The 256,248-nt window shown below is 42.4% G+C and overlaps 6 protein-coding genes across 12 annotated transcripts in view; 4 read left to right on the top strand and 2 right to left on the bottom strand.

Moving 5' to 3' along the window:
- Positions 1–49,548: 49,548 nt before the first annotated feature.
- On the top strand, positions 49,549–63,048 carry TSEN2 (tRNA splicing endonuclease subunit 2). The gene is given in 11 exon segments (XM_056857403.1): positions 49,549–49,777; positions 50,680–50,761; positions 52,384–52,420; positions 54,467–54,952; positions 56,174–56,270; positions 57,103–57,153; positions 57,998–58,136; positions 59,488–59,524; positions 60,212–60,323; positions 61,155–61,244; positions 62,938–63,048. Coding segments are annotated over 11 exon segments (1,380 nt in total). The 5' UTR covers positions 49,549–49,588; the 3' UTR covers positions 62,998–63,048.
- An 803-nt stretch (positions 63,049–63,851) lies between these two features.
- Positions 63,852–69,319, bottom strand: MKRN2OS (MKRN2 opposite strand). Its single transcript, XM_056859200.1, has 4 exons — positions 69,079–69,319; positions 68,409–68,458; positions 67,096–67,258; positions 63,852–64,116 (listed from the first exon to the last, which is right to left on the bottom strand). Exons 1-4 carry the CDS (start codon positions 69,294–69,296, stop codon positions 63,876–63,878), a joined length of 672 nt encoding a protein of 223 aa, XP_056715178.1. The 5' UTR covers positions 69,297–69,319; the 3' UTR covers positions 63,852–63,875.
- A 4,836-nt stretch (positions 69,320–74,155) lies between these two features.
- MKRN2 (makorin ring finger protein 2) lies at positions 74,156–95,186 on the top strand. The gene is made up of 8 exons (XM_056864728.1): positions 74,156–74,251; positions 78,158–78,286; positions 79,802–79,980; positions 81,979–82,289; positions 84,693–84,907; positions 87,327–87,437; positions 91,503–91,647; positions 94,857–95,186. Exons 1-8 carry the CDS (start codon positions 74,223–74,225, stop codon positions 94,995–94,997), a joined length of 1,260 nt encoding a protein of 419 aa, XP_056720706.1. The 5' UTR covers positions 74,156–74,222; the 3' UTR covers positions 94,998–95,186.
- A 6,191-nt stretch (positions 95,187–101,377) lies between these two features.
- Positions 101,378–200,124, bottom strand: RAF1 (Raf-1 proto-oncogene, serine/threonine kinase). 6 transcript variants are annotated; one of them, XM_056855149.1, is made up of 18 exons: positions 200,102–200,124; positions 136,457–136,683; positions 130,938–131,050; positions 129,872–129,974; positions 127,468–127,625; positions 125,506–125,604; positions 122,932–123,085; positions 120,190–120,249; positions 118,081–118,108; positions 116,886–117,010; positions 115,161–115,278; positions 110,503–110,587; positions 108,189–108,365; positions 107,654–107,700; positions 106,841–106,959; positions 105,864–105,995; positions 102,452–102,586; positions 101,378–101,571 (listed from the first exon to the last, which is right to left on the bottom strand). In XM_056855149.1, the coding sequence occupies exons 2-18, from the start codon at positions 136,661–136,663 to the stop codon at positions 101,431–101,433; spliced, it is 2,001 nt and encodes a 666-aa protein (XP_056711127.1). In that variant the 5' UTR covers positions 136,664–136,683; positions 200,102–200,124; the 3' UTR covers positions 101,378–101,430. The 6 variants fall into 6 exon arrangements, with proteins under 6 accessions (XP_056711127.1, XP_056711136.1, XP_056711143.1 ...); XM_056855158.1 differs by lacking the exon at positions 200,102–200,124 and adding an exon at positions 198,896–198,966; XM_056855165.1 differs by lacking the exon at positions 200,102–200,124 and adding an exon at positions 160,505–160,518.
- Positions 200,125–240,012: 39,888 nt separating this feature from the next.
- Positions 240,013–242,485, top strand: CNBP (CCHC-type zinc finger nucleic acid binding protein). 2 transcript variants are annotated; one of them, XM_056866060.1, is made up of 4 exons: positions 240,013–240,141; positions 240,330–240,422; positions 240,567–240,765; positions 241,326–242,485. In XM_056866060.1, the coding sequence occupies exons 1-4, from the start codon at positions 240,039–240,041 to the stop codon at positions 241,441–241,443; spliced, it is 513 nt and encodes a 170-aa protein (XP_056722038.1). In that variant the 5' UTR covers positions 240,013–240,038; the 3' UTR covers positions 241,444–242,485. The 2 variants fall into 2 exon arrangements, with proteins under 2 accessions (XP_056722038.1, XP_056722030.1); XM_056866052.1 differs by having other exon boundaries at positions 240,564–240,765.
- Positions 242,486–250,731: 8,246 nt separating this feature from the next.
- The window catches only part of ISY1 (ISY1 splicing factor homolog), a 13,180-nt gene continuing 7,663 nt past the window's right edge, over positions 250,732–256,248 (top strand). The window contains exons 1-4 of the mRNA XM_056866019.1: positions 250,732–250,749; positions 251,635–251,686; positions 255,582–255,647; positions 256,185–256,227. Of these exons, the coding sequence (XP_056721997.1) occupies positions 250,748–250,749; positions 251,635–251,686; positions 255,582–255,647; positions 256,185–256,227 (163 nt within the window). The 5' untranslated portion in view covers positions 250,732–250,747. The remainder of the gene's footprint in view (positions 250,750–251,634; positions 251,687–255,581; positions 255,648–256,184; positions 256,228–256,248) is intronic.

The raw sequence follows: 256,248 nt of genomic DNA, 5'->3' as shown, positions 1-256,248 counted from the left end.
TTGTGATAGTGCTGTTAGCAAAATTCAGACTGCAGTCTAGGGGTCATTATAGCAATGATAGTCAGCCTAGAAGTCCCAGCATCGGGGTCTCAGTTTTGGCTTGGAAGCCAAAGGTGGTAACTGCATAACTATATGTTAGTCTAACCTATGATTTACTTTAATGGAAAAGTTGCATTTAAACTTGTTATCCACCAAAGGAAGGAAAGGTCAGTGCATAAGTTTCTATAAATTTAAAAAAAACATGGAACATTTTCAGTTTGTATTTTGTTGACGGGACTATTTGGTAAGGGTGTAAAGCTTAGAACGTGGTCTATGTGTGTAGTGGATCCACATTTTGTAAAATGTACTTTTGGGTTCTTTTCTTACTTTAATGGAAGTAGGCAGCTTTTCATACCCATGCCTGGCCACAATGAATATCTATAGCTTGTTTCATGAAACACAGTTACCCAAGAGTTCCCCAGCTCAGTGGAAACTTCAAGGAAAAAAATGGCATTCTCCAGAGGCAGGGGAGGGAAAGGGAAGCAGCAGCCCCATTGGTTCTCCACAATGGGAAGAGCTGGCAGTGCTCTGGAGTATCTTGTCCTGCTTGCAACAAGGATTATTAAAGCCATTCTGTTGTGTCAGCATATCCTCAGTTTGTTAGTACTAAATCTCAACTGGCCATCGCCTGCCAGAAGAGCCCAGGAAGCCTGCCAAACAAACTCAACAAAAATGCAGCCTTAAATATAACAAACGAGGTTGCATTTTGCTGTGGAAATGTTTCCCGAAAAAAAGAACACTATTCACACACACATAAACACACACACCATGAAAAACAATCTGTGGATGAGAACTACACTGCAACTTCATTCTGCGAAGGGCTTGTTAGTGTACTTTGAAACCCCTGGATTGTCCCCGGAGGAAAATTGGAAGAAGGTCTCAGGCCTGTGTCTTTCCTGTTCCATAGCATGCTTCTCACTGGTCTCTCTCCTTCAAAATGCATTTTTATCTTGCAGAACCAGGGAGCTACTGTGTTTAAACAAATATGAAATCTTATCATTTGTCTTCATTATTAGGGAGGTGAGACAAGAGGAAGTGTACAAGGAAGTGTACAAGCCTGAAATCTATTCCTGATTGCTCCTCAAGTATAATTTTCGGGTCATAATAACCTTAGGAGCCTCGTGGCGCAGAATGTTAAACTGCAGTACTGCAGTCAAAAGCTCTGCTCACGACCTGAGTTCGATCCCGACGGAAGTCGGTTTCAGGTAGCCGGCTCAAGGTTGACTCAGCCTTCCATCCTTCCGAGGTCAGTCAAATGAGGACCCAGCTTGCTGGGGGTAAAGGGAAGATGACTGGGGAAGGCACTGGCAAACCATCCTGTAAACAAAGTCTGCCTTGGAAACGTCGGGATGTGACGTCACCCCATGGGTCAGGAATGACCCGGTGCTTGCACAGGGGACCTTTACCTTTTTAATAACCTTGGGTGTCCAATGAAGATAGTTTCATAGGGTAAATGTACTGGTCTGCAGTAGAAGAGCTACATATGAGTCCACTAGCACCCTAGTAGGGTTGCCAGCTCAAGGTTGGGAAATACCTGGAGATTTTGGGGGTGGAGGCTAAGGAGGGCAGGGTTTGTGGAGGGGGGACTTCAAAGGAGTATAATGCCATAGATTCCACTTTTCAAAGTGGCCATTTTATTCGGGTTAACTGATCTCTCTTGCCTGGAGATTAGTTGTAATAGCGGGAGATCTCCAGCCACTACCTGGAGTTTACTAAGAAAAACAGTACCCAAAAACAAATTGCTGACAAGTGGTGCTATATTACAACAAGTGATATGACAAAATTAAGACAAACATACACAAAAATATGTACATACACCTACATGGTATAAAGACCAAAGTATCAAAACCTGGTGAAATCTCAACACAACAAGTCACCAAAAAATATAAGTACAATTCATAAGGCAAAAGCTGTTCCAAGAGAGCAGTGAAGGCTTGATAACTAGATCTTCAGGACGTGTTATCCAGATTAATTTGACACATTTCGCTTTTGGCTTCATCAGCCCAGTGCACAATGCAAATAATTACAGAACCATAGTAGGAGAAAAAATTCAAGGACCAAATAGGTTCCAAGCAGATCTCTAAGATCTTCTCGTTATCAATCAGTAAATCGAGAGTATTTTTACATACTTCAATGATGGTTAAGAAATACTTTGGATAACTATTTAACCAATGTTTTGGCTGACGGAGACGGTTTTTTGTCATATATTTATTTTATTTCACAATAAGTAGTAGTCAGGAATACTTCAATCAATCACAAGATCAAAGTTATTTTATGTAATGGCTATTGGCTGGCAGAGGACTGTTTTCTGCTATTCTATAAGTGAAAAATCAGAGATGCTGAGCCAAGAGAGAGACTGGGCAAGGCACTTCATTCTAATCCCTTGTGTGTAGCGCCCTTGGGGCTCATTAGGACAGCTTGTGCTATAATGTTAGATGGACTAGAAGTAGGTAGGGGGTTACATTCTATCCTAAAACAGAAAACTGTCATGCATTTTTCCTCCAGAATCTCAACCCATTTCATCAAAATCAACACAAAACCTGAATTGGACAAGACGCTCCTTGCTGTTTTGGATGAGATTCAGATTTGGGAAATGATGTTCCAAATATAATTCCTTTTCCTCAAACACATATGTATCAAAGAGGCCAAAAGCTTAGGCTTGGTTTCTGGATCATTGCTATGGGGAAGTCCCTTTCTGAAAGTCCCTTTACCAGTTTCCTCTCTGTTCTGTTTTAAACAGCTATGTTAGCAAAATGTCATCTGAAGTTGATTCTAAGTATAGTATGACCTCCTTACTGCTGCAGAAATATTATTGAGATTCAACCTGGACAGAAAGTAGATTTTCACCCTAGCATAGAAAGCAGCAGCAGAAATAGATCCTTGTACAGAAACACTGCATAGTATCAAAACAAATGTTTTCCTGAAAATTACCTTCTTTTTTACTGTGTGATTGGGTGGCCAACAGGAAGAAGAAAGAGTTGGCATCAGCAGTCTCAGAGAAAGGACATTTCCTCAGGAGACAGGCTTGGGCCAGCTGGTGAGAAGGCAAAATCCAGCAGACCTCCAAGCAGGCCTCATGGGGTAGCCATTCAGAGACCAGCAGGAAACCAAAGGGAAGGCCTATCATGGAGAAGGAGGCCACTCTTCCCGTCTCTGATAGGTCAGACCATTGGTGTTAAGTCTGCATGGGGAGGACACACGAGGTCGAGACGGAGTTCCAACAACAACACTTTATTGTAGTGAAGAACTGAACTGGTCATACAGTGGAAATGGCCCTGCTTATATGCTACCCTGGCTGCCAACGGCCACTCCCCCCGATCCATGATAGGGGGTAACAACCCCGGGGTGCAAATGGCATGTGCCGGCTTAGGACCAATGGCGCTTGCTGGCAGGGGGCCAATCGCGTGTGCAGGGTTTAGGATCCTTTGTCCAAGACTCAAGCTCCTCTGTTCCCCTGCCTGTCTGCCAACTATGTACATACACAACACCCCTCCCCCCTAAGTCTTGACACTCATGAGTGCACATAGTCCTTAAGGTGGCTGGGCTGCGATCTAACGCGCTGGGAGCGGCGAGGTGTAGGAACGGGGGTTTCTGACTGCTCAGCGGCTGCGGGGCTGCCCTGTTGCTCGGGGGCGGGGAGGTCGTCCTCCACTCTGTCTCCGGGTGGCGCTGCCTCGTACAGCAGTAGCGGCCAGTCGGGTGCTGTGGGGTCCGTTGCTTCTGTGAGCGCGGGGTCTGCGGTGCCGGTTTCCAAAGCAGGTTCCGGGGTGGCTGCATGGTCGGGCAAGTCAGCTGGGCGGGGGCGCAGCTGGTCGATGTCCTGCCGCAGGATTCGCCCATCTGGAGTGGTGACCCGGTAGGAGACCGGCCCGGTTGCTTCCTGGACCATGGCTGGGATCCAGGCTGGGCCCATGCCGTAGTTCCTGGCGTAGACCGGGTCTTCCTGCTCTACTGTCCTCGGGACTGCAGGGCCGGGTCGGCAGGGCTTCTCTGGCCCGAAGTCGGGGTGCAGGCGGTCGAGGAGTACTTTCGGCCGGCGGCCCATCAGAAGTTCTGCGAGACTTCGGCCCGTCACAGAGTGGGGGGTGATGTGCTGGTTTAGCAAGAAGTTGGCTAGCCGCACATCCCAGTCCCCGTGAATGACGTGACACAACGCGTCCTTCGTTGTGCAGACCATGCACTCCGCTTGGCCGTTGGTGGAGGGGTGGAAGGGTGCCGAAGTCACATGGCAGATCAGGTTCCTCGCCATGAATTTCTGGAACTCGGCGGACGTGAACTGTGCCCAGTTGTCGGAGACGATGGTGTCCAGCAGGCCGTGGGTGGCGAAGAGTCGGCGCAGCTCCCGGATGATGGTCCACTAGGTCAGGGATGTCACGGCTACAACTTCCAGTCATTTCGAGTAGGCATCTACAATGACTAGGAAAGTCTAGCCTTGGAATGGTCCCGCAAAATCAATGTGTAAACGGGACCAGGGGGCGTGTGCGGATTCCCACCGTTGGACCGGGGCGCATGGCATCTCGGGCCGGGACTCGTTTTTGAATATTGTGGTGAACATTTCAACCTTCCAGGACATTCTGTTGCAGATTTAAGAGTAGCAGTTCTCTTACAAAGGAATTTTAAAGGGAGATTGGAAAGAGAAACTGCTGAATTACAGTTGATATTCAAACTAAAGTCAATGCATTTACCTGGGCTGAATAAAGACCTTGCATTCATGGCCCATTACCAATGCTGATTTCTTCACACCCATCTCTCCCCTGGACATCACAGACTCTTCTGCATACCACACCTAATCCCATCAAGCCTGCTATTCACATTTACATACTGTTCCTCTACTTAAAGACCGATGGATTCACATTCTAGCTGTATCTGAAGAAGTGAGCTGTGGCTCACGAAAGCTCATACCCTACCAAAAAATATTTTTGTTAGTCTTTAAGGTGCTACTGGACTCTTGCCCTTTTTGACTACTGCAAACAGACTAACACGGCTACCCACTGTGAATTACCATAGAAGGGTTAGCATTCAATCTAGCCAAGCAAAAAGCTCTACAGAGACGAGGAGTTGTCAGATAATATGTACAGGCAGGCAGACCACGTGGAGGGGGTATTCCGAAGAACTGGGATGAACAGACGCGACCAGCACGAAAAATAGTGCTGTTATAATCAAGCTCTTTAATGTGCTTTTTAATTTTGGTAAAAGCTTCAGTTTTCCCAAGATCTAATAACATATCCTGCGAGAAGCCCAACAATGACAGTTTCTCATCTAAGATTTTTTGCCATGAGGATTTAAAAGGGTCGTGCTTCAGAGAAGCTAGGAACCCCTCAGTGCTAAAGCACAGTTTAAGGTGTAGTTTAAAGGTGGCCAACCACGCCCTAGCTTCAAGTGACATTTGGCCAAACTTGGAACAAAAAGTAACGCCAGCAACACATCGAGGGGCATTTAGGAGTTTTCGTAAGAACTGAAGCAGTGGACGATCTATAGATTCATTGATGACTGTTATCCAGATGGCAGTTTTCAGGTTAAAGACCTGAATAGCCCCTGGAATATATTTGCCACCTTTGGTGTGAAAAAAGTTGACAATAGCACCAACCCCAGGTTTAATTTTGTTGGACACTGCTTTTTGATGGGCATTCCAATTTAGGTTATGGGAAAACAGAATGCCAAGGTAAACAAACTCCTTGACTTGGTCAACCTCAAAGCCATCTAATACCCAGCGAAAAAGAGGCATTTTTCTCCTCTTAGTGAAGATCATAATCTTAGATTTATGATGGTTTATTTTAAGACCTTCCCTAGAGCAGTACTCAGAAAAAGTTTGCAAAGACCTTTTCAAACCAATTCTTGTGCGGGTCAGGAGAACTGCATCGTCAGCATAGAGTAGAATTGGGGTGGGAGGACTTGCAAGCTTTGGGGGTGGCAAAACTCTGAGAAATTGGTTGCCATATCATTCAGGTATAGATTAAACAAGAGAGGAGCAAGGAGGCAACCTTGTCTAACTCCCTTGACCAGTTCAAAGGGCTCGGTTAGTTCTTCTTGGTTGCCACAGCGAACCTGAGCTGTGAGGTCAGTATGAAATTGCTGAATAAGCCATAGTAACCTCCTATCCATAGTAGGATGTGATAGTTTCAACCATAGCCTCTCCCTCGGGATGGTATCAAAAGCTCCCTTAAGATCCATAAAACCCGCATAAAGGGTGCCATTTCGGGAGGAGGAATATTTCTTGGCTAGATGGGAGAGCACTAAACAGTGGTCCATGACAGACCAACCCCTTCTAAAGCCAATCTGTTCCCAGCCAAGGATGTCATTACTCTCAACCCAGTCCAACAGCCTCTTTAATAAGTAGGAATACAATTTGCCTAAGCAAGACAAAAGGCTGATTGGACGATAACAGCTTGGGTCAGAGCGCTGACCGCCAACTTACCAGTCCTGTCACCCTATAGCAGTGTGGTTATGTGCATGCTCTCAGCATGCAGTCTAGATTGACTTTTGGTACACCAAAAGCTGATCTGGGCCAAATATTAGACATGCTGCTGGCATCCATACAGCCACTTTACTACAGGCAGATGTTTCTCAAGTCCGTAGAGGCTAACTCAAAAAATATGCTCTAATTGAGAACAGAACTAATTAGTCCAGAATGAGCTAGAATCTCAATAATTCTATTCCACAGTCCAGTCACTGCTCTTGACTAACCCTGACGATCTGACAAAGAGATAATGTGGTCCTGCCAGCATTTTATTTTTTTTAAGAGACCTAACCATTTACAGGAGTCTGGGAACAAAACTGCAAAATTCCAAAGTATCCTGCAGTTTTTCTGGAAAATTATCTTGCATGCATTAGTTTCCCTTTTCAATAAAACGACATCAGCAAGAAAAAGTATGAGTCCCAAGTTACAAATCAGTCAAAATGTCAGTGCTTATTGCTACACAGATGCAATCCCTACTGCCAAGGGTAAGTTAATGGATTCTTGGCAGTTAGGACATATAGCTATCATGTCTTAAATCATGGTAACTACATATCCTAATCAAAATACAAGAGAAGGAAAAGAAAACTTCGCAGTGATCGTTGCTTTCCCGGAAAGGTTCTCATCACACTTTTTTTCTGTGCCTGTTCAGGTAAAATTATCTAAGCTAAGCAAGGTTGGATGGGAAACCACCAAGGAATACTAGGGTCTCTACACAGAGGCAAGCTTGCTTCTTCTTTTTCTTTTCTTTTCTGTAATCAACCTTGCCCAAGGAAATGTTATTGTATGATTGGTGCCTCCTCTTTTTCCCACACTTAACCAGCTGGATTATTATAATTTGAAACAGAAAACATTACAGCATGGATATTGTAAGGGATATGTTAACCTGCTTTCTGGAATGGTGTCTGAGATTTTAAAATAACACATTTTTAATTGTATCAGGATTGGCTTCCTGAACCAGGATTTGGCCATGCTGTTACCATGTGGGTTATTCTCCCCACTCCCCCACAAATACTCCATGCTACTAAAGCTAGTTAGTTTATACTGATGGCAGTCAAATTATGTGAATTAAGAATTACTACTGACATGAGCCCTGACCTGGCTAGCACTGGCTAGCCTGATCTTGTCAGATCGTGGAAACTAAGCAGGGTTGGCTCTGGTCAGTATTTGGATGGAAGACCATCAAGAAATAAGCAACAGCAAACCACCTTTGAATGTTTCATGCCTTGAAAACCGTATGAGGTTGCCATGTACCAGCTGCAACTTGATGGCCAAAAAACCAAACCCTGATATGTATCACTCACACCATTTGTTAAATTAACCATGCTAATGGCCAAGCAGTTTTCAAGTGTCAAAAACTGACACTAGGATTTTAGAAGAAAGTAATCTTATGCTGTCCAATTCTTATTAAAATCCCTATTGTCCACTGAAACCTTTTATATTTAGAAAGCAAGAGTGTATCCTCAAGATTTATTAACAATTAAGGCATCTCAAATAAATGTTCTTATTAGCTAAGAAGTCCCTTTCTGGATCCCATCAGTCCATCTAAATCTTTGGTTGTCACCCATCTAACCTCAGATGGTGGGGGCATCTGAAGCAGGGTACCTGAAGATGACTGAGGTGGTTGGGTAGGTTCATATGGGAGAAGGCAGTCCTTATAGTATACCGATGCAAGCTGTATATATATATATATATTATTATTATTTTCTCATTTATTACAAACTAAATCAGTTTTCATCATATAATTCTTATAAATTTAAACAAAGTAGAAAAAAAAGACAATGATCTATTACAAAAAAAGGGGACTTCCCCTTCACTCTAGTCTGTCTAGCATTTAATTTGTATATACTTTTGCCAACATGTAATCCTCATTTGTAGATTTACATTATATTTATCTTATTTATCTTATATTATCAAATCCAGTTCATATAATATTCTAAAATATTCTAAAATATCTATAATAAGAAGTTCAAATTAGGGATTATATTAAGGAATAACCTTTAAATTGACCTATTGAGAAATAACTTTCACAGTATATTCTCCACGCCTCCCACTCCCCCAAAAATTGTTCATTATCACTTTCATTAATAAAAGCTGTAAGTTTAGCCATCTCCATCATTTCCATCGATGCAAGCTGTATATTCATTTGTTTTATTTAAGACTTTAAGGGTCAACACCAGCACCTTTCACTGGGCCTGGAAGCAAATTGGGAGACAGTGTAACTAGAACAAGACTAGAGTGACATGGTCTGTATGACCCACTCCAGCCAGAATTCTGGCTGCAGCATACTGCACTAGTTGTAGCTTCTGGATACAGCTGGATATAGAGTGCACTGCAGGTGTCTAATCTAGATGTTAAAAAGACATACACAACCATGACTTCTTGTTACCACTGGCCCTGCTTATCCTATAAAAGGCCCATGTCCAGTAGCACCCCCAAGCTACAAACCTGCTTGGTTAAGAAGAGTGTAACCCTGTCCAGAACAAGAAACACATCAATTCCTGGGTCAATCCTTCCACCCAGCAGTCACGCTTCCATTTTGTCAGGATTAATTCCAGTTTATTAGAATCATAGAGTTGGAAGGGACCACCAGGGTCATCTATTTCAACCCCCTGCACAATGCAGGAAATTTCAAACTACCTCCTCCCGACAAATCCTCATTAATCCTCATCATCCCATAATTGCCTCCAGGAACCAGTTCACAGTTTCTACAGCCTGCTGGGATCCTAGAGCAGCAGTCTCCTAGCACCACCCTCTGAAACCTACCGTCCAGGTACTACCAAAACCACTGCAGAACAGTGCCTCCCAATCCTAACCCTGAAAAATGATCCAGGGTTTGGGGAGGGGCTGTGGCTCAGTGGAAGAGCCTCTGCTTTGCACGCCAAAGGCCCCAGGTCCAATCTCCAGCATCTCCAGTAAAAGGGACTAGGCAAGTAGGTGATGTGACCCTGGAGAGCTGCCTCAGACCCTGGAGAGCTACTGCCGCTCTGAGTAGACGATACTGACTTTGATGGACCAAGGGTCTGATTCAGTATAAGGCAGCTTCATGTGTTCATGTATTCAGTTGTTATTGGGGAGGAGGGAACAACAACTCCCATCAGGTTGTGTGAAAACATGCGTTCATCGAATATTGATAACCTAGACTTAGATGAAACAATACGGTAAGGTGTTTTAAAGTACACACTGTTTATTAATAAATGACTGACCAGTTTGCGCACTCATTATCTAAGCAATTGGATACAGAGTGGCATGCAGCCATAGCAGGTCTGTGGGAGAGAATCTCAGACTCCATCAGTCTGTGTGAGAACGTGCATGCATGAAATGCTGTTGACTGCACTGTAATGTACATGGAACTATGCAGAAAGTAACCTATCAAACAGGCTTGAGCAGCTCACAAACAGCCAAACTGCACAACAAAAATCACCTCTCTGCTTGCAACTGACAAGTAGGACATGCTTGAGCAGCCCTGCACTAAAGAAGGCATTAGATTATCCACTAGAAGTTGACTCTTGCTCACTGGTGGATCACAGTCTATCTTCTGCTCATACAGGAACTGGAATGGATTGATTTGGGGTTGATTTTTTGCAACTTTATTTTGTATTAAATTACAAAAAGGAATGATCATAATCCCCTATAACCATGTTTTGTTGAAGCACATTTTGTTGAAGTACTATGAAGCACATGAGAGGAAAGGCAGTATGGTATAGCCCAATCTTGTCAGTTCTTAGAAGCTAAGCAGAGTCAGCCATGGTTAGTATTTGGATGGGAGACCACCAAGGAATTCCAGGGTCGCTATCCAGAGAAAGGCATTGGCAAACCACCTCTGTTAGTCTCTTGCCTTGAAAATCCCATAAGGGGTCACCATAAATTGGTTGCGACTTGACAGCACTTTACACACACACACAAAGCACATAGGATAAAGAAAGCCAACATATGTACAGCTGAGAAACTCTCCCTGATTTGGTAGTTCTGCTGATCTTTGGATACTAATTCTGTCGCTAGCACTTCATCCTCAATGGAATATCTTTAAGTTAAGCATGTCCCGTAATAGCTCAGATTCTATGCTCTTGCCTAAATTCCCTTCACTTTTCTTTTGTTACTGCACTTCTGTGATAAGGACATCTAAAATACTAGAGTAGGTCAGCAGTGAATGGAGTACCCTCAGAAATACCTGCAAGATTCAAAAGCATTTTGAAACCAGGCGATTGTATAATCTTCTGTCTCTTTCTAGACCCAAGAATTACTGGGGACATAATGTCCTCTGGTTGTTGTAAAAGTAGAAAGAAATTGCAAAAAGTCTTATGATGACATTGGAGGTCAGCTCAAGCACAGCCTTTTGTTGATACATGTGCTATTCTGCCTTTCCTAAAGACGGAGCCATGGCAACTGTAACTGTATCACCCAGGTCCCTAAACAACTCACTTGGCTCAGGAAACCCATCGAAAGCCCATGGCATCTACCTGGCAAGGGTTCCGATCACAGGGGGTGGAGAAGAGTTTCTACAAGGCCAGGAGAAAGCATACACACTAGCACAGCATGGGGCTCAGTGGTAGAGCATCTGCCAGCATTTTTTAAAAGAAATCTAACCATTAGTTTCAATCCCTGGCATCTGCAGTAAAAAGGATCAGGTAGTAGGTGATGTGAAAAACCTCTGTCTACTACCTCGGAGAGCCACTGCCAGTCTGAATAGACAATGCGGAAGTTGATAGACTAGTGATCTGATTCATAAGGCAGTTTCATATGCATTTAAAGAAGACATACAACAGAACATTCAGAGAAGGCATTCATGTTATCTCATCAATAGCTCATGGCAGTGAAGCTCTCTTGAGGGAAACAGGAGGGAAGGGTTTGAAACCCATCAAGACAAACTAGGGTTAGATTTATACTAATGTTTCCACAGGTGCAAGGATTTCCACTCACAGCGTTCAATTTTCCTGCCACTTCTTTACTGTGGTAACTCAAAATGCCCCACAAAATCTTGTTTATGGGGGTCCCCTCTCATGGGGAGCATTTCAGGCTGCCATGGGAGGGGGAAGGTGGTAAACATGCTCCATGAGCGAAAATCCTTGTGCCTGTGTGAACATCTAGTTTGGATCCAAGCCTGAGAAATCAAGCCAGGCTCCCCCTTTGGCCTGGCCAGCAGCAAAACAGAAGTAGAAGTCAAACCCACATGCAGACCGTTCCTGTCACCATACACCCAACTGGATATGCAGGATTATGGGGCATATGAAATCACCCATTGGCCATAAATTTATATACCAGGGCAGGAAAGATGGCATAGAAAGGTTTGTGCTGTGAGTTGGCACAAGTTTGGCAAACATAAAATCCCCAGTTCAAGTCTTGCATGGACCTAACTACCAGAAAGCCATGAAAGGGACACATGAAAGGCACAGCTGCAATTTGTGCTATCAGATGTGCTGTTCATGCATGGTATAGTGGTTAAGAGCAGTGGTTTGGAACAGTAGACTCTGAGCTGGAGAACCGGGTTCGATTCCCCACTCCTCCACATCAGCAGCGGAGGCTAATCTGTTGAACTGGATTTGTTTCCTCACTCCTACACACGAAGCCAGCTGGATGACCTTGGACTTGTCATGCTCTCTCAGCCCCACCTATCTCACTGGGTGTATGTTGTGGGGAGGGGAGGGGAAGGTGATTGTAAGTTGGTTTGATTCTCCCTTAAGTGGTAGAGAAAGACAGCATATAAAAACCAACTCTTCTTCTTCTATTGAGGACCTGAAGGAGCCTGTTCTTCCCCCTTTCTAGAGTACAGCTGTGCATATAATGGAGAACCTTGTCAACCTCCTCCCAATGTGAGCCCCATGCTGAAGAAAGTGGAGGTCAGTAATGAGGAGTAGAAGGATATAGAGCCCTATCTACCAAACCCTATTAAAAAAAGAAACAATCCAGATGTTTACTAAACAGCATCATGAATGCAATTCTGAAGGCAAGTCAGGTGAACAAGGTTGCCAGCTCTCCTATGCTGCACCTTTGAATTAATAGCAGAAGCACAGGTGGAGATGTCCCTATCACTGCAGGCCCATGAGTGTGCTGATCAAGGAACTGCTTGCAATGGTGTAGGAGACACCAAACAACTTGGTAACTGCACAACAGAGCAGCTAGGGACACATTAGTCACTGCAGTAGTTGGATGAATTTTAACCTCAGCAGATGGTTGATACTGCACATTGAATAGGCTCCACCCTGGCCTCTACCCTTGTTGGAGCACAGCCTGGAAAGAGTCAAAAGAGACATAAGAACGCCAATTAATAATGTTCAGCAGTAGCAACAAACAAGTGGGCTCCATCACTTGCCACGTGGATTTGAGACATCTTGATGCTCTTCCAGTTCCTATACCTTCCCCCTCTCCTTTGGGGTTTCCTGTACATTGATCTTCACCCTGTTGTTGGAGATATTGTAGCAACTGAGTCAATAATGACCCATCCCTTGTAAAAAGTTTTTTGCTGGGGCTGCTCGAATCCTGCAAGGCAAAATGGATCATGAGTGTTTGGCCAGCAGTAGCAGAGGTTTAGAATGCAGTGGCTGGTGTTGATCCAGAAGTGTGGTTGTGCTCCCTGTTTCCCCCACTTGCATGAAGAGTTACACTGGCCTGACGTTGCATCAACATACAAGTGCTATTCTGCAGCATATCTCCAAAGGATGTGCCCTTTTTATACACTGTGAATACCTTCCCTGTGTTCTCTGTATGGGAAATATTGCAAGTAACTGTTCAGGAATGGTATAGCTGGATAAGGGATATGGAATGGTATAGTATAGCCTAATCTTATCAAATCTCAGAAGCTGAGCAGGGTCAGTACTTGGACGGGAGATCACCAAGGAAGACTCTGCAGGGGAAGGCAATGGCAAACCACCTCTGCTTAATTACTTGCCTTGAAAGCCCTTTGCTGGGGTCACCTTGAGTCGGCTGTGACTTGACGGCACACATGATGAGCTTGGTAAACAAATCTCTCTACTGTTCTGTGGGAGCTCATTTCCAGGACTGTGGCAAAACTAAAGAGCAATGAGTAAGTTAGCGATATTCTTTGGCTTCCTTGTACACAATTGGTCACCTAAACAAAATACCAGGCTGACAAAATCATTTGCAATAGTCCCTCCCAGACTGATAACACTGTTTCACCATAAAACAATAACGTAAAGACAAAAATATGAGCAAAAGAACTTTGTGCCTGTAGCCGTGCCTGGTTATTACTTCAGTTGGAGGAAGGGGAGAACACAGAATTCAGTAAATATATAAACTCTCCAGTCCACGTTTAGTAGGTCACTTGGCACTGGATTGAAGATTTCAGTAATTCATCAATGAAATGGTCTGTTCAGACAAGGAGCAGGGTACACTGAATGCATGGAAGGGAAAGAGGGAGATGGTGGTGGTTGGTCTGACCTCAGTGTAAAGTATGAATAGATCCTATAAGCATGCAGGTATGCCTTAGCAGGCTCTGTCCACACAATTAGGAACGCTACCTAATTGCATGAATGAGCCTACATATATACAGTTGTATGTGAAGACAGTTGAGAAGACAAGTGGTTTACAAGCTGTGCTGGTCCAAAAGAAAAAGCCAAAAAGCCAAGAACACATTCCATGTAATATCTTTTATTAGGACCGACCCAATGACACATAACAGCATGCAAGCTTGCAAAATGAAAAAAGAGGAGAAAAGCAGATTTCTCGGGGCATGATGATCTTAAGATGCTCTCATCTTGCCTGAGTCCAGTGGAATTTCTGGCAGGCTCATCTAAACCAAGTTTCAGGTTGTTAAGGACTAGGGGTAGAGTTGCCAACCTCCAGGTGCTAGGTGGAGATCTCCTGCTATTACAACTGATCTCCAGCAGACAGGGATCAGTTCACCTGGAGAAAATGGCTGCTTTGGCAATTGGACTCTATAGCATTGAACCCCCTCCCCTCCCCAAACCCCGCCCTCCTCAGGCTCTGCCCCAAAACCACCCGCCGATGGTGAACAGGGACCTGGCAACCCTAACCAGGAGCCATAAAAGCAAGAGGCAATCAAACCATGAAACTCCATAAGAACAATTCCCCTCAAAGTCTACATGCTGCCTCTCATCCAGCAAGACGTCAGTCTGTTTTCAAAATGGAAAGTAGTATGATTCACTTGAAAGCCACTGAATTCAGGAGACGAATTTACAGTTTTAAGGGTACAGTTGAGTCCTTGCTCTGCTCATGGGAAGAGCAGGCTTGGAGACATTCACCCCCTACTCTGCCAAGTATTCAATATATTCTGTTCCTTAGCTGACCAGGATACCATTGCAATAGAAAACAGAGAGCAGTGGCTTCCTCCTTCTCCTCAACACATGGGAGTTTTCTTATCCAAAGACAAAAGAGGTGGATCTTCACTTGTGAAATGTGACATATGTGTTTACTAGGATGTTATGAGCAGGGCCAGTTCCAGGTTTTGGTGAACCCTGGACTTCTCCTCTCCTTGCTACTGTGCCCCCTCGTACATCCCTGCTCACCTGCCTGTGTTCTCATACCCCACTTCCTAGCTACCCATCCTTCCCCCACCGTTTTGCTCATTTTCCAGTCCTCCCTGTGCTCACACACCCTTCCTTGACTGCTGGGTATAGCATGCAGCTGGGAATGGAAGGGTTGGTAGGGTCACAACAAGCAGATGGGCAGCAGGGGAGGTGAGTAGGGGGCAGTGGGCCCCACCAGAAGACCTGGGCCTAGGGTTGCCATCTCTTTGCCACTGGTGGGAGATTTGGGGGGAGGAGCCTGAGGAGGGCAGGGTTTGGGGAGGGACTTCAATCCCACAGAGTCCAAGTGCCAAAGTGGCCATTTTCCAGCTAGTACCTGGAGGTAGGCAACCCTACCTGGGCCTTGCCAGCTGCCCCATCTCAGGGTATGCTGATGCCAGCCCTGGTTGTGAGTCACCTTGAGATCCTTGAGGCTCACCTGGTGCCTACACTACTTTCTTTTAGGCACCAGGCCAAGACATTTCAGTTTATCCAGGCTTTTAATTAAGGAGCTGAGGTTTTTAAAAAAATATAATTTCATAGTCTGTTTTTAAGCTACGAAATATTTAAGGGGCATTTCAAGCTGTTTCGAGTTTTACATTGTTTTATGCTTTGCTGTATTCAAATGGTGAGTTTTAATAATTTATGATATTTTATGTTTTTGTTATGTTTTCTTTTGTAAGCTGTCTCAGGTAGGTTCCCCGGAGAGGCAGCATTGAAATTTTTCAGATAGATAAATACCGTGGCGCAGAGTGGTAAGCTCCAGTACTGCAGTCCAAGCTCTGCTCACACTATGAATTTGATCCTGACGGAAGTTGGTTTCAGGTAGCCGGCTCAAGGTCGACTCAGCCTTCCGTCCTGCCGAGGTCGGTAAAATGAGTACCCGACTTGCTGGGGGTAAAGGGAAGATGACTGGGGAAGGCACTGGCAAACCACCCCATAAACAAAGTCTGCCTAGTAAACGTTGGGTTGTGACGTCACCCCATGGGTCAGGAATGACCCTGTGCTTGCACAGGGGACCTTTACCTTTAAATATATAAAAATGTGGCCTATAAATTCTATAAATAAATAAAATTTAAAAATATGGATCAGGAAGCTGCATGTGTTTAAACGGCACGATGGGGTGTTGTCAATAGGGTGTTAGTCTTGGTGCTTAAGATCAGGCTGCAACATGTTTCAGTGAGAACTAAACCCTTTTCAGACAACATTGAAACTGGCAGAAGAGATAAATCTGTATTACACTGGAACCAGTAAGATCTGTGCCTGTTAATGCTGTTGCCAAATTAACTCCCTTGTGGTTGTACAAAGGAGTCGTAAATAGAAGAAATAGTTAGCAATCAAATTATGTTTATTGGTGGCAGCATTGTATTGGGTGGGTAATTTCTTGGCATCTTTTGAAAAAAAAACCTTTCACAATAGCAGAAAGTGAATCATTTACTGTTTGAGCAAACAATGCCCGTTTGAATGCAACAGGCTTAAGAACAACATTGGAGGCCAAATAAAGTAATGTAATTCCAATTCTAGCTATGTGGCAATATGTGTGGATGTCAGAAGATTAATTAATGTCAGGCAAATGACACAAGAAAATGCCATGCTTACTGTCATCTATATTTTACCCTGAGGTTAAAGAAGATAGAAAATAATAGGGCAATCTATCAGACACACAGAGTACTCAAAAGACATTCACTTCTTCCACCTCACCCATCTGATGTAGCTAGAGCAAGCTGTTTTGGATAAGATCTGATTCCAAAACTCTCGGGTATTGCAGTGGCATTTATTGTAAGTGTTTTCCACTTTCCCATTAAAATGCTCACAGTAAATAATAAAATACAGATATAAGTTTAAGTTTGTTCAACAACTCACTCTAAATCCCTGGAGTAATGGGCTTCAATATGCATAGGAGACCATACTGAAGCAGTTTACAGCAGGAAGAACTAGGCTACCACATCTAGAATGCCAGTTTTCTGCCTTTCTTGGGCAGAAAAGATTTTGCCACTGTGGTGCATGCCCTGGTAACAGCTATATTAGATTACTGCAATGTGCTGTAGGCGGGGCTGCCCTTGAAGACTGTCTGGAAGCTGCAGTTGGTACACGATGCTGTGGCTAGAGCATTGACTGGAATGGGTCTGAAAGACCATAGCACTCCAGTGTTGTTCCATCTACACTAGCTTCTTCCTTGAGGCTTGTCTTGTCAGCACCAGATCAAAACATTTATTTTTACCTAGGCTTTTAACTAGAAGGTTGTTCTTTTTCATTGTTTTTATAATCAGCTTCTAGCCTGAGGATCATTTAGGCTGTCAAATGTTTTATGCCTTCTTTTTTATGTGTTTTTATGCTTCTGGGTTTTATTTGCTGATTATTGTGATGGTTGTTAATGTTAATTATTTGTGTTTTTTATTTTATTTTATCTTGTTTTTATTTTGTGACCTGCCTTGAACAGGTCTCTGAAGAGATAGCATATCAATGTTTTAAATAAATAAAAATAAATACGGTTCTGCCAACTGTTGTATCACCAACTGTTGTACTACATCATTGGTAAATTGGACTTAGGTAATTTTGGGTGCATTTGGCTTCTGGTTGACTCTGCTTAAAGCTGGCTCAGGGATACCTGTGGATATTAACAGACTTTGTAGATGGCTCCCCCATATTGTCAATGTCAGACTCATGTACAACCTATCAAGAGGTTTTCCTTTGAAAACTCAATTTGATGCTCTTGTGCAATTTCCATTCATTCTATTCATTCCATTCATGAATTTGTGCAGGAAAATTTTCTATTTCAATGTCCTCTTTATAACTGGATCCAAATGCATATGCTTAAGAAGATATATAAAGGTCAATCAAACAGTCCGTAAGTTCAGTTCTGGAAAATCCCACTGCTAGTCAAAACTGGGAATTGCCCTTCATGACCATATTATATGGTTTAGATTATCCTGGGGGTTCTTATTTGTTGTGAAAACATATTTTCCTCTGAAATAATCAGAACAATTATTTTAGAATATTAGATTTGGAAAAAAAGATGAAAAAGAAACAGGAGGCAAGTGGAAAAAACAGATTTTGCATGTGACAATGACAGGAACCTAATTAACATTTTGTCACTGAGAAAGCATTTTCAGGATTCTACCCCCTTGATGATCAAATGTGAAAAAGTGTAGATGGTGTCTTTACCTCATCAGATTACATTAAAAGTTATTTTGGATGCTGGGATAAAAGTAACATGTACTCCATCTGTCTTTCATCTGGTGTTGGGGCCTCTGCTCTAATCCAAAAATTGCTTTATGTTCCCAAGAAGGTTAAAGGTCACAAAGGCTAGAATATAATCTAGACTGGAGGTTGCAATTGGAATCACCCAATGAATGGTAACAGTCCCCTTTCTGACAGAAGAAGCCGAAGTAATTCTCATTGCCAAGACTTGAAGGTAAATAAGGATACAAGGCTAGTTGAAAGACTAGGAAAAGGTATAACCAAACAGGAGGCAAGGGTTCAATACCAGGGTTGCCAACCTCCAGGTTCTGCAACACTGGTTAAGGGATTATTCAGTACACAGCCACCAATATACTAGCTGGAGATCTCCCACTATTACAACTGATCTCCAGCCGATAGAAATCAGTTCACCTGGAGAAAATGGCCACTTTGGCAATTGGACTCTATGGCATTGAAGTACTTTACCTCCCCAACCCCCACCCTCCTCAGGCTCCACCCCAAAAACCTCCCGCCGGTGGCGAAGGGGGACCTGGCAACCCTAGCTCAATACACAGAGAGCAAACAAATCCAAGGTAAAGATATGCAAGCAGGTAGGTAAGCGGATGTCAGGAGTCAGCAAAGATGGAGTCAGAGAATTTATACAGCAAAAGAGATGTCACTTGCTCAGACAGAGACATAAATTAGCGAAAGGGTTATATGCACACAAAAGACAAATTGGAGCTTTTGCTCCATGTGGATGATTAAATCCAGTATAACAGTTTCCATGTGCATATACAAAAAGCAGAGCTAATGTTTTCATCAATGTATGTATGTTTATATTCAGTTGAACAGTCCACTCTTTAGTTGGCTAAATTCAGGCGTCCTGAAGACAAAGGACATGTTACACAAAAGATGTCCCACCTCATGAAGAGTTTGGGAGAATTTGAAAGCTTGTACACTATGTTTTGGCCCGGGGGTGGCCTGTGGTTCAGCCATTGAGCATCTCCAGCTCCTTCAGGTAAAAGGAACGGGTAGTAGATGATGTGAAAGACCACTACATGAGACCATGGGGAGCCATTGCAGTCACAGTATAAAGTAGTGGCCTTGATAGACCAATGGTCTGACCAGGGTTAAGGCAACTTCACGTGTGTTATTTTCGTTGGCTTTAATAAAAGGCATTATACAGTTTTTGTTTTGGGTTTTGCTATGGACCAGTGTTAAGGATAGGGCACTTTGGAGGACATTGATTCATAGGGTCGCCATGAGTCGGAAACGACGGCACTTCACACTCACACACACACACACATGGACCAATGTGGCATTCTATATCTTTATTTACTTTGGAGATATCTGGATTTAAATGACAATGAAAAGGATTCTTTTGCTAGAAGAAAAAAGAATCTGGGAAGACACATTGCCCTAATTTGGCTTACACTGGCTGTTTACTGAATGTATCTACTAAATTAACGACCATGTTTTTCTTATGTTCTTGCCCTTTTGAGAGACCTGTGCATTTCAGTTGATGACAGAGTGTCATTTGATCAATCTCTGGTCTTTGTGTTTTTTAATTAGACTGCACCCATTTTTTATTTCTTCCCAGAAATTCATGAGTACAGCCTGATACCAGCCACATCCTGTGGCCACTGGAGTCAGTAAAGCATTCTTTCCAAGAAGGAAAGAGGCATTATGATCATGACAAAAATATTTTTTCTCCACCTTCCCCCCTCTGGAGTCGGTAGAGCATTCTGTCCAAGAAAGAAAGAGGCATTATGATTATGACAAAAAGATTCCCCCCTTCTGCTTTTTGTTGTTTTAACATCCAGTCTTATGAAGAGTTTTGGAGAACTCAAAAGCTTACTGTGTTGTCTTAATAACAGATACCAAAACTGAAAGGGGAAGAAAAACCTCAACCCAGAAAAACCAGGTACTCAAAGAAGGTTGATAACAGTATGGATACCAATAGGTTACATAAAGTAACTAGCAAAACTTTAATACAATACAAATAGTTTAAAAAAATCATTAAATCCATAATGAACTGACCAAATTGAAAAAGAAGTTCTTCTGAACCTTCCCAAATTGTAAAGATATTATCCAAAAATTTCTTGTAAAAATAATACAGTTCTGATAAATACCATCATTTTTTTGAAAAGTAAATTTATTCTAAAGTCTATCCATAAGTGAATTGGCCAATTCAGGAGCAAATTTGCAACTCATTGTAGTGCCAGATATCTGCCAAAAAAATTATTTTGAAATTGGAAAAAAAATCTTCTTCAGGTGCCGTTTTTCAACTTGACATTAAAAAGAGGTTGGAGGGCTTACAAAAAGATTGGGTCATATCTTAAGAACACTATGGGTTTTAAAAATCAGATTAATGCAGTAAAATGGACAACTAAAAACAATTTTTGTTACTTTAGGTGTAAATTCTTTATATACTAATATCCCACATTTTACATGACATTTTAGATAGGAAAGAACATTTTGCAAGCCCTCCAACATTTTTTTCATGTCAAATCGCAAAACTGTGCCTAAAGAAGATTTTTTTCCAATTTCAAAATAATTTTTTTTGGCAGATGTCTGGCATTGCAATGGGTTGCAAATTTGCTCCTGAATTGGCCAGTTTATTTATGGATAGACTAGAGAATAGGTTTATTTCTCAAAACAATGACAGTATTTATAAGAACTGTATTATTTTTTACAAGACTTTTTTGGATGATAGCTGTATGATTTGGGAAGGTTCAGAAGAACTCCTTGTTCAATTTGGTCAGTTCATTATGGTTTTAATGCTTTAAAATATTTGTATTGTATTAAAGTTCTGCTCGTTTATCTGATGTAACCCATTGATATTGATACTGTTATTAGGCCGTTTGTCAACCATAATGACAGATACTACAAGGCTTTTGTTTTTGAATTCTGAATTGGGCCAATGCAGCTGTCAGTGGCATTTGGAAGATGTAAACATGCTGTAAGTAGTGGCTTGTTCTTTTGCTCTGCATTCAAGGCAACTATTATCAGCATCAAAGAATGCTCTATTCCTTGCATTAATTCAAGGAAAATGTTTTTGAAAAAGTGGGTAGAAATGAGTAGAAGTGTTTTGTGTGTTGCCACAGTTCAGCACAGATATTGTCTAGAATGCAAGAAGAACCAAAATAAGGCCTGCTGATATAAAAGGATGGAATTTACCAATAGTTTACCAATAGGTGCAAGATATAAATGATTACCAACAGGTAGACTTCATACTTCTTTTGTATTATTCCAGTGTTTGGTGTCTGGTAATATCAACATTATCTGCTAATTTAAGAACACTGTATGCTTTTGATGTGTGTGTGTGTGTGTGTGTGTGTGTGTTGTGCTGTCGTATCTCAGCTGAGTTATGGTGAACCTATAGGCTTTCAAGTAGGGTTGCCAGGTCCCTCTTTGCTACCAGCAGGAGGTTTTGGGAGCAGAGTCTGAGGAGGGCGGGGTTTGGGGAGGGGGGACTTCAAGATTTTACGAGATTGGGTCAATATGTCTGCGTACTATAAAGTAATAAGAAGCAGAGAACATACTGGACAGGTTTTTAACAAAATAAAGGATGACTTCCACAAACAATCTGGTCCCTGCAGTATCTCTTGGGAAGATCTCTCATGATTAGCACATTTAGGGAAATCTCCAAAATGTCTTTAGTGGTCTTCTTTCTAAAGGGACATCATTTGAATTTGTGCTTAAAACCTGAAGCCTGTCAGTTCAGTATTGACAGTCATCTTCATCGTTTCCATAAAATGAATGGAGTAATTAAATGCCACATGTTTGAATTACAACAAAATGCACATATCGAGTAAACATTCAGTAATGTTTCATACATCTGTGAAAGAAAAAAAAACATCCAAAAGAGAAAAGTGTGTTTTGGCATGAAAATGTCCAATCTAGCAATTCTTGTGTGCTCTTTCTTCATACACTGCAGACATTATTACCCCTGAAGAAAGTACCCCAGGGTATTTTAGTATACTTATGAGTGACATGATCAACTCCGGCTTCTCATCTGGACAAGGCCCAGAATTTAATTGCACATATACATTTCAGAAAGCTTCTGAGTTATCCTAACATCTTTACCCTCCTACAGCCAACAATTCCCCAGTGATAGTGAAACCATGCAGATTATGGATAGGTTCCCTGGGAGAGATGTTGCAGTCTCTTTTGTTGCTAACTATGCTCTTACTTTCTCCAGCACATTCTGAGCGGTCAACAACAACAGTGTTTGCTCCAATTGCCAAGGCAATGTTCCTATGTTTTGAAACTTAACGTTGAAGCAACATTTCAGAATTTGTGACAGGGCCAGGTCTTTTTAAGTTGTAGACTGGGGAAAAAATGCATCACCACTGTGGTGCCAGTTCAGCCTTAAATAAATGAAATAATTAGTAAACAGTTGAGAGTATCTGCTTCTGGTAGGAATGCTACATACTCTGCTTAGTGAGTTGCCACTGGAAAAGTCTCAGGGGGCCTGCCACAAAGCACTGCTCCTGTTTAGCTTTCTGTAATGTAAAAGAGTTGAAACATAAGAGCTACTACTTGGATATATTAAGCTAAAATGAGGGTATTTGTTCATCCTGCTTTTATGAAGGATGCTTTCAAAAACACCTAGTACATATTAAGCTAGGATAAGATGAAACAGGTCTTTTAATGTTTCCTTCCTATCACTCTACAAATAATGAATTACTGTCAGGATGAGAAGGTGTTGGGGATTTGGAAGACTACATAAGACCAGTACTGTGATCTATCACTATATCTAATATTAAACTGGGGCCGCTGTCCTCACTGTGCAAGACAAAAGCTACACAGCAGAGCGACCCTCAGACAAGGTGGGGATATCTACCTACTTGAGAAATTCTCCAGAGATGCAGAAAAACATACATTCTCAAAGTAACTAGAAGAAGAAACCTTTAAAAACAAGCTTCATAAAGAATGAATATGCTCCAGAAGGGATGAAATGTTGAGAGCATCTTAACATCAATTAAAGGAAAGGGGCAGGGAGAATCAGCCTAGTCCAGCCCCCAAACGTTTATACAATCCTGGGGAAGGCTCCCCCTTCCCATACAGTTCTAAGTAATGGTTTATATGATGCATGTTTATGTAAGTTATGGATATCATACAGATTGGGAACATTAGCTATAAGCAAGCTCCTGATTCAAATTGCATATCTGTAGGAATGTCAACATTGTCCATTCCATGTCCTGGATTCTCAATAAGTTAAGGGGTGTGGGGGCTGTCCCTGGACACTACATTAAAGCTACTGAATAAACTTAGGCAAACCTCTCTCTCTCAGCCTTAGTTTCAAATCTGTAATTCAAAAATAATGAGATGGGCTGCCAAATTGATTATTGTGATAATTGATAGGAAGAACACACTTAAAACTGACTTGTATAAAGTCTGACTGGCAGCAGCTATCCAAAGTTTAGGCAGAGGTCTTCCACATCACAAGAGCCCCGTGGCGCAGAGTGGTAAGTTGCAGTACTGCAGTCCAAGCTCTGCCCACATTCTGAGTTCAATCCCGACGGAAGTTGGTTTCACGTAGCTGGCTCAAGGTTGACTCAGCCTTCCATCCTTCCAAGGTTGGTGAAATGAGTACCCAGCTTGCTGGGGGTAAAGGGAAAATGACTGGGAAAGGCACTGGCAAACCACCCCGTAAACAAAGTCTGCCTAGGAAACGTCGGGATGTGACGTCAACCCATGGGTCAGGAATGACCAAGTGCTCGCACAGGGGACCTTTACCTTTATCTTCCACATCACCTGTTACCTGATCCTTTTAACTGGCGATGCCAGGGAATGAACCTGGGTTTTCTGTATGCAAAGTAGACACGTGAATACTGAGGAGGTACTGAGTAGTACTAAGGGAAAGCATTGCATAAATCTTAGTTATATTACCACTCTCAAAGATGGTTTCTAATTATTTTTAAAACAGCTTGGTTTGCTGAGCCCAGTTTCAAAACAACCATCACTACCCACTTTAAAAATTACAACACTTGCTGTGCTGAGATATAAGAGAATAGGCTGTTGCAGGCCTTAGGAACACAATGGGACTGCATTGGATGTGTCTAAAAAAAATCTAGGAGCAAGTACACAGTAAGCACCCAGAAAGTCTGAAAAGCATTGTTTCACCCATGGTACCCTCTAGCATCTGTAGCAATATTGCTGCGGATAGCTCAGTTGGTTCCCTTCTCACAAAATTTCCATTCAAACCACTGTCGACATCACCTTGACTTTGTTAGGAAGTGTATGGATGACAGTACAATTGGCAACAAAAACATAATGAAACAGTTAAAATAATTACAATACTAAGAAAAATGACATCATAGGATAGTGCTTTTGTTGTTGTCCAACAATGACTCTGGCTTATGGATCAGTCGGCTCCCTCAGCAGAAAAGTGTCACATCCTTAGTATTCTGTGGGAATTTGGCTAAAAATTGGTAGGTTAAAGGGCCCTTTTACACATTATAGAAAGGTAAACCCACTGAATGTAGTATACTCAATAGGGAGCAACAGCCAATCATGGCTCCCTGATCTGTGTCAGATTATAATTTAGGTGCACACTTAAAGTACCTTAAGTGAGTACTGTAAATGTAATTTGTTTTGGTCTTAAATGAGACCCTTTGTGAGCAATACTCATACATTTATGTTTGCTGCTGCCACAGCTCCTCCTCCTCACCAACTTACATCTTGAATCAGCTCTCTCAGGGATCGTTTCCTCATTATTTCCACCCTGAGATAAATTGTGGTAGGCCTATGCTATGGCTGACCGACTGGTGGAAGTGCACTTGTGCAATGTGGACCTGCATACTACTGCTCGACGGATTAACAGTGCGTAGCCTCTTACAGCTTGTCAGTGGAGGCAGCTGCTGTTTTGGAACAAAACTGCTCCGGGCCCTATGGCTCATTAAAAGAAAGAAGGCCTTGGAGATCCACTCCAGCTGTCACCATTCTCTCCTACTCTTCTGTTATGGTTTTAGGCACATCATGCTCCATGGCAATGGGCTGAGGGAGCAGTAATTGGATGTTAAAGGGAAACCATTTCAATCAGTGCTGTGTGGAAAGACACTGAATATATACAACTGCTTCATACTGAATCATATTATAGGTTTTTCCGAGTCGGATTGTTGGTTCAGGCTGTTTTCTGCCCTGACTGGCAGTGGCTTTTCAAGCGGAAGGCACAGAAGTCTTTCTCAGCGAGGGTTGCCAGCTCCAGGTTGGGAAATACCTGGAGATTTTTGGGGAGGAGCCTGAGGAGGGAGGGGTTATGGGAGGGGAGGGGCTTCAATGCTATAGAGTCCAATTGCCAAAGCGGTCATTTTATCCAGATGAACTGATCCCTATCGACTGGAGATCAGTTGTAATAGCAGGAGCTCTCCAGCTAGTACCTGGAAGCTGGCAACCCTATTCTCAGCCCTGTTACCTGTGATAGTAATAGAAAAGCTAAAATGGAACCTGGGACTTAGAAACTGACATGGTGCATGCATGACACAAAAGCCCATGTTTTGCCTTTTTTAAACTCTTCCAGTCTGAGTCCATTTATTTTAATGGAGGTAGGAATAACTGCAGAGAATTTCACTGTTTGTCCTCCTGCTTCTTTTGCCTTCAGGGTTCCATTTGGAACCTTTTAACAGGGATGTGTTTTGGGAAAACTTCAGCAACAAAGCAGTAGCTGGGTTGCCAACTGCCTGGAGAAAATACAGGCTTAATGGGATGTTGTTTACCAGGTGATACAGAAGGCCCTGCTCTAAAAGTTTTGCTTAACCGGGCCTTCTGCAAGTGCCACCCAAGATCAGCAACTGCCCATCCACATGCATTATGTGCTGTGGCCCTCACATTATGGAATGGCCTTCCTGATGAGGTCAGGAAGGCTCCCAATTCCCCACTAAAATGGCAGGGTTTTCTTTGCTGGAGAATCAGGAGGACTGTTTTCTTTAGTCAGTATGTGATTCCATTCATGCATTCCCACTTTTTATTACCTCTTCTCTTTCTCACTTCTTTCTCTCCTCTGACCTGTTTCTCTTCATTTCTTTTAATTCCCATTGTGCAATTCTTTTGCAAAGTGAGGTGGGCTCTGCTTCCTGCAGCTGCCATTTTACATTTGGCTGTGCCATCCATTTTAGCCATTTTAGAGTAGCACTCACAACCCTTTTTCAAAATTCCAAAGGCGCCCACAGCCTCAAAAAGAATGGGTACCTCTGGTTTAACATGTCATGTTAATACCTATACTTTGTTTCAGCTCTGTTTCATATTTCTGCTTGGTTTGATATTTCGGCAGGCTTAATCCTAGTCCATTGTTTATTGGATGTCCCATGCTTTTGATTGTATTGACTCATACAGTATCTCAATGTGTAGGGTGGACTATAAATAATGTAAATAAATAAATTTACCTCCATGCCATGGAACGTTTCAGCAGCCCATGTCCACACATTAAGTCTTTGAAAAAGGGGTAGGACATATTTTTTTTCTCCAGACCTGTTGGTGACCATTATCTCTTGCTTCCTCTGCTGATTCTGGAGTTGCCAAAAGGCCTAGAGAAAAATGTATCCCATACCTTTAACAGAGGCTTAATGTGTGGAAATGGACAGATGACGCTTTTAGTCGCACATAAGGAAATAATATTGCCTGGTAAACAACATCCCATTAAAAGGACAAGACATTTTTTCCCTTGACACCATTGGTAACCCTAGATGATTCTTCAAAACAGTTCAACCCATTCTGAAGCTGTTATTCCTTAGAAGTATGGAATGTCAGAGTTTTGTTACACTTATTTCTGTGGTATGTAATTGAGACCTGGGACACAGTGGTGTGGTTACTTTGGCTAAGGTCACAAACTGAATAAGTGGTAGAAAAGGGGAAATAGAACTCACTGGGAACTTCCGCATAAGCATAAGTCCAATAGACAAGAAGAATGGTACAGAAGCAACAGTGCAGAGATAGGTAGGTGAAATATCTTGTGGCTTCTGCCCCATGTGTTCCTCTGTCTGCAGATCTGCCTATAAATAGCAAATCAGGATAGTGTCAGACATGTGGCGTCCTTATGAAAATGTCTCTGATTTAGGGAAAGTTTAGGGACATTGCATAATATCTAAATGGTATTTGACTCGCTCTGGATATTCAGAGAGCTCCAACCACAACTCAGTGCCATCATTGATTCACGATATAGTTTTGACTCGAGGGAATCATGTGCCAATTGCAAATGCTGTTGCAATCTCACTGGGAAACTTGCAATGGGAGGTTTTATTAGCTGGCTATCCCCTATTCTGCTCATAAATAAGCATTGTTGACAGAAAGATATCATGTGACACCCATGCTATCCCTACATGTTGCCACTGCCAGCAGTGCCATTTCACAAACATTACAGTCCGGTGGTTAGGTAACAGGGTATTTAAGGTTATCCTACCTAACCAAATATTAACAGAAGGGAACTTTGCCTCCATCTGGATAATCGGTTCCATTTCAACTTAGTCAATATCATATTATTCCTACTGAGGTGCTGATGGCTAAGAGGAGTGGAAAATAACATCAGCAATCCATCAAGTTTTACAGAAAAATCAAAATCCTGCAGGTTTTTCACTGCCTGTTAATACTGTTATGCATACACCGTCTCTCTGAAGTATGGGAAGTGATCATTCAACTAATAACTCTGCTTAGTGACTCCTACTGCTCTTGAAATTTGTTATTGTTCCCATTTCTGCTGTAATTGAAGTATTTTACCATGGAAATTCCTAATTCCATTTTAAAGTGCATTACAGAAGCTTTTATTAAATCGCAATTAGAGTGATGTTCCAATAACACACAATACCATCCTAAGCAGAGTCACACCCTTTTTGCTTATGATGGCATTGGCAGTCTTTCCAGCCAACAGGGAATCGTAGGCTATTTTTGCATGGTAATTAGCAGCTCATTCCAGGCTTAATTGTCCCACATATTTTTTTAAATTTTTCACTCTGAACCGTCATTCAGGAAGTGACTGTGAAGCCAGCACATACCTGCTTCACATTACTTAAGAGCTCCTATAATGTAACCTTTTGTGTTTGCTCTGCCGCAGCTGAGAAGAATCCCCTGAAGGAACCATGCAAAACAATAGTGGCGCATTAGCTATGCACACTCTAATGGTTATGCAAACAGGAACGAAGGAGCAGGCAAGTTGGGGGGTGGAATTTCTCCTTTTGTGTCGGGACCGTGAATAGGCATTTTTAAAGTCCCATTTTAAAAAGAGCTGTGAGTGAGCATAAAAATTGACCATGCATAAATGACCATAATTATCTTTTTCCAGCAATATCTCCTCTGAGCTATATCTTCTTAATGGCATATTAAGCCTAATGTTGCCCATGGAACTATAGTGAATGAGAATGGGCTTGCAGAGGAGAAGAGGAAGAAGAAGAAGAGTTGGTTTTTATATGCCGATTTTTTCTACCTTTCAAGGAGAATCAAACTGGCTTACAATCTCCTTCCCTTCCTCTCCCCACCACAGACACCTTGTGAGTAGGGTTGCCAACTGCCAGGTAGTTAAATCTAATCAATTGATACTATATGCTGTATAACAATAGTTTAGAGGAAAGTCAGCATAGGCTCAAAGTCAATATAAGATAAATTTCAACACATTTACCCCTTTATTAAATGACTGACATGTGAAGAAAACCAAAATGAACCAGTTACTTCACTGGAAAACCAATACAAAACCAAGAAAATTCACAAGTCCAAATGGGGGAAAAATAATAATAATGCCACATGTTCTTTAGCTCAAAGAACAGTCCTCATGGGTAGCAAGCATTCAGTTCAATTGGTCCAAAATTCATAAATCCAGCGCTTGGAATTCAGCGCGAAGAAATCAATGACGGCGACCACTCCGAAGTATAAGGGGTCCAACGAAAAATTCAACAGCGGAAAATAAACAAAACGACACTTCCGGATACGTGTTCATTTCGCCCACCGGCTTCATCAGTTGTAGTAGCATAAATTAGCTCCAATTATTTTTAAGGGTCAGAGACCTCTGAAAAAAAACATATATGTAAAACACCCAACGATTATATGTGCTCATCTGAAACAAGAACACACATGTACATAGTCCAATACTGCCAAACAATATGTATACAACATTACATATTCTATGCACAACACTCACCCTTATGGACCAGCAGACCTAGTACGTGCCTCACCTCTTCAGATCTGAGGGCTGGTAAGAAACCATCCCACAGGAGAAGTTTAAATAACAGACAACAGGTTTACAGCTGGGACAAATTAATTAGTGGGTCCCTTAAAGGATTAAATAACAGTGGTATTGAAGTCCCTCCCCTCCCCAAACCCCGCTCTCTTCAGGCTCCACCCCCCCAAATCTCCCACCGGTTGAGAAGAGGGACCTGGCAACCCTACTTGTGAGGTAGGTGAGGCTGAGAGAGTTCGGAGAGAACTGTGGCTAGTCCAAGGTCATGCAGCAGGCTTCATGTGCAGGAGTGGGGAAACTAACTCGGTTCAAAACATTAGAGTCCGTCACTCATGTGGAGGAGTGGGGGATCAAACCTGGTTCTCCAGATTAGAGTCCACCACTCCTAACCAGTTCACCATGCTGACTTTCAGGGAAGCATTCTAACCACTAGCAATCAACTACCATCAGGATCCATCCCTGCCTTGGTCACTAAATGAAACGTCAAAAGGTGCCATGGGGAGGCCCACATTGTTTGTGTTGCACTAATAAAATCATGTGTAGTCAAACCCTTGTCTCCGTTGCAAATACATTTAATGTTGCTTTCCTGACATTATCTTCCTGTGAGAAAGAGCTGATTTTACCCCATTTAAAAGTGCACCTCCCAGGCAGTATAGGGTTACCAGGTCCCTCTTCGCCACCGGTGAGAGGTTTTGGGGGCAGAGCCTGAGGAGGGTGGTGTTTGGGGACAGGAGGGACTTCAATGCCATAGAGTCCAATTGCCAAAGCGGCCATTTTGCCCAGGTGAACTTATCTCTATCGGCAGGAGATCATTTGTAATGGCAGGAGATCTCTAGCTACTACCTGGAGGCTGGCAACCCTAAGGCAGTATGAGGTTGCCCTTTCCATCTAATGTGAAGGTAATCTTTATTTATGGCTTTGTTGCAGACTCCAGGTGAATTTTGCCAAGAAAAACAAGTTACAGTGCCATCCTAAGCAGAGTTATACCCTTCTAAGTTGAATGAAGTCCATAGGCTTAGAACAGTTTAATTCTGCTGAGGATGGCACTGCTTGTTGTGTGATGTATGACTTTTCAAAGCATGGTTCAAATATTTAAGTTTCCTCCCTTAAAGGGAAGCTTACCTTTTGCTGACCTCGGGCCGGAGGAACAGAACCGGCAGAGGGAAAGTTGGAACTGGCAGCAGAGGTGAGAGGAAGGGCGGCAGGTCAGCTGGCAGGCGGGGAAGGGGTGCTGCCACGTGTTTTGCCACGTGCAGGGGTGCTGGCCCCTCCCGGCCAATCAGACCCTCTTATGGGCCTGCACAGGCCAATAGGGAGTCGGCCCGGGCTGGAAGTAGGTGAGACATGCCCAGGTTCTACGGAAGGGAGGCTTCCACTCCGGTCCATCTTGGAAGAATAAAAGGAGCACTGCACGCTCATTCAGGCAGTCCGTCCCTGGGTTTTGTCGGGGACGGATAGGAGAGAAGGCCGGAGGAGCGAGCAAGTCGACAAGGCAAAGAAGGCAGCAGGAAGTCCGGCCTTCCTCCTAGTTGCTCCTGGTGGTCCGGGAAGTGGAGCTGACAAGCCCATAGCTCCCCAGCATAGCTGCTATCATATAGTCACGAGCGGACCAGGAATAGTGTGTGTGGAGGGCATGGCACCAAAACGGTGCATCCTGCCTCCAAAACCTAATGGACCACCATGCACTCGTAGGTGAACAGGGGCACCCAGACGATCCTGGGCAGGATTGGTGGCTGGAAGGCTCCAGAGCGAGGCAAGCTTGAGCGGGGGAAATGCCCCAGGGGTGGGGCAAAGGAGCGGAGCCTCTGGATCAAGCTCAACCAGGGCCCAAATAGAAAAGAGGCAGAGTAGCCGAGGAACTGCTGGCAGCACCGCAGCACAAGCAACAGAATGCATACAAGGGATAAGCTCAAGTGGAACTGAGGCCCCTACAGCTGGGCAGAATGACAGGGCAACAGGCGAGGCAGAAGCTCGGGTGGTAGAAGCACAGAACGGGGTCGAAAGACCAAGCGGAGCTTCATCCCAACTGGTTCCACAGGACAAGGTGCCACCACTCTGAGAAGCCTGGCAGAGGTGGTTGAACGACTGTCCGATAGAGTAATCCAGCTCAGCTCACACCGCCCAGCAGTAGATGATGAAAGGCCTGGGACAAGCGGATTGGCCCAGCCTCGAAACAGCAGCACCATGGCTAAGAGGAGGAGGAGACGTGGCTCTTCCCCTCCCCCCAGGTTCATCTGACTCAGAAAGCTGGGCAAGAAAGTCCAGATGAGGAAAATGTTCGGCCAAGAAACGAGGACATCAGAGATCATCGAGTCACAGGCTGCTGGCGACATCAGGAAGTTCCAGCTCGGATGGTGAGAAATCTTCTGGGGGGTCTGCTTTGGGGTTGAGCGATGATTACTGGGCAGCAGCAGCTAGCATGCCAGGTCTACCGGCTTGGGTTATATACAGGAGAGCTTGGCAGGTACCGGCAGCAAGTACTAAAGGTCCAGCAGATGTATGAGAACTGAAGGAGGGGGAAGGTGAAAAATCTCTGCCCTCCATTTTTGGGGATGGTGAAGACCCCCCCTGGTATTCATTTATCACGTAGAATTAGGGAAGACATCCTTGACGGATACTATATAGATATATTTGCCCTGTGCATGCTGGAATCCGAGGAAAGATGTAGCTCCAGGTCCTCATACAAAGAAAGGAAAAAGGAAAAGGTTGGGTGTGGGGGACAGAACATTTGATAAATGGCTTATCAGCTACACTATCTTTCTGGTGGTGGTGTCTTCTGCCTACCCAGATCGGGGATGGCACTTGAAAAACCATCTGGGCAACGTACTGAGGGCCCGCACACTAGCAGGTGATAGTGCGGCAATAGAATATGATGAGGCCTTCCAAAAGAGGGCTTCTCAGAATGAGAGAACGCGCTGGGACCTCATTAATGACAAGCTCTGGCTAGTTAATGTAGGGCAGCACATAAAGGAGAAAAATGAGAATTGGAGAAGTGGGCGATGAACACGGCGTAGGGAGGCATCCCTTTGTATATGTTGGGAATATGGGCAAGGAAAATGCCAACGCAAGGTATGCAGATTCGAACACTGTTGTGAAATTTGTTATGGGGCTCATCCTAGGTCTAGTTGCCAGTGGGGAGAGTCAGGTCAGCCGCCCTTTCACGGGAACAGACCGTCCTCAGCAGGTGGCAAAAGAGATGGCGGGGCCCCCAACAGCACCATGTCCAGCTCCTATGGGAGCTGGCACCTACCCAATAAAGTGAGATGCCTTGTGCCCAATGTTGTCCAGATACCCTGACAAAAAGACAGCGCAATTTCTGTGGGACGGTTTTAAGAAAAGAATTTTGTATTCCATATTTTGCGCCACAGATACCCATGAGGGTGGATAATTTAAAATCAGCAAAAGAAATGCCTGATGTGGTGGCCTTGAAAATTGAAAAGGAACGGGCGGCAGGTCGAATAGCTGGGCCATTTGGTACCCCCACCCCCATTCCTAATTTGAGAGTTTCACCTTTGGGTGTTGTTCCCAAAAAAGCCCCAGGTGAATTCAGGCTCATTCACCACCTGTCATACCCCAAAGGGGCGTCGGTCAATGATGCCATACCGGCTGAACTTTGCACGGTTAGGTAAGCATCCTTTGATCAGGCCATCAGAAGTGTTCAAGTTTGTGGGTCCGGTGTCCTGTTGGCAAAATGTGACATACAAGCTGCATTTCGATTACTTCCTGTCCACCCAGATGATTTTTGCCTTCTAGGATTTCAATTTAGGGGAAATTGGTACATCGACAAGGCCATGCCAATGGGGTGTTCAGTATCCTGCGCAGCATTTGAATCCTTTAATTGCTTTTTAGATTGGGCAATCAGGGAAAGAACAGGGGAGGTGTACCGTTACACATTACCTTGATGACTTCCTTTTGGTCGGGCCCTCAGGGACCAATGGGTGTGCAGAGTTGCTTTCCGCCTTTATTGACCTGGCAGAAGAACTAGGGGTGCCACTGGCAGCTGATAAGACGGAAGGCCCAGCCACTAGTCTAGTCTTTTTAGGCATTGAAATCAACACAGTAACCGGCACGTCCCGGTTGCCAGATGATAAAATATTGGCTCTCAAGGCATTACTCACCATGTTGTTGAACAGGACAAAATGCATGCTCAAGGAGATGCAGTCTGTTATTGGCCATCTCAATTTTGCCTGTAGAGTCGTGTCCCCAGGAAGGGCTTTCTATGCTCACTTGTCCAGATCCACTACAGGAGCCCGTTCCCCGCACCATCGTATCCGACTCACCAGAAGCATAAAAGATGATCTTGATATATGGTTGGCATTTTAACAGGGGTTCAATGGGGTATCCATACGGCAAGACCGTATGATGGTGGGGCAGGACTTACAAGTGCACACCAATGCCGCTGGAAGCACTGGTTTTGGGATATACTTTCAGGACATGTGGTGTGCCCAGTGGTGGCCTGACCACTGGTTGGGGGAGGACATCAGCAGAGATTTAACCTTTCTAGAGTTATTCCCAATAGTAGTAGCAGTCGTGATTTGGGAACAGAATTTCCGGAATAAAAAAGTTCGCTATAATGCGATAATCAAGCAGTTGTGCGGGTAATTAACAAGCAGACGTCAAAATCGGAAAGAGTCATGCGCTTGGTATGGTATTTTGTGCTAACATGTTTGACGTCAAACATTATGTTTATGGCGTAGCACGTACCAGGTATTGAGAATAGTTTAGCTGATGCATTGTCCCACTTACAGCTGGAGAAGTTCCGCAGTTTTGCACCAGAAGCAGAGATCCTCCCGATGCAGTGCCCCAAGGAGATGTGGGCTGTTGGCGAAGGGCCATAATGCAGGGCATATTTGATTCCATTTCCCCGGCCACCTTTCAGGCATACACTACAGCAGTGGCAAAATACACGAGCTTTTCTGAAACTTCTGGAGGTCAGAGACCATGCCCTGTGTCTGAATCTATGGTCTTGCAATATTTGTCTTATTTAAGGGGCTGCGGGTTTGCGCCCAGAACTATTGGGGTCCACATGTCTGCAATTTCCTTTTTCTCAAAGCCCCATGGATATGCGGATCCTTGTGCATCATTCAGGGCCAGGAGGGCTGTAATTGGTTGGCAAAAATCCATGCTGCCAGTCCCAGATAGCTGCAGGCCAGTGAGTCTGAGGGTCCTAACCAGACTGATTGCTGGGCTCACGGAGGTGTGTTGGTTTCCATTAGAAGGGAAATTACCGTATTTGCAGCAGCTTATACAATTGCCTTTTTGGGGGCCCTCAGGATGAGCAAGCTTGTGGCAAGTTCAGCCAGGGACCAGTCTGGACGGGCATTGGCCTTCAGGGATGTTAAAATCTCTGAGACACAATTGACATTGCACATTAGGCGGTCAAAAACAGACCAGGGTGGAAAAGGTTCCCAGTTACTATTACACGCCATGGGTGGCGGAGGGATCTGTCCAGTTCACACCTTGGGTTGATACTTGCGGCAACACCCCCAACAGGAAGGTCTGTTGTTCATACACGAAAATGGGACTCCACTAACCCTTTATCAGTTTATCAGTGTGTTTCATTGGGGATTGCAAAAATTAGGGCTGCCTTTAAAGGAATTCAGAGGACCTTCCTTTAGGATCAGGGCTGCAACGATGGCCGCCAAGGCCGGCCTCCCAGATGGGCGGATTCAGGTTATGGGCAGATGGAAATCTTCGGCTTTCAAAAGTTACATTAGACCTAATCTCTCCATATAGTAACATGTTGTTATAAGTTTCAGGACGCCTGTGGAAAGTTTGGATTCTTGGGCACAGTATCGTGCATTGGGCCGGCCAATATGCCGCGAACTCCGGGTGGGGCAGGCATTTGGGCCTGGAACACGCTGTACGCATATACTGGATGGGATGGCGCAGCATGTTATGGTATCTGTTCTGGCCAATGTTAACAAAGATGGTGGAGAAGCATGGTTCCCCGCAGGCATTTATTGTGCAGTTGGGCAAAAATGACTTGGGCGGCAGAAAAAGTAAAAATCTATCAGAAAAGCCTGCCAAGATTTACGGCGCGTAGCAGCCGTGCCCAACAACGTTGATCATATGGTCTGATATGCTGGAGAGACGTTGTTGGAGAGGCGCCCGTGACGGAAGGCGGATAGATGTGGCACGAAGGAAGGTCACCAACAGCATTGGGAAAGCAGTGGTTGCCCTGGGTGGTATTATTGTGTGGCATGGGGACATTTCTTTCAGGCAGGAAGCTCTTTTTCATCCCGATGGGGTTCACCTGTCTGAATGGGGCATGGACATATGGCTTCAGGACATCAGGGGCGGCCTGTGTCATTGACTGCAGCTTTAGGCTTTGGCAGAAGCTGCCCTGGATCCAGGGCTGCTTTTTTGGCGGTGTAGCATGGGGATTGAGGCAGTTTATTGGGGGAAAGCAGCTTGCATGCCCCTTTCTTCCATCACAGGGGACCCCGATAAGGGGTTTTGGGAACGGCTGTAGAAGGAGAGTCCCTGAGGGAAGGGCAGGCAGCCTCTTCCCAAGTGGCGGGGGTATACCCAGTGGCTCATGTCCGGGTTACCACTCTATAACCGCCATCCCAGGTTGCCCACAGCAGGACCACTGTGGGCTGTCGGGTACATATCGCCGCATTGGGGTCGGCCCACGTACCTGTCTCAGTTCCCATGCAGCGCCAAAGGCTATTACAGCTGATGCCAATTGAGTTGTGGCTGCAAAAATTCCAACTAAAATTCTGATTCCATATCAAACTACTATAAGTATGTTAATGTTGAATTAACATTGTTAAATAAAATTTTGAAATTGTTAAAACCGATGTCGTCTGAAGTTCCTCCAAACTGGGCCCTGGGTTGGCAAATTTTCCATTAATTCCAAATAACCTTTCGGTTACAGGTCTCCACAACTTTTCAGTGGAGCTTTCACTTCTTTTCATTTGATTTTTTAAAGGTACCTGCTTTACAGGAATCATTTCCTGACAGCTCCGGCAGAAATAGATTTAAAATGTCATACATTGTTGTTTACTGGCGTGTATCATGCCCCTGAGAAACCATTTTGGTGTGCAGCCACCCATTTTCCTTAAGCAAGATAAACTTCACGAGGCATAGAAATTCGGAAATTGAGTATCTGAAGTCAAAGCAGGCCTGTGAATCAAACTTTCTTTTTCAAGCATAAGGTTGCTGTCTGAGCTCAAAGCAAAGGTTCTAAGTTTATTCTTCAGCAAGTGTATGCTTGCTATGAACAAGTTATTAGATTTCCCTTTGCCTTGATCTTCTTGCCACAAAATAGCAGGGAATGAGACCAAGCTGAAGCACTGTTATGAATCTGTAGTCTGGCTTTTGAAAACCTTGAGAAAATGTTTTTTGCTGTCACATAGCATACTCTAGTTTATAAAGTCTGGCATTCCTTACAGATCCAAAGAATGAATTGGGGCAGGGCAGGAGTTCATACCGTTAGCCATAAAGAATCTCCCTAGGCCAGCAAAATAGTTGTTTGAGCATCAGTGCAAAAGTACTTTTCCTCACTTACTTTACTTAACAGGAATATTTTTTTTATCCTGCATTTCAGCCAAACGTTGGTTCCAAGTAACCAAAATCTAATTAAAAATGACAATTTTCAGTTTAAAAATATTCCTCAGGAAGGAATATTTCTTTTGCCAGTGCAGCTGCTGAGCTTTCAAGGAGTTTAACTCTTTCCTGCCCTGCCATTTTCTTGCTACGGAGCCACCATGAGCAGCATTCACTCCCACTGGAGAAAACATATGGGTGCTCTAATACATTGGTACCAGATCTTCATGGGATCTGCCTGGAAGGAAGTCATGATTTCTCACAACTGTCTAAACAGCCGGGCATGTTGGAATTCGGTACAGGTGTGTATAAATTATGTCACTTTCTGTTGTTGAGTTCATTGATTCTTAGAAGTTCTGTAGTTGAGTTCATTGATTCTTAGAAGAAGGAAGATGCTTGAGGAAGAAATTGGAACCGTACACACGCCTGCAATCTTGCTGAGGCATGACCAGCATTCTACAGCCAGTCCCAATTGTAAAACTTTATTTACTGTAATAGAGATATGAACACTGGTGCAAATCACCGGCAGTGGCACAGCATCTTATCAGATTCTGCTTCAGTGATACGACTATGAATCAAATAGTTACTCACTTCCACAGCATCAATGGCTTTGTAGGAAACAAAGTGGCAGCATTCCATCTCAGCCACCTACACCCTTTGGCTGGGTGCCTGCATTTCGAATCTGTGCAGGGAAGGCCTCCGAACAAAATTGTGCTTGCTATCCGTTTGAACAGGTGTGAAAACAAACTCAGTACTTCTATTACATGAAGACCCAGGTTGTCGTTGACATATCTACAGGTAATGGAAAGGTCTTGTCTTTGTATTTCTCTCAGACCTCTTTATGTCTTCCCTAAATCCTCATTTAAAAAACAACAACCACCTGAGAGTTCCCACTAAGCTCACTTCATGCCAACATTCCCAGGGAACAGTCATTCTCCAAAATGAGAGTTTCCTTTCCAAGAATGCTGGCATGAAGTTCCTGTGTTTCCTTCCCTAGCATGCTGGCATGTATATTCCTGTGCTTCTGTTATTCCCATTTTTTGCCGAAATCTCATCAAGGGGATCGCCTCCTCATTGGTTAAAACGTCATAAGAAGATTGGTCTCCATACATTATGATTGGCCAGTCCACAGGACAAAGACTTAATTGCTAGCCTACAGAGATTGCTCAACACCTCAACATGCCTTCCTACTGATGCAAGAGCACTTATTTTCCATAAAAATAAATGAGAGCCAGTGTGGTGAGAGCCAGCGTGGTATAGTGATTAAGAGCAGTGGTTTGGAGCGGTGGACTCTGATCTGGAGAACTGGGTTTGATTCCCCACTTCTCCACATGAGCGGCAGAGGCTAATCTGGTGAACTGGATTAGTTTCCCCACTCCTATACAAGAAGCCAGCTGGGTGACCTTGGGCAAGTCACATTCTCTCAGCCTCACCTACCTCGCAGGGTGTCTGTTGTGGGGAGGGGAAGGGAAGGTGATTGTAAGCCGGTTTGATTCTCCCTTAAGTGGTAGAGAAAGTCAGCATATAAAAACCAACTCTTTTTCTTCTTCTTCATTGGCACAAGGCTCTGTGCGCCAGAGAAAAACAGCACCACTAATGGGATGGATGCTTTGATGCAACACAACCTACTCCAGATTTTTTTTAATGCCTACAAGTGGGTGATGCACAGTAAAATGATGAAAGTTGGCAACAAGGAATCAAACCAATGTATTCTCTCATTTGGCTTCACCTGTGATGAAAAAAGATTCAGTCCCTGGGACTTTAACTTACAGGGAGCTTTCCCAGTGCACTTGGCCAGTGGCAAGAAGAGCCAAGCCCCATTAGCTCTGCCAGCACTGTAGCAGCCACTGGGCTTAGTATCAGCTTACCAGCTGGAGATGGTGTGGAAGGAAATCATGGGTAAACCAAGGCCCATCATTAGCACCACTGGCTGGGTCTCTCCTGAGTAGCCCCTGAAATGCTAGCACACAGAACCACAGCGTGGCTTGCTCCCGAGTCTTTTTAACTTTCCAGCCTGCCCCTGTTTTGAATTATTTTAACAATTTTTAAAAAACTTCTGTTTACTTCATTAGTAATTCCTAGCACCTGAGTAGATTTTGGCCTGCGACTGCTCAACAAGATGAATTCAACCTCAAGTATGGAGTTGGATCCCACAGAGAATTTCTGCAGATGGGAGAGATTATTTCTTCCAATCCCTCCTCTTCGTGGCATACTTCTGACTCCTCCTGCTCTTTCCCAACAAACAGGATTTCAGGGGACATTTTGGGTTATTGCAGGAGTGACGAAGCAAGGAAGTTACATTTTGCAGATGGGAATCCCTTCTGTCAGTGGAAATTACTGGTAGGTCCAAGCCATTGTTTCACACCCCAAGATGCCATTCTGGTGAAATCCATCTGTATCTTGGTCTCAGGAATGGCTTAGATCCATATTTAATTTGAGTCATGCCTAGGATTGTCATCCTCCAGATGAGGCCTGGAGTTCTTCCAGAACTACAACTGATTTCCATACTACAGAGATCAGCTTGCCTGGAGAAAAGGGCAGTTTTGGAGGGCAGACTCTATGGCATCACAACCCCCCCCCGCCCCCGAGCTTCCCAAACTTCACCTTTCCCAAGCACTGCCCTCAAATCTCCAGGAATTTCCTAGGTCAGAGTTGGCAACCCTTATTCAAGCTACTTTGTAAAGCATTGCCTCACTATCCAAACGAGTGTTGGGGCTTCAGAAGGGGGCACATGGATTTCTTCTCCATAGTGGCTGTAAGTAAAGAACAAGGGTAAGAAATTGTAGTTTCAGAAATGAAGGGGAGGGACAAAGGGAGGGGAGGGTGATGTAAAGAGTAGGCCAAATATTGTCAGTTGGGTCAGAAAATGTATGAAGCCAGAGTGGATTGGAGTAGAATGCTAAGTAACTATCCACCACCATAAAGAAGGTCCCCTGGTTTATGAGCAGCAGTTGTTTACATTTGCTTGCTCATAAAATGGATTTTAAATAAACAGATCACTTCCTTGTATAGGCCTTGGCATGCAGCATTTTATGGTTAAAATAATAAAAAAAGGAATATTAAGCTGCTGGTATGTAAAATTCAATAAAGGATTTGCAAACCTTTTCCTGTTATGAAAAAAACTGAAAGAAAAAAATTAAAAGTGGGACATTTCTCAAGAGGATGTTTTTAAGTTTATTTTTTGTTTTAAGAAAAGTCAACATCTTTTTGGCAGAAAAGTAGGGTGGTTCCCCCCCCCCCCACTTTAGTACTATATAAGAATGTGATGAATTAGGCTTTATCCCACCTTTTGGACACGGGAGGCTCATGATCTCAGAGAACTGTTTGGAAAGGGGTCTTAATTTTTAGTACATTTCAGACAATAAACGGGCACCAGGTCAGCAAGCATGTGCCAGATTCATCACACTGTGGACAATGGAGCTATTAATAGAAAGGACCATTAGGGCATGTATTTGATTGCAGTACCTTGCTGAATCAGGTCCACGTATTGTTTTTAAAATTCCTCCAGAAAAAAAAAGAGAGAAGACCAGGGTCTAATTATATTCTGAAGAGGGTCTCTGCCAGATCTGAGCTGGTGCCAACATTTTAGTCTTCAGTCCTCTGATCCATTCTTCACTAATCATATTTCTATCCTTACCACTAATAAAAGAGTGCATCCGGTAAATGTAAAAGGGTGTTAAATGAATGTTTCTATTCTTGAACATTTATTGTGTTTGGGTCACTGTTAAGGTACCAGGAATATTGTCCCAGTGGGGTAGCTGTGTTATTCTCTATTAGCAAAAACACAGGAGTCCTGTGGCACCCAAAAGAACATAAGAAAGGCCATGCTGGATCAGACCAAGGTCCATCAAGTCCAGCAGTCTGTTCACACAGTGGCCAACCAGGTTCCTCTAGGAAGCTCACAAACAAGACGACTGCAGCAGCATTATCCTATGACTACAAAATTTATTGTAACATAATGGCTCCTGCAGGTGTCTCCCTTTTAACACAAGGGATATGGAATTTACCTAGCTGGTCCCTATCCTGACTTGTGTATGTGTAAAGTGCTGTCAAGTCACAGCAGACTTATGGTGACCCCACAGGGTTTTTAAAGCAAATGATTAAGCAGAGGTGATTTACCACTACCGTCCTCCACAAAGTCTTCCTTGGTGGTCTCCCTTCCATGTACTAACCTGCTTAGCTTCCAAGATCTGATAAGATCAGGCTATACTATACCATTCCACATCCCTTATCCTGACTCACCAGGTCTAAATAAGGAGCTTTCCAGCATTGTTTAGCACCTTTCCTTCAAACAGAAATAAGAACACTTCACCCTTTGGTGTAGTGGTAAGGGTGTCGGACTAGGATCTGGGAGACCCATGCTCAAATCCCCATTCTGCCATGAAAGCTTGGTGGGTGGCCATGAGCTAGTCCTCTCAGCCTAACATTCCTCACAGGGTTGTTGTGAAAATAAAATGGAGGAGGGAAAGTGATGGAAGCCACTATGAGTCCCTACTTAGGAGAAAGACAGGGTATAAGCGAAGTACATAAGTAATCTATAGAGCTGTGCCTGTTTAGCCTGTCTGGAACTTAAACAATCTCTCTTTTGTTATTAAAGAGTGAAGGTGCATAAAACACTAGGTTTTTCCTGATCACTTACTCCTAGTTACCATCAATGTAGGGTAAGCCTTGGGAATCTCCCCACAATCTCTTTTTCCATTGGCATGTGTGTACACACTGACCATAACGGTGTACCTACTCCCTAACCGGATTCATAGCTCAAAGTGGAAGAACATGCAGTGTTTGCATGCAGCTAAATATGTTGACCTTACTTACAACCAAGGATTGTAGTCTTTGAATCTTCTTATGTTTCCTCTTCCTTTGTTAAGTATTGCCGTCTGAAATTTTCAGAATTGCCATAATGGTAAAATCTAAACCAACAATCAAAATTTGCAGAATTGTCTATTGTAAATTCATCCTGTTCAAGTTCCTATGTCTCATTCCCATCAAACAGACAACTAGGCCTTGAGGTTCTCTCCAAAATAGAATTCTGAAGACCAGACCAAGAGAACGTTCAGTGATGTATGTGGTAAGCAGAAAACAGCATGGGGTAAAACCTGAAAAATGGCTCAAAGTCAGGTCTGAGCAAGGGACCAGGCAAGCAGGGCTTCTCAGAGGGGGAGAGAGGCCCAGGTCACTTCCATTTTTGGAGGCTCCAAGCTTTGCAGCCACTGATGGAGGAAGATATTAATTCATAGTGCGCACTACAGGTGATGTGTGGCCCAGTAATGGGATACAAGTTTAAAGTCGTTTGATGAATGTCTTCTTCTTTCCATCCTGTCAGTGAATCTTGAATGTATGTATAACATTTTGAGATAATGCCAAAAGTCTAAATTTGAGGCCCTCTGTGAATGTGAGGTCTGGGCCAAATGGCCTTCCTTCCCTCCCACTGCCATCACAGGCCCCATAGTCAGGCAAATATTATCTGAGTGAGAAGACTGAAGCAATAAGAAACTCTGGTTAGGCCAAGGAGCCATTCTAGTGATAGTGTGCTGTAGGCTCTTCATGAAGTGAGGGCTCAGTAAGGGGATGGGGGAAGGAAGCAGGAAGGAGGACTACAATTCTGATCAGAGAAGATGGAGTCTGAAGATGGGAGATCAGCAACATAGAGATCTGCTCTGTTGTCCCCCCCCCCACAAAAAAGACAAATTGCTGAGTACATGGCATATTATAACTGATAGTGACCTGAAGTAAAAGCCTAGTGTGGACCTGTCCCAAGAGTCAAACATTGAAGCTATTCTTGGACTTTTGTGTGATATGTAATGCTATTCATTAATAAATAACTTGGCGTGTCTCACCTTGTGTTAACATTTTCAATAAGCTATAAAACATTCCCTTAGAACTGTGTTGCTGGGAGATTGAAAAGCTGCTGGTAAAACTTACTGAAATGCAGACATCTAGTGGTTCCATCTATTATTGCACTGGTCTTTAAGAGGGCAACATGTACTATTTGAAAAGAAGCATTTGATATGTCCCCCCCTAACCAGGATTTGATTGCTTATTTTTACAGCAGTGTTGCCAGCTTCCAGATGGGGCACGGCGTTCTCCTGGAATTACTCCAGACTTCAGAGGATAACCCCACTGGGGAAAATGGCAGCTCCAGAGAGCAAACTCTTTGGTATACCATAGATTTCAGGTGAAATCCTTCCCCAAATTGCCCCCCTCCACTGTCACCACCTCCAGATCTCCAGGAACTTCCTAGGCTGGAGCTGGCAACCTAACAGTGTTTCCCCACCAACTTAATGGATACCAGACTGTGGTGACCACAGCATACTTGCAAGACCAGAAAGTTTTGTGCATTAAAATGGCAGCTTTATCTGAGAGATTGGTGCTGTAGAATTATTAAAACAAACAACCCTCCCATGCGCATACACTTTAAGAGATTACATGAGAGACACTTGAGGGAGAAATCCTGAGTATATCTACTCAGAAGCAAGCCCTATGTTATTCTGTGGGGTTTACTCTGAGGAAAGTGTCCTTACGATTGCAACCTTACTGCGTGTTTGACAAAATGTCTAGTAGATAAGGAGTTTTGACTCACAGTTTACTGCAGCCAGTGAGGGGATTTAACATGCTCGTTTTTTGGACCTGTACTGGTGTAATACCCCTTAATTGCTACTGCAATTGCCAAGTGCAATGTGGTTGTGCCAGAATCAAAATCGGCACCTGGTAGATACTGCCTGTAAGATGAATGGTGGCGAGTAATAAAACTGTTTTTCCCCTCCTGACAAATGTCTGCAATGCTTTCCCACATTGCACCATGCCAGTATAGAATAATTCAATACTTATTTTGAGGACTGTGCACGTTTTTTTTTTAGCTGTTGGAGCACACACAGTGGATTGATTGGTTTTCTAAAAGATGGGAAGGGCCGCAGAATACTAAAATGAGGTTGGCTTGGCCTTGAGTGGCCTTGGTTAAATCACCCTCTCTTATCTAATTTACCTCATACAACTGTTAAGATAAAATAAAACAAAAACAGACTTATCTGACTTGACCTATTTAACGTTCTGTATCACAGGAACAGCACCTGCATTCTTGTTGTGTGTATCATTTCTATAAATCTTTGAATTTGGAATGTGTCTGACTTTTGCTCACTACATTTAGAAAGACGTGTAAGAGAGTTTTATTCCAGAGGGCATTTGGTAGAGGGCGTTTCAGCTCATTTAGCTGTGTTTCTTTTCATTTTGTGCTTTTTGTGTATTTTGAATTGTTAGGGTGTTTTTTAATTCCATGTCACTTCATTAATGTGCATTTTTAAATTCTGTTAAGCTTTTAATCTGAGGTTTTTCAGGTATTTTCCACACACAGGAAAGCTTGTGTAGCCAGTGTAGAGAGCCAGCGTGTAGTAGTTAAGAACTGTGGTTTGGAGCGGTGGACTCTGATCTGGAGAACTGGGTTTGATTCCCCACTCCTAAACATGAGAGGCGGATGCTAATCTGGTGAACTGGATTAGTTTCCCCACTCCTACACACGAAGCCAGCTGGGTGACCTTGGGCTAGTCACAAGCTCTCAGCCTCACCTACCTCACAGGGTGACTGTTGTGGGAAGGGGAAGGGAAGGTGATTGTAAGCCGGTTTGATTCTTCCTTAAGTGGGAGAGAAAGTCGGCATATAAAACCCAACTCTTCTTCTTCTTCCTCCTCCTCCCTGTTGGAGGTACAGCTGCTAATACAACACGGTGGCAATGGGGCTTCCACACCACAGGTTTCCTCAGTAGTGTTTTTTTTAATTTGTGATTGAATAGCATTATATTGACATACCATTATGTATATGTATCAGGTTCTCCGAATTACCAGCCTTTGTTGTGGAGATATAAGGGAAAAAGGTATATCTTCACAAGGAAAGTGGCTAGAGACTTGCTTTTTAAAATGAAAGCTGAGAATTCAGAGACCCTGATACACACATAAATATAAAAGAAAGAAAAGCCCTAGTGACAGGGAGAGGAGATGGATGGAAATGGATGACAGAGAGAAGAAATGGGGAGGGGATGTGGCTCAGTGGTAGAGCATTTACTTGGCATGCAGAAGGTCCCAGGTTCAATCCCTTACATTTCTAGTTAAAATAAATAAATAAAGATTGGGTAGTAGATTATGTGAAAGACCTCTACCTGAGATGCTGGAGAGCTGCTGCCACTCTGAGAAGGCAATACTGGCTTTGATGGACCAGTGGTTTGGCCCATGACTGAGTCTCTGTGGCTAGAAATGGGAAATCACATAAAATGTTTTCTAAATAAACCTATACCAGTTTGGGTTTATTGCTTTCTATAAGGACAATCTATTTACTTTTAGTCCAATTCAAATATATGTTTTTATTGCAAAAGCCTAACTTTCTGCAGAGTTATAAAGTTCTATTATACCTCAAGTAACATTAGCGCAAGCAATGCCAGACAACTCCATCAGCTCTGACCTGGAGAAGGTTCATATTTTATACGTTCAGTCATTGACCTTGCTGCTGCAGAACTGTCAAAGAATTAACTTTGATGTTAGCTTTTATCACTAAAGAAGGAAGCTAACTTATTATCATAGAAACAAATGAATTGCGTCAAACTGAACTGGATTTGTTGACACATGTCTATTTCAAGCAACAAATGGATTTGTCATGCTTTTAAGGATTATGAATGACGATCTGCAATACTTACAAAATGTTTTAAATTGCTAAGCTTACTGAAGTAACTGAAATTAATTCAGGATGTTAGTTTCTGGGAATTTTCCACTTGTATGTTGTGTGAGGCATTGGGAAAACCCTATATCCAATGTGTAGGACAATATTTGTGCTAACGCTCACAGTCCCAAAAAGACAATACCCCTTTCTCATATAGCAGTTGATGGATAATTCTTTTATTTCTGATAAGGAAGGGGAATAGCTCAGTTGCCATTTTGTTACCCTTTGTTACGTTTTTGGATGAACACGGTTTTCTTTGGGATGTCCTAAAATGAATGATGCCCTGACCTGGATTGCCCAGGCTAGCCTGATCTCGTCAGATCTCAGAAGCTAAGCAGGGTCGGCCCTGGTTAGTATTTGGATGGGAGACCACCAAGGAAGACCAGGGTTGCTGTGCAGAGGAAGGCACTGGCAAACCACCTCTGTTAGTCTCTTGCCATGAAAACCCCCAAAGGGGTCGCCATAAGTCGGCTGCGACTTGAAGGCACTTTAAACACACACAAAATGAATGACAGACTAGCCCATTAGAAACAATGGGAGAGGCTGCACAGCCTATTGAAGATAATGGGAGCTGGATTGCCAATTGACTTGCATGAGCTCCATTGAAATACATTACAGCACAAAAAGAGTTGCGAAGAAAATGTGGAATGGATTTTCCAGTAAGGTCTCTAAGTTCAGTTACACTACTCTGGGACTGGAATGACAGCCCCCAAAGCGGAATGACAGCCCGTGGGACTAGCACAAGTGCTATGGGGCTGGAATGACAGCCCCCCGAGTGGAATAATAGCCATTCTGGAGGCTGTCATTCCGCTCTGGGGGCTGTCATTCCAGTCCTAGAACACTTGTGCTAGTCCCAGGGGCTGTCATTCAAACTTGGGAGGCTGCCATTCTAGTCCCAGAGTAGTCTATCAGTGCTTAGAGACCTTACTGGACCTTACTGGAAAATCCACTCCACATTCTCTTTGCAACTCTTTTTGTGCTGTAATGTATTCCAATGGAGCCCATGCAACTCAATGGGAAATCCTTGTTCCCGTTTTCTTCAATGGGCTGTGCAGCCTCTCCCATTGGTCTTGAATGGGCCAGTCTGTCATTCGTTAGCAAAGCTGTCGCGATATTTCCTCATTTCGATCTCACGGCATTTGACTACCAGACGCTCGCCACCTCCTCAACCGTTACGTAATTCGCGCCATGCCTGCAGCACTCCGCAATAAGGAAGGGAGCAAGCAAAGAGGTGTGGCGCGAGCAATTTTCTAGACAAGTGTCCGGTTCCCGAGTGCGTGTGCGTTAAGCGCCGTCAAGTCGCTTCCGACTCATGGCGACCCTATGAATGAAAGTCCTCGTGCTGATGGTGAAATCTCCCATGTAGGAGACCAAAGCAGCTCGAATATAGAATTAAGTAAATCAAACAGGCAGGACTACAGAGTCTTTTTCTTCTTGCAGTGAATCCACAGTGGGCAGCCCTGTGTTAGTCTGTCTGCAGTTGTAGAAAAGGGCCAGAGTCCAGTACCACCTTAAAGACTTAACAAGAATATTTTTCTGGCAGGGTATGAGGTTTCGTGAGCCACAGCTCACTTCTTCAGTACCTGAAGAAGTGAGCTGTGGCTCACGAAAGCTCCTACCCTGCCGGAAAATATTTCTGCTAGTCTTTAAGGTGCTCCTGGACTCTGGCCCTTTTCTTCTTGCAGTGATTTGGGAAAAGCGCAGCGAATTTCCAAAGTGCTCATTCTTTGCAACTCTTATGTATGAGCCAAACAAATAAAACATGTATGTACTAGATGCCTAATGTTAATGGCTCTGCTGTCTGCCTGATTCCCGACGACGTTTAACCGTCGCTCAGCATCCGTTGTGTTGCAGGGTGGCGGTTGTTTTCCAGCCCGTGAGGGAGAAAACTCACCCAGTGCGCGGTGTGCGCGTCGTTATTTCAAAGCCTGATAACAGAAGAGCCGGACGCCCGTTCGGCTCAGTTTGTTTACATTCTGACATCCTATTTGTCCAGGTAGCCTTGATAAGAACCGGAAGTGAGCGTCGTGAAGGAAGTGTGTCTCTCTCTATGGCTTGGTGCGGGAGTCGTTTCCTTCTTCCGGTGCTGCTGAAGAGTCTGGGCTGCCCTTTTTCCGGTTCACCGTATGTGAGGCAATTAAGAGCCGAGCGTCGCTGTTTGGACTCAGTTCTCTGCCCGTGACCCGCAGGTGCTTTGCTTGGGAAAGGAGGGAGTCGTTGCACTGCATGGTTGTTGCGAGCGGTTTCTTTTTTCTTTGCATATCGTGTGTGTGTGCGTGTGCGCACGTGTGAATAAATGCTTGCCAGTACTGCGTGCATCTGGTCGGGGTTCTGTTGTACCTGAGAGATCTAGTAGAAAAGGGCAAGAGTCCAGTAGCACCTTAAAGACTATGGCTCACGAAAGCTCCTACCCTACCAGAAAATATTTTTGCATTTAGAGAGCTGTGGCTCACGAAAGCTCCTACCCTGCCAGAAAATATTTGTGTTAGTCTTTAAGGTGCTACTGGACTCTTGCCCTTTTCTGCTACTGCAGACAGACTAACACGGCTACCCACTGTGAATTATCTTCCTGAGAGAACTAGGCAGGGCCAGTTCCAGGTTTGGGGGACCATCAAGCCCCTGTCATGACCTCCTTTCACTCGCAACACCTGAATACCCCCCCCCACCTGCTCGAGTATCTTTTTCCCACTTGCAAGCCCTTCTGCTGCCTGTGCTCAGTTGCCTGCACCACCTGCGCACCGTTTCCCTGCCTGCTGGCAAGTGTGTGTAGCTGGGAATGCTGCTGCCATTGCCACCACTGCCCACCGCCCACATGCCCTTCCTTAATGACTCTGGGCAGTTGGGAGCAGAGATATGGGCAGGTGGCAGGAGAGGTGTATGGTTAGGAGTCAGTAACAGTGGACCCCACCAGATGTCCTGAGCCCTGGCAGCTGCCCCACCTCAGTGTATGCTGAGGCCAGCCCTGGATTTAGGCATGCTCAGGGGGAGACCTATAGATCCATCTTTCCAAAAGCCCTTTCAAACACATGTGAACATTTGAAGCAGCCTTATACTGAATCAGTCCATTGGTCCATCAAGGTCAGTATTGTCTATTCAGACTGGTAGCTGCTCTCCAGGGTCTCAGACAGAGGTCTTTCACACTATCTTCTGCCTGTACCTTTTAACTGGAGATTCTGGGACCTTCTGCATACCAAGCAAATGCTCTACAGCTGAGCCACAGCCTCTCCCCTTTGTGTGTGTGTATTGTAGAGCGTGTTCCTATGTAAGAGGATAGCTCTTTTTATCATAATTTGGGATGTGCAGGATGGTGAAAAAGCAAACATGCAGAAACATACATGACACCTTGTCATGTAGGTGGAGCTGAGAGAGTTCTGAGAGAACTGTGACTGGCCCAAGGTCAACCAGCAGGCTTCATGTGGAGGAGTGGGAAAATCAAACCCGTTCTCCAGATCAGAGTCTGCTTCTCTTAAGCAGTACACCATGCTGGTTCTCAAATATACTTTTAGACTATTTCATACACAACAGTATAAAAAAACAAACACCCCCCCCAAATGTAAACAAGACATCCTGGGTTGATTCATATCAGTTTATGCCATCTGGCCAAGGCATGGGTTGGAATCTATGGGCCAAGAGCCCTTAGGTTTACACCCCCAGCCATGCCTAGGCTATATATAAATGCAGAATGGATGGGGGGGGGGGAAACCACTCTTCCTGGTGTGAGCTACTCTGCAATGACAGATGAGAGGGAATGAATAGTAGGCAACAATCCTTTTGATGCCTTACTCCATGCATATCAGTTATTCTATAGTTGTTGGCAAATCAGAGTCATGCATGCCTATATTCCACAAACAACTAAGGCTGGCATTCTGATCCCTGTTGTTCCATTGAAATTAATGTATAATCAATTCAAATAAAAGTGTGCTGACTCAAGTGAAGTGACTAGTTTCAAAAGTATTCTATGTTTTTCTTTTTGCATAGATGAGTGCTGCCGAGGGAGAAGGATAATACAAAATGGCAAAAGCAGTTTTCCATCCCCCGAGAAGGAAGAGAAAAGTTTATGAATCCTATGAGTCTCCTTTTCCTATTTCTGGCTCCTGGGATGGTGTTTATGGGAGAGATTACAAAATATGCCAAGCTGAAATTATTAACAAAAATGTAATTGTGAAGAATCCTGAGCATATAGAACAGCTGTATAGCAAGGTAATATTACCTATTCTGTCTGTCTAATGCATGGAATTTCTGACATTTTAAACAATTCATACTGGATTATGACAGCTAAATTTCTTTATGGAACAAATATTTTTCATGAAACTGCCAATCAGTTTGCCAACCATGTTAAGATATTTTGGGTGATGAAACATTTTTTAGCAGTCAACCTAATAAACATTTTTATTCTTATTTGAATAATTGAGAATGCATCCTAGTTAGGGTTGCCAGCTCTGGGCTGGGAAATACCTGGAGATTTTGGGGGTGGAGCCTGCGGAAGGCAAGGTTTGGGAAGGGGAAGGATCTCAGCATGGTATAATGTCATAGAGTCCACCATCCAAAACAGCCGTTTTTTTCCAGGTGAACTGATCTATGTCACCTGGAGATCAGTTGTAATCCCAGGAGATGTTCAGCCACCATCTGGAGGTGTTGGCAACCCTAATCGTAGTTAGGCAAACTATACAGGGTTGGACATTCCATATAGGTTTGCCAGATAGTGGTGCTAATAAAGCATGGAACCTTGCTGTTTCATTAGTTTTCTAGTCCGTCTTAGCTGCAAAGAGTACCTTCCCTCTCCATTGTTGCTTGCTATGGATGTGATTAACAGCCCATAATGTGAGAAAGGGCAGACAGTTTGGTGGAAGCTGGAGACAAACTAGTGTTTCATATCAGAGCATCTCTATGTTCAAAAGGACTGTAGGTTTGCTTTAATGCACTTTTGGAACTTTGGAGTTTAAATAGAAACCAAAATGTTTAAAATTAATAACGTATTAAAAATGTAACTCTGAAATCACTTGTACGTCTTCTTAAGATCCAGTTAAGGTTTGTGTTGCATGTTGAATTAGATTGTTAACTGTTAGTAACACCGATCTTTTCTCTCTCTCTTTTTTTTTTAGGGATTTTTTGGGAAAGGTATTATTTCAAGAAGTCGACCAGAATATGATATTTCAGATCCAGCACTGGTTGTTAAGTGGCAAGGTAGATTATTTGCTATTAGTGGTACAATGATTATATACTTATTCGCTCTCTCAGCCTTTCAAACTGTGATGGCGGGAGACTAATATTTGTGGAAATATTAACACAGTAGTGCTATTTGGCTTCTCTTGCCCATGAAGGTGATGAGGCAGGCCAACTTTTAGAAGTTTTATAGGCAAGGCTATTCTAGTGCCATAATAAGGCTTTTAGAGATCATTTTGGTTTTTGCAGAATTATTCTCCACAGTATGCTGGAATCAGAATGATAGTTGTCGTTCTATGCTGACGTAAGATAGCTCCATATACCTGTTGAAATCCCACAGTCCTGTCCTGATACAACCAAAGGTGTGTCCTGTTAGATGCAACAAGATGGAATGTTTTTGTCCCTTGTCTCCAGAAGTATGACAATTGAGCCCAAAGTAGCTTACTGATTAATTTCAAGCTACTTGTGTCTGATATTTAGGTCAATTTCAAGCAGATTCAAAAGCTTGGCCCCACCCCTTATTTGTTGTTAAAGTGACTGGGCCTTTATGGTAGTTCCTGGTTGCATAGCCATTCAACTGAAATGTAGCAGCAAGTGCTCAGCATCTCTTTTTGTATATTTTACAAGCTCATGGTTCCTTTGCGGCATCTTTGCTACAATCAACCTTTTCATTTAAACTTGCTTAATTAATTCCAGGAAAGGTTCCAACAAGAGAACCTTTGAGGTAGCTATCAGGTGCTTTTCCCAGGCATGCACTTCCACTTCTCTTCTACCCCGTCAACAGTTCAATTGCTTCAATTTCCCCCCTCATCTCAGTTATAGGTGTGCTCCCATACACCAAACCATCTCCTTCCTGCCATTGCTTACCTCTCCCAAGGGTTTATTATTTATTTCCTTCATTTGTAGCCCCACCTTTCTCCCCAATAGGGACCCAGAGCAGCTTACATCACTCTCCTCTCCTCCATTTTGTTGTCAGGGTGACCTGTGCTTGACTTTGGGGAGAGGTGTTAAGTTGGGCGGGCAGGATGAGGGTTTCTGTGGCAACATGGCTGAGGGTGGGCAGCTGAGGCTGCAGTTGTGGTAGGTCTGCGAGGTTACAGAGGGAGAGGAAACTGTGCAGCAGCCTCTGTTGTCCTCCAGGGCATCTATCCACCCCCTTTCCCCCATACCTCCACTTTTGCTGCTACTCTGAGGAGGGGTGGGGTGGTTTAATTTTTAATTATTTCCTAAGGGCATATGCCTGCAATACCACTAGTAAATAATTAGCATCTGTTCACATATAGGGCAAGGGGACAGAAGAAAAGTAAGGCTTCTTCCAATGGCTTTAACTCTTTTCTTCATCATTAGCCTTTTCCCTGTCCACACAGAAAGTCTAGTGATGCAGTTATATTAAAAAGTCAGGGGGGAATCATATAAACCAGGTCTTTAAACTGATGGATGGGCAAAAGAACGATGAACAGAGTGCCATGGTTGTACGATGATATCATCTGGATTAATAACTGGAAGAACAAACTGTTCAGTTCAGGAGAAAAAGACTAGTGTGCTGCAGTTGCCCTGGTATGAAATTATTCTCTGAAGGTTATATCCAAATTGTTTGTTTGAATACAATGCAGAATACAAAACAATCTGTCTTTGAATTGCAGATGCCAGGTTAAACATGCCTATAGTCTCTTCAAAAAAGTAAGTACAGTTCCTTTGCTTTGTTGACTTGAATTGTAACTAATAAATTAACCAACAGTGAAAACTACAAATCAGTTGGCTTTAACATTCTGAAAGTTGAAAATATGAGGCAATACTTCACAAAGTATCTTGTCCTGTTAAGAGAATAAACTCAGTGTAACATTTCTTCAGCCCTGACCTGGATGGCCCAGGCTAGCCTGATCTCGTCAGATCTCAGAAGCTAAGCAGGGTCAGCCCTGGTTAGTATTTGGATGGGGGACCACCAAGGAATACCAGCGTTGCTGTGCAGAGGAAGGCACTGGCAAACCACCTCTGTTAGTCTCTTGCCATGAAAACCCCAAAAGGGGTCGCCATAAGTCAGCTGCGACTTGACGGCACTTCACACACACACAACATTTCTTCATAGCTGGATTCTTAAAAAAAAACACCGACAATGTATGCTTCGTATTGTTTACTACAGAGGTCCCCAACCTTTTTGAGCCCGTGAGGACCTTTGGAATTCTGACACAGGGTAGTGGGTGCAGCAACAAAATGGCTGCCACAGGAGGCAGAGCCATCCATACATTGTCAGGCTTATGCATAACTCTAACAGTAACTCTTCAACATTTCAGGCAGAAGCTGTGCTTAGTAGGATGCCTTTTAAAATGAACACATTGTTCAAATGTTGAACAAGTAGTTTTTATTTATTTATTTATTTTTATTATTTACATTGTAAGCCACCTTGAGTTCCTATAAGGTAGAAAGGTGGCTAATAAATGTTTTAAATAAATAACTAAGTATTTTCTTTGCTTACACACAGCTTACGCTCAGTCCTTGTGCTGCCTGGCCATTCAGAAGCCACTGGGCAAAAGCCCCTGGCCCTACCCACTTTTGAAAAACACTTGTCAGGCTCCACTTTGGGAACCCCTGATTTACTGCTTAGCGTTTGCTTCCACAACCACAGACTGTAAAATTCCTTCATAATTATCTATTTTCTTCTTAGGTTGTTCAAGAGTCAAAAGAGCTATGTACTTGTACCCTTTTCTGATTGTTAAGGTTATTAAGCAATATAAAATTCTAATTTTTACCAGAAGCAACATATATGCCCTAAATGAATTAGGGCCAAAGGTCCAAAAGACCCCCAAGAGTGTGAGAGAGAGTCAGATAGATTAAAACAGACTATGGGATATGGTCGGAGGCTTTCCAGGCTGTAGGCAAGCCTTTGAATCAGAACATTCACCAATATTGCTGCAGCTTCCTAGTAGTGAGTTGTGTGATCATGCCGGCCTTCTTGCAAACCCTATTGTGCCCAATCAGATGAGAAGTTAACTCTTTTTATCACAAAAGACAGATTTCCTTGTATTTCTGGATGAGCACTGTTGCAGGCAGAAGAGAGTAAGAAATAGCCCACATCCTTGTACTGTCTTTGTGCAAACTCAGGGACATAATCTCATGGGAACAGCTGATATAGGAAGCCCATCTTTTCCAATGGTTTTGAAAGACGAATCCCAGATGGGCCCTGACCTCACCAGGTGTGTTTAGGTTTGTCTCTCCATCTGTAAAATGGGGTTTCTAATGTCTTGCCTCAAAGGCCATCAGATACTGAAACAATTGATATCTCCACTCTTTTAAATGCAAACCATATGGCTGATTTTCATCTGGGTTGCTGTGACTGTACTCACTTGGCTCTAGTGTAGAAATTTGTACCAGCCTAGGAGTAAGAGCCTGGATCTGTGCAAATGGCATCTTTCAAAATCCATTCAAAACTGAGGAGCCCAAAGGGCTCATTGTGTTACATGTAGATTACTGAAGGCATTCCTGTTGTTTGAGGATCACTTGACTCATGTTGATTAAAAGTTACAATGAAAGGTATTAATAGCAAAGTGTCTGTAGTTCTTTATGAACCGCTGTAATAGGACATTTTGCCACATTGATCCTTAAATTTAAAAAATATTTGGACTCTAATAGAAAGGCTACAGAAACATGGTTATTGTCTAAAATTGTTGAATTATCATGCATTCTTAAAGGATTTTTCATACTGTGGTCCTTTACTTTCTTTTGTCCTAGATTCCAGCATTATGTAGAATGGGCTAAAAGCCGCATGAAGGAGCAGGGATTCGATGACTGCACAATAAACAAATTCCTTCTAAATTACATTGAACCACTTGATCTAGAAGGAAAAGCTGAACAAACTACTGAGTCTCGGAATGAAGAGACACAAGCAATGGAGACTGCTGAGCCAAAGCTGTTAGTGACTTCTACTGAAACTAATGGGGATCAGGCAGCCTTCCTGGAAGGGGATCCATGTTGTGATCCATTAGGCAAATGTGGCTCTAATGAAGTGGACAGAACAGGATTTCAAGCTATAACTAAAACATATTCTCCAAAAAATCCATCCAGTTTGCATGATGCCAGCAAGGACGATGATTGTGTCAAACAAGAATCTCCTGTTTTGAGCAGTGAAGACTATAATCACCAGGAGTTTGTGCTGGTACAAGAATCTAATTTGAGTCCAGAAGAAGAAAAAGCATATGTAAGGGAACATGATCCCCTGTAATTTCATAAACAAAATTGAAAAATTAAGAGTACACATTTGCCCTCTTATAAATGTATTTTATTTATTTATTTTAAATTATAATCTGCCTTTCTCAGTAGGGCCCAAGGCAGATTATAAGTATGATTTAAAAAAAACAACACTTCTAAGTCAATTGTTAAGCAGATTGCACAACTTGATAACATTCGAATTTAACAGCAAAGATTCCTAGTAAGACAAAATGCAGTTGGGTTGGGATTGTAGAACAGGGGAACAACAGTTTCAATGCTTTCAAACTTACCTGTTTAAGGAAACATGACAATTAATGTGGCATACAAATCTTTTAATTGAAAAACCTCTGGAACAATTTAAGATGATCCTCACTTAGAAGATTAAGAAGAAGGGTTGGTTTGTATACCCCGCTTTTCTCTACCTTAAGGAGTCTCAGTGGCTTGCAATTGCCTTCCCTATCCCTCCCCACAACAGACACCCTGTGAGGTCAGTGGGGCTGAGAGAGTTCGGAGAGAACTGTCACTAGCCCATGGTCACCCAGCAGGCTGCATACAGAGGAGTGAGGAAACCAACCTGGTTCTCACCAGATTAAAGTCCTCCACTCTTAACCACTACGCCACGCTGGCTCTGCTAATGACACCTACATGGTATTGTTTGAAAGTCAATTGTATCTTAGCACTAAGGCAAGGTTAACTTGACACAAGTTGCTCATAGGTCTTGGAATTTCACTTCGAAGGTCCTTGAAGACCCTCTGAGAATGCAGGTGCTCCAAGGGGACATCAGTGCAGCTTAGGCCAAAGCCTCTTAAATTGTGGGTCGTGACCCCATATGGGGTTGCATAACTGAATATAGGGGTTGCGAAAAATTTGGCAATATAAAATAGGTATACAAATTAAACATTTACTGGTATATATACTTATATACCCATGGTCACGTAAAAAATTATTGGGCGAAAAGGGGTCGCAAGTGGGAAAAGTTTAAGAAGCCCTGGCTTAGGCAGTGACATCCAGAGAGTTCAAAACACCTCTCAGAGCCTGAAGGCCCTCGTGTGGCTTGATGTGCTTTGATGGCCTCAAGGAGTGTGTTCTATGCCAAAGGGAGATCTCAGGATTGAATCTGTGAGCAGGTAGAAAAGTGGTTTTATGGGGGAAAGAAGTACAATTTGGGATGCTGGCAAGCTCTTAGCTGGTTCTAAGTAAAACACGATTGATTACTGCTTTGTAACTTAGTTTTGCTACTTTGTTATAGTTGAACGAAAGAGAAAAGTTAGTATGCAGAAGAAATCCATTTAGGATTTTTGAATATTTGCAGCTCGGTCTAGAAGAGGTAAGGTTCCCCCCCCCCCAAAAAAAAACCCCACACACACACAATATTTGTGTTATGCTAAGTGTACATATATAGCATTATACATTTTAAGATCCTAGATATCTGCACAGTTTACCATGAATGTAAAGTATTTTAAATAAATGGTTGTCTGCATATCATTTGCAAAAAGTGATGTTACCAATTCAGCCTTGCAGAGCTGTCAGTTGAGGATGCGCATGTGCAGGTGTGCATGTCCTTCTGGGGCAAATGGTAGTGCCTTGAGTAGAGTAACAAAGTAACGCTTTGCTCCTGCAAATTGTTCTGACATGAGAGAATTGCTGTTTATCAGCAACCATACACACTAAAAATGTTGTTGTTTTTTCTTTTTGAAGATTTTACTTTTTTATAAATATAAACAGAACACTAGAAATGTTGTTATACAATTATTTCTGCTGCTAATTACCATCCTCTGCTACTCTTCAGCTCTCTCATGCACTTCCTAGGTTCATTCCTGTGCATTTTAAGCATACTCCTTGCCATTTTACTTCCTGCCACTTCTGCCTTGGCACTAGTGCCCTTCATTTGCCTAACAATAACATTCCCCTTTCAGAAATCAATTTTCATATCAGGAATGAACAGTCCTCTTCAGTGTTGTATAAATTATTACTGTTATACAATAAAAAAAGAACAGTAATGCCTGTAGGCATGATCGCCTATAATCTATCACGTTGCCTTTGGCTGTCTTCCCCTACCCCCAACCTGGTTTTTTTATGCTATTCAAAATACATCCATGCCAGTACTCTGAAAATAATATGGTATACCCAAAATAATTCCATTTATTGTTTCTTTTTAGGCTTTTTTCTTGGTGTATGCCCTGGGATGTTTAAATATTTATTACAATGAGGTAAGATGATGCTTCTAGTCATTGGTAGGTGGTATGTTGAGTGATTTGTTGCTTTGGGAATTGCTCAGTAGCACATAATAATGGACACTTTGTGATGGTTTGCAAGTCATCTTGTGCCATCTTTTAAAGGGTGGGGTAATTTCCCCTTCACTAGTAGTTTTTTATTCTTTTAGTTTAAGTGGGAAATCTTTGGCTGTAATCCTGAACCTAATATCGTGCCTGAGGTTGCTAACGCTGCCATCTCAAGCAGAGTCACACCCTTATAAGCCTGTTGACTTCACTGGATTTAAGGCTGTAACCATGTTTAGGATGGCACTGTAAGTTTTCTAGAATGCAGTGAGATTTGCTTCTGAGTAAGCATGAATGGGAGCAGGCTATAAGTTCATTAATTTCCATGATCTTGTATGTATAACAGTACAAAGTTACCAATCATAATATTTTTTTTTAAAAGAATGAAAATACAGCGTCTCCCTAAACAGATCTTTGTGAGGAGTGAGAGTATCAGGGACACGTTATTTTTATAATGCCTTAAATAAATTTGCTATGAGAACTAAGTCTGTCTCTCGCAGAGAGTATTCTTTACTGACTTCTACTTTCCCTGGTCTAGATCCCATAGGAATGTCCTGGCTCTGAAGCTTTCAGTAGTGATAGCTGGAGAGCACAGTTTGGATACTGAATGGCATTAATGTCTTCATGTTTTGGCTTGTGCCTGTTGTATATTTTCACAACTTGAACTAACACAACCATAAAAAACTAAGCTTTAGGAGTGTATAAGATCATTTGGGAGGTCAGTGATAGTAGACCATGTTATCCCACACATGACTGCATTTGATTGTGATTTTAGGCACCGTTATCTATCTTGAAGCTTTGGGAATTTTTCAGTGAAGCGCAACCCAATTTTAGGACTACATACATGGCTTATCACTATTTCCGATGCAAAGGGTGGGTTCCTAAAGTTGGACTGAAATATGGAACTGATCTCTGTGAGTATTTTGCATTCCAGAATCATTATTTACGTATTGTGACTGTAGTTTGTGACAGAGGCAGTAGATAGTTTACGGTGCAGATGGCAATAAGCAAAAGAGGCCATACTCTAGATTTTGGTGACGACAGATATTTCAGTGATGAAATTTGTTTGAGTTACTGGAGCTCAGCTGAGTTTGGGAGATGAAATATTACAGTTGCTCCTGAGCCTCTGTTTGTCTGCTTTCTCCCTGACTTAAATAATATATTGTCCATGTTTTTTCAAATATGCTGGAGGTTTGTTTGAGTGTTGAGTGCTGTAGCCCTGTCTCAGTGAACTAGTCCTTTGTTGGCCTCTTTAAATAATAGATGTGCACACTGCAGTAATTTAAAATGTTTAGTTGATGGCGGGTTGTTATCATTATGAATGAAATGCTTTTTACTGCAAGTGAAAAGATTGGATGAATCTACTGGAGGTTTGTATTATTTATATTTTGAGGCATATTTAATATATAGAGCTTTTAACAATTGTTATCCTAACCTTGAGACAGATGTCTCCTGTGTTAGCCTGAAAGCATTTGAGGATGAATCATCCCCCTAGTCATTTCTCTAGGCAAGACCTAATCGTGAGCTTAATTGATATATGGTGTTCTTTCTTTTTGTAAGAGTGGAAGATCCAGCAAAGCAAGATTAGTTACCCCCTCTCCTCGATCACAAATAACTGATGAGGTGCAAATGAATTTTAAAGCATGCAAGATTTTAAACTACTAGTTAGTCTAATAGCATATTATTCTTCTACACTGCACCAGGCTGCCCCAAATACTCTTATCCATTCACTGGCATTAGTTATAATGCCTTTTGTGTGCACCCAACTTTGTGAGATGGTAGATGTCTTTACTGTTTCAGATCATTAGTTTCAGATCATTAGGCAGTTTATGAGAGGGAGGGCATCTTGGCCATCTTCTGGGCATGGAGTAGGGGTCACTGGGGTGTGTGGGGGAGGTAGTTGTGAATTTCCTCCATTGTGCAGGGGGTTGAACTAGATGACCCTGGTGGTCCCTTCCAATTCTATGATTCTATCAGTGTGAGAGCTGACCTGGTGTAGTCCTGTCCCAGGAGCATTTTTCTTCTAAACATGGTACCACACAAGTAATGCTATTTACCTGAAAGGATTATTAGTTTTTTCTACATGTGCCATCAAGTAAAAGAGGGGTCCTTCTTAAGTGTAAGTTAGAGACAAGCCACAGAATAACAGGAATTTATGAACAAGCATACATGTCTGTTAAACTAATCACGATTTGTGCAGCAAACTGGTTTAAACAAAATACATATTTTGACATCTGAATGAGTGTTGTTGTTTTTTTGTTGCAGTGTTGTATCGAAAAGGTCCTCCTTTTTACCATGCCAGGTATAGCACTCAGGTTTGGATACAATAATTTCTTTGCTTAAGTATTATGCTCAACTTTCATAATGAATGAAAACTAAATTTAATTACCGTATGTTTCCACTGTGCTTTGGAATAGTACCGTATTTTGGCACCAACACAAATATTTGGGAAGGTGGATATTTTTTAATTTTTAATAATCACACCAGGGCACAAAATAAGTTTGAAGCTTTTCCTAGAGAACTTCACATTCATTCTCTAGAGATGTGGTAGAGTGACTTGGGTAGTCCTACAGCTGGAGGGAAGGACATGTAAACATTTGGAGAGTTGCAGATTCTGATGCACAGGAATACTAATTACAGAGAATTTAATTTCATTAAAGGGTTTTGTTTGCCACCATGGATAGCCTTTAAGTGTCATGGTCTGCAGATTCTGTTTATTGACATACTCGCATTTTGGGTAAAATATAACACATCGTGAAAGATAAACTTGTGCCTGGAAGGAAGGGAATTAAAATTGGTCACTCGGTACTCTGTTATTCGCCAGAATGGCTTTCCACATCTCTTTGCCAAAGAGCCATCTGCTTGTAAATTGTTTTGAAGTTGGGTGTAATCCTTACAGTTGTTGAATAGTGAATACGGAAAGAAAGTAGACTTTAAAAAATGTATAAACCCTCCTCTACTAAAAAGAGTTCCTTTTGTTGTTTTTCAGTTATTCTGTGATTGCTGAATTAGTTAATGATGACTTTGAAGGATCATCACCCAGATCGTTTAGTTGGAAGTCTTTGTCCAGTTTGAACAGAATCACAGCAAATGTTTCTAAGGTAACAAATGAAAGGAACTAAGCATTTAAAAAAACAGGAAAAATGGGGTGAAGTAAAAGTAGACACATTGATACTCAAAAAGAGAGATCTTGTAAAGCTATCAGAACCCATTGCAAAACACATGTAAATTATTAAACAGAAAATTTAAATTTAATTTCTATTAAGAACTTCATTCTGTTCCTGGTTGCCACAATGAAACCCATCTTTCCCCTAAACTTGCTGTAACGTCTTGAATCCCATGTGTGTGTGACTTGTCTTAGTTTCAGATTTAGGACTGTGGGCGCCAATGCAAATAGCCCCTTTTCTCCTCCCCACTAAAGACTACAAGCTGAGGTTGCTTTAATGGTGTGACAACAAAACTCTTCAATGTGTGACAACAACTCTTTAATGGTGTGACAACAAAACTCTTCAACCCATCTGCTCCTTGGTTTAAAGTGTGCTGTGCTGGAGAGCCAGTGTGGTGTAGTGGTTAAGAGCAGTGGTTTGGAGTGGTGGACTCTTATCTGGATAACTGGGTTTGCTTCTCCACTTCTCCACGTGAGTGGCAGACAATAATCTAGTGAACCGGGTTGGTTTCCCTACTTCTCCACATGAAGCCAGCTGGGTGACCTTGGACTAGTCACAGTGCTCTTAGAGCTCTCTCAGCCCCACGTACCTCACAGGGTGTCTGTTGTGGGGAGGGGAAGGGAAGGTGATTGTACGCCGGTTTGATTCTTCGTTCAGTGGTAAAGAAAGTAGGTATATAAAAACCAACTCTTCATCATCTTCATCTTCTTCACCATCTTCATCTTAAACAGTATATTTAAATGAATTTAATTTTACTACCAACAGGAACTTATGTTCTGTTACCTGATTAAACCATCTGATATGACTGAAAAAGAAATGTCATCACCAGAGTGTCTCAAAAGAATTAAAGTTCAGGTATGCTAGTTCTGCTCTGATTTTAATTTGTTCCCTGAAGTCCTTGACTGCCTTAAGGCACACAGCTCATTAGGTGGTTATAGGTAATACCATACATAGTACTGTTGACTTCCCAACAACCCAGGTTACCTGCTAGAGCTTCATGGACCATGGCTGTCTAGTTTAAAACAAAAGAGGCAGCATGTGGGAATTAAGAATGGGGTAATATTTGTACTTCACTACATCTGAGTTATTATCTGAGTTTATGTGTGTATCCAGTTCTCTGAAAGCTGGCTACTAGGGCAGAGTGGAATACAAGTGAATTTCCCTCATTTATTTATTTATTTATTCAATTTGTAGCCTGCCATCCCTGGCCAAAACCAGTCTCAGGGCAGGTAACATCATTTAAAATACACATCAGTAGTACTAAAAATAGTACATACATCAAACCAATGCTAAACAATAAAATCTCAATTAAAATCAAAATCCCAGCATGGTGCCCAAAGTTAAATCAGATTGACCAAGACAAACACAGAGACCATCCCTTTAGATCGAACTAACATACATATAAGGAGGGAGGGAGGAATAGGGAGGTCAGCAGATATAATACCCACAGCTGTCCTCAGCCATAGGCCTAGCAGAATAGCTCTGTCTTACAGGCCCTGAGGAACTCTTTAAGGTCCCGCAGGGCCCTGATGTCACCAAACAGAGCATTCCACCTGGCTCTTGTCGAGGACAGCCGCACACTCTTAGGGCCAGGGACCACCAGTAAATTTTTCTCAGATGATCGCAATGATCTTTGGGGGAGTGTACCAGGAAAGGCAGTCCCGAAGATATGAAGGTCCCAGACCATGTAAGGTTTTAAAGGTCAAAACCAGCACCTTGAACCTGATCCAATACTCCAGCTGGAGCCAGTGCAGTTGGCGGAGCACTGGATTTATATGCTCCCATGGCGAGATGCCTGAAAGGAGTCTCACTGCAGAATTCTGTACCAGCTGGGTCAGTCTCAAGGGCAGCCCTACATAGCGCGAGTTACAGTAGTCTAGCCTAGAGCTGACCCACATGGTTCCTTCCAACTGTCGGTCAGATGAAAGATTCAAATACTTGGAAGCTATTCCTAGCCTGCTCTGGTAATGGCCAAACTGGCCCTGAAAGAACACTGCAAGAAGTAACATTCCTTTTCTGGCAGATGCTAGAATGGCCTGGCATCCAAAGAAACATGCAATCATTTCCATGTTCCCCAGAGAACTCTAGGTGTCTCCTGAGCAGCAGCCTGGCCATGTCACATAGCAAGCTTCCCTTGAATCACTGGGGATTTTTGGCAGCAGCTTGCAATACGACACTGGAATGATGTTGTACAAAGAAAAAAATCTAGTGTGCATGCCCCAGCAGTCCTTAGGAATCCTGCCAAATTTGAAACATTCATCAGATGATCTGCTCTGCCAGAACAGGTCCTGAAGTTAGTGTTAAGTGTGTGGAAATGGTTGTGTATGTAAGAGACAGACACAGAAGGTAGGTCTGAATTCAGAAAGATCTCAAAGCCCCATCAGGGGGCCTCTGAGACTTCTGGCAGGTCACTGCAGTGATGAGTCTTCCCCTGGCGATAAGCCAATATGCCCACTTCCATTCCAGAAAAATTTGGCAGGGAAGTTATCTAAGGATACAGTTGATTGTCTTTAATAATCAGAGGATACCTTTTCTTTCCTCTTTTAAGGAATTGATTCTACATCGTTGGGTCTCATCCCGTGAGCGTAATGAACAAGATGAACTGTGATAAACTAGATTGTAAAAATTAGTATTATTGAAATATCTACAATAAATGAAAGAACTGGTCAAGAGTATACTCACATAGAGCTCTAAGTGCATGCTGCCTTAAAAAATAACAACCTTGAATGTACATATTTTATGTACTGTCACAGTGTAAGACTCCATAAAAATTGGATACATACGGACATAGTGTTGAATCCAAATGTGTTTTTCCCCCTACTGGTGTAAAACACTTCCATGTGTTGGTATTTCTCTGAATTTTAGGATTGCTTTGGTGCAGGTGATGATACTGCAGTAGGAAGTAACCAAGCCTTGGCATCTAGACTGTTGTGGTTACTTTATACTGACTGTTCCACTTCACAAACTACAGAGCGTCAGAGTCTTCCTATTCTAGAAGCAAGTGGCGTGATGTCATTGGAAAATGCAGGTGATAATGGTAGGATGCTGTATTCTTTTGAGTCTTATTTTAAACAAATGCAGAATGGAGCACTGGCAGTTTTCCAGATAGCAGCCCTTAAAAAGTGACACTGATTAGTTAGAACACGCAAAAAACTGAACACCTAAGAAATGCAGGCAACATTTTATTTCATATAATACTCGTCATGGTTTAGAGGTAGACAGAAGCTTATCTGAAAGGTTACAGTAGGTTTCAAGCCTGCAGTTTTATGTATACTTGATGTATCTGGTTGTTTTATTCTGGCCTTTGCCGTAAATAAATTTATTCATTATGTATACTTGATAATAAGCCTCATTGAACTCTGTAGAGCTTCTTTCACTGTAATGTGGATTGCCTGCAGCTGCTGTCGTTTCAGTGGGTTAGGAACAAAAAGCATGAAGGTCTTAACATGAGCATTTTAGTTTCGCTGCCATCTGTATTCGATTTTTTTATAATAAATGACTCCCTGTGGAATTGTCGTTCTCCTGCTCAAGACGGTCAACAATGTAGAAGCCATTCTTGCATACTTCCTTGTAGATAGTGATATACTTGGAAGCTTTCCTTGTCCGCGGAATAACAAATTTCTCTGTAAATTCACTTTTAGTTATTTGCTGCTTTCCTTGTGCACTCAACACACAGTTAATAAATGTTAGTGCATATGTATAACAGTTGTGAACATGTTCTTCATACCTATGAAATGGGTAATCAGAATTCAACATAAGAAATTAAACATATGGTGCTGTCCTGTCCTCAGGTTACACTGGCTGGATAGAAACAGGATTACATCCAAATTCTCCTGTGTGAGGGAGCACAAAATTAGGATAGTGGCAACGGTTGAAGCTTTCCTCCAGCTTCAGTGGCTCTTTCCACAACGGAAGAGCCAATTAAGTTGGAGGAAGGCTCATTCAGCTGCAGGAGTTTCTTTCAGCCTAAGGCTGGATACGTGCCAGTGTGCTCCAATATTTTGCTTGCCCTGTGAATCAAAACTGATACAACACACACATGGGGAGGATATGGTTGAGATGAGCTAACTGAAATGTAGCTGGCGAATACAGTAAACAAGATTATACTGAGATACATTCTTTGTGATGCTTGGAATACTGGTCCATGAAGCCTAGCCAGAAGCAAATGTCATCTTTGCACAATTTCCATTTTACATTTCATTTTAAACAGGAAGCAGCAATTACATCTAAAATGTTGTTCAACAGATTGCCAAGAAGTTACTTAGCTTACATTGAACAAATATGGATTTAGGTTTGTTTAAAAGGACAAAGTGGATGTGATTGCTTTTGCAGCCGATCCTTACGGTCCCAGGCTGTAAACTACTGGGTGGGCTTTGACTAAAACAAACCAGATGAGAGAGTCAACCACAAGTTTTATGGCCTTTTGTTTAGAATCCAGAATAAAATGAGTTTCTTTTAAAAAAATGTTCACTGTAAGATTTATGAATTGTATTTCCTTTCTGAACTGCAGTAAAGTAACAAAGGTCCCAGAGTGGATGTTCCTAACCTGCATTACTTATGCAAAAAATCAGCATTGTAGTTCAAACCAGGGCCTTTGCCTGCAGCCTCTGTAGGCTGTAAGATGGCTTGGATCTACCAGAGTTTTGGCCGTGCAAATCGTGATTTCCTCACACACGTACACCCCACAGCAGCCCCACATGCCCCCTGAAATCCTGTGCCTGGGGGGGGGGGGTCTGAACTAAGCTCTTCTTAGCTCAATACTACTGGAGGATATGCATACTGTGGCTTATGGGAATATTTAAAATTTCAGAGCTTGAGCGCATTCATCATCAACTCTTTGCACTCATCATTCCTTACAGGTATTTATAATAACCAATATGCATATATTATGTTTGGTTAAAGAAACAATCCCAGTAAGGCTACAGTGTGTGCTAGTGTCATTACTGGAGATAAAATTCCAGTCAGAATTAATTGAAAAGCAAAGGAACATACTTGCTATCTCCTCCAACCTCATAGCCACTCATCACCCTACAGCGAGGAATGACATATGCTTCAGCAGCAAACAATTCTAAGTCATTCTGTCACATACAGTGAAATGTTACCCAGGATATTATTGCTCTTGAAAAGTGAATGGAGGCACTACTGTGGGAATGAACCATTTCAGACATGAGCTCTGGGACACTCCTGTGTAGTCAAATGCTGAGAACTGCAGCATGTATTTTATTGAGGTTTTTATCCCTCACTGAAATTTTAAAATGTATTCCCTGACTGCTAACAGATTGGAAACAAAGGCGAACAAGGTTGTTTTTTTTTAACCTTTGTAAACCTTCAGTGGGCAACAAGTTGCTCAGACCAAGGCTCTGGTACGGGCAAAGAAAATTGAGAGGCAGTCTTTTGGGGAGGGGGCCTTTGCTTTATTTTCTGTCGGGGAAGTCTGAAGTTGTACTGGATCTGTCCCAATTCCTGCTGAGAAATGGAATATAGTAATAATGCTGAATACTATTAAACGGTACTTCTGGGGCTTTTAAATCCATAACTACTGGCTGTTTTTGGATATCAGGCATTCTTACATGCTATTTAACTATGTTTTCTTTTTAAAATGTTCTCAAACCACAGACTATCAGAGCAGTAAGTTTCCTCTTTGGAATGTATACTGTCATATGATACATTGGACAGTCAGTTCCCATACCTTATAAAATGTTTTCTCTGATGTCATGCTCAAAAGCCAAAACATTAATCATTGGTCACACAGATGAGCCTTAATTGAAAATAGAGTGAAATCCCAGAAAGGGAGACTGACAAATGCTCAACCAGGGGTGTACTGGATAGTTAAAATGGCCCAGGCACAAGCCAATCTGAGCTACAGGCTAGCACTGCAGGGACCTCAGCTCCGACCTGGCCAGTGTTGCTTGCAATGTTGTGTCAGCTATTTCCTCCTCCCGCACCACCATCAAGTGATCACAGTGCACAGGGAGGTAACTGGCAAGTTATCATCAGTCATCATTGCCGCTGAAGGGTCCAAACCAAATGGCCCTTGTAGCAGTGACAGAACTACTGGGGCTCGGTTGTGTTGGCCACAAGCAGCCTTCCAGGACAGCAGCCCACGGAGAACTTTCCCCGTAAGTTAAACGGCCATTTTTCCCCAACTCTGCAAAGCCACAGGAGGGCATGTATGATGTGTCTCTCCTCGCTAGTTTAGCTGATAAAAGATGCAGGATCAAAATCAAACAGGAATCCGCCTCCTGGCACCTTAAAGAGCTCTAACTTACACTGGAATAAATGTTAGTTTTTAATGTGCCACAGCACTCCGGTTTAACTGCTGCTACACACTAACACTGGTTACCCTTCTAGAATTGCCATCAAGATCTTTATTACAAAGCAGTACAGGAGTGGCTGGATCCAATAATCATATTTTTACACTGTGGAATCATGAATGCTGATTGCAGAGTATCATTACTATGCAAACTGTGTTCAGCCTTGCCTTAAGATGGGGAGCTGCAGTATGCTTCTTACTGAATGTGTGTCCTATTTACTGAACGAAGGAAGCTAATGAAGGCACAGACTTCCAAGTGGGATTGTTTAAAGCCTGACTGTTGCACAAGGAATCAAATCCATCTGTTAGCATCGAGGTAGGCAGAGGCCAAAACCGATCATGCCTATTTCTCTACTTCCTAAGAGCAGTTGCACTGTCAGTTGAGCTTCATACCTGTATGGAAACCAGATCTCTGCTGCTGAGAATTGTTCTAGGTATGTATCCCATTGTTTGAGCAGAGCATACATGTCAGGCTGCACTAGAGGGACATTTACACATTGTTCCCATCCATGTTCACCTCTGTTGATTCCTGTTTCATTGTAATTATATACCAAACCTAAAAACAAAAGCAAGAGGGGAAGCAGGACAGCAAAAAGGGGAAAGTAACATGCTATGCTTAATTATAAGACTACTTCCATTTCATCATTTCCATTCTATACAGAGGCAAACATACATGCCAACAGAAATTACATCTAAACGTCTAAACATAGGGTGTCAAAGATAAGGCCCATGGGCCAGATACGGCCCTTTGAACACTATTATCCAGCCCATGAGCCAAGGCAGCCACCCCCCTGTTCCCCTCCCTATCTGGGCTGGTGATCCCACTGCAGATAGGTACACATGGCCAATCTGGGCTGGTACACATGGCCTGGCCTGACCAAATGACATGTCATATCCAGCCCTCGTAACAAATTAGTTTGACATCCCCCGGTCTAAACAATAGTTCTAAAAATCCTGGTTATTTGAATCCACAATATGATCAGTGAGAGATCCACAAGAGAGATCGTGTAGTGGTTAGTGTTGGTCTGAGTTCCAGAATGCCTAGATTCAAACCCCTGCCTACTGTCAAACTGATTGGGTGACCTTGTCCAGTCTCTCCCTCTCAGCCCTACTTCACAGGGTTGTCATAACGCTCCTTGGAGATAAAGCAGGATAAAAAATGCAATAAACATGGCCTCTCATACAGTCCTGTAGTATATTTACAGAATTCACGGCAAGTCAAACATCCACTTGTCTGTTTTCAATATTTCGAGTATTGTACACTGATGTAAGATTCATATTGATAAATGAAACCTGCATTTCAGGACTTTAGACCTTGTAAAGTATGCCATGTGAGAAAACAAAGGATGTAATTTCGGTTTTCAAAAATAACACTTTCAAAGTTGGACCGGGGGGGCGGGGGGTCCTTCAAGTAGCTGCAATTTACTTTTTGTGGAACTAATGCAGCCTTACAGCGCTGTGCTCTCCAGGAACCACCTGATTTGCCTTTTCTCTTGCTTTCTTCCCCCCAACAACAGAAAGCACAATAGACCCAGACAGGTGGCAGATAACACATTCATAGCTGACCTTGCTTGACTGCCCATTAATCTGCATTCCCTGCTTATGGCAAATCCACAATATAACAATGTGAAGGTAAATGTCCAATACACACAAGAGGCACAGTGATAAAACATTTATTTAGGATGTTAATTACAAAACACTCTTACCATTAGTACTGGTTATTCCAACATGAAGGTCAGAACTTCCATCGTACCCTCTGAAACAAGAAATTAAAATGCTTTTCTTACTGGAAAACAATTTGTTTCTTTTTTAAAATGTACTTAATGCTGTACAGACAGATGTTCTGTTCTTTCCTGAAAACGACTGTGTGACTCAGACAAATTTAGTCACTGTTGAGTCCCATTTTGATATATTGCAAAAAGCATTTCTTTAAATTAACCAAGGAGGTGATATGAGGATAAATGACTCCACAGCTTTTGCAACAAACCAGACCTTTTGGCTTCAAGAGATATTGGTTTCAAGTTCTATTTATGCTAGCAAAACAGACAGATAGAAGATGTACATTATTGAAAGACTCTTGGGTCCCTGACTGCATCAGGACAGGCTCAGAATTCTGTGGTAGGTAGAACATATATTTTGCATATCAAGGTCCCCAGTTCCTGGCAACTCTAGCCTTGCTAAAGATCACAGAGAGCACACAACTGTCTCAAACTTTTAGAGATCAGCTGCCAGTCTTGGACTTCTAGTCTCAATAGAAGGCAGCTTCGCATATTCCTATCCTGACAACGCTATAAGGAGACCCCACACAATATCTACTCTGGCACAGTATCTACTTGGTCAGGAAGCTGTCAAAAACAAAACTAAGAATAGCCATACCTTAGAAATGTTCCTGTAGTAGGCTTAAGTAAAAATGAGCATTTTTCTCTGTGCCCATTAACAAAAGGGCTGGGAATACTGACAGGTGCTTCTTCCAGTCTCCTGTAGCTCACACTCTGCCCACACAGAGGGCAGTACTTGGGCACATAGGCACAGAATATGTCTTTCTTACAGTGGCTGATTTTTATTAAGGCTGCCTCCGAATCCAGTGGCTGCATCGCGTCAGCCACTGCCTTGTACCTGTCACACCTCAGTGACGAAAGCCAAGAGCAGCCACTCAACTGGCCCTGGGAAGGGATTTGTTGAGCATTATCAAGAATGACAGTTTATATAGCCAATCACGCTTAGAATATGAGAGAGACTGGAAAAAAAGACAAAAGCAGGGAGAAGAAGGGGGAGTGTTTAGTCAGACACCCTCTTAAAGAGCCAGAGTTCAGTTTTTATGTTAATTTTACCTGAGAACTGTGCTGAGATTGTTTTGATGAGTGGGCTCCAATTTCCTTGAAATCAGACAGGGAACTGTAATGCGCAAGTTTGGGGTTGCCATTTCTTGTCTTTTCTTTTCTTGCAGTATCTACACTGTAGGCAAAAATGTAGCAAATAAAAAGTTTTCCTTCCCTGTAGCTGCATTTCAGGAAAGGTTTGGCTGTTCAATTTAATTTCTGAATGTCAAGTAGCTGTTAAAATCACAAGATCCCTACCCCCATAATATGTTCCGCAGAGTTAACTGCTATTCCTCCTCTCCTACCAATAATTTTTTAAAAGGATGATCTATAGGTATTAACTGACCATGGCTAGTATTGGCATGGGAAACATCCTAGGAACACCAGGGTTGTGAAGTGGAGGCAGGCAATGGTCAACCATCTCCGAATGTACCTTGATTTGAAAACCCTAGGGGTCACCATAAGTCAGCTGTGATATGATGGCAAAAAAAAGGTATAACTCTGTAAACTTATTCTGCGTTATTATTGCAATTTGTGAAAGCTTGGAATCAATGCAAGTCATTTTTAAAACTACAAAGCAGTAAGTCAAAAAGTTGCAGACAATAAATCAGGCAGGCATCCAAATTTCATCAACATCACCCTGTGCTACAAAAATTTCATCTCTAGCACTCTTTATCATATTAGGCCATTCAGACCATTAACTTAACACACAACTCATTCGGAGATATTAATTGATCATTGTCCCATATTTTGGTTCCTTGCTTCAGTCTCAGACCAGGCAATGTCTCATTGCCTAAGGAAAAGATATGAGATGCTCTTTGTCTGACTGCCGTGCAGTACATAGGCAGATAACAGGTGGGAACCATGTATCTGTGGCATAGGAACTTGGTATTCTGATTGTACAAACTCCATTTACAAGTGCCAGTTCCAGGTTTTGGAGGGCCCTGGGCAGATACTGCCAAAGCCACCCACCCACCCACCATTAGCCTCCCTTTTCTGCCCACTCATCTGTATCCCCCCACCCTGCATGCTTCCCGTATGCTCACAAGCTCTCCCTGCACCTGTGCTCGCAGGTGCACGCATGCACACACACTGTCCCTGAGGGTGTTGGGCGATGTGTGCTTCTGGTGCTGTAACCAACTGCATGCCCTTCTCTGGTGGTGGTGGGCTGCATGTGTACTTGGTGCTTATGCACTCACAAGCAAGCAGGAGAAGGTTGTATGTGTGGATGGCAGAGTATGCTGATGCCAGCCCTAGTCGTGAGTCACCTTGAGATCCTTGAGGCTCGCCTGGAGCCTACATAGGGTTGTCACCTCCAGGTTGGGAAATACCTGGAGATTTTGGGAGTGGAGCCTGAAGAGGGGAGGGTTTGGGGAGGGGAGGGACTTCAATGGGGTATAATGCCATAGAGGTCACCTTCCAAATCAGCCATTTTCTCCAGGTGAACTGATCTTTGTCACCTGGAGATCAGTAGTAATAGAGGGAGATCTCCAGCCACTACCTGGAGATTAGCAAACATAGACCAGCAATTAAAGTTGCATGCACATGAATTATTACGCGTGAATTACAAAGTAGTCACGATTAATTGAGCATATATTTCCAGCATAAACGTTCTACCTGGAGATTAGCAACCCTAAGCCTTCACTACTTTCTTTTAGGCATCAGGCCAAAACATTTCAGTTTATCCAGGCTTGTAATTAAGGAGTTCAGGGTTTTTTAAAAAGATATGTCATAGTCTGTTTTTGAGCTGTGATATGTTTAAGAGGCATTCCAAACTGCTTCTAGTTTTACGTTGTTTTATATTTTGCTGTGTTCAAATGGTGGGTTTTAATAATGTATGATATTTTATGTTTTTGTTGTTTTATTTTGTAAGCTGTCTCAGGCAGGTTCCCTGGAGAGGCAGCATTTAATTTTTTCAGATAAATATATTAAAAATATGGCCTATAAATAAAAATTAAAAATATGGATCAGTGCAAGAACAAAAAACAGGCACAAGGAATTGGCATCACTAATAATAGCTGTTATCGCTGATATCATTTTGTCTGCTTGTATCCTGTTCGTTTTGAGGACAGTTTGTATTTTATCTATTTTTTTATAATTGCCTTAAAGTTTCACGGCAGATTAAACTGTTGTAAGCCGGGTTTCTCTGTTCCTGTGTATGGGTGTGAAAGCTGGACATTGAAGAAAGCTGATAGAAAGTAGATTCCTTTGAAATGTGTTGTTGGAGGAGAGTGTTATGGATACCATAGACTGTCAAAAAACCAAATCAGTGGGTTATAGATCCAATCAAGCCTGAACTGACCCTAGAAGCTAAAATGACTAAACTGAGGCTATCGTATTTTGGTCACATTATGAGAACACAAGAGTCACTGGAAAAGACAGTCATGCTAGGAAAAGTTGAGGGCAGCAGGAAAAGAGGAAGACCCAACAAAAAAGATGGACCCTGTAAAGGAAGCCACAGCCCTCAATTTGCAAGACCTGAGCAATGCTGTCAAAGATAGGACATTTGGGAGGACATTGATTCATAGGGCCACCATGAGTCAGAAGCGACTTGACGGCACTTAACACACACAAGCCTGGTTTGCAAACATGCTTAGGAGTGTATACTCAGTGGCGGACCTACATTTTTGGGGCCCTGAAGCTTGAACTGTTAAGGGGGCCCCTTCACAACCAGCAACAATAGGGCAACATCCAACAAGGCCCTGGCCCCAGCCTGATGGAATGTTCTTCCAAGTAACATCAGGGCCCTATGGGACCTTCAGAAGTTTTGCAGGGCCTGTAAAACAGAGCTTTTCCACCAGGCCTACAATTCAGGGCAACCACAGGTTGTCATCGTTACTGGCCTCCATCTCCTCTCCCTTGGGGCTTCTGATATGAGGATTTGGCTGCTTGGCCGGGCCTCCAATGGCCCAGTCATTATATGAATACCATCTTGTTAACTGTATTGAATGGTTTTATGAATTTTATTGATTACTTATGAGTTTTAGATATATATTTTATTATGATTGTTGTTACCTGCTATCAGGTAAGAGAGAGGAATGGGGATCGTCAGTAGCTGCCACCACTCTGGTGTGAGCCTAACTCAAGAAGGCCCAGAGCACCCTGCCTGCTTCTTCTCGTAACAGGGTATATTTTCTAGGTGACCAAATGAGGCATGAGGACCCAGGGCAGAGTAACAAACAGTTTATTAAAAAGGTCTAATAATAATAACTCAAGCCACAATAGACAACCAGTAAAGGCAGGCAATCAAACAAATAAAAACCCTAACACATCTATCTTTACTAGGCCTCAGGCTAACTCACCCCTTCCTGGATGAGGGATCCCTCCATCTGCAGCAGCCTCTCCCCAGCCCTGCTCCCTAGGAGTGAACCCTCTTCCTTTTCAGGCAAGGCATTTTATTCTTTCTCCCCAGGCACCACTCCCTTACCTCTGATTGGCCCTAGCCTTCCCTCCAGATCCTCTTGGTACCTGGGAGATGTAGGCCTGGTAGCTACTTTAATATAGGCCTCCCTAGGGCCTGTAGGCTGCACTTGAGGCCTAGGATCATGACACCCACCCTGAGCCTGGCTTTGACGGGAATGAGGGTGGGCTACAAATTTTAATAATAATAATAATAATAATAATAATAATAATAATAATAATAGGGAGGGGGTCATCAGAGGGATAAAGAGGTGAAAATCTGATCTTTTGGTGTTAAAATGCACAAGCGAGACGAATGCAGCCTGAACTGAGAATTCAGATGTCTTTTTATGGTTCTGATTGGCTCTAGCCTAAGGGCTGAGCTATAGAACTATTAAGCCATGCCCCAACAAAGGATTTGAGGATCCAGCTGCCAAAATGTAGGCTATGAATAGATTCTGATGAGCTCAGTGGGCCCTTACAGCTGGGGGTTCGAGCACTGCAAGCCCCCAAGAAAATTTTGAAATTTGACCAATTACAGGGACATTTTGAGGCCATGTGAAATGGGTATTAGTCTTAAGAGCATATTCTAAAGTCAATATTAAGTACTTCAACCCATTGATTTATGATTCTATCACTAAAAAACTTCATCGATTTTGTAGAGAAATTCACTCATTTAAAAAAAAGTTGCTTTGGGGGCCCCTCCAGGATTGGGGGCCCTGAAGCTTAAGCTTCATTAGTTTCACAGTAGGTCCGCCTCTGTGCATACTGTTTGGAAAGACAAAGATCAAGAGAAAGGATATCACACGGGCGGAGAAGATACTGGATCCCTGCTATATATGGATAGTGATGCTCCCTTCCAGACAGTTGCGGGGTATGGGGGGGGGAGGATCGTGGAGGCGAGGAAATCCGCTTTTCTTCTTCCAGTATACTGCGCAAAACCAATTTAGTTACGTTAACATTACTGAAGCGGCTCATCCTCCCTGTATAGCGCGGCTAGGGGGCGCTCTGGCTCCTCACATCTATGATCGCGGGCGCTCGCTTCGGTTTCGGTCGGCGACCTCTACGCCCCGCTTGCCCTCAACTCTATCGTAGACCTTTTGCGCGACTGTACCATTGAGTCCGTCACTTAAGGGCATCCGACGGGAAACCAGTTCTTGTAGAAAGGGGCCGGGGGCGGCTTTGGCGGGGCTCCCAAGCGGCTCCTCCCCCCAACCCTTTCCCTTCCACTGCGTTCGGCGGAACCAAAATGCGAAGGGCTGCGTGGGGAGGGGACGCCGACAACGCGCCGCAGGAGGAGACATGAGCAGCACTAAGGACGTGACCTGCAGGTCAGAGCCCGACACCCGCCGTTTGGTCGGAGCCGGGCCGCGCGCGATTCTGCCGGCCGGGCTCGCTCCGCCCCCCCCCCGGGAGGGGGGGAGGGGGTCCCGAGGCGCTCGCGCTCTCTCCGGGCCGTTAACCTCCGCCCTTCCCCCAACCCGGAGGGAGGGAGGGAAGTAGGAGCCGCTGCTGGCTCCATTGCCCTGGCAACAGCCCTTCGGCAGCCCACCCGGACCTTCTTTCCCCCCCCCTTCTGCCCAGGCCCTCTTGTGTGGCCTCCTCCAGGAAGCCCTTGCCAAAGGCCGGCGGTGGGCTCTGGAAGCGGTGTGGTCCGCTGTCCCGATGGTGCGGCCCGTCCCGTCGCCATGGCCGCTAAGCGACAGCATTCTTGCGGCTCTTCGTGACGAGGGGCGCGTACACTTTACACACACGCCTCCGTGGCTTCCCAAACCATTCACCGTAGGATAGGTTGTGCAGAAGGGTGGGAGCTTTCCTTTTTCCCGCCTCTCGCTCCCGCTTGCTTAGTGTTATGCCTGGTGTGGGGGGAACGGGCCCCCTCTGGCCAGGGTGCCTGTGTGGCCATTTGTGCTTGGGAGGTTTTGCCTTGGATTTGCCCCTCTCGAGATGCACATTTCCCCCATCCAAATCCTCAAAACTCAACAATAAGCCCCCACGCTTCGTGGGGGCTTATTGTTGAGTTTTGAGGATTTGGATGGGGAAAATGTGCATCTCGAGAGGGGCAAATGCAAGGCAAAACCTCCCATGCATAAATGGCCTGTGTGTTAAACGCCGTCAAGTCGCTTCTGACGTATGAGGATCCTAGGAATTAAGGTCCTCCAAAATGTCCTCCTGTTGTTAACAGCCTTGCTCAGGTCCTGCAAACTGAGGGCCCTGGCTTTCTTTATAGAGTCAATCCATCTCATGTTGGGTCTTTTCCTCTTTTCCTGCTGCCTTCCATCTTTTTGTAGCATGATGGTCTTGTCCAGTGACTCCTGTCTTCTTATAATGTGACTAAAGCACAATAGCCTTAGTTTGGTCATTTTAGCTTCGAGGGAACGTTCAGGCTCATTTGATCTGTTTATGTGCATCACGTGCAGTCAGGTCACTTCCAGCTTATGGCAACCCTATGAATTAATGACCTCCAAAATGCCCTGTTGTTAACAGCTTTGCTCAGGTCTTGCAAACTGAGGACTGTGCCTTCCTTTATAGAGTCAATCTGTCTCATGTTGGGTCTTCCTTTTTTCCTGCTGCCTTCAACTTTTTGTAGCATTATTGTCTTTTCCAGTGACTCTTGTCTTCTCGTAATGTGACCCAAGTACGATAGATAGGCTCAGTTTAGTCATTTTAGCTTCTAGGGATAGTTCAGGCTTGATTTGATCTCGAACCCACTTATTTGTTTTTTTGGCGGTCCATGGGCCAGTGAGGCATGAAATATTAAAGCGCATCTGCTGACCAAGTGGCACAGCTCTTAGTGCCAGTTTGGAAGAAATACTGAGACTCTGAATATGATGAAATCAAAGAGTTTATTAAGGGGAATGATTAGCGCACTCAAGCAGCCATGATAACTTGAGCATTCAGCAGAAATAGACACTTGAATATTGATATTAATGTACAGATATTCCAAATGGCAGTAAGGTTTGAGTTCCAAAACCCCAACTTGGAAAGAAAGGGGAGATGTGTGTAGGCAGTCTTGGTTGCCTCTCAGAATTGGGATTTGTGGTGGGAAATTGCCACTAGTCCCAATTAGATCACTTTGGACTATGAATTCCTTAGTGAAAAATGCCAATATGTGTTTAGGTCTTTGTTGGCAGGTATGTTCATGTAGGAGCCCCGTGGTGCAGAGTGGTAAAGCTGCAGTACTGCAGTCGAAGCTCTGCTCACGACCTGAGTTCGATCCCAATGGAAGTGGGTTTCAGGTAGCCGGCTCAAGGTTGACTCAGCCTTCCATCCTTCCGAGGTCGGTAAAATGAGTACCCAGCTCGCTGGGGGTAAAGGGAAGATGACTGGGGAAGGCACTGGCAAACCACCCCACAAACAAAGTCTGCCTAGGAAACGTCGGGATGTGACGTCGCCCCATGGGTCAGGAATGACCCGGTGCTTGCACAGGGGACCTTTACCTTTTATGTTCATGTAGCACGATCCTTAGTTCTAAATGTACCTTGATTAATAGCTTGAGAGGTTTGAATTGTCGATGCAAAACTAAGCTAGGTGATATGAGAAGCTTCATTTCTTTCTCTGCTTCTGTTGTTGCTAGTGAACATGATGAGATCTGGGTAGGATGATGCATCATCCCATAAGGTCTCTGCAGGTTCTCAGCCTCTGTCTTGGAGAAGGCCCCAAACTTAATCTCTGGGCCTTTTGTGAGTGGCAGAGAAGAACTGGTCTCAATTGCCAAGATGGAGGGGAGAGAGAAAAGTAATCAAAAATAGTGATAACGCAGCAGTGTGCTAGGGCAACTGAAGCCTGAATTAGTGGAGGCGCAGAATTGAACGTACCACAGACTGGACTATTCTAACACAGTGTAGAAGGAGCTGCCCATGAAGATGATACGGAAACTTCAGCTAGCACAAAATGCTTTGCCTTGTTTATTATCTGGAATGTGCTGCAGTTTACGTCATTGCATTGGCTGCATATTTGTTTCTGGGTCATACATGAAGCTGCCTTATACAGAATCAGACCATCAAGGTCAGTATTGTCTACTCAGACTGGCAGTGGCTCTCCAGCATCTTATGCAGAGGTCTTTCACATCACCTACTACTTGATTCTTTCAACTGGAGATTCCAGGGTTTGAACCTGAGACTTTCTGCATGATAAAGCAGATGCTGTACTACCGAGCCACAGACCCATCCCTTAATTACAGTTGTAAGTGCTGGTTATGATCTGTAAAGGCCTTCATGGAGAAAGAATCCATGTATCTTCAGGACTGTCTCTCCCAGTTTATCGCTAGGTAGCAGCTTGACTTATCAGACCCAGGCCTACTTAGAGTGTGACCATGCAAGCAGATTAGATTAGTTATCTGCCTGCACCAGAGATGCTGTGGTAGAATAGCCTTCCTGAATTGCTCCACATTGATTCCCCTTTCAACAGCAGTGTAAGATGGAATTATTTAAGTGGGCCTTCCCTCAGATAAATGTCTTAATCAGTTTTATATGTAGGTGTTAATTGCTTATTTTATGGTGTATTTTAATGCCCTGACCTGGATGGCCCCAGGCTAGCCCAATCTTCTCAGATCTCAGAAGCTAAGCAGGGTCAGTCCTGGTTAGTATTTGGATGGGAGATCACCAAGCAAGTCCAGGGTCGCTACTCAGAGACAGGCAATGGCAAACCACTTCTGAATGTCTCTTTTCTTGAAAACGCTACGGGGTCAACATAAGTTGGCTGTGACTTGACAGCACTTTTCACCATTATTTTTTTAAATCATGGCAACGTACCTTGAATAGTTTTTGGGAGTAAGGAGGGCTAATATGTAATTAAATAAATAAGAAACCTAGATAGTAAGTTCAGATTAAGCCACATCTATTCCTTTCGTTTGACCAAAAAGAGCCTTGTCAGTTTTAACACCTTTACAGCATTTTCTTAGAATACATGCTGCCAATTATATTTCAGAAACCCTCTCATAATTGATTTTTCTATACATTCTCTTTAAACAACCAGCATAAGAAAAAGAACTGACAATTACATTGAGCCAGTTTCAGTTTGCAAGTCCCATTTTCAGTGGGTTCTTTTATTTTAGAAACTAGGCTCTGAATGAAGGTCACTAAAAACTGTTTGGTAATTTCATGTTCTGGTACTTGTAAACACCAACAGGAGAAAACCTTGGCAGATTTCTCTCCCATATCTGAACAAGAGATATATGATAGGAAATATTTGATAGGATATGTTTTGTCCTCACTTTTTTCTGTATTTTTCTGCAGGTATTTTATGCAAGGGGTATGCAGGGAAGGAAATAGGTGCATATTTTCACATGACTTATCCACAAGCAAACCATCTACTATCTGCAAATTCTATCAGAAAGGACAGTGTGCCTATGGTGCTCGCTGCAGGTATGAATTGTCCACAATTTTAGAAATGCAGACTTTCTGTCTTGTCATTGATAACCAAGAAGCATTTATCCAAGTAACATTTTTGGAAGATCTTAAGACTTTAACCTCTGTATCCTTAATATGATTCAACAAAAACAGTCCTTCGATCACCCTTGACTTCAGCGGGGCATTTTATTTCTAGGAGTTTACAACATAGGCATAGTCCCCAACCTTTTTGAGCCTTTGGGTACCTTAAACACCAGGGTGATAGGCACAACCATAACATGTCAGGGAGTGAGGTCATGCATGACTCTAATAGTAACTCTTCAACCAGTGTGGTGTAGTGGTTAAGAGTGGCAGACTCTAATCTGGAAAACCAGATTAGATTCCCCACTCCTCCACATGCAGCCTGCTGAGTAACCTTGGGCTAGTCACTGTTCTCTCAGAACTCTCTCAGCCCCACCTACTTCACAATGTGCCTTTTGTGGGATGGGGGAGGCAATTGTGAGCCGCTTTGAGACTCCTTACAGTAGAGAAAAGTGGGTTATAAAAACCAACTCTTCAACATTTCAAGCAGAAGCTGTGTTTAACAGGATGCCTTTTAAAATGAATATATAGTTTTAAAATATTTTCTTGCAAACACATAGTATCAAAGCATGACTGATGATAAGGTCCTTGTGCTGTGGTGGTGGCGGCTGCCGAAGCAACTTTTTAAAAACTTGCACAGCCAATTAGATCTCCAACAGCCAATAAGAAGCCCTGCTGGGCAAAAGCTGCAGTTGGCCCCATTGACTTTCTAAACTTCATTTCTGAGATAAATGGGTCTGGCACAATACTTGGAAGGGACACCACTTGGAAATTCCACACATGGCACTCTAAGAACTCTTTGGAGAGTGAGCATAGTGGTCCCCAACATGCCCATGGGCTCCAGGAAAGGTTTCAGGCACTGTGTTGGGGACCCCTGCAGTACGACATAGAAATGTCCTTACAACTTAACAGTGTAAGTCACCCACCAATCACATCTGGCCCATTCACCACACACCATGCTACCTTTTTTTGTCTTTTTTGCTATTGGGAGCAGGGCAGGCCCTACCCAACAGGCAGGTCAAAGGCAAAGACCAATAGATATCTCAAATCAAACAGGAAGCCAAGTGGTATTTCTGTCTCTGAACCCTCACTCTGTTTCAAATCCCATTCTGAACCTCAAATCTGCCTCTTGCTGGTGGTAGCCAAGTTAGTAGGGGTAAATGCCAGCACCCCCCTCTTAAAGAATTATGCATTCTATATTTTCTTTTGTTTTTCAATGGAGAATTTACTGGTGTACCACCAGGTAAAACAGTTATTCCACAACCATGGTTTACAAGATGAAATGTACTTTATCACCCCCTTGTTGTTCTTCCTCTCCCATTTACTCCAAGGCAGCAATTCTGTGCATGTTTATATATTAATGGGTATGGGCAAATAAATACATAAATGGAAACATATTGGAATAATGGCTGTAGCGGTTTCTTCTTATGCTTTTAATTTGTTTTTAAGATATGATCATGTTAGACCTTCAGCGTCAGGTGGTGTGGTGCCTACAAGGACACTTTACTCCGCTGCACTACCCTTGCAGAGTCTTGACTCTCAGCCAGAGCAAAACGCACCCATTACCAAAAGTAAAGTACATGAATCTGGAAAACGTGAAAAGAAAACAATAGTACTCAGGGACAGGGGTGAGTACCATACTTGTGAACTGTTCTTCATTTTCTGATGGGTTTAGGTACTTCTGGTGCTTTACCGATTTATAGGATTATCATTTTCTTATACAAAGAGATTTTCCATACATAAATATGTATATATAATGGTATAATATTCTAGTATAGTGTTTATGCAATCTTCCAGCCAGTTTTGTGCCGTTCCACTAGTATGAATATTAAACGCTAAAGCAGCAATAGTGACTTGGGAACCCTGTCTCAGACATACCACCTTTGACTCCTTTGAACACTGTTCCCCACGGTGGCACCCTTCCCATATTCCAGGAAAGTTGGCAGGGCCGTTTCTTGGTTGGGCTTTTGGTTGGCAAGGTGAGTCCTACCTTGAAACAGCTGTTGCTGGAAGGATGGGAGGAAAGATAAGTTGTGAGCCTTCCTGAGCGGTGGGCGCCATGCTGGGGATGGATAGAAAGAGTCCATCCTTTCCTAACACCTCCCCACCCATCTCTGCAGCCTCTGTTCTCTTATCCCAGCAGCTGGGCAGTTGCTGGGAGAAGAGCAAGCTGGCTGCAAAGAACACAGAGTACAACCACCGTCACCATGTCAACCACCTGGGAAAAGAGCAAAGTTAGCCACAAGCAGGGTGGTGATGGCTTTAGTCCTCTTTCTCCATGGCCACTTTGCTCTCCTGTGGTGTCTTGGCGATCTCATTCTCTCGCCTGAGTTGCCATGCCTCATGCTGAGGAGAGAGCGAGGTAGAGAGCATGCAGGCTTCCTGCTGTAGGAGCGGACTCTGCTTGTGGAAGCCAGCTTCCCTCCACAGGAGCCTCCTCTGAGCCGCTAGAAGTGTTGGCTTGGAGAATTCCTTCATAATGCTCATGGCCTGACCCAAGGAGGCTCCTGCAGGGAGAAGCCTGAGTGCCCTTTATTTCCTTTCTTCTTTCTTGCTGTCTCCCCAGCACAAAGCAGAGCAGGCTCCTGCGGCTGTTGGCCAGGTTTGCTTAGGCAGGTTCTTCAGTGAAAAGCAGGCGCTTGGTCCATCAGGGCCAAAGTGCACGGTATGGCATCACCCAGGTACGTCACCGCCATTTTACTGCTAGAATCCCTTCACTTTATGAATGCCACAGGGGCTGTTCCTGCTTGGAACCGTAGCACATTTTCAAGAACCCAAACCCCTGCAGGATGAGCCTCTGCGGCATGTAAAGTGAAGGAATTTTAGCAGCAAACTGGCAGCGACGTGCCTGGGTGATGCCATACTGTCTAGTTTCGCCCTAAGAAGCCAAACCAAGCAATGACAGATGCTTATAGCAACAGGCTTAATTCTAAATGGCTAAGATAATCAGAGGCATGGTGCAGGTTTACAGTGCAGCCCTAAATAATGGATTTAGAAGGTTGTAACCGGTTAGAACTACACTGTTAGTCTCCACTTAGTGTTATCCCACATAAGTGAATGGAAATTTTGAAGGAAAAATAAAGTGCTGCACTTTGGGGAGTGTTATAATCAGGGCAAAACCCACTTGCTTCTGACTTCCAGGATCCTTGAAATTTACAGGCCCTCCCTTCCTGTACAGTCTGCTTCTCCTCAGGGCAAACATTTTGTTAGAGATGATTAGAAATGATTTTTCCTATCTTGATGTAGACCCACAGAAACTTTATGATGAGTGAAGAGATCCTTCACTTCCAGAGGCAGGGAACCTCTGAATATCAGCAATAGGGGGCAACATCAGGGGAAGGCCTCATTTCTGTGCCCACTAGGGCAGCTGCGTAGCCACAGTGAAACAGAGTTTGTGTCTAAATGGGAGACATATGATCTGGCAGGGCACCTCTTACATTTTCAACATTTTGTGACTTTAAGATGAATGAAGAATGCTTGTGATTGATAGACCCTGGACAGCTTTAAAAACTGCAGGTAGCTGCTCATTGCCTTGTAGCATAGCCTAAATCAATAGCTAGCAAAACAGTTCTTGCGCGGATATGCTTTTGAATGTAACCTAAGTATTTCTTCCTTCCTCTCTCAAGACTTGTGTAGCTCAGGAGAAGAAAAGTCAAGATCTAACACTGTGAGTGAGTTGGCATGTTGCAGTGTCCAGAGTGGTTTTCCAGAAACAAAGCCTCACTCGTATTTAGAAGCCATCCGCTGTGGGCTTGAAGAGGAAGACTCTGAGCCTGCAAGTTTGTATACCGACGGTGAACAGCTGTGTCCTTATGCGGCAGCTGGTGCGTGCCAGTTTGGTGACCGATGCCTCTATCTCCATGGGCAAGTGTGTGAAATATGCGGGTTGCAAGTGCTTCACCCTTTTGACCCAGAACAAAGGAAGACTCATGAGAAGGTAAATGCGGCGTGAAATACAGCCAGGTTCAACATGATGCTGCTTGTACTGAAGCTGATGCTGTATTATATTAAAACCTTAAAGACTTAAGAGATTTATGATGGTGTAAATGTTTATGGCCCTGACCTGGATGGCCCAGGCTAGCCTGATCTCGTCAGATCTCAGAAGCTAAGCAGAGTCAGCCCTGGTTAGTATTTGGATGGGAGACCACCAAGGAATACCAGGGTTGCTGTGCAGAGGAAGGCACTGGCAAACCACCTCTGTTAGTCTCTTGCCATGAAAACCCCCAAAAGGGTCGCCATAAGTCAGCTTCGACTTGATGGCACTTTACACACACACAAATGTTTATGGAGTAGTGTCTGCTTCATCAGATGCTGCAAGACCTCTTGCTTTGTTTTATTAGTATACATTCTTCTCTGGGATCATATTTTATATTTAACGTGGATAATATAATTGGTTGGAAGTTAATATTCAGTAATATATATAGTGTGTGTGCATACATCCCTTAATATCATGTAATATACAGCAGATAAAATATGATGTATATGTTTATGAGATATTGCCTGGGTTGTGTACATTATTTCCCACTCCTAACCTACACTCTGGACTTGGCTTACCAGAACAATTTTTCCTGACTCATCAGCTGTCTCAAAACATGCTATGTAAGGTTACTGGTTCTCTCTTAGATTCCAGTTGTTAACACTACTTAGCCAGTGTTAGGAAACGGGTTGCCAATATCCTGGGCTGGTCATGGCAACCCAAACAGATGCGGGCCACCACTGTTCCTGCCGCACGCCTAACCCCTAAATGCTACGGGGAAGGCTTTTGCACGCAAGTGAAACTGACACGGCCACTCCTGTGTATCCGGAGCCGCTGGCAGCTGAGAAACAGAGGCAAGGTTAACCTCTCCAGTGAGCCAGAGAGACTCCATTTCCTGTGCATCTCTGTTCCAGCAGAAGCCATATCAGGGAAGATGCCCAGGCATGTAGCCTGCACCAACACACACACCCTTGCATCATCGGATGCTGGTTAAGCAAAGCCATTCACAGACATTGAGACAACAATGAAGAATCGTTATCACACCTTTGTGTCAGCTTGCTAATCTCATCAACCAGAGACGGCAGGGTTCTCCTGGGGTTGCACAAGTCACTGTGTTTACAATAGATTTCCAAATTGTCACCCCCCCCCACCCAGGCAGCTGACCATTAAGGCCCTTTGTAACCTGGGAACCTCGGAGGGTAATCCAATCACCTTCCCCCCACCCCAGAAAACAGTATAACTGAGCTGCTGAAAGTCCAGACGATCCCTTGGCCCTTCCCCTCCATACTGCCTGGCACTCTGCCAGAGTGGGCATTCATGCTTGAACACACAGAGGGTTCCCCCTGTCCTTTTTATCCCCCATAGCCTACTGGAACCCAGGACGGACAACTCCTCTACTGGAAAGGTGTAGTATATCCATTAATCTGCCTGCCACATGGCAAAAGTCTGTTCCTACCACCTGTTATTCCTAGATTCTTTGAATGTATGTGTGTGGTGCTATATTGAATGCGTGAACTACATAAACTCTCTTAATTTGGAATCCTTTTGCCTCTATCTTTATTCTAAGGTCATAGAAATGGGCTCTGGTATAGTTGGTTGATCTCGCTATATAAATATTGTAGTTTCCGATTGCTCAGCTATTTCCCCATTAAAAGAGCAATTCGGGTAACACCAGTGTTAAGTAGTGCTAACAACTGTTCAGTAATATAAATTGACTTTATGGCATCTTCAACTTGAGATTCATCAATCTGAACCTGGCCCACTGGGTACAGTCTGGGATTGTCAAGTGCATAGTACATGCATGTGCATACATACACATCCCAGGCTAGAAGCTGAATCGGGAGGTTTACAGAGCTGCTGGTTGTCTCAGCTTGGTGCGTCCCATTATACAAGCCTGCGTCCATTTAATTCTACTGTTTTATAATTTCATCACAATTTGAAGTGAATTTTAAATCTAGCTGGGATAAACTAAATTGTAGCTTTATGTCTCTCTGTCCATAATATGAGTGTCAGAGGTATTTATGCTGGTGATTCTGCTCATTTTTGGTGAAGTTGTTATTGTGAAGAATACTTCCCTACCTACTATGAAGTTCTTTTGTGTGTGTGTGCACATGTTAGCAGGGAGATTTTGCTACAGAATATTTTATACTATAGTGGTATAATATTCTAATATAGTGTTTTTGCAATTGAAGTGGTAAACTAGATTTTTAGTAGAATCTGGTATTTAGGAGCACAGAACATATTTCTTAGACATTTTTTCTCATGTTGGAAGTTAGCAGCATTGTTGCAACATGGCATAAACCTATAGTAACTGTTCCCTTTCTCACCCACCCCACTTTTTTGGCCTTCTGTGTATGCGTGTAGATGTGCATGGCTGCTTTTGAACATGAGATGGAGAAGGCCTTTGCCTTTCAGGCAAGTCAGGACAAGGTATGCAATATCTGTATGGAGGTGGTTTATGAGAAACCGTCAGCATCTGAGAGAAGATTTGGCATCCTTTCTAACTGCAATCACACATACTGTTTGTCCTGTATCCGGCAATGGAGGTGTGTCAAGCAGTTTGAGAATCCTGTTATAAAGTAAGTTCCTACAACTGGCTATTCTAGAATATAATCAGTGATGCTTTCTTCACTAATGTTACCATTTTTCAGAACCTCAAATAAAAGGTGATGCTCAAGTAAAGTAGATGGTCTCTGCCTGGGGACTTTTTGTAGAATGTGTGAATGAAGCCATTGAGGTCAATGGAACAAATGTTCCCAGTATTAGCTTGAAAGAACAAAAGCTTTTTTTCCTTTTTGGCCTCAAACATTGAAACCTGGCATACAAAAAACAACAACGGCCAAGCTAGGTGCCTTAGATAAGACTTAGTCTATAAGAAAGCCTTGCTCGGATGAGCTAAGCTGTTGTGGTGGAGAATAGGGGGAGAGATGGTCTGGCAGATATGAGGGTCCAAGGCCATGAAGGGCTTTGTATGAAATAGCCAATATTTTAAATTGAGCCTGGTAACTGATGGGACAGCCAGTGGAGTGACTGTAGAATGGGAGTAATATGCATGCTCCATCTAGCTTCCAATAATAGCTGAGGTGTGACATTCTGCACCAACTGGAGTTTTCAAATTGATTTTGAGGGAAGACCAATGTACAGTGGATTACAGTAGTCTACTCTCATTGTCACCGTGATATGGATCCAGGTGGCCAGATCAGCCTTCTCAAGGTAAGGGGCCATTTTTCAAGCTAGGCTGAGATGGAAGAAAGCCTTTTTTGCAACTGCATTGCCTTGCTTCTCCAGCAATAATGTTGGGTCCAGTATAACCCCGAGGCTCTCAACTGAGTCGGCAAGGGTCAGCTGAACCCCATTGAAAGGAGGGAGCATAAGGTCCCTCAAGACCTCTCCCTTCCCAGCGAGCATTACATCTGTCATTCCAGGGTTTAGTTTCAGTTTGTTCATTCTTAGCCATTTAACCACAAAAGCCAGGCAGCAGTTTAGGACCTCTAATGCATCTCTAGGAGATTTGGGAAGGATATTTGTAGCTGTGTATCATCTGCATATTGATGACTGCCAATCCCAAAACTACTAATAATTTGGCCTAAGGGCTTTACATAAAGATTGAAGAGCATGGGGGATTGGATTGTACCCTGTGGTGCCCCACAGGATAGGTCCCACACTGATGATAACTGGACTCCAATGGTAATTGTTTGGGTCCAATCTGTGAGGAATGATTTGAACCAGTCCCACGCACAATCCCTGATGCCTACTTCTGCCTCCAGGTGCCTCAACAAGATGGCATGGTTCACAGTGTCAAAAGCAGCAGATAAATCCAGTAGGAGCAACAGGAAAGTCTGACTTTTGTCTGCATTTAGACGGAGGTCATCAGTTCAAGCCAGCAGAACCGCCTCCATCCCTTGGCCCAGACTGAAACCAGACTGAAAAGGGTGTAGAGCAGATGAGTTATCCAAGAAGATCTAGAGTTGGTCTGCTACTGCTCTCTCAATCAGTTTACCTGGGAAGGGCAGATTAGAGACCAGGTGATAATTGGCTACATAATTTTTCTGTAGGGATTTTTTTTTAGTAGCAGTTGCCTCTTCGAGTGGTCGAGGGAAGGTGCCCTGAGTCAGTGATTGGTTTGTAATAAATACTAAGGATTCCTTTATGTGGTCTTTACGTGATTTTAGAAGCCAGGATGGGCAAGGACCCAGGGCACAAGTAGCGGCCTTCACAGGTCCCAGGAGCTTGTTAATATCAGTCATGTCTAAAAAACAAGTAATAAATATGTTACTAGAGACGGAAAAGTATGTTGAGAAGAAAGAGTAATGTAATTCAAAGAAGTTGATAATTGAGCTGTAATTTTTACTCCACGTATATTGTTACATTGTGTGTATGTTTTAATGTTTGTTAAAAATAAAACTTTATTAAAAAAATCTGTCATGGAAATTTGGTCAAGGTGGTCCATACACCGAACAGGCAGTATACTAGGCAGTTCTTCTGGTAGACCTGTTACAGTGGGAATTGGGCAAGGCAGAGCATGAGACTTCCTCCTGTCCTTCTCATGTACAACAGCTGTGATAGCATAGCAGTACTTAGGGTTGATTCAAGATGTCTGTCTGCATATGTTCTGTTAAGATTTTTGAAGTGGCATTGATCCTTCTGTTTAGTGCCAAGCAAACAATTTCAGAGCTTGATGACTGTTGTCTGTTCATAAGCAGAGGAAGTTTGAAGTCCCTTTCTCAAGTAGCGTTAATGAGGAACTTAGAAACAGACCTGCCCCACAGAGGGGCTCCTAACATTCATTCTGTTCATGTCTGTGGTTAGGAGGCCCATATTAGGAAGGAAATTAGCACTGCCCATTTCTTGAGTTGCTGATCCAGACTGAAGCTGCAGATCGCTTGAGTAGTTTCAGAATGTTTTAATAGAAACAGACAGGATTGCTGCTGCTTATAGTCTGGAGAAATAGCTAATAGTTTACTTCTCACCAAGGTTTTGCTTTTCACTTTGCTCAAGGTCCTGCCCAGAGTGTCGTGTGATATCGGAGTTTGTTATTCCCAGTGTGTATTGGGTAGAAGACCAGACCAAAAAAAATGAGCTGATTGAAGCATTTAAACAGGGTGTGGGGTAAGTATAATTATTCAGAGATGAGAAATGTTTGATAGGAATAGAGAGAGGATAAAGATGCTATGCCTCTGGAAGAATTTCTTTAGTTAGCAAGATTTCCGTTAGTAAATCTGCAAGCAGCAATTTAATTGGTATAGCATAGCAGGTGGAGCTGTTTAGTAGACTGGGAGCCTTATGTCTATATCTTTATATCTAATTCTGAACATGGTCCCAGAGTGCAGATCAAAACATCCACATAATGGAATCCTGTGCAGATAGGAGGGATTTTTCGAGGTTTGCAGAAAAATCCAAGAACCAAACCAAAAAAATGGGGGCGACAAATGTTACCTGCCCAAGCAGAGAAATCGTTACTAAAAATACAATTGATTGAGTGACTCACAGGATCTTAACTGAGAGCTGGCTGGAGCTGGCCAAGTAGGTAGGCGTGTGAACAAAAACGCTTTCTGCCGCAAGTTTACCATGTCATTGCTGGCTGGGTGATAGATGGGTCTGGGCTAGACTTGCTTTCCCTTTCAACCTCGCTTCTGTTTGCTGGCATTGTGAGAGCCTTGGTGACGCTTATGAGAGCAGAAAGATGGGGTATAAATTTTGTAAATAAATAAATACATGTAATGTGTAACTCCTCAGTTGCAGCAGGAAGCAGAGCCTTTGTTGCTTTGCCTTGGGAAGCCACTGGTCCCATCCCTCAGCTTTGGTCAGTTTGCTGGAAAGGCACAGCCTGTCTTTTCAGTTTTTTGTTTTCCTAGTATCCCCCATCTTCCTTAGGGTAACACTGTGTTCAGGTTCAAGATAAAACTGAATTTTGTCAGTTTGTTGCATCCTCTTTCTCTCTTGTTTGCTGCTTTGTGTCATGTAATACTCAGACATACTCTGTGGAACCCTTTGAGAACACCCGATTAAGGCATATAGATTTTATTGGATTTCATCCCCAGTCCCAGAGGTTCTACCAGTGTAATTTCCTTTTTGCTTTTGTTACATTATTCTTCAGACACACATATAGAGCTTTATTACCTTAATTATGCAATTAATGAGAATAAACATCAAGCAACTTTGTTTTTCCAGTTTGTGTTTAGGCAATAAGTTTGTATTACCAAACTGGCCCATAAATCATTTTGAGAATATTGTTTTTAGAATTGCAACATGGTCTTCATTTTGACCCATGACTCTTTACTGAAAATATATAGGGCAACTTTTAAAAACTAAGTGGTTATCTCTTCTTTACTGGGATAAAATATGTAAAAGGTAAAGGTGCAAGCACCAGGTCATTACTGACCCATGGGGTGACATCACATCGTGACGTTTACTAGGCAGACTATGGGGTGGTTTGCCATTGCCTTCCACAGTCATCGACACTACCCCCAGTAAGCTGGGTACGGTACTCATTTTATCAACCTCAGAAGGATGGAAGAATGGCTACCTGAAACCAATATTTAAGCTAGCAATAAATCCAACAAATAAGAATCCTTCTTTGGAATTCCCACAACATTTTGCCCATGCTGTCCCCTTGAAAAACTTGAAAGCCTTAATCCCTTTATTTTTATTTAGCAGGTTAAATTACATGGTGCCTTTCTGTACAAAGAACTCCCATGAAAGCTAATGGTAAATAGAACATAAAATTCACTCCCTAATTATTCCTTTGAGTATAAAGGCACTTGTGAATGGGAAATGCAACTGTGTGGAAAAACTGCAGCCAAGACTTTTTAAATTTTCTGTGAGCCAACAGTGTTGTTATTAGCTTTTTATGGATCATTTGGTTAAATGCTTGTTGCATCTAACAAAATGTCAGCTGTGTGATTCTGTGACCTTCTGTTTAAACATTGTATTTGTTTCTGAGCAGCGGAGGCTTTTGTTGTTTACATTGTGTTACTCTGTATTTATGCAGTGTTTATACTTATCAGTCACATCAAGGTCTGTGCTATTAATATATCTAGAGCTAAAATCTGCAGCTGCTGATTAGAACAAACAGCTTAGGGCTTTGGTGCCATACTCTGTATGCACAATCTGTCTATTGGCTATAAATCATATATTCCTGTGGGGGGAAAGTATGACTATTCCCAAAGCAGACCACTGGAAGGCACTGGGCAGTAATCCTCCTGACCTCTGGCTATATTCATCTGCCCACATTTTAGGGAACAGACCTATCAAAATTCACTTTGAATTTCTGAGCTAAGGGTATTTCTGGAACACTTGAAAAAGTGTGATGGTGGGTGAGTCATTTGTGTAACGTGGCCCTCCTTAATATTGAAATAAATGGGTTTCCCCCACCTGATAGATGTAGAGAGAGGTGATAGAGTTCTTGAGAGAATTGTTCTGCTAAATCTACTTTGAGTCAATTCATGATCTACCTTTCTCATTGAGACTCAAGGCTTGTAACAGAGTACAGAATGAGGAAAAAAAAAGAAAAATGTGATCATACCATTCAGGATATCCAGTAAACAATGCAGTAGGACTAGGAAGACAAAACTGAATGACAATGCAAGCAGCAAAGACCAGTATTCTTATATTTGTAACATAATTTTGGATAGTGATCACATCTTTTGTAAAATTGATTTGGAATCTCTGTCACAAAAGGAAGCTGTGTATAACTTGTGTTTTTGGTGACTGAATTTTTTATAGGAAGAATCAACCTCTGTTTTCTTTCCTTTAGATTATTTTATCTTAATAGCTGTCAAGAGATTTATTGTATTTATTATTTAAAACATTTATTAGCTGCCTTTCTCCCTTGCAGATCGCCAGGTGGCAAACAAAACACCATAAAAAACACAATTAAAACAACTATTACAAAACCCCAGTTAGGATTACTAATAATAAAAGCAAAATTAATCAAAATGCAATCCTAAATAAAACTATCTTCAAATTCCTCCTGAAGATCAACAATGAGGCAGCTGGGCACACCTCCCTGGGGAGGTTATTCCATAATTGTGGGGCTTCCATGGAAGACTCTCTCTTTTGTACCCACCAAACGAGCTCCTTTGATTGGGGGGACAGTCAGGCGGGCCTCTCCCAGGCAGGACCATATGGGAGAAGACAGTCCTTCAGATACTCTAGTCCTACTGTGTAGGGCTTTAAAGGACAAAACCAACACCTGGAATTGGACTTCGGAGCAGATTAGCAGCCAGTGTAATTGCTGTAGTATTGACCTCAGCCAGCAGTCTAGCCACAGCATTCTGTACTAGCTGCAGCTTCTGAACACCCTTCAAGGGTAGTCCCCAGTAGAGGCCATTGCAGTGTCCAGTCTGGATGTAACTAAGGCATGGATCACTGGCTAGAGCTGACTGACCCAGGAACAGGCGCCGTTGATGTACCAGCTGAAGCTGGGCAAATGCACTCCGAGCCACAAGCAGCCACCTGGTTTTCTAAGGTGACTGCTGTGTCAAGCAGTATTCCAAATCTGCGAACCTGGCTTTTGAAAGGGAGTATAATCCAAGACAGGGACAATCTGAAATCCCTGGTCTGCCTTTCTGCTAGCCCAGAGGATTATCAGGATTAAGTTTCAGCTTGTTCACCCTCATCCAGCCCATTACTGACTCCAAGCACCTGTTCAGAACATCAACAGAATCCTTGAAATTAAGTGGAAAAGAAAGGTAGAGCTGGGTATCATCCATGTATTGGTGACACTGTAGCTCAAACCTCCTGCTGGGCTTTCCCAGTGGCTTCATATAAATATTAAGTAGCTTGGGGTGGTGGTGGTAAGATGGAGCCCTGTGGCAACCCACAGGTCAGTGGTCATGAGGCAGAGCAGGAGTCCTCCAAGACTTATCTTCTGAGACTAACCCCCTAGATAGACTTCCCTAGAACTAATGCTTCAAAAAGGTTCTATATGCACACCACAGGGACTGTGCCATCCTGAAATGGTCCAGAGGTAGCCAGAGGATGATGATGGTGATGTTTTGCAATCTCGTTATCTGTAGAATTATTATTTTAGAATTGGCTGGTTACCCTTAAAGAAAGAGTTAGAAAATTAAGTAATGGGTGCTGCCAGAGAAACATATTTCATCTTATTTTCTTTTCTTTTTAATCTTAGTGCGTGTAAATCAAGTTTAATTAATATTTTTCATGTTTCAGGAAAAAGGCCTGCAAGTACTTTGACCAGGGTAAGGGAACCTGCCCATTTGGGGGGAAATGTCTGTACCTCCATGCATATCCTGATGGAAGAAGGGCTGAACCGGAGAAACCACGGAAACAGCTTAGCTCTGAGGGGACTGTCCGGGTAAGATGATCCAATACTTCTATTTCTCATTGAACCATACATTGTTCAGACTTAGAAACTGAAGCATTCATGTAAGTCTTCAACATGTGAAACTGCTTAGGGGATTTACCATTTAAAATGCAAGCTCTTAAATGATAGCAGCCGTGGTTGGCCACCTGGTTGGCCACTGTGTGAACAGACTGCTGGACTTGATGGGCCTTGGTCTGATCCAGCAGGGCCTTTCTTATGTTCTTATGGTTTTAAATGAACATGACTTTTGCATACTCCTGTATGTGGATCATGAATGTGTAAAGTGGTTTTTTTTAAAATCCTACCAAGGACAGCTTTTATAATAGTGCAGCTGAGTACAACTCCTGTTAGCTTACTGAAAAGTTAGCATCACTGTCAGTTATTTTACAAGTATGCCAGCCTGCCATGGCTGTAGCTGTTACAGTACAATCAAACTGGGGTCCCATTTTCTCTGACAGGACTTGAAGCTCTTATTTTTGAGTCTAATCTTGCTTGTATCATAGCTCTATTACCTGGATGAAGCTGCCCTTAGACCAATGTGAAAGATTGTGGTTAGTCGGTTCTTGTAGGTTATCCAGGCTGTGTGACCGTGGTCTTGGTATTTTCTTTCCTGACGTTTTGCCAGCAGCTGTGTCAGGCATCTTCAGAGGAGTAACGCTGAAGGACAGTGTCCTATGGGAGACTGTTTTTCCTGAGTTTTCTGATATTTGTTTGGTTTAATGGCCCTTCTGATTTCGTTTCTGGAATAGCCGTTTGCTAGCAGTGCGTGATTTAGATGATTAATTTCTTCCTTGAGAAAACTGTGGTTCACAGATCCGTCTTGCACGGTCCATTAATGTTTTGATTATTCCTCTTTTCGGTCGGGGGTGGTGGTTGGAGTTTTTGTGTAAGTAGCGATCTGTGTGAGTTGGTTTCCGGTAGACCTTGTGACCTAACTGAAAGTTTGTTTTACGGATGACAAGGGTATCAAGAAATGGGAGTTTACTGCAAGATTGGTTTATGCAGCAAAATGGAAAATGTCTGAGACACCGGATAAGACGGACTGGATTAATAAAATGTTGGAACTAGCAGAAATGGCTAAACTTACTGCATTAGTAAATCAAAAGGAGAATATGGAATTTGTGGGAGAATGAGAGGCATGGACAACATACTGTGTAAATGAATTTAACTTGGGAAATATAAAAGGTTATGTTTTGATCTAATTCAACTGATTAAACTAGAAATAATATTAATGTTAATATTCAGATTTTAAGTCAAAGATATGTAATTAAATTTATAAATGAAATGCTATAATGAATTAGAATTTAAATACAAAGGGGAGAACAGAGATATCAAATAGATAGAAGAGGGAAGAGGGGAAGTCAACAAGTTAGAATTTATATTGTTTAGATAAATATTGTTTATGTTGTACAATTATGTTAAATTGAATGATGGAACTGAATGTGATTTAAGTAGAAAATTAAAAAAAAGTAAAAAAAGAAAAGAAATGGGAGTTTACCCTCAATTTCTTTTTCCATGGTAAACTGAATATTTGGATGAAAAACAGTCTCCCATAGGAAAGGTGTTCTTGCCATTTATTAAAGGAGTCACTGATAGGATGGAGAAACTTTTGAAAAAACATAACCTACAAACAGTGTTTAAACCCACCAAGAAAATAAAACAGATGCTACAATCAGCAAAAGACAAAAGAGACCCCCTCACCTCTGCAGGAGTATATCGTATACCTTGCAGTTGTGGACAAGTTTACATCGGGACCACACAATGCAGCATACAAACAAGAATAAAATAACATGAAAGATACTGCAGACTTGGCCAACCTGATAAATCAGCAGTGGCCGAACATGGACTGACCCAAACAGGACACAGGGTCTCATTCCAAGACACTGAAATACTGGACAGTTCTACCAACTATTTTGTCAGATTGCACAGAGAAGCCATTGAAATTCATAAACATCAGCACAACTTTAACAGAAAAGAAGAGAGTTTAAGAATGAATAAGGCTTGGCTTCCTGTCCTGAAAAACTCCAGACTAACAAAGACTACAGTCCACAATAGCCATGCAGATTAGCTTTGGATTCCACATGTTAACAGATCACTTCAGGATACAATGGTTCCATATTAACATACCACACCCTCATTAGCACATTATCTTGATACTTACAGGACAATGATTAGCACATTACCTTTGATACTTTTGCAGGACAATGACTCAGCTCAAACCCAACCCCCTTCTGACTATATATATTACTCTTCCAACACACTTGACACTGAGAGACACTATCCTTCAGTGTTACTCCTCTGAAGATGCCTACCACAGCTGCTGGCGAAATGTCAGGAAAGAAAATACCAAGACCACGGTCACACAGCCCGGATAACCTACAAGAACCAATGAACTCTTGAGCGTGAAAGCCTTTGACAAAATTGTGGTTAGTGTTCAGATGTAATCCGCTCTCCCCTTGCATCTGCTTTGTAACAAGATACCCAGTGTTCTGCAATTTCAGTGTTTCCTATCTTTGTCAAAGTGACTAGGGATGTCCCCTCTCCCCTTTCACCAGGAACACAGTGCTAAGGCCCATACCTCTTACAGAGGCTTGGATCTCTCTCAGAACATAAAAACATAAGAAAGGCCCTGCTGGATCAGACCAAGGCCCATCAAGTCCAGCCGTCTGTTCACACAGTGGCCAACCAAGTGCCAACCAGTGGCCAACCAGAACATTTCTGTGGAAAGATTTCCCTCCTGTAGACAAATTTCTTGCATCTCCCCCCACTTCTGCATCCCACAGTGTTCCCTGAAGTGCTGTTCTTTAGGGAAAGGGGACCCCCCACACACACACCCCACAAGCATTTCTGAGGAGATTTAGTGCTGCATCAGGAGGGAGGAGGTAAGTCATGCTCCAGGGGCAAAAATGTTTTTCCACAGAAATACTCTGATGCATCCAAATCAGGAAGTGCTAGCTGATATTGATGCACCTGCTGATGGCAGCAGCAGCCTCTCAGCAGGGCATAGAATCCTGACTTTGCAGCGGGTCTGCTATGGTAGGATGTTCTCACAAGACAAATGAAGAAGTATATTGGTAGAATGATGATTTAACTGTTCCAGGCCCTTTTTGATCAAACTGCATGCAATACATGAGGCAGTTTCAAGATGAATGCTGGCTCAGATGTGCCATTAGTAAAAGATGCCTGTGTTTTTATTTCAGTTCCTCAATTCTGTTCGACTCTGGGATTTCATCGAGGATCGAGAAAGTAGAACGTTGCCAGTTACTGATGACGTGACTGAGCTCGGAGAGCTTTTCATGCATCTCTCCGGAACAGATGCTGAATCTTCTGCTCCTCCCTGAAACACAAGATCTTTACCATGTTTTCTCCTATATCAGCCCTTCTGTTCCTTAGATAGCTTTGTACTGTTTACCACAATATTCGAATTACTGTGCCATGGAGCTTATTGAGGTCCTGGTGAAATTCTAGTACAACACTGTTGTAGAGCAAAACTGTTTTAAGTCCAATAAAAGTGAGTGCTTTGGATAAAATGGTAGATGTAATCAAATAGGAAAAGAGAGTTCCTCTTAACTCGGGCTAGGACGTATTCCTGTTACTAATGATGGGCAACCACCTCAGTGCTAAACCCAACACTATATGTATTTTTTGCAAACATGCCTGATCTCATGTTTATAATATATATACTTAAACACACATGCCACCACTACTACCCTATAAGTAGGAAGGTGAGGGAGCTACATTTCTCCTATAATCTCTGTCAGGAAATGAGGGAAGGGAGATTTGGAAAGAGCAATTTGCAAGCAAACTGGCCCCTATCTTTCTTTAAAAGAACCAGCACCCTCCTTTTGGAGAGGTGAAGATTGGGGTTTAGGTAAAATTAGGGGACAGTGGTACTTTACAAATCATTTTGAGTCAGGCATTACTTAAAGGGTCCAGTTCAAAATGGTCTGAACATCTAGAGCAGGGATGTTGATTCTTTAGGTGCCTGTTTGACATCATTTTAGGGTGTGTGTTTTTAAATGCATCTTTCAAACTTTATTCAGGTAGAGGCAAGTAATATGAATTAACCCTATGGCATTAACTTATTCAGAGGCACATATGAACTTGTCCTCAGTTATTCAGTCTCACATTAAACATTGTTCAAATTGAAACAATGATCTGATTTTGATCAAACTTGGTGATAGTTCATACAGCCAAATGGGGGTAGGCTACCAAACATGTTTAGTATACTTTAAAAACATTCACTAGCATATTTCATGGGTGGTGTAGTATTAACTATCAGTTGTCACAGTTGTCTAGACTGATGGTTTATATCCAGAATTTTGTCTTCTGTCTGAGTAAAATGTCCTTGTTTTGTACAGAGTACTGAGAATGGTGTTAAGAATGGGAGTTCAATCAGAATAAACTCCCTAGTTTGTATAACTTGGTCACAAGGAGTTGTGCCTGCTGTTTGAGAGTAAAAGCCATGATTTACAATCTAACCTATTTCATCAAGCTTGGATTTACACTATTGTATTAAATAATTAATGAGGAACTATTAGCAACGTTTTTATAGCGCAGTCCAATTTAAATTTAGATAGTAAGGGTACGATCTGAAGAAGAGAAATGCTTTTGAAGAGGAGGAGGAAAGGTTCTTCTTTGTTACTGAATAATGAACCCTGCCTTACCTGTCAGTGGAAACTGCTGAAACAGTGTGTGGTCTCCAACTGCAGCATGCCCTATCATTTGGTCAGCCCTAGCCTGTTAAGCCGTTGTGTAAATAGGTTGCCCTTTAAAGCTTCCATATAATTTAGATTTCTTCAGACTTTCACAATACATTTCTTACCTAGGCATCAAACATCAAAAGAAACTTTGCCAAGACCACCCAAGCACTACATAGTTAGACAGGGACTCTTAGCATCCACACATACCAAACGGAGGTGGAATATAGTCTGGTTCATGAATCAAGATATTTTCCCCTTCGGTATGATATGTGTGAACATTAAGCTGCAGCTTAATGGAAGATGTTCTGAAATCGTTATTAATACTACCAGCTAAAGGAGCAGGCAAATGAATTCCATCATTTCTATAAAAATAGACTCCCTTGCCTGCCAAGCAGGGTTATGTTGCAGGGTTTGGGGGTTCAGGGCATTTGTGGACTGAATTATCAGTCCCCACTTGCATTTAATCGAAGTATAGGATGGTTTACATTTCATATCACATTTCCAGTATTGGAAGTGAGCCACACCAGTGCTTTAAGTGCCCTTTTTAACTAATAGGCCAATGCCTTGTAGCAGAATGCAGAAACTAGAAGCTTAAGCAGGCAGTAATTTTAGCTTGGACAGGAGCCAGAAGGGTTTCAGAGTATGCTGGTTCCATTCTGCTAACTCCTCAAGTTCTTAGATTACACACTGAAGTTTCCAGCATTGCTGATGTAACCACAGGCAGATGTACTCACCTCACTTCCTGCTGGAAAAAATTTCATTTTGAACTTTAGCTTCAACATTTAAGTGAAAATATTAGTATTTTACAACTGATGCCAGTTCTTCCAGTAACTTTTATTTTCTAACTCTAGAGGAACTTGTTCTTCCAGTCGCTTTTATTTTCTAACCCAAGAGGAACTTTCTAAATGTAATGAACTACATCTCAGAAATATTCCACACATGTTCATTACATCCATTGGTACTGGACAACAGTATGTTTTGCTGTAACACTTAGCACAGCTACTTCCTAGATTGAACTTTGTTGCCCATTCACCAATTGAGATAGAGCCTCCTGCTACTCTTCACAATCCACTTTGGTTTTCACCATCCTGAATAATTTGGTATCATCTGCAAATTTGGCCACTAGTCTCCTTACACACACACCCCAATTCCAAACCATTTATAAACTAATTAAAGAGCACGGGTCCCTGCACTTCTTTCTGTTGAGAGAACTGTCCATTTATTTCTCTTCTGCACTTTCTACCATTTAACCAGTTTGAATCCAGAAAAGGACTAACAATTAGTGCATGCACCCAGTATCTGTCACTGCAACTTCCTATGGACAGGATGACGTGACAACTATTACACAAAGTGTGGGAGGTAATTGCAGGACTGTTCAAACAGCAATGGGAGCCTCCAGAATAAAAAACAGCTCTCTCATGGTAGGCGGGTATCGCCATATTAAGGTTAACACAAGTGAATGATGTGTGAGATTATGTTGGAGTGATGCAATTCATCTCAAGTCACATTGTTACTGAGTTTTCCTATTTAACATCTTGAACTGATATAAAATCCAGTTGACAAGACCAGCCGCATTATCTACCCATAAATTACTCATGCTAATTAGTGTATACAATTCATGTTATGCTCAGATTTTATATAAGAACGGACAGAATGAATCCAAATAAGGTCTTCACAGCACAAAGCAAAATAGTGCCTCTTTGAGTGAATATCAAAATTATCACCTTACCCTTTGGATTACATATTGAGTAAAAGAACCCCATAACATTAACATGGATATTTTGTTAAAATACTTTTGAACTGCTGCTGATAGGCGTATTGCAAGCATGCAGATGTTCAACCAAATCTATTCAGAGTTAGTAACTATTAAGGATTGTGACCATAGATCTTGAACAGTTTCTGTTCATCAATGCCACTTTATTGGACAGCGTTATTTACTTGTTCAAGGAGACAAGAAAGTCAAGCAAGACAAAAATGACTAATACATTAAGTGATCTAGTGACACTACATGTCAAAAAAATTAACAGTTCACCCAAAAAAGAAAATTGACATTAAAAAATACAAATGTCACAGGAGTTCTCATGTCCCAGTGATCCTCCACAGATAAAGGATGCACCTTCCCACAGTTGAGGTCAAATGATATGTAAGCTGAGCTAGTTTCCACCCCATGCCTATGAACTGAGACAGCGGGTGAATTAATATGAATGCTTTCTATGAAGAGGCTCTCTCCATCATCGTGGGTCTTAAGGGTTCAGCTTGATGGGTCTCCAAAATCAGGTTTGTTGAGTGATATTTAAATATAATAGACCAAAATATCTGTGAAATCCAATTTCAATGACTGTCACTATAAGGAAACTTAAAAGCCCATAGAAAAGCAGAAAGTCAGTGATTGTGAACTCTGAAAAGGGAAAGACTGGGCCACATAGATGTGTTTGAAAAGTCAGCAGACTAAAAATCTATGGCAATTAGGACTGCTATTACTAAAGAAGCAAAACCTATAACAACAAATGGGGACCTGCAAGAAACTTGTGACAGCAGCTTCCCCATTCCCACCTTTGCTTCCTCCCACTACTTGTCTCATTCTTTCACTTTGCCAGCTCCTGGTTGGGGAATTCCTGAAGTTTTGGGGGTGGAGCCTGAGAGGGGTGAGGTTTTGGAAGGGATGCAACCTCAGACGGGTATAATGCTGTAGAGCTGCCCTCCAAAGCAGCCATTATCTCCAGGAGAACTGATCTCTGTCATCTGAAGATCAGTTGTAATTCTGGGTGATCTTCAGCCTTCATCTGGAGGTTGGCAGCCCTAGTTCCCCTGGAGAAAATGGCTGCTTTGGAGGCTACAGTCTATGGTATTATACCCATCTAAGATCCCTCCCCTCCTCAAACAGCCTGGAATTACCCAACCTAGAGTTAGCAACTCTAATCTTCCCACCCAACAGCCAGCCTACCTTTATCTGTCCCTTTGTCTTAAGTTTTCTGGGGGCCCCCCCACACACACACAGCAGCAGGTACTTTGGAAAACTACATCTTTCTCCACGGGGGACTAAAGCAGCTTACATGAGTCTCAGCTCCTTCTTTTATCTACATAACAACCCTGTGACGTAGGTTATGCTGAGAGTATGTCACTGGTCCAGAATCACCCATTGAGCTTCCTCAACAAAATGGGGATTTGAACCTGGGACTTGCAAACCTTGCTCTGAAGCTCTAACTGCTATACCACACTGGCCTTCATAGGGTGGCTGCTGTTAAAGCAAGCAGGCAGGCCTAGTTGAGTCACATTGCCACCATAATAATATGCAATTGGAAAAAAATATAGTTTTGTATACAAGGTATGAAAACATGCATTTATAAGCGTACCCATACAGACTGGACCATTATATTAATTTGTTTATTGAGTCTGCCATGATGGTGTGACTCGCTATACAGCAGTTTCAAAGGCCAGAAGAAATTCTAGTTTTAAAATATTTTAGACTTTAAGTACTAGAATGGTCTTTTACAGCAGTGTGGTATGAGAAGTATTGGCTGTTCATTACACAAGAAGTAATGTTCTATAAACATCTAAAACTCTGGCACTAGGGGGCCCTTTGAAAGTCATAAATGAACTTTTATGCAAGTCTATGAAACAGGACGTTGTATGTGTAATGCACGTTTCAGAGAATGATGTGTTCTGTAAACTACTCAAGAGCTTCCCTCTTGCAAAAATAATGTATCAGAAGATAGTCTCTTCCATACTTTTTGCTTCCTCTCACCCTCCCCCAGTTCTCAAGGGCAACAAATGGCACAGTACACTCTTGGTGAACTAGATTTTAAGGACAAGGTATCAGCTTGGATCCCATGTAAAGTTTTTGCTAATGGAAGGAGGCATAATTTTTGCCAGTTCACTGCAGATCTCTGACTCTCCCCACATGCAAGTCCAGGGTAGGGCCTGTCCCCCAGGAAAAACATTTCTGGGACCATTTTAGGCTGCAGCAGGAACAGGAAGCAAGGACATCCCTTGTTTCTGTTGATGGAAACCCCAGTCAGTAGTTCTGGATAATATACATCTCTCATGAGTATGGCACACAAGTTTGAAAAATGGGGGGGGGGGGGAAACAGCTTGAATGACACACCTAAAATTAATTTATTTTATTAAAATAAGATAATCAGAAGAACATTGGTTTACAATAAATGCTTTTTCCTTAGGAGCAATAAAAACAAAATTAAAACCCAAATCAGCATGGGAAAAACCTGTATATGCCAAAAGTTTCTTTATAGTGCATCTCAGAAAACAGTTTCAAACAGACTAAAGGCTGCTTTTGCAGAAATATATTGACAGCATTACTTATTTGCCTCCTCTTCCCCATACTATAGTTCCTCACTGGGCACCTCAGGGCGATGCAAGAACTGAGTCCGTACACAAATAAGCTTCTCATGTTACTGAAAGATGATTGCAGCATATTGTGCTACCTTCCTTCTCTGAGCAGTACTAGTTAGAATATATTCTCACCTTTACAAAAGTGTATTTTCTTCCATGTGCAAAACTGTCCACGTTGATTTCATGTTGTTGTTTAAAGTTTCATTATCTTGGGAGATATGCCATAGGAAAAATGTTGCTGAGTGAGCATTCCCTTTTCTTTTGTCTTCTTGTAGGCTCGCTATTTTAGTTAAAATCCCTCCAGCCTGAACGGCAAAGGTCTTAGGATATCAGGACAGCAGCACCATCTGTATTGCGTTTGCTCAAATGCAAAGCCATTATTGCCGCTATAGAAATGTAACAGTTTATTTAGCAGAATGGAAAAGACAAAACCTGCTGAAGTTGTACTTTTTTTGCATGGGAAAAATAAGGCTCAAGTGCATCTATAAAAAATAGTAATAGGACTTCTGGTATACAGTCTGTTAACTATTTCAGTAACAGTAGGAAAAGGCAACATGGAATATTGTCCCTGTAGGAGCAGAACGGTAAAAAATTCATAGCAGCTCATTCCTAAAACCGGCATCCAGCAGAATCCCACGCTGGCAATGCAGTTCTGTAGACCGAAGCACAACTGCTATAACAGTTACTGGGGAGAGCAATTGAGGCAGTGCGCTCTGATCTCCTAAAATACAGGTAGCTTCGTAGATGTCAATGTGCATGAATTTATGTCCTGTGTGTGGGTTGCACGATGCAGAGAAGGTTCTGAAGCACTTCGGTTTATTTTGGGTAAAGAATGCTGCAGCAATTCAATGGAAGACAGTATCTAAGAAGGAAGGAGGGGGGGGGGAAGAGTAAATTATAAAATGACCACAGTCCGATTAACTGCAAATCCAGTAAGGCAGGACTTTTGAATACTAAGAATCTCAGTTTGTGGGGAGTAAAACGCCACTTCACTGAAGTATTTGCATTTGTACATCATAAGGAATATGAGTTTTTCTAGCCAGAAATCCTTGATACGCTCCATATCAGTGTTCGTGGGGGGGAGGGGGAAGCAAGACCACAAAAAGCTGCATTTATGCACCATCTCATCTTAATGTCAGGTCTAGTGACATACAAACACCATCAAGATCACTCCATGGCCTGTATACTTCCAACTCGAGCCTCCTATTAAGCACTGCTTGCAAAAAATACAGACCCTCCCAGTGGGATATGGCTGAGACAGAACAAAGTTTATCCTTTTGATCTGTGGTTCTTGTATATAGTTCACATTTCTGAACCAAAGCAGAAACCAGACACAAATCAGTATGCAGGATACCCATCAGTCCAATTGTTCTGACCTAGTAACATAGGTTCTTAGAGAAGTACAAAAGCTAAATATTTTAAATGAACAGTGTTTCAAGTTTGAATAAATATTTGTCATAACATTATTAGAAAAGCTACATAGGACTAAATTCTCCATTGTTTTCTGAAGGAATCAATATCTCCTAGAAACAAGAAGTGTTTTGTACTATTTAACTCCAATACATATTTTCAAAAAGGAATTCAATTTCAAAATTTCATTTAGGAAGCAGATGTACATTTCTAGATTGTTCCCTAATTTGAGAGATTAGCTGACAACTGTGCTTCACTACGGATATCAGCCTTTTTCTCTGTCTTGCTCTACTCATGTTTATAGACGTTTTACAAACCAACTGAATTCTTACCTGTGGAAAAAGAGGTCTTTCTTCCCTTACTTTCTTTAAGCAATCTGCTACAAGTCTCTTCATTGATTTTGGGCAATTTTTGTATAGTTTACTGAGGTCTGGAGATGTATAACCTCGACCAACCATAAAAATGATCTAAGGAGAGGCAAACGTACCTTGGTTATATAAAAGTGTTAAGCATAAAAATGCTTTGAAAGTAGACAGTTCACTTTCTCAAACATAGGAGCTAACACAGAAACACACAAAGCAGATTGCTCATCTAAATGGGTTTCAAGTTGAACAGAATGGACCACCTCTGCTTCTGTCATCTACTGCTAGCCAGCATAATTAGTTGCCCAGATTCAACATAATATATGAAGGTAAATATGCATATGGAAACAGATTTTTCATGCAGATTCTGTTGCTATTTTGTGAATCCTCTCATGGACTGGATGTGGAGCTCCAGTATCAAGCATGAGCAACCATGCCTAATTTGTTACAGCCTCTTGTTAATACCAATGTCTCCATACTTTTCAAGGTAAATTGTCTTCTAAAGATAAAAAATGTGCAGCATATTGGTTCTGCTTAGCACCACATACTTCCTTCAATGGAGAGACCAAAAGCCAGCCCCGCCCCCTACCGGTGTTTCCTGAAACCCAACCACCAGTTCCAGAATTATACCTTCAGGCAGAAAAAGCTGGTGCTGGGCTTAAAAAAGGATGACCTGCCATCTGTAAGAGAGGGACTACCTTCCTGAGCCAATTGCAACAGCTGAAACCAACCCTGTCCTCTATCGCACCACAAAAGCTGAGGGTTGACCTCAATCTGCAAAAAATGCCCCAAAGGCTCCCCTCCCAGAGGAACCCAATTACCAAGCTGGATGAGACCAAAGTCTACCTAATCCAGCACTGATTCCTTTAAAACGGTTTTCACTTTAGTCTCCAGTATCTGTTTTAGAGGTATACTTGCCTATGGATGACCCATTCAGAAACCATGGCTGACATTATTTTTTTCTAATAAAAAGCCATTTAAGGCAAATACACAACACTTCCACATTTTGTGATAGCGGGTTCCATGTATTAATTATATATCTGCCTTGCGCTTCATTTTGTCAATTTTTACTTATTTATTTTTATTGCATTTTTATCCCGCTCTATCCCTATGCTCTATCAGCCTATAACTAATCAGCTTCATTGGGTACCCCGTGTTCTAGGATTACAACGAATGAAACACTCTCGCTTTCTGTACACCACATGTCACGAACCTTAGGGAAGATGTTCCAAATTCTCATTATTTCAGTTGCCCCGTACTCCTCCATGGTATCCTTTTTGAAATGGAATCACCGGAGTGGCACAAAAGTATTTTAAAGTATGGTTTCATCATCTGTTTATATTATAGCAGAGTGATACTTTCATTTTCTTCTTTCCTAGTTATTCTCAAAACTGAGGTTCTAACTAACCAATGCATAGGGAAAAACAGCTTTGGGAACAATGAAAATACAATGAACATGCATGCACAAGGGTAAGTTTTGAAGAGAACAGCAGCTGAGTATGTGTGTCAAGTTTAAGCATAAAGAAGCAATGTGTGGTACTGCTCAAGAGATGTTTACAGTCCACCTGCTGCTTCTGTACCATTCTTAGTTCTGCACATTACCCCCAAAGTGCTAAGTAAAAAATCTAGATGATCTTGGGAGAAACATATCATCAGTGTGGATATACTGAAGGAAAAAGTTAACCCAAAGCCCACTCTTCTGACTGATCAAAGATAAACTCTCTCCATCCCAGGGTATAACTAAAGTAAGGACTAGCAAGGAGGTTTCCTTTGTCAGCTTTCCATTACAAGCCTGGAAATGCTCGGCCAGTTTTCAAGAAAAGTATCGAGTATCAGACTGTGCACATCTAGAGTCAGGCAGAAACTGTACTTTCGTTTTCTAAGTTAGAACCTAAGAAGAGCCCTCCTGGATCAGACCAGTAGTCCCTCTAATCCAGCAACGCAAGTTTTGTATCCCTCTTCCCAAATTCCCTTCATTTGTTTTCTGTGTATGCTCAGAATAAACTTTTCAAAACTGGGATTTTAGCCCTGAGAGGCTGCTCATGCTATGTTTCCCTCGTGGACCAGCTGCTTAGCTCATGCAATTTAATATACAGAGAAGGTTTAGGACAGAGAGGCAGGAGATGAGGGACTTGCCTGATTCTGCCTCCTGGGGCAGAAAAGGGCCCCTTTCTGTCACACGGACACTCAAGACTATTCTGGGGCAGCCAATCAGGGCCACAGACAGTTAACCCACACACAGTAGCAGTTCTAGCACAGAATTCAAGGGTATATTGTGCATAATTCCACAGTGGACCCTGCACTCCTCTACAACGTGCCACTGCAGTTACAAGTGAGCTTTCAAGAACCCATAACCTTTCTGTGTGATCACAATCAATTTAAACATTCTGTCATCTAAAAGAGGCAGACATCTTCCTTGAGGAATCCATTATATACCAAGTAAGTTAACACTAAGAAATCTCTTCAGCCACTATGCTAATTAGAATCCCTGTGTTTGCCATTTTACTACTTTGTACTACTCTATAGTAGTTCAGGGCCCATCTTCCTCTCTTCCTTCCTGGGCAGATGAGTTTAGGGAGGAATGAAAGGCTCAAGCTCTGTATTAATCTTCAGGCACAATACAGGATCAGGTCTAAGGATCATTACCACCCAATTCCCCAAGATAAAAACCTAAGTGCTCATGGACCAGTGGGATTCCTACAACACAAATCAAATAGTTGCATGATGTTCTTGACAGGCCTGTGCCCATGTGTGACCAATATATCAGCATGACTAAACTGTAACATCATGTAAATAAGGCTTCACATCAGTTTGCTAACCATGGCACGATTCAAAAGCAAACAAACCATGATTTGGTATTATATGATTGAGCCTACGGGATTTTTCTGTTCTCACACATGGCTCAATAATGAAACATTTCTGCTTTATTTATTTCATTTATACACATCACTTTTCTCCCTAATGGGGACCAAAAGTGGCTTACAACATTCTTCCCCTCCATTTTATCCTCACAACAATATGAGGAGGATTAGGCTGAAAGTGTATGACTGGCCCAAGTTAACCAAGCACGCTCCCATGTCAGACTGGGGATTCAAACCTGGGTCTCCCAGATCCTAGTCCAACACTCTAACCACTATACTTGTCACAGTATGCTATTGCTACGTTCTTCTCTGCAAACCAGGATTCCAAACTTTAGTTTAATCATAGTTTAACAATCGTGATCTGTAGAGAATGCTAATCAGCCCCCCCCCCCCACCTGCTCTCTGAACGCCAAAGAACTTCAATCTGATTATTCTGACAGGCTCCTGAGTTTGGCCCAGCTCTGATGTCAGAAATCTTTTTAAAGTGGTCTTACAAAGCATTACGTAGAAATTACTCTCACCTGGTCTCTGTTGTTAATATGGGAATACGGCAATTCTCCCGTCATCAATTCATATAGTACTATTCCATAAGAATAGACATCAGACTGGAAAGTAAATGGATTACTATCCTGCATTCGGATCACTTCTGGCGCCTTTACGAAGACAAAAGTAGGTTACAAATTGATACCTGGGGAAAAACCTTACAACAAAGTCAGTGGCCATAATTTAACTAGAGTTAAGGCAACTGATTTGGAAATAGTACCTAGAACACATTAACTAGCCCAAAGGCAAAGAAACAGTTACTATTGTTTCAGGTTAAAGAAACTGAATCAGCCTCGTTCTTCATACTACAGCACATGCATTTTATATATCACACAGAAGTAATCTTCGGTTTAAACTCCAAGATGTTACAGGAGCAGAAATGGTCAGGAGTAGAAAAGGAACATTTTGAAACACAACAAGCAGCAATCTCCAAGGGCATAGTGGCCAAGAAATAATACTGAGACAGGCGCTGTGCTCAGTCGCAGACCCCACTGCATGGTCTTAACCAGTCACTCTCAGGGTTGTTTCACACATTGGGAGAATGAGCAAGTATTATCTGTATACTGTGAGAACGAAGTCATTTTTCATCATACGTGCACGCAGGAGCAGCAAGCAGAACACATACACAACTTAGGTTGTGAAGCAGCCTTTCTTTATTGCAAACTCTAGGAAAGCAATCCGAAGCAGCTCTAGCCAGATCTATTCAACGGGGCTTGCTCCCAGGAAAGTGCTCTTAGGCTTGCACTGTAACACACCCTACTACACAGGGATGAAAGATGGTAGATCACACTACATAATAAAAAGAATTAAAAGCAGCCTATGATCTGCCTCTGTTCCAAGCGGCATGTGTTCTACCTCACACTGGAGGAAGACTTCAAACTTTGCTCAGTGCAACAATAACTACATGCCAAGAACAGGTCAATTATAAATATTTTACTACACACAAGGTTCTTACCATCCAGAGAACAGATCCAGTAGGCTGTTCCACCTGCTGAGAACCACTCCATCTGGATTTAACTGTTGCTAGCCCAAAGTCTCCTATCTTTACTGTACGATCTTCATGAAGAAATATATCTACACGACTGTTAAGGAACACATGTGGAAACTACTGTCTTTGATCTGAGATCAACGCTTCTGGAACACTATTACACTGTTTATTATGTATAGCAATTGATGCACTTTAAGGGCTTATAAATATTCAATACCAACAAAAGTAAGATGCCATACCCCATCTAGGATATCCTCTTTGTATCTTTCTCCAGATCATTTAGCATTATCAGATCCAAGCCTAATTTTGCAGGCAAAAAGGGAATGCTTGTACACTACAAATGCAGTCCCTGTAACAGCTCTGAATCAGGACCACAAACAATAAACTATCATAGGCATCTTATATCAAAATCAAATTTAGAAAATATTTTGTGTTTTTTTTAATTAGAGACATCTCTTAAGCAGCAGATATTTCTAGCCTAAGTTTATTGGAACTTTCACTCACACTGAATAATGCACTTTCAATCCACTTTGCAACTAGATTTTACTGTGTGAAACAGCAAAATCCACTAGCAAATGATTGCTAAAGTGAATTTAAAGTGCATAATTCATCATGTATGAAAGCACCCTGGATAGGTGATGTATGTGTAAGTATTTGTCAGTATAGCAATATATGGCAGAAACGGATCTTACCACAGCATACAAGGAATATCCAGCTTGTTTCCCACACAGATCAAATGAAAAGAGGCAAACAGAATACCACTGAATAACAAAAGGATACTATTTGATTTCATGTCTCTGTGTATTATATTCTTTGCATGCAAGTAGCTGTAAGAGAAATTGATCAATATAAATCTGAATATATTTACAAGGAAAAATATATGTAGGTTACAAAGACATCTGTTGTCACAATTCCCCCCCTCCATTATACAAAATTTAAATGTTTATACTTGATCTTGATTAACCATTTGAACCAGAGAGACTATTTCATCAATCAAGAATGAAACTATATTGTTTCTGTGCCTCTAACAAATATTTTAAACATTCTATGACACATTAAGTTTAACAGGAAGAATAATCTGCCAATTTTTTTAGATCACTGGTGTTCGATTTTCATCAACAATCAAATTTTTCTGAAGTTGTCAAAACAGTTCCTTGACATCTGCAAATGCCAGTTTGGCAAAACCCTCACATTTAGTTCAATTACTGTGTATAGTATTGGGGGGGGGGGGAGACTGGCATTTTCCACAACAGCAGTTATTTTCTCTTTTCTTTAGGCAGCTAACTTGGACAGCGTAGCATCCAAGTCTACTCACTCCATTCCTTGCGCAGTCTGTCTTGCAATATCTATACGCTGTAACATCTGAAACTTTGTCTCCTGGACATGCAGGTGCTTGTACAGACTACTCCCCTCACACCACTGTGTGACAATAGCCAGGTTGTCTTTTGTCATGTAGCCCATGAATAGCAAAATATTAACATGCCGGGTTTTCCTGGTAGAAAGAAAGAAAGAATGATGTTAGATGAAGAGCCATAACATTTGTCAACTGAACTAGTAAAGCCTACCAAAATGTACGGTCCTATATACCGTGTTTCCCCGAAAATAGGACATACCCATAAAATAAGCCGTAGCAGGATTTCCAAGCATTTGCGAAATATAAGCCATACCCCAAAAATAAGACATAGTGATAGGCGTGGCTATGCAGCATACCGTACCGGCGCGGAGTGGTAAAGAAGACGGGCTCCCCTGTCAGTTCCCGGTCGTTCTGTGCGTGCTAAAAGCTGAGGTATAGAGGGAGACGTACTGGTAGAAACTGAAAGTAAACGTCTCAGTGAAGTGAAGAGCAGGACGCTCTGCTTTAGGTATTGTGTGTCCTCAGGGGGAAGAAGTAAAGCTGTGGCTGCCGTTTTACTCAGCACTGTGAGTCTCTCTCCCCCAGCACCCCTGGTTTGAGGGGGGGGGGGCTTTAGTTGTGCAGTTGTGCATTTGCCTGGTCCCGAGTCCAATGCAAAAGGAGAAATTCCACCCCCTCCTGCTCCTTATGCATACGGTAGCTACCAGTACTTGCCTCTGTCCCTTTCCATGGTTTGCAAACTCCCAGGCGTCAAGTGTTGCTTTGCATGGTTGCAAACGTGTAGCTTGGAATGGTTTGCATGGTTGCAAATGTGTTGCTTTGCATGGAGCCTTTTATTTAGCTGCCTTTAGGCCAAGTTATCAAAGTTAGTTCACATGCAGGGTAATCTGTTTTTGTCTCTTGAGTGAGCTCTGCATTTGAAATTCATTGGGATCCATGTGTTGGGGTTAATGATATTTGTCTTCTGCACCTGTTGGATTAATTTCTTTTCTTAGTCTGTGGCAGAAAGGAAGGCAGAGGCTTGGATCCTTTCCTTCCTTTCAGCTTACAGAAGGCACTTCCACCAGGCAAAGCTAGGCAATTTCCCCTCACACTGCATGCCCCTTTCCATGGTTTGCAAACTCCCAGGCGTCAGGTGTTGCTTTGCATGGTTGGCAACCCTAATAAATAGGCATAACTAACCAGGAGCCTTGTACTTTAAAGATTAACCAGTTTTTAGCCTAGCATGGGCTTTTGTGAATTACATGCGCTTTAGAGTGGCCGCCTGGTTGTGACAATAATGGCAGTGGTTCCGCGGTGATAACTCTGTTGGTTCCCCCCCCCCCATCGCGTTCGCCGAGCTTTGGCTGCCTGGCTCAGTCCCTATGAGGAGACGGCAGCAGCAGCAGCTGGGCAGCCATGGGCTCGCTGAGCAGCCAGGTGTGGAAGGGGCAGGGGGGAGCCCCACGCGGAGGGGAGGCGGCGGCGACTGTGGCCGTGAGGAGCGAAGCGGGGCGGCCACAGCGGGGCGGCCAAGAGGAAGTGAGGCGGCCATGGCGATGGCACGAGCGACAGCGATGGCGACGGGGAGGGCGAGCGGGAGGAGCAGCTGCTTAACACCCCCAGAAGGTACTGAGTGGGGAGGAGGACGCCCTAGTCTGTGGGTCTCTCTCACCCCACACAAACACCAGGGGATAGGGGAAAAGCTTCAGCAAACAGTCTTTGAATAAATGTAGATTGTTGTACCATACGTAATAAAAATAAGACATCCCCTGAAAATAAGCCATAGTGTGTCTTCTTGAGGAAAAATAAATATAAGACGGTGTCTTATTTTCGGGGAAACACGGTAGCGACACAGGATTGCAAGTCTAGTATTATGTATTTATAAGTCAGCACATGGATCAAGCAAAAAAGAAATCTAGCAGGAACTCTAAGAAGGAAATACTGTGCGGCTAAAACCCAAAGGCTCTTTGAAAAGCCTCAGCAGGTATCCTATGAAGTATGAAGGAGCATAGAGAGACTACTTTGGATTCCAGACAGCAGCTCTGAAAACTAACAAGTACTCATCATAGATGCAGCCTGCCAAGCACCCCAGATCAATTATACAATCTGGAACGCAAAAGATCCAATACAGTAGGCCAGTGGTCTCCCAATTCTGCTTGCATTTACTGTCCGCAGGTTACCAGGCAGCAAAGTTCTACTGCAAACATGATCAGCCCTGTGCAATCAGCCACTGCAAGGAAAAACAAAACCACTGTGATAAAAGTAACCAGGTGAGTATTTAGTGTTGATTTACCTTAGTACAGCAACTTCATTTCTAAAGGCTTGAAACTGTTCTGGAGTTGGATCTACAACCTTTAATATCTTCACTGCTACGTCACCTGTAAGCATAATGCAAGCATTACAACTTTAATTGTGAAAATAGAGTTCACACATGTAACGTGTAAGAGAAAGCACTACTTCTTGTAAAGTCTGCATAAAACAAACCAAAATTTGAAGGCCAACCCCCCACACACACATTTTAAAATGGATTTATAATCTGTATATGACTAACACCGTTCTCAACCTCGCCTAGGATTCCAAGAACTATTCTACTAGTTCCACACACCTAAATGTTCTCTGTGTTTAATGACCAGCACCCCCTCCCTCCCAAGGTCCCATAACAAACCACTTCTGAAAATGAGTAACATTCAAAAGTACTTATTCAACATTTGAAGAAGTCAAGGGGTATGCTTTTTTCAAACGTTTTAAAATTCTGCAAAGCCTATTCAAACTCTCTGGGGTACCTAAGTAGCTCTCTGTTCTAAGTTCTGTATTCCTGGAAATGCTTCTAGACTTGAAAGGATCAAAAAGTTATTTCTTACATCACACTGTGAAGCAATGCAGCTTACAGAGTGTGTCTATCCAGGTCAGAAAATCACTGGCTCAAATCCCCTCTGCCATGAAGATCACAGAGTGATTCTCTCAGCCTCACCTATATTAGGGTTGTTGAAAAAAACAACAGGGAGGAAAGAGAGCCACACTGCCCTGAGCTCACTGGAAGGAGGATGGGATAAAAGATAACTATAGAGAGAGAGAGCAGGTGAACTACAGGTTTGAACACGGCTCAAAAATCCAGTGACATGAAAACATCTTTACGCACAACTGAAAACATCAGTTCACCTGCATTTGAAACAAATGCCATCTTCGGTTTATACATGTGATAAAGTCACTTATTATGATCATATGCATTCTCCCTGTGATGGCTCCCGACTTGTGGAGCAGCCTGCTTGAGGGGGCAAAGAATGCTCCCACACTCCTATCATCTTCCTGAATGTGTACAACAGCAATGCTCAGGAGGGCATTTTTATGAAGTGATTACAGCATTCACAGGAGAACACTGTCGTAATGGAATGGGTTTGTAGTTGTTCTTAGTATTATCCTGCTTTTACTGTATTGTCTTCTACTTACATTTTTCTACAGTATACCTTCCCTTAGATCAGGGGTCCCCAACCTGTCTGAGCCTGTGGGCACCTTCAAAATTCCAAAACAGGGTGGTGGGCGCACCTGTAAAATGGCTGCCGCAGGAAGTGGAGCCAACCACAAAATGTCAGGGAGCGAGATTATGCATCACTTCAGGCAGGAGCTCTGCTTAATAGGAAGCCTTTTTAAATAAGCATACTGCTGAAAAATATTTTCTTGCTCAGTCACACAGGGAAGAGCCTTGTGCTGTGGTGGCTGCTGTTGCCAAAGGGGAAAGAAAAATAGGGCTCCACCGAGCAACATGCCAGCAAACCAAAAAAGGGGGAAAAAGATGCGAGGTGACAGCTTTATTATTACATCAAGCCCCCTGTGAGTTTCGCCATAAAAAGCTACGTCATGGGGAGGCATAAAAACAATTTTACATTAGATACAAATAACAAAAGGACCCCACAATAAAAGTTATTGTGCACTATTAAAATTAATTAAAAAGATAGGATAAAATTAAGACCCATAAAGGACATATATTAAAAAGAATGTAGAATCAAACATTCAATACAATACAGGAAATTTCAGTAAAAAGTGAAATCCCTTGTCAGTATTTGCTTTATATATTTAGGTATTTGTGTTGTCTTGCTTCATGTCCAATGTATAGACTATGCTTTTCATTCTACATTCTCATTAATATATGTCCTTTTTTGGTCTTACTTTTATCCTTTCTTTTTAATTAATTTTAATAGTGCATAATAATTTTTATTGTGGGGGTACGTTTTTATAAATCCCTCTGACAAAGCTTTTACAGGGAAACGCACAGGGGCTTGGTATAATAATAAAGCTGTCGCCTAGCATCTCCCCACCCCCATTTTTAGTTTGCTGTTGACAAAGCAATTAAAAAAAATCTGCACAGCCAACCAGATCACCAATGGCCCACCAAAAAACCCTGCTGGGCAAAAGCTCCACCTGGCCCTGCCCGCTTTCTAAAAACGGTCAGCAGGTGCCAGGAAAGGTGTTGGGAGTGCCATGGCATCCAGAGGCGCCACACTGGGGGCCCCTACCTCAGGCCGTTTGCCCTTCACAATGTTTTAATTCTATACTATTGCGCTGTTCCACTGGATGTCTTTGCCGTATGAACACATTGGTTTTGTTCTGTAACCTAGCCTTAAGTCTCAGCGAGAAAGGAGAGCTATTGATAAAGTAACTAAACACTTATAAATTGGCACAATGCTTACCGATTAGAGATTATGACAAAGTTGTTTGGCAAAACACAACAAGGAAATTAAGACGAATAGCATCTACTGCAGTCCAGTTGGTTATGTAGGTTGTATACAGAGACATTTCTCTTAAACATTGTCCCCTTACTGCCATACATTTCACTCTCTTGTAGCACACCATAAAATTTAAACTTGAATGCGGAAGTGTCTGCAAATCTTCCAGGCCTTTCTTGTGCGATTTATTTTAGAATTTTAGTCACTTAGGAACTCCTTAGTATTTTCCTGCCTGGGCCTTGTTTTATTCTTTCCAATGATTTTTGGACCCTGCCATCATTAACGAGGTCAGTCAGAGAAGAAATAAAGCTTTGAGTTTCATGCAAAATACTTTAAATATCTATCAAGCACTGTAGGGCTATCTGGCTGTTACTGGTCGGCTTCATTTCAAGGAAACTACAGGGGGCACAGAGAAGCATGGAAGAAGTGCTACTTAAAGAGTCCCGCACAGTGGCAGTGAACATGAAGGCTTATTAGCACTTGCAACCAAATTCACATCAGTGCAATTGTCTGTCTCTTCCCTCCCCCAGCTAATTTGAGGATACAAGCACATAAATGTTGCTTGAGATGGACTATTTCTCTTCAAAAGAAAAACATTTTAGTTAATGTTTCCATGTTTTAAAACAAGCCTGGATCTCAGTTTAATTATCTAGTTTATTTCAGTTTGCTCCCAAACCTTAGCAGCTACCACAAAAATTTAATCAAATGAGATGCTCTCCCCACCCTCGCACCTTCTCCCTGTGATGAAGAAAAGCGCAAGGGAAAAGAGACATTTGCTAAAAACAATGGTCAAATAGACTGACATTTTCCAAGCTTGGCTACTTCTAACTTCCCTCTTCTTTTCTTCCACTCCCAAAAGGCAGGTAGCTGGCAGGAAGACAGAACAAGACTCTCCTCTTCTTTCCGACTGACCCACACCACCCCAGCACCATGACTTCAGTTCGTGCATGTTTGGTGCACCCTGAGAAATGTCGTCTCCAAAGCGCTTAGCATTAGTTGCCTTTGAGTGAAACAACTTGCCTGGTACACATGAACACATGAAGCTGCCTTATACTGACTCAGACCCTTCATCCATCAAAGTCCGTATCACCTTCTCAGACCGGCAGCAGCTCTCCCAAGGTCTCAGGCAGATGTCTTTCACATCACCTACTTGCCTAGTCCCTTTAACTGGAGATGCCGGGGATTAAACCTGGGACCTTCTGGTAGCAGCCCTGAGCCCGGCTTCAGCTGCGGAGGGCAGGTTAAAAATTTAAATACATAAATACTGTGGGGGGGGGGAGACTGATAGGAAAGAAAGCAGCTCTCCTTATGAATGTTGGCTGATAGGCAGGCCGCTAGCCACAGCCATGGTGAGGGGGAGGGAAATTCTTCTTGATTATAGAATTTAAAACTGTAATGCTCACTTTCACATTAAAGGTGAAGGCGATATTTGTCTTCCTGCACTATCCTAATACAGACATACTACCTAAAATGAATGGCAAATCTTGAAAAATATGTATCCGGAATAATTACCTGGTCTGGCTCAAGCTATCTCTTATTGTGGTTTTTTTAAAAATGGTACTTTCCTCAGAGATGCCTTCAGGCTGTTTTGGGTGGCCAGCAAGTTTACTTAAAACATTTTAATCCAACTTTCTAATCAATTTTTCAAGGCAGGTTTACACCATTTAAAATACAACACAACAAATACTAATATTCAACAGCAACACAACCAACAAAGAAAACAGCAACAGAATCAAATTCTCATACAATTTAAGCAACGTGAAAGAACAGCGATGTTATCACATCATGCATTAAACTTTAAGGCAGGTGGCCAAACAAAAAGGTCCAGAAATGTTCCATGAGGCACACTGGTTGTTTAAAGTCAAAGATAAGGCATGTATTAATTTGTTTTTTCCTTCCTCTTTCCTATTCTTTAGACATTAGTGGGAGATGTAATATGTGAAACCACACACACGGAACAATAGAAGAGAACACTACTGAATGTATCACACTATACTGAACCCTCAACATATTCCCCTTATTTTTATTCTTACTCTACAATTTAGAATATACTCTTGTGTGGTATATTATTCCACCAAACATGCAAAAAAAATGACCTTGTTGTTACATGTATCTATGAATTAGAAATAGAACTGTGAGACTCAATTCCACTACCCCTACCCACCTCCTGGTAGGAAATTTTAAGATTGTTGCATTGGAACCATTATAATATAACTATAAAATTGCATACCGTGCCATTTGCCCTTGTAAACAGTCCCAAAGGAGCCCGACCCTACTCTGGTCGAGAGCATAACTTCACTTGCTTCTATTTCCCAATAATAGCTTGAATCTCTCTGTCCACGAGGTCTCTGAAAAGCAAGTAAATATTTACAGATAGCGCATCCTGGAAAACAAATTTTAGCAATTCATATTAAAATGTGTATCAAATATATTCGAAACATACAACATAGATCTAAATCTATATAGTATGGATAGTTATGTACACATTTTGTTCAGAGGAGTGGTGAACAGCTGGAGAGTAATCACAGGTATAATTTCAAAAATATTTGACTCCTCAAATCATGGTTAGAAGTCTACTATATATTAAATATGAAGTTAAATAATCCCTACTGTAACAGATGAATTGTAAGAATCTCTGAGCAGCAAATGCTTAGGAGAAGGTATTATCAATTATACTGCCACAATGTTTGAAAGCATGCCTTCGTTTGGCTCAAAAGCATCAAAAGATGCTTGGTTGAAATCCTAAGTATCTATATCTTAAAGCAGGTTCTACCAAATCCATCCATTTGTGTGCTTATTGTCAGAGGGCCAGTTTGCCAACACAACTATTTTATTTGAACTAATGTAAATATAACGATCTCTTGGTTTCTTTCAGAAGTTCACTCTATGGCAACAATATGATACAATTAGGACCGAATAAGAAAATTATCTCTCCAACTTTCCATTCAGCATAATCACATAGCCAGTTCAAACCTTGGAAACTGATGTCCACACCCATATTTTATTTATGTAAAACATTTCTATGCCATCTGTCTACCCAATCCAGGGTCCCCAAGGCAACGAACATTAAAATAAAACATTAACATATTAAAACATTTCAGATTTTAACCAACATTAAAAGTCCACCAGCTCCTCCGCCCGCTGGCAGATTTAAGGAGCCAGGAGGGGCAAGGTTCATACAAGCACAGCTGATGCTTGTATGAACTTTAAAGAATCCAAACTCTAAAGAATCCTGTCCACATGCTCAGACTGGTATCTGTAATGTTGGGGAACAGGTTTCTTTACAACTGTAAAACAGGATGTTATAACGGTAGCAAGTGTAGCAGGCTTTGGATAAACCACCATGAGGTAAGTTTCGTGGTGAGTAGGAAGAACATGGAGATCTCTGAGGCAGGAGTTGTATGTAAATAACAAAGAAGATTTGTTTATTTATAGGTTGATTTTAAAGAACAGATCAGCAGCTTAGGTCTTCAGTCAGTCAAAAGAGAAACCTGGCCAAGGCACATATATTTAAGCTAGTTAAGGCTTCAGAGTGTGGTTTGAATTCTTTTGAATTCTTGCAGGTACAAACAGGCTTTCACTGACTAGGTACTAGGTTAGATCCTTTCACAAACACAGGATTCCACCTACACCAGCCTGCCCTTTCCAAAGAGTCAGACTAAAAGGTACAATGTCTGTCCATCACCAGAGACAGGACTAAAAACCGGGTACCCTATCCTCTCCCAGAGACAGAGCTAAACCACCCTGCCACGCTTCAAACTGTACGCTGTCTAGCTGAGACAGACCTAAACTATCACGGCACTCTCCTTGAGGCAGATGTGAACTAACTGCTACTGCGTTTCCCTCCAACGTTCCCTCTGAAAAGTGACTGTTCCACACAGCAATTCTGTGCGGATGCAGTGGTGGCAGAGAAATGGTTTTTATTCTCCCTAAACACTATTTGACAGATACTCACAATTTTTTTTTCTTGTGTGTTAGATCCTGCAGCTCTCTCTCTTGGGACTGGAACTGGCACTTTAGGCTGAGACCATCCTGTGGGACTTGTATTGTTGGGACTTCCAGACATAGCAGAGGGTGATGCTTCACATAATTTATAATTTAAAAAGGAAAAGAAATGTATAATTTTATAACATACTGTGAAATAAAATAAAAACCATGTATACATTTGTATATTTCTAATTGTAGGCAGAAAAGTACATGTATTAGAATGAATTTAAGGTCTCTGTGTGCAGTAGAAAGCTGAACAATCATGCAAATCAGGGTTTGTAAAGCTAACCTATTAGAGAAGGAAAATAGAACTGCTGTATTGGACCCTTACCCTAGTAAGAAAAAGAACCAATCAGGCGGCATGGGGAATGTAACAATCTTATTGGCCCTTTTAGCAATCTGTGATAAGGGCCAATCACTAATTAGAGTTTTCAATCCCCTTTCAAACGATAAGTAGGACTAGCTTAGTCAGTAAAAAGGACACAAAGGATGAATTCTGAAGGACTTAAGACAGGGCCAGAGCTGAAGTCTGGATACCTGCAGCAGAGAATTCCCTCAGGAGGTGGAAGGAGCCTCAGAGATGAGGAAGCTGTTAACCAGGGAGGGCTGTATAGCTGTGGAGAGAGCTAGGCCCCAGCAGCCTGACTACAGGCAGTCTCAAGGGAGGCCACAAAGGGAGCTGCTTCATTGAAATGCTTCTCCTCCCCTCCCCAGGATAACGAGAGCCTCAGAAGATTGTACATTTGAATTAACATATAGAATAAGAACAAGGACAGTTCTGCATTTTTTCCTATTGTTATCAAGTTGGTGTTATATATTAAAGAATTCCGTTGTTTGGATCTGAAGAGAAAAAAGTTGTTCTTTTACTTGGGAAGCAAGTGCCTAAGGCCTATGTTAACCAACCCTGAGATCCTGACACACATGTTGTGGGAAATGCAGATCTTTGCATACATAAGGTCCCAAATTATATCTCTGTCATCTGCAGTTAAAAGAGTCTCAGATCCCAGGGTAGAGAAAGGCCTACTGAAGGCTTTGGAGAGCTGCTGCCAGACAGAATAAACTATAGGGGCAACTTCATGCAGTCATAAAACTCCATGAAGAAGCGTTTGAAATTTGCAAAGCAGCTCTCAGAATACCCCAGCTACCTTTGTAATGCAACTCACCTGATTCGCTGTGACTACGAATAGCATCCTGAAACAGAAAGAAACACTATCAGTACTTTAGCAAAAGTTCTGTGGTCAGTAGACAGGGGATCAGGAAAATTTCTCAATAACGAGAAACTGACTCAGCAGCTTTGATTCATAGAATAACTTAAACATTTTTTTTAGAAAAGGTGTTGACTAGTGTAAATACTAGGAATCCTAACGTTTGCTGGCACTAAACATTATGAGCATTTAGTTTTCAAGGAGCCTTTCATCAAGAACTCATCCAATGAGTTCGTGCATTTTTAATGGAACCACATTCCAAATGAGGGCACTATTAGCAGCTATACTTGTGTGCTCACTTGAATGTCAGCTTTGTGCAAAATGTGTCCTATACAGCCTTCCACATACAACAAATGCTTTTCCATTTAGGAAAATTACTGCACTGAAGCATTGCAGGGAACAGGATGTGTAAAAACTTCACATCTGTGGAACCCCTGGGGCTCCACAGTACCACAGTTGCAACTGAGCTGGTTTCTCTTCCCCTCACTTCATGCCACACATGCTTCCTTCCCTGTGTTAACATGCACATCTCTGACATAAGATAAACTGATATCGTTCCCCAACTGTCTAATATGATCCACAGCACAGTTTGAAGAATCAACAGAAAAGCAAGCGCAGAAATAATTCACAAGACAAAAGCCACATCAAACAACGCCCAACGAATGGCCAGAAGCTGCCAAGAAACCACATATAGATTGCTCTTGTTTCGAGGGAAAGTGGAGGTAAAAAGATGATATGTAAACAAAATTAACGAGAGATAGGAATTTATAATCAAGTTAGAAAAAAGTCATTTGGCAGGATGGAATATAAGAACTGAATATGAAGTATTTAACAAGTTGAAAATTATACATTTTTTTTTCATTCTGAAGAGATTCATTTTGAAAAAGGCCAAGTGGGTATAGTTTCCAGGATGTAGAAAACAAGCAAAGAACACCTTCTGAAATATACGGGGAGTAGGGCAGGTGGCAATTGCCCAGATGCATAGTGAGTTGATTAGGTGCTGATTTCCCCCTTCTACTTGCATTCCCTTTTGCCAAATTCCAATAAAACAATGCTTCCTAACCTGTGGGTATTGACCCGAAAGGGGGGTCACAAAATCTGTGAAAGTGGGTCCCAGGCTCTTGTGGCTTTAATGATTTATGAATGCTTTTTTTTCAAGTGGGTCCCCATACCAAGTAAATTTTAACATGTGGGTCACCATACATAACAAGTTAGGGACCACTGCAATAGGTTCCCTATTTCAGGGGTAGAATTTTTTGGGGGGGGGAGGGGAGAGATGCCCTGGAAAGCATGGGGTACTCTTGGGATTCTAGTTACTAAATTTAAAATCTGTACTTCATAGCAACACAGTTATGTGATGTGGCTTGCACATGGCCCAGTAGGTCACAGGTTGTCCATGCTACTTTAAAGCAATGTGAACATTTACTGAATGCCTACATAATTTGAATGCTAATTTTTTAAGAAAATACACACTGTATTTCAAGAGTTTTCCATTTTGTTTTGAAGTTAGAACAAAGCACTAGATTTCCACTGGACAACTGTTTGCAGCATTATCTCTGAGCTATCTTCTATAATTACAAGTTTTTATTTACTGAAGTCTTGCTTTATACAAAACGTAATTGTTAGTCTGGCTTTCTGTATGGCTTCTTGGTGGGAATATGCTATAATTCACTATTCCCAAGGGACAGAATATATAGTAACACTTCTCTCTATATTTTTGGATAATTAAATATTTAACCAATATACCCATATAGTTTGAACATACTAAATTCCTGAGGGTAAAACTGACATGGAAAGGCTTATTCCAAAAGGTATTACTTTTGCTATGTACTGCTGACTCATACATATTTGTAACTGAAACACTATTTGATATTACCAATTCCAATTTTAGAATTAATACCAAACAGACATGCCACACTATTTCTAAATGCAACGGTTAATCTATAGTTGTGTTAACTCACACTATTTGGCTAACTGTGTGCGTGTGTGTGTGTGTGTGTGTGTGTGTGTGTGTGTGTAGCAATCCTGTCAACTGCAAGAAAGCAAAGGCATCCAGACAATACCTACTCTTCCCCTTAAACAGAATCGTCTGCACCAGGACCTGGGAGAAGCATTCAGGCTGTTATTCTAATTCAAAGCAATGAGAAATAGGAAAAGAACAGAAGGAGTAGTAAAAAATAGTTTCCAGATTCTAAATGAAAGTAGTACAGAAGAGAACTTGAAAGAAAGATGAGTTAACATTAACAGGGTGCATGCCACTTTATCAACACGACTTTTTAATCTGATGTAAGAACGCTCAGTAATGACACTTAAAGTTGGGCAGGCAGACATTTCTGCTCAACAAAAACCACCAACTGTGCAATATGCTCCAAGGGAAGCTTGCTAAATTATATGGGGTTTTTCCCCCCTCTGTAAGTCTGGAAAGTATCCAAGTTCTGCTATAGAGCTGACTTGCATCTAAAAATGACCCATGGGGGAAAAAAACTTCAAAAGGTTTGTGGGAATACATGTGAAATTGTAACTCCTACGAGGCAGATTTTTTTTTTTTTAAGACTGGTAACATCTGAGTTAATCCAGTGAAACAGCTAAAACTCCATAAGAGCAGAAAGGCATTCATAGGGAAGGTGGCTGTCCTAGTATGGAATGGAGTCACTATTCTGAGGTCAAAGCAAGAGAAAATGCTTACTGTACACAGAAGCCTGAACAGTAAGGAAAAAAACACACTATTTATTCTCCTACCTCTCCAAACTCAACATACAACTCGAAGAAAGACTTCCCAGCCTGGTTAGAGAAATCACAAGTTTGAAGGTTTCTTTCATTTACAATAACCTGGGCCATGCACACAAGGCCATTCAGAAAGCCGAACACACAGGGTGCTTTCACACGTGCCGAATAATGCACTTTCAAGTCATTTTCAATGCACTTTGAAGCTGGATTTTACTGTGTGAAATGGCAAAACCCACTTGCAAATTATCGTTAGAGTGCACCGAAAGTGGATTGAAAGTGCAATATTCAGCATGTGTGAGAGTGCCAACAAACTCATCCCATAGGAAACCAAAGCTGAGAAGAAGAGCATGCTGAGAAGCTAAAAATTATTTTACAGCAGTCACAATTCTTACAGACAAGTCTCTCTCTCTTCTGGGCTTAAAAGAAATAAACGGAATTCCATAACAGGATTTATACCAATAAAAGATGACCTGCACACATTATGCTAATTAAACTTGCAGGTTTATTTTACATAATTCAGCTGTTCATGGGAAGAGGCAAAGAGCTGTGCTAAGCACTTTATCTCCCTTGCCTGCTAGAAATCAAGCTCAGTTCTTCAACACTCCTCACATTGCTCAGTATTTCAAACCTATATTCACGGTCTTAAAAGGCTATACACTGAATATGACCTAAACCACTTCCTGATTGATGATGCAACCACGAAATCATAAGATATACACAGCCTTAATGATCTAAATGTCCCTCTGCTGTAAAACTTTAGTTTCAATGTGTGCATCTGTGGGAAGACAGGATACTGGCATTTATAACAAAAAAATCAGCCAAGAAAAAGAAACGCAGGATTGCTGGAAGAAGAACCTTGCCAGCAAAATCTTAACGGAACCATAAAAAGTATTTTTGAGTATATGTGGTGTTCTGTCTAAGCAAGGTTATTTTGTACAGCATATAACCCTGCAATTATCAGTATTCTGAGTTCAAACTACTGATGGCACTGAAATTCAGAACTTGGACATCTAGAAACAACATGCTGGGGCCTCTGTAAGCAGAACCCAGAAGTATGAGCCCGGCTCACAACACGCTTAACTTGTCCTAGACAGCCTGCCACTGCTGCTGCCTCCATGCTAGGCAACTGAAGTAGAGGCCTCATTGTGGGCCTTTTTTTACCTTTGGCAGTGCCATAGGGGTGTTTCAGATGCAAGGATCTATGGAAGATATTGTTCCAATGGATCATGATCCTACTAAGACATCAAGATCCTCGGGATCCTTGTACCTGGGTGAATGCCATGACAGCACCTAAAGATTAGTGGAGGCCCTAGCAGGTAAGTGTTGGGAAAAGGGGAAAGAGCAGCAAAAGGGAAAGAGGTTGATGGTCCCTCCTCATACTTCTGGTGGCACTGCTGATACAGCCTCAGCTTAGAAAATTGCCAAGCAAACTCAATTGTGGCCTGAGTTGAAGTAAGCCCGAACGAGTTTGTCTGAGGCAAGCTGGCAGGAGTCAGCCCATCTCTGCTTCCAAAATCTGTGCAAGCCAGAAGGTTCTCTTCTGACAAAAAAATTTAAACTCTGAGTATTCATATCTATCACTTCAGAAAAGCTCCCATATATAGAATACCTTGAAAGATCAAGCATGGGTTACTATCTTGCCATATGGTCTCTATAAAGAAAGTTACTGCACACAATTTAGTAAAAAAAAAACCACACACACACACACTCTGCCATGGAAGCTCGCTTGAGCCAGTCACATACTCTCCGCCTAAACTACCTCACAGAGTTGTTGTAAGGATAAAATGGAGGAAAGGAGAACAATGTACGCTGTTTTGGGTCCCCCCATTAGGGAAAAAGGCAAAGTATAAATGAAGTCAAACAAATAAATGGAGGCATCATTTTTAACAAGCAAACTTGTTCAACTTTGTATAGGGCACACATTTCTGTGGAAATCCCATTAATAGGCTAACACAGATTATGGCAAGTGAAACGGTAAGATGTCATTAGGCTGGTCACATAATTACTACTAATAGGAATAAACAGATATACAGTTAGAAATAAAAAAAAAAACCTTTGCTAAATGCCCAGACATAGGATTACCTCAATTATCCTATTGTCTACAGGCATGGTAGTGCTGACCATATGGACATTGGGGGTTGATGTAGATCTCTGTCTTTGAGAGAGGGAACCTTCAGGAGAAGGATTTGATGTGTTGAATATGAAGGCATGAGGTGTAGAATATCTGTGTTGAGAGCTAAAGGAGAGAAGACAGAAGTCATGGTTCATTTCTGCCTGCTTATAGTTATGCCTCTGTAAAGTTATTCCAGCAAACTGCATAGAGAAGAGCCCACGAATAGCAACAATCTGGTAAACAAAGTCTTTCTTTATAAAGAATCAGTATATAAACAAACACTCCAACATAAAATTGTTACACTGGTCAGATTGCACTTGAAACGATTTTGAGGAATAAAGCTGCATCCTTAAGTCGCAGTGGAACAATCAGCCCAGGTGCATCTCTGAACTCTAAAATTTCTCATCATCAACAATGTACTAAAAGCACTTACGAATGCTGCCAGGTACACAGCTTAATAGGCCTAGCAGCATCTTGACACTTAATTTTAATTAATATCCCACATCATTTTCACTTAAGGCAATTTCAGTCTGACTTTAGTTGTTATACAATCAACAAGTAATTTTCCTCCTGCATAGTGCTAAAAACAACAATGGAACATAACCAAGTATTTTCCCCAAAGATAAATTTTAAAATCAGCCAGTAAGTACAATTTTATTCGGTACATGACCAGCAGAATTACAAAAAGTCTAATACACAGTTGTATCTAACCCGCCATCCAAATGCAATGGATGGGATACAACACCCCACAATGAAATTTGAACCTGACTATAAATATAAAATACATATAAAGCCCAGCAAATCGCCTAAATAAAGTTATCTTTACTAGGTAGCCCCTTATTTAATCACCACTTTATCTTCGCGAATTTTAAGGGCTATAGCTAAAAATCTAGCACAATTCAGTATAAGCTCCGGGTTTGTCCCAAATAATAATTTCTGGCTTTTTTCGGCATCTTAAAATCAGCCAATAAAAACTACATTGCACTATTTTGGCCAAAACTGAGGAAATACATCATTTGTTCAAGCTTCACCACAACAATGGCCAGGGAAAAGTACAGCGCAGCTGTCACTACACAGTAATACTGAATACATGATAAACATTCCACACACAACTACAAATTGTTTTAGCTACCTCTTTGCCAAGTGTTGATCACAGCGTCATTCAAAGCTGTTTGTGCTTTCAGATCACTTAAAAATACAGAACTGCTTTAAGACCAATATTGACAAAAAATTTAAAGACCATAAATAGTTGATAAGCATTCTATAAGTTCTATCAGCTTTCAATGTCAAACAGAGATATCCAAAATACTATACTTGTCTCATTTTCTTGCAGGCATCCACTGAATACAGCTAACATATAAATGCAACTGGTTCTTGAAAAGTCACTGCAAAAACAGTGTATTCATTCTATAGTGTTTACCATTCAAAATCAATGAAAAGCTCTTTTCTCAGATTGACTCTGCCATATAAAAACCAGCCAAATAGATGTACAGTTTTAATATGGTGTACAAATGTTTGGAAAACATCATAGTAGAGGGTGCATGAGATATTGCATGCTGTAGTTGTAACAAATATTTTTCTTCTGTCATAAATTAGTGTTGACTACATTTATTTATTAATGCCCCACCTTTCTCCTTTTATGAAACCTTTGGTGCTTTATATGGAATTCCCTGGAAGTATCCCATTCAGAAACTAACTTGACCCAGATCTGCTGGCCTACTCAAGACAGAAGTCCTGTGTTTACACCGTTTTTTGTTCTGTTTTTTCCATACATAAATGGAGAGGGTTACTTTCCAACTGGGTTGTTCCTCCAGCACGGTCATCCAAAACAGGGTTACAGCCTTCTAAAGTCCACTGACTTCAATGCAGCTAGAAGGGTGAGACTCTGTTTAGGATTGCACTGCCAGTCACCAAAAAGAATGAAGGGAATTATTTAAACATGCCTATTTCAGATTCCCAAATCGATATGGCAAGCCATGCTCAAATTCTCTCCATACCCATGCTAAGTAGACATCATTTTCCCCCTGTACTCATCTTCCTACCTTCATTATCTAACCTAAAGGAAAGGCCAAGTGTTATCACATATTTCAATGGAAATTAAGCAGTTTTATCACTAGAACTCTGTCTTGTGCAGTACAAACCAAAACTCATTTACTCAGAAATGGCTGCTAAGTTGAATAGTACTTACTCCTTCAGTATGTATTGAGGGGCTTGAGGTTGGTGGAAGAGCATCTGCTCTGCATGCAGAAGGTTCTAGGTTCAATCTCCAGCATCTCCAGTTACAAAGGCCCAAACACTAGGTGATGTGAAAGACCTGTGCCTGAGACCCTGGAGAGCTGCTGCCAGTCTGAGTAGACAATGCTGACCTTGATGGGCCAATGGTCTGATTCAGTATAAGGCAGCTTCATGTATGCTTATGATTGCAGCCTTAGAGTAGCAGATAAGGGAAGCATTTTACACATTTTACATATCTCATTGGGACACGATTATAAGATTAACTTTTTTATTAGTCAAACTAGTCATAAAATGAAAATACAACTTACTTTACAGGTATCCGGGACACGGACTCCCGCATTCGGCGTGTTGTTAAGGGAGGTAGCGTAGGAACACCACTATCACCAGCATTTGAGTGTGGAAATAATCTGAGATCAAAAGCAATGTCGCTGAGCAAACACAATTAAAGTGAAGTTTTACTACACCCAGTTTTACTACATCCTTAATTTTATGTTCTAACTAGTGCAATCCAAATGACTGAATTTTCCTAACAGATAAGTAAAAGTCAATGATATCACAGAACAGCTTGACCCTATACCCTTTAATAGAATGTAAAATCTGAATAGGATTGCTTTTACACATCCTTGCAAAAGAGCATATTATTTGCTATTCTTCATACACCTCATTCAAAACATCTTCTGGTATCTATATGTTGTGCTCTAAAAGTATGAGTATTAATTTGAAAACTGTGCTATAGTGAATGCAAGCACACAAGGAAAACTAACCACACAAAATACCCACAACAGGCCAAGAATGTATGAGCCGTAACCATGCAATACCAAACCCTTCACACACACACACTACTGAAAGTGATGCCAATGAGAAACAAACTGAGTACATAGGAAGCCGCTAATCTAGTACTCAAGAAAGCGGCTGTGGCTCCGTGGGAGAAAATGTGCTTGGCATACCTTACGTTACCTCCTGTCAAAATTTAGACTAAATTCCTTTGGAATAGAGACTTTGTTTTTCTGCTTAATCCGAAAAGAACTATGATGGCACATGTGGAGGGGCTGTGGCTTAGTGGCAGAGAATCTGCTTGGCATGGAGAATGTCCCAGGTTCAATCCCCAGCATCTCCACTTAAAAGAGCCACACAGTAGGTGATGTGAAAGCTCTCTGCCTGAGACCCTGGGGAGCTGCTACCAATCTGAGTAGGCAATGCAGATCCTGATGGACCAACGGTCTGATTCAATATAAGGCCAGCTTCATAAGTACTCACTCTTCAGCAGTAGAATGTAGCAGATTAGTATTTTTACTATTGCCAGCGGGGAGGGGTTGAAACTGAGAAACACATACCTCACAACATGCATTCTTTGCTCATTTCATTTCCAATTTCAACATTATGTAAGTTGTTAGGGGTTCTGACCCCTTCACACCTTAAATATTACTTGGGGTTACGAATTCATGAACCCGTTCGGATGTTTTTTTCCCCTTTAATTTTTCAACATTCTTTTTCTGCATACCCAGGCAGTTACTGAGAATGTAGAACCCCCCTGTCCTTGTCTTCTGGTCACTCCATGTCACTGCCTTACTACCAGATCTGGACTAGAGGAAAAATGGCTGATGTTCTGATGTGTTGCATGGCAAGGATAGGACAGGCTGTTTTCTGTTAAAGCCTAATACTTAACTACTGTTTTCAAGGGAAACTTCTGCACTTTTTACAAAGGACTCCTGAGGGGATTAGTCATCAGCTGGATGCTTACTGCTGTGGACCAACTAAGGTCATCTGGTGCCTCAGTTTTGGTACGGTAGAGGTCTGCATGTCTACAAACCATGTGCGCTCATTTTCAGCAGCTACGCCCCCCACTCTGGAACTGCCTGCCAGATATGGTACAGAAGGCTTCCACTCTCTCTCTTCCATAAAAGGGGCAAAGTGGAATTCTTTCAAAGAGCCTTTGGCGGAAGTAATGAACGTCTTGGACTGGCAGATGGTGGCGATATCTCAGTTGCAGGTGTTGCAGTATTAACTTGACTATTTCAACTGTTTTTAGCTGTATGTGTTTATAATTTGTAAGCTGCCTTGGGCAATGTGGAAAGGAGGGATATAACTATTTTAAATAGATACTCAGAAGTCCACATAACAATGGCAACACAGGAAAAATTGGATAGCAACAAAGGCTGCTCAGTCTGCTCTCTTTTTACACTATTCAGGCTTTTGCATACTACATGAGTACAATTAGTTCACAATGTATCAGACAACTAGTTTCGTCGTTTAGTAAAGAAGGCTCTTACAGGAGTTGTCGGATATTACTCCAGTCCACACACATAGTTGGAACTTTAGTGCTGCAGTGTTCGTGGAATTTATAGCCACATGTCTGACACCGGAACCCATTCAGTAAGAACTTCTGGCAGATATCACAAAACGCGAGCTTCAGAAACGTCTTCCGTGCCTAGAAAACAAGTTTAACAGCTTTACTGCACTTTATGCACCAATTCTGTGTAGAAATCTCCAAGTTCCTCTGTAAGTCTGATAGAGGTAAAATGAGACTAAACTTTAGTAAACATTAGTTTCAAGTTGCATGGTAACTCTTTACATTCACACAAGAGTTCATACTGTACCATTTGAACTATCTACCTATTACAGTTTAGGATGTTTGCAATGCACTTGCAAAATTTTAATACATTTATATTTTCACCTACATGGACATGTAACTCAACCATCAAAGTACACCAGCAAAATTTGACAAGTTTTGGTAGCTGCAACAAAACATGAAGATGCATTCTAGCGCAGCCTATTTTCTAACTGATTAGAGCACTAAATTTACAGCCCATACACTAGTAACAGACAGTAGTTTCAGATCCCTTGTCAAAATCAAATTTTCTGTGAAATGCTAATCCCAGACTAAAATAAACAAATTTAACTGCATTTTGTCATTTTCCCCCTTGCCCCCCCAGTTCCTTCACTCTCTGCTGTTTTCTACTCTTGCCACTCCTTGCTTTACATTCCATCCTGTCAAAATTTAGACTAAGTTCCTTTGGATCAGAGACTTTGTTCTTCCGCTTAATATAATCTGAAAAGAGCTATGATGGCACATGGCAAGGGGCTGTAGCTTAGTGGCAGAGCATCTGCTTAGCATGCAGAAAGTCCCAGGTTCAATCCCCAGCATCTCCAGTTAAAAGGACCACACAGTAAGTGATGTGAAAGTTCTCTGCCTGAAACCCCTGGAGAGCTACTGCCAGTCTGAGTAGCCACCACTGACTTTGATGGGCCAATGGTTTCACTCAGTATAAGGCAGCTTCACGTGTCCATCATAAATCAAACACTTTCCATGAATGCTGCTAGTAAGAGTTCAGAACACTGTGACTAATCAAAGTGATAAAGTAGGTGGGTGGAGGGGGAAGGGGTATCTTTTTGAATTTTATAATTTAGTAATCATGAATGTAATAATTAAGGTATATAGATACCCTTCTGTATTTTGTATTTTCTTTTTGTATTTTTTATGTTAATTTCATTGTATTTTTTTGTTTTTGTGTTGTGTTATAAAAATTAATAAAATTTTATTTTAAAAAAAGGGATAAAGTAAAGAAGACTCTTTAATGGTGCACGACTGGATGTTATCTCAGTCAGTGAGAGGGCTGGAAACTCTCCTCACTTAGGGAAACTGAGGAAATGACAAGAGTGGGATTCTAAAGCAGAAAGGGGGAATTGGTGAAAATTGCCAATTTAGTCTGGATCCAACCCAAAAGGTGCCCAGAGCTCCCAATACCTATCATGGACCGCAGCATGGGCATGCACTGGAAAGACAGACACACTAGTCTATTAAAATATTCTATTACTTTGCATGTTGCAAAATTTGTGTCTGCTAGCATCTTAGACTCAAATATAATTTATTCCAGCAAGAGTGCATGAGTAGGAGCTTACTTCATCAGATGCAATGAAGTGTAATTTTTTTAGTGTATACATTTACAATAATGTAAAACGGGTACATTTATACTAAAAAGATGCTAGTATAAAAGTATCTGCCTAATGGATGTATACTTCATGAATCTGATGAAGTGAGCTCTCACAAAACCTTATGCTGGAATCATTCCATTAGTCTCAAAGATGCCAATGGACTGCTGTTCATTTTTGCTGCAACAGATTAACAGAGCTACTAATCTCCAATTATCACTCTTTATGGATTGCATCAGCTTGCAACTAACCCAGAACATATTGTTGAATTATTTTATTTGTTTGTTCAGTGTTTATCCCACTCTTCCCAAACAAGTTAGACTCAAGAGCAGCTAACAATATCCCATGCCATAACAAACATACAAGCAACATAATCAATGTAACTCTTAAACTGGAAATTAACACATCTAAAATACTTAAAAGATTATGCCTTCAATTCTCCCTTAGATGTATAATCATATAATTGACTCTACAATTAAAATCAGAACTCATTTGGAAACACGGACACTCATTTTTAACCTTAATCTACAAACATCTGGATTCTCAGTTCCATGAGAACCATGAGCACTAAAAGGTAACATGCCATCTACTATTCCTTTCTTGTCAACTGTTGAGATAAAACGATTAAATATTCTATAGTGACATGTATTAAATGTTGCAAGGGGAAAATATTAAGAGATTCTCACTTAATATTGCTATACCAGTAGCCCACACACAAAAGTCTAATTAAGAAGAGCAACATACGAAGTTGTGTGTTGTGAGTGGAACGTGATCAAGGAAGTCCACTTGCAGCTCTTCTCCAATCAAGGATGCAGCATCTGTACCCCAATCCAATCGCAATTTTTTACTGGAAGATGAGAACAAATATAGTGAGAACATCAGTAGTATTTAAGTTCTGATTCAGACCTATTGATTTAACAGAACAACCTTAAATGTGTGGTCACATACATTATTGCATTCTAAAGCAATAGTCACTGTAGATATCAGACTACTAACTGAAGACAATGATATGGAACCTGTATAATGGGACTTGAACCCTGACGTTATTTGGAAACAGCATGGATTTGACAGCAGAGATGATAGTTGACAAAAGATTGTCGCTTAACACAATATGCAACACAAGCCTTGAGACACACAAAGTCAGTCAGTTACATTCACCCTCAACTTGTTAAACAATCATTTGGTATTCAAATAAGCATACCCACTCCTATAAAAAGGAGAGCAACACTCAAATGAGAGCCAGATCCAACTGTTAAAAGCTTCAAACAGATAAGCTACACCTGAACAAAAAGAAGACTCAACATGTTTCATGTTTACCAAATTAAGAAAATTTAGTTTCAGTATAGAAATACTGAGCTGGACCCAACAGAGAATTTTTTTTTGGGGGGGGGGGCAATTTATGCCAGTTTCCCTCAGACTCCCGCCTCTCTTAAACTGTGGGGGGGGGGAGGTTTACCCATCTCTCAAGAACAGCATTTTGGGTTGCAGCAGGAGGGAGAGAGGTGAGGACCAGGTGCTTTCCATGGGTTCTAAGCTTTTAGCAAAACAAATTAGTTTTACTTGTTACAACGTAACCAAATAAAGCACCTGTCAATGCGAGAGTTAAAAATATACTTAATTCTTCCTCCATTAGAATCTGTGAGATACAGAAGTAGTAAAGTTGATTGGGTGTGACTTTGCACTAGTTAAGCATTTATTGTAATTAATATTAACCAAGCAGTGAAATGCAGAGAGAAAAGCAGAACAGAAATGAATGGGAGGTAACTGTTGAAATTATCTTTGCCCACCCAGCTAAATTTCTAATTCTTACCCTTTGTGTTCATTAAGCAGTCTAAAAACAGCACAACACTCTGGCTGCAGACCTCTAACTTTGAGAGCTTTCATGAGACAATCATGTAAGGTCATCCCATTACGCACATTAACCTGTTGAGTAAAACATATAGTTTTTTAAAAATGCAATCAGCAGGTTTGGAACAAATGATGTTACAGCTATAGAACAAATTATGAGCAGTCAGACCCCTCCTCCCATTTAAAGTGCACCATGGAGGCCAGGGGGGGGGGGTCCTCCAAGACTGACACCAGAGCAGAGCACTGTTCCCACAAAATGGATGCCCCTCAGAGTCTGTGTGTCAAGCCTGGGCAGGAAGGAAGTTGGCAGCTGACTTTTTCACCTGGCCTAAAGGTGTGCCTGGTTTAACAATGGGGCTAGCTAAACTCCACTTGTGTCACCCTAAGGTGATTTAATCAAGCGCTCCAAGCAGATTATTACTCACCCTATCTGCACCCATCCCTCCAATCAATCAGCATTCAAAGGAATAGCCCAGGCAGTCTCTTGGGACTTGCCGACCCATCAAGCCTCTACAAGCCTTTTGCTGGAACCCCGGTAAAGCAATCAGTTCTTTGTTCTGACTTTCCTGTCTGTCAGCTTACCTCATACTGCCTCATTTTAGGGTATAAAAACAGGTCCTTTGGGCATCATAATGTGTGTGCATCCTGGATCCATGCACCCATCCCCCACTTGCATGTGGGCCTTTCTTCTTTGCTTCTGGAAATGCTGGTTATTTTCCTCCTCAGTGCTGCTTTCCTGGATGCCCCTTCCAAACTGGTAACACCCTTCCCTAAAACGCTATCCAAACCTCCTCCCTTTTCTCTTAGTCAGCTCTTGTATGCCTTGCATGTGTATGTTCATTGTTTGAAATATGTTTCTTATTTTTATTATTTTTTCTTCTTTAATAAAACAACCACCAGCTCATTTAAGAGCTCTCACCCAGGACAATCCTGGTATACATAGGTTACTGATCCCAGTTACCCACCTCCCCTCACTCTGCCTCTCAGCGAATTTCCCCAACTTAAGTGGAGACTGCATGCTCAGGGTAACAAAGTAGTACAATTTTTTTATTAGACCAGGTGTATTCACCCAGCTGCTTTTCCCAACAGATGACTACAGGTTCTTAGGATAGCCTGATAACTTAGAACTCCCACAACACAAGAGCATTGCTAGATCAAACTAACAGTCCATCTATCATATCCTGTTTCCCACAATGGCTACTTAGATGCCCTCTGAAAGCCTACAAGCTGGGCATGGGGCCAAAGCCTTCCCTACAGTTGTACCCAACAAGTGATGTTGAATAGCATGCTCTCTCTGAACATGAAGAATCCATTTTATGCAAAAGTGACCAGTCCCTGCTATGGTTACAAAAGAAGGACAATGGGACCTCCCATAAACAAGATCAGAAATTCTGCACGGCTGGGGGTTTCCCAGGTATGCAGAAAAACATCTTTTGTTAGTTTATAATTTTTTAAAAAAACATTCTACAGTGGATAAGGCCTGAATATGCCCTAGGAGGCCTGGAATGCAATAGGAGCAGCTGAGAGTCAGTGAAATGGGGGAGGAAGTCAATTAGTCTGCCCAAGCGCAATCCTGGAGGGAGAGAATTTGGGGCGAGAAGCATTTCCAAATTGTTCTGTGGCTCCCCGTTTATACTGGCTAATAGCCATAAAGGATCTATCCTCCATGAATTTGGAAAATCCCCTTTTAAAGCTATCTAAACTAGGGACCGTTGTAACAGCATATGACAGTAAATTCCTTGATTTAATCATGTTTTAATCTTTACATGTTTTATAAAGTATTTTCTTCTGTCTACTGTGAATCTACTGCCAATGAACTCCACAGGATGCTCCCAAATTCCAGAATTTTGAACAGGGATAAAAAAATTATTCACACAATGCAGACTTTATAAACCTTTAGAACGTCCCACTGTAGCTGCCTTTTTCAAAACTAGGAAGTTCCTAGCTGTTTAGCAATTTTATCTTTGGGAAGGTATTCAGTCCCTTTTTGTCATTCTAGTTGCTCTTTTACACACCTTTTCCAGCTCTATAACCTTTGCCAGCTTTTTTTTTTTTGAATGGGATAACCAGAACTGTGCACAGTATTTGAAATGCAGCTTCAGATCAATATAAAAACACTAACACATACAGATTCATTTTAATACTTTCCTAACACTCACCAATAAAGAATTTGCCTTTTTCTCTGTTACTGTATAGTGAATCAACATTTGCATGGAGCAACCATCTAGCATGGCCCCAAGATCTCCTCATTTACTTACTTCATTTTTACCTTGCCTTTCTCGTCTTCCTGATAAGTCACACCCAGTGTATGTGAATATTTTTGCTCCAATGCACTTTTTACCTACTTAATTTAATCTTTTTTGCCTTGCTGTCATTCAGTAGACCTTTGGAGAGATCCTTTTGGAGCTCTTCACAATCCTCTTTGGTTTTCACAATACTTAATAATTTGGTATATTTTGAAAACGTGACCATTTTGCTGTCTTCCCCATACCAGATCATTTATGAATCAATTAAGTTGTATCAGTCCTAACACTGATCAGTGGAGATCCTCAATTACTTCCCTCTACTGTGAGACTTGCCCAGTTATTCCTGCCTTCTGGTTTCTGTTGTTTAACCATTTACTAATTTCTGACAGTATCCATCTCTTATCCTATGACTGCTAAATTTACTCATGTGTCTTTGGCAGGAGACTTTCATTAAAAAAAAACTTTTCTGAAGTCCAAGTACACGTCTGCTAACCACCTTTACCCTCATATTTGTTAACATTCTAAAGAACCCTGACTAGTTGGCAAGGCAGGACGTCTGTTCAAAAGCCATGCTGATTCTCTCAGCAAGACTTGTTCTTTTCATGTGCACTGTGTGGACTGGACCTTACCTGCCTGCCCCTGCTTACTGACACCCCTTCGCATGCTGCTCCAGAAGAGCAGAGGAATCCAGGAGCAACTCTGGGCACAATGGAGAGGTCCGTGGGAGAGAGGACTTGCAAAAATCACCACCCTCAACCAGTGGAAAACAAACTTTGACTTGAGTCTTCTACCCTTCATAACTGTTAACCAGGGTGGATTTGATTTAAATCGAATCGATTTAAATCACTAGTCAGGAAGACTAGATTTTTACGATTTGAATCACTAGTTAGTAAGACTATATTTAAATCATGGTCTTCTACATAAACAGCACTTCTCATTATGTTGTTTCATTTAGGCCACCAGGCCTTGCATTTCTTTGTTGCAGTGTTTGCATTCATTAAAATGAAGAGGGACTTCATTAAAATATTCCCAAACTGGGTCTCTTTTAGAGCCTGCTGCCATTATAGGTTTTCTCCTCCAGAGAGATAATAATATGATCAATCTCAGGCTACACACACAAAGATCCCAAGACCTGTGGAGAATTCTGCTCAAAAGGTTTCACTATCATTTTTACTGCTTGCTCTTCACACATAGCTCCTTGTGAAGATCTAGTCTACTCCAGTCAATCTTCTATTCATTGAACATCTTAAAACTTAGTACTTAAGAGATAAGGGGTTGATTCTGTATACATAGATTTGCAAAGGAGCAATGGGATTAAGGTCTTTTTCTCAACTCTGTATGTTTATTTTGTAACATTTTTGCCGTGAAGAAGAGGCATGTTACCCCTGCAGACACAGCTTTGCGAAATGTAAAACCAAGGATCTGTGATATCTTCTAGACTGAAAATCGCCCAAAATAATCTTACAGAAACCTCTGGAAAAGCATATCATGAATGGATTAATGGAATTCATTTACCAAAAAAAATGTAAACATTGCATTAATATTCAGCCTCGTACTACATAATTAAAAACTAATCCTTATTTAATGCTGAATAATGTATCTTACATTATTGCACTATAATGTATCTTACATAGATTTTTCCTCAAAAAGCATTTGATTTAAAAAATCCAATTTAAATAAAAACTGCTTTAAATAAAAAATCCAATTAAAAAAACATTGATTTTTATCCACACCGTTTATTTATTTAATACATTCAATTTATACCCCACCTTCAATTCCCGTCCAAAACGGGCTCAGATGTTAGGCTGACTATCTCTCCATTCCTGAATTCCCTCTCATCCTTTTTAAAATTTGGCATTGTTTTTCTATGTATTGTCATGCTGTGAAATGAAGTAAGAATGGACTCCTTCCCTTTCCCATGCAAATCCCCTCCTTCACTCCTCTGCCTTAACCACTGTCAGTACAACAAGGATTCTATCTTGACCAGGTTAAGAAAGAACTTGGTTATTTTCAGCCAAAGTTGACATCGCTATAGATGTAACACTAAACAGTAAGAACATAAGAAAGGCCATACTGAATCAGACAGACCAAGGCCCATCAAGTCCAGCAGTCTGTTCACACAGTGGCCAACCAGGTGCCTATAGGAAGCCCCCAAACAAGACGACTGCAGTAGCACCATCCTGCCTGTGTTCCACAGCACCTAAGATAATAGGCATGCTCCTCTAATCTTGGAGAGAATAGGCATGCATCATGACTAGTATCCATTTAACTAGTAGCCATGAATAGCCCTCTCCTCCATGAACATGTCCACTCCCCTCTTAAAGCCTTCCAAGTCAGCAGCCATCACCACATCCTGGGGCAGGGAGTTCCACAATTTAACTATGTGTTGTGTGAATACTTCCTTTTATCAGCTTTGAATATCTCACCCTCCAGCTTCAGCAGATAACCCCGCGTATGAGAGAAAAGCTTCTGCCTGTCCACTCTCTATGCATAATTTTATAGACCTCTATCATGTCTCCACTTAACTGCCTTTTCTCCAAAGCTAAATAGCCCTAAGTGTTTTAACCACTCCTCATAGGGCAGTTGCTCTAGTTCCCTGATCATTTTGGTTGCTCTTTTCTGCACCTTCTCGAGCTCTGCAATACCCTGTTTTAGGTGTGGTGACCAGAATAGTGTATTGGGGGAGGAGAAAAAAGAAGTAGGGAGCTTACTCCTCATGCCACAGGTAAGTTGGTTTGACGTGTATGTAATACCTGACAGGAAAAATGCAAGGTCATTTAATGGACTATAAAAAAAAAGTAATCCAAAGAATGCAAAACATCCCAGTCAGCATATGATGTCACAGCATTTCAGGTTAAACAAGTTTAACAATGTTATAAAGTTTCTAAAGCTTTATAAACCTTTGGCATACACACACCACTCTTAAGTCAGAAACAAAAAAACAAGGTGATTTTCTGGCCAACACTAGTTTATTATCCACAAATAATTCATGAGCAGGGGGCAATTTATAAAATACAGACTCACACATTCAGTAAAGAGACACTAGTCTTATTGCTCTTCCCAAAGCTATGTATGTGTACACTCAGTCAGCAAGCTCAATAAAACATCACTTTATCTGTCCTGAAGACTCAACCTTTAAGCCTTAATACCTTACTGGTGAAAAGGAATGTTTGTGCAATAGGGGGATAAAAAACAGCCAATCTTTCATCTAGCACAAAACAAGAAACAGACTCACCACTGTGCGTTGCTTGTTAGGCAAGAAAACACGAATGGTATTGCTTGTCTTGGAGGAATCTGAAAGTTTCCCATCATCAGATGCTCTGCGTTGATAACCAAACTCCTGGACAATGGTAGGCGAAATACAGTTGGATCCATTGAAGACAGCATCCTTTAAGCCAATTCCATCACTAAGAGCTTTCCAAGCTCCTTGTATTTGCTCCATTGAAGCAGCCTATATAAAACCTGTTCAAATAGAGGAAAAATAAACAAATTCTGAAGTCAAGTCTTTTTAAGGACAAAACCCAGACAGCTTCTGCTTGCTCTGCATCAAGATGTCAGCCAATGAATTAAAATGTACAGGGGATTAGATCCAATCAACCACAAATTTACCAAGCTCATGGAAGGGATCTCACACTGTACCCAAGCCATTGTAGCTCCTTAAGTCAAAAACAAAGGAAACACATTCCTGAGGGGCAAAGGAAAGACAGGAACAGTATGGAGCCTGCAGTGGAAAGGGGAATCAGCCAAAATCAGCCTCACTCTTGTGCACAACAGAAAAAAACGGGGGGGGGGGTGTCTGCTGATTCAGTCCCCACACTTCATCCTACACTGTTTGGGATGGCTAAACAAGGGGGCAGGATTGCAGTGGGAGGAAGCTCAAGTCCCTTCCCATGAGCACGTCATTCATAGTTGGTGACCCACCCCAAGTAAGAACGGAACCTTGGCTTACCTGTGAAGGTTCCTTCTACACTGAGGGAGGAGGACATATTCAGCAGCGGGTGTTTACCTTCCTATGCTCAGGGAGAGGCAGGCTCTAAAACTTTACTTCCTGTCCCCTGGGCTAGGACCGCCCTCTGATCTCCAGTTTGAGGACTTCCAAAGCAGGATTAGTAGTAACAGAATTTAGGAAGACAGGAAACCACTGTAACATTAAACTCAAAACACGAGAATAAGTAACAGATAAACAACCTCAGGTTCAGAACCATGGGAAGACAAGTAAACAGTAAATATTACTATTCCTCTTTTTCTTTTTCTTTTATTTATTTATTTGATTAATGAAGAAGTGACCTGCTCATCTTATTTTGCATCTTACGTTCCTACGGATTTCTTCACTTCGGGCGGGCAAGATGTCCTCCTCCCTCAGTGCAGAAGGAACCTTCACAGGTAAGCCAAGGTTCCATTCTCCCTCTGAGCTCGGAGGACATCTTCAGCAGCGGGATCTTCAAAAGCTGGAATCCACTGGGAGGGAATCAATTTTTCCCCTGTGGAAACACTCTGTAGGACTCACCTGCCAAAAGCAGCATCTGATGATGAATAGACGTTTATCTTGTAATGCCTCACAAGGTGGAAGGACTGGACCAGGTTGCTGCCTTGCAAATTTCTTCAATCGAGGCCTGTCTATTGAAGGCTGCCGAGGTTGCCGCACTGTGGACAGAATGAGCAGTAATGCCAGGTGGCATTGGAATGATGCTGAGCTGATAACCCGCCTGAATGCACTGACGTATACATTTGCTAATAGAAGTCTTTGACATCTCGCATCCCTTATTCGGAGGAGATACGGAGATGAAGAGACACACAAAACGACGGAAGGGTTCTGTCCTTTTGAGGTAGATCCGTAGGGCCCTGCGTAGGTCCAGGGTGTGCCAACTCTTTTCTCTTGGATGAGACGGACAGGGGCAAAAGGATGGAAGGTGTAATTCCTGTTGCCTATGGAAAAGAGAGTTCACTTTAGGCAAGAAAGAAGGGTCCGTAAGTAAGACAACTTTGTCGTCGTGGAACACGCACAAGCTTTCCCTGGAGGACAGTGATGCCAATTCCAAAATTCTTCTAGCGGAAGTCACCGCCGTTAGAAAAAATCACCTTCATTCTGAGACAGTTCAGTGAGCACTCCCTTAAAGGTTTGAAAGGCAGCTGCGTAAGAGCCTGTAGCACAATGTGTAGGCGCCAGGTGGGAAACCTATGGACGGTAGGAGGCGAAACCTCAGACACTCCCTTCAAAAAGGTGACTACATGAGGATGTCTGGTGGTAATATATCCATCCAAATGAGGAACGGCAGTAGCGATAGCTGACACCTGTCTCCGAAGAGTGGAAGCTTTTAGACCCTGTGATAAACTAACTTGGAGGAAATTGAGCAGGTGACTAGTAGAGATTGAAAGAGGGTCGAGGCGTTTCCCCCCCCTCCATCGGGTGAATGCTTTCCACGAGAAGTTGTAGATACATTTGGTGGATTGCTTCCTAGCAACTAGCATGGTGGAGACGACCTCTTCAGAGTAACCTAACTCTAACAGCCTCTACCTCTCAAGACCCAGGCAGTCAGGCTTAACCAAGTTGGGTCTGGATGTACTAGGGGTCCCTGCTGCAGCAGATCTTGGACTGGTGGTAGCGGCCACGGTTCCTGCACTGACAGTTCCTTCAGCATCGAAACCACAGGCTCCGAGGCTAGTGGGGTGCAATGAAGATGGCTTGTGCCTTTTCCTGACATACCTTCCTTGGTGCCTTGGGAATTATGGGTAGAGGTGGGAAGGCGTATAGAAGCCCTTGAAGCCAGGGAGACTCTAGAGTAGGCTTTTGGATGAGCATACCTTGATAGGAATCTCGTGGTCTGGTGATTGTGGCCCGAGGCAAACAGATCCATCACTGGCTGCCTGAACCCTGCTGCTATCTGTAGAAAGGTTTCTCGCTTGTGAGACCACGCTCCCTCATCCACCTGTTGATGGCTGAGCCAGTCTGCCTGAGAGTTTAGAGTGCCCTAGATGTGCTCTGCTCTTAGGGACGCCAAGTACTTTTCTGCCCTGCTCAGGATGATCTTGGCCTCTACATGGAGGGAGGAGGAACGAGACCCGACTTGTTTGTTTATATGTGCCTTTGCTGAGATGTAGTCTGTTCTCAGTAAGACATGGTGGTTCTTGATCTTTGGCTTGAATACCAGGAGGGCTCTCCGGATGGCCTGCAATTCCAGAAGGTTTATGTGTAGGTGTCGTTTCTGCGGACTCCACCAACCCTGTGTGATATGTCGGTTCAGGGTCGCTCTCCAACCATCCAGACTGGCGTCGGTAAAGATCTGGGTTGAGGAGCACTGCAGGCAAATCTGACCCTAGGCAAAGTTGAGGGGTCTGGTCCACCACCGGATGCTGTTCCTCACTGGGGAATGAAGGCTTAGGTGTGGATTCCTCTTTTGGATTATCGGAAGTTGATACGGTTTTAGGAACCACTGGAAGTCCCGCATGGGAAAACGCATCCAAGGAACCGTCCCTATACACGACACCATCAACCCCTGAAGTCTGACCAGGGTGGACAGTCCTGATGACTTGGATAGCATCGTAGACTGCACCAGCCTTGAGATGGTTGCAATCTTGTCTGGGGGAAGAAAAGTCATGCGCTGTACTGAAAGCCAAGGGGGCACTCACCAAGATATTGTCTAGGTAGGGGAAAATGTGGATCCCCCTCTTCCCTGAGAAGGACTACTAGGGACACCAGAAACCTCGTAAAGACCCTCGGAGCTGAAGACAGGTCTATGGAGGTCAGGAACGAGTGAGGCCAGAGGGCTTCGACAATAGACCGCAGAGCCTCCATCCTGAAATGTCTGAAGAGTATAAAGTTGTTTACATGTCTCAGGTTCAAGATGGCCTGCCAATCCCCGTTCCTCTTCGGAATGGTAAAGAAGACAGAGTATACCCCGGCGCACTGCTCTGCATAGGGTACAGGCTCTATAGCTCTGATCTCCAAAAGGAGGTCTATGGCTGCCTGGGCAAGTGCCACTTTTCCTGTCCTTGAGGAAGTGGGGGAAGCGAGAAAGATGTCCAGGGGAATTGTACCATATAGCCCTCATGTACAATCATTCAGACCCAAGCATCTGGATGAACAGAGTTCCAAAACTTGGCAAACTGCTGAAGTCTTCCCCCCACTGGACTGGACCTGCAGTCATTGCTTTCCAGACCTTTCGTTGAATCTGCTGGATTTGTCTGCGTTCTACTGAGACTGAGATCCCCTGTGGAATCTGGAGCCTTTTCAGAAGGGCCCCGGGCTGGGGTTCCAGCTATTACGCCTGCCGTCAGATCTGGATTGGGCATGGGCGTGAGATGTACGAAAGGAAGAAGAGTAAGCTCTCTTACCTTCCTACCTGAAGAATTTTGGGAGAGCCTTTTTCTTACCCTTTGTCTCAATGAGGATGTCATCCAGCTTAGACCCGAACAGACATCCTCCTTTGAAGGGATAGCCCAGCAAGATGGATTTGGAGCCATAGTCAGCTGACAAGGATCTGATCCATGAGGCTCTTCTGGAAACTGCAGAAGCTGCCAGAGCCCTGGCGGATAAGGTCATTGAATCTAAGGTAGCATCATCCATAAAATTTAACTGCTTTAAGGACCCTACTCAGACCATCCAAAACCCTCTTGTTCTCCTGGGGAACTGGATCGAAGAGCTTTCTGGTCCACATGATAGAAGAGCGGGCGACTAGGGCGGCTATGGCAGAGGCTTGGATGGACAAGGCAGAGGCCTCATGTGCCCTCTTACAGGCAAAGTCCACCTTTCTGTCTAAAGGGTCCTTAATACTGCCAGCCCCGTCCTCAAATAGGAGCCCAGCTGGCTGAAATGCGGCAACAGTGGCTTCCACTAATGGAACCTGAAGGATGTTCATTGCCCATGGTTCCAATCTGTACATTTTTCTAACAGCCGCAGGCAACTGTTTGTTAGTGAAGTGTTTATCCACTCTGCCCTAAGAGGTCTTCAAAATACTCAGGGAATGGCACTGAGCGTGGCTGAGACTTCAGCCTGGTGAAGAACTCCTTGGTGCCTCTAAACTTCACCTTACTCTTAGCTGCCTCTGTCTCCTCATCTTTGTGGAGATCTAAAGCTGCCATAACCTCAGTAATCAGGGAGAGATATTCTTCCCCCAAGAATGGGTCAGTTAATCTTGACCCCCTACATCCCCCCGTGGAGTCTTCTCTTGAAGAGAATTCCCCTTCTTCCCTTTCACTGCCACCAGCAGGTGGAGATAGGGAGCAATCTCTGCCAGTAGGTGGTAACGTGGCCTTTTTAGCCGCCTTGGTGGGCCAGGCATGGCTGGAGCTCCTGGAGCACTCTCTGGCTTCAGATCCCAATTGTACAGAAGCCATGGTAATTGGGGCGCAGCTCTGGAACCCATAACACTCCCGCAGGAAGGGCCACCAAACTGGGCAAATTCTTCTCTGAGAGCCTGTCTCATCAACTCAATCATGCTCCAATTGCCACACACACACCCCGAGGTAAAAAGTAGAGAAGAGGCTTCAACGTTACCAAACGACGTTCCTGTAGCCTGATCCTCACTGGGGCCAACATTACAGGAGTCCAATTCAACGTTACCGAACGACGTTCCTGTAGCCTGATCCCCACTGGGGCCAACATTACAAGAGTCCGATTCACCCTCGTAACCCCTGAGGGCCGAACGGGGGGGGGTTGCGGCGGCCATTTTGTTTTGGCAGGCTCTTTTCGAGCCATCCAGATTGCTTGCCGGTTGCAAGCTCTGCTTGAGAGTGGCTGCTTCTGAATCCGGCCGCTTGGGCTGTTTCTCCCCTTTGCAGCTTCACTGTGCTGCCTGCATTGTTTGTTGGAAGAACAAAAGACCATCCACTCCCTCCTCATCCCCTGAAAAAAGCTCTTCAGAAGCTCTCTCTCCTTCTTCAGACATGTTCCCTCCAGACAGACCGGGGGGAGGGGGGTGAAGAACAGGACGGGGGTGACAGGGGAGACAGTGGAGCACAAAGAAAGGGGTAGGGCACCACAGTAATAGATTAGAATTCACAAAGAATGAAACAAGGAAAAGTGAAAGTAAAAAAGGAACAAGAGAAGTAGCTATGGAGCTAATTCCTAAACCTGCTTCTCCCATGGAGGCAGGAGGAGAACTGGAGATCAGAGGGCGGTCCTAGCCCAGGGGAGGAAGTAAAGTTTTAGATCCTGCCTCTCCCTGAGCATAGGAAGGTAAACACCAGCTGCTGAAGATGTCCTCCGAGCTCAGTGGGAAAAAGCTTTGTTATAGCAGCCGTGCTTAGTTTGCTTCTGTAGGTCAGCATATTTCTGCAAAAGCACCTTGTAATCCTGTTCCAAGAAATGTTGTTTATGCAACAATTATTTATTAGACTTATAGCAGAAGCATTCACACTTATCAGCTAAAAGTATAGCAAGTCAGAATTAAAAAAAAATTCTCTAGTTTACCATTGAAGCAAATTGAGAAAGAGTTTTGGATTGTTTCACTTATTCGTTTTATTAAAGCATTTTTGTCCCAACTTTCTCACTGGAAAGAAGGCTACTAATCCCTTCTGATGGCACACAACACAAGGAAGTGTTCCACCAACCCACAAGAAGGGACTGGTGAGATGCAACTCCGTATATTTTGTTATGGTCAAATATGAACTACTTTTCTCTAAGAAATTTCTGTCTAACGTGGTTGTACATCTTACAGTGCTTGGCTAAGACTGTGAAGGCCTGGATTCATACTCCCACCCAGCCATGAAGTTTTTGAGCCAGTCATTCTCTCTCACTATAATCAATCTCACAGGGCTGTTGTAAAGATAAAATGAAGAGAATGATCTGTTTACCACCCAAGTGTCCACAGAAAAAGGGAAGGTTAAAATTTTCAGAATCTAAATGCAGAAGTCAATTCCCAACTATGTTGTTAGGAGAAACAATATGTTAACCCCAACTAACTACATTTACAGGTATTATATACTCAAGATTTTATTGTACATTTAGGTGGGTTGTCAACAAATCAAGCATTTTAGATTTGCTTTTACCAATTAACTGGCTAAACTGAAATAAATGTGCATATCAAAACACTAATATAGATACAATAATAAAAACTATATTACATGTCAGTAAGTTACCACTTGCGGACACTTTTTTTAAAAGGGGGAAAATACTTAAATCTCAAAGCAACTTATTAAAATTGGCTCCCACCACTTAATCTACCGAAACCTTAGTTGATTTACAAGATAATGCAGGTGTGAGTGAAAGCCCATAAACTAGAGAAGAGCTGGCTCAGCCCCACCATAGCAACCCGCCAGCCCTCCACCAGAGTAACCCCCTGCCCCAGTGTGGGAAGAGACAGGCCAGGGGACATGGTGGCAGTTAATCGGCTCCCTAAGCTGCTCCTGCTCAGGAAGATCCCCAGAACCGGTGGAAAGTTATACCTGCAAAAATAACAGCATAGCCCACAGGCACCCATGACAGTTACTGAAAGCAACCTCCATCACCAACAGGCACCACACCCCTCACCTCCCCAAATCCCACAGGAGGCAGACGAACACTGTGCTCAGAACCCTCTGGTCCGTACCTGAACAGCCACCCACCACCATGGTGGCTTCCACCAAGCAATATAAATCCTAAGTCATGTGCGGGCAGGCCAGATACTAAGTTGCACAGCACAGGGCTGTAACAGCCAGAACTGTGGCCACTTAGCATCTCCCACCACTGTGGTGGCACAATTGCACTCCCACTCAGATGGGGCACACCATGTGGGAACACTACTCACTGACAGGGCAGACAGGCAGGGGGAGCTGCTGCAGAGCAGGACTCTGCAGACCTGTTTCCGTCCAAGGAGGATGCCCCTTTGAAACCACAAGGGGACATGTGCTTTCTGAGAAGCCAGAACGACAGGTGTGTGTGTGTGGGGGGGGAGGCTAAACCACAAGATGTGGGGGTCATGCCAAACTATGACTGGGAAAGATGTGTCACAAGCAGTTATTGCTGTGTTAGCAAATTTGTAACAGATCAATCAGCTTGCCCAGGAGAATGCATGCTTAGGGGGAAAGAACCTGGATAGGGGACATAAAGCTCAACAACGGATGACTACTGCTAAATAGGTGAGGATAAAATAAACTGGCATCTACAAACTAGTTCAAGGGCTCATCCCATGAATGGAAGCCCCTCCCCCCACTTAGAATAAGAAGATGCAGAAAGAGAAAAGTAGGGCATAAAAGTCTGGGAGTTAGCACTGCCCTTAGAAAGAAATGTGGCATAAGCTAAAAGCTGGGAAATGAGATCACCCTATGAGGACAAATCACAACACCCCTATGACTACCCCACAGGGTGGCGACGTAGCTGAAAGACCCAGAGAGAAGGGGAATACGATCAGGGCTGTGAAGCACAGGAAACAAATCTCCTTTAGCAGATTGCTCCTGCTCAGTCAGTTTTATTGACAAGGCCCAGGGGGAGTATCTCTTGGGGAACTGATTTGCAATGCATCATGTTCGATGACATTTGCATCGTATTCAATGAAAGTTGCTTTTGGAATCCTGGCTCTCCGGTCTCCACTCCTCTGGTTAATCTGAGGCTCGATGTTAAGAAGCCTGTGCTAAATGGTTGGGATTTCAGGGAACTCCTGATCACCCTTCCTTTGATTCCCAACACCCCCCAGAATTTATTTCTAACATGGGACATACTCCTGGTTGGCCCTGCTTGTGGCCACTCCTAGTGCACGGGGCTGTAGGGCCCCCTTCCTCTCCTTTTTTAACCACTGCCTCCATTTTGTTTGGTGGGGACCTGTGCCTTTAAGAAGGTGCAGTGTGTGCTGCAGTTGTGGTCCAGGAGTGCATAGCCACACTTCCCCCCTTCAGCTCGCATGCATGCCCACAGGGCAGGCTCCACTAGGTTGCCAACCTGCGGTTGCCTGATCCAGCCCCCCCCCATCCCAGCCATGTCTCTGTGACGTCTTTGTGGTATCAACAGCACAGTTGCCAAGGAGTGCATACTTTCTCTTACTGTACATTGTACCACCACCTCAACTCAATATAGTACCTTCCTGAAACATGCCAGTCCTTCTACACTAAAATGTATATTTGGCTGGACTAGAAACTCAGCCTGAGAGCCTTATGTCACCTGATACACTACCACAGGACACATGCATACTGTGACACTGCCGGGTTGGATTTGGGATCCACTGAAATGCCTAATATTACACTGTGAGTTTAAATGCACTTGCCTAGTATAAGGCCCTGTCTTCTCTTACTTCTTTGGCACTAGGAGAAATAAAGAGTGGTAACACTAAGAGCTGGCAGAGAAACAGGTGGGAAAATTGGGAATACCAGCCTTCTTTAACCCCTATAACCTATGGCTCATTGCTGGACTGGAATTATAATGAAAGCATTAGTTTAGAAGTGCAATGCTAAAAGCAAGGGGAAGATAGGCTACTGTATAGTATGCAGGAGAGAAAGCCAGGTTGGGCAAAGGGCTGTAAGTGGGGGAGGGCTGGCATCCTGCAATAGATGGTTTGAAGTACAGCACAGGGTTGTTTAGAAAGTAATTTATGTAGCACATACCAAGGATACAAATGCGCTGTATGAAATCACTGTATTTCATTCATGTTCTCAGTAAACCTTACCACTAAGACTTCACCATTAACCCCAAATAGCAGAATGGAGAGAGAATGGTGGTGGCTGGGGCACCAGTGAGTGAACCTACGCCACCGAGTGAGTCCATGCTTTCTTCACCCCATTGTTATACCAAATCAACCTGTGTATTCCACCAGTGCCGAATTCTGAGGTGGAAATTCAACTGGACTGCTTCAAATCACATTCCCTCAAACTCAAACACACACGTGTCCTTTATATCCCACAGTCTCAGCTAATCTAGCTATTTAGGCAGTTTCCAGTTTTCTATAGTTGAAGCCATAAAAAAAGTACAAGAAATACTAACTCAAGTTAGTATAGGAAATACTAACACCAAAAAACAATAAGCAGCAGTATTAAAGTAGTTTCAGAGAGCAGTAGTAGCAAGATCAATGTTACCACCACTACAAGTATTTGATTGTGTCTACTTGATTGTAACGGCCTTTGGCTATATGCAATAAATCTGTACTACTACTACAAGAGGAAGCCTCAATCAAGAGAAGAGAGAAAAACCCATACTCAACAGGGGCTGAGGGTTGGGAGGACAGGCATCAAAGTTTAGTAAACGAAACTAAGTGGAGGGCTGTGGGCTGGACAAGGCCTCTTTCCTGGCTACAGGCTTTATGTCTGTCAGTGGAGGAACTCAAAGCAGAGCCTCTGAAGACGGGCAGGGACGAACCAGCTCTCAAGTGTTTGCAGAAGCCCTACATTCTGCACAAATTTGTGAACCTAGTTGGAGATGTGCTTCCTGCATTGTTATTTCTACACGTCAGTACAGACAGCACTGACCAGCAGGAGTTTGAACTTTTTCTTAGCAGAGGCAAAAAATGAGGTTGATCATATTAAGTATGCTCAAATACTGATGCTTGTATTATTAAAGTGCACAAACATGAACTTCATGGCACCTCTTATTTGCCTGGCTCAATTATATTTTGATCTTTCTTCAAGCTCAGGGCTGTAGTGGGTAGTGTCATGTTTGGATGGGGCAATCCAAAATTAAAATCCTCCTTGTTATGAAGTGACTGGTGATCCTTGGCCAAGTTAACTGTCAGGCTAACCTTCTTCACAGGGTTGTTGTAAGGTTAAAATGTTTCTCTGAGATCCCTGGAGGAAGGATAGCACAGAAATGTAACTAAGGGCAAGTCACGTAGAAAGGAAAAATGCCTCCAACTAAGCAGAAAAATTCCAGGCAACCATACTCTCATAGGTGCCTGAAACAGCAACGTTGGCACAAATATGAATTTTTTCCCCCGGCCTGCCTTTCACATTCACCAGGGAAAAGTCTTCACTCCTTGCCCAGCTACAGAATCTGGCTAGCACAGAAGGGTAACACTGAAGATTTGCCTCAGCTGACTCTCACTTAGCAGCTAACTAATTCCCTATAATATTTTTGAAATGGTGGAGAAAGGGGGTCTGGAACCGGTTTTCTTTTAAATATTAAACTGATTAGGCCATTTCCTTTACTCAAGAGTAGCTATTCCAGGACAAGAAACCCATTTTCCTGTAGGTCAACTTCAGCAGGGACAAGGCTATCTATTCATAAAAGACCATCCTTCTCCAATGACTACAAAATTATATTGTACAGCAAGAGTCAGTGACAGAAAGACAAATGCTCATTGCAGCAAAAGAAGAAAAGAAAGGAAGATAATGTAGCTCTCTCATAACACTTCTTTTCCTTCCCATTCTTTCAGAGGTGAACTAGACACTTGAGGCTACTCCTAGGCTATGATTTTGTTTCTATCATTTCTTCTCCACTTCCAGACATTCAATTCCCCTTGCCAGATGCAACAATATATAGAAGACAGATATGCCAGCGGGGTGGGGGGGATTCAAGAACAAGTTTCTTGAGGGGATGAAACTTGGCCCTCCACTATCCCTACTCCCTTCTTCAGACTACAAACTAGTTGCAGAGTACAGTTCCTATTAAAATCTCAGGTTCTGTTCTCATTGCCTAATGAGTATTCACCTTAGTCAGGATTCGGCCAGTATACACTTGAGAAACTGGCCCGTAGAGAACTCAATCAACCAGATAAATTACATGAAATGCCAATAGTTTTGGGCACAAACTTTCAGTGATTCAAACCCAGATATGTATCAGATGCAGCAGAAATTGCTTTAAATTCTGCATTTTAAAGGTTGAAAAGGTCAATTCAAGTCTTGCACATACACTTAATTTAACTGTGCACCATGTAGCCATGCTCTTATCTACAGCTAGGTAAGGAAGAGCAATTGTTTGCTACTTTCACAGTGATCAAAATTTAAGATTTTAGAAAAGTGTTGCAAGTCTTTAATTTACAAAAAAAAACCTGAATTTTTTTTTACTTCTTTCCATTCTAGGAAACTCAGCTCTTAAGTGTTCCAGAAGCAGAGACAGTACATGAAATAATCTATGCACCAGCCAACCACAGCCATGCAGAAGTCAATACATTTATCACCATGGTCTATTTTCAAATTACAGTAGGTAACTTTATTACTGCTGTCAGATTCTTTACAGGCCAGAAGGTTATCTGCACAGATGTGCTGCACAGCAGCATTCATCTCAGATTACGTCAGCCATAAATTCAATATGACAAAGTGGAATAAATAAAAAACCAAGAGAAAAGGCCATTTTGGCCTTTTCTCCATTAGGAAAAAAAAGATCAGAAACCAAAAATACAGTTCACCCACCTAGGAAGAAACAGACAAAAATGATCTATATGCCATTTCAGAAAGGGAGATTAACAATCTTTTAAAATATTAGATTGCATATCTTGATCAATATCTTGATCAATATATTTTCCTAACATGAAAACACAACTTAAAATGCTAAAACCACGCACGCCATCTAGGTTTAGGACTTCACACAGCCTAATCTGGCTGTATTATATAAAAGCTATTCCTTTCTTTATCACTGCTTTATTACAATAGTTTTGGAAAGCTAGAGTTCTCTGTTGCTGCCATTTTTGTATGATGGTGTGCAACAGATAGAAGATACTTACTTGGAAATTTCAATGACATCAAAAGAACTTCTAAACAAATACATGTAGGATATGGGTGGAAACTTGGCTTTGAACTTAAGGGGCTCTTCCACAAGGTCAGCTGGGGGTAGAAATAGGGGGGAGAAGAACTGCATTGAGGGATACTACATGGTATCAGATAATTAATTCCTATTCCATAGAGTAAGTCCATTCATTTACCAAATTTAACTGCCCACTCTGTGTAAAACAAATGAGCTTCATTCTGTAATACCTTCCCAGTCAGGAGCTCAAACTTTTATCAAGTTAAAATACTGTTCTGTCTTTGCTTCCACCCCAACCCATATTTTTTAAGGTAAACGAATTGAAATGGTAAAAACAAAAAGGTGACAATTTCTAAGGGCAAGTCAAGTAGAAAGGAAAAATGCCTCCAACTAAGCAGAAAAATTCCAGGCAACCATACTCTCATAGGTGCCTGAAACAGCAACGTTGGCACAAATATGAATTTTTTTTCCCCGGCCTGCCTTTCACATTCACCAGGGAAAAGTCTTCACTCCTTGCCCAGCTACAGAATCTGGCTATTAAAAATAACGAAATGCAGACAACTGCCTGAGGAGAAGTTCTGGCTTCAGTGGCAGAACAGTGATTACTCTACTGAACCCTAGATTCCAAAACATTAACAATTTTGTAACAATTTAAATTACCACATCTTGAGCACAAAATTAGGTATCACATGCAAATGCAACAGAGCCTGACAGCATTTTTAGAAAAAGTTCTCACAAGTACACACTGGAAACCTCAGTGGAAAAAAAATCTGGAATTTTAGGAGATTTGGAGCAGGGACAAGGCTAAAGCACCAACACCCCTGATCATCCCACCAAGCAGCAGCTTTTCCTTTTGTAGAAGGCCTGCCAGGCTACCATTATGTTTGTAGATATAATGTGCAGTCTGAAACCAATCTTGCTCATCATACTTTGTTTAGCCGCAAACTGTAACATCCACAACTAACTTCAAAGATTTGCAAGAAGCCATTAATGTGTAGCATTTATGGACAGCCAGCAATTCCACAGAGAAACCCTCTATTCTAAAATGGAACAAATACTCCCCAAATGAGAAATTAACACTACATTTACAGTACAACCCTATGCAGAGTTACTCCAGTCAAAGCCCACTGAAAACAACAAGCTTCAACTAGAGTAGTGTTTCCCAAAAATGGGTCACAAAACCTCTGCAAGTGGGTTGCAGGCCAGTCCTCCTTAATGGCCACCCCTGCCCTTTCCGTTTCTATGTTTCGGAAACTAAGATCTGACCTTAGAAACTATCGTTCATGTCATACATTAGTTGATATTTTTTCTTCACTGCTTATGCATGTTGATCAAGTGAATCATGTCCGGATGAGAATAGTGAGAGTAAGAATCTTGGGGGGATTCAAGGGAGTAATGAAGAAGGAAAGGATGGTCAAAGGCTGGAATGTAACCACCATATGCAAAGGGTTCAGAGTGGGGACAGCTACACCTTTTGTGCAATGGTGGTTGGTTTCTCAAAAACATCTGGCTAGCCACTATAGAAAATGGCATGCTGAACGAGATGGGTGCCAAGGTCATAGTTTGCCTAGGTTGCCAAAAACACCTTGGACCAGCCCTGGTTGGCTCACCATACCAAAAAGGTTGGAAACCACTGAATGAGAGAACATATTATTACTGTGTTGTCTACAGCCATTTGGTTTAAGGGATTTTTAAAGGTCTCTTCCAGAAACATTAACAGTGGAGTTTAAAAATAAGAAGTTATGGGGAACACAGGAAGATAAATGTCACAGTAGTATATATGACTACTAGGAGAAAGTGAAATGCTTATATGGGAAGAAAGCATAATGAATTTTAGAATACACTTTTAGATTTGGAAAGTTTATCACAGCAAGTTTATTTTTGTGTGCACATGAACAGAAAACAAGACTACAAACTACATGTAGCCTAAAATATTTTAATGTAACTCAACTCCAGCTGTACTAAAATTTAAAGCTCTTTTGCTTATAAACATGGCAGTGCATGAATAAAAGTTCAAAACCTAACATGTAAAATATGACCTACTGGTGCTTGTCAAATTTCATGATTTCCAAGGGCTGGCTGAAGTATTTTGCAAATGAGATCATTCCATATGAACTACTGCTGTATAGATTACATTTGCCTTAAAGATTCCACCAAATCCATCATCCTGATCAGAACATATGTAAATACTTTCAGCATGGAACACTACCATCATGCTTTCGGCAGCATCACTGCTGTGAAAAATGTAGCTCTGTGCTGCAGCCCTATGAATACCAAATAGGATATGTCTGTCAATTACAACCAGGCTCTCAACCAGGTACTTTTAATACACATAACCTTCAACTTATGGTAAGTTTCCATTGCCCTAAATGATACCTATAAAGCTATCCACATTTCTGCTGCAGATTATGCTCTACCACGGCACCTGGGAGGAAATTGAAATTTTTGTAGAAATTGAAATATATGCTAAAAGAATTTTTGGAAAACTGAAATATATACTTAACTACCAAACCAAAGCTTCCTTTGCTGATTTAACATCATAAAATGCAATATTTATAACTATTATTTGGCACTGTGGCCCTAGAAATAGGGGGATAGCCTGCTAGAAACAGGCTAGACACAAAGACTAGCAATGTCTTAGATCGCAATGGGTAGCTGTGTTAGTCTATCTGTAGCAATAGAAAAGAGCAAGAGTCCAGTCACATCTTAAAGACTAACAAAATTTCTGACAGGGTATGAGTATCTTAAGAATTAAGCTGTGACTCATGAAAGCTCATACCCTGCCTGAAAATATGTTTTGTATCATACCACTTTTCATCCATCTTCCAAAATAGTAAAATCATTCTCTTCTGTTTTGTATACTTTAATGGCATATCTAGAATTTTATGACAAAACATATTACATGAAACACTGTTCTCCCTCACATTTCAAACCATTACAAGGTAAGACAGCGAAAGGTAAAATTTAAAAACAGAAAAGTCTAGATTTAGGCTACTATGCCAGAAAGTTCTCTTATTAGAAACGTCTGTTTATTTTTAGTATTTATTTTAGAATAAAATATTTATAAAATATTTATTTTATAAAATTATTTTAGAATAATTTTAATTTTTTAATGTTCTCACCATAAACACACAATCCATCCAAAAAGCCAAGTTCAAGCAAATCTACAGAAGCAGAAAATCAAATATTGCCCAGGCTGGTCATACTACTTAGTCCTTGCTACTTGTTCTAAACCACAAGAAGTCACACATTAATAGCCTAAGCCTGCCTAATAAACAAGGTGACAGCTTTTTGCATTGTTCTGCCTAATGAAGGAGACCAGCATTCCCCTCCCTGACACCCAGAATACAGAGGGGGCCCAAAACACCATTTGTATAATGCATTCCCAATTATCAGTGCTCTGGAACACATCCAGGGAGGCAAACCTAATTCTGCCGAGAAGTCTCAGTTTCAAATAGGTAGGATTACAAGCTTATGGTACTTCGGCTCCTACCCACAGCGTACACAAATTCCATGAAATAGTGGTAAAAATGGCACATGATTAATAAGACACAGCCTAAATGTCGAAGTGGTAGTGGCCATGGAATTCATTACTTAATTTAACACTACACAAGCCTAGTTCTATCTCTGTATGCTATGCTTTGACATGCTGCTACAAAGGAACGTGCTGTAGAAAGTAGGTGGGGCCAGCAAGAAAAATCAACGTCTGAGGTCACCGGTCAAACAGTCCTACAACCAAGCAGACATAGTGCAGCCTCAAGCTGAAATCCACGGACTCCATCACCTCTGCAACCAGACTGCGTCCACTCACTACTCACAAGGAAGACATTGTTGACTCATTACTCACAAGTAACACAAACATTTCCCCCACAAATTCAATAAAGCTTCCTAAGAGGACAGATGACAGAAGATGTCTTCTTATCCAGGGAACCTGTTGTCTAAATCAGCCATTGACACTGCTTAAAGATTTCAGTTAGCTGTCTGAATGGCAAAGCTCCCGTAATCGTTACTTGGAGTTAGGACTCTAAGAGCAAAACCGCTCAACATATTGCTCATACACTTTGCAGATTTCCAGCCGCAAGCTTTATAGAGATGATCCATGTGAACATATGGGCAACAGTTAAGTATGCTAACTACTCATTTGTCTTTGAAACCAGAGGAAGTTTTGTAAGTTGTTTTGTTTGGTCTCACTAGAGCATCTAGAAGCTGGAACACACATGTCATTGATCTAAGGAAATGGATGGTTCAAACCAGATTAAAAGTTAGCCACCTGTTTTATTTTAAATAGCCACCACTATATATACTATACACTACTATAACTATTTCAAAATGAATTAGTAAAACACAGGAAAGAGATGAAGAACATGCAGGTATCAAAGCAGAAGTTTTTATTCTGTTATAATGTCAACCTGATTTCATGCAATGTACAAAGTATGCTGTAAGGTATCCAAAGCACTTCAGCATGCCAAGTTCAGAGATGAAGAAGCCTGTACGAAAACATTCTGTAATGATACTCTATGCCATGCATCCTGAAGTACTTGGAGAACATGATCATGCAGTCTATATTCTGCACATGGCTCCACAATTCTCAAAATACATATAAAATTAACACAGCTTTTTCTTTAAACAATAGATAACAAACTGTAGTCAATCCACACAACATATTTCTCTCATCACCTAATGAGTACTGTGAAAACTACAGGCAATTACATATTATCACAAATTCCATGATAGGGTACCACTTTTTCCAGAAGCTGCAATCAAAGGAAGTATTGTCTATGATTGTCTCGTCCATATGTCATATTTGTCCACGAAGAAATGGGATGATTGTACCTCTCACATACAGGAAAAATAGTATCCCTGACAGATGCTGAATGCATTCTAGTTCTAGAAGGTCCGCCACTACTTAGTGAAGAAACAGTTTAGCAAAAAACTGAAAATATAGTAGTGTTCATGAAGCATATACAACAAATCACTTGCATGAGGATATGACATAGCTCTGCAGAGTTCAGTGCAGTTTAAAATAATATACAAGTGATCAATTCTACAAGGAAGAGAAGGCAAGAAAAGGTACTAGTTAGTGTTAAACGGGCAAGAGACTAGATTCAAGACTAGTCAGTCCAGAAAAAAGCAAAAAATTCCCAAAGCAATACTTTCAAAGTCTCTCATTAATTCAATCTTTATCCAACAGGGCAGCTGACATAGTCCTTTAGGGAGGACTATTAAGGAGGACCATTGCTATAGAAGAGAGCCAGTGATGCTAGCAGTGTGTATAAGGAAGTCCTGGATTCAAATGTGATCTTAGTTACCAGAGTGCCTTAGATGCCACTATCACTCAGCTTCATTTCCCCCAAATTTTCAATGATCTTGTTAATACTGTTCTTTCGCACATTGTACAGATTACCAAGATAAAGTATACGAAAGACTCTGAACGCTACAGACTGCTGTATAAATGCTACATATTATTATAGCTATGATCAAGGTTCTTGAAACGTTTTTGTTTCTTCAATAAAAGCCTTTGACAAAATATTGGATTTGAAGGGAAATCAAGAAAGGTATTCTTCAAGCTTGACCCAATTAAAAATGTCTTTTTGCTAAAATAAAAATGATTTGCTTCTGCATGGTATTGTACCATTTATTTATTTTTCCTTTTCAAACACACAAAAAAGCATTTTTTCCATCACAAACTTTCTTATAGATGTAATGCAAATAAAATTTTCAGTTATTGAAATCAAAAGGACAGATCTACTGGAATAGGTAAAAATAGCACTACTGAAGATGCCAAAGAAGAATCTTTCCATTATATAGCTACTGCCTAGAATGCAACATCAGCTGGCTTTCTTTTTATAACCCGTTAGCTCCACATGTATGAACTACCGTGATCAAAGTAAAAGGCGGAGAGAGACAACTCAATCCCGCATTTGCATTCAACTTTATATTTTCTTATTAGCTTATTCTATTTGTTATTGGAGCATACAAAAATACATCTAAAAATAAGAACTACTCCACTGCTTCATACCCAATTCAAGCATACCATAGAGAAAATTAACTTCCGATAGAAACAGCAAGTCCTCTAAAAAAATAAGTCAGCACTGTGCATGTACAATCCTTCAAGCAACACAGCACAACAGTCATTTATCCATAAGTATTTGATAAACTTTCTGTATTTGTTGTAATCCTGGAACTGCAATAAAAGGGAAGTTGTCAATCATTTGACAATATATGGCTGGTAGGTTGCATTTTGTTTGGTTGGTCACAAGATGTGCATGCCTGAAATAGATCAAGAAGCACAGATGTTACTTATTCTTCTGCAAAATGCCAATATGAAGAACAGAAGCAGAGTGCAAACAGCTTTCAATAATGAGTACACCATTATATTACTTGCCTGCAGCAAGTTATTGCATCACTGTTTCCTAGGTATCTTGAACTTAGGGGGATGTACCCATCCAACAAACACCTTCACCTAGTAGAAATCTAAATGGCAATGTTTGTGCCAAATAATACAGGTGTGCAATTTAAGAAATTTCTCATGAGTTATCAAGTGTATTTAAGAGGAGATGCAGTTCACATTTCTTAGCTAGAGAGAAATAATTGAGAAGGTAAACATGCAAGCAGCTTTTGTTTAATGCTTGTAAATTGTTGAGAACTTGGGTAGAGGCTACCACACTGAAAAGGTCCAACCCCTTCCCATGGTTTATACTTCTGTCTACAGGCACCTATGGTTCTATCAATATTTCCATGCTATTCCCATGCTCTTGTAAATCATGAACAAAGCACTTGTGCAACTGAAATATACAATAATCAAGTAGATCTGTTTCACTACCATGATTTGTTCCAACTTCAGCATTAGGACTGCAAGACGCAATTTAGTCCACCCTTATAATCACTGTCAGCTATAATTTGCTGTTTACAGTCAGTGAAAACATTTATTTTAATCATTTATACTGCCGAAAATAGCTTACAAACAATTAAAACAATATAAACAATGAAAATCACATAAATCACAAAATAGCAATATACATAATTCTCATCAATAGGGAAGCATGCCCAGTATCTGGCTCAGGTAAGGAGACTTTTGCATGGTTGAAAGTACACCAACAAAGCCACTTTTGTCTTGTCCCAGATGATACACCAAACTCGCAGCACAATCGACAGAGGCTTGGGGAGCAACCCTAAGCAGTTCCACTCAGAAGTCAGTCTCATTTTATTCAATAGGGCTTACTCCCAGGACAGTGTTTTTAGAATTGCAGTCTTAATGACGGCAAATGAAGTGCAACAGACTTCAGCAATTCCCCCCACCCTGACCACTGACTCTAGGTTGATGATTACCCAGCAAAAACCCCTATAGTTGACGCTATGCTGTAATTAAGCCAACAGCACAAAGTAGCCTAATGATACCATCTCAACAGCTGGTTAAGGAATGAGTACAACTCTGTAAACAGAAGATACACAGTACTCCTTGTCCTTTTCAAGCAAGCTAACGTTTAAATAAAAGGTGTTATTTCTCTCCTAATTCCTCTTCACCTCAGACTTCATGTTTGCCTACTGTCCAAAACAGGTTTGTCCTTAAAAAACAGATTTCAAAATTTGGCTCCCATAATACTCTACAAATTATAGCATGAAACACAACCTTAAGGCCCCTTGGGTTTGAAGTTTTAAACCAGATTTAATTACTGTTAACACCACACCCATTCAGCAACTTAGTGAACTAACTTTTCTCTGTTCAAAACCCAAAAATATACAACATGTCCAGAATATTCTTGTGCGAAACTATATGAAATGAATAGGGTTCACTGCTAATGGATGCAGTTTATTAGGATCTGTCAGAATTCAAAGCAACTTTAGTTATGCCACAATTCCTGAACACCAAGCTGGAAGGCAAACAGCAAGTTGTCATATACTTGATAAGAATCCAAGCAGCACTGACATTTCTAACAAGCACACACACCACATATCATCCAACAACATTACTCTATGTACTACTGTAAAATGGAATAAACTGAAAACCCGAATTTCACAACTTTTACCAAGTTAAAAACCTATTTTATTTTGATATCTAAACTCACTTGTACAGATGAAGCCTTCTTGTGTAGGACCTGCTCAGAAAGGACAACAGCAAAGCAGTGCCATACTTACCGCTGCAAACAAATTCATGGACACAAGTTTGATATTACATTGTTCAAACAAACATTATAATCAAAGATTTCAGGGCAGTTTGTGGTCTTACCCCTCGGCATTCCTTTTGTGAATTATTTTTTACAATGGCTACACTCTTCAAATGAACACATGTGCCCATTTGTCTTAAAAAATAGCAATCCATTCTCAGCACCACTCAGAAGACATGGTTAAAAATTGTGAAGGAATTATTCACCAGCATGTTATTCACCATAACTTGCCATTCTTAATGCTACAGGAGGGATCACAGTCAATTAAATTTTATGTAAATTCACTATGAAAAACAAAGCACTTAGTATAACATCATGTGCCAACTATAGAATATTTTAAATATGTACACAGCAAGAACTGTTTCCCAGACAAATCAACCTCTGCATAAAATAGTATGCTAAATCAGAAATAGGACCACTTGAAATTAGAATTCTGACTGAAGAAAGCTTCAAATAATATCCAGTGCATTTAAACCAGTGACAATGGTAACTGATGACATAATTGAAACAAATGATCCAGTACTTGCCCAACTAATCCCTGACTGCTATTGTATTTAAACAGTGAGCAAGCTTAGAAAGGCCCTTGCTTCAGAGATATTTTTTTTAATTCAGTGATCACCTGCGATTTGTACATAAGTAAGAAAATGCTAAAGTAGTGAGAAGCTGGCACTGGTATATTTTTGAGCTCAGTACTATCTATTTTGATCAGCAGCAGCTCTACCAAGGCTTCAGCCAGGCCTACAAGCTCCCTTGAACTGAAAAAGGCCCTAGGATGTTAAGTTCTCCATAAGACTACGGTGTCTTCAAGAACTATGTTCCTCCAACTCAACAAAGACAAGGTCCATTCAATAGCATGTTTACTTAGAATTACACCCTTTTCCACACTTAAAAAAAAGGAACTTCATCGGGTCTATAATATTCAAGTAGCAGTTTGGGGTAGAATGTCACGCTGAAATCTCTGGAACCTAATTACAGCTAAACAATAATAAGTTTGCATTGATAGAGCCTTTAGGGTTACACCACACACACACACAAAATCATGTACTTGTTTATATAAGCAAGATTTCCCCCACTCCAAGCAAACAAGCCAAATTGAACTCAAGTCAAGCCTGTTTAAGTTACAATCACTGGCTTGGTTTGCATTACCTACACTGTGTTTGATCTTAAACAAATCAAGACCAGTTAATGTCAAAGAAACAAACTGAGAAGGCTCAAACAAAAATACTCCTTTGTCTCAAGTCCCCAAAAAAAAAAAGACACAATTGCTGCTAACAGTTCTTCCTCCATAATGTCTGTCTTCTGTATAGAGCCCAGGAACCACCTCAGTTTCTGTGCAGTATCATGCAAATTGGCCCACTCCCTACCTATTTTAAATCAAACAAAACACATCTGGGACACACAGAGTTATGGGAGCCCCCTTTCTGCAGCTTCTCCTCACCCCCCCCCCAAGAGGACTATTTACGAACGCTTCTAAATCACCTCTTAACATTTCAAACACGTTTTGTTTAAAATATTGTCGAAGGCTTTCACAGGTCAGAGTTCATTGGTTCTTGTAGGTTATCCGGGCTGTGTGACCGTGGTCTTGGTATTTTCTTTCCTGACGTTTCGCCAGCAGCTGTGGCAGGCATCTTCAGAGGAGTAACACTGAAGGACAGTAACACTGTGTAACACTGAAGGACGTTTTGTTTACTTTTCCCAGAAGAGTAAATGGATTCGTCCAAAGGATGCTGCTGTTGCCACTTTGGCAGATCAACCCCTTTGGAAGAGCCCCTGGAACTTCAGGGAGCAGCACCCATCGACGGAACGCCGTCTGCCACGGACCCAAACCATCCCTTCCCAGTGGGTCGCCGTGTTAGTCTGTCTGCAGTAGTAGAAAAGGGCAGGAGTCCAGTAGCACCTTAAAGACTCACAAGAATATTTTCTGGCAGGGTAGGAGCTTTTGTGAGCCACAGCGTGAGCTCCTACCCTGCCAGAAAATATTTTTTGCTAGTCTTTAAGGTGCTACTGGACTCTTGCTCTTTTCTACATCCCTTCCCAGGTCACCTCGAGCAGAAACGAACAGATCCGTCTAAAGCACTGGTTCTCAACCAGGGGTCCACGAGAACCAAACCAGGGGTCCGCGAAACAAAGTTATAAACCCATAATAAATTAATATTTTCAATTAAAAGTTCTCTATTATAAAAATATATATTCAAATATTATTCTAAGTTTAATGTTTCCCTAACAAGATAATTCCCAGTGGGTCGCCGTGTTAGTCTGTCTGCAGTAGTAGAAAAGGGCAAGAGTCCAGTAGCACCTGAAAGACTAACACAAATACTTTCTGGCAGGGTAGGAGCTTTCGGGAGCCACAGCTCACTTCTTCAGGTAAGAGTCCAGTCGCACCTTCAAGACTAACAACAATATGTTCTGGTAGGGTATGAGCTTTCGGGAGCCACAGCTCACTTCCTCAGATACCTGCAGATATCTGAAGCAGTGCGCTGTGGCTCACGAAAGCTCCTCCCCTACCAGAACATATTTTTGTTGACCTAACAGTTATGATTAAAGTTTATTTTCAAACTCTCGGAATTTTTATTTTGAACCTTGGGGTCCCTGCAGCGAACAAAAAGGTCCTAGTCAAAAAAAAGGTTGGGAACCACTGGTCTAAAGGCAGGGGGGTGAACCGCTTGCTGGACGGCGCGGTCCACACGCTGCAAAACCCGCAGAGACCAAGGGCGAAAACGCACGGGCGCTTGAGCCTCCTTTCTTCCCTGTCCCAGCCAGGATTCAGCCAGGATCGAACGCACGACCGTGCCTTCGATCCTGGCTGAATCCTGGCTGGGACAGGGAAGAAAGGAGGCTCAAGCGACCGGGCGTGAAAGCGCCAACTAGCTGCAGAGGGCGTCGGGGAACGGCGGCGGCGGCAGCAGCAGCAGCATCATCCACTCCCGCTGCTCCCCCCCCCCCTGTCAATAAAGCCAGAGGGACCTGCTGCATCGCACACGGCCCGGACGCCAGCAGGCAGAGGTCTGCGCTGCCCGCCTTCCTCGCAGCCAAACACACACACACACACACACACACCGCCTCGAGGGCACGACGGCGCGCGGTCTCTCCCCCCCTCCCCCCCCCGCGAAACAAAATGAGGAAGGAAAGCCAGGCGACAACGGCCAAGGGCCCGAGAGCGGAATCGGGGTCAACAACGGCTGAAAGGCAGGTACCAACTGGGAGGGGGCGCAGGGAACAGCGGGGAGGCCCACACGGCCCCGGCGCTGGGGTCGCTTCGCAGCGTCCCTTCCCACCGCCCGGGGGCTCGGCGCATCGAGAGGTGCCGTCCAGGCTGAGCACCTCCAGGCCAGGACGCGGCAGCCAGGGACGACGGAGGCGACTCTGGCTAACCCCCCCCCTTCGTTAACACCTTTATTTACCACACCCGAAAGCTACAAAGGCGGACAGGTCACCCCCTTTCGCAGTTGTTGCCCCGCCGCCGCCTCCCCGACGGCTGCCCCCCGTTCTCGAAGCTGGAGCCGCGGCCCGCGCGGGACGCCGGCCCCTCCACCCCCGCCACCTACCCGCGTCCCGGCCTCGTCTTCCCTCGCGGGGCTGTCGTCCCTCGCTCGCGGCCGGCCAGCCGCCCGCTCGGCTCCGCTCCCCGTCTAAAATGGCGGCCCGCCGAACAGCGAGACATTTATTCCGAGCCCATCGAGGCGATCGGCGCTCGACTCCTCCCGCCTGGGGCGGCGAGGGTTCGGAGCCTCCCCCGCCCCTTTCCCCGCCTGTCTTGGTATCCAGGGGGAACTCCTGCCAACTGGATAGGGGGCGGGGGTGGGGGAGGGGCAGGGATAAACCGGCTCTCAGAGGTGAAGGAGGGTGACCGTTGGCCAGGCCCTTGGGGGTGGGCCTCAGCCGGAGAGAACACCGTGTTCGCCCTAGCTTCCCAAAGTGTATTCTGAGGTGCCTCCCAAGCCTTGTCTAGACTGGAATTAAGGTTGCCAGATGGTCCCTTGTTTTCAGGGGATTCCTCTTTATTTCCAGAGCATCGTACCTCGTGGAACATAGTAGAGAGCGCCTCAGTATCCCCCATGGAGTTTCATTCACTAGAACAGCAGAAAAGTGGAGGGCAGCAGGAAAAGAGGAAGACCCAACAAGAGATGGATGGACTCAATAAAGGAAGCCACAGCCTTCAATTTGCAAGATCTGAGCAAGGCTGTCAAAGACAGGACATTTTGGAGGACTTTCATTCATACGGTCGCCGTGAGCAGGAAGCGACTTGACGGCACTTAACACACACACATAGCAGCAGCATTCGAAATAGATCACTTCTGAAGAAGTGAGCTGTGGCTCAGGAAAGCTCATACTCTGCCTAAAAAAATTTGTTAGTCTTTAAGGGGAGGTGTGGTGGCTCAGTGGGAGAGCATCTGCTTGGCATGCAGAAGGTCCGAGGTTCAATCCTTGGCATCTCCACTTAAAGGGACTAGGCAAGAAGGTGATGGGAAAGATCTGTGCCTGAGACCCTGGAGAGCTGCTGCGGGTCTGAGTAGACAATTACTGACACTGATGGACCAAGGGTCTGATTCATAATAAGGCAGCTTCATGTATTCGTGTAAGGACTCTTGCTCTTTTCTACAGCAACATTTGAAGTCCGTGGAGAATCCTTTTCTGTACTTAGCTATAAATATTGATCTGCCAGTTGTATCGAGTTTGCCCAGAAAGGACCCCTGCAAGCTAGATCACTTGATTGTGTTAGGAAGAAGCTGAGGCTGACTTGCCCCAGAATCACATTATTTAGTTTTGTATTTAGATATTTGCATCCTGCGTTTCTGCCCACTGGTGACTCAAAGTGGCTTGCAGTTTCATTGTTCCCTCCTCTGCTTTATCCTCACAATAACCCTGTGAGGTAGGTTAGACCGAGAAAGAAGGACCGGCCAAAGTAACCCAGTGAACTTCCGCAAAAGAATGGGGAGCCTGTGAGAGAAATGGAATTTGAATCCTACCTTCCATATCACAAATTTCACATGTATTCTCCCTGCTGAATTATTTCTGCAATGAGTTCCTCCTTAAAATAACACAGATTGGTTATCCCTAAACATCCAAAATCACATAGTTGTACTCTGCCTATCTTTTGGTTTACAATTACATATTGTACCAATGCATCATTTTACTTAACTTTACTACACTGATTGTTAGTACACATGTGTTATATGCTGTCAAGTCATTTCCAACTTATGGTGACCCTATAATTAATGACCTTCAAAATGTCTTATCATTAACAGCCTTGATCAGGTCTTGCAAACTGAGTAGACTTTAAAGGTTTTCATGGGTAAATAATATGCAACGTATGTTTAGGGTTACCAGCCTCAAAGTGGGGCCTGGTGTTCTGCAATTAAAACTGATCTCTAGGCTACAAAGATCAATTCCCATGGAGAAAGTGGCAGATCTGAATGGCAAACTCTATGGTATACCATAGAGTCCAGGAGATACAGAAGTCCTAGAGTGCCTTCACATTCCCTCTGTGAGCTCCCTCACCAAACTACAGGAAACTTTCTCTCTGTGTGTGTGCTCCTGCAACAAATTGTGAAGGAGGCAGTATTTGGACATTTTATCCCACACAATTTCCCCATCCCAATTTCCATAAAATCTCAGGCTAATTTCTCTTCTTAATTGCAGTCAACTTTCTTTGTCTATTGGGACATGCCCATTCCAGAGGATACTTTTTGAGTTTTTCTTTGGGTTAATATACAAAAGTACTTGTAGCGACCCCAAGTATGCATAAACCCCTGCCTGTCATAATTATAAGTGTGCACACAAAATAGTAGAAAAGTGATAAAAGGTTGTTTGTTAAATCTTTTTTGCAAGTTTATGGGGGAAATATAAATTCTAATCTGAACTGTAAATATTTAACATTCATAATGAATTTTAGTGAGTACAATCAAAATGGGTCACAGTTTTTAAAAAAATTAAAGAAAATAAAACATAAAATATCAGCCAAATTTGTTCTACCAATTTACAGAAATAATCCTTCCACACTTACTGAAGGGTGTGTGTGAATGCTCTTAGGAGCCAGCATGACCCCCTACGCCAGCATCCGTGCTACTTGCGCCGAGCAAACTGGCACAGACACCAGCGTTGGCTACTTACGCTGGCCCCCCTGGATGGCAGTGTGGGGCTTGGGCACCGGCGCCGGCATCCCAGGAGGTGTTCTCAGGGTGTTTTGTGGGGAGCAATTTCCATCAGGAGAAGAATTTTAAAAACTCTCCTGTGCCACAGTCCCAGTGTGAAAACACACACTACTTCCAGATTGCATCTGCTTTTGCTTTTTTTACAACAAACCTGAAAGGCAATCACATATCTCCCACATCATGTGTACTTTGGCCTCAAAAGCTTCAAAGAGAAAGTAGCTCTGGATTCAAGGGCTGAAGATTTGTTCAAGGCCACAAGTGTGATTTGGAAGCACTCCTCCAGCAGGAGTCACTCCGGGTTTCCTTACCCATTAATGTAGTTCTTTTTCCATTCATGAAAAGAATACAGAATTAGAAAGATCTAATAAAATTGTATGAGCTTGTCAATGGGTTTATAAATTGGCTCAAATCCCAGTTTTCCTATTGCAGTTTAAGTAGGTTAATTTTAAAAGAAGTAATTTTGGCAATCACTATAATATTATATAATTATAATGTTTGCCCTACAGGTTGGACATCTCTAAAAACTGATACTCAGTTTGAAGCAATCTTTTTTTTTTCTCCTGGTTTGGACAAAGCCATTTTCAGATGAGAATCTTGTTCATTGTGTGTCTTATTTAAGCACTTATAACACCTTGTAAACGTGAGAGATCAAGGGCAAGAGTCCAGTACCACCTTAAAGACTAACAAAAATATTTTCTGGTAGGGTATGAGCTTTCGTGAGCCACAGCTCACTTCTTCAGAAAGCTCATACCCTACCAGAAAATATTTTTGTTAGTCTTTAAGGTGCTACTGGACTCTTTCCCTTTTCTACTACTGCAGACAGACTAACACGGTTACCCACTATGAGAGATCAAGTAGGACTAAACATCTTACAAAATTACAGTGTGGCATTTAAGGCAAAGCTGGCATCTTTAATCAACAACTGAACACTGCAATGAATGAGCCAGGAACGCAACTAATATTCAAGAATGGATATGCAACTAATACATTTTTCCCACAAAGAATTATTTCCGCACTCAAAGAAGACCGAAGTGGGGAAGAAAAACAACAGTATCCCAAATGTGAGAAAGATAAATATTGCTATATCTAATTCTTAATATGGCCAAATATATGGATATACGAGAGATTGGAGCCATGAACAGACACCCCAGAGGCTTCTATCCCCAGGTTTTCAGAAAATTCTGAAATCTTTAAAAGGGGGGTTAAAAAACCCTAAATAATAGGAGCACCTGAAGCTTTACGAAACAAATGGCCTCAGTGGCCATTGTGAGGCTTTAAGCTTTGTTTTTTTGTCAGTAAAAGGCCAGGGGAGGGCCCTTTCCAGGGCTGTTTTGGCCATTGAGGGGGACTTATTGTGGCCAGGCCCACCAGCAACCACCAGGTAACTTTCTACTGCCTGACTTGCATGATTCACCCAGGACTGGCTGCTTACTACTGTTCAAGAGCAGCAACACAACAAAAGTTAGTCTGGTGTAGAGGTTATAGTTTCAGACTAGGATTTGGGAGACCCCAATTCAAATGTCCACTCTGTGGTGGAAGCTCACTAGGTGACCTTTGGCCAGTTATATATTTTCAGCCAATCCTCACAGGATTGTTGTGAGGATAAAATGGAGGAGAGAAGAATGATGTAAGCTTGTTTGGGTCCCCATTGCGGAGAAAGGTGCGATATACCGTATTTTTCGCTCTATAAGACGCACCTGACCATAAGACGCACCTAGTTTTTGAAGGAGGAAAACGAAGAAAATATATATATATTTTTAAAGATCCGCTGGGTCTTTAAGAAAATATATTTATCTTCTTTTTCCTCCTTTTTCCTTCTCTTTCCCCACCGCCCCCCTTCCCGGAACTCCCGGGAAGGGGGGCGGTGGTGGTTTAAACTGCTCTGCGCTGCCTGCCCGCACACACACACCCCGCGCTTCCCGACCAACAGCTGAGAGGTTATTATGGCCAGGGCTGGGTGGAGGGATTACTGTACTCCACTTCCAGTTTCCTAGTCCTGCTCTGTGGAGCGTGCGCACAGCAGGGCTAGGAGGAAGGCTCCAGCCTCCCTTTCCAGGCTGCAAGCCGGATTGGGACCAGTCAGGCTTGCAGCGTGGAAAGGGAGGCTGAAGCCTTCAAAGCCCCACTGTGTGCACACGCTGATAGATCAGAGCGTGCGCACAGCAGGGCTTGGGGAAAGGCTCCAGCCTCCCTTTCCAGGCTGCAAGCCGGATTGGGACCAGTCAGGCTTGCAGTGTGGAAAGGGAGGCTGAAGCCTTCAATGCCCCACTGTGTGCACGCGCTGAGAGATCAAAGCGTGCGCACAGCAGGGCTTGGGGAAAAGGCTTCAACCTCCCTTTCCAGGCTGCAAGCCCAATTGGGACCAGTCAGGCTGGCAGCGTGGAAAGGGAGGCTGAAGCCTTCAAAGCCCCACTGTGTGCACGCGCTGAGAGATCAGCGCGTGCGCACAGCGGGGCTTGGGGGAAGGCTCCAGCCTCCCTTTCCAGGCTACAAGCCCGATTGGGACCAGTCAGGCAAGCCCAATCAGGAGGGGCGGTGGGTCTTTAAACTGCTCCTCCGCACACACACACACCCCCCTCTTCCCGGTCCCGAGGCTCAGCTGAGCCTCGGACCAGGAAGCGGGGGGAGGTTAAACTGCTCTGCGCTGCCTGGGCAGGCAGCACAGAGCAGTTTAAAGACCCACCGCCCCCCCCCTGTGCTTCCCGTTCCGAGGACCCGCCCAACAGCTGAGCCTCGGGACCGGGAAGCGGGTGGGGGGAGGTTAGACTGCTCTGCCCTGCGCTGGGTGGCTGGGAGGGGCCTCCCAGCCCCAGCTGGCGGCGTCCCAGCCGGCTCCCAGGGCGGCCGGCGCTGCATTCACTCCATAAGACGCACTGATATTTCCTCTCACTTTTGAGGAGGAAAAAAGTGTGTCTTATAGAGCGAAAAATACGGTATATGAAGTAAATATAAATATAGCGGAAGATGGGAAGTTGGATAAAAAGTAGTTTGGATGCTGGGGGGGGGGAAAGAGAGAGGGGTGTAGGAAAAAGGAGAGATTATGGGGGCTTTCAGGGAAGGGCAAGAGGAAATAGCAGCAAAGGGGGAAATTAAATGCCCCCATAAGTCCTTGCAGATCCCCCACTTGTTTTTTATAATTGCAAATTATGGTCATTAACATGTATTTTGATAGCAAGTTTGAATTATTCATGCTTTGATACTCTAGCAAATGTTTAGGTGGCAAACTGCATGCATGCCAACTGTTCCAGTCCTCAGGATATTTTGCGTTTGCATTAACTTTATTTCTTAACTTGGTTCCTGAAATCTACACTATACCTTGGCCCACAGCTACATATATTTTATATATTGTGGTAAAAGCTAGGGAAACAATGAATCGGGACACTTAGAATCATAGAACCACAGGAACCACTAGGGTCATCTAGTCCAACCCCCTGCACAACACAGGAAATTCACAACTACCCCATCAACATCCCCTGTGACCCCTACTCCATGCCCAGGTGATGGCAAACAACAACAAACCCTAGGATCTGGCCTGGAGGAAAATTGCAACCCTAGAAAATAGCTATCCCCCTTTCTCTGAGCACTGCAGTCCTAGTCTGCATCAAATCACACACGGGAATTTAAAGTTTACCCAAGAACTCTGGGTACACATCTGCTTGTGAGTCCCACAGACACACCAGGGAGGGACTTGACAACAGTATATTGTGTGAGAGAGATCTTGCACCACCAAGTGCATCAGCCAACCGATAGCAGTGTCTACTTCTCTCTTTCTCTCCTCCAAAAGCTACTGTACTTTCATTTCACACACACACACACTCCTTTTCCATATATGTGGTTTTCGTTGATTATGGTTAAGGCCCCATATTGCTTCAGCAGTTTTGTCGTCTTTCACACATTTTGGGTGCCTCCAGCACTCCCTTTGGATGTTTCTGGGTTTTTTCCCACTTGTGAGGGGCACTTTTATGCCAATGTTTTTCAGAAGCTGAGTTTGAGTTGTTGCTTTTGTGCGTGTGCATAATGCTGCATTCAGTTTTTCTAGATCCACCCAGCGATGCCGTGCTCCATGCCCACCCCCCTTTTCTCTTCACTGCCCTCCATCCCCCTCTATTCCATCATTTTTTTTAAGTATCAACAGTGATATGACAATGTAAACATATTTCATACACTTTAAAACTTCCAAAGAAGGAGAGCCCACCACCTCCTGAGGAAACCTGTTGCACTGAGGAAGCACTAACTGTCAAAACGTTCTTCCTAATGTTTAGCCAAAAACACTTTTTAAAATAAATTTTTTATTATTTTTCCAGAATTATTAATCACAGTTTAACAATTGACATAAACAATAAAAAGTAAAAACAAATAGAAAACATTGTTAAAGATATTTGTGTATAATCAAAGAAATATTGACTTCCCCTACACCTCCCTCCATCTTGTGATAAATTAGTAATCTCTTTTGCATAAAATTCTAATCCTGATATTGTTGCTAATATTTATTAATAGTTAGTACTATCATATAAAAGAAAGAAAAAAGGGAAAAGAAAATATAAGAAAAAAGAAGAAGAAAAATAGTGAATCTCACTAATAATAATTGGATTACTATAGTAGAAAACATTTAATTACTTCCATTAAAAATTCATTATTTTGTAAGTCCTCCATTTCTCCCTAACACTCATTTAATTTCTAGTAAATTAATATCATATATGGTTCTATTTCCATTATAGCCAATCCTTTTAACCAGTTCCTTTTTAATCTCATCCAAAAGAGAAACTAGACTCTTTTAAATTAGTCCCTTTGTCCGGAATTTCCAGCATTTCCTTCTTTTCGTCATTAACAGTAAGCGTCGAAGAGCATCCTTGGAAATAGTTGGTAAAGTCTCTTCTGCAGATAAATTATCTCCATGGTAAATCCACATTGCAATATCTTGCATCTCAAATTCAAAGAAAAGGATCCTGATGGCCCCAGTTTTTCTACTCATGAAGTCCTCCAAGCAGATGTTGAAAAGTTCATCAGGCAGATTGAAGAGACAGAGGTCAAAGTCACTCACATTCAGATCCGTTGTTGTCAGCTGGGCTATTGCAGTTTGTTTATTGTAGTTCTCGATTTCCTTTGCAGGATTCTTCTGTTCTTCATTTTTCTTGTCAACTAGAGGGCCCTCTAGTATCACCTCTGACCTCATTGTAATAATTTGGGTTTTTATGTCTTTAAGATCGTCTAAGATGATATCCAGTTTTTGATTAATAAGTTGGTATGAAATGTTCATCAAAGCAGAGAATTGTTCCATCTGTTTAGTCAGATATTCCATGGTTGCTTCTTCTGAGAATTTCTGTTGAAACTCAGTTGGTAAAATCCAGGCAAATATACCAGTGTAGTAAATAAAGAGGTGTTGCAGGAATCAAGGTCGTAAACCTTCCGTTCCTTGTGTTCAGGAACTTGGGAGATATTTGCCAGTACACACTAATGCCACTTCCGATTCCAAGTTCTCTGGCTCTCTCGCGATGATAGATTGTTTCCGGGAAGGACGTGGCAGGAAAGCTTTGTTTAGTTAGAAAGACGACTCTTCGGGGTGGGGGAGATTTCTCCTCCTCCCTCCCCTTTATACGTAGTAGTTCCTGATTGGTAACTGAAGCGTCTTTCAAAAATCTTAGTTGTTATGTCTTCCCACTGATCAAATTGATAAGATTCCTGTCGGGTTATCTGATCTTTTCTTGTTTTTAAAGAGTCATTTAAACATTGAGTGGGGAAATACGGATTCAACAGTTGTATTTAGCAGTCTCCTGGGACTTCCAAATCCAGGTAAAACAAAAGAATTCTTTTGAACTTACTCAGATTTTAGGAGAGTAGATATTCTTACTTCTGTATAGTTGCTTAGATGGTAGTAGATAGGGGAGAGCGAAGCCTAATTCCAAAGAGACGTCTGCGGCAATTTATAACCCCTCAAGCCAGGCGGGACTGCTACTGAATCTCCGAAGTCTTAAAACTCAGAGAGTTCAGGAGTTAAACCGCTCTTCATTGGCAGCAGGAGATTCCCTGACACCCGTTCCACTATTTAGGAATCAGGAGGGGCGCATTGGCACCCCTATTTAAGACGTTTCTTGGTTCCCCACTGGGAGCCCCCAGGGAGACGCAGTGCTTCGCTCAGCAGCCCTAGCTGAAGTCCGTTTAGCCAAAAACACTTTTGATTTAATTTCAACCCGTTGGTTCTGGTCCTACCTTCTGGAGCAACAGAAAACAACTCTGCACCATCTTCCATCCCTTCAAATACTTGATGGCTATCATATTACCTCTCAGTCCTCTGCAGGCTAAACATACCTTGCAGCAATTGAGGATCAGCCAACCTTTCCAGATGACGAGGGTCTGTCCACTTTCCCAGGGGTGCCCTGCCATGCTTCCAGGGCAGCCATGACTTCTGCCTTTACACTCTTATATTTTGATTGGCCCTGCTGGGATGTTCTATTGCAACCCAACCTGCAGGGCCCCCTTTCCGCCTCCTTGTATATTCCTGTATTTTTGAGCTGGGTGGTACCCATGAGGTCACCCATGTTATGTATGTAAATAGTTAGCCCCATTGGCCCTAAGCCGGGACGCACCATTGGCGACCTGGGGGTTGTTCCCCCCTATCACGGATCAGGGGGGGAGTGGCCGCAGGCGGCCAGGGGGGCATATAAGCGGGGCTGGTTTACACAGTTCTCCAGTTCTGTACTTCAATAAACACGTTGTGTTGGAACTCCGTCTCGACCTCGTGTGTCCTCCCCACGCGGACTTAACAACCCACATGTCCAGATTGAAGAATTATCTCCAGGAGGTGGTCGGCTTCATCCCACTGCCATAATGTGCCGCACCTCCTTGGTGGCATTTTCAGAGATATGGCGATGGATGGAATGCATGCCCATGAACTGAGAGAGGAACACCAAGGTGTCTTAAATCAGATTGGCCTATGGCATCCCCCCCAATAACCAACTGTTATTACTTTGAAATTTCATTTAACTCATAAGTGTATGTGGAACTGCAATTCACACATCCCTCCTTCCCTAGAGCTCTAATGTATTGGAGCAGTAATGTAGCACTGTCAATTTAAGTTACCAGTTTGGTTAGTGGGCCTGAGGTCAGCACTTTAAAAAACCCTGGGAACAGCGGCCAGATGATTGCCTGTGTATTCCCATGACCCCCACCCTTGAAAGTACACCATGAACCATTGGTTGCCTTTGAACCACCCGTCCTTTTTGACAAGTGTTGAATGACTGCACACACACAGGCTGTTAAAAGGGCAAATTTTATTAAACAAACCAAAGGGGAAAATAAGAGGTTTCAAAGTGATGGCACAGTCACACGCACCCCCAAGAATCCCCTTACAATTGGTTCAACATCATGAAGTTAGTCAGAATGCCCCAAACACACTTCCTCTGCCAAATGACACCTGTTATTCAGTTCATAATCACCCCTCTCTGCAGGGACCATGAGAGGGGCCAGGTCCCAGCCGTCCATCAGGACATCATATCTCTTCTATTCACAAATGTTGTATAGAATAATACATGCTGTGACCACGGATGTCACACTCTCCTTGAAGATGGTGAGGTGTGCCGAAAACACCATCATCAGCCAAAGGTGCGTTCAGCAACAATTCTGGCCCTGCAAAGCGCATAACCAAAGTTCCTCTGGCACCTGTACCTGTTTCCTCAAGTATGACTTCAGCACCTCATTGGGTATGCTCCATCAGCAATAATCAGTGCTGACACCGGCACACCCTCCAGAGAGATGGTGAGTTTCCAAGCTGCCAGCTTGGAGGGCTTTAAGAGGGGAGTGGACATATTCATGGAGGAGAGGGGTATTCATGGCTGTTAGTTAGAATGGATACTAGTCATGCTGCATACCTATTCTCTCTAGTATCAGAGGAGCATGCCTATTATTTTGGGTTTGGTGGTACACAGGCAGGATGGTGCTGCTGCACTCGTCTTGTTAGTGGCTTCCTAGAGGCACCTGGTTGGCCACTGTGTGAACAGACTGCTGGACTTGATGGGCCTTGGTCTGATCCAGCAGGGCCTTTCTTATGTTCTTATGTTCCCTGGAATAAAAACACTGGCATCCATTGCTGCATAGAATGCAGAGCTGCAAAACACAAAGGCATCACGGTTGCTGCTACTCCATCCGGCCTCTGCATCAGTGAATTGGCTGGTATGATCCATGACTCCCTGGAGAAGGATGGAGCAGAATTTCTTCCGGATATCACACAGGTTGATCCTCCTGCCCAGTGATCATATAGGTATATGTGTCCATCGATTGCTCCAACTCAGTGTGGGAACCCCAAATGTGCAAAGCCATTCATTATCTAAAAAGGAGAGATTAAAAACCATAAGTGCAACCCTTGTAACCAATACTGTCACTAACAGAGAACCATTACCATTACTTAGTAATCCCAGCATAGTATAGATATAAGAGGGACTTTTTTTTTAAAGGGGGTTACCTTCATGACTTGGTTGCCCAGTCATACAGTTTCGATGCAGCTCGACCTCCAAGAAGAAGCAGACTTCAAGTTTGATCTTGGCAACCACTGAGAGTCCCACACTGAACTGTTGAGAGTCCCACACTGCTCCTGGACTTCCCTGTAGAAGTTCACATTCACTAGGTACCATATGGCTACCGCAATTCATTTCTGCACTGAGATTGGCTCCCTCATGGTGGTTCTCTGCTGCAGTAGCCATCCTCTAAGGGCTGATAGTATTTCTGTAAAAGTCTGCTGGGTCATCCAAAAATTGGCTATCCACTGCTCAGCCAGGGGGTTGTAGTGGTTAAGAGCAGTGGTTTGGAGCAGTGAACTATGATCTGGATTCCCCACTCCTCCACATTGTAAGCCAGTTTGATTCTTCCTGAAATGGTAGAGGAAGTCGGCATATGAAAACCAATTCTTCTTCTTCTTCTTCTTCTTCTTCTTCTTCTTCTTCTTCATGCAACACTTTCAGTACGAATTTTTCCCACCATTTCTGGCTCTGAGGGCAGACCCTTAGAAAACATGCCATCGCAGGCTGCCAGGACATGCCATCACAGCCTTGTCCAAATAAGAAAACAAGAGCAAGCTTCCCTCCAGAGCTATCCTACGTGCAACGGCAGACAAGCATGACCAAGACAGAGCCCCTTTTGTGGAACGTATCCTTTGCATAAGCAGAGAGCAAGCACTGACAGAACTGGTTAGACTAAGAATAAGGATGTGCACCCATGCCACTGGTACTTGAACCACTGCATCCTTATCTGTATCCATGTTGATCCATTCAGGAAAAATCAAGCTAAAATCCAATACGGCAATTCTCTGATGTGAATGACCAAGAAATAACAAATTAATCACCCCTACAAACAAACAGCCCCCCACCCAGGGAATTCAAAATCCAAGACATGAAAACCCCTTTCCAATCACCTCACTACACACAAGGAGAAGGATGGTCTTTTAGCATTACATCAATGTATTTCAATAATTCAAGCGCAAAACGTTTTTGAAGAGGGGTTAGTGGCAAAATGATGCCTCGGATGACAACAGTGCTGACAACAGCAGACTCTCCCGATCAGATTATTTTGGGCACATGAGGAAGAAAATAAACCAACTACACACCAACTCCAGGTTGCTGAAATTAACAAGGAGGAAACGCTGAAAAGCCAAATCCATGGCTTGAGGACTGACTGCGTGGAAAATGGGGAGTAAGTGGTCCATGCAGAAAAGGTCACAGAATCATAGAATCATAGAGTTGGAAGGGTCCACCAGGGTCATCTATGTCTAACCCACTGCACAATGCAGGTAATTCACAGCTACCTCCCCACACCCCCGTTGACCCCTACTCCATGCCAAGAAGATGGTAAAAAAAAAAAAAAAAAACTCCAGCATCCCTGGCCAATCTCGGCTGGAGGAAAATTGCTCCCTGATCCCAAAGTGGTGATCAGCATTACTCTGGGCATGTAAGAAAGGGCCACGAGAGCCAAACACTGACACAACCCTTCCTGTCCTCCCTCTCATGATCTGCTTAAGTTCACAGAATCAGCATTGCTGTCATATGGCCATCTAGCCTCTGCTTTAAAACCTCCAGAGAAGGAGAGCCCACCATCTCCTGAAGAAGCCTGTTCCACTGAGGAACCGCTCTAACTGTCAGGAAGTTCTTCCTAACATTTTGCCAAAAACTCTTTTGATTTAATTTCCACCAGTTGGTTCTTGTCCGACCTTCTGGGGCAACAGAAAACCACTCTGCACCATCCTCTATATGACAGCCCTTCAAGTACTTGAAGATGGTTATCATATCACCTCTCAGTCATCTCCTCTGCAGGCTAAACATACCGAGCTCCTTCAACCTTTCCTCATAGGACTTGGTTTCCAGACCCCTCACCACTTGTGACACTTTCCCATAACCTGCTCAGTTCTGTGTTGCCTAAAGTTACTAATCTGATTCTGAATGATTTTGTGAGTTACGGTGTAGGGAGAACTATTTAAATCAGTACTATCCATTGTATGAGCACAACATTGACACAGCTGTGCTTTGTTCTGTACAGTTATTCAAGTTACGGGGTTATTTACAGAGTGGGGCAGAAGAATTCCTAACATGCTTATAAATGAAGGAGTGTGTACATGCTTGTTATGAAAAAATAGTGATCACAGTAATTTATGTAATAACATTAGATCTCATCGAAGTGCATGACATTTAATTTTACAGTCTTTTAAAATATCAATCGCCATAGTGTTTGTAAAGCTGTAAAAAAAGAAGAAAGAAATAAGGAGCTTTGTACTATTCAAACTTCTCCTTGAACGTAAAATTTGGTTGTCTCAGAATTTCAGCTCAGGGACATTTATATCCATCAAGCCAGTCAAGGAAAATGACTGATCAAATTTCAAACAGAAATATTTTATATTCTGATCAAGCCCATCGTACTTGGGAGGTGCAGTTTGGGATTTTTTAGTATATTGCTTGGAAATGAATAAATGAAATAGGGAGTGGTTTAGAAAATGAAAGACTGCCTTTCCTTTTCCCACACACCAATTCTGTTCAGCTGAGCCTTTCTTCCAAGTGCTTTCTTGGCAATGGGAAATGTCTTGACTACAGATTCAAAGAGTATTTCACTACTCTCATTTTCTGGAATGGGCTCCCACAGGTGGTTTAGAAGGTTACTTCACTGCCAGCATGCAAAGTAGCTTTATTTCAAAATACCTTCTACTGTCGGCTTGGAATGTTAATGTTTATTATTAGGGCTATGTTTAGATAAGATGAATTTAGATTAGATGAATTTAGATAAGATGAATGTTTATGGTAAGCCTCTCTGAGCTTTAGAAATGGTGGGGGCAATTTTTTTTCAAACAAATAAATTAAGGAACAATATACTGAGGTACAGCTACCCAAACAAAGAATATGACCACACAGACTAAGTAAAAAGTAGCTTCTTGAAAAATGTCCATCAAAATATATTACACATATATGGTGAAGAAAGTAATTTAAATTGTATAAAATAAAATGGTATTAACAAATTGACAACATGAAAAGAAGAAGAAAAAGAAGAAGATTCCAGAAACATAATGAGAGACAGTACTATTGTTCAAATGCCATGATGCCTCTCCAGGACCTCAATCATGGTACCAAGACTAGTCCAATCATATGCAGTATCTTTCCCAATCTCAACAGGAGTTTGTTTGTTTCTTTTACAGCTAAAGGTATGGATTTAAAAAGTTTAGCCTATATGTGTACGCTATAAAAAGGTTTTCCTGGGTATGCAAATATTTTTCCAATTAATTCTAAAAAGGCCTCATGTTTGGATGTTACTTTACATGAAATACAATCTCTCGGAGTATGGAGTTTCTAAATTAATTTTCTGTGCTTTTAGACAAGCTAGAATTGCTAGGATTCATCTAGCCCAACTATTTAAAAAAAAAAAACAACTCCAAAATCCAAATAATTACATTTAAAATAACTTAGTAACTTGTTTTCTTAGAACAAAGTCACAGAATTATACTGCAAGTGCATTTTAACATGTCACCAAAGCACCTTTTGCAATTTTAATAACTAGGATTGCCAACCTCCAGGTACTAGCTGATCTGCAGCCGATAGAAATCAGTTCACCTGGAGTAAATGGCCACTTTGGCAATTGGACTCTATGGCATTGAAGTCCCTCCCCTCCCCAAACCCTGCCCTCCTCAGGCTCAGCCCCAAAAAACCTCCCGCTGGTTGAGAAGAGGGACCTGGCAACCCTATTAATAACTGTAAACTTAAGATCTAGATTTGTGTGACACTCCTTCTCCATTCACAAAGAGGGCTTACCCCCTTGTAAGACCATTCTCTCTCAGGTTCAGGATACATGTAGGTCACGCCGCCAAACTTCCCTCCTTTCTCGTCTCTTAAAATATAGAGAGAGCCGTGACCATTTCTCACCTCAGGTTCCCCCCCCCCACCTACAGAGACATCAGCAGACAGGGTTCCCCCTTTAATAACAGGCCCTCACTTGCACAGAGTTATTGGGGTTGGGGGCTCAAACACTGTTCCATTCACATGCTGCCGCCATTTCTTCATATGCCTCTTCCAGCACAGACCAAAGATCATTTGACCCAGGAATTTGAAGGAGCGTTTATGACAAAATGTTCACATGTACTCCCCAGCATTCTAGGTAACACTTTCTAAAGGGCTGTCTTTTAATTTCTCAACATGTAATCAACTGATTGGCCATCTCACAAGGAGTAAGTGGTTACCCTTTCCCTGTTCCAGAAGATTTCCTCTTATTAAAGGGTGAGGCTCTAATTTGGATAATCTATTGCTATGTGGTAAATTATGGGTTCTGCTTCTCTTTGTATTCCATCAAAATTTCCTTGAGGGAAAAGGGGTCCAGCTACCTTTCATCAAAGCTCTGAGTATGACCTGGAAATGAACGTAGACCTTTGGAACTGAAACAAGATGTACTTTTCAGAAATATCTTTTGAATTCAAAGCTATCAGGTTCAAAGCTAATATAAACTCAAGTTCTGATTATAATGAATAAAGTTGCACTAATTTGCCTCTGGTTTTCAGTCCTCTTATGTCTCACTGTATAATTAAATGCCTTATTGTAATATGTGCTACAGTGGAATTTACTTTGGAGTAAACATGGAAGCCAGTGTGGTGTAGTGGTTAAGAGCAGCGTACTCTAATCTGCAGAACCAGGTTCGATTCCCCACTCCTCCACATGAAGCCTGCTGGGTGACCTTGGGCCAGTCACAATTCTCTCAGAACTCTCTCAGGCAATGGCAAACCACCTCTGAACATCTCTTGTGACTTGACGGCACTTTACACACAAAAAATGTAGAAGATCAAGTTGCAGATCAATCAAAATATGTTGGGTCACACTGGCATATGATATGTACATCATCTCTGAAATTCATAGAGTTAAATCAGAATTCCAGTGATGCAGCAAAATTTAGGTTGTTGATATTTTGCCCTAATTCACACATGCATTGCTCTTTAGTGTGGCAGCAATTGCTCCTATATTGACATTGTGTAGTGTGACAAATCTCAGACAATCATGAAGAACAGTGTATACCAATCATAATGTGAATTCCATGCAAGTTTGTGTCACTGTCAATCTGTTGTTCCAGTCCTTGCCTGATGAAGGCCTCTCAAATTGAGCAACAGTTACTGTGGCCTTCTGCCAATGTGCTCCAAGCAGCTCCATGCAGCCTGCCACATCAGCTCATCTCTCTTATCTGGCTCACAGCCATCCTAGTGCTTTGTTTGCAACTCGCTCAGACCTTCATACCACAGCACTGACTTTTTAATTTCAGCATCAAGTCTGTCTGATTCAGAGTGTCTTGTTCAGTCTCTGCTCAGCTTCTTTTGTGTCTGTCTACTGCTAGTTTTATCTCTAGCTTAGTAAATATAATAACAGTTAGTTTTGTATTCTGTACTGAGCAAGGGTCCTTTGGGTTTGGAATAGACTTGGTAATGAAAAATTGCCTTAGGGCATGATAATTTTCTTGCTGAAATTTTTGTACCGCTTTGTGCCTTGAGTGTGAAATTAGATTTCTCCAGCAAGATCTGACTGTTTGTTATTTCATTATCTGACCATCTCTGCAACATTCAGTTTTATTTGTCCTAATAAACACATGACATCAATCAGGTCATGAAACGTTTTTCTTTTTTCTTTTATTATTATACTTTATTTTAATTTTTCCCCTTAATCCTGACAAAGAACATTTAAAGCTCATAGACAATATTTATGTAGACTAGTAGGTCCAACAGAAGTGATGGTTCCGTTTACGCTGTGTCCTCTTCAATATATTTATTTATTTAAAATTTTTAATAGCCACCTTCTATCTTTTGGAGCTCAAGTGGCTTACAATGTAAATAAAACAATGGTTGTTTAAAAACAAACAAACTAAAAGACCATAATTTAAATTCTCAGTTAGGACTGGCAATAAATTAAAACTAAATCAGTCAAATGCAGTTCTAAAGAAAACTAATCTTTATACTCTGGGTAAAAGAAGACAATCTCCTTAGGGCACATGCATCTTACATGGGGGCGTCTCATATTTCTCTCTGGGGGGAGTGTATATACTGAGCTTCAATGCACACAGCTACCTCTTCTTTCCTGTATCCCAACCTGTGCATTGCAAATAGGCTTGAGAGCTAAATCAGCCCTTTCATGTAACAGGGCAAGATCCTGCTTTTTATACATTTTGCTTGCATGGAACCCCACACTTGTATGGATGTCTGAAAAGGTCCAGATGAAAGAAGATTGCCAGTGTAATCCTGAGCAGGGTGTAATTTCACTCTTTTCACCTGCCTAGGGTTGCCAACCTCCAGGTAGTAGCTGGAGATCTCCTGCTATTACAACTGAACTCCTGCTGATAGAGATCAGTTCACCAGGAGAAAATGGCCACTTTGGCCATTGGACTCTTTGGCATTTAAGTCCCTCCCAAAACCCTGCTCTCCTCAGGCTCCGCCCCAAAAACCTCCTGCCGGTGATGAAGAGGGACCTGGCAACCTATCTCCAGCTGATAGAGATCAGTTCACCTGGAGAAAATGGCCGCTTTGGTAATTGGACATTGAACTCCCTCTTCCCCCCCCCCAAACTCCCCCCTCCTCAGGCTCTGCCCCCAAAACCTCCTGCCGGTGGTGAAGAGGGACCTGGCAACCCTACTCCTCTTTCTTCCCTGAGAAGTGGAAACCAAAGGAGCTCTTATTGGAGAAAGCAATGGAGATATTGTAGTTTCTTTGCAATAATAGATGTTCAGCAGGTATTGTTAGGATGCAACAAATATAACAATGTTATTTCTGCACTCTCCTAGGGTTGCCAGGTCCCTCTTTGCCACCGGCGGGAGATTTTGGGGGTGGAGCCTGAGGAAGGGGGGGTTTGGGGAGGAGAGGGGCTTCAATGCCATAGAGTTCAATTGCCACAATGGCCATTTTCTCCAGGTGATCTGATCTCTATCGGCTGGAGATCAGTTGAATTACCAGGAGATCTCCTGCTATTACCTGGAAGTTGGCAACCCTACACTGTCTACTCCTTTTCACTCCAGTGTGCACCCATGCTTATTGAAATGAAGTACTTTACTTGGGAGAAGTGTGGCTTCTTAAGAGAGCAAATGAAGCCAGGGAGACAAAAGTGAAACTACAGAACCCATCTAACAGACTTGGATTTGTAATGGAGTCCGACAGACATGTCTGAAAAGTTTCCTGCAATGCTACAATTGTTTGTCTGGTCTTATAGAACAATGGCGGCATTGGAAACTTTTCAGTCATGTCTGTCTGACTCCATTACTAGGGTTGCCAACCTCCAGGTACTAGCTGGAGATCTCCTGCTATTACAACTGATCTCCAGCTGATAGAGATCAGTTCACCTGGAGAAAATGGCCACTTTAGCAATTGGACTCTATGGCATTGAACTCTCTCCCCTCCCCAAACTCTACCCTCCTCAGGCTCTGCCCCAAAAACCTCCTGCCGGTGGCAAAGAGGGACCTGGCAACCCTATCCATTCCAAATCCGTTCAACAGAATCTGCCTCTGAAATCTGTTGCAAGGTTTATTAATTGCTCTTGATTTTTGGCACAGACTTTAGCTCTGGTATGCTAGAGGCCTAGCTGTGATGTAACCAATCTGGTAGCTTATAAATAACATAAGGTAGCATCACATTGTATTCCATTACTGTAGCATTTGATTTCATTGCTTTTATGTGAACATGTAACCCTTTTTTTGTACATGAAATGTGCATTTTGAACTGGAAAAGTAGTTAATAGATATATAATTGTAGTTTCTTGTACAGGGAGATCAGCAGTGCAAGTCTATCTTCAAATTATTTCTGTGGGAGAATAGGATCATGGTTAAGCCTACTGGTGGCAATACATCTAGGGTTGCCAACCTCCAGGTGGAGGCTGGAGGTCAGTTCACCTGGAGAAAATGGCCGCTTTGTAAGGTGAACTCGATGGCATTATACCCCATTGAACTCCCTTCCCAAACCCTGCCCTCCTCAGACTCCACCCCCAAAATCTCCAAGTATTTCCAAACCAGGAGCTGGCAACCCTAAATACAGCCAAAGGCTGTATAACAGCACCAGCTGTATGCGTTGCAGCACCATTGCACCAGCAGTAGGTGGAAGTCTTATGGTGGTGGAACACTGCCAACATGAGGAGAAGAATGGGCAGAGGAGGTAGCAGAACTTAAGAACAACCCTGCTTTCCCACCTGAGCCTATTCTTGCCCCCTGCAAACCACAACATTAGGCCAACAGAAGAGTCAGTGAAAGTTTAAAAAACTATTGAAAAGAAGATGACTGCCCTTTCATCTCCACCTTCATGGTCTCAATGGAGGATACTCGGGAGCATAATAATCATAGAATCATAGAGTTGGAAGGGACCACCAGGGTCATCTAGTCCAACCCCCTGCACAATGCAGGAAATTAACAACTACCTCCCCCCACATCCCCAGTGACCCCAACCCTCCCCCCGCCATGCAAGATCCCACAATCAAAGCACTCCCGACAGATCTAGCCTCTGCTTAAAGACCTCTGAAGACAGGGACTCCACCACCCTCCGAGGCAGCACATTCCACAGTCGAACAGCCCTCACTATCAGAAAGTTCTTCCTAATGTTTAGGTGGAATCGCTTTTCTATTAGTTTAAATCCATTACTCCGTGTCGTAGTCTCTGGAGCAACCGAGAACAAGCTAGTTCCCTCATCAACATGACATCCCTTCAAATATTTAAACATGGCTATCATGTCTCCCCTCAACCTTCTCTTCTCCAGACTAAACAAACCCAACTCCCTAAGTCTCTCCTCATAGGGCATGGATAATACTTCCATGTATTCTAGCACATTTCCTGACCTGGATAGCCCCAGGCTAGCTTGATCTCATTAGATTTTAGAAGCTAAGCAGGATTGACCCTGGCTAGTATTTGGAAGGGAGACCACCAAGGAAGTCCAGGGCCATGACACAGAGGCAGGCAACGGCAAACCACCTCTGAACATCCCTTGCCTTGAAAACCTTACTGGGTCACCATAAGTCAGCTGTGACTTGACGGCACACACACACACACATTCTGGTATGAAGTGAATGCGAGCTTACAGTAGAAAGCAGTTTTTGTGTTCAGTTCATTATGAGATAGCAAGACTTTTTTTTTCTTGCTTGATTCAAGTTACACCATAGAAACCACAAAGGGCCGCACTGTTGGTTTCATAGCTTTCTCCCTAACAATGCAATCAACTGCTTATCAGGGTGAAGATAAGCAAAGCATTTCTTTTCTTTGTGAATGGAAAATCTGTACAAGTCATTAAAAAAAACAACCTGCTTTCTATGTGTGTGTTATTGTAGGAAGTGAAGAATTTTGCAAGGAAAGTGCGGAGATGTTTGTTTTGCACTCGTGAACTCCGGGAAGAATTTGTGACAAAGCCAAACTATGCCACTGCTGAGACATGGCATGGAACAGTAAATATTAAGGGTCAACAAACTACTAATAACTGTAATCTGGATGCCTGCTACTGTAATGTGGGCTCTGTACAAAACATGGGCGATCCTGTTAACCTAGGATTAGGTGGACTGGGAGAAAAAAAAATAGTGCACGTTACTACCATTGTGATCTGGTTCAGGCTTTTTATAATTACCATCAGTCTTTATCAACAGCAATTTAAAATACTGTGCCCCCATATGGCTGTTACGGGGAGCCATTCTATATAATATTCAGAATGAAATGGTAGAACAAAATGGTAGCATTAAGTTCTTGGTGGTACTATTTTACACTGTATGTGATGTTTTCAGATGATGACCCTCATAAAATGTTGCCTCCATGTAAATTAAAATATCTTGAGTGGGTCAATAAAAATACTATTCTTTTCAACATTACATGTGAACACCAAGTCCAATATTCTGAGCTAGCACCTCAGCATAGCAGCAGCATGGCAGTTTACCCCCCCCCCAAGTCTGCAGAAAAATCTGAATTAAAAAAAATGTGTGTGTGTGTTAAGTGCCGTCAAGTCACTTCCGACTCATGGCGACCCTATGAATGAAAGACCTCCAAAATGTCCTATCTTTGACAGCCTTGCTCAAATCTTGCAAATCGAAGGCTGTGGCGTCCTTTATTGAGTCAATCCATCTCTTGTTGGGTCTTCCTCTTTTCCTGCTGCCCTCAACTTTTCCTAGCATGACTGTCTTTTCCAGTGATTCTTGTCGTCTCATGACGTGACCAAAATACAATAGCTTCAGTTTAGTCATTTTAGCTTCTAGGGTCAGTTAAGGCTTGATTTGATCTATAATCCACTGATTTGTTTTTTTGTCAGTCCACGATATCCATAACACTCTCCTCCAACACTACATTTCAAAGGAATCTATTTTCTTCCTATCAGCTTTCTTCACTGTCCAGCTTTCACACCCATACATAGTAATAGGGAATATGATGGCATGAATTAATCTAGTCTTGGTGGCCAGTGACACATCCTTACACTTCAAAATATTTTCTAGCTCCTTCATGGCTGCCCTTCCTAGTCTCAATCTCCTTCTGATTTCTTGGCTGCAGTCTCCCTTTTGGTTGATGGTGGAGCCAAGAAATAGAAAGTCTTCAACAATTTCAATTTCCTCATTGTCAACCTTAAAGTTGTGTAATTCTCCTGTAGTCATTACTTTTGTTTTCTTGATGTTCAGCTGTAGTCCTGCTTTGGCACTTTCTAACTTTCAGCAGTAGTCGTTTCAAATCTTCACTATTTTCTGCCAATAATGTAGTGTCATCAGCATATCTCAAATTATTAATGTTCCTCCCTCCAATTTTCACTCCACCTTCATCTAAATCTAATCCAGCTTTCCTAATTATATGTTTTGCATATAGATTGAAGAGATAGGGAGATAAAATACATCCTTGTCTGACACCTTTGCCAATTGGAAACCATTCCGTTTCTCCATATTCTGTTCTAACTGTGGCCTCTTGTCCAGAGTACAGGTTGCGCATCAAAATGATCAGATGTAGTGGCACACCCATTTCCTTTAAAACCAGCCATAGCTTTTCATGATCCAAACAGTCAAAGGCTTTGCTGTAATCTATGAAACACAAACTGATTTTCTTCTGAAATTCTCTCGTATGCTCGTTTAAATACCCCCAATTTTTAAAAAATGTTCTCTATGCAGGTGAGGGGAGTGCAGCTGTTTTGCTGCTGTGGCAGCGGAGCCCAAAAGCCACTGGCAGCCCTGTCAATAGTGGCACCTGGAAGCTATTGAAAACGAAAGGCTCGGACCATTAGAGAAACTATCTGAATTTATCCAAACAGAAGATGATCCTGGATGTCAGATTATCCCCTTAAAACAAAGGTTATGTATAAAATGGTTTTCATGACTGTACACAACTGTCACTTGTATGTGAATTTAAGTCAACCCCCAGTATTTCTTGATGGATCAAATGGCAGAAAAAAACTAGTCTTCCTTTCACATTAAAAAATAAGTTTAGAACCAATTTCAGACTTTTTTAAAAGGTTGAGTTATTGTACCACCTTGTGTATGAACATGCATCAGCTGGCTTTCTTTGTGATTTAAGGAGATGATTAAACATTCTATTTGAATGTGCCACTAATGTGAAAAGCAAACAGGTTATCTACGATAGGCAAGAACCCAAACTATAAAGTTATTTTCTCCTCTGTAGCTTGCCATGAAAAATTTTTCTCCTTTCACCTCCCATCAGTCATTCGCATCTGCTTTGCATGCGTCCTTCCAAGCTTCTATTGTGCCACCTTCCCTGAACTCTTAGAACTTTTCCAAAGCCAGCCTGTGACGTTCACCAGTGAGAGATTTGGTATTTGATCTTGCATTTTATCTTGTAAAATGCTGTAGTTGATCTTCCACTGTTTATTAGGGTGAGTTTGAATGAGTTGTCTTTGTTGGGAAACTGCATTCTGTGAGATTTATGATGGTTCATCTTTTGACTTTAGTTGGATGCACTTTTTTTTCTTTTAATTTGGTCAGACATTTTTATTGACTGGTTTGAATTCCCTGAAGTAGTTTGCTCTTCCAGTAAGAGTCACGTCTATTGTGGCTCCACATGGTTGTTAACAAACAACACAAGTTAAAGAAATGAAGAAATGGAGATGTGGCTCAACTTTTTTTTTTAAAAAAAGGTCTCTCAGCTAGATACCCCTCAGATTCATTTTGGATGGGGGAGGAGCTATATGATGGAGTGTACACAGGTCTACTACAGGGCATGTCCAAACAGCATCTTCTAAAGGCCCTGACCTGTATGGCCCAGGCTAGCTTGATCTTGTTAGATCTCAGAAGCTAAGCAGGGCCAGCCCTGGTTAGTACTTGGATGGGCAACCTCCAAGGAATATCAGGGTTGTGACGCAGAGGCAGGCAATGGCAAAGCACCTCTGAATGTCCCTTACCTTGAAAACCCTACAGGGTTGCCATAAGTCAGCTGGGACTTGATGGCACTTCACACACACACACATACTAATGCTAAAGAGGAAGCAAGGAGAGAAGGTACCATAGAATCTGCAGGTCTATACATATTTAAAGGTAAAGGTCCCCTGTGCAAGCACCGGGTCATTCCTGACCCATGGGGAGACGTCACATCCCGACGTTTTCTAGGCAGACTTTGTTTGCGGGGTGGTTTGCCAGTGCCTTCCCCAGTCATCTTCCCTTTACCCCCAGCAAGCTGGGTACTCATTTGACCGACCTCGGAAGGATGGAAGGCTGAGTCGACCTTGAGCTGACTACCTGAAACCGACTTCCGTCGGGATCGAACTCAGGTCGTGAGCAGAGCTTTTGATTGCAGTACTGCAGCTTAACACTCTGCGCCACGGGGCTCCTTATACATATTTACTTGTGAGCAAATCCCATTCAGTTCATTGGAACTTGCTCCCAAGGGAAGATGCATAGGATTGGATTGTAAAAAGCAGATAGTTTCAGCGTGTGTTACACCATATGTGCTCCAACGTTCCCAATGGCCCCACACTCGCTTGGGGCCAGGAGTAAGTATGGAATCACAGAGGAAGGAGTCCTCTGTCTTGTGCATGTGAGTCCTAGCATGTCCAATCAGAATCTGATTCACGTCATCCCCAAGGCTTGTGTAATAAATGCTGGCAAGGGAGTCTTAATTTGTTGTGCTTGTTACCTTTCTTTTTTAAAAAAAGAGTGATTAATTAACCAGTTCTAGTGAAAAAAGGGTCGCCATGAGTCAGAAGTGACTTGACGGCAGTTAACACACACACACACAGTGCAAAAAGAGTGCCTGTGTGCAAATGAGTATTTATGCATAACTTGATTAAAACTTTTGGTGTATCTTCAAAGTGGCCATTATATAATAAACTATGGATAGAGTAACAGCCTTATCTTTACCAGACAGCAAATAGATTAAGTGGCAGTCGTAAGAACATACAGGAAAGTGTGAAATCAATGGAGTAATAAAAGAAGATCTTATAGAAAAATATAAATCACAACTGAATAAAAAAAAAAGGGGTAAGTTTTCTGTCTTTGCCTTTTTACACCGGCAGACTCTCCGATTGGGGTATTTAAGAATCTGCCAAATAATTCATTGAGGGGTAAAGCATTATGTCTGGCCAAGAATAAAAGTCTTCAAAAGATTGGAATGGTTAAAAATTAAAGATAATCTGGGAGCACTGGAAAAGATTGGGGGCTCTGTCCCCAGAAGGAAGGTGCACATTTCTTTTTGGCATCACCACTTAGTTCAAGATGGTCCCTTTGTACTAAATCTGTTGTGAGTCTCTTATTCCTTACTAAAGGGAGGCCTAAGGGAAAACTTGGATAGGAAATCGGTAAACTTGAAAGTCTTTTGTCTACTGTCTTTGTCCAAGAAGACACAAAAGGGTCAAGCACAGTCCATTTGAAAAGAGCGGGAAGAAAATCCTGATTAATTAACTGAACTGTCCAAAGCAGAGTTACACCATTATAAACCCATTAACTTCAATGTAATGATTCTGCATAGGATTGCACTGTGAGTGCTGTGGAATTCTGGAATAATTCTATTTTCCTCCTGCATGAAACTTCAAATAGAAATTAGTGTTCTGTTTCATATGCTGGGAGAACACACATGCTACGTGTGTTCATTGTTTTGAAACTGTAGCACCCAGCTGATTATACACACAGGAAAATGAATCCAGTTAGATACAAGCTGATGGATGCGAAGGCATTAAATGATCTTTGAGTGTAAAAATCTACATTTCTGTAATGTTCTAATTCTGGATTGCTAGAGATCCTTTGGCCTCATCAAGATAATGTGAATTAGTTTCAAAACTGAGAAGTATGGACATGTGCTATAGTAACAAAACAAATACAAATGCTGGTTTTTTTCAAGAGTTGGGTCACTACCTCAGATATGAAGGATAGTTTCCTGTGAGCCAGCAGAAATGGTTATTTTGTTTCACACAGTAAAAAATCCAAAGTGTGTGTGTGAAAGAGAGAGAGAGACAGAGAGAGAAAGAAGAAGAGTTGGCTTTTATATGCTGACTTTGGCTGTTACCGCATTACGTATTCCCAGCGATGTATTAAGAGTTTCAAAATGTTATAAAAAATACTGTTTGCACTTTGTTTGGCCCCTTTAGCTGTGAAGACATCTTCCAACAATTTTTTAGCCGTGGCATCCAAAAACCCTTTTAAAGTGACGTTTTTTATAACATTTCCAAACTCTTGATACATTGCTGGGAATACCTAGTGCGGTAACAGCCAATCTCTACCACTTAAGGGAGACTCAAACCAGCTTACAATCACCTGTAACTCACTCCTCTCCTTTTCAGGACCCTGTGAGGCCAGGGGGCTGGATGATGATTTGGGGGCACACCTCCATCTCACTGACAATGTAATTTTTTCACAGTTTGAAAACAATTAAAGTGCATGTAGTCTTTTAAAAAATATCAATACATGACATCTACATTTAGCTGAGCAATACGCTGAAATTTTATGTCTAAAAAGGCTGCAAGATTTAAAAAAAAAACCTTTTGGATTAACTTGAAAAGCATCCCACTCTCTCTGCAAACAGGATCTTCCCACTGATTAGTAGTTGGATTTAAAGGGAGGGGGGAGGCCTATCGGGGAAAATCTCACAGTTGCTTAGCAGGCCATGAATGATAAAAAGAGAACATGCTTATTGTTGCATATCAGGGAATGGAGCTGATTCTTTGCTGCTATGAACTGGAATGATTTTCACCCTCATCCTTCAGCCCAACTATCAGTCAAGCCACTGCCTGGGTTGACTGGGGGTGTAGGGAAGAGGAGCAGGAGCAGGAAAAGGAAAGGGATCACTAAACAGGACAGTAAGAGCAGATCCTTCTACCTCAGTTGATGGCCCAGTAATTTTGGTCTGAAATGGCTCCTGGCCCTAGCATTTAGTTTTCACTGACCAGTATAAGCCAAGTATATGCCCCATTCATTGTAGTGGTGTACCACAGCAGATCTATCCAAGTAACAATGCAAGAGAACTTTCATTATTTATGTAAAACATAGTCCAAAGCAAGTTATCTCAGTATTGCATCTGTGAGCGACAGTAAATTCATGAGCAATCTGAATCACTTGTAATGAATGCAGTTTACACAGATAATCTCATTGTTTCATCAGAAACAAATATACAAATGCTTCTTCTATAACTTGTCTGAAAATAATTACACCCAGAAAACAACATTAGACTAATCAGTTCTGCATGTGAAAACAGCAGTAAACAAATTTGGTAACTTCAGTCAGTGTATGACTAATCATGTCAGATAGGCTCTCCGCCAGCCCCGGGTAGAAACAAGATGGTTTCCCCCACGGACAAAATGGGGTCCTTTTGCACGCCGTCCCTCCCCGTTTGCACCTGGTCTCCTGCCCAAGATCTGCAGCTCAATGGAGACCCGCCCCGGTAATGGCTGATCTGATACCGGGTCCTGCAAAACAATACTGGAAGCCCAGGAAGATCAGCCACTTAACGCACACGTTTTACTCTGAATACTTTTGCTCATGTCTTTACCGGTAGTTGTGTCTTTATTTCCAATAATCCAATCAACCCCATTGTATCCACCCTATATATGTTTCAATATTCCCCGTACCTGTATGCTAGCCCTAAGTCTTTGACCTGCTGAAATCGCTGTTCTTCTGAAATAAACTTTTAACTCGCTGCATCGTCTGGAGGAAAGTTATTGCCAGGAACGCATCAACTTACTGAGGCCTGACAAATCATGACTTCTGAAGGAGATTAAATACCATTCTGGTTCCCACCTAAAAACAATTACCAAGGTGCATATCTAGTTTGTACCTAAAGTAATAAGGTTGCCAACCTCCTGGAATTACAACTGATCTCCAGACTACAGAGATCCGTTCCCCTGGAGAAAATGGTTGGAGGCTGGATATGACATCATAAACTGTTGAGGTCCCTCTCCTCCCCAAACAAGCCTTTCCCAGGCTCCACCTTCAAATCTGCAGGAATTTTCCAACCTGGATTTGGCAACCCTATAAAGTAATCCTATCATTTACTGTTAGCTACCACCAAAGGCTCTGGTGATTATCTCAGTGAAAAAAGGGCTCTGGTGATTATCTTAGTGGGGGAAAATCCCATATTCTGTACTCACAACCCCTCATTCATTCATTCATTCATCTTATATCTTTCCAAAATGTTTAAAACCATGCACCTCAAATTAACTAATGGATACTAAAATGGGCATAGGCACATAGTTTGAATAACTTGTACAGATCCACGTTTGGGATAGAATTTCAAATTGTTTGCCATGGTTGTTGCAGTCATTTGATTTACACATCATTTGTGTGTAACATCTAGTCTAGTTTGGTCCATATAAATAATTCCCTCTAATTAGCAAACTTCATGGTACTGAAAGCAGACAAAGTCACAATTTCTACATATAGCCACGTGGAAAATATTAATCTGTAAATTAAAAGCAAGACCCTCTCTATTCCCTTTCATCAAATGTTCTGATGAGTATGATCACTGCCTGCAGGAAGAGTCTAAAGTTAAATATGCCATACTAGAGTAAGAGTCTAAAGTTAGACATACCATACTGAACAGGGGGTTAGAAAAGTAGAAGACGCTGAATGTAGTAAGGGGAGTACACTACTTACAATGCAGTGGTTTCTTTATATGGAGAGTCTTCAGAGGTACACAGAAAAATATAACTTTGTAAATTTAAACGACCCCTCCCCCAAAAAAACTGCTGTGAGAACTTAGCCTTTGTGCTGAAATCCTTAAGTGTCTATAGAATTCTGGAAGAGGGCACTGGGATTGGAGGTAAATTTCCCAGTTATTAATTCCTTACCTCCCCGAAAGCCTCCAAACTGTGATAGTTTCATTGAGAACTAAACATGTAGCATGAGGAATACACACATCTTTACCCAACACCAAAAAGGCAAGGTTACCAACAAGGATGCTTTCACTTCCACCACTAGGGTTGCAACCTTTTGGAACGCATAAATCTGGCAATCTGCAGGCTCCACCCAGGGCCAGAACCAGTTGGTATGGGGGGGTAGAGCTTATGTGTACGGGGTCAGAGTTAAGGGGGTCAAAGGGCACAATGAAGAGATCAAGGAAAATAGTCGACAGAAAATACAAATTTATTTATGGTCAATCTCTCTCCAACTGAGGAAATAACAATAGGGAAAAATAATCAGAAAAGGCTGTGAAAAATAGATGCAGTGTTTAAAGGAGATGCTTTTGAGGCACGGAACAGACCAAAACTGGGAGGGAATTTAACAACAGCAGTGCGGGCGGTGTTAATCATGGAATTCCCTCCCCAGGAAGATTTGTTTGTCCCTCTGTATATCTGTCTTCCACCAGCAGGTGAAGACTTGCCTGTTTTGTTTGGTGTTCCCTCACTGACCCTCCTTGACCCTCCTACCAGTTTATGTATATGTGTTTATTTATTGACATTATTTATAGTTGCCTTTCTCACTGAAACTGAAGGCAGATTGCACAGAGTAAGTCAAACACAGTCAACAGGATGGGACAGCCAATAAATAGCAGTAAGGTTTGAATTGCAGAAATCTGAAACTAAGCACAAATCTGAAAATATAGCTAACACAAGGCTTAAGCATGAAGATGACGTTAAATGATGCAGAAATTACATAGCGGGAATCATACTTACCGCAACAGACAGTGCGTACTATACACAGTAATATAGTCCACATTCTCCATACCTTTATCAAAGCACCTTTCTGAAACATTTCATTACAGTACAGTCCCAATTACCTGTGTAAAAAAGTCCTCCTGAATAATTCCGTTTTTCACAGTTTGTGAAAAGCCAGGTGGGTGGGAGCCTTCTTCACCCCATCAGGCAAGCCATTCCACGAGGTGGAGGCCTCAATGGAGAATGCTGGTATACATGCAGTTGTTGATTTTGCCTGTTTGCAGGGTGGCACCTGCAGGAAGCCCTGCTCCAATGAGCGAAGCTGTTGTGGCAGAGCATAGAGTGGTAGTGAGGGACCAAGGTCACGAAGGACTTTGTATGTGATAACCAGTACTTTCATTCAAGCCTAGTAACTGATGGGCAGCCAATGCAGTGACTGCAGAATGGGAGTAATATGCATGCTCTGCCTAGCTCCTGATAAGAACTGAGCTGCAGTGTTCTGCAGCAACTGGAGTCTCTGAGTTGACTTCAAGGGGAGACCTATGCAGTGCATAAGAATACCATAGTTTTGATATCACCATGGCATGAATCCTGGTAGCCAGATGGGCTGTGGCCATCTTCTGCGTTACTCTTTATTTTTATGTATTTATTTAAGTTATTTATAGTCCACCTTTCTTACTTGGACTCAAGGCAGAATATACAGAGTCAATACAATCAATGGATGAGGCATTCAATAAACAACGCAATAGGATTAGGGTTGTAGAACCAACCAGGAGTCTAAAAAGAGAACTGAAGCAAAGCACAGTGTTAACATGGCACATTAAATGATGCACAATTCCATAGTACGATCCACCAAGTTATACACAATAGTGTAGACCAAAGTTTCTAATAATTTTTCCAAATAACTTTGTGAATCATTTAGTACAGTGCAACTCTATTGCCTGTATAGAAAAGCCCTCTGGAATAATTCAGTTTTGCATAGTTTGTAGAAAGTGGGATTTTTCCTGACTTTCACAGGCAGGCCATTTCATAAAGTGGGGGCCACAACATAAAAGGCACATGTTGGAAATGGTTTTTTGCATCTGCATTAACTTATTTCTCCAACAGCTGAATTGTTTTTATTGTTTCATATTGTTTCATTGCAATTCAGACCTTACTGCTGCCAACTTGGAAGGCTTGAAGAGGGGAGGGATATTCATAGTTACTAGAAAAAATGGATACTAGTTATGATGCATACTTATTCTCTCCAGGATCAGAGGAGGATGCCTATTATATTAGGTGCTTTGGAACACAAGCAGGACAATGCTGCTGCCTTCATCTTGGTTGTGGGCTTCCTAAAGGCACCTGGCTGGCCACTGTGTGAACAGACTGCTGGACTTGATGGGCCTTGGTCTGATCCAGCATGGTCTTTCTTATGTTCTTATATATAATATACATAATTGGAAATATAGCATTAAAATGGTTTAAATAAATAAAATAAATAAATAAATTTAGGGAACTCAAGCCATAGAGTTAGCATAGGCAGCCATTCAACAGCCCTTAGTAGCAGAATTGCCAGCCTGGTGATGGGAGAGGCAGGCTGGAGAGGTGATCAGCATCCCAGCATAATGACATCACATCCAGCATGATCTGGAAGTGACACCATCATACTGGAGGTTGACACACTAGCATTTGTCCAAAACACTGGTTTAACCATAGAGTTTTGAGTGACTGCTACAGCATCATCCATCATGATGATGCCATTCCTGGGTTGCACTGGAAGCAGTGTCATTCTACCAGGGCCACCAATCAGGCCCACCCAATTTTGCCAGGGAATTTCCTCCCGGTACCCAACTGAGTGGAAGCAGTCAATGACAGAAAGGCATGGCATGTCTTCCACTACCAGTGGGCTACTAACAAGTAGACTTGTAAGTTTCTTTTATTATTAATTGTCATAATTACAGAAATAAAACAAATTCTCCATCTAAACATCCTATAGCAAAAATAAAATTGATTTTATTTCATTTTGTTCTGGTTTCTTTCATTATTGCAGTCTCTGCCTCTGTTTGTTACACTTTTTCAAGGCAGCCAGCATCTTCCTAATAAAAGGCTTAGAGACAGCACAGAGTTGGGGGAATGGGGAGAGAGGCTCTGGGCTTTTTTTGATTGACTGCAAACTGTAGCCTCTGAGATTTCATGTTTGTTTGAGGCATTCCAGTCCTGAAGGATATGAGATGCCGCTTTGTCTTCTGCTGTCCTCCCAATGCCTGCCCTGCTGTGCCAAATTTCCCCATGCAGTCTGCACTCCCCTGCTTGCCTGCTGTTCTCCAAACCTTATGCCCTGTCCAAGCAAATTAGTGCAAGGTCCTCCTGCTGCTCCCTGCCTGCCCAGATGCCTTATTTACCCTCCTTGTCCCACCAAATACCCTTGCCTGATCAGTTTACCTCTTCCTTGTGCCACTGTCCCTCAAGCTAAATGGCTGTAGTGCTGTCTGTGTTTCTGTTTGGAATCATTCCTGTCAATTTCCTCACAGACTTTAATGTTAAACGTGAATGACTTTCACTGCCTTTATTCTATCAGTCCGAAACTGTGGGTGTCCTCAGGGAACACTACAACCCTTCTGCGTTCCATCCAATTCAGATGGAAAACCCTGAAAGCAAAGACCTGAGAAAAGCTGCGGAGTATGTGTGTGTCTTCCATTGAAACCAATGGGAAATAATAAAATATAATTATGAAAATGAAACAACAATAACAAAAAAAATACAACAAAAAAACCACATGAAACAACCCAATAATGAATTTTGGAATTAATAACAAAAAGAGGAAAAATAAAACCTCCCATGCCCAAGTCTACTGGCAACCCTACTTAGTAGCTGTTCCTTTAGTGTGAACTGCAGATATAATAGATCTTAACATTTATCTCCCTACTGTGAAACCCTTCACTTCTTTCTATTTGCAGCTCAAACTATCCTTAACAGTGCAATCCTAAAGAGAGTTACTCCTAAGCCATTCATTTCAATGGGCTTAGACTGGAGTAACTTTCCTTAGGATTTCAATGTCAGAACACAAAAGCATTTCTAGCTGTGTTATTTCTGATCAGCTGGCATGGCAATCCTGCATTGGTGGAAGAGGGGATAGTGTGAGAAGGGGTGGTGATTTGCAAAAGGCTCCATTCCATAACCTCTGTTTAAGAACAGTCTTGGAGAAAAAGAATCTTCATTTATGAATGTGGGATCCCTTTCAGCCTAAAGTTACATATACTAATTTACTTCACCTCATTTGCAGGTTAAAGTCCTTCAATTCACTTAAGCATTTTCAATAAGATGACTAACTCCATCCCAGGTTTTATGATTGTAACAACAGACAAATGCAACAGATAAAACTTTTCAAAACACTTTTTGTGAAACTTGTGGGGGAAGAATCCCATCTCCCCCTCACTGGGGGGGTGGAATCCCTCCCCCCCAACGTGGCTCCAGGCCTCCTCCCCCCAGCCGCTCGCTGGCTTGCCTGGAATGGCTTGCCCAAGGCTGGAGGGGGAGGCCCATGAAACCCGCAGAGGGGGATTCAATCTCCCACCCCCACCCCTACCCCGCTCACCTCCCAGCCTGGCTGCAGTCAGAGAGGCCTGTCAATTAGGGTTGCCAATCTCCAGGTACTAACTGGAGATCTCCTGTTATTTCAACTGATCTCCAGCCGATAGAGATCAGTTCATCTGAAGAAAATGGCTGCTTTGACAATTGGACTCTATGGCATTGAAGCCTCTCCCCAAACCCTTCCCTCCTCAGGCCCCACCACCAAAACATCCTGCTGGTGGTGAAGAGGGACCTGGCAACCCTAGTTCCCCAGGAGAAAATGGCTGCTTTGGAGGGTGGACTATATGGCATTATTCTGTGCTCAGGTCCTTCTCCGGGCTATACCTCCAAATCTCCAGGAATTTCCCAGTTCCTGGCAACCTTACCTTACTGTGTCTCCATATGAGGAAAAAGTCTTTATGCATGATCAAGGGAGCAGAACTGTCTGGGGGGGGGAGGGGGGAGTTGTATATTTAAACTGCTCTTTAAAGTTGGTTTCTATCTTGTTCTCTTGGATTATTTTTATTGGAAATCACCCAGAGTATACAAAACTGAAGATGAATGCACAGTAACTATTCTTCAGACTGAGAAGTCTGGAATACCGCAACTTTAAACTAGAACAACTTTGTCCCGTTCCTGAGCAGTTTTTAGTCATATTAGATTGTCTGCCACATAACAGGCAGCTTTCATGTCCATAACTACCATGTACCCTAATTTTCAAAGTAAACCGCACACACACACACATTCCATAAAACCATCGACAGCTGCAAAAACCTTGCCACTACAAGTAACCTGGATCTACCTCGTAATCTACCATGTCTCAGTTTTACAGCTGCTTTCCCAAAAACCCACAGTTTACGCTGACTGAAGCAAGATGAGGCCAGGTTGCATTTTGCTTTCTCCACAAGCAGTGGTAACCCATCCTCTGTCTCCTCATTTAAACATAAAAAACGGTCTCTATCATTTCAGATGCAAAGCTTTGCACGGAACGTGTTTCAGTCCTCACCGCCTGTCCTTTCTTCTCTTATGGAATTTGGACAGTAACCCAAATTCCCAGAATGCTGTTCAGCTGGTTCCAGTGCTACTGATCATAATGAGCTGATCCAATTATGTTGCATTTTTCCCCCTTTTGAACTCCTCCGCTAACCTATACTTTTTTCTCTCACGTGCCCCCAGCTAAATGAAGAGATGATACACCCAAGGAATTCCTAACCTACCAGAGCTGACTCGACTGGGAGTTGACATCACCTAAAAATGACTATGAGAGAGGGCTGTAACTAGGCTTCAAATTGAGGTTGAAGTGAGGCTATTCAGGTCATAGGAGAATCTGGATATAAGGACAAGTAAAACGGCTGCCCATAAATGTACTGTGAATGGAAATCCTTGTTTCTCTAAAGGGGCATGTTTTTTTTAATTATGTAATCTGCCTTAACTCAATGAGATAGGTGGACTATAAATAAGATTTCATACAGTTAAAAATTAGCTGCAGATGTTTAAGGGATACAGTATGGAATTTAAAGTGATTTCCTCAGCAATGATCAATAAGAAGAGCAAACACTGGAAGAGCAAAGGGAAGAGCAAATTTACACTGAGAAATTATGCCCTTGTGTATTTGACAATCTCATGTAAATTAGTTGCTATTCCTAGACAGTAGGGAATCGACCAATTGAGGTACTGAACTACCTCTACTCCCCCCCACCATCAAAAATCAGCCCTCATCATAATTTGCTGCATTATAAAGGAAGATATAATATAAAGCTTTTTTGTGAGGTGGGGAGTTTTCATGTGGGGGCACAATTTTCACAGGCAGATGTTTTCAAATGAGCAGTGCCTTATGTAGCATATAGGTAGTACAACATGAGAGGGGAAAAACAAAACAAAAACTACACATCTTTTAATCTGTTCCTGATGAACATGCAGTGCTTGAGGTGGGATGAGAGACCATCTCGCTTCTTCCTTTCTTTTTTTAACCTAAATCCATTCCACTTCTTTTTCAACAGGTGGAAACAATTCCAGGATGAAGCAGGGTCACACCAGTAATAACAAATATTAGGCTATACCAATTGATGGTTTTGACTTAATGGTAACTGTATTTTTTGATAATGATTGTTCACTGACTAGGCATGCCAGTTGCTTGCTCATGGCAGGCAACCTCTCACTCCCGCCCCCTATTGCCTATATTCAATCTATCAAGCAGTGGGAGAAAAATGGTGAACCTACTGCCATCTCATACATTTAAGATCAAGATTCCAGACACTAATGTACAACAAAAGAAAAAAAAGTTGACCAAAGTTAGCGCTTGAGTACAACTCCTGCAATTCCCAAAGCAATATATAGTTCCTCAGTTCCTCAGAATGCTCACAATAGGGAGTTTCAAACACACTGAAAATCTAAAATCTTCATCAAATAATTCTTTGTGCACAATTATTTCAGTGAGGCTCTAAGAGGTGGAATAAAAAAATACATTTGAAGTGACTTTACTGCTGTAGTATTAATAAAGCAGGAATTATAAGATCCCAAAGGCTGTCTGTTAAAACACTGGAGTTGAGACAATATTAAAAGTTTTGTTTACCCCATAATTGACATGTTTACTACCCAGACAGCACTCACGCCAACATGCATTTGTATATTACAGGACACAATCCTGAGATTGCTGAGATCCAGTGTGGTGTGGAAGTTAGAGTGTTAGACTAGGATGTGGGAGATCCAGGTTTTAATCCCTGCTCTGCCATGGAAGCTTGCTGGCTGACTTTGGGCCAGTTACACACACACACACACCCCAGCCTAAATTACCTCATAAAGTTGTAGTTGTGAGGGAAAAGTGGAGAAAAGGAGAATGATGTAAAATGCTTTAGGTCCCCAGTGAGGAGAAAGGCAGGTTACATATGAAGTAAATAAATAAAATTTTAAAATCCAGGGCAGACTTACATGAACTTAAATTCATTGGGTTAAGGGTATGTCACTCTGCATTATGGCTTTTGTTACTGTGTTTTTAGCAGAGAATTTGTACATTTTTAAAAAATTAACACTGCTAGTCCTTCCCCTCTCATACCCTCATAAGCCCTGTTAGATCTGACCAGGAGTTCACTTGTTATCCACAATGCCCAACCAATAGGGTTGCCAACCTCCAGGTAGTAACTGGAGATCTCCTGCTATTACAACCGTTCTCCAGCCGATAGAGATCGGTTTCCCTGGAGAAAATGGCCGCTTTGGCAATTGAACTCTATGGCATTGAAGTCCCTTCCCTTCCCAAAGCCTGCCTTCCTCAGGCTCTGCCACAAAAATCTCCAGGTATTTCCAAACCTGTAGCTGGCAACCCTACCAACCAGAAGGCCCACAATCAAGAGCCATGGAGCCAAAGCCTCCCCATGCTGTTGCCCTCTGCAACTGGCATTCAGAATAATTTTAATCTTAATTATCTCCTACACCTACAGCATGTCTGGTGATATGATTAAAGAAAATCACACATTCCTGTGTCCTTGTTTCTGCCCTGGTCCTGGTACATTGGGCCCAACTTAGGTTGGGACCAGGGTGAACAGGGAGAGGGAGCTTAAGCCTTTGCCTACCCACACTGTTTTCCCAATCTGAAATGGCCCTAAAGAGCCCCAACTTGCCCCTTTGGGCATCTGGTGCTTCTGAGCATGGAAGATCTATTTAGCTCTCATCCCAGACAGCCACAGAAGCACCTGTCTTTCAAGATTTTGACTCTAATCCCCCAAAGCCATCCAAACCAGTAGCCATTATAAATCTTTTGTTAGATCAGACTGCCTTTCAATCAATCACTTGTAACTTGCAAAGAGTTCTTCAGCTGTACCAGAAAAGACTGCACCGCCATTGCATGGCTTGTACCTGGCTGCAATGGATCCAGCTGTTTTTAGCATGAATTACCAAGAAAGTCCCAGCTAGCACAGGCCTTTTTCTCTCCTTTGTTGACAATATAATCAAGTAACAAATATAGTTCTCTCCCCCAGCCCCGTTCACATGTTTCAATCCCCTGAAAACTCCCTGTGCTTGTGTGAGAATTACATCTTTACCCTAATAATATACAAACCTTAACAACAAAGGCATCGTGCTGGAGTTCCATTTCATGAGAACGATTCCAAGGAAATTCAAAGAAACAAGAATGGCTAACACAATGTTCTCTGGAAATGAAGGCTTCTGCAATGGGAACTGCTTTCAATCTGAAACCATCGTACAGTGAGAATTCAACCAAATGTGATGCCGGCAAAGCGAAGTATTGAAACCCAGATTTGCTCCAGACGTGTAGAAAGCATGGAGAAATTAGATCACAACAGCCAGAGGGATGATGGACCCCTCCTCCATCTGCGTTTACCTATCCTTTCCCCCAAAGTGATTTGTATCTCAGCCAGGCTCTGATTACACTGAGGGGGAGATAATCAGTTTACTTATGAGAGATAAAGCTCAGCCATCTGGAGGATGCTGTGTTCTTCACCTATGTATCCTTGCTACTTCTAAATCAGACACACACGCACACACACACCCCGGGCACTAGACCAACCACTGGCTTATCTAGCCTATAGTACTCTCTACTGTATTCTGACTGGCAGTGGCTCTCTATGGTAAAGATGGTTGGTCTTTTCAATCCTTGCTACTTGTGATTCTTTTCTAGTGAAGATACTAGCAATTCTTCCGCATGCAACATATGCACTGCATCACTGATCTATACCTGTTTCAGCTTCAAAAATGTCTCATGGCTCAAGGCTTGACTTCTGTTCTGGAAACTTTTTCTTACAATTCCAGAGGGCTTAGTATATGTGGGTAAGGGAAATTATAGGGGTTACCGCACTTGTTTTCCCAGCGATGTATTAAGGGGCTGAAAACGTTATAAAAAATACTGTTCACACTTTGTTTGGCCCCTTTAGCTGTGAAGAAGACGTCTTCCAACCATTTATAAGCCGTGGTATCCAAAAACCCTTATAAAGCGATGTTTTTTATAACGTTTTCAAACTCTTGATACATTGCTGGGAATACAAAGTGCGGTAACCCCCTATACTCTGCAAAAGCTGGAATATACTAGTTCCTGCCTCTTGATAGGTTTTAGAACTGGTCCCTTAGCTCATATGACGCTGTACATTGACAAATACACATCAAGAGATTGCAAGTGCTCAGTGGTGTTCACAAATTGCACTTACTGTGCACTGTCTAGAATGGGGATTTGTAAATGATAACATATGATAAACAGTTATTTACAAACCAAATGAACATTCTTGCTAATGCAAATGTTATACCTGAATTGCAACAGATGCTAGAAATACAAAAATTAATCAAACTATCCCTTGCGAACACAGTTAGGTCTCCAGATGGGCAGGTGAGGGGTCACAGCGTGCAGTAGTCAAGCCTCTCAAAAGAGGAGGTTACTTAATGGAAACTTTGATAAAGGGAGCATTCCACCAAAGGGCCCATCAAGATCTTTATTTTTATTGACATAAGATTCCAATTGGTAAATAAATTATGTAATCTGGACCCTGCATGGAAACAATCAAAAGAGTACAAAGGCACACAATGTGTTCCCAGGCTGTCCCTCCCTCCACCACCTCTTTCTAGTTAGCTTCGTTCACAACCATCTAGCCACGGGTTTTGACAGTTAGCAATGATAGGTTCCAGGCAAAAGTACCAGTAATTTTTCATAAGCACTATACAAAACCAGGAGTTACATAAAACCACCTGACTCCCCCCCCACAACAAGTCCATGCCTACTTACCAGCAGGAGTCTTGAAAATGTGTTTATTCTGATTGTTAGCAAACAGGAAAGGCTTTGCACAATGGCATCATATTTGCTTCAACAGCTAACAAACTTGTCCAAGCGACTGGGCAGAATTGAAAACAAGGTGCAGCAGATGTCGACTCTGAACAGGAGAAGAGGAGGAAGGGCCCAAGACTGACAGCTCAATTTGCCTTTCCCAGATTCCCATGCAGATTAGCTAAACATTCAAGCAGATCACATGGGTGGCACAAACTAAAAAAGGCAATAAATCCACAACATCAATTTAAATGCCATCCAAGACATTAGCATTTTCCCTGGAGCTGCTGCATATCTCTCCCCATCTCCCTTGCAACCCCCCCCCCAATCCAAATAGCTTTCTTTCTTTGGTTTTATGTTTTCTCACTCTTTTATTTTTAGATAGTCAATTTAATATAGTAGCTTGCAGAGGCTGCATGACACCAGCAAATGTAACTGGATCCCAAGCCCCTGAGTGCCAGGAATTGCAGCCTCGGTCATCACTCTGCTGAAGGCACAACCCTGAAGGCACCAGCCAAAACAAAGGTGTCAGAACTCTCCCTTTTACATGGAGGCCTAAGGGGGAGGTCAGGATGGGGACCGGCAAAGTGCGGGGGGGGGGGGCAAGGAGAGCTCCTTGGTGCAAACCAGAGGAAGTCTTCCAGTAGAACTACGCAGATTGCCTGAGTATTGGTGTCCATCCAATTAGCAGCTGGACTGGGACAAACAAGGGTGAAGGGTATACTGGCAAGGCTGCTAAAAGCAGTGCAGTTAACTGGGCCGCAGGAAGGCATTTTTACAAGGCCGCCAAAAACCAAATAGGGCTGGTGAAGAAAGATATTCCAAGTCAAACCAAGGACATCTAGAAAAGGATAGGAAGGATACATATCATAAAGGATTGTGCTAGCATATTTCATCTATGTTTTTGTTGGCATGGATAGTACGGCATCAGGATAGAGCTGGAGTTCAAGCCATCTCTCCATCAGGAAAAGCTGCGTTTGTACAAACCACAGCAGCACTTCTCTCCACACAATCAATGGCCAAAACGAACAAGAAAAACCTATGTAGAGCTAAATTTGGGGGCAAATTCCAGTTCCCGTTTCCTTGCAACATTCAAAAGTAGTCTGATGTAGAAAAATGTCCACCAAACCATAACTCATCCCTGATACTAAAGCAAGAAATGCCTACAGAGGCTGGCAGACACAGGCGGTAGTCTGTCATTCCTTGCCTAGCAGTGGTATGTGTGAGATTTGTTTTGACAGTCACAACTGTTCCCATATTGCTCTGTGTAGTTAAAGATGGCTACATTTATACCTCACCCTGTCCCTTAGGCTCTGGGTGGTTTGCAGTGTCTTTAAAAAGGTAATGTATGTACAATATATAAATATAAGTATTTAACTTAGATAACTATTCCCATGTGCAGGCCTGAAATATTTGAGCAACTAAATGAGTCTTGCGCCATCTCCAAAACAGAGTCAGGGCTCTGCTTTGGAAGATCTCTACAGCAGTGGAGCAGCCATCAAGAATGCCTCTCTGCATTCTCTCGTCATTAATATTGGACACACGGAGAACACTTTAGGGGCTTATCTCAAAGGACCGTTGGGGTTGCTGGCGGAGGGGAAACTGGTGTTAAACTATTTTCCATTAGAACAGAGGCTATATTTGCAAAATCATTCTGTCTGCATAAAGTTATCATTTCCCCGGAGTATCATGATCAAAGTTCTTGACAAACAGGTAATCTGAATCTTTGAGCCTGAACAAAAGCTGCCATTTCATACAGCACTGCAAACGTTTGAGCAGAGCAGTGGGAGACTAAGGCTGGGTATTCTGCTTGAGAGCCAGCATGGTGTAGTGGTTAAGAGCAGCGGACTCTAATCTGGAGAACTGGGTTTGTTTCCCCACTCCTCCACATGAAGCCTGCTGGGTGGTCTTGGGGCAGTCACAGTTGTCTCAGAACTCTCTCAGCCCCACCTACCTCACAAGGTGTCTGTTGTGGGGAGAAGAAGGGAAGGTGATTGTAAGCCAGTTTAAGATTCCTTAAAGGTACTAAGGTACCTGGTACTAAGGTTGCTTCCACACAGGGACAGTTCCTCATTGTGCTCTTATTGCCACTGCAGAAGCTCCACGTGGAGGGATTGTCTGTGGCATCCTCTCATGCCCACCATTTCTCCCTCCCTCATAGCTGGAGGGCTTTTTGCAAACCTTTAAAAAATTCAGAAATAGGTATCGCTATAGTATAATGACACTATAGCTATGTACCTCCTAGTAATGTGAAAGGGAAAGCCTACCAGTGGTGATGGGGAAATGGCAGGCATGGTAGGAAATAGTGCCAGATGTGGAAATTTGCACCTTCCCATCCACACGGTGACCAAATGGGCTTTAAGGTTGATCTTTCTAAAAAAATCTATTAAATCAAGTTTAGGAAATTACGCTGATGCAAGGGAAAACCTGGAAGACAGTCATTGCATGATGCTGCTGTGTGAAAGCAACAAACAAAACTGCAGGTGGGGTGGGGGAGATGTTGAATTAAGGCCAGTATGGAAGCAACATCACTATATAATGAACCTTCTTTGAATGTTCCAGTTGATGTGAGATGCAATCCCAAACAGGGATATCAATATGAGAGAATAAATGAGAATGCTGCTTGAACGTCTAACTTTTGTATTGGTATTGAAACTTAGCAGTTGACCAATCCAAACATTTATACACAGGATTCCTTCACCTAGAATATCTTCTGCATCATTCAATATAAGTAATCAATATACATTGGCAAAGAAATAATCTCATGGATCAACACTCTCAATAGAAATTAATATGGAATCACACACACGTGCAAAAGATTGGGAGATGTGGATTTCTGGATCAGGATAATTCTACAACTGAACCTTTCATTGCCCCTCTGCTTATAAATATCAGAGTTGGGCAGATTTATGTGAGAGATGGACACCCACAAAGCCCATAAACATGACATATGTAAATATTTATAATGATGGTGAATCTTGTGCATTAGTGTAAACATGATTTCTTCTCCTATACACCAAAATGCAAGTGTGTTTTATTATGGCCCCATTTCTATGTGCTGTGTTATCTCCAACAATAAACAGTGTCTAGCAACTAATCTCTATGAAAGATTGCTTCCCACACTATCATGCCTTTTCCATTTGTAAACAGATATAAAATTTCCCAGAATGACCTTCCTTCTATGTAGGCAGTGCTGGAAACAAGAAGCTGGAACTAGAAACTGAGGCAAAAATAGATTAGTATAACAATGACAACAATATTTGTTCGACTGTCTCCATTGAAAAAAAACAAATAGCACATGACCCCAGCAATACTTTTGACTGTGTTAACTGCAATGTAAGAGGAGGACGCAGTAGAAGAGCTTTCAAGACTAATTGGCGTCCCCTATTTTAAAGGCTATTGTTATGTATGTAGCACAGAGCAAAGCTCATGTCGAGCTTGAAGTCTGCTCCCAGGCTCCTTGCGTGTTCCTATTGGACAGTGGTCTAAAGCTGCCCAATCACGGACTCGGCTTGCTCCTGAGCTCCTATTGGACAATGGACTACTACCGGCCAATTGCGGACTTGGGGGGCGTGGCTCCGGGTGGTTGGGTGAGCATATAAGACAGGGTGCTGTGAGGGTTCAGTTAGAGTTCCACAGTTGCAGTTGAAATCACCACTAGTTGTTAATGAAGCAGTTGTGTTGGAACTCTGTCTCCTGTCTTGTGCATCACCCACGCATATATTACAGCTGTCATCCAAGATATTATATCTCCTATCTGTTTAATAGTTTTACTTACAGGTACTGGTTCACACAGAGTTGTAGGTAGCATCATATGAGCAGTCGGGTGAGACTGTGGTTGGGAATCCATATTCCTATTTATTTAAAATGTATACTACCTTTTCTAGGGTCATTGTTGTTTATATAAAAATGCAGTTCAAAACTATAGCAAAAATAATTTAAAACATTGGCAAAACAATGCCTTGAACAATTAACTTTATTTATAGTTTTTTGGTTTGTTTTAATTGCTTTATTAAATTAGTATTCTAATTTTGGTCAAGTGATTCTCCAAATTCTCTTTTGGGGTTAAAAAAGCCTTTCCCCTTTTGTTTGTTAGAACATGTAATTGAAATGTTTAAGGTTCTGTGTGTGATGCTCTCCGGGGTAACTAAGCCCTTCTAATTAACTGACAGGCTCATTCCATAAGCTTTATTTATTTCTAGCTAGGGTACCCTCCAGTCTGATGGTATAGTTGCCAACTTCCAGGAGGGGCCTGGAGATCTCCTAGGATTACAGCTGATCTACTGACTGACTACAGAGATTAGTTCCTCTGGAGAAAATGCCTGCTTTGGAAGGTTGGCTGTATGGCACTATACCCCACTGAGGTACCTTCTCTCCCTAAACTCCACCCCCAAATCTCCAGGAATTTCCTGACCCAGAGTTGGAAACTCTATTGGCCAATGACCGTTGTCCATCAGTTTGTTACTCCAGTGACTCACAGATGCTTGAATTGATTGCTTTCCAGTTACTCGAAAGAAGTCCAAATTCTCAGAGGCATGCCTCTGTACATACAAGTATACTCACATTTTAGGAAAGTTATTTGAAGTGAATCTTAACTTTAGTGACCGTCTGACTTTTGACCTCAAGTTAGTTTTTACATAAGAAATATTTACTGCGAGAGAATTTATGAAGAGATGACTAAAATGTAAAGCAGATCACGTTTCAAATTGAAGTGGCTACATATTTTACAACTTCTAGGTCTCGTCTTCAAAGAAATTATATGAGTTTTTGAAGTTCAAAGAACTTCCTTTCACTAATGGAGACTAGTCCAATAAAAGGCATCATCTTCAGGTTTCAGACAAATTTTCCAGCAAGAAGAACCACATGGGGCATATCATTTATTTATTTAAATATTTATACCCTGCCTTTCCCTTGTGACTCTACACTGCTGGAGGGGAACAACACTGGAAATTTCCATACAATTTATTTGCCCCAGGTTTGATGCTGTTGGGAAGTGGTTTCTTTCCCCTGATTCCCCATGGCATCATGGCACATTCATGCACCTTCCAGGGTTTCCTCAACTGTTCTTGGATCTTTTCCAAACCTGCTTTGATGCAAAGGTTTCAGAAATATAACAGCAAAGCCCAGTTGGCTGCCATATGGGGGGGGGGAAGTTTTGTCCACACAGCTATTTTCCCTGCCTGTCCCTGAGGCAGCCATTCCCTCCCCCCATCACTGGCAGGGGTTGATTTTTTAAAATTGGCAATTGAATATTATTATAATGATATAACAATCTGTGTATCAGGTTCTGCAGAACTCCAGGCCCCATCTGGAGGTATGCAGCCGTAATTGTAACTGGAAGAAATTTCTGGTGGGTCTGTGTTTATCTTGAAAGTGATTAATCTGTGTTCCATTGACTCAGCTTCTCTGATGTCATAGCAACATCTGGTCCATCAATCCCATCTTGCTGTGGAGGCTCACTGGGTGATTTTGGACCAGTGACATACTTTCAGCCTAACCTACCTCATAGGGTTGTTATGCAGATAAAAAGGAGGAGAGGGGAATAATGTAAGCTGTTTTGGTCCCCATTGTGGAGAAAGGTGGGGTATAAATGAAGATGGAAGGCACATTAAAAATAGGTTGATGAAAGACTGAGAAGGAGAGAATAAGGCAGGGAAAGGGTAGAGGATATGGGGGTTGCCAGGAGCAGGGAAAGAGGAAATAGTGTGGGAAGGGGGATAACAGGGGAAAGTGAGGTTCCACCCCACAAGTCCTTGAGGGTTCCCTACCATGCAAGTGGGCCAGACCCAGTGGCCAGCACCACCCAACTGGCCCACACTTTTCCCAGGTAGAGGATTGGGGGGGGGGAGGGGAAGCTTAAGACAGAGGGGCAGATAAAGGTAGGTTGGCTGTTGGGTGGAGTTGCCAACACCAGGTTAGGAAATTCCTAGTAATTTGGAGGGTGAAGCCTGGGGCTGGTGGGGTTAGAGGAGGGGAGGACCTCAGAGGGGTCTAACGCCATAGACTCTGCCCTCCTAAGCAGCCATTTCCTCCATGGGAACTAGGGTTACCAACCTCTATGTGGGGGCTGGAGATCACCTGGAATTATAGCTGCTGTCTAGATGACAGAGATCAGTTTCTCTGGAGAAAGTGACTGCTTTGGAGTGCGGACTCTATTGCATTATAACCTGCTGAGGTTGCCTCCCTCCCCAAACCACGCTCTTCCAAGGATCTATACCCAAATCTCCAAGAATTTCCCAACCTGGAGCCAGGAACCGTAAGTGGGGACTGATCTCTGTAGCTGTTGTGATTCCAGGAGATATTCTCCAGGCCCCACCGGGAGGTTGGTGACCCTAGAAGGAGAGAAGGAAGCAGGAAAAAGAGAGAGGCTATGGCAGCTTTCAGGAAAGGGAAAGAGGAAATACCGTAGTGGGGAAGGGGGAAAGGAGATGCCTTCCACAAGTCCTGGCAGGTTACCACTTGTATTTCATAAAAACACTGTGAAGTTGTGGCTGTACATTATCTCGGTCTTTCACTTGATGACAGATTTTTGTTACTGTGCCATAGGTACACTTTGTACTTCCTTATAACTAATTACACAAGTGAAAGAAAATTACCAGCATCAGTTAAAACAATTCCAACTGGTTTGGTGACTAGCAAGAGCCCTGCATTTGCTATGTGCAACATAACAAGCCCAATATGCTGGCAACCTTCTATTGCAGCCTTCCCATCAATCACCAGTCACCACTTTCATTTTTATCCATCCTTCTAGTTTTGTACCCATTCTTTTCCAAAACTAGTATAAACCAGTTTGCCCACCTGGAACAGGTGTGCACTTGTGTTGGAGAATGGAGAGGCATAAAATAAAACTCAGCTGTGCATTTTAGCACAAGATGAGAAGTGCAAGAAGCAGGGCCTGGGAAAAGAGATGTGACATGGTGGAAGGTTTTCCTGTTGTGCCCCCACCCTGGACAGCCTCTGGACTGCAAACCTCTGGCTGCTGCCCAAAATGCTCCCCCCCATGCTACTTCTAGGGTATGGGGATTCCCAGTGACATCAATAGAAAATTGTCACTGGATTCCAACTAATATATAGAAGTAGGGTTGCCAGGTCCCTCTTTGCCACTGGCGGGAGGTTTTTAGGGCAGAGCCTGAGGAGGGGGGGGGTTGGGGGGGGGAAAGAGGCTTCAATGCCATAAAGTCAAATGCCAGGGTAAGTGACCACTGTAGTCTGGAGATCAGTTGTCATTCCAGGAGAACTCCAGGCCCCATCTGGACGTTAGCAACTCTGTTGAGGAGTTTCTTCCAGCCAAGAAAGAATGGGTGAGGCATGGTGGCACCCTAAAGGGGCTGGAGGCCTGTGTTTTGCTGTGAGTTGAGATGAGCAGCACACACAATGGTGCCAGAATAGGGTTTGCCAACCTCCAGGTACTCGCTGGAGATTTCCTGCTATTACAACTGATCTCCAGCTGATAGAGATCAGTTCCCCTGGAGAAAATGGCAGCTTTGGCAATTGGACTCTATGGCTTTGAAGTCCCTCCCCTCCTCAAACTTTGCCCTCTTCAGGCTCCGCCCCCCAAAATCTCCAGGTATTTCCCAACCCTGAGCTGGCAACCCTCTGCCAGAAAGATATCAGGGGACTTCTGTCTCAGAGTGAGTTGAAATGCACGAATGCTTGCACCGGGAAAGGGGGGGCTTTTGGTGGCACCCTATCATGTCCATCCTGCTTTGTTGACTTCCTGAAGTGCCAGCTGTGATCTGGCTCCCCCAAACACAAAGGAGCTAGACTTGAAAATAATTTTAGCTCCTGCATGGGTTCAGCTTCAGCATATCTGATTAGTTGGAGTCAGTATTTTAATCAGGGTTTTGATCAAAGTACTATCTAATTGATTAATCAACCAACTGCAATCCTAAACAGAGTTATGCCCTTCCAGGCCCATGGACTCAGAGGATTTAGACAGGTGTAACACCATTTAGGATTGCAATGTACATTTTGCAGTCATATTTAGTAGCAGACAATGAAATAGGGGAAAGAAAGACACAAGGCCCTAGTTATATACCAGAGGAATCAAGCTGGCTTCTCTTGGCAGCTTGACTATTGGTAAACATTTGGAGATCTTTTACAGCTGGCTCTTTTCTATCCAGTTATTGGAAGTTTTACAGTCTTTTCAGTTTAATATTTTGGGGGCTCTATTTTCTGACTGCATTTCTGAATTCCATCCAGTTGGGACTGTCACTATTTCCTTAGGCCAAGAGCCCTGTCAAGTTCACTGCAGCTAATGAGGAGACGCCATTGGATGACTCATCTGTCCAGAATAAACATAAGGAAATTTCATATGCAAATGGTGACTTGTTATTAGACTTGCTTTGACTCCTTCTATGAGACAGATTTCATTAATGTTGGCAGTCAGATGGATTGGCTGGCCTCCATGTTTTGTTCAACTGACCACATAGCTTGCCGCTGATCAGATCAGAGCACACAGTTAGTCGACTTTGGGAAACTGGAGGGCTAAAACGAGCACCCACATTATGAATGCTTTTTCTCAACTCTGAGGCTTTTAAACCTCATTCCTTCATTATTTATAGCATTAGAAGTATGTATCCCTCAAAGAGTGACAGCATGAAGCACATATTAATTATAGTACATTACAACTGAAACAGCAAGGGATTATAAAGACTGTAAATAAAATTTACACTATTAAGAAACAATTCTATTTTTAACTTTGCAACAGATATATACTAGTGTCAATGGGTTTCTGGAACTGCCAAAGACAGCAATCCTAAGCAGATCTACTCATCCTACTCGGGTCTCTTCAATCATGCTTATACCCAGAGAAGTGTTGTAGGATTGCACTACAAGAATGCAGACGTGCTCACAGTGATGACATTCTTATACATGTCCTCATGAGAAAAATACCCAAGGCTCTGCTACGCATGTTGCAATGGGAGTGTGAAACATTCACTATTCTTGTGTCAGATAAACTACTTAACAGGAATATGGACTCTGGCACCAAGGCCTGCAACAAACCAAGGGGCCAACTTTGTCCTCATATAGATTCTAGGAACATCATCTCTGGACCCACCAATGTCAGCCATACTATCTCAGGTTCATACTCCTGCTCATCTTCTAATGTGATTTATGCCATCACATGCAAGCAATGCCCTTCCACAATCTACATTGGACAAACAGGTCAGTTTCTTAGCAAAGATTAAATGGACATAAGTCTGACATCAGAAACCACAATATTAAAAAACCAGTGGGAAAACATGTCAACCTTCCAAGATATTCTGTTGCAGATTTAAGAGTAGCAGTTCTCTTACAAAGGAATTTCAAAGGGAGATTGGAAAGAGAAACTGCTGAATTATAGTTGATATTCAAACTAAAGTCAATGCATTTACCTGGGCTGAATAAAGACCTTGCATTCATGGCTCATTACCAATGCTGATTTCTCCACACCCATCTCTCCCCTGGACATCACAGACTCTTCTGCATACCACACCTAATCCCATCACACCTACTATTCACATTTAAATACTGTTAACATTTACATACTAAAGCTTGTCTGAATTCACTCTCTTCTACTTAAAGACAGATGGATTCACATTCTAGCTGTATCTGAAGAAGTGAGCTGTGGCTCACAAAAGCTCATACCCTACCAGAAAATATTTTTGTTAGTCTTTAAGGTGCTACTGGACTCTTGCCCTTTTCTACTACTGCAGACAGACTAACACGGCTACCCACTGTGAATTATCTTCTTGTGTCAGATGTATTTGTAACATCAGGTGGTGCTAGCGTTGCCAATAGGGTTGCCAACCTCCAGGTAGTTGTAGTAAAGAATAGTAAGGGGCTCTCAATGGTTATACAAAATCACAAGTATTCAGTTTCACATATAACAATTTACTGTGTCAACATTACCGCACTAAAACAACGAAGTGCAATGTGAATCTATCTATGTGTCACTAACATGTAACATACAAGAACATACAAAACAATATTACAATGGTTTGAAACCCAAAATTTGTTTAAGTCATCAGACTTTCATTTTTCTATACCGGTATATTCTTAAACATTTGGCTATGTAGAATCTTTTTCTCTTACTCTCTTATTACTACAGCTATACAATTTCACTCTTTTTTAACAGTATAGCAAAACAGTTTTCTTGTGCCACTAAGCAAGGATGCAGTGTAGCCAAGAGTCATAAAGTTGACAATGTAACTCTGCAAAATATATTGCTACAGTACAAAAATAGCAATGAAATAGGGGACAATGTAGCTTAACAGAATATAATGCTACCGTACAAGATAGCAATGGAACTTGGAAACGTTGTCCGGATTAACAACCACGCTTTCACTGCTCAAAGCAGCTTCATCAGCCAAGATTTCCAGTTCACTGTCATTCCTATAAAGTATGTGCTACGCCCCCAAAACCTCCTGCTGGTTGTGAAGAGGGACCTGGCAGCCCTAGTTGCCAAGCTCCAGGTAATGGCTGGAGATTTCCCACTATTATAACTGATCTTCGGGTGACAGAGATCAGTTAACCTGGAGAAAATGGCGGCTTTGGAGGGGGGACTCTATGGCATTATACCCTGCTGAGGTTCCACCACTCCCCAAACCCTGCACTCCTCAGCATCCACCCCCAAATTCTCCAGGTATTTCACAACCCAGAGCTGGCAAACCTAGGTGGTGGCCATTTATATCAATGAAGTTCACTTATCAGTCATTGAAGTAGCAAAACTCCCCCAAATGGTGGGGGTGTATATGAACATGTGGCTATAAGGGTGGGCTGTAGCAGAAGGGGGTGGGTGAAAGCTGTCAGTGCCCATTTGGTTATATCCATGTTGCATCTCGGCTGAGTCTAAGCCGTTACACCTTGCCAATAAAAAAGCTCATCATTTTTTTTCTGGTCTCCCTTCATATCTACTTGCTTGTACCTTTGCTTCTGAGTAGACCTGCTTAGGATTGCTCCCTATATCTACTTTATTACATGGCAGACATGCCCTTTTACTTGATGAGATCTCAAAACCGTTTTTTACCCTTTTGTAGAGAAAGACTAAACTGAGGCTATCATATTTTGGTCACGTCATGAGATGACAAGAGTCACTGGAAAAGACAGTCATGCTAGGAAAAGTTGAGGGCAGCGGGAAAAGAGGAAGACCCAACAAGAGATGGATTGACTCAATAAAGGAAGCCACAGCCTTCAATTTGCAAGATCTGAGCAAGGCTGTCAAAGATAGGACATTTTGGAGAACTTTCATTCATAGAATCGCCATGAGTTGGAAGCGACTTGATGGCACTTAACACACACACACACAGAGAAAGATACCCTGATAACTTTGTGGGTATAGTCAATAGTAAAATCTTGGTGCAGTCTGCTTTTGCCAAGGCAGTGATAGCAACTAATGAACAACAGGCTTTGTTCAAACTCTGACACAACAAAAATGCACTCCTATAATTTCTTCAAGTTTCATTGTATTTAATAATGGAATAAATATGCAGTTACTACTAATCTGTTGACACATGCTAAATCTAGCTCAGTATTATCCAATGAATCCCCAACCTTTTTGAGCCTGCAGGCACCTTTAGAACTCTGACACTGGATGGTGGGCACAACCACAAAATGGCTGCCACAAGAGGTAGAGTCATCCACAAAATATCAATGAGTGAGGTCATGCGTAACTTTGATGGTAACTCGAACGTTTCAGGCAGATCCTGTTTAACAGGATGCCTTTTAAAACATATTGTTTGAAACATTTTCTTATATACACACAGTGAAGATCTTTGTACTGTGGTGGCCGCTGCTGCTGAAGCAACTTTTTAAAAATCTGCACAACCAATCAGATCTCCAATGGCCAGTCAGAATCCCTGCTGGGCAATAGCCCCACCTGGCCCTGCCCACTTTCTAAAAACATCTAGCAAGCTCCAGGAAATGTGCCCCCAGGCACCATGGCATCCATGGGCACCACATTGGGTAACCCTGGTCTACCCTAACAAGCTGTAGTTTCCAGGGTCTCAGGTGGAGAAAAATCTCACTTTCTACCTTAGATCTAATAGATAGGGTTGCCAGGTCCCTCTTCTCAACCAGCGGGAGATTTTGGGGCGGAGCCTGAAGGCTTGGGGAGGGGAGGGACTTTAATGCCATAGAGTTCAATTGCCAAAGTGGCCATTTTTCTCCAGATGATCTGATCTCTATTGGCAACCCTACTAATAGAAGATGCCAGACCTGAACCTGGGGGCTTCTGCACATAGCTCTTCCAGTGCTCTAGTACAGCTAGTGTATCCATTGTGACTGCAAGAATAGTGTGGAGTGTGGCTGAAGAAGAGACAATTTATTCTTGCAGTGCTGTGAGCTCCCCTTGGTCAGTACTGCAATACATAGCTCCCTTGATTGCTTTTTAAAATAAGCAAACAAAAGCACTATCTTTATTGGGCAACAGTACTATTCAAATGGAAATTTGGGTCTAGTGGCACCAGGCCAGGACAAGGGTAGCAAAAAAGAAATAAACCCAGGCTTTTAAACAAGCTGGCGAGGCCCTTGGTTCTAAAGGGAGCTTTTCCAAAAAGCACTCACTCCATGATCCATTTGTTACCCGAATTGCTCTTTAAATGGGGAAATTAGCTGAGCAATCGGAAACTATGATATTTATAAAGCGGGAAGCAACCTTTGTATACCAGAGTCCGTATTCTGTGACCTTAGAATAACGACAGAGGCAAAAGGATTCCAAATTAAGAGAGTTTATGTAGTTCACGCATTCAATATAGCACTACACACATACATTCAAAGAATCTAGGAATAACAGGTGGTAGGAAGAGACTTTTGCCAAGTGGCAGGCAGATTACAGGATATACTACACCTTTCCAGTAGAGGAGTTGTCCGTCCTGGGTTCCAGTAGGCTATGGGGGATAAAAAGGGACAGGGGGAACCCTCTGTGTGTTCAAGCATGAATGCCCACTCTGGCAGAGTGCCAGGCAGTATGGAGAGGAAGAGCTCAAGGTACAGGGTATGAAGCTCAGTTATACTGTTTTCTGTGGGGGGGAAGGTGAATGGATTATCCAGGTGGTTCCCAGTGTGACAAAAGGTGGTCGGCTACCTGGGTGGGGAGAGGGTGATTTGGAAACCTATTCTAAACACACAGTGACTTGTGCAACCCCAGGAGAAACCAGGAAGTCTCGCTGATGAGCTTAATGGTCTGAAACAATAGGTGCGATCTTGCTAACGTCCGAGGATCGTTATCTCAATGTCTCTGAATGGCTTTGCTTAATCAGTCTGATGATGCAAAAGGGGGGGGTGTTGGTGCAGGCTACATGCCTGGGCTTCTTCCCTGACATGGCTTCTGCTGGAACAGAGATGCACAGGAAATTGAGTCCCCCTGGCTCACTGGAGAGGTTGACCTTGCCTCCGTTTCTCAGCTGCCAGTGACAGGATACACAGGAGCGGCCGTGTCAGTTTCACTCGCGTGCAAAAGCCTTCCCCATAGCGTTTAGGGGGCTAGGTGTGCGGCTGGAACAGTGGTAGCATGCATCTGTTTGGGTTGCCATGACCAGTCCTGGAGATTGGCAAGTCCATTTGCTTACACATTTTTCAGGACTGTTTCGGTTTACCTGACACTATATGCCAGGAAGATTAAGTGGAAAAAATTGCCCTTTTCTTTAAGGGCACAGTGAGGCATTTTTAAAAAGGAAAAAAGAAGAAAAGAAAAGAAAAGAAAAGACAAGACTCAACCGTGTGATACTGCAACAGTGGGGTACTGCTAGAGCTTTCCCTTAGAACAAGTGTAAGTGATTCATCTGTGTTCCCTTCACTTTTTGATCTATTTTCAAAAAGAATCTAAACTCTCAGAGACAGCTTTCTTAATGTCTTCCTCTCTCTCCCCTCTTATGTAACCATGCATTTGCATAGAAAGTAAAACAAGCCATGTTCCTTTGTATACAGTTCTGCTTCTTCAGCCTGCCTGTCACAGGGCCAAATGTGAGCTGCTGACTCATTTGGTGAGGCAATGCTGAAGGGACATGTTGCACCTGATCCAGTTTTCTATCAGCTCTTTCTCAAAGAGGAACCCTGTCTTAAAACCATTGTTTAGTCCTCAAGCTGGGCTCGAGCTGCTGGGGAAGGGCTGAGGCTCTCAGAATGCCACCAAACTAAAGTATGCACCCTTGTTCTTTACTGACACTGCTGAGCTGCAGAAAGATTTGAACGGTACCATTTTCCAAAGAGCAATTAATAATCAAGCCTTGGGTTTTGCAAGAAGATGCATTCCTTGCCCAACCCAGAATTTGAAGATTTCCCCTGAGGTGGTGAGCTGCTAGGCAGGGAGAAGTGTGTTGAAGATTGGTCACCATACTGCTGTCTCTCTCACCTTCTCTGAAAGGGAGTTTGACATTTCCATCTTGGCCTGAGGCCCTTTGTGCAAACGACTGCCATTCCTGTGAAGGGACTGATGCCTCCTACAGATCTCAAAAGAGGTAGGAAGGGAGACAGGTTTTCCCTCGTAAACTACTGGATGCCATTACTGCACTGGTGAAGTTTGATTGGCACATTACTAAAACAATGATGACTCATTATGGCTTTGCCACATCCTCCTCATCAGGTCAGAAAAGTTAGGTGAACCTGCCTGCTACAATGTGATAATCTTACAGATGTCCAAAGACTTCCTTAACACAGCAGTCAGAGACTGATTTAGTCCCCTAGAAGACTATCTTTTAATGCTGGAATAGGATAAGGCTGAAATGGGACTACCTCACACAGCTAGCTGGGATATGAGGGTGGGGGGGGAGAAGGGTTAGAAAGGACCAGAGTAAGCCTGACAGAGAAAAACAAGGGTGGGGGAGATCACCTCCTCACCTGATAGGTTTGCCAGGTCCCTCTTCGCAACCAGCTGGAGGTTTTTGGGGCAGAGACTGAGGAGAGCGGGGTTTGGGGAGGGGAGGGACTTCAATGCCATAGAGTCCAATTACCAAAGCGGCCATTTTCTCCACATGAACTGATCTCTATCGGCTGGAGATCAGTTGTAATAGCAGGAGATCTCCAGCTAGTACCTGGAGGTTGGCAACTCTATCTCCTGACTTGAGAGGAGTTGGGGTTTTGAAATACATTTGTGACTGCTATCCCTGGCTTCCTCACTGATTCCTTGGATGACGGGTCTCACAGGTGAATCTGGAAGTGACAAAGATGTGTAAACTTGGTTGGGCTAGAAAAAACAGGAGCTCCACTAAGGTTTCCTGCCAGTTTGAAGGCTGAGTGCAGCCTAAAAGATGGCATTTGAGCATTGGAGGGCAGATCTATAACTTAGGCTGAAGGCAAGACCCTACTTTGTCAGATGCCTAAAGTGGCCTAGAAGTTGACAGAGAGGTCTGGATGTTGACAGGAAAGAAGGGAGCAGATGGGCAGGAACACCTATTTTTAGAAATGAGAAGAAATACCATTACTACTTTCACACAGTTGTTACAGATAGAACATACTATATAAAACCAAGTTATTACTGCCTAGAATTTTCTTCAAGCTGTTAAAAAGTTATTTTATCTCCTTTGAATACATACATGACTGATATTTACTTCAGTTCATAAACATCCACTACATCACTTCATATGAGATAAATAAAGCTGTAGCCTTGGGGATACATGGAACTGATACTGCCCCCAAACGAGATTTTATATTATTTCTGATGCTGGCCTGAAAAAGCAGTTGTATGTAAACTGTCTTCTGCTAATTCTAATCTATTCAGTCGTATGTATAAAAGAACATTCTAACTCTTCCTGGGGTGGGGGGCTTTCAATTTAGCCTCTAGCTAATCTCAGTTAATTTCTGAAAAGAGATAGAGGGCAGAATGACATACTTCCTTTCTGCATTAAATCTTAGATATATGGGGCACAATCCAGCAATGGTTCGGCACTGAAGTCTGATTGATTTCAATGAAAGAATGTTGAACATATGCTTAATACTTTCCCACTGAAATCAGTAGGACTTCAAAGCACCATGTTTTTTGCCGAGTTGTGCCATTGCATTTGCTTCTCATAGGGATCTAAGAAATTCATGCTCATGAGATAAATGGGGAACTAATGATACAAAAACACCTATTTTGGCATATTTCAGAGATATGTGCACCGTTCCAGTGTAACCACTGTACCAGAGTAGAATTGGGCGTCATTAGGCATGTTGTGGGACTTAGCTTCCTAAACCTCTCCAACCCTTGGCATGCCCTTTGAAGGAATATTAGGTTAGCAGAGTGCTCAGGGCATATAAGCAAAGTCTATTTGGTTTGTGTGTGCTGCTAAGAAACAAAGTTACACACTACGAGCCTCTTTATCTTTGCAAAACTAATAGGAGTCCTTTATTGTAAGGAACTCCGTCCTAAACAGGATAGAGTAGAGACAGAATTCCGATCTAGTCTAACTAGCTAGGATGGATATAGATGCAGGAGGCATGTCCTGCCCTCATGGTGTTAAGATGGAGAAGAGAGTTTGCAGAAAAGATGTCGACCAGAAGGAAGATTCCCTGAGAGCAACAATTTACACATCATAGGGACAGCATCAGAGCAGTAGAAAGGAAGGATGTTCAGGGTCCTGGCCTATCTATCTCTCTGACTCTCTATAGTCCCCCTGTGAAGTCTGAGGCTGTCCTTCACTACCAACACCCCTGATACTGGTGTAATGTTATGCCACTGAAAACCCTGGCATAACTCTAAAACCTGCTGTACCCAGTAGGTATATGAAGAAAAAGAATATCCTGCCTCTGAATGCTGATTCATACTTGCATTCTCAATATTTGATGAGTACATGTGTCAATTCACACATTCAGCTGTGACTTATCAAGTGCTAGGGGTTGCTAACCTCCAGGTGGGAACTGGAGATCTCCTAGAATTACAACTGATCTCTGAGCTACAGTTCCCCCGGAGAAAATAGCCACGTTGGAAGGTGGTCTGTATGGCATTATACCCCACTGTGGTCCCTCCCTTTCCCAAACCTCACCTTCCCCAGGCTCCATCCCCAAATCTTCAGGAATTTCCCAATTAGGGTTACCAGCTCCCTAGATTTTGGGAGTTATGCATGAGGAGGGTAGAGTTTGTGTGAAGGGAGGGACTTCAATGGGATATAATGCTATTGAGTCCATTTTCCAAGATGGCTGTTTTCTTCAGGGGACCTGATCTCTGTTGCCTGGAGATCAGTTGTAATCCCAATAAATCTCCAGCCACCACCTGAGGGCTGGCAACCCCATTCCCAACTCAGAGTTAACAACCCTACTCAAAAATCATTTTCTAATCACCAAAGCAGCCTCTGGGATTACAAGGGTTGCCACCTCCGGGTTGGGAAATACCTGGAGATTTTTGGGGCAGAGCCTGAGGAGGGCAGGGTTTGGGGAGGGGAGGGACTTCAATGCCATAGAGTCCAATTGCCAAAGTGGCCATTTTTTCAGGTGAACTGATCTCTATTGGCTGGAGATCAGTTGTAATAGCAGGAGATCTCCAGCTAGTAGCTAAAGGTTGAGCAACCCAAACAAACACATCTGTACCTATACCTAAGGTTAGAAATTGAGTACAGAAAAAGGCTACTGACTCTGCATCACAACAATAATATATTCACAATCACAATTAGCAACACAGCCAATACAAGCGTACAAAACACCATAAAGTCCAAGTACAGTAACAATCACTCCAAGGTTGAAGTCTTCAATTGAAGAAACAGGGATACAATCGTTTCAATTCTTCCTCAGTCCCATTTCTGTACAATGCACAAACAATATAGCATAATATAGCCAATCAATCCTACCACAATTATTATCTATCTTGCTAATAAATATACCTTAACAGTAAATGTATGTTTCTACTTACAATCATCCTTTTAGGCTGGTTATTTATCAATACAAGCTCTTGTAGCTTCAAACATTTTTTCATATAAATCCCCTTAAGGGATACAAATAGCAATCAAGCATTTTTCCTATTAGTGATTCCAACACTGGGTTATCAACTTCATAAGGTTGCTCAGACAAGTTTGCACTATAGCGTTCCCGGGCGGGATACAATCTGTAGTGATTCAACTCCACAGCGAAGCAGCTTAAGTGTCAGCCGGTGTGACGCGACGGCAAGTTTTTAAAGAGACAGTTACAAAATGAAACATGATAGATCGTTCTCAAGATTTAATCCATTCGGCTCCAAAGAATTAAACAAATTAATGAAGTAAGCTTCTTTCTGCCTAAGCAGTCGTTCAGTGTCCCTTCTGTCAAAATGTTTACCACGAAGCCTCCAAACCACAAAGAACTGCAAGTCATTTTCATTATGGCGAAACCTGGTAAAGTGTTCTACAACTGGGGCTGAAATTTTTTTGGCGCGTATTCTGGACCTGTGCTCTAATATTCTAGCTTTTATAGGATGTATACTAGATCCTACATAAATCCTTTGACACGGGCAGATCAAGCAATACACACAGAATTTCGTTTCACAATTGGAAAAATCATTTAATTTGAAGGTGAAATCAGAGTCTGTTCTTTTAAATTCTTTAACCTCCAAACTAAGGTTGCAAGCCAAGCACTTTTGGCACCGAAAATGCCCTTTCACTCTATCTTGACCATCTTTATGTGACATCAATTTGTCCCTAATGGACATTGTCCTACGGTATCCAATCTTCGGCATAACCTGACATCCAGGGATGTCGGATAATAAATGCCAATGCTGCTTTATCACACTGGTGATATGGTTAGACAAGTGTGTATATTGAAAGGCGAAGGTGAGTTGATCCCCTTGTTTTTTCCGAGTTGCATTCTCATATATGAGATCCCCATTAGGGATTAGCTTGTATCCCACCCGGGAACGCTATAGTGCAAACTTGTCTGAGCAACCTTATGAAGTTGATATCCCAGTGTTGGAATCACTAATAGGAAAAATATTTGGTTGCTATTTGTATCCCTTAAGGGGATTTATATGAAAAAATGTTTGAAGCTACAAGAGCTTGTATTGATAAATAACCAGCCTAAAAGGATGATTGTAAGTAGAAACATATATTTATTGTTAAGGTATATTTATTAGTAAGATAGATAATAATTGTGGTAGGATTGATTGGCTATATTATGCTACATTGTTTGTGCATTGTACAGAAATGGGACTGAGGAAGAATTGAAAAGAATTGAAACGATCGTATCCCTGTTTCTTCAACCAAAGACTTCAACCTTGGAGTGATTGTTACTGTACTTGGACTTTATGGTGTTTTGTACGCTTGTATTGGCTGTGTAGCTAATTGTGATTGTGAATATATTATTGTTGTGATGCAGAGTCACTAGACTTTTTCTGTACTCAGTACCTAAAGGTTGGCAACCCTAACTGCAATGGATACAGAGGAATGTGCCTTGAAAACCATTTGAAGGTTTCTTGCTGACTTGATTGTACTGTTGGTATCACATACTCTCTTTTTGGTCTGCCAAATTTTCTCTCTGGTTCCCAACATTTTATTCATTCTTCCTTCATACAGAGTGCTGCTTAGACTATTTTTTTTTTACTGTTCTTGAAGATACTTGTACTTTCAATACATGAGGCAAATTGCTCATTTCTCAAACACCAGGCTTCGTTCAGGCTCCCTTGCAAGCCTCTACTTTGTTCCCTTTTCCCTAAATATTTGCCCAAAAGAAAGGGTAAACTTAATTCAGAAAGCAGGGCCGCACGGAGTTGCTGAGAAGACTGGCCATCATGCTCAGGAAGGAAACGACTAAAAAAAAACCCATTATTCTTGGGCATTCTCAGTTTCTTTTCCTTCCCTTTATTCTCTTATCCACAAAATCATGGAGGTTTTTTTTTTTTAATGAAGGCATACATAACATGTCATTAGCTCCCTCTACTGGCTAGTAAATATCTGTTGTTAAAAATAGGCTTTCACGGAAATTAGTGACGTTTAAGTATGAGAGCGATTTTCTGTGCCAGGAAGGTCTGAGAGTGAGTGGGCTGTTCTCTGAAACTTTCTTTTGTTTGGTGATATGTGATTTGGCTTCTGATACACTTGCCTACAGCTTCCATAAGTATCATAGTTGTAAAGCAAGAAGCCAATTTATGTAATTTTTCCTAAGTCATTAGGTAGTTTATGGATTTGTACCTGCTGTCATTTTATTTTCATCAGAACCATTCAGTGTGTACTTTACTATCATAGAGAAACACTTACCCAAAGCCACTCAAGGTGCTTATGAAATTGTCTTAGAATAACACTAAAGGCATCATAGATAAACATGAATCCAATCAAAATCAAATATATTTAGGGCATCCTGACAAGAAATGAATGTGATACGCCACATCCATTCAGATTAATAAGATCTGCTGGTAGACCTAAAACATCTTCCATTCTATTTTATTTATTTTCTTCAACATTTTATCCTACCTTGCTGCTAAAGGCAACTTACTAGGTCATAAAAACAATTAAAACCTGAAAACAATAAACAAAAGGAGCAATTAAATACTTAATAAAAGCCAAGTGTTATTCATCCATGGCTGTTAAAAGCATAGGCAAACTGGAAAGCTTTTACCTGATGCCTAAAAGCTAACAGGTGAATCTGAATATGTAGGGAATTTTAAAACCAAGGGGTCACCACAGAAAAGGCTCCGTAACTGCTGACTGCAGGGCTTTAGAGGTGAGCCTCAAGTGAGTACAATTTCTCAGTTCCACTTTTGATGTCCTGAAGAGCATATGGAAGTTGCAAAGATTTAGTTCCTTCTTCCATCTTCTTTCCTATTATGAGGGTGAAAGGTGTTGGGATATTTTCCTTTACCATTGGACTCAAAAGAACGCTAGCACACTGCCACAAACATTTACGAATTTAGAGGCCAAAGGTAAATTTTAAGGTATTGTGGATTGAAAGTGAGTTGATATTTCCTTGGTAATTACCAGAGAAGTTTCCAAAGAGGAAGTATATAGTAATTTCTTTTTGCAGAGGAAGTACCTTGATGCTATTAAACAATATTTTTCTTTATTGCCTTTAGATCCTAAGGTGCAATTCCATTGATACAGCAGCAGTCATCCGGAGATCTAATGTAATTCAGGGAAATCTCTAGGCCCCACCTGGAGGATGGCAATTCTAGACCCAGTACAAATGAAATGCTGCCTAATTGCCTTAGCAGTGGGCTAACATGTGTATTCTTCCGCTTCTTCTTTTTCCGTCCTCCACTTTCATGTGGTCATAATTCCACCTCTCTTTTAGTGCAGGAATCAACTGTGGTTCGCATCCCATGTGCTCTGATATGAACACTAACCGTAGTTAGCCACACCACAGCTTACAAATTTGCTTCCACTCATAGTTCATAATGAACATGCCTCTAAGAAATAAGAAGCACAGGAGGGGTAGAAATGAAATGAGCTCCAGTAGCATGGGTAGGGTTGCCAACTGCCAGGTAGTAACAGGAGATCTGCTAATTCAACTGATCTCCAGCCGATAGAGATCAGATCACCTGGAGAAAAATGGCCGCTTTGGCAATTGAACTCTATGGCATTGAAGTCACTCTCCTCCCCAAACCCTGCTCTCCTCAGGCTCCGCCCCAAAAACCTCCCACCGATGGCGAAGAGGGACCTGGCAACCCTAAGCATGGGGGTGTTGTTGTTTTTAAAGTGCATTAATTGTTTCTTCAATTGATACATGCCACAGCAATTATAAGGCACATATTTTTGTTAGACTGCATGACCACATACCATATGGTCTGATTAGGAGTACAGTACATCTGACTTACATTAATTTTTTTCTTGGAAAAATGCAACTGCTTCTCACCATGATTGTCTTCCTTTCAACCTCATTTTAAAAAGTGTTTACAGAGGTTGCAAGAGAGAATAAAACTACCTCGTTTTTGTTTTGACATCCCATCCCTTTTGCTATTGCGCTTCTCCACCAATCAAATGACAACTTTTCAGTTGGGATACTGAAGGTTGATTTCTTCTTACCTTATTTAAAATCGAACAAGTCATTCTTATATGTGAACATATGCAATAGAAGATACAGCTGCCTTCCAGTGGGGCCTACAAAGGGATCGTTGCTTGAGTCCTATTGACAGAAATGCTGCTGTTGCTTCCACGACACCTTGCACATCTTTTCAAAGCCTCTGCTTTGGTTTTAAATTATTATGTGAGGAAATCAGCCCCGAGGTCAAGGGCAAACTGCCTAGCAAAACTAGTTTCTAATCTCAGTGTCTGGTGCACTGTTCCCATATATGCCAGTCCCTTGGAAATCACACTGAAATCTAAAAGTCACCTTCCTGTCAGGAGTCTCGGGTCATGCAACACCAGCAGGCTTTCTACTGGACACTAGGAAACTGCAGGCATTGGCATGAGCAATGCCGGTCATTGTGCTTCCAAGAGCAACAGTTTACAGAGCCGCCACCATTCTATATTTGAACAATTACAAGGCTGAGCAACACGGCAATGACGTGACTGTGGTTCAGTGTAGTATGAAATACAGAAAGTACAAGGGCCACCTCAGAGGTTTTCCCTGGCACAAGGGATAGGAGGGGTGGCATTCCATGAGATCTGGTTTCAAGTCAATCCTATTTCTGCTTCTGGTGTTCATCTTCCACTGCACTGCAATTGCTCTCTGAAGAGTCAGTTGGGACAGGTGGCTTTATGTACATTAATTGCTCAAGGAATGACCATGCTTAATTTGTTCATATTTATGAAGTAGGTATTCTTTTAGGGAGCTCATGACAACCTACATGACAACAACAATCCTGTGAGACAGGCTGAGGCATGAGAAAGAGACATACCCAAAGCTACGCGTTTATCCAGTTGGAGATTTTAACCCACATTTCCTGCATCTAAACCATATAGTTTAATCACTACACCACTTTACTTTCTAGTGCTGTACATGTATTAATTGTGTTATGCCTTGTCTCAAAATATAGATTATACTATGTTTTCTGGGAAAGGCTGGTGCCATTTGCACTAGATCCCAGGTGGAGTCACAAGTTAGGCTTAGGAACAAAAGAAACAAGATTCTGGGAGATGCACGAATACCGGTAGATCCTTAGAGAGCTTTATGGGTAAAAAAGAAGTGAGGAGGGAAGCTTGGTTTGGAGTTGGACCACAATGTATGTGGGAGGGGTTTTTAAGCTTTTCCCAACCTAGGTTGCCAACCTCCAGGTAGTAGCTGGAGATCTCCTGCTATTACAATTGATCTCCAGCCGTTAGAGATCAGTTCACCTGGCCGCGTTGGCAATTGGACTCTATGGCATTGAAGTCCCTCCCCTCCCCAAACCCTGTCCTCCTCAGGCCCCACCCCAAAAACCTCCTGCCGGTTGCGAAGAGGGACCTGGCAACCCTATCCCAACCCCAAACACGCAGCCCCCGCCTCCCCAGTTTCTATTTGCTCTGTTGGGAAAAATATACAAGCAACACACAGGCTACTCCCTAGGAGCAAGTAAAAGCTCTGGTGGCTGCTTAAAGTCTGGAAGCCCCTTAACTCTCACAGTGTGGCCCTGATCCAAAGTGTGAGACTCCATGTCTGATATTTACCACTAAAAAACTGTTTAGGATATCCATTCACCAATCTCCACAGTCTAGGAGTAATGCAAATTCAGTTGTTGCTAGATAGATTTGAATGCAATAGCACCTTAGAGACCAACAAGATTTTTGATGTATGAGCTTTCAAGAGGTTCGGCCTTGGCTGGCAACCCTAGTTGTATACATGGTTGCCAACCCTCCTGCTATGGCAGGAGGCCTCCCATGGATTGTTGCAGATGCGATAAAACAAAGGAGATAAAATAAAGGTTTTTTTTTTTTTAAACCCTCCAGTAAGAGGCTTACCAAGTGCCTGCTAAAGGTGGGCAAACTCCCAGTAATTCTTTCTGATGCCTGCCAACTCTCAGCTGCTCAGTGGGTGGATGCAGGCTGGCAAAATGGAGGAGGGAGTGATCTTTGTTGAGACACTATAACGTCACTTCCAGCACACCCCAGAAGCGTCGGTATCACACCAGGATGACGCTCTAGCACTTGCCCAGAAACTCTGTAGTGCTAGAGCATCACCCCAGTGTGATGCCAGAGTTTCTGGGTTGCACTGGAAGTGACATCATCATGTGGTGATGAAGATCATTGACCCCCACAGTAAGTACACGCCTCCCCCCATTTCCCACCAGTTGCCAGGAAACCTGGAAGTGATAATAAGTAGCTCTATCAGTACCATAGAGTTGCCAGCAATTCCTAGAACTACCAATTGTCACTTCCATGTTGTACTCGGAAGTAACATAGTGACATTGGTGCATGCCCCCTACATCCCAGCCCCCCAACCCTGTTGAGCTCTTTTACAAGGGGCTGGAATCAGTTGATTGTGGAACCTGGATTATCTTCCTAAATAAATGGAGAGAAAGGGGGAGTGTACTGCATTTCTGAACTTGAACACAGCCAAGCGTACAAGCTACTAGGCTTATCAGCTAGGTGAACAGGGTTGGTTATGATATTTCTGCCAGCAGGAGCTATCAAGTTAAAATGCCAAAGCTCTAGTTTGGAATGTAAATTGCAGTCAGCGTTTCAAAATTACTTGTTGTAGCATGCTGTGCTCACTTGCCAAACTTTCACTGTAGGTGCCTGAGGAAGGGAGGGTGATACAGATAATTTCGTCTTGGGTATTAACAAATCTTTTCAGTAAGCCTGTTCAGGCATTCAATATCATGTACAGTGAACATATAGAGGGGAATGGGGTTACTGTACAGAGCAGATCCTGATCACACATACAACGCCTATGTGTGTACACTTGCATGCGTGAAGAGGCTCAGTATAGATGTTCAGCTGTGCAATAGACATCCAGGAGCAGAGCCGGTAGCTGAGACTCTGCATCCCTCTACTGTGCATACAGTGTGTACAATTTTGAACATCTGTGTATGTTCAGCCTGAGAACTACACCCACCAACTAAGCGGCAAGCGCAGGTAGACCTGGACTTATATAAATTCTTGTTCCTGTTATGGGAAAGGATGGTCTTTCCTGAAATTTCACAGATATTTGTCATACAGTATACAGCAGAAGAGTCTTTTGGCAGGTTTCTCATGGGGAATGGCTTTAATTGCAGGGTGGAGAAGCTTAAGGTACCTCCCCAGGCCTGTATAATTGGAACAGCTGTATCAGCAGCTGTTTGGAGCATGGAGAGAAACATGTGTTCCTCCCTATTTTAGTTTAGTTTGGTATCTGGCTTAGAAAATAGTACATTATAAACTGTAAGGTGGAAGTTTCCTAAAAGCCCTCTTTGTTTACATTTCTATCTTACAATGCAGATGTTAAGGGCAGCAGATTTTGGAGATATACCTGCACTAAGATAAGCATCAACTCTAAAAGCTATTTGTCTTGTCAGGTGCTTTGTTTGGCAGGTCTCCTGTGTGTTATTTAAGAGCTTCATGACAGACAAATAATAATAATCCAGCAGGCAAAGGATTTCTCCATCACTCCCTGTGAAAGCTACACCTAGATTTCTACCTATCATATTAAAACTAGGAATGCTGCCTGGAAAAAAAAGCAGCAACATTATGTACTATATACTTTCAAGTTTTCATCCATTGCGTGAGATGATGAAAGCCCTTGTAGAATCATGGTTCAGAGGCAAAATATTTCAGTGTTGGTAGGCTATGTTCAATGTATTGTGTCTGTCAGAGGTTGGAGCCAAGATACGCCCTGGAAAGGTTAATAGATGCTATAGTAGGGGAACTTATTTTGGCAAATTTGTTTGGAAATATGTAGTATCTTGAATTGTGCTTGGAAATAAATTGGCAGCGAGGGAAGATCTTGCAATGCTGACAACATCTGATCATACTGGATCATTCCAGTGAACAATTTGGCTGCCATGTTCTGAACTACCTGAAGTTTTCAAAGGCAGCCCCACATGCAACACTGCAGTAATCTAGCCTAGATATTACAGGAAACTGTTGGAAGACTAACTGTGTCCAGTAATGACTGGGCAGCTGGTCACTGGCCTCAGCTATTAGAAGGCACCTCTTGTCACAGATACTGTTCCTCCTGTATAAGGGTGGGATTGCCCAGCTTGCCGGTAAAGATCTACTTCACAAGCCCTGTAGTCTGTGTCCCCAACTTCCAAGGTGAGGTGAGTAGCCTTACAGGGCTTTTTCAATAGTGGCACCTCACTTATGGAATGCCCTTCCTCCTGTGGCTTGCCCAGTACCTACATTGCTTTCTTTTAAGCACCAGGACAAAATGTTTCTGTTCACACAGGTTTTTAATGAAGGGGTTGATCTTTTAGCACTATTTTAGTCTAGAAAGTTATTTTAAGCTGTCAATGGTATGTTTTTATGGCTTATGTTTTTTATGCTGGCTGGGTTTTCAATGCTGGATTTTAATTAATATTGTTTATTGTTTTGCTTTTATTATTTTTATTATGTAAGCCATCTCAGGCTGGTTCTTGGAGAGGCAGCCTACATTTTTTTCTAAATAAATAAACAGCATCCTCAAGCTGCTAACCCTGCTCTTTAAGGGGAACTGCAACCCTGTCAGGGAAATGCTGAATACCACTGAACCACCTACCAACAGAATCTCCATCTTGTCTAGGCTGAATTTGTTTGCACCATAATACTGACTCCAAGAACCTATTCAGCACTTTCACAAACCTGTCAGATTCAGCTGAACATGAATACCTGTCTACTGAACTCTTCCCTCTGTAACCTCTGCCTTCAGAGGTAAGGAGGTAGAAACTAGAGGCCAAGCATTTTCTGTGGTAGCACCTTACCTTTTGAATGCCTCCACTTGAGGTTTGCCTGGATCCTACCTTATTGTCTTTTAGGTGCTAGCCAAAACATTTCTTTTTACCCAGGCTTTTAATTAGGTGCTTTTAAAATCTTTTTAGCTAGGCTGACCATATTTCCTTGAGACAAAAACGGGACATTGGGATGCCAAAAACAGGACAGGGGTTATGTAATATTCTGAATCATGAAAAAGCAAGATGATTAAAAAAAGTTTTATTACACAAACATATTGCGCTTCTTCAGAACCCATACAAAACTTTAGGTCGATGTAGAGGGGGACTGGCTAAAATCAAATTGAGAAATTTAAAAATAATACTGTTATTTTATCATCATCATTTTATTTATTACGATCAAAGACCAGCTTACATTAAAAAATTCATAAATAGTTAAAATAATGTCTAAAATTTGATCAGCTGAAAAAAGAATTTAATTATAACGGCTCTTAATAAAATAGTCTATTTTATCACGCGGAACATTATGACATCTTCTGCCTTATTCTCTGTTATTTTATAGTACATACAACATTCCACTATATTTTAGTTGTTTTAGCTAATCACTACATTTCTCAAACCAAGAGCTTAAATAAAAATATTTTTATGCTCCTGGGGCCATGTTTTCTCAATATGTTCCAACTATACATCAATAGGAACAAGAGTACATGGATGCCATATTCAGAAAAATAATGTGCAATAGGAAAATATAGGAAATATCCACGCCACTAAATAAAAATATTTAATTGTAATAATTTTGTATAATTGTACAGCAACATGATAAATATTCGGTTCTTGTGGGCTGTGTGACCGTGGTCCTCTGAAGATGCCTGCCACAGCTGCTGGCGAAACGTCAGGAAAGAAAATACCAAGACCACGGTCACACAGCCCGGATAGACTACAAGAACCAATGAACTCTGACCGTGAAAGCCTTCGACAATATGATAAATATTAATGCACTGCTGATACCATACTGCCCCTGTACAAATCTATGGTGAGACCACTCTTGGAATACTATGTACAGTTCTGGTCACCACACCTAAGAAAGGATATTGCAGAGCTTGAGAAAATGCAGAAGAGCAACCAAAATGATCAGGGGACCAGAGCAACTGCCCTATGAGAAGCGGTTAAAACACTTAGGGCTGTTTAGCTTGGAAAGAAGACATAAGAACATAAAAGCCCTGCTGGATCAGACCAAGGCCCATCAAGTTCAGCAGTCTGTTCACACAGTGGCCAACCAGGTGCCACCAGGAAGCCTCCAAACAAGACGACTGCAGCAGCACCATCGTGCCTGTGTTCCATAGCACCTAAGATAATAGGCATGCTCCTCTGATCCTGGAGAGAATAGGTATGCATCATGTAGTAGCCATTTTGACTAGTAGCCATGGATAGTCCTCTCCTCCATGAACATGTCCACTCCCCTCTTAAAGCCTTCCAGGTTGGCTGCCATCACCACATCCTGGGGCAGGGAGTTCCACAATTTAACTATGCGTTGTGTGAAAAAGTACTTCCTTTTATCTGTTTTGAATCTCTCACCCTCCAGCTTCAGCAGATGGCCCCACATTCTAGTATTATGGGAGAGAGAGAAAAGCTTCTCCCTGTCCACTCTCTCCATACCATGCATAATTTTATAGACCTCTTCCCTGTGTCCCCCTTAACCGTCTTCTGTACCAGAGGACTGGAGAATGGCCAATGTAACACCCATGTATAAAAAAAGGTTCCAGGGGGGACCCAGGAAATTACAGGCTAGTTAGCTTAACATCTGTTCCAGGTAAATTGATGGAAAGCATTATTAAAGAAAGAATTGTCAAGCATATAGAAGGGCCATCATTGCATCCCTGGGGCTGTCATTCCAGTCCCAGAACACTTCTGCTAGTCCCGGGGGCTGTCATTCCACCCCTGGGTGCTGGTAATCCACTCCCTGAACACTGCTGCTCATCCCAGGGGCTGTCATTCCACTCTGGGGGCTGTCATTCCAGTCCCAGAGTAGTATATCTGGGTTGAGAGACCTTACTGGAAAATCCACTCCACGTTCTCTTTGCAACTCTTTGTGTGCTGTAATGTATTGCAAAGGAGCTCATGCAAGGTGATTGGCACTCCAGGCTCCCATTATCTTCAATGGGCTGTGCGGTTGGGAATGTGTCGATTGACGGACTACATTTTGCTTCCACCCAAAGCTGGAAAGTTGTGCCTTTTCCTTCGGAGTGTAAAATAAAGCTGCATGGTGAGGGGGGAGGCAACAAAACTGGCTTGGCTTATTCAAAACGGGACAAAATGGACATTTTAATGAAAAAGACGGGACAGCCAGGAAATGTGACCAAAACTGGACTGTCCCGTTCAAAACGGTACGTGTGGTCAGCCTATTTTTAGCTGTTTGTTTGTTTATTAGATTTTTAGGCCGCTCTTCCAGACTAGGTCCAGTTCAGAGCAGCTTACAATAATTTAAAACAACCATAGGTTATCAGCAGTAATAAAAAACTACGGGTCTTCAATTTTAGCAGCAATGATAACCTAGTATCAAATAGTAGAATAACAACAAAACAAGGCAATACACTAGTGGGAAGCACTGCAGAGGCAGTTAGGAGGAGAAGGAATGGAGGCCAGCCAGATGGAAACTGTCCTCAACCATATGCCTGGTGGAACAGCTCGGTTTTACAGCCCCTGCAGAACTGTTTCAAATCCCATAGGGCCCTAACCTCACTGGGCATAGTGTTCCACCAGACTAGGGCCAGAGCTGAGAAGGCTCACAAGACCTACATTTGCATTTGTAGGCAAGCACAGAGTTAACAAGCATTATTTCAGTTGGGTTAAAAGTAACCTTTTCTTCTCATAAACTCTGCAAACTCTAGTTCTGTGAGTGTGGCTATACAACTGTAATGGAGAATTCTCTGCATCTTCACCAAACTAACAATTCCTAAATCACTTCAATTGTTTAAAAAAAGCAGTCAAACTTACTCAGCAGAAAAATCTCAAGCAAACTGCCACCATCCTGCTGCGCAAAGCAAAAATGTCATTGTACTCTGAGCTGCAAAACAGCCTTTACAAAATAACTGGGTTATGCTTGTTTCTGGCATTTGAAAATGGCCATTCACCCACTGAGTACAGATTTAGGAAATTCCACAGATGGGTGTGTTCACAGTATTGAAATAGTAAGAGAGCACAGAACTGCCCTTCAAATCAAGACAGCTGTTGCACTGCCAAGTAGGCATTAGCTCTAGTTCATCACATAGAAACCAGACAACAGGTTTTTTCATTGGCCCTACTACAAACATTGCACAAGGAGGTGGCACAGTCTGTCCCACATTCCATCCCTGTTCTTCATTTCCTGGTTTATCCCTCTGCAAACTTGCATCTCATTAAAGATGCGTAAGCTTGTCTTAAAGTGGTCTAAACAAAAGTCTCAGAGCTTGCAACCCATATATTATATGTATTACATGCATAAGAGAATAACTGAACCTTAATAGCTATTTTTCCCTTAGGGAAGCTACTTTGTGAGGGAACGTCTGAGTGAAGCAGTAAAGGAATGGGTAACCCTTTTGTTATGTATGCACATAGTTAGGATAGTAAGGAGGGGGGAACCTAGGAGCTTGAGTCCCAAGGCGAAGGCTCTTAAGCCCTGCTTGCACGATTGGCCCGAGCCAGCACACCCTCTTGGCCCTAAGCCAGGTCATGCTATTGGCGACCCGGGGGTTGTTCCCCCCCTATCACTGATCAGGGGGGGAGTGGCCACATGCGGCCAGGGGAAATATAAGCGGGGCCGGTTTTCACAGTTCTCAGTTCTGTACGACAATAAAGCGTTGTGTTGTAACTCCGTCTTGACCTCGTGTCCTCCCTTGTCCTTTCCCTGTCCTTACCCTTTCCCTATCCTTACTCATAAAAATGATTTTCATATCCTGTGGAAGGAAAAATAGCTGAAGTGTAGAAGCACTTGGCTGGGGAAAGTTGTAAAGTATCTCCTTCCTTTCTCTGATTAAAATTGCTTTATAGCAGTTTTACCTAAAAAGGGGTTTGTGTGGGCATTAAGGTTTGGTTGCATCCTCCCTAGACTTCCAAGTGGCACCTTGCGAGTTCTCTGCTCAGAACTAAATTCCCAGGCATGTGGGGGTCCAGTTCAGAACAGGAGCATGGTGAACAAGGAGACCAGGGGCTTAAGCCTTCCCCAATGTGCCATTTTCCCCACCTGAAACTGCCCTTAGGAGCTGCTATTTACCCTGGTGGGAAAACTTATATGTACTGATTTCTACATATAGGTTTCCTTAACAGAGCAAATAACACCCCCAGGCCATTTCAGGGTAGGATAATGGTACATTGGAAGGTTTAGATCTTCTCTCCCCACTACAGTACCAATCCAAATCAGGCTGCCATTCACTTGGGACCAGTGTTCAGATCACAGAACTCACAAGGTACATCTTATAGAATTACCCCAAGGCAGGCTCAGGGAGGATGCAAGGATAATGTAACATGTAGTTAGGTAGTGTCTTGGTTCAAATTCACCTCATCCATAAACTTAGTAGGTGGCATGAGGGAAACTGCTCTCTTAACCTCAGCTCCACATCTTCAATAAGGAGATAAGACTACTGATCTACCTCAGAAGGTTTCTGTAATGATTATATGTGAAGAAGTATGAACACCCTAAGCACCATGTAGCTGTAGTAGCAACAACAATAGTTAATACTTATACACTAAATTGGGGCATCCAGCTCAGAGAGAAAGAAGTACATATGTACGACATACTTGCAAAGATTATGATTGAGACAGAGCGGAGGAAAGAAATACAATGAACATGTGATAGATCTTGGTCTGATCCAAGAGGGCTTTTCTTATGTTCTTATGACTTGATGGACCTTGGTCTGATCCAGCATGGCTCCTCTTGGAAGTGCAGGATAAAAATGTGCTAGATAGAAAGGAAAACGTTTGGCTGGAGTGGCCTGTGTGATTGACACATGTGCATGTTATCACTGCAGTACAGAACCCAAGCTGCACAGAAGTGGTTTTTCAGTGACAACCACACTAATGTGGTTATATAAACTTGATCTTTTCCTAATTTGTTTCTGAGCAGTAGGAACCAGCATGCTGCTAACACTTTAGAAGTAATAAATAGAAAGAACAAAGTAAGTTGTGGCATTCAAGAAGTAACAATCTTTGACATGTTCGTAACTTTAAGCTATACTGCTACTCTCAGCTATACTTTTTTTAACCTCATGCCATATATACCTTTTTATGATTCCGCTGCTAACCCCTCTGCTTGTGGTTTCTCATGCTGCTAAAATGAGAACATGGCTATTTTTAGCATATAAAAGTATGCAAGGCACTACAGAACTCCTTTGCCGAGCTAATGGTGCATAATTATCTTTATTTGTTTATTTAAATGTATACAAATTTTAGTAACCAAGTTATTGTTACTCTATCTGAGCAAACTTGTTAGTGATATCATTTCTGCCCTGCCTAAAAGTTATCCACATGACTCACGTCCTAAAATTGCAAGCTATCCTTATATGGGTCTATAGAGATAATTATAAACACATTCAAGGATACTGCTTTTGAAAAATACCTTTCTTTACAAAATGTTTTAAGCAATATAACCTTAGAGAATCTATAGATCAATGATGTACTGGAATACCTTCATAAACAGTTGCTTGTGAAACAAACTTTTGTGACAGGTTTACAAACATGATGTATCCTGTGCTTGTTTTTAGAGAGATGGTGTGGTACAATGGTCAGAGTGTCAGACTAGGCTCATCGAAGTTTGAATCACCCCTCAAGTAGTTCAAATGGAAGAAAGGAGCTGTTTTGGGTCACCATTGGGGATAAAGGCAGGTATAAAGAAAGAGTATAAATGAACTTTTTTGCAAGCGTTAAGGTCTTTTGCCACTATAATTGTATTGTGCTCCTACATGCACCTAGAGTAATTTTATTTTATTATGCTATTATTTTATATTATTATGATATTATGATATTATTTACCTCATTTATACCCCACTTTTCTCCCCAATAAGGACACAGCAGCTTAAACATTCTTCCCTTCTCCATCTTTGCTGAAGCCAATCATCCAGCAGGTCTCCTAAACTGGTTTTGTTTTTGAAAAAAGCTTGTCAGTTAATCTAGCTGATTGGTTTCAGTCAAGAAAATAACTAAATTCAGAATAATTGTTGGTTCCTCAACTGGATTTGTTTCCCCACTCTAACTCACAAAGCCAGCTGGGTGACCTTGGGCAAATCACACTCTCTCAGCCCCACCTACCTCATAGGGTGTCTGTTGTGGGGAGGGGAAGGGAAGGTGATTGTAAGCCGGTTTGAGTCTCCCTTAAGTGGTAGAGAAAAGCCAACTCTTCTTCTTCTTCTTCCGTTCAAGATTTTGCTTTGTGCATGGCACTACCCAAATGTACAAATGCTAATAATTTGTTGCATACAGTCCATACACCTTCCACAAAGCTGCAAATAAAGCAATAAAATAAGGCAAGAATCTTTGGTTCAGATTACATTAGATGCCTTAGAAATCACATTTCCACCATCAAGGGGAACTGAGGTGAATAAAGGACATGGGCAATGGTTCTCAAACTGGGTCAGGCTATGACAATGGGTCATGAGTCTCTTGCAGGTGGGTTCTGAGGCTGGGAAGGAGCTCTGGAAGCCTTAGTGTAAAATGTGAGGTTGCCTCTTCATAACGACCAAAGTGGGCATGGAAGAACTGTTGGAATATCTGTCGTGGAGATATTCCTGTATTTAGCAGAATGCTTCAAGCTTAGCATTCAGCAGAAGCATACCCATGCATGCGTGTATGAAAATAAAAGGAGCATCAGTAGTGTGCTCTAATCAAACTAAAGTAAGGAAAGAGAGAGAGAGGGGGAAGTTTCCCTGACAATACATCTCTAAACATCAAAGGGGACAGGAAATGAGGGTGAGGTGTAACTACAGATACCTCCCGAGTCCTGTCTGTCTATCTGACTCTCTGTGGTCAGTCCCCCCTCTTAATGTGTAGGCAAGTGACACCGTTAGGAAGGGCAGATTTTCCAACAAGAACAGCCTGTAGCTCAGTAATAATAAGTATTTAGAACTACTAAATTACAAAAAAACAAAATGCAAACTCGTTAAGGGTTAACTGATGTGAGATTCCTGAATGAAAGTATGTCTGAGGAAAATAGCATGGAGTTACATTGCAAGTGTTACTTGAAAAGTAAATTTACACGTGTGTATGAGAACCTTGGTGTTTATTCCAATGCAAGACTAGTCCCCCCCACCCCAGTATGTCAACCAAAAAAGAAAAAGCGGTCTTATATTCATATACCAATTAGTTATGCCAAGTAAAAACTTGTTTTTGTTGTAGAACTTTGTGTGGGGTCGTTTTAAATTCAGGGTCGCCTTCCTTTTAGTAAATGTGGATACTAGTGCACTTCTCCAGTTAAAAGGCAAGTAGGTGATGTGGAAAACCTCTGCCTGAGACCCTGGAGAGCAGCTGCCGGTCTGAGTAGACAACGCATGGGAGGCTTTGTCTTGGACTTGCTGCTCAATAGATGGGCATTTTCCCCATCTGAATTCTCAAAACTCAAAAATAAGCCCCCATGAAGAGTTTTGAGAATTCAGATGGGGAAAATGTGCATCTAGAGAGCGGCAAAACATTCAATGCATAAATGGCCAATACTGACCAAGGGTTTCATTCAGTGTAAAGCAGCTTCATGTGTTCATGCGACAAAAAATCCCGACTGCAGAGCCAGGGGCAACTTCTGGTCTCGGACTGGTGACCTTCTATGACGCTTGCAAACATGGGCTTGGCACATTAACATTTGACATTTGTGCAACTCTGCATGGCCCACGACGTTCAACAGGGCTTAACCCCGGGACTCGCAACTGTATTCAAGATGTAGAACAGCCCGGAGAAGTGTGGATGCCGGCTTATATTTTTCAATAAACTGTGGCAGGCTTCAACCCGCTGGCAGACAGGCTTTCTGCAACACCACCCCTCGCTGCAGCGGGGCAAGGCGTCGCCTAGGCCAGTCCAGCTGCGTCAACACACCGGGGGCGGAGGCAGGGCTGCGCGCGCACCAGAGTGGAGGGAAGTCTGGGCGTGACGAAAGCAAGCGAGCGGGAAGGTCGTCCCCTCCCCCCTCCTTCCCTCTTAGCCCCTCCTCCCTGCTCAAGTGTGGCATAATAAACGCTCGAGATTCCGGTAGGCGGACTCCTCCCCCCTTTCCACGCTGCTAATTGGCCCTGTTCGCTCTGTCGTCGACAGGTCACGCGGAAGCGTCGCCGCTCCGCCATTGGCCGCGCCGTCCGAATAGGGAGCCGTGCGCAGAGCGGCAGGGAGGGCGCGTGGGGTCGTGTGCAAACCGCGTGTGGCGCAGCCAGCAGGGGCCCAACGGCAGCAGGAGCGGTGCGTGAGAGGCCAGTCAAAGTCTCGCGCGCGTCCGCGTGTTTGCGTACGTGGGTGGAGAGGAGAAGGTGGGGGGAGAAGGGAAAGTCTGGTCGCCCGCTCGGACGTTCCGGCCTCAGCCGAACCGGGAGAGGTGAGACGCGGGGATTGAGGGAGGCCGAGTGGGGAGAACAAGGCCTGCGGGGTTGGCAGGCGCTCCGTGACTGAGGCGAGCCGAGGGAGGAGGGCGCTGCCTCGTTACGGCCTACTGCGCGGGAAAAAAAATCATCCTCCCCGGCCTCGTCATGGCGCGAGACCGAAAGGCAGCAAACCAACCCCCCCCCCCTCGCGAGAGGGCCGAGGCGGCGCAGTTCGTGAAGAGGGAAGGGGGGGGGAGTCGTCTTCTTCCTCCCCCTCTTCCTTATTCCCGCCTTGGAGGTGGCCTGGCCTATCTTGTACTCGGCGGATTTCGGGAAGGGGTAATGATGAAGGCCAGGAGGCAAGGAGAGGCCTCGGTTTTCCCGCCCACTGATGAAAGCGAGAGGCGTAAGAGGCAGGCCCGGCAAGCTGGGCTTACTTGGGACTGAGGTGAAAAGCAAAAAACTGCGTGCTGTGACGCCCTCTCCTTTAGCAGGGACGAAGGGGGGGGGGAACAGGGTGGCTCTCCTGGCTAGATCTGTGGCGCCGCCGCCTGCCTGTCCGCCCGCGCATTCCCCACGTGCTTGGCAGAGGAAGTCTGCAGCTGGGCTGAGGGCGCTGCTGCCTTCGCCTTTCACTACTTTTTTTTTTTTTTTTTAAAGTGTTCTTTGCGGATCAGTTGTGATTCCGGGTTGCGAGTTTCACGATGCTCGGGCTTGCTTTATTGTTGGATGATAGTCTAACATGATCGTGGAGTTATCGTCCAAAAGGGAGGGAGAAATGCAGAACGATGTTTACTAGGAGGCATGGTGTTTACACTTCAGTGGTTTACTCGCAAGTAAATGCACTCTTAAGGAGTGGGCGAGCGTTTAGTTATCCTTATATGCGTTGTCTTTTAAAATATAAGTTGGAACTTATTTATAGCCCACTGTTCCCACTGAGGTTCAAGGCAGATTACACAATGTACATGAATACAATCAATAGGATAAGGCATGATAGATAATGGAGTAGGCCTAGGAATATAAGAATCTAAATAAAGCATAAAAATTAGATGTGACAAGTTAAGCAATGCAGAAAATGGTAAGACATAGGTGAAAGTGTATCATTGTGATTCCATATTTTTAGCAAATGTGATGTTTAAATGAAGAAGGCTTTCAAAGATTTTGACAAGGCTCAATTTTGTGGTTTTTTTTTTGACAGATCAGTATTTAAGGAACAATGTACAGTTGTTGAAGTCTTTGGACACATGCTAGAACTACTTGGTTCTCTGTAGATTACATGAGGTCTTGCTAATTGGGAAAGTTTGAATTATTGGCTGGTGACCGTCATTAATTACCATTATTGGAAAGATCATACCTGAATACCCAGTATGTCTTAGAAGGACTTAGAAGAAGTGTGTTGCTGTTTTATGTAAAATGGACAGCTGATCTTTTTTTCTTAGTACCTGCTATTGATATAAGTAAACAAAACAGTATACATATGTACTGATCTTGGTTATGCTTTATTCAAAATTTGTATCTGACAGTGTTTATGGTGTGCTCTTGGGCTCTATGTAATGCAAAATAGTTATCCTTTAGAAATTTTACAGCAGTTTGTAAATTTCTGGAAGGATTATACTAAGGCTGGATAGTAGAAGCCTAAAAAGGATTTGTAGAAAACGTTAAAAGTTGAGATAGTAGTAATCTCAAATTAAGGGGAAATATCAGTTAACTGTCTTTCCATTAAAAAAAACTTTAGGGAGTGATTAAGGCATTACTGGGAAAACATTTCCATATTGCAAGTGCAGCATTTGTTTCAAGGAAAGGAGTGTATGCTAATGGTGTTTGAGAGCAATTATTGTTGTGTCCTATAGAGACCGTGGAACTTTATGGTTGATCTTATGATCAAACTGACAGTTGTGTTGCAATTGAGACTCCTAGCACTTCTGAAACGGTCATTCAGAGGTGGGTAACGTGGTTACTCCAACCCTGCCTTTGTAAGAGTGGCATTAAGTGTTGATGCAAGACATTGCCTAACAAGTCTGAAAGATTAGATCAGACTAAAGCCGAATTGATTACTTCCGGTGGTGATTACCATGTTTATCTTGCCAGGTGTCCTAGGTAACTTCTGAAAAAAGTTTTTGTCTTCAGGTTTCATAGGCAGGCATCTATAAAAAGGTGTATTTATTATGTTTACACTCTGCTGTTGTATGAGGTGCCCAGTTGTATCTTATCCAAGGGACTGTTCTTTGACACCTGCTTGGCAGCCAGTGATTCTAGACAGTTTGCTAGGTCCTGACCTAGACTTAAGAACGGGCTTCATGTTCATTCTTGAGATTAATATCTGGGCTTTAAAAAAATATTTGGTGTAATGTTCTTTAACAATTCACAAAAGGAAACAACTTGTCATGACAGTTAAATAAAACTTCTGACATCATTAACTCCAATGCTGGATCTTTAATTTTAATATTAGCAGTTAAGTGAAAACTCTCAGTTTGATGAAACCTGCTGGGATTACATAGACAAAACATTGAGGGATTTTTTTCTAATTAAAATCTGGGTCTGTAAGGTGCTGTCAAGTCTCAGCTAATTTATGGCAACCCCCTAGGGGCTTCGAGGCAAGTGACTAACAGGTGGTTCGCCATTGCCTTCCTTTGCATAGCAACCCTGGAATTCCTTGGTGGGCTCCCATCCAAATGCCAACCAGGACTGGCCCTTCTTAGCTTCCAAGACCTGATGAGATCTAGCTAGCCTGGGCCATCCAGTCCTGCCTAATTGGAAAAGTTCCCGTGTTTGCATTTAAAAAGTAGCATTAGTTGACAGAACTGTTTTTCTGGAAGAGTATATAGAGATTTGTTGTGAAGTCCTAACATGCCCCTACAATATTAGGAAATAATCCTTTCAGGAGCTATATCTTATTCCTTAGGCACTTGGAGTGGGGTGTGGAGAAGAGTGGGCTGGAGATCTGTATTCAGAAAGGCCTGAGGTCCACAAATATATTTGCCCTTGTCTGGCAAATGTGCCTTCTCCCTGTCTGAGTGCATGTTCTTCTATGGAGACATTTTTGAGTATTTTAAGAAATGAAATCCTGTTGCCCATATCAAAAGATAGGGTTAGAGGTGACCACAAATAATAGCCAGCTACGAAGCCCAACCAAAACATTTCTTTGTGTGAGGACATGTGTCCTGTATACCGACTTACAGTGGCTTTCCAAGACTGCCATTTGTACATTATGTGACAGTGGGTTTTGTTGATGTTGTGAAGATTATCCACAGACTACTACTTCATGTTATGGATTTGGAACCGTTTTATTCCACACTGTCCATGAATGCCCGAGGCTGCTTGCAACTTTAAAATAAAATGCTTGTCTATTTATTGGCACCCTGTTCTCTGAGCAGCTTCATTAGCACAAGTGGGGAAGCGCTGTTGGAAAGTTCAAAGGAATAGAAAGGCAATGTGCTATGGTTGGAGGATGTCATCATGCACTTGTCAGAGCTCCTTTTATGCAGGAACAGTATTTGGAAACACTTTAAAAGGTGGTCCAGATATGCAGGCTTAAGTATCTTTGACTTGAAGTGTGGGTAGATGAACATTTGCCTGTGTCTAGGGTCAATAGGAATATATATGGCCAAATGTATAGGTTTTAAGATAAGAGGGAAAACTGTTATTTCATTTGTCTTATGAAAGAAATGGAGGAGGCAGCAGCCAAAAAAGGGAAACTTGAGCCAGGAGCACTTGGAGACAAGGAAAAGGTGGTGTAGGGAATCTGGAAAGGCAGCAGATGGGAGGAACTGGTAAAGCAGGGACCTTAACGCAAGAACTGGAAGGAGGGGGTAAAGGAAGATAGACAGTAGAGAGATTGATTGGGGGGGGGGTGGCGCTTAGCTGTAGTCTATTTTGCAGTGCACGTTCCCAGTATGATTTTGCTGATACGTATGTGTTTTCCTGAGTTACAGTGAGTTCTCCTGGTGTGGTAGATCACTTAATAGCAAGAAACTAGTATATTCTTTTCATTGTATTGTTTTGACACTGAATTACAAGAAGCCATAGCCTTGATGCAGTAAATAAGTCTTTGTTAATCACAATTAGAAAATAATGTATTGTGTATAGGGAAGCCCGGAAAATGCATTTGCCTAGTCAGAGTGGAATGAAGGCAAGGAAACGAATGGTGCAAAGGGGAAATGATTCTTTAATAAGTTTTATGACCCCAACACATTTTGTGTACAACTTTTGCATTGGGATTATAAAACTTACTAAAGAATTTTCCCCTTGCACCGTTCGTTTCCTTGCCTTGCTGCGCCCCCTTTTTTAGTCAGAGTGGAGCCGTTCAAGTTGTGTTTTGACTAAGTAACTGTAGAAGAATCATTGATAGATTAACCCACCATTTTGTGATACTAAAAGTTTTCTGGTTTATGTATTTTGCTTTTAACCCTGCAAGAAATTTCAACCCTTTAGGTAGCAGAGGTAGCTAATAAATCTCATAAAGGCTTGTGTTTCTAGTGAAAGGATCCGTTCTAATAGCATTTGGATGTATTCAGCGGCTTCAGTAGCATATCAGTTATAAAGGTGGAAAATGTCAATTAAACTGATTGAACCTTCATGCGTGAGGCAATTTATTGGTGGATTGTCCTAGAGGTCATGTAGCAATTGTGCTTGTCTTTCTGGACTATCAATTAGGCTTAAACTATATGTGACAGCAGTAGTCTCATTTGTTTAAAAGCCAGATCTTTGTCAAACATGTTTTAAATTAGGGTTCTAGAGGAGGTGTGCACAAGCCAAGGGCAGCTTGAACAATTTCATAGGTTTCCTCCAAGTACTTTATTCCATCTGACTTGCTTCCAGTGTCTCAAATGACATGGGGGAGGGGTCTGTAGACAATAGAGAAAAAAGCCATAGGTTGAAGAGGGCTTAGCACCCCTTTTATTCTTAAAATCTGTTCTTACAACCTGCTTCATATATGATTATTTAAAACATGGATCTGGCCAAGGTGGTGGTTGCTGCATTTGAAACTCTTACATACCAAAAGGGATAGGAACAAATAAGAGCACTTGGTCTGAACTTTTACATGCTGAATCTATATTGCTACAGGAGCTTTTGAGGACTGTTGAGCATTGTCTGATACCCGAATTCTTGATGTATGCCACAAAAAATTGCTTATTGTTTTAGCTTAACTTTATTAATGTTGGAAGCCTGTGCTATGTTCCATATTTGAACATTTTTTATTTGGAGGGGGCTGCAGTTGGGACACCTATAGTATGATCTTTCTGTTGATCCTGTAGAGTGTTAAGTAGAAATTGAGTTTGCATGCTTCCAGGTATTGCTTTTGAGTTCTGATTCTCTTGTCTCCCTTTTTATTTTGGGGTTACAAGTTTGAGTTAAACCTGGTTGCTTTGCCTATTGAGTAACTCCATCACAGATCAAAGAGGCATCCAAAGTCTCAACACCGTCTTTTCCATAGCGAATTATGATAGGTATCTCCTGATTCATCCATGTTCTCTGAGATATAGAAGGGTGTGTAGTAGATAGAAAACTGATGATGCTTCAGACTGTGTTAATGTAACTATGATTTGGTTTAGACTTGAGGTCAGATTTAGGTTTTAGAGTTGTGAGGTTTTGAATATAAGCTTTTAAAAAAGTAACATTATATAGGTCTTTTTCTAGATCATTTGCATAGATCTGTCATAAAGTCTACATTACAGTTCTGAAAGTTAAACTACTCCAATTAGCTTTGTAGCACTTTTATCATGTATCTGAAGTGTAAGTATTGAAGTGAGCTTTTTCCATGGTGCTATCTGACCAGCCAAAATTAATGAAAATGCCAGTAAGATTCCAGTCAGTGGATTCATAAAAGGAAATAAAGGCCAGGTTTAATTTGGGCATTTAACATAAGGGCTTGGAAAAAGGTGTGATTGGTGTAAACTTCTGAAACGTTTAACATAAGCACTTAACACCATAACTAATTTTCTCATTCTTAGGAAACCTAACTGCAGCAATGAGCAGCAACGAGTGCTTCAAGTGTGGACGTACTGGCCACTGGGCTCGGGAGTGCCCAACTGGAATTGGCCGTGGACGTGGAATGCGAAGCCGTGGCAGAGGTAGTTTTTTGCCTTCACAAGATGCTTCATTGTATATAGGGGTTTAAAGTAAAATGTTTAAACATCCCCCAACAATTGTAAAAATTTCCCATTTTCAACATTTGAAAAGAAACAAGACTAAATTCATTCACTATAGTTCTGTGCATGTTGTACTTTCATTTCTAAATGCTGTTTCTGTTTATAAGCAGGCTTCCAGTTCATGTCTTCATCACTTCCGGACATCTGTTACCGCTGTGGTGAGTCTGGTCATCTTGCCAAGGATTGTGATCTTCAGGAGGATGGTAAGTATTTCTAAATTTTGGAAAGCAAAGTTCAAAGCATATAAGTGAATCACGTAATAATAGTAAACATTATGTTAAATACTCATTATCTTACTCAATCAAGGTTTTATAGTCTTGTTTGTGCTCTTTCTCTTATTGTGGAAGCCTGCTATAACTGCGGTAGAGGTGGCCATATTGCTAAGGACTGCAAGGAACCCAAGAGAGAGCGAGAGCAGTGCTGCTACAACTGTGGCAAACCTGGTCACTTGGCTCGTGACTGTGACCATGCTGATGAGCAGAAGTGCTATTCTTGTGGGGAATTTGGGCACATTCAGAAGGACTGCACCAAAGTGAAATGCTATAGGTAAGAACCGGTCTAACAGCTACAAAAATTAACATCAGTTAAATTAACCTAATTTTTAAATAACTCCAAAATTATTCCACATTTAAAAGTATAGAAGGTTGTCTAAACATTTGTTGTTCTGACTATTTGCAATAAAATTGTGAGGGTAATATGGAGGAGGAAAACTATGTATGCTGCCTTAAGCTTAGAGAAAAGGCAGGGTAAAAATATGGTAGGTGCTAGAAAGTGCTGGCATTTTGCCGATGTGACTACTTATATCTGGGAGGTAGCTAATCCCAGTAGATTTGTCTTTTAGACATGTGCAACCTTGTCTTTCTCTTGCCAATGGCTATGTGCCTGACTAGTTAAATCTCATTTATATGACTTCCTAAAAAAATTGTACTGTTTTCCTTGCTGCTTTGTCTAGGCAATACAGACCATATACACAATCTCAGTGGTGTTCTAGGGTTAGAAATACTTAACACAGTGCAAAGGAGTTTATCTGCAGTTTCTCAAAAAACTGCAGCATTTAAGATGTACTTGGTGTGTGCTGCTTTAAGATCTTTTTTGTCTGATTTCAGGTGTGGTGAAACTGGCCATGTAGCCATCAACTGCAGCAAGACTAGTGAAGTCAACTGCTATCGTTGTGGCGAGTCAGGACACCTTGCACGGGAATGCACAATTGAGGCTACAGCTTAACCGTTTTCCTTTGTCGCCCCTCCTTTTTCTGATTGATGGTTGTATTATTTTTCTCTGAATCCTCTTCACTGGCCAAAGGTTGGCAGATAGAGGCTACTCCCAGGCCAGTGAGCTTTACTTGCCGTGTAAAAGGAGGAAAGGGGTGGAAAAATCGACTTTCTGCATTTAACTACAAAAATGTTTATGTTTAGTTTGGTAGAGGTGTTATGTATAATGCTTTGTTAAAGAACCCCCTTTCCGTGCCACTGGTGAATAGGGATGGATGAGTGGAAAGAGTTGAGTCAGACCAACGAAGCCTCCCTGGGTTCCATGGAAATGATCGTATGCAGGAGGAAAACTGGAAGTGTCTGAACTTCACAGTAAATATTTTATTACAATAATGGCCTTGGATTGTCTGACCTCAGTAGCAGTATAATGACATCGAGTAATATCTGTATGGGGCCTTAACTAGAGCAAATAGCTAAGTGGATAAACAAAACATTGCACATGCCTGTTACTGGCCATGAGAGTGAGGGAGAAATCGAGAATTGAAGTAACAGTAATACAATAAGTGAGTGTCTAATATAAGATAACAAGGTAATGGGAAACGTTGAATAAATACTTCAAACTAAATCAAACCCAGAACATCAGTGCTTAGTGCATATACAATTTGGAGTTATTCAGGACTTGAAAAGAAATGCATTTTCACAGAAATCAAGATGTTATTTTTGTATACTATATCACTTAGACAACTGTTGAGTTTCATTTGCTTGTAATCAGTTTTTAAAGTCAGATGGTAAAAGCAATTGAAGTCCTAGAATATAGAAATGTAATTTTAAACTATCAATAAAGCTGGAGGAGGAAGGGGAGTTTGGCTGAAGTTTTTTTTTTGTTTGGGGCTTATTTTTCAGGTACCTAGTGCAAAATACCATATAGAAAAAAAGTAGATGTGGAAAAATAAAAGCTGAACATTTGGATTCTATTGTACTACAAATGTATTATACAAAGTTAATTCCTGTATCAGTTAAACTGTAGAACTGTCAAATACATCACTTCAGCAGCATTATTTGCTTTTTTTCTTCTCTGTAGACTTAGTGCAGAGTGAATGACAGGAAAGATGTTTCATATGTACTTTGTTCATGTGTAGGACAGACTCCAGAGAAAGCTGAGGCGAATGAACCAGACTGTGTTTTGATATTTTCTAATCTACCTCCCCCATCCTGGTACTAAGAGCTGGTATCAGACTTAGACACACAAGCAGAATTGCTGAAATTAGAAGTTAAAACAGCAGTGGCTAACTCTTATCCAGTGCATGATAGCGTGCACTTGATTAGTGCTTCTCCTGGATCAGATCAAAACATAATGCCTACCTTTTTATTTTCATTATGAAGCGCTATTATCATGTGCCTTTAGGCTGTTCGGTAGCCTTGTAAAGCTCACAGCCAGTTCCTAAAATATAGAAATCTGGGACAGAAAAGGCTGAACTTGTGTGTGGCCTACATTCTATTACAAATAGGAAAAAATGGATGCTAATTGCCAGCAGCTTTCACTTCATAGATTCCAGTTCATACTGACTACCAACATCCTAGTATCAGTTCTGTAAACAGAAGGTGGAACTAGGAAATGCTGTTCTGCCAGTTCTGAAGGAGTGAGCAATCTGTTAACAACTGGTTCTTAACAAATAGCATTTTCTAAACAACTTTGGTCATTTCAGAATTAGTAGCAATAAAACTTTGGTTAGTATCCCAACTTTTTTGTAATGCTGAGTAATGTACAAGTGGGAGGGATATACAAATTTGACTTGCAAAAAAGTTGTGACTTGACGGCACTTTACACACACACACATACACACACACAAATTGTATATTTCAGCTTTACACAACTTATTTGTTTCTACTCAGCAGGGTTAAGTTCAGTATAGTATCAACTGCTGGAAGTCAAGAAATCTCAGGAAGAAATATGCTTGAAGTAACAACCAGACTTTTCAAAGTCTTTGCAGTCATAAGGCTTTCTTCAAGGAAAATGGAGTTTGTTGCTGCTTCCTGAAGATCATTTTTGCGCCTGTACAGTTAACAGGATACATAGTTCTCTGTTGAAATACTTGACAGGTTAATATTTGTGAAGTAGTAATCAATGCTAACACTGATCCTGACAGTTCAAAACAAATGTCATTGATGGAGTTGTCTGGCTGCAAACTTAATGCATTTTCACTATAAGTGAATTAGCAGTACTCAGACTGGGTCTTACTGCAGAATAAAGGATTGGGTTGCATGGCTTTTTATAATGGTAAGTTTTTTCTTCAGGTGTCATTCCTAGGAAAGATTGCTTATCCTAGTAACAAAGTTAAAGATTCACTATTCTGCTTGGCCTGTATGTACCCTCTTAGAGGAAGATTCTGTTATTGGTAAAATGTGAAAAATACAGCAACCATGTGCTTGCATCTCAGCAAAGGGTTACTTTACTTGGACCATTTGCAGTAGTGTTCTGTTTGGTAGATTTGGAACACTGCTTCCATCTGGGAAGTTCTTGGAAAAATATGTAGTATTCTTAGGGGGTTACCACATTTTGTATTCCCAGCAATGTATAAGTTTGAAAATGTTGTAAAAAACATCGCTTTAAAAGGGTTTTTGGATACCACGGCTTAGAAACGATTGGAAGACGTCTTCACAGCTAAAGGGGCCAATCAAAGTGCGAACAGTATTTTTTATAACGTTTTCAAACTCTTAATACATCGGTGGGAATACATAGAAAGTGCAAACAGTATTTTTTTATAACATTTTCAAACTCTTAATACATCACTGGGAATACAAGTGCGGTAACCCCCTTAATCTCTGCAACTGTCTTTGATTGCTGTGATGGAAAACAATTTTTTAAATAGTTTTAGCACTTTCTAGAGTGCAAAATATAAATGTGACTGTTAATAAAGGGAAATTGTGAGGTGGCAGCAGGGGTTCCCAACCTTTTTGAGCTTGTGGGCACGTTTGAATTCTGACATGGCATGGTGGGTGAAGCAACATAGTGACTGCCACTCTTTGAGGTAGCTGGGAGGCGAGCCTGGCACAAAATGATTTCCACAGCTTAACTTCAGTAACACAGCATAGATCCTTGTGCTATGGTGGCAACAGCTGCCAGAGCAACATTTTTTTTAAAAAAAAAATCTGCATGGCTAATCAGAACCCTTGTTGAGCAAAAACCCTACCTAGCCCCACCCACTTCTTAAAAACATTTGGTGGGTGCAAAAAAAAAGGTGTTGGGGCTATTGAGCACACCACACTCCCCAACAGTGCTATGAAGCAGCAGCATAAAATTTTCTTAAGAGAACTTAAAAGCAGCTCACAAAGTTAAAGAAATCCAAAACAATTGTTAATAAAACCATAACACTGGCATAAAACAACTTTTAGCAGTGTTCATAAAAATAATCCTTGGACTAGAAGCAGATAAAAAAAACACCTTTTAAAAGGAATCCCTTCAGTTTAAATCCTGGGTAAATCCTGGTGTAGTGTGTAAAAGAAAGTAAAGTACCGGTAGGTACCAGGAAAACTGAAAAGGCTGCTTGGTGGCTTCATGCTTCAGCTCAGCCATGGAGGCACAAAGAGCAAGGCTTGAATTGAGGACCTTAACTGGTGGGCTTAAATAGTATGGGAAGAGGCAGTCCTTCATGTACCCTAGCCTGAAGCATATTTAGGGCCTTAACATATTTTGAAGTGTGCCCAGAAACCATCAGTGCAGATCTTTCAGCACAGGGATGATGTGTTTTCTGTATACAGCTCCTGACAGCCTGACTGCTACATTTCGGATCAATTGAAGTTTTTAGGTAAATTCCAAAGATGGCTCCATGTAAAGTAAATTAGAAGAAGAGTTGGTTTTTATATGCCAACTTTCTCTACCACTTAAAGAATCAAACGGGCGTACAATCACCTTCCCTTCCCCTCACAACAGATACCCTGTGAGGTAGCTGGGGCTGAAACAGTGTGACTAGCCCAAGGTCACCCAGCTGGCTTCATGAGTAGGAGTGGAGAAACCAACCCAGTTTAGAGTCCACCATTCATGTGGAGGAGTGGGGAATCAAACCCTGTTCTCCAGATCAGAGTCCACTGCTCCAAACCACCACTTTAACCACTACACCATGCTGGCTCTCAGTAATCTACCCTACATGCAATCAGAACATGGCCCTCTCTGGCTAGCACATAGCTGTAGCTGGTGTATCAGTAGAAGCTAGTTGAATGAGGGTCAACCATCATCCTGGGTAGAAGTAGTTTGGTAATGTGCATCCAGAAAGTCTGCTTGCTTTGTATTAATGCAAACATTAAGGAAGTACCTTTCTTGCTAAAGTTACTGAGTAAACTGCTATTGGAAATAGTGGGAATATGCCATCAATCTAATGAGAAAGGTATTGCAAGAAGACAGTTTCTGTTATATTAAACTCTTTAAATGAATAGCTGCTGCAATGGAAAAGGACCTTAAAACTGGTTCAGGTTGACAGTATGAAGCTGTCTTGAAGCATTGGTCGATCAAGGTCAGTTTTGTCAGACTGAGTGGCTCTCCATGTTCTTAGCTACAGGCCTTTCATATCACCTACTACCTGGTCTTTTTTAAAAACAAAGTGAAGATGAGGATTATATCTGGGATCTTCTGCATGCAGTTGTGTGACTTGGAGATTATCTGAGACAACTGTTCTGTTGGTGTTCCCTTCGTACCATCCCTGTGAGTAGGAATACTAGATTTTATATAACAAAGCATCATGCACATGCAGGAAATCTTGACCCCAGTCAAAAAAAATCTGAATGAGAAATGAACCAGAGCCATTTAAGAATCAGAGTTGTAAGGGACCACCAGGGTCATCTAGCCCAACCCCCTGCACACTGCAGGAAATTCACAACTACCTCCCCCACACACCCCCAGTGACCCCTACTCCATGCCCAGAAGATGGCCAAGATGCCCTCCCTCATGATCTGCGTACAGTCATAGAATCGGCATTGCTGACAGATGGCCATCTAGCCTGTGCTTAAAAACTTCCAGGGCAGGAGCACTTACCACCTCCTGAGGAAGCCTGTTCCACTGTGGAACCGCTCTGTTAGAAAATTCTTCCTAATGTCTGGACGGAAACTCTTGATTTAATTTCAATTCGTTGGTTCTGGTCCGACCTGTGTCAACAGAAAACAACTCGGCACCATCCTCCATAGGACAGCCCTTCAAGTACTTCAAGAATGCTGAAGGCTATCCTATCACGTGTGCAGTTAAAAGTATTGAGCATAGGATGTATCTGACTCAATACAGGACCTTCAAGAATGGTGATTTTAGTGAGACTAAATTCTGGATAAAGGAAGCCACAGCCTTCAATTTTCAAGATCTGAGCAAGGCTGTCAAAGATAGGACATTTTGGAAGACTTTCATTCATAGGGTCGCCATGAGTCGGAAGCAACTTGACGGCACTTACACACACACACAAATTCTGGATAGCAGTCGCCTGGTGGCAATTGTTCTATTATTTAGCTAATATTTATTTAGCTGTTCTATTATTTAGTCAAATATTCTACAATGCCAAAACTGCTATTGTATAGTAAGTAATCCCCCCCCCCAATTTTATTATTGTACTGACAGGCACCAGGAAGAGGTGCTTATTCACTAGCTCTGAAAATATTGGGGGGGGGGGTAAACCTAGCAGCATAGCAGGGAATACGTCTACTGCCTACCAGATATAACTGCAGGCACCTTTGAGTAAGAACACTTACTGTCATTAGGGTTTCAAATAGCCCTGGAAGAAAAATGTCCTGAGCCTTTGAGAGAGGCTTACTGTGTGGAAATGGGTGCTGAAGCTTCATCGCATGGAGGTAAAATAACCACCTGCAAAACAACATCTAGGACATTATTTCTCCAGGCAGTTGGCAATTCTAGCTCATAACTTGATCATGCTTAATGTGGGAATCAGGAAGCACATTTCCATGTTATCAACAGATCTAATTTTTAACATGTGCATATTTTAATCTAGAGATTGGCGCTATGAACAGACAACACAGATCAATCTACAAACTTGCAAAAAGCCCCTGGTTTGCAGAAAAATCTGAAATAATACTAGAAACAGTCTGTGCCTTCAAGAAATGGATGCTGCCTTGAGTTTTCAGTAGCTGTTGTGAGGGCTGCTAGGCAACCATAACAATATTGCCAACTTTCAAATGTTGGTTTTTGTCATTAAAGGGAGAGGGGAGGGCCCTTTCCAGGGCTATTTAGGCCTCCCAGGCCACCACTGCTCTCTCCCTCCTACCCTGAAGAGAGGACTCATCTGGGCCAGGGCCAGCAGCGACCACCCAGGCAACTTGCTACCATGCAACTTGGCTGAGCCAGGTAGGGGCTACCACATAACTCACCGAGAGATTTGCTACTGCATCACTTTTGCAACTTGGCTGGACTTTTCCCAGGGGGAGGGAAGGAAGAAAAGGTGAAAAGCCAGGGTGGTGTAGGGATAGAGTGTCAGACTAGGATCGAGGAGACTGCCATGGAAGCTTGTTGGGTAACCACTCACTCTCAGAGGAATCGACCTCACGGGTTATTCTAAGGATAAAATGGAGAAGTGCAGAACTGTCTAAGGCGCTTTCGGTCCCCATTCGGGAGAAGGGCAGGGTGAACTGAACACAAGAAGGAAATAAATGAAAATTTAAAAACAACAACATTTATTTGCCATTGTTAAAATAGTCCTCAAGGACAGAACGGAGACTGTGGCTCTGTTGAATGAGGAGTTCCTGGACTCCAGCTTTAAAATACTCCGCGGCTGGCGTCCCCTCGTCCCTGCTCGCAAGCAAGCCTCTTCCCTGTTCTCCCTGGCCTCGCGTTGTTTTCAGGGAAGGAGAGAAACAGCCAAATAGCGGGAATTACCCAAAAGACTCCGCCTCAGCCTAGCGTTTGTGCGTGCCTACTGCGCGTTCACGTCGGCCACGGGATCCCACTCACGGAACTATGGAAGTAGGAATCCTAAGGAGGAATTTCCGCCTTGACTCAAAAGAGAGATGGCGGGGCAGAAGTGTACACACCGCTAGCAAAAATACGTGTGTGTGTGTTAAGTGCCGTCAAGTCGCTTCCGACTCATGGCGACCCTATGAATGAAAGTCCTATCATGAAAATGTCCCATCTTTGACAGCCTTGCTCAGATCTTGCAAACTGAAGGCTGTGGCTTCCTTGATTGAGTCCATCCACCTCTTGTTGGGTCTTCCTCTTTTCCTGCTGCCCTCAACCTTTCCTAGCCTCAGTTTTAGTCATTTTAGCTTCTAGGGTCAGTTCAGGCTTGATTTGATCTAGAACCCACTGATTTGTTTTTTGGGCAGTCCATGGAACCCGTAACACTCTCCTCCAAAAATATAGGACAATGTAAATAAAACTGGGGGATAGAGACTTCTTTTTTCTTTGGAATGGTCATATTCCTCAGGCCAAAATATTGATGTCTCTCTCTGAGATTTTATACGGGTTTCGGTTCGCCTTCGGAGAAAAGCGCACAAGCGTTTTAACAGTTCACTTTTCGCCCGCACGTTGTGGAGGAGGAGGAGGAGCTCGATTGTGAAAGAGAACCGGAACTTATTGAAGAAACATCATGGCGGTACCGCCGTTCTCTTCCGTGGCATCTTTCACGCATGCGCCCTTCCACCAGCGCGCGTTCGTTTTCACGGAAGCGGTTTCGCGTCGGCAGCTGCGCTCGGAGGGGCGGCGTGTTTCGCGGAGGCGGTCGCCATGGTGAGCGAATGGCAGGGTCAGCCTCGCGCCGTCCCTTGGGTTCACGGCTCTTTCATCCTCTCCCGCAACAGCCAAGCGGTCTCTTTAGGAGGTCCTCATCCATTGGGAATGTCCACGCACACAGGCTCTCGAGAGGAGGAGCTGCGCGCCTTTCGACTGCCGCTTCTGTTTTGATGCTCGCTAGATGGCTCCGTCTCGGTTTCACGTCTCTTATCCTATGATAGAGATTTGCATCTCCCCCCCCCCCCGCTTTTAAAATGCTACAAGTCTGGGAGAAAGTCAACAGGTGCAGCTTTCCCAAGCTGGAAAGAGGAACCCGTTGCGTTTTTGCCTGCTCTGCAACTTGTGAGAGCAGTGGTTCCCAACCTTTTTTTGACCAGGGACCACTAGGACCTTTTTGTTCGGTGCAGGGACCCCAAGGTTCAAAATAAAAATTCAGAGAATTTGAAAATAAACTTTAATCATAACTGTTAGTTAAACGTTAAATTTAGAATAATATTTGAATATATATTTTTATAATAGAAAACTTTTAATTGAAAATATTAATTTATTGTGGGTTTATAACTTTGTTTTGCAAACCTTAATTTAGTTCTCACAGACCCCTGGGGGTCCATGGACCCCCAGTTGGGAACCAGTGTGTTAGAGGTACAGAAGCTTTGCTTCTAAGCATGTTATGTGCTGGAGACTTACGCTTTTGCGCAGCCCAAAGAATGCACTTTCAATCCACTTTCAGTGCACCTTAACGATCGTTTGCAAGTGGGTTTTGCTAGTTCACACAGTAAAATCCACCTTCAAAGTGCGTCGAAAGTGGGTCGAAAGTGCATTGTTTGGGCTGTGTGAAAGTGTAAAGCACCAATGTGGTTTAAGGAACAGTTTTGTTTCAGAGCCCTTTTACAACATGCTTTGAGTGTTAGGATACCTCTATAGTGGGTAACCTCAACATTTTTGGATTTATGGAATAACGAGCAGTAACAAAGGTAACAAATTAGAGATTTTAATTGAAAAATTGATTTTATGGAAAGTTGGTCAGAAAGGAAAAATCTTAGAAACTTATAAAATCTTTCCTGAAACTGGATCTGAGAGAATCTTATATGTGAAACTTGGGGGATGGGGGGAATCCTGGAAATTCAGTTGGAAGGCTACCTGATAGTGTCTGTCAAGTTGAAATGCTTTCCTTGTTTGTTCCAAAACAATTTGTTTTCCTTCTAATAGGCATTAGGAATTACTGGCAATTGGTTGCTGATAGGATTATCTTTGTTTTGCTTCCAGTACATGATACACTATATGTTCTAGTGTCATAAAATCTAATCTCCCTATTTATATATTTGGGGCCCATTGTTTTTACAGTTTTAAACAGTTAAATTTTCATTCATACGGTAGGTAGGTGTGCAGCATTTGCCCATGTATACACATGTCTCTTTAGAAAGCAAAATATTGAATTGTTGGGAAACAACTGACCCCATTACCGTGTTGATTTTAGTGGTTTCTATAGTTATCCCTGCATAATATCCTCCAAACTTAATTTTGCTGTTAACAATTCTTTTCCCCCCTTAAAAAATTAATTGTTTTTCCTTTCTTTATTTAGGCTCGAAATGCAGAAAAGGCCATGTAAGTACTGTTGGAAACTAGGGTGGTTGTCACTGAGAAGGTTGAACATACTTTCTGATAGCATCTCTCTTTATCTATTAAATTGTTCTTTTAAAGCTTTTGTATATTAATATTGGCACTCGCTGACTACCTACATTTTGTACATAGTGACTTGTATCCTACATTAGATTAGAGGAATTTGTCCAGGCTAACAATCCTTCCTCCAACTTAAATGGTCTTTCCTTTGGAGGAGGAACCATTGTGTTGAAAGCAGGTGTCAAAGTTTGTTCACTGGAGTGGCAGGGTGATTAGGCTGAAGAAAATCGTACAAACATGCTCAGTGGAATGGTAGGATACATGCCAGTCATTGCATGTCATTGAGTAACATGCAGGCTAATTGTTGCTGAGCTACACAAATATAATCTTCTCTTCCAAGGGTGTGTTTGGTGCGACCAATGCTAAGCAGCAAAAAAAGTAATAATTGTGTGATGCTTAACAGCTTTGAGTATTGTCGTTGTGGAGTTCTCTGCTGAAATATACATTATTGAATGAGAGCCAGTGTGGTGTAGTGGTTAAAGTGTAAGACTAGGATCTGGGAAACCCAGGTTCAAATCCCACTCTGCCATGGAAGCTTGCTGGGTGACCTTGGGCCAGTCACACACACTCAGCCTCAACCTTGTCAAGTACTTGGATGGGAGACCTCCAAGGAATACTAGGGGCATGACGTGAAGGCAGGCAATGGTAAACCACCTCCCAGTGTCTCTTGCCTTGAAAACCCTACAGGGTCGCAATAAGCCAGCTTGTAACTTGATGGCAAAAAAAGTGTATATATGAACTTCTTAATCGAGACCTGGTAGATCGAATGAACACACAAGTGGACGTTAAGCTCAATTTTCTTCCTTTTAGGACGGCCTTAGCAAGATTTCGCCAAGCTCAACTGGAGGAAGGAAAAGTTAAGGTAAACTGGAAAGTAAAACATACTTAAAACACACTGGGTTAGAGTCAACAGCCTTTCATGTAAGGAGCATGGATGTTTGCTGTGTTCATCTCCTCTAGCAACCCCTTCTGTCCCCAGGAAAGTTGACTGCAGGGGTTGTGTGGTCTGTGTGGGATAACAGTCCTGCTGGTCAGGAGGCAGCACTGAGAGGGCAAAACCACCCTCTCTTCCCACTTCTGTAAGAACAGTTCTGATGATGGAAGAGGGAGAAGGCACAATTTGGCTCCCTTCTCTGCACATGACAGTACCTTGGTGGGTTTTGCAACCCCAAGAGTTCAGCATCTGGATGGGTAGTCGGAAGGGAATGCAGCAAAGATCCACATGCATCTGCTAATGGAGTGCAGGATCCAGCCCGTTCTTTGGAATTTAAATGCTTTAGGAATTTTCTGGTTGAAATACCTCACAGGCTGTTCTTGCATTACTCAGTTGCCAGCCTTCTAATAATAATATAAAGTATATATCTATTCTTATCCTGGGAGTTATATGTTGCAATTTGTATTTTCTCTTGTGTTTCATATATTGAATATGAACTGGAAAGAAGTGGAATGGAAGCAGTCTTGCATAACAAGCAAGGCATTAATCAGATGGGCTGGGACTTGTGAAAAAGGCATTGGTAAATTTATTCTGGAATTCTTCTTTTTTAATCTGAGCAGTTAATCTTTAAGTCTAAAGGTTATATAATGTTTGGGCACAATTATTTGCCTTACATTTCAAGCCTTGTTTCTGTCATGTGCCTCCAACCCAGGAGGCTAAGTGACTGTGTGTAGATCCCATGGCTGTGGGACAAAAATTATTGACCAAATGTTGTTGGTTAAACAAGGGAGTAATTAAGGTGAGAGTCATCTACACTAGAAACTTCTGAGGAGGAAAATTGCAAGGAGTACCTTCAAATAGTTCTTAGAGCTTAAGAAAAATATGTCTGTATGTGTGTATGAAAAGTGCCGTCAAGTCGCAGCTGACTTACAGTGACCTTGTAGGAATATGAAAATGTGAGCATTAAATTGAAGTCTTTCTACACATCCGTTACTTTTGGTCATGTGGTTCTGCTTCACCTCCTTGATGTTAGTCTTGCCAGAGAACCAACTATTGAGCATTGTGCTATTATAAACTTGAGTTTTGCACATGACACCATTTTGTGCCAATAGCTGGCCATGTGAGGCACAAATCTGTGTACTCTCTGGTTTGTTAGACAATAATGGTATTATGTATTTTTTTAAACTTTTGTATAAGATCTATCTATTAACTTCATCTAATAGTGAACATTGTGGTACTGTGCTTAATAAATTGGTACCATGGATAAACTGGATACAGTCTTTTTCATCCGTTTCAGAGGGCAGCCATTTTGGTCTTCAGTAGAAGAGTTAGGTTGGAGTCCAGTAGCACCTTGGAAACCAACAATATTTTGGGGTTATAAACTTTCAAGAGCCAAAGCTGATGAAGGGAGCTTTGACTCTCGAAAATTTGTACCCCCCGCAAATGTTGGTCTGTAAGGTCCTACTGGACTCCAAACTAGCTCTTCTTCATACAGTATTTATTCTAATGCAAGAGTCAGGTTTTTTCCAGGTGTGTCATAAAAAAGAGGGAGATCTTACTTTACATACAAGTTACAGTTATGTCCACTAATTATTCTTTTCTTGGTGTATTGTGAGGTATTTTGGCGGACTCCCCTCATATGCACAGAAGTTTGTATATATTTTTTAAAGGGTGAAAAACCCTACAGAAGCCAAGGAGTATTTAGGCATCAAAAGTTATTCTGGGGAGAGAGAAAGGGGTTGAGGAACTGGCCTGCACAGACAGGATCAGAGGTGCTGGTTAAGAGTGTTCTTTCTGGTATAGCCTTTTCCCAGCTGTAGGCAATTATAAAAACAATCCTAAGAAGGACTACTCAGAATCCTACTTGGGCCCAGTTGGTGGCGTTTACTCCCAGGAAAGTGTTGTTAGCATTGCACTCTATGTTCCCTTCTCTATAAGAAAGGAGTGATGGAACTCCCATTTATGCCTGGGTATGGACAATGATTTAAAATTTTGGTCCTAGTACTAGGGGCCATACTCTGTTTTACACTGGGGACCTGTAGATCCCCAACATGTAGTTTACTGTTAAAAAGCAACTGTATGGTGGCACTAGAGAAGAGGTTAGCTTTTTCTTCCTCCTCACCCCTTCTCCTGATCAAAACCACTGCTATCATGACTCCCCTATCCAGGTTACTATTAGCTCCAGTAGAAAATAGATTGGAAACCTCCCCTTTCCTGTACTAATAGCGGCATGAGAGAGTGGGGATAGTTTAGTGGAAACAGTGTTGTGGGCTTGGAAGAAGTTAAACTCCCATTTTACCCAGTGCCTCATATGAATACATGAAGCTGCCTTATACTGAATCAGACCCTTGGTCCATCAAAGTCAGTATTGTCTACTCAGACCGGCAGCGGCTCTCCAGGGTCTCAGGCAGAGGTCTTTCACACCACCTACTTGCCTAGTCCCTTTAACTGGAGATTCCGGGGATTGAACCTGGGACCTTCTTCATCCCAAACAGATGCTCTACCACTGAGCCACGGCCCCTCCCTAAGCCTGATCAACATGTGTTCCCATACAGTTGCTTTTTAGAATTAAACAATATACATCACATGTAATTTGGCCTTTATTAGATAACATTGCATTCCTCTTTGAAGCTAAGGACACTGACTGACTTCTGAAATTAAATTCATCAGAAGTAACTCTAATAAAATTGCCTTTCATTCCAGCAGATTCAGCAGACTAAGAACAAATGCATGCAACAAATAAACTAGCAATATATTGTCGAAGGCTTTCATGGTCAGAGTTCATTGGTTCTTGTAGGTTATCCGGGCTGTGTGACCGTGGTCTTGGTATTTTCTTTCCTGACGTTTCGCCAGCAGCTGTGGCAGGCATCTTCAGAGGAGTAACACTGAAGGACAGTGTCTCTCCTGCCACAGGAAATGCAGAAGATGCCTGCCACAGCTGCTGGCGAAACGTCAGGAAAGAAAATACCAAGACCACGGTTACACAGCCCGGATAACCTACAAGAACCAACAAACTAGCAATAGCTTGTGAACTAGATACAGGGCTCCAGGACAGCACTGTGAGGAAGCATGGATCTCAAGTCATTTGCTGTGAGCCCCATGAAGAAAATGACATGAATCCTGTAGGGATTGGAGAGGGAGCTGTTGTTAGGAGTCCAAATACCTGTTTATTACAGGATTTGCCCTGTAGTCAGCGCATATGTAGCTGCTAGAAGAGACCAAACAAAGTATTATGGTGCTTTTGAAAGATGCTTAGCTTTAGACTTCTCATTTTCCAAGTGAAGGGATTCAACTCTTTTCAAGGCAGCCGCAGGGTATGTCAGACTGTGTACCATGATTCTGTATTTGGTACACAGAGGGACTATCAATAGGCGTAGGGATGGCATGTAATGCAGAGGAAACTGGACCGTTAATGGGGATGGTCCCTGAACAGCCTGTTGTTATGGAGAGCAGGAGAGTATGGGGGTTACCGCACTTGTATTCCCAGTGATGTATTAAGAGTTTGAAAATGTTATAAAAAATACTGTTCGCACTTTCTATGTATTCCCAGCAATGTATTCAGAGTTTGAAAATGTTATAAAAAATACTGTTTGCACTTTGTTTGGCCCCTTTAGCTGTGAAGACGTCTTCCAACCATATATAAGCCATGGTATCCAAAAACCCTTTTAAAGTGAGGTTTTTACAACATTTTCAAACACTTAATACATCGCTGGGAATACAAAGTGCAGTAACCCACCCAATTTGACTGCTTTGGCTGTATGTACATGTTGAAAGTTATAAAGGTTTGAAGAAAGAGTGACGTATTAATTTTTTTTTGAAACAGGAACGAAGGCCTTTTCTTGCGTCAGAATGTAATGAACTGCCTAAAGCTGAGAAATGGAGACGTCAGGTATTCAATGTCTGTGATGGTGGGGCATGTATTGAGTGGCAGTTGTACTGTCAATACTGTACTTTCTGTGGGCATTCAGAAGATTTACTGTAATTTTTGTAGCCTCTTATCTCCTAGTGAATCAAATTTAGCAATATTACTAAAGTATAAAAGACATAGCTTTTTGACCTGGACAGTCAAACACTAAAGCGCACCAAAGAAACAGGGAAATTAGAGGAGGGGGGTGGCCAACGATACATGAAATCTCCCCTTTCTGTTAATAGTCCCCCTTTCACCTATTCCTCTTGCCCAAAGAAATCTCCTCTTTTGAACCCTAATATCCTGGTTCATCTTATAATACCACAGTCTAGTTCATCCCAATCTCTTTTTGCTCATCTGTAAGCAATAAATAAGCTGTAGATTTAGGCTGGATATGCCAATTTTAAAAAGAAAAGAAAAATAACCTGTTTCTAAAGGTGTCATATAACATTTTTAACATAGCGATTTGTTTCTAATTTGTCTGCGGAAAAACTAATTTCTACATATTTTTTTTTAAAGATTATTGGTGAAATTTCCAAGAAAGTGGCACAAATTCAAAATGGTAAGTTCCTGTTAAAGGGCA

The sequence above is a fragment of the Euleptes europaea genome, chromosome 1 (assembly GCF_029931775.1).
Source record: "Euleptes europaea isolate rEulEur1 chromosome 1, rEulEur1.hap1, whole genome shotgun sequence".
Taxonomy (NCBI): Eukaryota; Metazoa; Chordata; class Lepidosauria; order Squamata; family Sphaerodactylidae; genus Euleptes; species Euleptes europaea.
This window is presented reverse-complemented; position numbering and strand designations above follow the sequence as displayed.

Excerpts from the sequence above, each read along its gene's own strand:
- RAF1 (XM_056855149.1), bottom strand. The coding sequence starts at position 136,663 with ATGGAGCAAATACAAGGAGCTTGGAAAGCTCTTAGTGATGGAATTGGC. Across the intron at positions 127,626-129,871 it reads CACTCACAACACACAACTTC|GCACGGAAGACGTTTCTGAA; the intron begins GTATGTTGCTCT and ends CTTGTTTTCTAG. Across the intron at positions 106,960-107,653 it reads CAGAGACATGAAATCAAATA|ATATATTTCTTCATGAAGAT; the intron begins GTATCCTTTTGT and ends ACAGTCGTGTAG.
- MKRN2OS (XM_056859200.1), bottom strand. The coding sequence starts at position 69,296 with ATGCAGCCACTGGATTCGGAGGCAGCCTTAATAAAAATCAGCCACTGT. Across the intron at positions 68,459-69,078 it reads ACTACAGGAACATTTCTAAG|AGGGTACGATGGAAGTTCTG; the intron begins GTATGGCTATTC and ends TTCTTGTTTCAG. Across the intron at positions 64,117-67,095 it reads GAGATCTGGTTTCCATACAG|GTATGAAGAACATGTTCACA; the intron begins GTATGAAGCTCA and ends CCCATTTCATAG.
- MKRN2 (XM_056864728.1), top strand. The coding sequence starts at position 74,223 with ATGAGCAGCACTAAGGACGTGACCTGCAG. Across the intron at positions 74,252-78,157 it reads ACTAAGGACGTGACCTGCAG|GTATTTTATGCAAGGGGTAT; the intron begins GTCAGAGCCCGA and ends ATTTTTCTGCAG. Across the intron at positions 82,290-84,692 it reads AAAGGAAGACTCATGAGAAG|ATGTGCATGGCTGCTTTTGA; the intron begins GTAAATGCGGCG and ends GTATGCGTGTAG.
- CNBP (XM_056866052.1), top strand. The coding sequence starts at position 240,039 with ATGAGCAGCAACGAGTGCTTCAAGTGTGGACGTACTGGCCACTGGGCT. Across the intron at positions 240,423-240,563 it reads TTGTGATCTTCAGGAGGATG|AAGCCTGCTATAACTGCGGT; the intron begins GTAAGTATTTCT and ends CTCTTATTGTGG. Across the intron at positions 240,766-241,325 it reads ACCAAAGTGAAATGCTATAG|GTGTGGTGAAACTGGCCATG; the intron begins GTAAGAACCGGT and ends GTCTGATTTCAG.